Source organism: Mytilus edulis, chromosome 4 (assembly GCF_963676685.1).
Source record: "Mytilus edulis chromosome 4, xbMytEdul2.2, whole genome shotgun sequence".
NCBI lineage: Eukaryota > Metazoa > Mollusca > Bivalvia > Mytilida > Mytilidae > Mytilus > Mytilus edulis.
In genome coordinates this window covers 27955693-28244050 of record NC_092347.1, presented here as the reverse complement: position 1 = coordinate 28244050, position 288358 = coordinate 27955693, and the positions used below count along the sequence as shown (strand labels likewise).

Below are 288358 nucleotides of genomic sequence, written 5' to 3'. Positions count from 1 at the left end.
AGGGAACAGCGTTGAAGACCTATTAGTGGCCTCTGGCTGTCATGTGTCTGCTCTTTGGTTGGGTTGTTTTCTCTATGAAATATTCCTAATTTTCATTCTCAATCTTATTAAAAGATGTAAGTCCAGGAATATTTCAAATTTTAACCATAAATACCAGATAGATGTATAGTTCTTTAGGAAAAGTTTCTTCAATTAATTTAAGAATGTGCCCTTTTGTAAGATGAAGTGTTTTTTACAAACAAACAAAAAAAATTACTTGTGCAAATGTACCCCTCATTTGAGGAGTTAACGTTGTTTCCCACTTGTTTAACAGGTTCCCTTTGAAATATGTACAAACTGGCATGACACTTTTATTCTGTATTTTTACTGATTTGATATTGAAGCACTTTGACTAAATAAGAATATGTGGTAATATTTCCGATTATAGACAACTCTCATGCCACCAGAAACCAAATGACATAGAACAATGAAAACTATGGCCGTCATTACACCACAAAATCTAACATGAGTAAAAACAAAGATTTAAGGCATGACAAGACATAGATATATAAGATAAGATAAGATATATTTTATTTCCAATAGTGGACCCATTACGGGCATAATCAGTACATTGATTTTCATATAAAAGTCTATGTTTAAAAAAATTAAACTTTTTATGTCCATTTTTTTCCGTTCTGCAGAAGATAGCAAGTTATTTTTTTATAAACAAATACATTTGATACGGTCCACTCAGTTACACATTTTAAATCATCTTTTGTTGGCATGCATATGTCTATTATCAATACATTTTAGAACTCAAAACCTGTATTCTTTGAGGGGAGCTTATCAAACTTCTTTCCCAACTTGAACAAAGTATATTTTGGCACCTTCTGCAGGAATGAAAACTAGAGACTCCCAAGAGCCTTCGTCGCTCACCTGATTCTACTTTGGTTATGAAAATCATGTAAAAATAGATTAAAATCAAAACAGATACTCTAATAGTGATTGAGGCCAAATTTTGTTTAAACCCTTTAACCACCAATCCCGCCTGTAGGCGTGATGGCGACAACCATTATTTGATGGCCCGTATGACCCCAACTGAACTGTCATGATAGCAGGGACTTCAACCAAGCAGTTCATGGTCCATCAACTCTTCTCAGATGTCTGTTCATGAAAATTTGGCACTTTGAAAGCCGTTTAAGAGTTCAAAATCGAAAAAACGTGAAAAGTAGCCAAAATCAGGTGGGGGTGGGCATCTTTTGATGGCCACTACGTAACTGGAAGTGACTGTTGGTAAAAACTATTATCATATATGCATGCATAGGTGGTATAGAAACACAACGAGGTATAATATGGCCAATAGGAATCTAGTCTGTAAAATCTAGGTCATCGTTTTGTCAAAAATCCATAAAAACGGACATTTAGGCAAACCTGACTTGACAATAATAATTCCCAAGCAAGACACTGAAGTCCAATATACTCCCAGCTAGCACGAATGAACTACTGTAACTATAGGGTAATACTTGAATGACAAAAAAAACACAGTCTTGTCAGTGTTCCCCTCCCAAGGTCGTTTTGAAATCGGAAAATAGACGGAAAATTACCATTTTTCACTGGGGGTGGGTTGAAACCCACGAGAAAATATTGCACCTCCCACCCCACCCCCCACCCATGCCATCCGCCCCAAAACCCCAATAAGTAGCTTAATAGATGAGCATCAGTTACAGCATCAGGAGTTTGCTCATTTGCATATAATTTGCATATGTTTGCAAATTTTCGAAAATGCCTGATTTTCCAAAAATGTCTTGGGGGCGAATGAGTTAATATCATTGACCCCATAATGTAATGAAAAACCAGAAGACTTTTGTAATTAAAGTTTACAGAACTTACCAATAAATTCATTGGAATTGTAGAAAATGATTTAAAGTCATATGAAACGAGTGACTGGTAAAAATAATGTTTATCTAATTCTTGAACCAATGCATGTATATATCATGCACGATTTTATCACCCAAGCATATCGTATAATCATCATTTTTTTCTCTCTGTCTATTATGATGTGAAAATATGGCAGCTCATTTTGTCGTGTTTTGAAGCCGTAGTTTACCGATGGTCACCTTATAGTAAACTATCAACAAAGAATAATTAAAATATTTTCATTTACTTTCTTTGCGTAATAAGAAGTAATTCGGTTCAAGACCTTTATATGATTCTTTTGGCGCCTTTTTCTAATTATCGAGAAAACACCAAAGCGAGTTCTACACCGTTATTTAGATATCAATATTATAATGCTTTTGTACAGAAGTTTTTCTTGTTCTTATTCATATTATTTGTATTTGTAGAGCGTGTGATTCCACTGGATTGTGCCGATAATTTGGACTTTAACATAATTTAATATAATTTAATATAATTTGGACTTTTATATAGTTAATATAATTTGGACTTTGATATAACGAATATGAATGAAATTGTAATAATATATTGTTGAAAACGTTTATTAAAACTGCTTTGGTGCTTCTCTCAATTCATATCAGTCTTTAGTTGTCTTTGAAGATATCAGAAAAGTTTCAGTAAGTTCGGACGAGCAAGCGAAGGAGAACATAAGCATGTTAATTTTCGATTCTCTCGATGAATATGCATCAAATCTAATGCGGCCGGATAGCCTTTTATGCGCAAGTCAGTTTTTACCCAACGTATTTATTAACGATATTTCTGCAGTAGCAAAGCGTATGCATGGTTAGCAGTACGGCAATGAAATATAAGGCACCAGTTGTATACCACTTTTCAAAAGTCATAATTCTATTAAGATAAAACAAATCCGGCTTACAAACCAAAATCGAAGGAAACATGATGAAAACAACGGAATATTGGAAACACATAATTAAGTTTCATTCTTTAACTTCAAGATTAAAACTTTTTTTTTTTAATTTATAATTAAAAGTTTTGTTTTTTTTAATTTATTAGTTTCAAAACGCATGTACATACACACCGGCGTCACGTTTGATGCAAATAAGCTCATCGCCTGATTCTGGTGTGCTTATTGTTATGCGTTTACTTCTCTGCATTGGCTAGAGGTATAGGGGAGGGTTGAGATCTCACAAACATGTTTAACCCCGCCGCATTTTTGCGACTGTCCCAAGTCAGGAGCCTCTGGCCTTTGTTAGTCTTGTATTATTTTAGCTTTTAGTTTCTTGTGTACAATTTGGAGTTTAGTATGGTGTTCCTTATCACTGAACTAGTATATATTTGTTTGGGGCCCAGCTGAGGGACGCCTCCGGGTGCGAGAATTTCTCGTTGCATTGAAGACCTGTTGGTGACCTTCTGCTGTTGTCTGCACTATGGTCGGGTTGTTGTCTCTTTGGCACATTCCCCATTTCCATTCTTAATTTTAAACATTTGATGTTTGATTTGATTTTTTTTTTAAATGAAATGTCACAAAATTTAAAGTGGATCTTAAAAAATGCATGACTTAAAAAAAATAGTTGTCTGTATGAGTTATCTAGTGTTGTAGGTCTTCAATCTCTGAAAATGTTTAGTTTGCCATTCCACGAAATATCTAATTTGATTTTTTTAATGTTTTTGAACTTACGAAAATTACACCTGACAACCGATTAGACGAACACTGTTATTTAACCATGGAAGTGATAATAAATAAAGGCAGAAAAGTAAATTAAATAGTGCTAAATAATAAGTAGATACACGTTGTCTTTTTTTTTTTTAAATACAACTTGCATGCAAGAATGGTTATGGGGCTATGTGGATAAATTTGTCGGTTTCCAAGAGCTTAATTTGCAGCGCCTCGTCTCTATAATGGCTTCCATTTCTACGATTGTACTATCGTAATTGGGAGAAAATTTGACGAAGTCGAATCAAGATTAATGCACAACATTAAAACATAAGAATTATCCCCCCCCCCCCCCCCCCCCACCACCACTGCATGTTTACATGTAAATGATCTCTTTCATTCCACTTTTTTTTCTGAGTGAAAAAGGACATGGACGTTTTAACCAAGGAATATTGATGACCTAGCTGGACATGAATACTTAGGAAAATTGGTCTTGTGACATTATTACTGTCATCGGACTCAATATACTAGTAAATTCTTTAACCATAGACATTTTATACTAGTAAAATGTGTCCGCCTGGTTTTAACCTAGGAATATTGATGACCTGGACATGAATACTTAGGAAAATTGGTCTGCTTGAGTGGAGTAATTTTCACCGCTTCAAAAGGTATGTACATTTCTAAATCTCAATTTTTTTATTCAACTGATCAAAATATTGAAAATCAGAAAATGCTATGCTGTGGTGAATACTTTAACAAAGAGATACATGTATCATTTACTGTTGTACGTAGAGTACAGTTGAACTCCTACCAAATCAGTTGCCCCACAAGAAATTGCCTTAAAAAGTTACATTTCAATTTTGAAATGGGTTTTATTTACAGACCTACAAGTTCAAATTTAGTTTTTTTTTTAGGGCAAAGGGTATGCGGCGTGTACGCTGTCCTGTGTTGATAGACGTCTGAATAATTCTAAAAACTACATTTTTTCATTAAGTCGTGCGTGAGGGGATCGGTTCGGATTGAGGACATCGTGAATGCGTGAGGGGAAGTACAAATCATATTCAAGTTATGAGTCGTTGAAACTTACCTAAATAAGGACATTGTTCATGAAAAAAACAGTGCTTAGAATTTTTTTTTTTATGAGATTGAATTATGAAATAAATTGTGGGAACCTAGGTTTAATAATATGTTTCACGAAGAATAAAAACAAAAAATGTTGTCAATGATAACCAAAAATGCTGCAAAGATGTTGATGAGTATCTCATTCGTCCTTTTCAAACTACTCAACAATGTCCAAAAACAGGTCGAATGCATTGTTGTTTAAAAGGAAAACGTCCACTCTGTACTAATGAAAAAAAAACAAAAATCTTTCCCTTTTCCCTACGTCTGAGAGTTTATCTAAAGCACTTTGAAAAACTTTATATTCTTCCTCAAGGTCTTTCATGTGGTCTTTATCGTGGTCTACTACGTGGTCGTCTTCTATGTCTTCTTCTATATCTTCTTCGTTGTCTAATACATGCTCTTCCTTATGGTCTTCCTCGAGATTATCTTGGCTGTCATCGATGTTCGTGAATAATAAATTCTGTTGATCATCCATTTATGTTTCGAAAATTTCGTGATTTTAGGTGAACAGATTACGTCTATAGACATAGGAAGATGTGGTGTGAGTGCCAATGAGACAACTCTCCATACAAATAACAATTTAAAAAGTAAACCATTATAGGTTTATATATATATAGGTGTTGAAGTTTTGATCGGCGATATACTTTTCTTAAACTGTGGTAATCTCTGTGACGTATATTTGACGACAGGACTACTCCCAGAGGGTTTAGTTCGCTTCCAGGGCGGGGATAACTTGTATCTCCATGGCTTTTTGTAGAGATTCAATTTCAGTCCTCTTTTCCCTTTTCCTTTGAACAATGGCATTTTTTTTTAAATTGAACAAACAATTAATAGTTTGATTTCATTGAATCAGTGATCAGTTTTTATCTATTAAAGTATAAGGATAAATCTGTGCTTTTAATCAGGATTGATCACATTTATTGAGTCAACAAAAGTCACAAAGCCAAAGATTAAAAAAAATGTTTGAACTTCCCCTCACGCATTCACGATGTCCTCAATCAGAACCGATCCCCTCACGCATGACTTAATGAAAAATGTATTTTTTGGAATTATTAAGACGTCTATCAACACCGGACAGCGTACACGCCGCCAAAAACAACATTCATACCCATTGCCCGAAAACAACCTTAATTTGAACTTGTAGGTCTGTAAATACAACCATTTCAAAATTGAAATGTAACTTTTTAAGGCAATTTCTCGTGGGGCAACTCTACGTACAACAGTAAATGATACATGTATCTCTTTGTTAAAGTATTCACCACAGCATAGCATTCTCTGATTTTCAATATTTTGATCAGTTGAATAAGAAAATTGAGATTTACTACACTCAAGCACAACCGGAAAATTCTCTCACGGTTTTCATTGCAGAACCAAATGTTCTGCGTGTGTAGATTACCAGCCGTGTTAACCATAGACATTTTATACTAGTTAAATTTGTCCGCCTGGACACATTTATTGCGACTTATTTATCTCTTACACTTGAACAATAAGTATTTGTTTCTTTTGTTACAACCCTGTCATGAATATAAAAGTTAAAACAAACGCTATAACTGTTTTAGTTTATGAAATTTCTTTCAAGTGATATTTTTGGTGTTGCTGCGGACAATATATATCCTTTCTCCTTGTCTTATAAAAAGTTCAACTATTCTTTTTTATCAGGAGTTGCAGTAAGCTGGTTCATAATAGGTTAGTTGAACTATTCCCAGTATGGAGCAACCAAATACATGCTTCATTCGATTCTATATAAGACCCAGTTTACACTGACGGGTAGGATCGATCTTCAATCGGACTTTAAAAGTTTACCTCTAGAGGTGGTTTTAAAAAGATCGATCTTATTTGAATCGATGTTTTTTTTTGTGTAAACGCTTCAGGTGTATGTTATATTCAGATAGGTTCTTTTTATGTTGTGTAAACGGGGTCTAATTTACGGTCACAATTAACTCGTCAACTCCGATAAAAGCCGAAATAAAATTAACCGAAATCTAATGAATAGTGGTAATGAGAGAACAAAATCAGTCTTTACTAGTTTCAACCAGAGACAAAAAATGCATATATGTATTATATGTCTCTGTTTCAACTGAATACTTACACCTTTAAAAAATCACACATAAACAAAAATGATAGTTCGAAGCACTGTTATTGAGTAATAAAATTGAGAATGAAAATGTGGAATGTGCCAAAGAGACAACAACGTATCGGACTAAAGAACAGACAACAGCCGCCAATGGGTCTTCAGTGACTTGATTAAGTTTGTTTAACTGTAAAAAGTAGCTTTCATAAGGGCATTAATAACAGAGTATGACGGGCTTAGATGAGAGCCCTCATGGGGTTTTTGATTATGTGATTACTTGGCCGTTTTTTTAATGATTATTTGATTATTAAGCCAAATATTTCATGATTATTTGATTACCTAGGACTGTATTTTTAGTTTATGATTATTTGATTACTAAAGATAAGCAAATATTTAATGATTATGTGATTATATTGGCAAAAAAATGGTGATTATGTGATTACTAGGACCCCCCATGAGGGGCCTCTTAGATGAGGACTCTTAGGCCCTCCCACCTTATGTGGGAAACATTTCGTACGTTATAAAGGGAATCACTGAAGCATGACTGAACCGGGCCCCCACTCACAGGCAGTCAGTGTAAATGTGCTCCCCCTTATTAATTTCCTGATCCGCCACTGAATATTATAAACCGGGTCCTTCATTCTGTCAATGATTCTATGCTATTTTTTTTTAATCTTTCGCTTATTTTTTTTGATCTTTAATTTTCATTAATTAATTGATAATTGTATTATGGACATTGCTCTTTTCTGTAATCAGTATACTTTAACCAAATTCTTTAATTTTTGCAGTGATTTTTGTTCTCTTTCTGTAATCCGTATTTTTTTTTATTCAATTCTTTAATTTTCCCAATTTCCACCCCATTTTTTCAATTATTCAGTTAATATTATAGCACCTCAGTATAGCACTGACTTGGTTGCTCTTATTTTTATGTTTGCCAATTAGATATTATTTTATCGAATACATAAATTAATTATATTCTCTATTTTGGAAACCTCCGTCCTTTAATACGGTTCATTGCACAACGTGCATTCTCATTTTTATTGGCTACTATTGGCGGGAATTTCTAACGTTCTAATTTTTAAACTCTTGCAGGTGGATCCATTTTGATGCTAACACTTTACCGGGACACTGGACGGCTGTTCACACGGTTGTTTTGAAAGTTTCATCTAAAAGGTAGGTTTTATTCATTATTTATAAATAATATTTGGTCTAGTCATAATGATGATAAAAAAACATCAAATAAAGTAATTATGTTAAGGTTTATGACCCCTTCTGCAGCCATTTTTGTACGAACTTTTCAAACTTCAAATGTATCAAAACTACTAATATGATGAATAATAGAGTGAGGCCGTTTTATACATATACAAAGGGGAAACTTGATGCAAAGCATTTTTCTTTACTGTTTCATTGCATTTAATAGAAAATGAGTACTTTGTGGCAAATAAACCAAAATTTTTATAGAAAATCCACAGCCTTTAATTCAGAGATTTTTGTTATAAAATTTGAAACATAGATTACTGGCATGCTTTTCTATGATGTGCTAGTGTTTATTTTTTACAAAAAGTTCTAACCAACCTGTAAATTCCAAAATACCTCGAGCTGAGTCACTAAAGTCGAGCACACCCTTAAAGGTGTACTTGATTTGGTCCATATTTTTATTTGTTTTAACCAATAACTACATGAATAAACTTGTTTTAAGGAAATCAATGCTTGCACTGCATGCAATAAGCCGATATCTATCAGTCATCAAATTGCTAAATATGAGAGTACCAGAATAAAGGTTGAAAGAATCGGTATATGCATGTGTGAATCGATTTTGAAATGACATGACGTAGAAAAGAGAAATTTTTGTAGTAGAAAGATTCAGTTTATTATTGCAATGTCTTAAGGTTTATCACACATATGTTCAATTTGTTTATATTGAAATTGAAGTAGTAGGCTAAATTAAAATCAAAAAGGGCTGTCACATGCATTTGGCAAAGTCTGAAGCCCACCAATCTGTAAGCTTTACGGCAGGGGGTTGCTCAAGGCCCCCAGAAGCTCTGACATAAATAGAGCAAAATCCTGCATTCTCGCAATCTCCTGACACCTAATTTCATCTTTCAAATGACCATTTTTTATGTATGAAATTAAAGAAAAAAAATCTTACAGAAATTTTTATTTTTTTTGGTGTTATGGTCAGTTCTTTATTTTCTTTACCTGATGCTTAAAATTTATTTGCTGTTAAAAGAGTTTTATTAACTGGATTTTTGTGACAAAAATGTCGGTTATTGATTTGGGGATGTACGGCGGGGCGGGCAATCGGGCTGTCGGGCGGGCGGCAATCAAATGTTGTCCGTGCATTAACTCATGAACCGTTCAACCAAAGCTTGTAAATTTTAATATGTTATTACTGACAACTATACGAAGGTCAAGTTCAATAATGGCGATTTTGACTTTTACCGTTCAGGAGTTATGGTTCTTGAAAGATTGAAAAATTGAGTTTCCAAACGTGTCCGTGCATTTACGCATGAACTGTTCTACCAAAGCTTCCTAAATTTTAATATGTTGTTACTGATGACAGAATAAACTACATAGCATTATTAGGTAATACCTTAACTAAACCTTGAAAGACATGGTGCTGGTAGTTGTGACATAAGAGATACAGAAACATCACAAAAAATAATTAACCCTTGACAGATGGACCGAACGACAGATGCAAAGTGAGACGAGACAGATCACAATAGCTCACCTGACCAATACTAGTATTAGATTTTCTAAACGAAATTTTCTGCTTTTACCAGGGATTTTTAATTGTCCTTAGATAATAACTTTTTATTTTTTTGATTTTTGGAGGTCATTTCAGACTTTATATATACTGTGTTTGCTGCAAACCAGTAAAACCAGGATGAGATGCATTTAGTACGAAGTTATGTTTATTTTCTTGTGATCCCATGCATGTAATACAGTACATCATTCGGCAATTTTTTTAGGATGCAAGTGAAAAATATATATAGACACAGAGATACAAATAAATAAACTAGGTAACCTTTCCCTTGAAACAGTATTTCTATTTTTTTATCTAATCTTGACTTTTCTTGGCCGTGCAATGATGAAATTATAAAAGGAGTAAGGGATGTTTTAAACTTCGATTATCAAGGATAAAAACAGCAAATAAAAGGTAACAATTGTTTTTACTTTAGCTGCTAATAGCTGCTAAAAAACTATAATATTTGTATTCTAATGCAGCACCTCGTTCGACAACCTTCTTTTGTAGTAACTTATATTTATAGAACTTAAATAAATCGTAGGTCAATTAATTATGAATGTTTTATATACTTAGAATGTTAAAACAGATGGAATGGTCTCTTCTGATACTTAAATAATTTGAAGACAACCCATGTTTTTTTAGGGGGAGCACAAGCCCACCACCCCCTGCCTAAATCCGCCCCTGATATCAAGCTGTTTATCAGCTAACATAATCAACTGAAAAAAAATCATCCATGGGGTATTTTTTCAACAGCAGGTCATCTTCATAAATTTACCTTGATTCAAATGAATTTCAAATTCAACTGGCCAATTGTCAAATTCAGAAAAGCATTTACAAAATATACTTAATTAATAAGATATTTAAATTTAAAATTATTTGGATCATCTTCATAACTATTGAAACAGTTCCATAATGGTCACCCACCACAATAATTTAGTAGTGCATTTCTTTGACAAATTTTTTTTTTAAATCACACCTGCGCTTTCTCAATAAAATTTTTATAGTGTTTTGTACTATTTTGGGACAAATTATATCAAAATTATAGAAAACTTCATCAGCTCTTACTCAAAATATGACAATTTTATGTTAAGGGGGTCTTGAAATCTTTTGACAGCTTCCAAAGTGCTAATTTTTAACCTTTTTCAACTGGACCAAATCACTACTTTACTTTAAAATTCATGACCCAAATTTTTTGACAGTGTCATTTTATCCCCCGACTTGCTATTTGAGGCATAAAACATGGAGAAATACATTTGGAAGAGGTATAAAAACAACTTGGCAAGTAACAACACACTGTCCACACTAGGGACTATATTCTTGGACAAGGAAAATCAAGGGATGACAATTGTGGTCTCGCACCTAATAGGATAGAAAAAATTGACCAATCTTAATAAAACTTAGTATGATCAGAGCTTAATAAATTATAAGACTGCTTACACAGTTTCATAGCAAAAGAATATGTATTAAAGACATTATGATAAATTTTATATTCAACTTTGCGTGTTAAATTTTGACTTTAAAATTGAAAAATTTCAACTTTCAACATTTGGGGCTTTAAATTTTTTTTTTAATATTGCAAAAATATACTTTTTAAATGCCTTAATATATATAATATATTATGTTTTAAAAGTAGTAGAGTACTCATTTGATTAATCAGACTAAGCATAATTATTCAAAAGTCAAATTTATACAAGCATGACAATCCTGTGCCTCAAAATTAGGTTTTTCAATGAAGGGGTCCTTACATGAAGATGTAATATTTTCGAACAATTTAAAATTTTTGGAGCTTTTTGGTTATAAATAATCCTTACATATGTATTTAATGTACTAAAAATGGAAAGAAAAGTGACAAATAACAAATCATGTAAGTTAAAAGAGTCTTAGGCCAAGTAAGACGGAAAATAATTTAGGGTCAATTTTGTCCGTAGCACATATTTACATTTAAAAATGCATATTGAAGACTAAAGTTATGTCTTTTTTATCATGTCTATACTCCGGTGACATGATACAATAAAATTAAGAACAAAGACTCTTGCATTCAATATTTTTTGCAGACAGTATGGTCTAATACAAAGATTTTTTCACTTTTTAGTGAAATACTTGCATGCAATTTTAGTCTCAACAGGCTTATATTTGAACCACTTGCTATCCTACAGAAGAAAAGAAAGATATATGTGAAATGAAACAGCTACAAAAGACATTGTAAAGTGCTTTTTATACAATTTTAGTGAAATCTTTATTATGGACTTAAACTTTTATGTATCAAGCTCCTCACATTTAACTTGATCCAAACAGGGCGTTAGACGAGGGCCATTTAAACAACATATTTTGCACATATTGTCTGAGATATTCTTGTTTCTTGTAGATTCAGAGTTCATAAATTAGTAATAAAACTGGATTAAAGCATAGAAACACAAATATTGACACATGAAACCTGTCAGATAGCTTTTCTCATCACTTCCGTCGGCATCCGTCATCGGAGTTCCTCATCGTTAACTTTTACAAAAATCTTCTCCTTTGAAACTATTGGGCCAAATTTAACCAAACTTGGCCACAATCATCATTATAAAAAAAACTGTTGGGTGACCTGGCCAACCAATCAAGATGGCCACCATGGCTAAAAATAAAACATAGGGGTAAAATGTAGATTTTGGCTTATATCTCTGAAACCAAGGCATTTAGAGCAAATATGACATGGGGTAAAATTGTTTATCAGGTCAAGATTTAGTAACAGTTTTTAGAAAATTTTTGTAATCTTTTACAAAAATCTTTTCCTCTGAAACTAATAAGATAAATTGAACCAAACTTGTCCACAATCATCATTAGGGCATTTAGTTTAAAAAATGTGTCTGATGACTCTGCCTGCGAACCAAGATGGCTGACATGACTAAAAATAGTACATAGGGTAAAACACAGTTTTTGGTTCATATCTCTGAAACCTTTAACATTTAGAGCATATCTGATGAAATAAGCAGCAAGAATGTTCAGTAAAGTAAGATTTAGAAACACATTACCAACACCGAAACAAGATTTTTGTCATAAATCCATCTGTGTCCTTTGTTTAATATGCACATAGACCAAGGTGAGCGACACAGGCTCTTTAGAGCCTCTAGTTTTGTTGTTGTCAAGTCTGAGAAAGCTTGACTTAGCAATAGTGATCAGGCTGTGGTAGAGGTGTAAACTATTTGTATAAAGTTTTATATTTCAGAACGTTACAGACCTGAATGCTTTATATCTTCTATGTTGTGATTAGTTTCAGTCTGTCATATACAAAACATATATAAAATATTAATCCTGGTATCTATGATGATGTTATATATTATAGAGGGGGAGGACAGGGGGGTATAATATGTCCAATGTCTCTAATGTCACTTTCATGGTTCTTTGACTGCTTGAAAAACAATTAGTTTTTATTCATCTGAATTTCTCACTTATTACAAGATATATTACTACACTGTAAATTCAGAAATTATTGGGTGCATTTATTATTGCGATTTTTTCATTTTTTTGGTGATATTTAGAAAATTCCTGTTCAATTCATGTATATGCAAGTTTAAATTATTGGGATTTTAACCCTGTCGCATTTTTCGCAATAATAATAACAACGCAATAATTTCTGAATTTACAGTATTTGGAATAAAGTTTCCTTGCAAGTGTGCAGGTCCTTCAGACAGTACTAGTGTTTGCATGACGTCAACCTTTTTTGATGAATCGAGGACCAAGGTTATAGGTATCTGATTAAGTGAGTTTCTCAGATGCTATAAGCAGTTGGTCAATAATTTAAATGCTACAAATAAGTCTTGTAGGTTTCATCTAACATTGCCCTCAATTTCATGGGTCACTGGTCAATGTTTTTCATATATTGGTCTGTTTTTCAATACTTTCAGCAATACACAGCACTCCAGATAAGAATTTGTAAATCGAGGATTTTACCCATTATTTTTATTTAATTGAATTAAATAGTTTTTATGCCCCATTTATGGGCATTATGTTTTCTGGTCTGTGTGTCCTTTCATTTGTCTGTCCTGCTTCAGGTTTAAGATTTAGGTCGAGGCAGTATTCATGAAGTTGAAGTCAAATCAACTTGAAACCTAGATCTTATCATTAGGAACATGTTTAATACCAAATCAGATTTTACCCTTTTTTCACGGTCCGCTGAACATAGCAAATGATAATTGGGATGGTGCGTCCGTTAACTATGGACACATTCTTGTTTTTAATTGCATTATTAACTCCAATTCACCCCTCAAGCAAATTAGCTTTTTGACACCACCAAGTCTTGTATTATGAACTCACCAGGGGGCCCTATGTGAGCTTATGCCATCACTTGGCGTTGTCGTAAACTATTTAAAAAAAATCTTCTCCTCTTAAACTATTGCGCCAAATACCTTCAAACTGTAACTAAATGCTCCTTAGGGTATCTAGTTAATAAATTGTATCCGAAGTTTTGATCCATCGACAAACATGACCACCATGGCTAAAAATATATCTCAAAAACTAAAGCTTTTTGAGCAAATCTGACATGGTGAAGAATGTAAGCAGCAAGACTGTTTAGTAAAGTAGGATGTACAAACACATCACCATCACCAAAACACCATTTTGTCATGAATCCATCTGCGTCCTTTGTTTAATATTCACATAGACCAAGGTGAGCAACACAGGCTCTTTAGAGCCTCTAGTTTTTAGCTCACCTGGCCCGAAGATAACTTCTTAAAAGCTTTATATTTTAGAAGGTGGAAGACCTGGATGCTTCATACTTTGTATATGGATGTCTCATGTTACGAAGTTTCAGTCAGTCACATGTCCTTGACCTCATTTTCAGGGTTCCGTGACTACTTGAAAAAAAATTTTGTTATGTTAAATTCTCTCTTATTATAAGTAATAGGATAACTGTATTTGGTATGTGCGTACCTTGCAAGTTCCTCATGCCTGTCAGACAGTTTTCACTTGACCTTGACCTCATTTCATGGAAACACTGAAGGTGTACTTGTCCAACTGGCAAGTGTCATCTGACTTTGACCTCATTTTCATGATTCAGTGGTTATAGTTAATTTTTTGTGTTTTGGTCTGTTTTTCTTATACTGTATGCAATAGGTCTACTATATTTGGTGTATGCAATTATTGAAAGGTGTACATGTCTAGCTGGCAGGTGTCATCTGACCTTGACCGCATTGGTCTTTTTTTCTAATACTATATGCAATAGGTCAACTATATTTGGTGTATAGAAATATTTCATGATCTATATGTCAGTCGCGCAGGTTTTATTTGACCTTGACCTCATTTTCAAGGTTCATTGCTTAGTGTTAAGTTTGGTGTTTTAGTCTGTTTTTCTATAAGCAATAGGTCAACTATATCTGTTGTATGGCAGAATTGTTAGCTGTACATGTCTGCCTGGTATGGTTTATCTGACCTTGACCTCATTTTCATGGTTCATTGGTCAATGTTTAGTTTTTTTGGTTGTTATAAAGCTTTATATTGAGGACTATCAACATAATATCAATGATTAGTTAAGAAGGCAAGACAATTCAGCATATGCACTCTTTGTATTATAAGCCAAAAAGTGTTCTACAATGATCACCAGTCATTCAGCTTTTATTCGATACCAACAATACCTAAATATTACATATTTTGAAAGTAATACTCATGCATAGGAACTATAATTTTGTGTTAAATGTGTACTACTTTCTGGTATGTGCTTTCTGGGATTTAGTGGTGTTACACCATAAAGCCACTCTGCATCTCTTGTAGTTTTTTAAATGGCATATATTTCAAGTTTTATGTTTGACAATTAGATATTTTTTTAGCAGCATTCCTCAATATGTATCAAGTTCACATGCCTAGCTTGTTAATTTCCTTTGACCAGTTGTACTCATTTGCATATCTTTTTTTACCTGTTTTTTTTTTTTTGTCCCAATTTTTATTGCAAAGTTTGACCAGGGGCATTCATGTCCTAGCACACATTCTTCTTTTATTAATACTAGAACACACCCGCTAAATCGCGGGCATTCAGAGCGTAGTTTAAAGTATGTAAAGTGTTGTTGGAAGAATTTCGTAAAATATTGAATGACTGGAGAATTTCAGTAAAAGTATCATAAGTCATATATAGGTTATTTGGGACAGGAAAATGCTTTTTTTTTTTTTTATCCCTCCTCCTTTATTTCCAAAATTCCCAATTTTTAGCTCACCTGGCCCGAAGGGCCAAGTGAGCTTTTCCCATCACTTTGCGTCCGGCGTCGTCGTCGTCGTCCGTCGTCGTTAACTTTTACAAAAATCTTCTCCTGAAACTACTGGGCCAAATTGAACCAAACTTGGCCACAATCATCATTGGGGTATCTAGTTCAAAAAATGTGTGGCGTGACCCGGTCAACCAACCAAGATGGCCGCCACGGCTAAAAATAGAACATAGGGGTAAAATGCAGTTTTTGGCTTATAACTCAAAAACCAAAGCATTTATAGGAAATCTGACATGGGGTAAATATGTTTATCAGGTCAAGATCTATCTGCCCTGAAATTTTCAGATGAATCGGTCAACCCGTTGTTGGGTTGCTGCCCCTGAATTGGTCATTTTGAGGAAATTTTGCTGTTTTTGGTTATTATCTTGAATATTATTATAGATAGAGATAAACTGTAAACAGCAATAATGTTCATCAAAGTAAGATTTACAAATAAGTCAACATGACCGAAATGGTCAGTTGACCCCTTTAGGAGTTATTGCCCTTTATAGTCAATTTTTAACCATTTTTCGTAAATCTTAGTTATCTCTTACAAAAATCTTCTCCTCTGAAACTACTGGGCCAAATTAATTCAAACTTAACCACAATCATCTTTGAGGTACCTTGTTTGAAAAATGTGTCCGATGACCTGGCCATCCAACCAAGATGGCCACCATGGCTAAAAATAGAACAGGGGTAAAATGTAGTTTTTTGCTTATAACTCTGAAACCAAATCATTTAGAGGAAATCTGACAAGGAGTTAAATTGTTAATCAAGTCAATATATATCTGCCCTGAAATATTCAAATGAATTGGACAACCGGTTGTTGGGTTGCTGCCCTCCAATTGGTAATTTTTAAAGAAATTTTGCTGTTTTTGGTTATTATCTTGAATACTATTATAGATAGCGATAAACTGTAAACAGCGATAATGTTCATCAAAGTAAGATCTACAAATAAGTCCACATGACCTAAATGGTCAATTGACCCCTTAAGGAGTTATTGCCTTTTATAGTCAATTTTTTTTTCTCTGTTACTAATGGGCAAAGTTCATTATAGATATAATTGTAAGAAGCAAGAATGTTCAGTAAAGTAAGAACTTCAAACACATCAGCATCACCAAAATACAATTTTGTCATGAATCCATTTGTGTCCTTTGTTTAATATGCACATAGACCAAGGTGAGCGACACAGGCTCTTTAGAGCCTCTAGTTTGTTTTCTATCAATTTCAATATGAACATAGTTTTCATTTAGTATGTTATGAACATTTAAGTAAGGAGCCTGTAATTCAGTGTTTGTCGTTTGTTTATGTACGTGTTACATATTTGTTTTTCGTTCACTTTTTGTACATAAATAAGGCCGCTAGTTTTCTGGTTTGAATTGTTTTACATTGTCAGTTCGGGGCCTTTTGAAGCTGAGTATGCGGTATGGGCTTTGCTCGTTGTTGAAGGTCGTACGGTGACCTACAGTTGTTAATTTCTGTGTCATATTGGTCTCTTGTGGAGAGTTGTCTCAACATGGCAATCATACCACATCTTCTTTTTTTGTAATTTTGTAAAAGATTTAATGACTGGAGAATTTCAGAAAAGGTATCAAAAGTTCACATGAATATTTTTAGCGCTTATCTGTATATTATGAACATTCATTACTATATAAATATAGTGTATTTACTTTCAATTCTAAGTTTACTAATCGATCCATGGTGGTCATTGATATAGTATACAGACCCTCTCTATTTAATAAACTCTGTGACCGCCGTGGACAGTAAACTTGAAAATGATAGCAGATAGAATTCAGAAAAACACAAACCGGAAGTCTAATCTGACTTAAAATTTTGTCCAATGACGGGACAATATCCGGATGCCTTTTTTCTCGTTTTTCTCCCAAAATAACTCAATCTAAATAATCATATGAATGGATGACAAATGCGACTATGCACTGTACCTATAGGACACAGAGGCGTGTTGATTAATTTATTGTGGAAAGGAGAGAAGGGACACCAAAAATGAGGTCTTCTCGTTTAATAGTATAGAAGAGATATTGAATTTTATGGAATAGGTGGCAATTAAAAAAGTATGAAAAAATTTGGTTGATGGATCCATGTAAAGCATTAAATCAAGAAACCCTCACAATTGTTTCTGAAAATTAAACAGTTGCCAGGAATTGGAGGTTCCTCTTTTTCAAGACCGCATAAGAAGATTGAAGCTTGTGCTTGTCAAAGAATGAATTCCACTTGTTCAAATCAATCAGACCAACCTTTAATGTCATATTCCTCGTAACTAATTTTGGAAATAATATGCAGCTTTTGAAATTTCTATACCAGAATAAGACCTTGTAGGCTTGGAGGTCATCATGTAACCTTCACTAAGTTCATGTTATTTATTTAAATGCAGAAAGGGTTAAGTGATGTCGTTCCTTCTGAAGTAGGTCATTGGAAATAAGTTAAACTTGCAAGTTTTACTTCATTGACTTATGTTGTTCATCTCATTTCAGTTCTTGAATACGATATGACTGAGACCTGGAGTCACCTTACTTGGAATTAAGATGCATTTTGGAGAGCCAGACTATGGTAGCCCTTAGGTATAGTCGGCTTTTTATTTATGATAAATGATTTGAAAAAGCTTATTAGTATTACACCCAATGCTACTTAGGCTTTAACCAATTAGTCAGTCATTTATCTTTTCCTTGAGCTGACTCCAAATCTTTAATTGATTTTCAACAAAAAACATAAAACTATGCAATAAGCTATTGACCTTCATTCGGGGAACATAGGTATTTGAGCTTGCTTAATTAAGATTCTATAATAATCAGTTTGACCTAAGCCAGAGAAGTTATATGGTTACTTTGGTATATCCGTTAGCTAACATGTTTATTCAGAAAGGAAAGATGACTTGATTTGATGAGATACATGTAATATGGCACTTAACATACATCTCTGAGATTTCAATGAAAGAATAAGGTTCAAATTTGATATGTCAGTATTGATGTTTTGTTACATGACCACATGGATGGACTGGTGTTTTATGTCCAGTGAAAAATATAACATGCATATTAGTTCATGACTTTATATGCCCTGCGCCATGAACTAAAAGTTTGGGGCAAATTGTTTTACCTCTGCCCATCCCATTATGAATATATAACTTTTCGAGACAACACCTACAGTTTGAAAGCTAGGAAGTTTCACTTTTACAGTGAACCATAGGTGCTCCCATGCTCAACTTTGTTTGCATTTTAGAATAAATCTTAGCATTTGTACATTAATGTCAATTGTAAGTTGAAAATCATTGAATAGCTTATCCTGTTTCCTAGCTTAACATTAGTCAAATTATACAAATTTTTAACAGATGTTAGTATAAGTTAGTTTTATTGTCTCACATTCATTGAGTTAAAAAGCAAGACATAAAGGTATGCGGTTTCTGATTTCGGCAGCCTCAAAAATGTATCAGTTTGGGATTAGGTCAGTCTATTGAGAACCACAATTGGTAGCTGGTTAACTATATGTTGTAGGCAGTTGTATAACCATTGGCACATCTCATTCCCATGGAGATTTTTTGGCTCTGCCCCTCAGTTAAGGTTGCATTTGTTAAGTTTATCTTGATCATATTTAAATTTATGGGCTAATAAACAAAATCCTAGTTAAAATTAGGAATAAGCTTTAACTTTCTATTCTTTTCCAACATTTATATATATGGAACTTTGATATTTTACAGAAATCTAATAAAAGCAGAAAACAACCTAAGGTTTAGAGTAAGCAATGTAAAGGTAACGTATAATCAAAAAGTGTGGTAAGAATACAGTCTGTATAGTTATACATGGTGAGTAATTTTTTGTTTCATCATTCATATCACAAGATACTTAAATAATGGTATTAACTGAAGAAAAATCCTTCTGTATTTCAAGTTCTTAATCATGAACTGAAAAAAGTTATTGAAAAGACAAAACATTTTTTAAAAGTGAATGGTAAGTTGTTTCATGAAGTTCAGACCAGTATTCAATGGGAGATAACTCTAATCGCATTGAGTTTATTGCTTTGAGTGATAAACATTAATCATTGTCGTTTCCAAAGTCAGCTGACTTGAATTTTCATGATTTGGTTTTGCATAAAATGACAAAATTGCCTTCTTGTATAGATTTGAAAAAAGTTTATTGTATTGTTTTAAAGGGGATGTCCATTATGAAGCATTTAAAGCTGGTCAAAATTATTTTTAATTATATTTATTTGGGTATTTAAGATATTTAAATGAGCTTATGTATATGTCTGCCTTCTCTTAATCTTGTTTCTTTGTACAAAAGTTTGACAAAACATTTTTTTCAACATTTCTTTAAAATGACAACATAACTTGAAGAAATACAAAACTGTTCCAATATTACATTAAACATGATAGCCATGCATACATCAATTTAAGATAACTTTTTCATTTTTGTCGAGCCTTCGACTTTAGTCGAAAAAGCGAGACTAAGCGATCCTACATTCCGTCGTCGGCGGCGTCAACAAATATTCACTCTGTGGTTAAAGTTTTTGAAATTTTAATAACTTTCTTAAACTATACTGGATTTCTACCAAACTTTGACAGAAGCTTGTTTATGATCATAAGATAGTATCCAGAAGTAAATTTTGTAAAAATAAAATTCCATTTTTTCCGTATTTTACTATAAATGGACTTAGTTTTTTCTGCGGGGAAACATTACATTCACTCTGTGGTTAAAGTTTTTAGAATTTTAATAACTTTCTTAAACTCTCCTGGGTTTGTACCAAACTTGGACAGAAGCTTGTTTATGATCATAAGATAGTATCCAGAAGTAAATTTTGTAAATAAATAAATCCATTTTTTCCATATTTTACTTTTAAATGGACTTAGATTTTCTGCGGGGAACCATTACATTCACTCTGTGTTTAAAGTTTTTAAAATTTTAATAACTTTCTTAAACTATCCTGGATTTGTACCAAACTTGGACAGAAGCTTATTTATGATCATAAGATTGTATCCAGAAGTAAAGTTTGTAAAAAGATTACTCCGTTTTTTCTGTAATTTACTTTTAAATGGACTTAGATTTTCTTACAATCATAAAATAGTAACAAGAGGAATATTTTATTGATTTTTTTCCTCATTGTTGTTGAGTCTGCGATTTACAGCAAAAATAGGCGAGACACTGGGTTCCGCGGAACCCTTACAAATTTTTCAGAAAACTGGTTATGATGTTGGATACCATTTCTTTTAACAAAACATTGTAACAGCATGGATCCCTATAAGCACACTAACTTCTAAGTGTATCCTATGTCATAGACCATATATATTTTTACAAATTTGGGAAGAAAATTTTGATTGAAAATAATTTTACTCATCTGTACTCTGTTGATACTATATATTTCACAAACACTGCACCTGGTCTGAAGATACAAACACTGCACCTGGTCTGAAGATACAAACACTACACCTGGACTGAAGACTAGACAAAATATCCAAGTTGAATGGGACTAGGGACTACTGAAACTAGCTCCTTCAAGAACATAATCATTATAGACCTTTATTTAGGTTATAAAATGACATCATGTTTTTGATAGTTGATTGATTATGTTCTTGCATTAAAACATTGGATTGACTTTGACCCAAGACTTATTATAGTTTATCCAGAGTATAAATGAGTTTGCTCATTAAAAATGTAATAGAAAATTTTATTTTAATATTTACCAATTTGTTTACATTTGATAGCAAGGCTAATGGCTGGTGCACAAAAAACAGATTTTCATATTTGGCTTTATTTTCACTGATCTGAATATTGCAACAGCAAATAGTGTCTATATAGAGCTCATATTAATTTATAGCTTTTGTTAAAGGTACAACATTTTCTTTAATATATGTTGCCATCCTAGACTGAAGATGTATTCATGGCAGATAGGCAGTCAACATGTATGTATTTGCTCATTACATTTTTTCTTGAAACTGTTTGTTTGTTAGGCAATAAAATGATTTTTTTCTAGACCACTACTTCAACAATGAGAAAATGTTTCAATAAAAAAAAATTGTGTATAAAAATGTTTTGTTTTGTGTACATTAATCTGAATAATAATGACTTCAATTCTACAAATGGAGGACAGAAAAAGCAGCCTACAGTGAAAGACTTGAAGAAATATAGGCAATGTAAGAACAATTAAGTGATTTTTGATGCTTGTGGCATTTCCTCGAAGTAGCTGGTTACCTCCAAATGTGACAACAGTCATGGATGTTGAGATGGCCCACGTCACAGACTCGCGAGGACGGGCGGCCTCAGATGTTTGCTAGCGCCTACGACAGCTACAGGCTTTCTGCCCATGCCTGTAGAAGGGGACTTTGAGATGTGCATGCTGAAGTTTTCTGGAGATTATTTGGTTTCATTTTTGGGAAGCAGTCCACATGGAAAAATGATGCAGCCAAACTAAAGATACGCTCGATTGGTTCTTTCTAACGTCCCTGTTAAAGAAGCAGGAAAAAATAGAATAATAAGAGATGGAAAATATCAAATTCACTTAATTGGTCTACAACAAAGAAACCCTGTTATTTTATTGCTGTTCTTCATATTCAAAGTCATGGATGTTGAGATGGCCAACAGCAAATAGTCTCTATTTAAAGCTGATATTAATTGATAGTTTTGTTACAGATAATTTTAGGTTTTGATATAACATTGACATGCTAAAGATTAAACTCTGAAAAATTGCAACAGCAAATAGTCTCTATTTAAGGATGTACTTAGGTGAGGTTAGGTGAAAATTAATAAATCAAAAATTTAAAATTGATACTATAAGTTGGTAGAGCATTCTTTAAGGATGAAAAGAAGCTAAAAATATATATATTTCACGGACCTCGATCCTTTTCGAGATGTTTGAGATTTAAAATATGGCGGGAAAAGTCTGACAAAAGAAAAAAAATCAAGAATCTTCTTAAATTTTGGAAAATGACCTTTCATGAGCTATAACGTCTCATATGAAAAAATAAATGGGTGTTATGGGGCAAAATATTTTACCTTGTATTGTATGGAAAAACACCAAGGAGTCCGAACATTTGACACAAATTCCTAAACCTCACCTTAGTACATTCTTAAAGCTGATATTAATTAATAGTTTTGTTACAGATACAGCCTCTATATGTTCCCCCTTCTCGACAGACGAAGATGGATTGTTATTTAGGATGCGGCAACATGTATGTACTCGGTCATTAAATTAATACAGTTTTTCTGAAAACTATGTATATACAAAAAAAGAAGATGTGGTATGATTGCCAACAAGACAACTCTCTGCAATTGACCAAAATGACACAGAAATTAACAACAATAGTTTACCGTACAGCCTTCAACAATGAGCAAAGCCTATACCGCATAGTCAGCAATTAAAGGCCACAAAATGACAATGTTTGTTAGGCAATAAAATCATTTTTTTCATGAATATTTTGACCAAAAAATGCTCCATGTTAAAATGGGTCTTGTATAAGCAGACCTCTGCAGAGAGCAAACTAGGTTTTGATATAATATTGACATGCAAAAGATTATACTCTGAAAAATTGCAACAGCAAATAGTCTCTATTTAAAGCTGATATTAATTGATAGTTTTATTACAAATACAGCCTCTATATGTTCCCCCTCCTCGACAGACAAAGATGGATTGTTATTTAGGATGCGTCTCGGACATGAATACAGTTTTTCTTAAAACATGAAAAATGACACAGAAATTAACAACTATAGTTTACTGTATGGCCTTCAACAATGAACAAAGATGGATTGTTATATATGATGCTGCAACATGTAATATGTTACAGATACAGCCTCTATATTAAATTAGATTTGATTACAAATTGGTTGAAAATTTATTTCATTCAAATTGATACTCTTATGAAGATTATTTTAATGAGAATGTATAGAAATTGTTAATAATCTTGTCTCCTAATAAGGATTTACCTTAGAAATTAATTTTGATTTGATTGCAACAACCAATATTCTGTATTTAAAGCTGATACTGATTTCAAATTTTTATTACAGATACAGCCTATATATGTTACATTCCTAGACAATGAAGATGCTTTCATGGTATAATAGCACACAAAAATGTGTATCAGGTAAGAATCTGCTCATTTAGGTTGCAATTCTGTAAATATAGACAATCCAATTTCCCATAGGAATTCCCTTTGTGGCTAAAACTGTGCCACTTTTACTGTGGAGTTTCTTGAGAAATTATGTCCCAAAAGGGAAAGTTGATATTCACTATTATTTCATTCAAAGGTAAAAAAAATTGCTCTGTGCAGCATAAATTCAACATGGACATTTATATGCCCTGAACTTCTAAGAGTTTAAACTTATACTAAAATTCTATTCTAGCCCTACCTAAAAATTTAATTTTAGGTGCTACCATGTTTTTATGCCCATTCTACGATAGTAAAGGGGCATTATGTTTTCTGGTCTGTGCATCCGTTCGTCTGTTCGTTAGTCTGTCCTGTTTCAGGTTAAAGTTTTTGGTCAAGATAGTTTTTTATGAAGCTTCAGTCCAATCAACTTAAAACTTAGTACACATATTTCTCATGATATGATCTTTCTAATTTTAAAGCCAAATTAAACTGATGACCCCAATTTCACGGTCCACTGAACATAGAAAATAATAGTGCAGTGCAAGTGAAACATCCGTGTACTTTGGACACATTCTTGTTCTATACTGGTAACATTCCCAAGTTATGTCTTTATGAGATTAAACGCAAGAGATAATATCTGGAACCAGTACTTCACAAATTAACATGTCTATGAATATTTTATATCCCTAAAAGAGGAGTGGCTTGTGAAACAGCGGTATAAAAATACAAAGTGCAACCTTTAACTCTTTTTATATGTATATAGTAACAATAATTAGTTTTCCCCTTGAACAACAGTTTGAAAATTTATTACAAATTTGTCTAACATTTCTTTTATTCAATTATTAATTGTAATAAGTTGTATTTTTAATAAGAATGTAAAGTAATTGTAAATATTGTAACTTGTCTCTAATTTTGAATTTGACATAAAACATGCTTCACATTTTAATTTGGTAAAGTAGTATCCAAACTTCATTACTACAGTGCTAACTATTTTGTACACATTTGCACTTTTTTTAAAAACACCTGAGAAAATTTGATAATTTCGAAAAAATCCCAATTTCAGAAATGTTGAAAATATGCATTTTTTCGCAAAATTTTTCAAAAAATATACAAACTTGGTTGACATGCAATCTTCACTAAAATGAAGCTTAAACCAAGTTGTATAAATGTTACATATGAACATTAATGAAAAATGCATGATTCTATTCATAATCAGGCTCTAAAATGTGGTGATTTAGCTGATTTTTTAATGATTTTACAATGCTTAACAACCCAACAATAGTGTGTCCGTTACCATGGCAACCACTCATATTTTCACACTCAAAATTATTTTTTGAGCTTTATTCAGTTATTGCTTCTATTAGTCCAATTATAGATAAAATCCGGAACCCCCCATATATCACATGTATATGGCACTCTGCCTGGTTCTTATAAAGAGCTGTACTTAATTTCTGAGTTATAATTCTTTTTGTTACAGATGCAACTTATGAGATGTTGGAGTCATAGAGGGTGCAGCATGGCAGAAGAAGATGTTAAATGGAGTCGTGATGAGACAGTTTAATTATTTAGATATTATAAAATTCATTAATGTTTAAAATATCAGATGAGAATTTGCCAAGTGCCCTCAATATGTCTGCAATGATATAACATGCATAATTAAAAATGTACCAGTAAACCTCTTTTCCAATATTCACAAGTAGTTTCTAATTTAGGTATTTACTTATTTACCTGGTTTTTTTTATAGACTCCTTTGATTATTGTTTAATTATTCATTTTGAATTTTAATCATTTCTGTTCAAAATGTAGACATCAGACAGTTTTTGTTTACCAGCAATTTCAATTTTTGAAATGAAAATATTTAATGATGTATAGCCAAAAGATCAATTGAACAATATAAGTGGTGGTTGCAATGAATGCCAGCTCTAATTCTTACTAAGATTTTAAAATTCCGAAAATAGAAACATTATTCAAATTTGACAAGTTACCATATCTACAAAGGAATAATTCTGGTATATATGATGAGTTTATTTAGAATAGTCTGTAAATATTCTGTATCATCTTTAAATTAATTGCATCAGAACACCCAAATAAATTCAAATTTGGTGAAATATTTTTTTCCTGTAATAACAAAAATGTATATGCAGTTTTGTTATATACAATGTATTTCAAATTAAAAATTTAAAAGAAATCAATTTTAAATTTACACTAAAACAAAAATTGACTAACTTATGGTTTAGTTCCTGCACACTAGAATTTATATCTGAAAAGTTTTGTTATGGACACAGGAAATATCAAATTATCATTTCAGAAGTACATTTCGCTTGCATGGTATGATCTTCACTAACATTTAACATTGTGGGTTTCGGAGTTGCTTAGGTAGTTCTTATTTGTGTGTTTCTTGTTTTGTCTATGGAGAAATCAGTAGTTTCTATGGTTTTGTCATTCAAAGGGAAATGTCAATGTAATTCTGAAATGATATACATATGGTATTTTATTGTCCTTCAAAAAGAAACAATATTAGTGCATGAACATTTGAACTGTGAATATATAATAATTTATAAATCGATTTTGGAAATTTTTGTATCCTAAATAAATTGTATTTGACAGTTTGATGGATGGAAATTACAAAAACTTAATTATGTTCTAAATTTAAGTAAAGGGGAAAACAAATTTCCAACTATAAATTTCTGCTTCATTAAAAATTTTGGTTAAATGAATCTGCAAAATCACTGATGGCTAATAGGGTTAATCCACTTATTTTAAAATAAGATAGTGTAGTATAGTATAGTATAGTATATAATGGATCCTGTTGATATCCTATTAAAAGTATTGATGTATTATAAATCCTGTTCCTAAATTTAACATGCAAGATGCTAGAGACCTCCTTTTGTTATAGAGGGATCGCCCTTGCATTAGTGTCTTACAAGTCTTACAAATTGAGAACAATAGACCAATTGTCTACTCTTAATGATTTGATAGAAAAACACTTCCTTAATCAACGTTTTGCAGCTTTATTAATTTTTAAAAGGCTTACAACACTTTGGAAAGAGATATTTTTATAACTAAATATGATTGGTGTTGTCCAGACTTTTTGTTCTGATATTACGTCAATTTATACAAATGTTACATGTTCTGTAGAAATAAATGGTCATTTCACAGACTGGTTTGATGTAAACTGTGGCTTGAAACAAGGATGTCCCTTGTTGCCGATTTTGTTTAACTTGTATTTTAATGATTTAGTTAGATTTCTTGAGTCCTTTGACTGCTGAATAGAAATTGGTAACGAAAAATTGTAATTTATTATATGCTGATGTGATTATTATGGCAAACAATGAAAAGTGCTACAACTTTTGTTAAATGCTTTGTCTACATGTGAAGACAACTGCATGCGTGACAATTAATACAACAATGTGCTATGGTGTACAATTTTGACCACCATCTATACCTAGATGTGATGTAATTTTTAATTGTAATAGTCATAGTCAGTGGTGGATCCAGCCATTTTAAAAAGGGGGGTTCCCAACACAGAGTAAAGGGGGGGTTCCAACTATATGCTCCCATTCAAATGCATTGATCGGTAAAAAAAAAAGGGGGGGGGGGGTTCCAACCCCCTGAACCCGCCACTGATAGTTTTAAACAAGCATTTAGACTATATACATGCAAAAGTCGTTGCATCTTCTGCAAATAAAGCTTTAGGGATGGTAATAGCCAAGTGTAAACTTTTAGGTGGTGTTTGTTTCGATGTATTTGTAAAATTATATGAAAAGGCATATGCACCCTGTATAACCCCGATACAGGTGAAACCGGACGTTGACGCGTTCGAATCGAACACATCGTGTAACACTGAGTTCAGACAGTAAGAAATTAATACTTTTAAAGAAAATCCAATATCTATTCTTCGGATATTTTGCTCCAATATATTCTTTGCCATAATACTCATTAGTTACTAAAAGGTTTTTCAAATATGTGGAATTTTTATATACAAACATCAAATAACGCACGACGATATCAATGATAAAACGTGCTTGGTATTTTTAAATGTTCAAAACTTAATGTTTCTTGTACCTCATAGTTTTTATAACATACATTTTTGAAAATTTCATAGTTAAAATTAACAAACTTATAAAGGTCGTATGTTTGTGTTGTGTCTAGAAACAAAACAAATACACGTTTTAAAGTGTTTTTATTTTCATGTTGTGTACGCTTCGTTGTCATTACACCTTTTTATACTGTACGCTTCGTTGACACAATATTGCGTTTGTTAATGAATTTTGCGTGTATGAAATAATGCTTTGATATGATCATAACCAATATGCATGTTTAAAAAATAGATAATTTACCACCATAATATGCAGACAGCAACCAATAATATCCGTTGTATTGTCGAAACACTCTTGGAGGTATTTTGTACATGTAAAAAAAATCCTTTTGTATACGAAAGTTAAATTGGTAGAAATACATTAACTCGACAGATGCAAATATGACTAAGCATACAGATACACACGTCCGAATATCTAATTTGATAGCATTTTAGAAACTGTTTACCATACGTCAGTCAATGTACGGTAAGGGTGGGTTTAGGTGCCCGCTAACATGTTTAATCCCGCCATATTCTGTAAAGCCAGGAGCTTGTAATCAGTGGTTATATATATTTTTGTGTTCACTACTAACTATTTTGTGCAAAAATTAGGCTGTAAGTTTTCTCTTATGAATTGTTGTACATTTGTCATTTCTGTGTGATTTTTTAGCTGACTATGCGGTATGGGCTCTGTTCATTGTTGAAGGCCGTACGGGGACCTATAGTTGTTCATTTTTGTGTCGTCTGGTCTCTTGCGAAGAGTTGTTTCTATACCACATCTTCTTTTTTATGTAGACGGTAATCAAAAACAATTAATGGATTATAGGCTTTTGGCCCGAATCTCAGAGGCGGGTCCAAAGGGGTCATAGATTACAATAGATAATCATTAAGGCTAGAAAATATGTGTATACAATGAACATGTAACTTATAGTCGTCAATAGTAATACAGTTTCTTTAATGTAAAGATATAAAGATGAAGAGAAACTTCTTAATATTAACTGAATTGCTTTCTTCGATTATGTTTTTTTTTTTGTTTAATTTTTAAGGTATAAAGATTATGCTTAGTTTCCTCGAACATTACAGTCATTCTACTGTGATGCCAAAATCTACATGATTAAAGTCTATACTCACCCATATGCATTTCATTCAAATTTTGACTTATTTCGGAGAAGACCAAAAGGACCATATTTATATTCCCCAGTTACCTTTGGTGTCATCGGTAAATTATGCAATTGAGCAAAGCATCAATCATCAACCATCAACCTAACCTTAGACATGTGCTTTGTTTCTTCTATCATGTCTTAATAGTTATCAATGAAAAATTGAAACGTTTCACAGTTGATACTTAACAATTTCTCGACCCCTTTATTTGTTAATGACACGCGTACGTAATAGCTGATTGTTGGCTGCTTAACATTCAGGATAAGCACAAAGTAGCAACACAATATACTACATGTAGGTCCTGGAAGGAGACCCTCCGGAATTACGTCAGGGAAGTTTGGACTGCCACTGGATAAAATGAGGTATATTGAATAAGGACACAAATGTTGCCTTTCAACAGGCCATTTACGGACCTCTCAAAAAGTGTTTCAAGGGTTCGTAAAGTACACGAGACATTGGATCGTATATTCCCATTCGTCCTTTGTCGATATTTTATGTATACTTCTTAATATTAGTCAGACCGTACGCGTACGGTCCGACCGTATGAGTATTTTGAAAAGGTACGCATACGGCCCAGACCGTACGCGTACGGTCCAAATACTCATACGGTCTGGAACATATTCACTGACTAATACTTTAGATACATGGTTTACCTCTTAGTTTTAATTCGCTTTGAAATAACTATCAGTTACTACAATTACTCCTTTGTCGATATTTTATGTATATGGTTTTTGTGCCTTGTACCGACATTTTGAGTTGAGCCAATTGCAACTGTACAGGTTTTTTTTTATGTTTTTTTATAAGTTGTGCTGTTACACCAGTGTCCCAGGTTAAGGAGAGGGTTGGGGGCTCACATGTTTAATCCCGTCGCATTTTTTTCGTGTCGGTCCTACGTCATGGGCCTGTATAACATAGGTTATATAGATCTCTCATAATTTTTTTTCTTTGATAAATAATCCATAAGTTAGTTTTCTCGGTTTTTTCATATTTTTTTTTATATTGGTGTCTTTTATAGCCAACTATATGGAATAGGTTTTCCTCACTGTTAAATGTTGTACATTGGACTATAATAATTGGTTTATTCACCCACTTCATTTAAACTTTGGTGGAAAGTTGTATCACTGGCCATCACACCACATCTAAAAAGCTTTATATGTAAAAAAAAATAATAAAAAAAATAAAAATAAACACCCAGAGATAAAGCAGTTGGAATGCCATCTAAGGCATTCGGCAAACTAAGTTCAACGAGCTCCTATGTCTGCTTTCGTCTATGCGAATTTGGACCAACACCAGCATTTGGAAGAGCCTCAAATTGTGAAAAGGAAGTCATTAATGTTTTAATGACTGTTCTATACTTTTTGAAACTTTATTTCCTCTGGAATATATTTATTAACTGTTCAATTCATCTGGAATAACGTTGACAGTCCCAATTTTCAATAGAAACATTCCTATCAAATGTACGCTGGTTAAACACTGTAATTTTGGCTTTGGGTGACTGGTGATTTAAGTTCAACTATTTTGACTAATTTAACGGATAAACATTTACAATAAAATACAGAAAAAAGGGTCGCCGACATCATCTCGAATACCTTGACAAGAAAGTGATTTGTGACGGTTTTGTCAACGAACTGTACAGTGATTTTTTTGAAACGCACAACGAACGCGACACATTTGGTGGAACGAACAATACAGTAAGAGAAAACTTATTTACTATGATATTGCGTTTATTCTTAGTTCTAGGAAACATTTGAAGGCACGTAGTAATTCAAAGTATAGTTATTTGTTATTGCTTAAGGTATTAATACGCAAAGGTGTATGCACGAAAAGATATCCAGCATTGTTTATCTCATAAAACGTATGAAATTGCACCATGTCTGTGCGTTTTGCATCTAGCAGTTTTATCAAACGTTCTATGCAATATCTAAAACTAACAACAATTGTATAATTGAATAAATAAACTAGCATGCACATTGACATATTTATATATACTCAAATAAGTTCTAGAGAGGCATTCGAAATTGTTGTCATCCTAAATATTATCCTGATTATCGCTTCGAATGCGTCAACGTCCGGTTTCATTTGTATCGGTGTTATACGGGGTGATATGGAGTGTAAAAACATATGCTTGTATCAATTCCATACATAACAGGGCCTGTAGATTCTTTCTGGAAGTAGAAAGATGTGCTCTAAATGCAGCAGTTACTGGAGACTTGGGTATAATTGTATTTTCCTGCCTTTAAGTACAGTGGGAAAATATTGTATTGAGGGGTATAGGTCCTAATAATATATAATAAGGTCCCTTATAGTGACCAATGAGTGTACTTTCTGGTAAAAAATAGCATAGGGTCACTTTCTAGATGTCGTTCAACAAGTGAACACTCAACTTACATTTTAAAGTACATGTATATAATATATGTTGATAATTTGTATATTTATTTTGATTTGCCTATACATGCATGTTTTAAGGTGTAGGTCAGAGCACCTGACCCTGGAGATGGGATTGCGCACTTGGCACAGGTTTCTAGAGCTTTTTTTATCTCTAGTTGTTCCTGGCCGGTGTCATATGGTATTTCGAACCCCCTAAAATGTGAACTGACCCGGTTGACCTAGCTGGGGTCAATTTACCGCATGGTATTTTGACCCGGGGGCCATTTTTCCCATATAGTATTTTGAACACCCCCCCCCCCCTTTGCGGTATATAGTACACCCCTGTTGTAGATAAGTAGTATAGCAGATTGACTAGTTAACAATATGTTGACTATCATATTTTTTTATTTGAAGGTTTGTAGTAGGGGGGTCAGTATACCACAGGGGGAAATATCATGGCTAAGTGTAATTTTCATCATTAAAAGCATACATACTACTTATTGGAGTATTTTTACTATATAAAAGAGTTAAAATAGCTTGGTTTTTTTAAATAAATGGTCTATAGTAGGGTGTTCAATATTCTGCAGGGAGTTCAAAATGCCATTGCTTAGTAAATTTGTAGCATGTTAAATACATACATACTACTTGCTGGAGTATTATTACTATATAAAGGAGTTGAAATAAGTAGAATTTTTAAAATAAAAGGTCTATAGAAGGAGGTTCAAAATACCATGGCTAAGTAAAATTTTCAAAATATCTTTTTCAGCATGTGAAGGGGGCTCGCAGGTCTAAATCAATTTTTTTTTAAATATAGGATTTCGCTGTATTTTTCTGTAAATGAACTTTATCTTACATTTAATAGAAAAATGAAATAAAATAATTGGGTCACTGTTCATTTATGCTCACAATCTGCCTCTGAAAGAAGCATACAATTTTGTTAATGTCCTTTTTTTTCTGTTGAACTAATAGGGTAAATAAAGGTAATATCTAAATAAAAAAGAACTAAATTACAGAAATGGCTTAAATTTTACAATAGTTTAGTTTGAGTACAGCTTATTTGAAAATACTAAAAATAAATTAAAATAATACAGGTCACCAATGAGTTAAGAAAGATATTTCAATTTTAATGCCAAAAAATGGCATTTTTACATCAAAGGGAGATAATTTGGAGCTTTTTCAATGATATGTACATTTTAAAAGTAATCTGTGTCTTAAACAAATTAATTTTTTATGAAAAAGTAACAACTAATAAAGTCAGAAAAAAAATTGTAAAGGAAAAAAAAAGGTTTTACATACTACTTATTGGAGTATTATTACTATATAAAGGAGTATATAGATACCATGGCTGAGTAAAATTTTCAAAATATCTTTTCAAGCATGTTAAATACATACATACTACTTTTAGGAGTATTATTACTATATAAGGAATTGAAAAAGTTACAATTTTTATACGCCCGTCAAAATTTTGACGGGATGCCGTCAAAATTTTGACGGGATGTATTATGGTATACAAATGTCCGATGTCCGTCCATCTGTCCGGCGTAAACATGTTGCACCGTAACTTGAGAACGACTTATCTAAATTTCATGAAACTTAACATAGTTGTTTCTTAAGATGGTCAAATGATCTGTATACTTTTTGGTGAAAATAAGATTAAAACTTTTTGAGTTACGGCACTTTGTAACTAAAACAGGGGTGTGTTTTTTTTCACATGTCGCACCGTATCTCAAAAACGATTCTTGATTATGGCTTAAAACTTTAAACACTTCTTAATTATATTAATCTTAACATCTGTATACTTTTTGGTGATGATTCAAAATTTCATTTTTGAGTTATTGAGTATTTTGTAAAAAAGGGGGAGGGTTTTTTTACATGTCGCACCATATCTCAAAAACGATTTATGATTATTGCTTAAAACTTTACACATGTCTTTGTTATATTAATCTGAAGATCTGTATACTTTTTGGTGATGATTCAAAATTTCATTTATGAGTTATTGAGTATTTTGTAAAAAAAGGGGGAGGGTTTTTTTACATGTTGTGCCGTATCTCAAAAACAATTTATGATTATTGCTTAAAACTTTACACACTTCTTTGTTATATTAATCTAAAGATCTGTATACTTTTTGGTTTTGATTCAAAATTTTATTTTAGTGATATTTTGTTTTTTGTAAAAAAAAAAGCAGGGTTTGGAGTTTCACATGTCCCGCCGTGTCTCAAAAACAATATATGGTTATTGCTTAAAACTTTCTCAGAAACTATTTAAGATTTTTGCATAAAACTTCCACATAAGACGTCGGGCGTATCATGCGCTCATTAAAGGCCTAAAGTAGGGGATTCAATATACCGCAGGGGGGGGGGGGGGGGGGGTCAAAATACCATGGCTAATTAAAATATCCAAAATATCTTTTCCAGCATGTTAAATACATACAAACAACTTATTGGAGTATTATAAACATTTAAATGAGCAACAATAGCTATAAAATTTTGAATTATAAAAGGGGGGAGAGGTTAACATACCATGCCAGGGGGGTCAAAATACCATAGTAAAATTTTCATAACATCTTTTCAAGCATGTAAAGTACATAACAACTACTTATTGATGTATTACTACTATACTACTATGGTGATGAGTTAGAGAAGCTTGTTTTTTCTTATTAGAAGTCTATAGTAGGGGGTTCAATATACTGCAATTGGGGGGAGGGGTCAAAATACCATGGCTAATTAAAATTTTCAAAATATCTTTTCCACTATGTTAAATACATGCATACTTCTTATTGGAAGTATTATTGCTATATAAAGGAGTTAGAATAGTTAGAATTTTCTAAATGAAAGGTCTATAGTAGGGGGTTCAATATAGCACAGGGGGGTCAAAATACCATGGCTAAGTAAAAAATTTCAAAATATCTTTTCCAGCATGTTTTACATACAACAAATTATTGGAGTAGTGTAACCATTTAAATGAGAAACAATAGCTATTGCATTTTGAATTTGGAGGTGTTGAAAGGGGGAGAGGTCAACATAGCATAGCAAGCCTGAAGGGGATCAAAATATGATAACTAAGTAAAATTTTCAAAACATCTTTTCAAGCATGTAAAGGAATAGGTCCGGTAAGGACCGATTTTGGCCTCAAATTTCAGGTTCATCTGACGAAAGATTTTGACCACTTTTTAAACACTTAACTGTCTATTTTATTTGATTCTATTAGTTTATGTGAAAGATTTTAACTGATTTTGTCATTAAAAACGATCCAATTCAAGATGAAATATGAAAAATCTACCAAATATGCCGAAAAATGTCAATTTTCAGATGGTTTTTGTCGAAAATGAAAGTGGCCGCATCCGTGTTCATCCTCAACCTTTATATATGTTATGTATTATCATCAAATACAACTTACATTTTAATATTAAGGATGAACACGAATGCGGCACTTTCGTTTTACACGAAAACCGTCTAAAATATACCTAAAATGCTAGAATTGTGAAGATTTCAGTGATTTAGTATGACTTTATGGTGCTAGTACCTGATATATGTGCATTGTATTGTCAAAAACAGCCGATATTTATGTAGAAGAAGCATTCTACTGTCCAATAAATAACTAAAAGTTTACAATTTAACAATTTTGTAAAACTGCTATATTTTGGGGCCAAAAAGGGGTCTTACCGGACCTACTCCTTTTGTAAATATTTTCTTGGTGTTTCTAAATTGTGCACTAATATAGGAGTTCTCACAGAACTAGGAAGAAATCCTCTTTACATAGACATGTTAAAACAAGTCTTCATGTCAGAGGCGGATTTAGGAAAAATTTTGGTTGCTTATATAGGGAATCACTGAAGCGTGACTGGAGTGGGCCCCCATTTATGAAAATTTCTGGATCCGCCACTGCATTTATTGGCATAGACTTAAGAATTCTCCATCAAACCTGCTGAATAATGCATATAAGGAGTATACACACTTACATAGCTTAAACAAAGGTAATAATTCCTGGAACAATAATATACTCTTTTATGGGTTAAAGGTAGGATTTTACATCCCTAAGTAAATATAAATTTAAAAATCAATTTAACAATGTCTTCGAAACAGTTTTCTTGAGACTTGGAAAGTAACCAGAGATTCCTATTTACAGGATAAAGGTAAATTTAGTACTTATTTTAAATTTAAGTTCTCATTTAGTAAAGAAACCTATCTATCCTTCATAAATAATGGCAATTGTCAAATTCTTACTAAATTTAGATTAAGTAATCACAAATTAAGAGTTGAAACTGGTCGTCATGAACGCAGGGTAAACGTGTCCGGTAAATTAGAGAATATTCCACGATGTGAAAGACTTTTGTCAATACTGTAATTTGAATGTGACTGAGGATGAACTCCATGTTTTGTTGGAATGTCCTTTATATGTAACTTCAAGAACCATTTTACTTAATGATTTATTTATGGAATATCCAAAACTAAGAATACTTAATTCGCAAAACCTATTTATATGGTTTATGACAAATGATGATGATGATAATTTTATTAAAAATTTATGCAAATATTTAACTTCAAACTTAGAAGTGAGAAATAATACTGTCAAGTAAAAAATAATACAGGTTTTAATGATAATATCTGATGAAGAGTTATCTTTCTTTTGCTGAACTGACAATGTTGTGTATATACTATTCTTTTGTTTTTATATGAATCATATTATAATGTTTTATTTTATATTGTTTCTAAACATGTATTTATGCTTTGTTTATTATGATTTATTTGTTTGTAATTGATATGCCTACATGGGCCCTTTGATTGGGAAATAAACATATTTGATTTGATTTGTAAAGTAAATACCAACTACCTATTGGAGTATTATAAATATGCGAATGAATTAGAATAGCTAGAATTTTTTAATTAATTTTAAAGGTCAATAGTAGGGGGTTCAATATACCACAGGGGGTCAAAATACCATTGTAAAATTCTCAAAATATCTTTTCCAGCATGTTAGATACTTACTACTTATTGGAGTATAATTACTATATAAAGGAGTTAGAATAGTTAGAATTTTCTAAATGAAAGGTCAATCGTAGGGGGTTCAATATAACCCAGAGGGGTCAAAATACCATGGCTAAGTAAAAAATTTCAAAATATCTTTTCCAGCATGTAAAGTACATACAAACTACTTATTAGAGTATTACTACTATGGTTATGAGTTTGAATAGCTAGATTTTCTTTAATTAGAAGTCTATAGTAGGGGGTTCAATATACCATAGGGGGGTCAAAATACCAATACCATGGCTAAAAGTAATTTTCAAAACATCTTTTAAAGCATGTTGAATACATACACACTACTTATTAGTGTATAATTACTACAAAGAGGAGTTAAAATAGCTTGATTTTTAAAACAAAGGTCTATATTAAAAGGTTCAATATACCGAAGGGGGGTCAAAATACCTTGGCTAAGTAAAATTTTCAAAATATCTTCTCCAGAAAGTTAAATAAATACATACATACTACATAAAGGAGTTGAAATAGTTTGTTAGAATTTTCTATATAAAAGGTTTAAACACGTCTTATAATAATGTAATTCACACTCAAATATAAGAGGAAACAAACGACACAAAAGAAACAACGTTAAAATGTAACACACACAGAACCGAACTATAATATAACAATGGCCATATTCCTGAATTGGTACAGGACATTTTAAATGAGTAGTTATTGTTGCCAACTTAATTGGAAATTTGCATTGAGATTTTTCTTTGAATAAGGGATGAGGGGAGGTGAAAAAAATGGGGAGGGGGAGGGGTAAAATATTTCTCATTTCAGATTTCAGAAATTAAGAAAGAATTTTTCTTCAAAGATATTTTTTTGAGGGGATTTATATTCAACAGCATAGTGTATTGCTCAAAAGCTACGGCGGCGGCGGCGTTAGCTAACTTCTTAAAAGCTTTATATTTTAGAAGGTGGAAGACCTGGATGCTTCATACTTTGTATATAGATGCCTCATGTTACGAAGTTTCTGTCAGTCACATGTCCAATGTTCTTGACCTCATTTTCGTGGTTCAGTGACCACTTGAAAAAAAAAGTTCAGAATTTGTAATGTTGAACTCTCTTATTATAAGTAATAGGATAACTATATTTGGTATGTGCGTACCTTGCAAGGTCCTCATGCCCGTCAGACAGTTTTCACTTGACCTCAACCTCATTTCATGGATCAGTGAACAAGGTTAAGTTTTGGTGGTCAAGTCCATATCTCAGATACTGTAAGCAATAGGGCTAGTATATTTGGTGTATGGAAGGACTGTTAGGTGTACATGTCCAACTGGCTGGTGTCATCTGACCTTGACTTCATTTTCATGGTTCAGTGGTTATAGTTAAGTTTTTGTGTTTTGGTCTGTTTTTCCCATTCTTTAAGCAATAAGTCTACTCTATTTGTTGTATGGAATGATTGTAAAGTGTACATGTCTAGCGGGCAGATGTCATCTGACCTTGACCTCATTTTCATGGTTCAGTGGTCAAAGTTAGTTTTTGAGTTTTGGTCTTTTTATCTGATATTATATGCAAAAGGTCAACTATATTTGGTGTATGAAATTTATGATCTATATGCAAGTCCCGCAGGTATTTTTTGGCCATGACCTCAATTTCACGGTTCATTGCACAGTGTTAAGTTTGTGTTTTGGTTCGTTTTTTGTCGAGCCTGCAACTTTTGTTGCAGAAAGCTCGACATAGGGATAGTGATCCGGCGGCGGCGTTAGCTAACTTCTTAAAAGCTTTATATTTTAGAAGGTAGAAGACCTGGACGCTTCATACTTTGTATATAGATGCCTCATGTTACGAACTTTCCGTCAGTCACATGTCCAATGTCCTTGACCTCATTTTCATGGTTCAGTGACTACTTGAAAAAAAAGTTAAGATTTTTTTAAATGTTAAATTCTCTCTCATTATAAGTAGTTGGATAACTATATTTGGTATGTGCGTACCTTGCAAGGTCCTCATGCCCGTCAGACAGTTTTCACTTGACCTCGACCTCATTTCATGGATTAGTGAACAAGGTTAAGTTTTGGTGGTCAAGTCCATATCTCAGATACTTTAAGCTATAGGTCTTGTATATTCGGTGTATGGAAGGACTGTAAGGTGTACATGTCCAACTGGCAGGTGTCATCTGACCTTGACCTCATTTTCATGGTTCAGTGGTTATAGTTAAGTTTTTGTGTTTTGGTCTGTTTTTCTTATACTATTTTATGATCTATAAGTCTGTTACGCAGGTTTTATTTGACCATGACCTCATTTTCACGGTCCATTGCTAAGTGTTAAGTGTTTGTGCTTTGGTCTGTTTTTCTTAATTTATAAGCAATAAGTCAACTATATTTGTTGTATTGAAGAATTGTTAGCTGTACATGTCTGCTTGGCATGGTTCATCTGACCTTGACCTCATTTTCATGGTTCATTGATCAATGTTTCGTTTCTTGGTTAATGTTGAGTCTATGTGACAGTTGTAATAAAGCTTTATATTTAGATCTATCAACATAATATGAATGATTAGTAAAGAAGGCGAGACATTTCAGCGTGTGCACTCTTGTCTTAAACTATAAGTAATAGGTCAACTATATTTATTGTATGGAAGCATTGTTAGCTGTACATGTCTGCCTGGCATGGTTAATCTGACCTTGACCTAATTTTTATGGTTCATTGGTCTTTGTTTAGGTATCTTGGTTTATGTTAAGTTTATGTGGCAGTACTGTTGTTAAAGCTTTATACTTAGGACTATCAACATAATATCAATGATTAGTAAAGAAGGCGAGACATTTCAGTGTGTGCACTCTTGTTAGTACTATTTCTTTAATTTAATATTATTGTGATATTTAGGTACTTGTATTTTACAGTACTTGATTTGTACTAAATGTTTTGGTACAGAAATAATACCAACAGTGATCACAATATTCCATGTTTGAAAATCAAATCTGTAGTACCTAAATTTCAAGTACAAATCCAAATAAAGTACTGTAAATTACAGGTACCTAAATATTACAATAATTTTAGAGTAAAAAAATAGTACTGAATATTATAAGTAGATTTCCAGTACTACAGATTTTTAGTACAGAAATAGTACCTATGAAAAAGTAGCTGTGTATCTGAATGCTCCTTATGGTATAGTGTTTTAAAATGGTATCCATGGATTTGGTCCATCAACAAACATGGCAACGTTTGCTTAGAATAGAACACGAGACTTAACCCCAAGCTTATATATAAAATTGCAATTAAGAATGGAAATGGGGATTGTGTCTTGTTTGGAGTTATTGAAACCTTAAAATACGCCTTTTCAATCAATTAATGTAATCCTCGTGTTTTTAATTTGTCGGAAATATTCATTTTGCATAGATAAGGAATTATTTTCCAAGAATTAACAGTCATCTTATATGAAGGCCTATTCGTAAGACCTCCGCTTTTCATATTGATTAATGAACCTGGGGTCTTATTGAAGTTCAAAGTTCATTATTTAACCTCGGACACATTGAGTGTACAAGAGATCAATTAACTAACATTATATTCATTGTACAGAGATCTGTTTATATTGACGTGAGCTCCCTTTTATTTCGTTTTTATTTTATATAAATCTCAGATTTACCGTTTCTGAGTTTTGGGGTTTTATTCATTAAAAAGGGGGATTTTCCAGTTTTCGGACAATAACTGAGAATGCTTTCACAAACTTGCAAGAAATTTTGAGTGAATAGTTTATATCTAATGACATGAGCTCCCTTACGATTTTTATAAATTTTAGATTTTATGTTTCCGAGTTACAGGGGGTTTATTCATAACTAGAGGCTCCCAAGAGCCTGTGTCGCTCACCTGACTCTACTTGGGTTTTTGAAATAGTATAAAAAAGGTAAAAATCATACTTATGATGTTTAAAGCCAAATTTGGTTTTATATTGCTATGTTTGCTTTCATTCCATTCAGACCTTTGTATGTATTTCCCATATGGTCCTATGTCCCTTCCGGAGTCCCTAAGATTCCCCTAAGTTTTTGGTGGGGTTCGTGTTGCTTAGTCTTTAGTTTTTTTATGTTGTGTCTTCTGTACTATTATTTGTCTGTTTGTCTTTTTATTTTTAGCCATGGCGTTGTCAGTTTATTTTCTATCTTTCAGTTTGACTTTCCCTCTGGTATTTTTCGTCCCTCTTTTGAACTAAGTCCCTAGCTGGCGGCCATCTTGGATGATAGATGGGCTACTACAAAGTAACAACATATGGTCAGCACCTCATAAGGATAAATCATGCTAAGTTTGGTTTCATTCCATTCAGTGCTTATCTTGAAGAAGTTCAAAATGTAAAAAGTTAACGAGGATTACGAAGACGACGGACGCCAAGTGATGAGAAAAGCTTACTTGGACCTTCGGGCCAGGTAAGCTAAATAAGCTGGGTTTTCAAGTTTTTGGACAATACCTAAAAAATTCTTTCAACAGTTCTCATGAAACTGGAGAATTGTTTATTATGCTGATGTAAGCTCCCAATAGAACTTTATAAATTTTAAATTCTACATTTCTGAGTTATGAGGTTTTATTCATTAAAAAAGGTGGGGATTTTCCATTTTTTGGACAATTAACTCAAAAATGCTTTCAGAAATTCTCATGAAACTTTGGTGAATTCTTTATATTTATTGATGTAATCTCCCTTTTGAATTTCATAAATTTCAAATATGACATTGAGAAGAAATTGAACTTTATTTGTTTATAATAGTCTGACAACAGATTTACTAAGTAATGCGCAACAGCAAACAATCTTTACTTGAATATAAATTCAATTCATATTACCAATTTCAAGTTCTTTGACTACATTTATTCAGAAACCTATAATATGTCAAATTATTTAATTACAATCCAAATTCAGACCTGTATCAAGCTTGAATATTGTGTACTTTATTGCCCGAACTGTTCAGGGTGGGACCTCTGCGGGCGTATCCAGCTGCGCTCAGCGAAGAGGTTTACATATTGGCCAACATACTTGAGTGATTCGTGTATAGAAAAATATACACGTTCCTGTAATTAATTTTTGTTTTATGTGGTCAAACACAAGTAAGAAATTAACACCTCAAAGGAACATAAATAGACCATACGAATATCACATGCTTCCAGGTCCTCGGATAACATCTCGCATGATAAAATCACATCATGCGGAAATGCACCTTTTGTTATATGATCCTCTTTTTATTTGAGTTTTTGCTGATATCCAAAATCAAAATTGCGGAACATATTTTAATCGGAATCATTTGGCAATGTTTGCAATCTTCTGCTTCTTTAAGTAAATCTCTCCAGGGTTGAAGCACACTCAGCAAGCTGTGTTCCATTAAAGGATCATTTTTAAAACGAGAAATGTATTAAAAAAAAGTTATTCCCAAGTTAAAATGTTGAAAGGAAAACCCACAATGGAACGTTGCACATGTCTAGAAATTTGTTCAGGATCTTCCCAGTATCATTATTGTAAATTGTAAAAGATTTTTAATATTTCAACAAGTGGCTGTACTTTTAGTTTTTATTTTGTCGATTGTTTGAAATTGCGTATTGACCTTTAGACGTCTTTCGATTATTTTTGGCATTTGGGTTGTTTTCAGGGGTCGAATTTAAGGTTATTTTTGTACTGGCCAGCCGGACCAATTGACTGAGAAATCTACTGCTCCGGCTCAAAATCTACTGGTCCTGCAAAAATGACATTCATTTGACAAACACTAATATAAATGATAGATGTTTCCTTTTATTTTCATTCTTTCTTTTGCATATGTTAAGACAAGAAAAAGATCCGGAATTTTGATAAAGGCTTTGACTTTGTGCGCATCTTTAATATTGTTCATGAGCTAGTACAGAATCTAACTTTGAAGACCCCGTTACAAAATACATTTCTTATCTAGGTCTGTCACTGATAATTTAACCATTCGCAATCTTTTTCCCAGGATTTTTTTTTTATAATATTTACGTTTCCTCAAGCCTTTGTAAAAAGTAAGACTATACAAATCCTTGGTTTCCTTTTATATATTTCATAAACCATATTCCGATCTTCATTTTGAACTTATTTTCTTATTGTTGGACATGCACAAATCTACTTGGCATTTATTTAAAGGAATATGACACAGTAGATTGAGAAGATGAACTTCTTTCACCAATATTCACCAAAAAATTAGTATGCATGTTCATATACATGTATTTTTTAAATGATGTTGATGATGGTCTTATTGTAATTTTCTGAGGTTTGACCTTTCAATTTTAAGCTGTATCATGCCCAAATTTAAATGTAAAAAGACCATAGCAACTATGACTAAGCCGGGGGAAAAGGTGTGTGTGGGGGGGGGGGAGGGGGTGAACAACTAATCCCCATGGATGAGATGTTGTAAATCTGACAACAACACACCAAATATTACCGAATTACAAATACTGTTTCCGCTCAAACTGACCTTATCAGATTATCAGGGGCAGGCACCTATCAATAGAGTGATATATTCAAATGCAATTTTCTACGTTTTATGAGATAAACAATGCTAAATATCTTTCCGTGCATAAACCTTTGCATGTTAATACATTGAGCAATAATAAATAACTACTAGTATATGTTGCATTACTACGTTCCTTCAAATGTTCAATAGAAATTCCAATAAACTTAGTCACAGTAGTTGAACATAAAATAATCAATCAGCCCAAGCCAAAATTGCAATGTTTTAACCAGCGTACATCTGACAGGAATTTTTCTATTAAAAAATGGGACTTTCAGAGTAATTCCAGATGAAATAAACTGTTTAAGGCATACGATACAGTTGCAGGGGAGGTAATGACGTTGCTGACGTAAAATGTAAAACTTATTTTCACGACGTCAAACTGAGACATATTGGGAACAGATGCATTTTTTGACTGCTTTTTATCATTCAAACTGATTTAACTTTTAAACGAGGTCATGGACCCCTTTTTTTAAATGACATTCGGTTGAATACGTAATTAATTACCAATTTTGAAAAAGCCAATAATGCTTTTTTTTTTAATTTGATAAATATACAACTGCGAATCGGCAGAAATTATCTGGGTAATTAAATATAAATTTATGTGTCTGTATGTTAGGCGTTCAGGCGTACCTGATTATGAGATGGAAGAAACCTATATCATGTGTACAAGAACGAGAACGACACGATTTTGGGATGTATGATATAAGGAGTACAAATAACGGAGAGATGTGGGATTCAGGGGTAAAACAAAATGGGAATGTGGGATATAGGGGATATAAAAAGTGGGGATATAGGAGGTAGTAAATTATTTATCATTATGATACTTTATGCTTGTTATTGTTGAATTCCAATGATGATAATGCTTTATCAGATGTGTTCAACATTAAAACACAACTGGTTCCAAATTAGTTCAAATAATTTTATCTTAATCATAATAATGGCATTAATTCCAATATCACTGAATTAGTGCATATATATTGCGGGAATTTCTCGCTGTGTTGAAGACCCATTGGTGGCCTTCGGTTGTGTTTGCTCATTGGTCGAGATGTTGTCTCTTTGAAAAATTTCCCATTTCCATGTTCAATTTTTATTCATTGTTTTGTAAATTCTAATTATCAGTTTTGGGCGTTCCTAGTAAAGGTACATCAAGGAAGTCGATCCGGACACACGAAATTAATAATGTATTATTTTCAAAATGTTTTATCATATCAAAATATTCTTTATGTTTTCTGTATTAAAATAAGTTGATGTTATAATTCATCATCTTTTTCAGCTCTAAAATTAAAGAATGGACAATACATTATTAATGGTCATCGTAGATTGTCCGCACCTGGTCAATACGAAGGTGCGGGAACCACATTTACGTATAAAAATCGTGCTTCAAAACATTGTCCTGGTGAATGCCTTCTTGCAGATGGTCCAACAAATGAAGACCTAGAAGTGATGGTAATTTATGGTCTTTTTAAATTTTACTGACCACTTAATAAGTAATAATATTTGTTTTATGGGCAATAAATGTTCGTTTGGATAATGTTTGAAACCATAGAACTTGGTAATATAGAGAAAATATTTGACATATGCAAATAAGAAGGTGAAACTTTCAGTGCATATTCAATGTTTTTTTATATGTATTAAAAAGTAAATAATCTTTTAAAGAGGGATATACTTAGTCTTGCTGTGAAGACAAACGAAAGTTCAAAAGGTCGCTAAAGTTAATATTTTGTTATTTATAACAAGTGTGGACACAGATGAGTGTGGATAGTATGTATGGATGTTTGACAGTGTCTTATGACAAAATGAGTTCTATGTTTTTTCTATATGGTGTTATTAACTATGTTGCACGATGACAACCAATCTGAGCATTATGAGTGTTATTTATTAAATTTTTTATGCCCCCACCTACAATAGTAGATAGGCATTATGTTTTCTGGTCTGTGGGTCCGTTCGTTCGTTTGTCCCGCTTTAGGTTAAAGTTTTTGGTCAAGGTAGTTTTTGATGAAGCTGAAGTCCAATCAACTCGAAACTTAGTACACATGTTCATTATGATATGATCTTTCTAATTTTAAAGCCAAATTAGACTTTTGACCCCAATTTCACGGTCCATTGAACATAGAAAATGGAAGTGGGAGTTTCAGGTTAAAGTTTTTGGTCAAAGTAGTTTTTGATGAAGCTGAATTCCAATCAACTTGAAACTTACTACACTTGTTGCATATGATATGATCTTTCTAATTTCAAAACTCATAACTGCTCCAAAAGTAATCTGATAGAATTTCAAGCATTTTAAGCCAATATTATCAACATCTACTAATGAGTCTTAATATGTCTACATATCTAAAAAGTCATAGTATTCAAAAGGTAATGCAAAATTATTCCTTTTCATTTTTTTTGTTATATGGATACACATTTGAGTGATACATGTACCAATACAATATATGTTGTGGTATGAAAGTGCAGTAATTAGCATTTACTGTAACTATGTTAATTCACACAAATTGAAAAATAAACAAATGAATGGACCAGATGCTCCGCAGAGCCCAGCTTTATACGACTGCAGAGGTCGAAGCCTGAACAGTTGGGGCTAGTATTGACACAACATTCAAGCTGGAAACAGCTCTGAGTTTGAATTGTGATTAAATAGATGACACAGCTTAGGTTTCTGACACAGAATGAATGTGGTCTAATGAACTTAAATATTTGTTTTGCTTTTGTGTTAGGAGCAATTCACTATGCTGCTGAATATTAATCCTTTCAAACAAAAATATCTAAAGAAATTTTCTTTTTAATTTCTGAAATGAGAAACATTTAGAGGAGACAAACTTCAGTTAAGAGATCAGAAACTAAAAAAATGTATAATTTTTCCATTTGTAAAAGGGCATACCCTAGAAAGTGCTTGCAATCACTGAATGGTTATTAATGACTGCTTTAATTTATCAGTTGGTAATAAAGTGAATATTGCATTGTATATTGTATAATTGATTTAAGTTGACTGAACAAAGAAAGATAACTCCAATTTTCAAAGAAGATTTCATAAAGCATTGGTATTAGGTAATTCAAGAACCATTCTGGACAAACTCCAATTAAGGGTCTTGAATTTACAAAAATGTTTGTTTTTGGTCCGTAATTATTAGACTGTTTGTCCCATAACCCACACAATATATCTGAACCTTCTACTTATGGTATTAAACATTGTGGTACAATTTCAGAACAATTGAAATACTTATACACAACTTTTTAAACCGACACTAGATTAAAGCTTGTTTTGGGCACCTTTGTACCCCTTATTCCTAAACCTTAGGGACCATAACCCCCAAAATCAATCCCAAGCTTCCTTTTGTGGTTATAAACGTTGTGTTATAATTTTGTTGATTTCTGTTGACTTATAATAAAGTTATTATCCAGAAACCATCTTTCGGACAGGATACCAATTTACGACCCCAAATTTTTTGTGGTTGTATAAAAATGTTGAACATGTGCAATGAAGTATAGTTTTAGAAATCGATTAGGGAGCTACCATTTGATTTTTATGGGGGGGGGGGGGGGGGGGGGGGGGGGGGGGGCTAGGATGAAAAATTTTGTCCTGCCTTTTTTTTTAGTTGTAATCTCTGTCCTGCCTTTTTATTTTTCAGTCTATTCGGTCCTGCCTCTTTTTTTCTTAGCTTATCCTGACTTTTTTACAATTGTCATCCTGCCTTTTTTTTTTGCCAAGTTACTCATCCTGCCTTTTTTTTTACTCAAAATCCTGTCCTGCCTTTTTTTTCAAATTTCATCCTAGCTCCCCCAATAAAAATCAAATGGTAGCTCCCTTAGACTGGATAGGCCTTATAATTTTTTTCCCTCCTAATTGAAGGACCGTTTACACTCAGGGCCGAGTCATCAGCAGGCAATACAGATGTATTAAAACAACCTAGCATCATATTGCTAGTAGTGGGAGTAGCATTGTCCGGTAAATTTGTTCCCACTTTTTTTTATAAAATGTATGGTTCAAATCAAAATAGAATGCTTTTATCTCCTGAATACTTACATTGTACATAGAGATGATACTACTTTGACAAATCCTTGTCCATTAGAGTTGTCTGTCAAATCTTAATTTCACAAAGAATGAATTGCATAACAATGAACTGAGCTCAAAGCAAAGTACTTTAATAATACACTTAGACAAAGAGCTAAATCCAGTGATATACTTTGTACTACAGGTCCTTCATGACCATCCATCCACCCAAACCATATCTCAATAACATTCCAATACTACATGATTGGATTCAGAAGTCCTGAAAAAGACATGACTTTTTTTATCTTGTTTTAAGTATATATGCACAGGTTAAACCTTTATTGTGGATATAATCATTCAGTATCTAGCAACTATCAATTTGCTTCATGCACATATTGATATAGGTTGATTGCTCCTCTGTTGGAAATTAGAACACACCTCCATCTAATTTTAGTCAACTGACGAAGAAAAATTCAAAACTATATAAAATGTTATCTAAGACTTGTCAGTGTCTATTTCCTTTGACACTGAATAAGATTCCATATTTACAACCAATGAAAATCAAATATCCCTCTAATAGACTTAGCATTGAAATCGTTTTCTAAAATGGTAGTTATGTGGAACCTAGAACTAAAAAAATTGAAACAATATATCTTAAATATTTCAAATGCATGTACATTTAATAATTCTCCAAAATTCACTTTATTTTTCCTTTTTTGGTTTTCTGTTGGAGACTGTATATTGACCTCTATGTAGCCTTTTCAACTTATAAAAGGGGGGATACATTTCCATAGAATTAAACTTTCTGAAAGAATTGATTCCATTTATTTTCAATAAACAATAAATATTGAAGTCTATAACCGGCATCTAGGAACAGGCTCAACATTATTTCTAAACATGTATTAATATATACCAAAATGTGGACAAACCTACATTAAATATTCTACTTCAACGACTTTAATTAGTGGAGTAGATCAAATTAAAAAGTCACAATGGTTAAAAACTCCAATGGCAGTCTTTCCTGCTAAAATCTTGATGTGTAGAATGTGATATACCATTTTTGGGTCTATATACTGTCCTTTAAATTTAGGTCATTTTGACACGGCAAAATATGAAAAAAAATGTAAACTATGGTCTGGAAAGCACACAGTTTGTGATATTTTAAGGTATCTTTACTAAGAAAACCTGCAAATCTCAGTGGCAGATCCAGAACTTTTCAAAAAGGTGTGGGGGGCTCTGATGGACCAGAGGGTTGCCCACTCCCATCAAGCTTCAATGATTTCTTACATATATGTCATAAGCTAAATTTCCCCCACCCCCTTGGTCTGTCTATGCATCTGTTTATCGTTCTGCGAAATAGTACTAATACTAATTTTTCCCCTCCCTTACCTGGCCCTAGACAGTTGCTTACCTTTGTAAACATTTTATAATTATAGTCAGGTATATATTGATTGAGAGTAACTTACAATAGTAGTTAATGGAACTCTTTTTCACACGGTTCTGTGAAATATAATACGGCAAATATATACCCGTACATACTATCCGCATAACACAGAAATCTGATAGATTTTCACTCCTCTGGGAAAAATCAACCTGTGAAATGAAATACCATGCCTGGAAAAAAATTACCGGGACAAATTATCCTCAGGATAAAATATCACAGAGGACGAAATAAACCGTTACATTACATGAGAAGCCGGTTTGGTTACAAATAATTATGTCACGTGAAGGCGCACTGACGTCACAATTTGCATTAATTTTGCAATACACTACAGTTCACTCATACAGAACCCATTATCATGCAAACATGCAACGTGAATGTGATTGGTTATCAAATAATACAGAATTTATGCACGTACAGTTAATATAGAAGAAATTAGTTCATCAAATGTGAGTTCGTGATCTTGTGGTTAAGACCGATGGCTACAGTGCTGAAAGTCCTGAGTTAGATTCTCACTTGGGGTGCTAAAAATATCAGTACATCAGAAGGGTAATTTTCACCCTCTCACACACATCTTTGTTAATGTTCCGGGATTGTTGAAAACTTGCATATTCATCAATATTTGATTTTGTGGTTTTAACAATCCAGACAGACAAATAGCAATAAGGTGTTTAGGAAAACATGACCTAAAACCTCCTTCATATATGACCAAAATACATGGGAACTCATATTGAATGGTCAAATGTGTTCAATATGAAAATTGAAATTAAGATGGTAAAATCAAATATTAGCCGTTACTGTAAATGGACTTTAAAGTATGACTTTTCAGCAAATTTAAAGGGAAATGACACGGAAGGGGCCAAATAGTGTTCAAGGGGAGCAAATGCATTTAAATTAGTATGCAGGTTTTAAATATAGAGGGAAGTTGAGTCATCTTTTGGGTGAAGTTAAATACTGACTAGTGTGTGGTTCTCATTGGGTCTAAGCGTGACCTATATTGACAATTTTTCGCAAGCGTGAAACGTAAAAGTCAAATTATTGTGTCATGAAAACGGGAAATGAGGTCTGTCGTGAAAACGGGAAATGGGGGTTCTGCAGGACCCCGGAAATGACAAAAAAATGAAAATTGCTCATGTACATAGTGTAAGCGGGATATGGGAATCTGACAAAACAGTAAGTGGGATCTGGGATCAGAACACCACCCCCCCCCCCCCCCCCCCCAATGAGACCCCCTTATGTAGATTTACCTTCTAATTCAATGTAAAAAAAACACAACTAAGAACTACGTTTAATTCACTTTGACTACTGATATGCAAACCTAGAAATATTTCATAAAATAGTGATTGAAAGATTCATAACACTTTGAAAGGATAATTCAGACACGTGTTACGCGGGGAGCATGTTTTAAATTTGTTTACAAATAATAATGTCACGTGATCGCGCACTGACCTCAAGTTGCATCGCCCTTACAATTCACTAATACATGACCATTTTCATGCAAACATGCAACGTGAATGTGATTGGTTATCATATAATACAGAAATAATGCATGCACAGTTTAAGAAGAAATTAGTTCAATAAATCGATGCGATTTTCACTTTTGACACGAATAGGTCGGGTTGACATTACTGTCATCGGAGATAATATTGAGATAAATGGGATAAAACGGACCGTCAAAAAGGTCTAGAGGAGCACATCAGTAGAACCTTAACATTAATAAGTAATACTTACCAAAATTTCTCTAATTAAAGAACTATATAACTGAAATTTCACAAAGATAACGGTAAACATTTTGTTGATGGTGATGATGCTATTATCGATCCGTTGAATTCAGGGTCAACGGAATTTTTTGCGTTGCGTTTAAATCATTGAGGCCATCTATTTTTATTGCGGGTTCCACATATATAAATCGGAATTAAAGAAAAAATGGAATGTTGTTAGCAGAATCAAAACAGAAATGATGAACATTGCAACATTTTCAGCAAAATATAAATAGGATGGAGGATCTGTGTATTCACATTATTTGTAAAACTCCCCTTATTCATGTGAAGCGTGTGCTTTACATCGAGGCTTGCTATGCTTATCATTGACGCCACAGTACTTCAACCAATCAGACAATGTTTATTTGGGGCATTTGACTTTTTTTAACTCAGATTTTGGAATATTTTAATCGAAATTATAGAAAAATGGAATGTTGTTAGTACATATAAAATAGAAAATGATGAATACTTTTAGCTAAAGATAATTTGGATGGGGGTTCTGTGTATTCACACTATTTGCACAACTCTCCTTACTGATGCCATATTTTGGAATTTCCGTGACCTAAATGGTTCGCGAAAATTAATATTTTTATATATAGTATAGTAACAAAATAAAATGACGTTTTTTCTACATTCCGATGATGAACGTTTGATAAGTTTTAGTTAATTCTAAACAAACAAAAAAATCATAAATTTATAGGATACTTATCTAAAAGATATATTATAAATAATTTAACAACCAGATGCTCCGCCGGACACAGCTTTATACGACCGCAGAGGTTGAACCCTGAACGGTTGGAGCAAGTATGGACACAACATTCAAGCTGGATTCAGCTCTAAATATGGATTGTGATTAAATAGTTGACACAGCATAGGTTTCTGACACAGAATGAATGTGGTCTAATGAACTTAAAATTATTTTTTTTTGCCTTTGAGCAATTCACTATGCTGTTGAATATTAATCCTCTCAAAAAAAATGTTTGAAGAAATTTTCTTTTTATTTATGAAATCTGAAATGAGAAAAATTTAACAAAGAACCCCAATTATTCAATTTTTGATGAAATCAAACAAAGTTTAATTGTGTAACCTTTGGGCCCCTTATTCCTAAACTGTTGGGACCAAAACTCCCAAAATCAATACCAACCTTCCTTTTATGGTCAAAAACCTTGGGTTTAAATTTCATAGATTTCTATTTATTTATACTAAGGTTATGGTGCGAAAACCAAGAAAAATGCTTATTTGGGCCCCTTTTTGGTCCATAATTCCTAAACTGTTGGGACCAGTCAATTCCCAAAATCAATCCCAACCTTCCTTTTGTGGTCATGATTTCTATTTACTTATACTAAAGTTATTGTGCGAAAACCAAGAATAATGCTTATTTGGGCCCTTTTTGGCCTATAATTCCTAAACTGTTAGGACGAAAACTCCCAAAAATCAATCCCAACTTTCCTTTTGTGGTCATAAACCTTGTGTTTAAATTTCATAGATTTCTATTTTCTTATACTAAAGTTATAGTGCGAAAACCAAATCTCTTCGGACGACGACGACGACGACGCAGACGACGACGCCAACGTGATACCAATATACGACCAAAATTTTTTCAATGTTTGCGGTCGTATAAAAACAGCTTGTGTTTAACTTTTAAAACAAAAAAAGTTGTCCATTTCTGTCGAAAGGAAGAAAACATAATGCCCCAGTACTATCGTAGAAGGGGCATAAAAAACAAATATGTAACACAGCAACAAACGACAACCACCGAATTACAGGCTTCTGACTTCACGGTTGTCATTCGGTTTATCGAGAGCTATGGTCGTGAAAGAATATCTAACGGTGGTCAAGTATTGCGAGACGATCGAGAAAGCTCTGGTACCGGCGGATGATCCGATCGTGAATGTAATCAAATGTGAATTCTAGTTCAGAATCTGAAAAAAATCGTTGAATTTTCAAAAAGCGGAACTAATCTGAACAAAATAATTTGTCTGTCAAAATGATTCAACTTCCTCAACATTACTGTGCAATAATATAAAGAAACAAGAATGTGTCCAAAGTACACGAATGCCCCACTTGCACTATCTTTTTTCATGTTCCATGGACCGTGAAATTGGGTAAATATCTAATTTTGCATTAAAATAAGAAAGATTATACTATAGGGATGTGCACTAAGTTTCAAGTTGATTGGATATCAATTTCATCAAAAACTACCTTGACCAAAAAATTCAGTGGCGGATCCAGAAATTTTCATAAGTGGGGGCCCACTGACTGACCTAAGAGGGGGCCCGCTCCAGTCATGCTTCAGTGATTCCCTATATAAGCAACCAAATTTTTCCCCCAAAAGGGGGGGGCGGTCCCCTGCCCCCCCCCCTAAATCCGCCTCTGAACTTTAACCTAAAACTCCCACTTTCATTTTCTATTTTAAGTGGACCATGAAATTTGGGTCAGAAGTCTAATTTGGCATTAAAATTAGAAAGATCATATCATAAGCAACAAGTGTACTAAGTTTCAAGTTGATTGGACTTCAGCTTCACCAAAAACTACCTTAACCAACAATTTTAACCTGAAGCGGGACGAACGAACGGACGAACGAACGGACGTACGGACGAACGTACGGACGATCGGAGCCACAGACCAGAAAACATAATGCCCCTCTACTATCGTAGGTGGGGCATAAATATGCAGTGCTTTATGCAAAAACACAATGAATGTTCTTACAGGATGCGACACGTCTTCTCTAATCGAAATTGGCAAAAGAAGACAAATACAAGGGGTCGGAAAAAATATGCGTGTATCAAGATTTGTCATTCGAACTGCATGGTTCCTATATTGACACATCTGTTGCAGTGAAAATAATCCAAGAAGCAATGGCCAATCGGTACATGCTATACATTCCATTGTTTATAGATATAAGAAGATGTAGTATGAGCTCCAATGAGACAACTCTCCATCCAGGTCATAATTTGTAAAGTTAATCATTATAGGTCAAAGTACGGTCTTCAACAAGGAGCCTTGCTCACATCGAACAGTAAGTTATAAAGGGCCCCAAATTTGATATGATAAGTGCAAAACCATTCAAACGGGAAAACCATTACAACGGTCTTATCTATATATAAAAAAAACCATGTCTGTTGTTCTTTTATATAAAAAAAAAAGGGGACACATTTTCTCAATGTGCTTTTGTTCCAGTTCTGATTTATTTATTAACATAAAAAAAAATTAGTAAACTAGAGTGTCATGAACATGAAAACTATTTTTTTTTAATTTTTCAGCAGATTCCAACGAGTATGAAGCTACAGGTAGATTCTTTGGTTAGCTTCCTTGTTAGCTCAACCATGGAATGATTATTACCTCAAAATTTGGAGGAGCATAGCACCAATTCATCATCCAATGAAAACACTCATATCAATGGCCTGTTTATAATATGTATGTTTCATACAAACAAGTTTCCCTAAACAACTTTGCAAATTATATTTCATATCTTATATTTTTTGATTGAATTAAAAAATTCTATGTATTACAATGAATTAGAAGCGGAGTTACTGTTTATGTTTTGTTCAAGGATGATGTACCCTTGTGTTGATTCAATGCTAAACAAATGGAAATTTTATCGAAAATCCACAGCATTTCCTTTGCACTTTCATAGTTGACAATTTAGTACTTGATATATGGTGGATTTTTTGCAAGCAGTGCTAGCAATGATTTCATTAAAACAAGTTTATAAATTTAGATATTGGTTTAAACAAATATAATTATATATATATATATATATATAGAGTCTATACGAATCTACCAACCAGTAAACTTAATAGGTATTGGATCATCAAAATTGACAATACTACACAAACATGAAAAATTATATGAGTCTGAAAGATTGTGTAACAATACCGATAAATAGATGGAAAACAAAACACTAATATATATGGACCAATTCAAGTACACCTTCTAGGGTGCGCTCGAATTTCGTGACTTCGGACGATTTTTTAAAATTTACATTAACGGTTGTCTAGGACTTTTTGTAAACAATAAACGCTAGCACATCATAGAAAATCAAGTGTCTGAGTAATCTATGCTTAAAATATAACAAAAATATCTGTGGATTTTCTACAAAAATCTTGGTTTATTTGCCACAAAATCCCGTTTAACTTTTAAATGCAATAAAACTACAAATAATAATGCTTGATCGAAGTTTTCTCATTGTAAATGTACAAAATGGCCCATCTCTATCATTCACTATCTTTGCTGTTTTTATATTATTGCAGTTTGAAACAATTGTAATTCAAAGGCTACAGAAGGGGTCATTAACCTTATTCATACACATAACTGGATTTATCATCATAAATGAACTGAGTAATTGATTGAAATAAAATTGACAAATCAAACACACCTACAACATGCGTGTGAATTAGCTTATAATTATCACTAAATTTTAAATTTAGATTGAAAACCTATTTTTAAACTGACTTGTAAAACTAGTTTTACACTATTTAATTCTGTCACTAGTTCTGATTGGTTCTAACTGTTAACTCCACCCAAATGATTGTTGTACCTTACTTTATAAGGTCTAATAATGATTTCATGGTTGAGCTAGCAAGGAAGCTAACCAAAGAATCTACCTATAGCTTCATACTCGTTGGAATCTGCTGTAACATCCTTTTAAGTTTAAATAATCAGCCAAGAATTTCATCATATTTTTTTCTTTACATCATGTACACTGACATGGACCGAGTGTAAACTTAACAGTTCTTATTTCTCCTCTGTTCTTTGTGGCATTTTAACAAAACTTTCTCAAAAATAACTTTATATGTAGCCATATATTATGGATAGCTAAATCTTAATTATGAATATTTTGTGTTGATAATTTCCGTAGAAAAAGATATTTTTTTTCATTTTCTTTTATGTTGCAAGCCTCAGTTATCATGAAAGACTACCGAGTAAATGTAAAAAAAGTCTAAAATTTGCGATTTCTTAAAATCCCCCCTTTTGACCTTTGACCGCGTTTTCAAAAATCTGCATCACATTGACACTCTACGACATGCCTTAATCAAATGATATCATATTTATCTATAAATAAGACCAAAATTAGCCGTGAGGTATTTCGGTCCATTAAATTTTCAAATTCATCTTATTTGTAACCGTACTCACACAATTCTTACTGTCCGTAAACTACATTAAGACTTTCCCTGATAACTGACCTTGAAAAGTATACATAATTCTATAGCCTTTAATTCCCCCCATGTCGAACCCAACTCTTTTTCTCCACCAGCATAGGCGGATCCATGATTGCCTGCCCCCACCCCCTTTCGTGGAAAAAAATTTGGTTGATTATATAGGGAATCACTAAAGGCCCCCTTTTAGGTCAGTTAGTGCCCCTCTCTTTTAGGTCAGTCAGTGCCCCCTTAGAAAAAGTTCTGAATCCACCACTGACCAGTCTATATTTTATGAAATATCTATTTATCTAATTGACGAGAATAAGCTCCATAAGCAAAACTGCTGGCACGCAATTATAGATGGAACCTTAAACTCTGAAAAGCATTTCAAATTTTAAGCAGAATTTAGATATAGGAAGATGTGGTGTGAGTGCCAATGAGACAACTCTCCATACAAATAACAATTTAAAAAGTAAACCATTATAGGTTAAAGTACGGCCTTCAAAACTGCAACACACCTATAACCTCATGATCTCTCAAGATAACTTAAATCCCATGAAACACGCGACTCGATCAATCTATACAAATTTCTAGTCATTAATCTGGTTACATTACCTATGACAAGTGACATAGAAATTACTCTCCTTGTAACAAGGCTAAAATGCGTGCACTAACAAAAGGTAAAGAACCCATCACTCGATTAATACACGACCACGTAATAAGATCAACTAATCTCTGAGAAAGAAATTGGACCTAACCAAACAAGCTCCTGACAAGGTTTCTATATAGATTTGTCTATGTTACTGTAACTACAAAACAAGCATTAGATAACGTCTGTGACTCAAAAACAGAATCTAAATCAGAATTTGTACCCTTACCATCATCTAGATATAAATTTTCAGTCTACCTTTAAGGTTCATGTGGACCCTATGGCTAAAATGGCTGTATTTTCACCTCAAAATTTACTCTGAGTACAGGCAAACCTGTGCATCTGGGAAAGTTTTAAGGCATAGCATGCCCTAGATAAATAGAATTTAATTGCATTGTATGATTTAGAAAATTCATAACTTAACTGGATTTTGCCGTACACTTTTTTTCGTCCCTGCAGAAGATAATAAAATCAACAAACAGTTGAGTTTACCTTGATATGGTCCACTCAGGTACACAGTTTAAATAACCAATTATTGGCAGGTATCTATTGTCCATCTCATGTCCATGTCAAGCAATACAGCTCCCTTCAATTATTACCTGTGGGGAAGTTCTCAAACCTGTTTGCCAACTTAGTTTATTTTGGCACCTTCTGGAGATATGAAAAAAAAAGTGCACGACAAAATCCTGGTAAGTTTTTATTTTTCAAAAACATAAAACATATTTGAAATTTATTTATCTAGGGCATGCCATGCCTGAAATTTTTTACAGATTCGCAGGTTTGTCTGTACGCAGAGTAAATTTTGAGGTGAAAATACGGCCATTTTAGCCATAGGGTCCACATGAACCTTAAAATTGATTGTTCATATTAATATGAATCCAGTTGTAAAGTATTTCACTGTTCTTCTAAATCCCTTTTATCATTGTCAACAAAATCAAAATAATACTTACCAAATTGTAAGAATTCGCAAAAGCCTTTAGAACACTTGACTGCAATGACTCGAATGACTTTCACTACTATCAAACCATCCGTGCATGAAACTCTACCCGCATACTTTATACATCTAATCGAACAGACCTATCTATAATTAACATAAACACGTGTACCTTACCGAACACAACAAATTTGCATTGATATATGTACAACTTTGATAAATATAATTGGTAAACCTTACTTTATTAAGTTAACCATTATTGTCACGTCAATCTTACTTGTTGTGTAAAGGAATGCAGTCATTGTGTTTAAGGCACTGACAGTTATTGTATTTTTTAGAAAGGCCGGGTAGTTTTTGAAATTCAGAGTATTTTTATTTTTATCTTTTTTTTTTTTTAACTTTATCAAGAAAAAAATGATTTTTGTTTTCATATCCTTTCGGAAACAAACATGTTTAAATGAAGAATCCAACAATTTATTTCATGAGAGAATAAGAATGAATTTTAAATAATTTTTAAATGTTAAGGTTCATGTGGACCCTATGGCTAAAATGGCCGTATTTTCACCTCAAAATTTTCTCTGAGTAAAGGCAAACCTGTGCATCTGGAAAAGATTTAAGGCATAGCATGCCCTAGATAAATAGAATTCAAATGCATTGTATTATTTAGAAAATTCATAACTTAACTGGATTTTACCGTACACTTTTTTTCGTCTCTGCAGAAGATGATAAAATTCACAAACAGTTGAGTTTACCTTGATATGGTCCACTCAGGTACACAGTTTAAATAACCAATTATTGTCAGGTATCTATTGTCCATCTAATGTCCATGTCAATTAAAAATGCTCACTTTAATTTTTACCTGTGGGGAAGTTCTCAAACCTGTTTCCCAACTTAGTTTATTTTGGCACCTTCTGGAGGAATGAAAAAAAGTGCACGTCAAAATCCTGGTAAGTTTTTATTTTTCTAAAACATAAAACATACTTAAAATTCATTTATCTAGGGCATGCTATGCCTGAAATTATTTACAGATGCGCAGGTTTGTCTGTACTCAGAGTAAATTTTGAGTTAATAATACGGCCATTTTAGCCATAGGGTCCACATGAACCTTAAATATTTAAAAAAAAAACCAGGTTACTGGAAACAAGTAGCTGCGCACGTAATCTGATAATCATCGACGTTCTCAGTACTGACAGACCATATGTGACACTGAATCTCATTTTTCACTTTGGTTGCTAATCAGACATGTACTGATAATTTTTTTTTTTTGGGGGGGGGGGGGGGGGCAACGGTATGTAATTAGCTTTGACTAGCTATGAGAGCTCATTTTTTCAGTTGTTTTCATGCTCCATGTTCACCTTTTTTAGTAGAGCCTTTCCCAACTGAGTTTTACAATTTGTTCTTATTTTGTGCTATAACAATTTTGTCCTGCATGGTAATGCCCCAAATGTTTCAGACCACAACATACAGGTTGGGTTGAGATCTCAGAAAACATGTTTAACTTCGCCACATATTTGCAACCCAAGTCAGGAACCTGCTCTAGCCTTTGTTAGTCTTATGTGTTTTTTTTTTATAATCTTGGTTCATATGATGTTTTGGAGTTTAGGGTGGTGTCAATCATTAGTATTATGGGGCCAGATTTTCTCGCTTTGCTGAAGACACATTAGTGGCCTTTGTTTTCTTCCTCGCACATTCCCTGTTTCCATTCTACTTTTTTTAGAAAATAAAACTAGAAATAACCAAGATTTTAATTTTTTTTTTATATAATTAGTTCCTAAAAGCAAATATTTCACACAAAAATTAGAGCACTATTGATATCGATAGCCATTTTTGAAAAATGTCAGACGGTCGCGAAATTCTGTTACATGCCGATTTCTCGATTGTCAATCCCACTAAAACTTGTTGTGTCGTAAATCTAAGTTGATTTATCTACACAATGGTGTACAACACGCCTTCTTTTGTTTTGTCGAATCATCTGTAGCTATCCTTCCAAACGGTATGTCAATCGGAATTATTTCGTCTACTGACGACAAATGCAAGTTTAGTATTTTGTGTTATACTAGGGTATAAGAGATTTTTTTCTGAGACAACTTTAAGTGCCTGTGTGTGTATGGTATCGGTGGCTAAAGATGGCTATACATTTTAGATATTTTTCGATTTTGGTTGCAACACTCATTCATGCGAAAACCCGATGCGTTAAAATTGCAACAAAGTTATATTTATAACGACAAACGATCATCATCAATGTCTATTTACAGCAATACTAAATTATCAATATTTCAATGTTATACAAGAAAACACAAATCATATATATATATTTATATAACGTTTTCTTCTCAGTCACGATTCTACTTCGTTAAATTTATCTCTCCATTACGCCAGTTCGTTTTTAAAATCGGAGAAATGGAAGCCATTGTAGGGATGACGCGCTGCCAATTTAGCTCTTGAAAACCGATATATTTATCCAAATAGCACCATTACGATCCTTATATGTCAGTTGTATTTTAAAAGACAAATGTATTTACTAGCTAATGAGCATGAGTCAATGTTCTTGTCTACATTGATTCAAATTAAAACTTTTGTCTGATAGTTTGTCAGGTGGAATTTTCGCAATTTCTTATTACATAAACATTTTAAAAATATCTAATTAAATATTTCGTTGAAGAGTAGACTAAAATGTTCAGTGGTTGAAGATTATAAGCCCTAATTATCACACACAAAAAAGATTTTTTTTGAAGATATGCAGTTTTAACATCAACTTAAAAAAACTGTCGTCAAGTACTTTTAGTAAAAAAAAAAAAGATATTAGAACACACCTACTCTGTTTTTGTGATTCATTAGAAAGGTATTTCACATTTCATCTTTTAGTACTGTGATTTTGTTTTATGTTATAAAGTCAACCTGTAGCCTTGATATATAAAAATGATATAATCAGAGGCGAAATGATTTATCAAATACTCTTGCTTTATACGTTTTCAAGACAAAATATTCATCTCAAACACGCTCTAACATAAAAAGGTGCACTCGGTTTTCTCTTTTCGATACAATTGACTGAGTCAAACAATGAAAGGGCAGACACGAAAATTACTGAACTAATAGATTAATATGTTCTCCGTCCGTGGTAATTAAAAAAAATGTCGGAAGTTATGCATTTTATTGTAATTTTATTTGTTTCTATGAACTTTAAAAAATAATGTTTCTATAGTTATCATTCCACTATATAATCAACCAAATTTTTCTTAGAAAAGGGGCCGGGCTTTTTACTTTTTACTTTTAGTGCTTTTTTAACAATAGTAAATATTTTATATGCAGATGCTGATATAGACTTATCATATATCTTTTTATAAAACTAAAACTGTTTAATGGCTATGCTTATTAGTGTTTAATGCTTAGTTTTAAATTTAAACCAAACTCTTGCTTTTTACCCCCTTGTTTTAACTTCGGTACATGTATAGAACTGCTTTATTGGCTGAATTATTATGTGTAACTCTTTTAATTTTTATAAGATTAATATTTATCTGTGAAATTTAAGTTGTTTTTTGCATTTCAAGTTCATTTCGATATCGTTTTTGAAAAAACATGACATGATGTCTTACATTAACTGATTTTATAAATCTTTAGCATAAACTGTGATCCATTGTTAACTGTCTTTCGAAAAAGTATTTATATATAATTGTTATAATTGAAACATTTATACTTGTTTTTTGTGCTTTATTGCAAATGTCTATTATCTGAATTTGCAAAATACTTGTCTAAAATAAAATAAAAATTAATGTGCATAACTTATTTCATCGACACAAAGTTGTCTCATGCCAATAGTACAATATCTATATATTTTCCCCGGACGCCTTTTATTTTTCTCGTGCACTTTTTTCTTCTTCCCTGAGGGCTATTTCTTTTCCCCGGGAGCTTTTTCTTCACCCGGGCGCTCCTGGGCTTTTTAGGAGGACACGAATATAAACATTCACATGAAATTGAAGCAAAACAAACCCCAATTGCCATATTTCAGTATGGAAATGTTATACAAAAACAAGGTTAACATAGTTTTGCAGTGTTTTTTTTTTATAACAATGTATTTTGCTGTTGTGACTTTTTTTCCAGGATCGTGAATAAATATGCATCCATAGATTGCAATGATGATGCTCTGCTATTTTGACTCTTTTATTGTGTATTCAGATAGCTCTTAGAGTTACGTCCCTTTGTGTACATCTTTTTCCAGTGCCTCTTCAAATTTGTTTACGTTCCCGACGGATTTTCATGCCTTTTTACTTTATTGGGTAAGATTTTTTGATAGAGGTTGTTACTATATTCACATTTTGCTGTTTTATTTTCAAATTATCAACGGTACACAGCACATTTCGTATAAAAAATGGGGCATTGAATTTCAAGTATTGACATGTTTGCGGGACTTTATTATTCAATGATTTTTGGAAGCTTTCCTCATTTGTAAGTTTATGCATTACGTTTGTCTTTAAGAACCAGAATAATGTTTATTTTTTAAAAGGGGAAACAAATGTAGGTCGTTGTCTTTTTGAGTCAAACTGTCAAAACTGCAGAAACATCACTGTGAAATACAAAAATACAATGCAACAACTGAAAGAATACAGCATAATGTCTCTGATGGTATTTTTTTCTTGCCAATCCAAAGCCAAGGAATTTATTCTTATATTGATAGATATAGGAAGATGTGGTGTGAGTGCCAATGAGACAACTCTCCATACAAATAACAATTTAAAAAGTAAACCATTATAGGTTAAAGTACGGCCTTCAACACGGAGCCTTAGCTCACACCGAACAACAAGCTATAAAGGGCCCCAAAATTACTAGTGTAAAACCATTCAAACGAGACTGCAAGTGCTATCTGAATTTCCAGCGAAGCAACATGAAATTCTTTTTTTTATCATTTCCTCTTATGGTACACTTCAGTGTTAAGTAATATACAGTCTTTAGTCTTTAGTATGCGTCATCTTGACACTGATTTTCTCATATGTACTTTGGTCACTTGCGCGTTTGGATACATTAATCACGTTTGTATTTTCTCTTTGTACTTTCACTTTAATTTAGGTAGGCGCTGTTGATACTGATTTATAAAAACAAATGATCAAATCTTCTAGTATCGTCTATAAACTCGGACACTGCATATTGTATGTCTGCACTGGCTTCTGTGTTAAGTAATTCTTCTAGATCTAGATTAAGTGTTCCTGTTTTGAAATATATTGACTGGCGGAGTTTTTCTCTATCCAAACTGTAATTGTCACAAGATAATAAAAAATGTTCTACAGATTCTATTTCTCCGCAAGTACATTTGTTGTCTTCTACATGTCTGTTAATAAAATGTTGATACCCCTTTAGTTTGGAGTATCCTGATCTGAGACTGTTTAGTATATTGAAGTGTTTTTTTGATGGGAAGTCTAGTTTGATTCTTTTTGATGCATCTGGGTGATGATTAAAAAATCTTCTCCCAACCTCACTAGATTCCCATTGTGTTTTCCATTTTTGAATGACTGACGTTCTCGCCGCTTGTTTGATGTCTTGTTTTGTCGTGATTGAAGACATTTCCTCCCTATTATCTGCCTCTTTTGCCGCTGCTTTTGCTAGACGGTCAGCCTGTTCATTTCCCTCTATATCAGAGTGCCCCGGTGTCCAAATGATGTTGATACTAAAACCCTTTTGTTCCAATTTTATTTTCCTGTTTTTGATTTCTTGTATGGTTTTGTGATAGTTTTCTGATTTCCAATTTAAGGTTATAATGCCTATGGCGGATTGGCTGTCAGAGTATATGTTAAGTTGTTTAACATTACGGTAATTATAATTGTCTATTTTTTCCAGCACAAGTTTAATGGCTACTAGCTCTGCTAGTAGTATTGATCCTCTGTTTGATACAGGGTACTGTATTGTTTCCTCCTCTTCATTATTGTATATAATGGCTCCTGCACCACAAGGCCCAGGATTTCCCATGCATGAGCCATCTGTGAATGCCACTGTTGTATTTGGAGGAAGTTCTTCTAATTGTTGTTTTATAAGTCTTTGTCCTTCAATGGCTTGTTCACTGGTTCTTGTTTTGGAACTTCCCAATGTAGTCCAGTACTCCGGTGCCCTTCTAATTGCACACATGCCACGACATTCATATTGCTGTTCAATATTATTTACTTCAATTGATGTTTCCTTCTTCATATCATCTGCCTGTAATATACATTTTACTATATGTCATGCAATCCGCCATTTCTGGAATCATGTTTTTCTCCTAAAAAACTCGTCAATTTCATACGCCTTATGATATTGCTTACCAGTTAGAAGACTACACTATTAAAGTTTCAACCATTTTCAGAATCGTCATTCTGCATGTGCATGCATGTACATGTAGTGTTTTATCTTAAGTAATGTATTAAGGAGCAATGCCATGTCCTTTTTTTTCGACAACATGCCCTTTTTCTTTTGAAAAATTTGATGCCATGTGCCCTTAAGCATTATCTTGAACGAGATTGGGGTTTTGTTTTTTTGCTGATCAAGGGCGACAAGCATTGACTTACATGTAAGTTGGTTACATGCATGTTATTTCATGAAGACAATATTTATCATTTCAGCCTAATTTGAGAGCGTATATCAAAACATTCTTAGTGTCGGCCAAATTAGTGTGTTACTTCATGACAAAGTGATAAAAGTTGCCAGAAGTAAATTTGTAATCCATTGATTGCATTAAAAACGTCATACATTTCCAAATTGTGTGCAAAACATCATTTATTTTTGTAAATTTTCTGTGTACACATTTAAATATTTGTTGATCCTGAAAAGAAAAAGTATGCATTCAACACACATTAACATATTTGGTTAGATCAACTTGATTAATGTATACATGGTATATATTTCCATGTTGTTATTGTTTCAATTTATTTATTAAAGTTGCTCAACTCTGGGACTATCATACTAATATCATGAATATCATTATATTATGTACATGTACCAGCTTAACTTTTTAAAGTTTATATATCTTTTTTAATGAGAAAAACTGAATATATGCAACTTTATTCTAGTTTATTTATGTGCCTTATTTGGTATAGTTGACATGTAAAGTGCCCTTTAGGTAAAAAAATAAATGAGTGAGGTTTGTACCGATTTTTTTTCATTAGATTAACCATATTTATCTTTATAGATTAAGGAAAGAGAAATATATAATATATAAATAATTACTTAATGGCAAATTTTTCACCCATATTCTGTGTGAGAACAAGTTAAGAATATACAATGTTCTGAATAGTGGAATGACAGATAGAGCAAAGGAATAGATAATTTAAATTGCATATTACATGTACAAATCATTATTGAACTAGAAGATATATTTTGATAACCAGCTGAACGTTTAAAATAAAGTCATATTTATTTGGAATAATTTTACTTGCTGTTATTTATTTTATTTTCTAAAATATATCTATAATACTAAAATAACAAGGTCCAATTTTGGTCAGCAGTCATGGGGTAAAAACGACAAATTAAAGAATTCAACTTTATATATAGCTAATATAGAACAAAGGTGTAGATTAAAAATTACACCACTCCAGACCCTTTTGTTTTCCACATGATTTATATTGCCAATAATTTAAAACAAGTTCCGGGTTGTATCCGATACTGATACATGTACCAATATTCACCTTTTACCTTATCTGTACATTCTGCATCTGACAGGTGCACTACCAAATGGTGTATTTAGGATTTTGCTATATACATGAGTCATAATCACAGGGTTGACACTACTAAATTCAATCATTGTTAAATTTTACTCAATAAGACTTTCTAAGATAACAATACGAATACTTAAAATCTGGACTTAAAATAAGACGTATAGGTACAGTTTTCAATTTGAAGTGGGCATGACGTAAAACAGCGAATCAAAGAATTCAACTTTATTTATAACTAATATAGGACAATGCTGTTGATTAAAAAATACTCCATTCCAGGACCTTTTGTTTTCCAAATAATTGATATTACTAATTATTAATAAGTTCCAGGTGGACGGGTTCAAACAGAAAGATTTGAAAGTAGAAAAAACTGTGTATCTTATATTTTCGGCATAACTTTATCAGATGACAATACCAATACTAAAATAAGGCTTACTGGTTTACTTTTTTAAAATTGTTATTTGGATGGAGAGTTGTCTCATTGGGACTCACACCACATCGTCCTATATTCCTATATCTATTTATGCATAGTTATATATTCAGTCACGGACCCGATATCAGGGGTGTATCCTAGTATTTTTATTATTGCTTAAAAACACTTATATACAGGGTTCTCACTAAGGCAAGTCAATGAGACCTGGACTCATCAAAATTTGTCTGGACTCACCATTTTCAAAACTTGTGAGTCGAAAGATGCATCAAAATTGTAAAATGTATCAAATGAGCACATGTATATCATCATTTTATAATAAAAGTTAAAAAAAAAGAAAAGATGTCATTTCCTTGCTCTATTTTGTCATGGAGACTGAATTTATATCTTTTCACTGCTGGATTCGCCATCACATGGCCAAAAATACTGAGTCCCTGGACTTGTCTTCAAAAATCCTCAGTGAGAACCCTGTATATATACTAACATAGACACATACATGTAATTTAAGTTTTTATTTAATTTCTAGTAGCAAACTGAAAAAGCCTGATATTAAAAGAATAAATTATATTTTAAGTTCACAGATGATAGATTTATTTGTTTGATTTCTGATGCAAACAAAAATTCATTTCTGTACAAATAAGTTGTAAATTTTCACCACTCTGTGTAAACAAAATACTGTCAATTGAAGCTCTTTTGTAAATTTAAACAAGTGTTTTCATCTACCTATGAAATGTATTAACAAAACATTCTTATGGACTGTGATTGGCTGTTGTCCATGATTATAATCAGAACTGTTTATTCTAATTGCAACAGATTATTCTTGTTACACAAATAAACATAAATCATGATAAAGTAAATGACATGAAGGGATACTTTTGCTTACAGTAATCCCTATGTTTGTCTCCTCAATCCCAACTTTGTTTAAATCAAAGTAGATCGTGTGGGTACCTAGCCAGTTAAAAATGATAAGAATACTCCACATTTGTCACTATTTATATTTGTATACTTATCTGATAGTCCATATGTAGTTTATTCAATGCTAGGTAATTGTAAGACATTTGTCATATAAAAATAAGGAAATGAGTTATGATTGCCTATGAGATGTATATATTCAGAAAAGATCAAATGAGGTGGATATATACATGTATGCAAGTATAGGTATGTTTTGTAGCCTTTTGTAGTAATACAGGGAAATATATATAATAGTTCAGTGGCAAATATTTAATGCATACATGTATTCAAGTTTCAAGACAAAAACAAATAAACTATCAAAACAATTAGCTTGCACGCATCGTACATGAGAAATGGTCAGGCATCAGTTTAAAGTCTGTGGAAAAATAAATCTAGAAACATGTAAGAAAACACTTGCAATGAACGATAGATTTTTCAATGAAAAAATTATTGCTTCATAAAGAAATAGCATATATATATATATATATATATATATTTTATTTCTATATTGAAACTGCATTTATGGGGTTGACTAGCCCTGTCTATAATTTGGCAAAGAAATCTCATATTTCTGAAAGATATCCACCCTGATTTTGGATTTTAGATAAAAAAAGTACATGGCAGAGATTTTTTGCTTTAAAAATATAAAAAGATGAGTATAAATCATGTAAATCTTTGAGGGTAACTTTTCTTTTCAAGAACATTTCAAATTTCAAAACAAGTAAGGAGTTATTTTGAAAAAAAATTAAAAAAATAGAATTATGTATATAAATAGGTCTCTCTGGTGTCTAAAGTCTGTATACAGGTACCATTTGAGGCTGTTTTAATATCAGTGTATTTTATAATTGACATCAAAATGGTCTTCTTGCAGAAATTGATTCAGTGCTTTTAATACCAGATAAAAGCTTGTCCAGTAAATATTGCAGCTTCAAAATATCATGTGCACATTATGGTATTAGACATGAACATACATTGTATTGTACATGTTGTACATAGTATGACATGTTATAGCATGAAGATTTCCCTCATAAATAATCATTTTAAAATCAAATGAGAAGGTCAACAAAAAACACATTATAGAATTTGCTCAACGTACCATATACTCTTATTACACAAAATTAAAAAGAACGCAATAATTCCTTTCAGTTGAAAATCCTTTAAACGGTAAAATATTTTTGTAAGTTTAAAGTGTTCTTATTCAGAGAAGATTATACTAACAAAGTTAAATGGTTGAGTGTGTATACTTTTAACCTGGCCATTTATCAAACTTATTCATATTGTTAATATATTATATACATTTTGAAGAGGATTGATTATAAAACAGTCAGTATATAGTTTGAAATGGACATATAATATATGTAAAATTTCTATTCTTTGCTAAAATGTGGCATCTAGTTTGTTTGTGTGTATCTTAACCATGTTTACTAATCATTATATATCTTGGGAAATAGATTTTTACTATCCTTACAACAATTGTAAAAGTAGCTTTGGATTTGGCAGGGGTTTTATGGCCTGTTGGAAGCATCCAAGGTGACCATACTCCCATTCCCCAGCCACCCTAGTGGTCAAAGAAAAAATTAAGACTTAATTATCATTAATTGTTTTTTTGTTTGTCGTTTCAGATACATGTGCATTGTTATAACACAAGAAATGTATGGTAGATTGAAGAAGGAAATATAGAAAAAGACAAAATAGTAACAGGGTAAAGTGAACATTTAACCATTATTTTATATATATAGCAATGTATAGTCACAGAATTTGTTTTATCGCATGCACTTATACATGTATATCAAACCTAGTATCCATTACAAATCATATAATTAATAAGGAGATTTTATAATAATTACATGAGTTCTTGAAGTTTTGTTTGCATATTTAAAAAAATTAAAAATATTGATATTTAATAAACTATATGCTCCAAATAATGAGAATGCCAGGTGCAATGCATAGATGAGATATTTCTTACTAAATTTTATATTCATTGATGATTACGATTTAACATATGTTATTAGAGAGAGCATCAAAATGCAGTAGTGTTCACTCTGGTTTTAGAGAGACTTGTGCATATTTTTTTTTATTTAAACCCAAGACATATAGATAGATAAGATAAATTTATTTTATTATAGTGTCACATATTGATTGTCATAATAAAGTATACAATATACATATCATCACGTAAAACATTCAATGAATACCCAGCCATAAAATTGACTTATGAGACACTTTTAAAACTCTATATTTACACTAAATTCTTATAAAAATCTGTATTAACACTAATTTACAAATACGTTATCTGTTAAGTAAAAACAAAATAAACTTGGCATATACATGTATAACTTACTATGTAAATTCTTTTTACAAAAGCCAGTAATTTATTGCATTGTCAAAGGTTAATACAGGAATTAAATATCTTCTAATTAAATCTGTAATGATAAAATCCAATCAGTTAATTAAAGAATGATACAGTAATTTTTTAATTCAATCAGTTTAATTTTGAATAGTGCTCAGTGAACCATAACTGTTTGATTTAAACCACAAGTAACCCTGATACCATTTATTAGAAGGATATGACCATATATCTTCAAATGCCATAAAATATAAACAATATGTATCATTCTTCAGGTTAAAGATCCTGCATATACAACATATGCATGATATAAGTTTTTGTTGCCAATGTAAGCGTGGAGTGTGTCAGAATAATTGTGCAGTTACATCAAAGGTATTTATGTATGCTTGCTTACTTAATACAGTCATCCTTTCAAAATTTGCATTCAAATTCAATATTTACTACTTGTCTGTACTTGAAATTGATTTTTTACAATTTTTATCATTGACATTTTTGGCAGGCTTTACAGATTCAATTTGAATCTTACATAAACTATAGACAGTGTAGGCTGAAACTTCATAAACTTTTTCTTTTTTTGGTAATTATACATTTTTCAGATTTCAGAATTTGCACAATGTCTGACAGTCATAGGTTTCACCAAACAAAATAACACAAATTAATATCCTGTTCTCCAGATTTTCTGGTCTTACAATTGTTTATTTGGCTCTGCACGGGAAAGACTATATTTTATAATTTATCTAATATAATTAACCTTACCTGTTTACTTAAGATTTCCATTAGAAGTTGTAAGTATAGATTATTGTTTATTTTCTACTAAACAAATTTGTTGGGAACAGTAACTAATATTTTGGGTTTATTATGTTTATCCAAATTTGGATGTCAAAAGTTTAGAGGCTTATAAAAACTAAAACATTGTCCGGGTTATTATTTATTTGGCTATTATATATGTTTTTAAATGTTTACAGGCTTATGAAATACAAACATGAGTGCTTGTTATCATTTATTGAATGTAATATCATCAGTTCATAAATGCATTGCCTTCATAAATTTTGCTTTCATAACCAGGATATATAGAAAAGCATGAAGATGCCTTGTATTTTTGTACTCTTTCTGTTTCTAAGCCTTGTACAAATATATTTGTGACAACATAAAGTTATAATACATATATGTATTAGTAAAAAAAAATATTATAAGTTATATGGTTTGCTACTGACCCCCTACGGATCCATAGAGGGTGAGTAAAATCCATAGGGGGTGAGGCCGTAGGCCGAGTCCCCTATGGATTTTACTCACCCTCTATGGATCCGTAGGGGGTCAGTAGTGAACCGTATAACGAATTTATCGCACGCAGGACTTTTTCTGCTGCGTTTTGTAGAAAAATAAACAATGAAATACAACAACATCAATAGACGACGTCACCATTAACAGTAGGACGTGACGTCATGAACCCCCTATGAAATTTACTAACCCCCTACGGTCTCATAGGGGGTCACCACGTGACGGCGCTAAACCAATCACAACGTGATATTTTACCCGCGGTGCGATAACAACTGTTAGCTTTTCAGCTTTTAAAATTATACATGTTAGTAGTGCAATGAATGACATAAAGGTAGATCTAAGAAATACTTATTCAAGATTTTAAAAACTAAACTTTTAAATTCATGGTCTTGTCAGTAATCGTGTCTTTTAGATATTTATGCACTTGAGGAAAAAAGAGTTGAATAACAAAAATACTGAACTCCAAGGAAAGTTTAAAACAGGAAATGTGCATTGAGAGTTATTTTTACTGAAAATGAAATGATTATCAATTGTGTGTACACGTAATAGGGTAGGAATGTCTGTTTCCTCCAGCTGTCATTTTTGTTACCGTTAGGGTCAAATTGATTAAAATTTTACTTGGATTTCTCAAGTATCCTTTTAGTGAATTGGTCATATGTCTTAGATAATTAACGTTTACCATTTATTATAGGAAAGATCTGTATGTGATTCATTAAAGTCAATAGATATTTTTATCATCATGAAGAAAATGAAACTATTTTTTTTTGCTCATACCAAAATGTAACACCAATGTTACTTAGGTGGAGTGATTGATTAATGTTCACTTAATGTCTGTCAGATGTTATTTCAAAAGGTTCGACATGGATTGTATATTTTATTGCCATGAACAAAAATTTACTGATAACGTCAAATACTGATAAACGCTATTTGGTATGTTTTTTTTAGTTATTTGTCATGAAAGTACCCTATTTTTGACCCTCAAGTAATGTGAAATTAAATTATCTTTTCAGCCTGAAGAGAACAGAAAGAAAATTTGAGAAGATATTATGAAATGAGAAGTTAAGTGATATAATCATGGAATTAGGATTTTCACATGGCCCCTTGGCAGGGTCACTACCTAGTTGTAGAATCAAATGTAATGGTGCACGTATCCAGGTCGGTAGTCGTGACTTCACATCTGCCACTGAGGCTCTGCAGGCTTACCTGGACCAATATTCAGGTCTGACCACACGTATGTCTGTGCCTTATAAACGTGATGTGTCAGACCTGCTGGACCCTAAGTCTATACTTCACATGACAGCAGACAGGTCACTTCAGACTGGTGTAAGGGACACTCAGATTGAAATGAAACTAGCTGATGTAAAGACAAGTATGAACAGTAATTATGATAGAATGGAGAAATCTTCTAAACTTAGGAAAGAAGGTAGGATTATTATAACACTTCTTTACATACAAAGTGAAGTATATATCTTTGTGGAAAAGTACATTTGCATGGACATAGCACAAAATCATTATTTCATAATGAGGAAAAATTTCAAAGAATTTATGTAAAATGTGTCATAATTTCACTGAAAAAGTGTGTAATGTCATAAAACTAATTATATACTTCAATTCTAATAACAATATATTTTTTTTTATCTTTGTGGGTAACTTTGGTTTACTGTTGTATACTTACACTCTAACCAAATGTTTATAAGAATTATAATTATTGAAACAACATTTTCTGTGAGCATTTTCTTTTCTTTGATTTTGTATTTTGTGGTATTGGAAATATTCATGTAGTAGATTCTGAAAACAGGTTCCAATAATCAATTAAATCAGTGTCTTTCAATTGTTATTCAAAGGAATGCTTAACATTAATATAAGTTTTGATACAATTGTTTTTTAAGTAGTGAAATATTTAGAAATGCCTGTTAATTTTCATTTGGCTTAGACAGTTCAAAAAGGTTGAATACAATATATATACATTTATAGTGTACTTAAAAATCACTTGAATTGAATTTCAAATATTATTGGTCTCTATTTAGTTTGGGAGATAAATTCTGAGTAAAAAAATCTGCTATGCACAAATACAGAATGAATTAAGTGTGTGATGGTTTTTGGACATATCATTGTATAATACTTCATATTCATCATGCTGCTATCATTTGCCCAGGCTTCACCCATCAGATAGGTAAGAATCATTGGTGTAGGCTATCTGTGTGCGTGTGTCTTTATAACTACATCAAAACATGGAATGACATCTGTTACAGAGACAGCACTTTAATTTAGGGGAAAGAAACTGATCTATATGATCTTTCTGTTAGTATATTTGATTATCAAGACTTCAAAACAAAACAAAAAGACAAAAACGTTTGGGAAATAGTAGCTGTAGTGATATATTAAGTATGTAGATGGTAAAGAAAAATTGTACCAGACTGTAGACCTTTTAGTGTTTTAAAAATTTTGATACATTGTTACTGCTTTTAAAAAAAATGCCAGATATAAAGAAAAATGTGAATGACTAAATTTTAACATTCTGATCTAAGTCAGAGTAAGTGCTGTCTTATATGATGTCATATCTTGTTTTGTATATTATTTTGAAAAGAAACATATGCTATCTAACTATAGCTGAACTTCTAACAATTTTTGTTCACAGTTCCATGTATATATATTTTACCCTTCATAACGGTTTATTGAAAATGATTTTTGACATTATTGATGTTGTGGAAGAGTTACCTCATTATTTTTTCATATTTTACCTGACTTTATTTTTAGTAGAGTAAACACGATATAAAGTTTGCACTATATTTTGCTACCTTTTAAACCAATTTTACAATTTTTAACAAGTTATTCTGGATATGATTAAGTATCAAATAGAAAATTACTAGTTTAAATGTATATAGTAGATACGGGATTTAGGACATGATTTGATTTATTCTTAAAATTTTAGCAACAACTTTCAACATTGTTTATTTAGTCTGTTTGTTCATCAAAGAATTATATGTAGATTGTTTTAACTATTTATCAAACATCTTGTGATATTAGCTCTTGTTTTTTTTTTCAGAAATGATTAAGAAACATCAATCTTTTAAAACTGAAAAGAGCTTAATCTTTTGCTTCTAATACTCATTTTAAGCTCACCTGAGCCTTTTGGCTGGCCAACAGGGCTACATGTATTGCTCTCACTTGTTGTCCTTCTTTGTAAACTTTTCCAAAAATCTTTCCTGCTTAAACCATTGGACCAATTTCAACTAAAAGTAAGATGAATGATTTATCCCCCAAAAATAGAGTTTATAGTAAAAATTTTGTATTTTATTCCTGCCAGTCAACTAACATGGCAACTAACAAAATCTGCAAAAATATATGATATTTACAAAAACGCTTATATGATCAAAACCATCAAATGACTGCATATATATATGAGTTATTGCCCTTTACTTTGGCTTTTTATGAGCTTTACATTTTATTTGGATATTTTCTTGAAAATAATAACTTAAATTCAGAATCTGTAAAATGTAAACTTAAAATAAGCAAATTGAAATCAACAATATCTTCCTTTGGTCTTCAATATACTGTGATGACTATTTAGTGGAGGGTCAATTGAATCTATATTTTTTGATTGAAAAAAGCAGGTTAAAATGAATGTAAAATTGCCCTTATCTGCTAAATGAGCAATTCAGGCTCTAAGGGGCCTTTTCTTTTTACTATGGCTTACTAAAGCCAAACAAATTTTTTTATTTTTATTTTTTATACTTCTTTACTCTTGACAGATCTAGATGAGTATAAAGTAAAAAAAACTTCCCGATTATGTTGTTTTTTATAGGCAATAATAATGAAACACATATACATTGTATCAGTTTTATCAGACTTATACTCTATATATCTCCTTTTAATTAAGCAAATGTTGTTTTTTTTTTAATATTAAAACTTCCCGATTATGCTGTTTTTTATAGGCAATAAATAATGAAACACATATCCATTGTATCAGTTTTATCAGACTTATACTCTATATATCTCCTTTTAATCACAGTTTTATTCAATAAAAGAATAATAACAATGTTTTAAGAGGAAAAACTATAAAAGTTATGTTCTCATGGCAAGGCTGTCGGTTAGAGAATGAATGTTCAAATACCTCAGCTCTTTGCACATTCTTGACAACTATTCCTAACAGTGATTATATGTATTTCAGCTGAGGATGCATTAAACAGATCTGGTGACCTATTAATTCAGATTCAACATGATGAGCTCCGTAAACCTCAAAGTGATATTGATAGTGTTTCTACCGATATGTTGATGACAATGAACCCATCAGCTGGGTACTCAGAACGTAAACATATTTACTCTTATAAAAGACCCAAATCTCAACAGAGGACTATAGACCCTTTAACTAACAGGTCAGACAATGCTAATGATTTCTTCATTAAGAGACCACCGCCAAGTAGTTTTAATACTAGAGCTGGTACTATTCCCTTACGTGAACGAAGTCGATCAGTGTCACCATCATCAACTAGACAAAGTGAAAAACTTTTCAAGAAACCACAGAAATGGATCAAAGATCCTAATGTTACAGACACTAAATCTCCTAGTTGGATAGATGTTTTGGATATTACAGACCCTACTGATTCTATGTGGTCTAAACGTGACCTGAGGTCTGGTAGACCTCCACCAAGCTGGGTAAATGGACTAGAAGGCTCTGATATAACAAGTTTAGTGTCACAACCCGTCTATGGTGTAGGTGTTTCTGAACTTTTAGGTAATGACTCCTTTAAAGATACCTCAGCTCAGGGACTGAGATACGATGATTTGATGAAATCTCCTCGCAAATCAAGACGTGGAAATGATAAATATGACCTAACAAGCCAACTTCCTAGAGAAGTTATGGAGAGTGGTAAAAAATTAAACAGCAGTGATATTTTAGAACAATATTTAGATAATGCAAGTGATAGAAAGTCAGACTCCATTTTGGATTCTTTAAAGGGAGATAATCGAGTACCAAGGTGTTCCAGTTTAGATACAGAAGCATTGATAGCAGGAATGTCAGCACCGGCACACCATGAGATTGCAGGGGCAAGTCCTATAACTGGTAAGTTAACATTTATAAACATCATAGTGAATAGAAATATTTAAAAAAAAAAACCAACATAATCTTGTTTCCATACTTACGAGTTCAAGTTTGTTTCTATATACAAATAATAATTGAAATTCCTGGTTGTGAAACATAGATTTGAGTTGGTCATGTTTTTTCACAATAATGGGGTTAAACAAGAATTTTAACCAATTTGCCAGAACCAATGATTTGAGTATCACTTCCAACAGTTCACACAAAGTAAAGTTATGTTAGAATTACTTTTGATTAATTGAACCAAGGTAAATGACACATATTTTAAATACAACAATGTAAGCCTGTCTCTTTATAAAAATCCAGAATTGTCACAATAATTAGAGGAATTTTAAGGTTCTAATTATTCACATTCTGTTTAAAACTTCATCTAGATGAAGAAAATGAGAAATGTTCTTTGCAATTGTACATCTCCAGATTCTTTATTGGTTGTAAGAGTTAACATGTTTTTTTAATTGATAATGTATAAATGAAAATTACCAATGGTAAAGAGCTGTTGTAAATTAATTTGAATCTTTTATAATTTTTTCTTTGTGTATACAGTCTTCATAATAAACTTTTATATCTACAGGCCTAAAGCTGAGTTTTACGAAAATTTTAGTTACTTTCTATTGGCTTTTAGAGATGATTTTTACAGGCCCAACAGCATTGTTACAAACCTTGGCTGGTGGGTCTGTGGTTGAGCTTTAAGACTGGTGTGTACATTTTTCTGTTTATTTAGTTTTATTTAATTGTAGGAACCCCTATAAGATCTAGACGACCATTAAGTCCAGATACAGATATAGTTCTAGATGGTGATAGACCTTGGGAGAAGCAAGTGGCATTGTAAGTGTTTATGTATTACCGGAAAAGTTTCTATAATTTATTCTTTAAATCTTAAAATAGAATACCTTTACATTTCAACCATAGCCTTGAATATTATAGAATTTGGCAGATCTCAGGGGTGTGAGTCTGTGTCAGTGTTATCGTTGACTGATTGATGGCTACTTTATGTCCAATGTCTACATGTAGCAACACATGTTACAGAAGGTACATGTATGTTCAGGACAGCTATAGTAGCAGGCATTTTGAGTCATATGTTTTACCTACTAGCTCATAAGGTAACATTTCGTGGGAAAACTTATCACTTAGTAGACCTATCTTTTCTTGTACCTCTCAATGCATGTAACGATACATTTATCAAGAGAAGCAAAAAACATATGTAGCAATTTTTTGAAGTCTTTATTAGTTTAATCAGGCTGTAGCTAGAACACTCAATCTCCTGCTCTCCTGCTCTTAGATGGAACATAAAACTAGGAAACTATCAAGGTGTCTCAGGCAATTATTGTAAACAGCCTTTGGTACATTTTTTTTTGCAAATTTTGCCAATCCTATAAGTGTATAGTTTATCATGACAATTCATTAGCTCAGACAGACTAATAATGTTGCTGTTGCTACGGATATGAACAGGTATAAATTTATGTCTTTCAGCACTAAAAAAGTTACAATTAAATAAATTAACAGGCTATTATTTGAACTTAGAATTATTTTTAATTATGGAATTTGGATAATTTCTTGTGCTTGAAATTTTTAATAAATTTCATGTTTATTCTGTACTTTAATTAATGTTCTGTGCTGCACACAACACTTCACATTACAAAGAAGATAGTACATTATCAACAGAGTTCGCGAAAAGTGGTGGTCCTCAGGATTTTAGCACCAAAATTTTGCATAGGAGTGACACAATTTTAGTATTTTTCAATAGAATTAATAGTGAGGACCAGTAGATTTTCTTCAAGGACCACCAGAGAAAAAAAGATTTCACGAACTCTGTATCAATAGAATGTACTGTGCCGCGCACAACACTATCTATAAAAAATACATTGTATGGAAAGTGTTATGAACCGCTCAAACATTAAAATACCAAATAAACATGGAATTTATTAAAAATGTCAAGCACAAGAAAATATACAAATTCCATAATTAAAAATAATTCCAAGTTCAAATAATAGCCTGTTCAGATGTATTTAAACATATAATTTCAAAATACATGTGTTAGAGAGTTGTCTATCTTGTTTTACAGTAAATCGCCTGTTTATGTAGATGAAGATACAAGTGATTCTGATGTAAAGGTAGGAATATTTTATTGACAACTTGTTAATTCATAATTTGTTAAGGATGTATTCTTCTGATGTTTCAGTCTCGTTGAAATCTCGTTTTGGAATTATTTCTAAAATATTTGATACAAGTGGAAAATATCAATGAATTTAAAAAAATTTATAATCAAACTTAACTCAGTGAAAAAATTGGGTATTTCCAATGAGTAGTTTTTGAGTAATCCCTTTTTTCAAATTTATTACCAATTAAGCCAGTCTTTTTAGCCCAAATTTTGAGAAAATGGGTGAAGGAAACAAAAAATTATTTTACCAGAAACATTGTATGTCTCACATCCCATTTTTCATTTCAGATTTCTGAGATATGTATTTTTTCAATCATTTATAACAAAGGAAAAAATATGCAATTTGTACTTAAAACGGAGAAAAATCACAAATTTACAAAATTGACAACATGATAAAGGAGTATAATAATAATAATAATAATATCTTTATTTAAAGAGAGTGACTCATTTGGATTAAACCAATTTTCAATAAGGCTCTCTACATGCATACAATGTTAACAATATGAATAAAAAATAATTAATCTACTGTTACACACTTGTAAACAATAGACGTATATAAAGTAATATAACAACAACAACAAAAACAACTATGGTATACATTGTGGCTTAACTTATAAATTCAACACTTTTAAAAATAAAATGACTTGTAAGAGTTTTTGAATGCAGATATACTTTTTGATTTTTTAATTTCACTGGACAGTGAATTCCACACTTTTGAACCACTAAAAGAAAAACTTGATTTGTATAATTCTGTATTTGATTATGAGTAGGTTCAGTAAGACCCCTTTTTGGCCCAAAAATATAGCAGTTTTAGAAAATTGTGAAAATGTAATCTTTAAGCTATATTTTGGAAAGTAAAATGCTTCTGCTACATAAATATGAGCTGTTTTTGACAATATAATGCACAAATATCGCGTTCTAGCATCATTAAGTCATGCTAAATTACTGAAATCTTCAAAATTTTAGCATTTTGGTTAATTTTTAGACGTTTTCCGTCTAAAATGAAAGTGGCTGCATTCGTGTTCATTCATGATATTGAAACGTAAGTTGAATTTGATGAAAATACAAAACATATATAAAGGTTGAGGATGAACACGGATGCGGCCACTTTCATTTTTGACAAAAACCATCTGAAAAGTGACGTTTTTTGGCATATTTGATAGATTTTTCATATTTAAGCTTGAATCAGAGCGTTTTTAATGACTAAATTAGTTAAAATCTTTCACATACACTAATCGAATCAATTGAAATAGACATTTAAGTGTTTACAAATTGTCCAAAAACTTTCGTTAGATGAACCTGAAATTTGAGGCCAAAATCGGCCCTTACCGGACCTACTCCTTTGGCACAAAAAAGCATCAAAATATGATAAAACTTTCTCTTATTAACACCTACCTAAAGTTTTTTTTAAGTTAAATTTATTCAGATTGGTCCCCTTCATCTTTATTGAAAATATGACAAAAAGTTTACTTGTGGAATTATGATTTTTTTCATGATTATATCCCCAAAATAGGTAAAAATTGATGAAAAATGGGAAAATCATCAAAATTGGGTACTTTCAAAGGGCCATAGCAAAAAAAGAAGTGCACCACTGCATCACCATCTGATTTTTTTTCTTCACCAATTATTTTTTTACAGTCATATAAACCCAAAAATCAGGTTTAGAAAAAAAGTTTAATTATTAGTAGAAACTTTTGGCTCCTCAGAGGTGTACATCCTTAATGAACATTATTGTTTGAATGATAATTGTTTTCTCATATGAAACTTATGTAAGATTTTCATCACTAGTTTTAAAGGTTTCAAACTTATTCTATATATATTTATAGAAAATATTTTCTACAAACAATTTTGAGCAAGATGTCTGTTTACCCTTTTTCAATGGTAATGAAATAGTTGTTCATGAGTCTTATATTATAGACATGTATACAGTTTGAATCAGGATATATATCAATTAACTTTTCCTAAGCAGTTAATAAAATAGAGTTTTGTTCTTCATATTTAAGGCCCCAACTTACACAGGGAGACATCAGCCTGGTAGTTTAGAGACGCTAAAGAACATGTTATATAAACTTCAGTCAGAAGAATCAACTGGCTCTAGAGCAGAAAAGCTACTAGCGGCACAGGTAAGTAGAATAAAGTGTTGTAGCTTAAGTGGCCAAGTGGTCTCTGAAGTTCATCTACTGTATCACTAGCCTGCTGACATTCAACCCTTACATGGTGCAGGTGCTTTCAACTCCAACCTTATTTTAATTATAATACATATTCCAAAAGCATGTACAGCTTATAGGATAAAAATAACTCGGATTGTCAGTTTTCTTTATAAAAATTTCTTAAAAAGAGTAGACTTTAGATCCCCTCCACTTTTAGTCATGCCAGGTCCCTTTAATAGTTTACAATACAGAATGGATTTTTCTTATTGTTGAAGGTGAACAGTGACCTGTAATTTTTTACATCTTCATCCTTGTTTTTCGTTTAATTTTTCTGTCAACATTTAGAGACTGTCTGCAGTTAAAAAATTAAACTTCAAACCTAAATGGAATTTTACAAAGCTTCATCAGAAGATTCCATAAACCAAGAGCAAGAACCCTTAGCAAAAGAAAAAAAATCATCAATCAAGAAGTTCCAACTATATGTCCCCATTCATATGCATTGATCCACCAACCAACCCTAGGAACCCTCCCCTGGATCCGCCACTGATTTGGAACAATTGAAATAGGAGATTTGAGTTTATTTTCTGTAATTGCACGCCCAATCATTGTTTTATCAGTTTCTAAAAAATATAGGCAATGTTGGCCATTCTCCTGTGTTACATAATGAATAAGAGAGTTTACCAAATTGTGTGTGTAATTATCATTACAATTTGTTCATAGGGACCAAGTAAGAAGTACTTATATCTGTGAGTTCATAGGGACCAAGTAAGAAGTACTTATATCTGTTATTTGCTACAGCTAACTACACAGTTGTCATGATGGTTAGTGAATTGATTTCATTAATGTGTCATAATATATAAACACATATGGTTTACTATTATAAATTGTGACCTGGATGTAGAGGTGTCTCATTGTCACTCATGCCACATCTTTCTATATCTATATGTAAAGTTGTTTCAATCATTGATGAATTATGTTATTTGTGTTCTGTAGGAGCAACTAAACCTGTCTAATGAAGAACTTGAAGATGCATTAAGAGATTATAACTTTGATGATGAACCAGGTGGCAAGTCTTTGGAGAAGTAAGTAGTTCTTACAAATCAATCAAATGCTTGGGAGCAGTTTTATTTGCAAATGCACCATAGTGAACTTTATATAAGAACACTTTTTTGTTTCAAACATTTTTTAGCAATTCGATTTTCATTTTTTTCTTTATTTTTATATATATGCATCACCTTGTCTATATTTTTTATAAAACTTCTTTTTTACACATCCTCTTTGTTATTGTCGTTAAAAGATGAGTTAATGGTTTCTGAACGATATTCCACACATTATTGTTCATGTACACTTTCATCCACTATAAAAAAGATTCTTACAGAGGGGTATGTTTATGGATGAACAGGAAATAAAATGGCCATTTCACGATGAACAATCAATAACAAAATAGCATACAAATTTTTTTCACCAATTTGCTGGAAACTTGCTGAATGATAAGCTTCAAAATAAAAAAGCATGTGAAATAAAAATCATAAACATTTTGCACAGAAATAACCCCTTACCACTAACATAAATGATTATACAAAAACTCATCTTAGCTGTAAACCCCAATAACTCAGGCCTTCTGTAGATAATTCTCTCGCACTTGCTTGAGGGCTCGAAAAAGAGGGACGAAAGATGCCAGAGGGACAGTCAAACTCATAAATCAAAAATAAACTGACAACGCCATAGCTAAAAAAGAAAAAGACAAACAGGCAAACGACACAACATAGAAAACTAAAGAATAAGCAACATGAACCCCACCAAAAACTAGGAGTGATCTCAGGTGCTCCGGAAGGGTAAGCAGATCCTGCTCCACATGTGGCACCCGTCGTGTTGCTCATGTTATAACAAATCCGGTAAATAGTCTAATTCTGTAGGTCACATTCATGAAAACTATGTTTAAAAAGTAATATAAGTCCCATAATTTTATTCTCTGAAAGAGAGAGGCAATTAGATGCTAGCTAAATGTTAAGGAAATAGGTGAAAACGGAGCTTATTCTGAAAGATTAATGGATCGTTTTTCATTAAGTTAATTATATATTTGTTATTTCTTATGTAGTCATTAAAAGAGCAGTTGCATGTATCCCTGTTATTAGTTATACCTGTTCTAAACTACTACCGGTAGTTATATCCGACCAGTACGAAGTAGCTTAATTTTCATTGACTGTTCAGTTTATTCAAATATGATAACAAATCTTGAATTCAGATAAAATAAAATGTTTTTTAGTAACAGCCCCAAAATTATGCAAAGAACAAAACTTATGTTGCTGGGTACAAACCTCAAATTAGTTGAAGTTGATTTGTCAGATAATTTTTTTTGTTACATGTATTCCAAAGTTTATTTTAAAAGAGTAGCATTACATTGATGTATCTACAGAACATAGTTGGAACCTAAGAAGTCATATCTTTATACCCTTATATTTACATTGTTGATGACTACTGTAATCTTTATCTATCTGTCAATTAGCAAACACAATGTTTTTTATCAGTGTTTTACAAAATTCAGATATTTGATACTGGAAGTATTTACATTTAAAACAGATCTGATCGATTCTATAAAAGACTGGAAAATTTGTTTTTACTTTTGGAAATTAAAATAATTGATTAGTGTGTTTAATCAAAAGGTCAATCACTACTTATCCAGGAACATACAATTTCTGTTATTTCGATTCTTCTCAAGTTAATTCATGTACTTTAAACACCAAAACCTCTTCTACCAATATATTCACACACAGTTACCTAACTGGGTATTTTTACAGATACATGTAGTACTTATTTCTGTATTAAAAGGTGATGTATCTTTTAGGACAATGTATATAGTGTAGATATATAATCCAGATATTTATGTCTAATTGTATTGTCTGATTCTTAAAGAGGGGTATTTAAAACAAAGGAATTAATAGCTTGGGACAAGATTTTATATTGTGAAAATAATGGAAACATCAAAAGTCTTTTTAAATAAATTAAAAAAAAATTGTAGCTGGAGTTAGCCAATAATCACTGAGAGGGATGAGAGAGAAAAAACATATTTACAACATATTTTCTTTTAGGTTATAAGCAGTCAGTATTTTCTTCACTATTAAAGATTTTGTGACAAAAGGTTATTACTGCATAGAACCTGTCTTTTCAAAAATACAGTTTAAAATATTTTTTGATTTCAGAATGTATCATCGTTTAGCCATGGTAATAATATGTTATTTTAAAGGAAGACATTGATTTTGTTAAGAGATTTTGTTTGGCTTTACTAAAATTGTTAACTACATGTATGTGTGAAAAGGTTGTGGAACAGATCGTTAACCCAATTAAAATGAAAGACCCATGAGCTAGATTATCTCCCTTGTCACAGCAGTAAAAGATTTAATCTCAAGGTCAAACTTAAATATAATTTTGGAGATTGGTTGGCAGTCGGAAACAAACTGGTTTTTTTTTTACCTTAAATTGTCCTCTTCTCATCTCATTAATGTATGATATACTCAGACTGTATCTGTCAACTGTAATGTCTTTTTATTATTTACTATGCGAAATTGCTCTTTTAAATAAATTCAATCTTTTCTCCTCATTACATATTTCTATATACATCTGATGACTGTTTTACCTACATGCATACCAATTAAATTTACACAGATTTTTACAGTTATTAGTTCTTTATTTCCTTTATAATTGTGATTTATGATTCTTTCACCGTCCGGCTATATGAGAAACAGTATCATGGTATATTTTTAGCTCACCTGGCCCGAAGGGCCAAGTGAGCTTTTCTCATCACTTGGCGTCCGGCGTCCGTCGTCGTCGTCGTCCGTCGTCGTCCTGCGTCCGGCGTTAACTTTTACAAAAATCTTCTCCTCTGAAACTACTAGGCCAAATTTAACCAAACTTGGCCACAATCATCATTGGGGTATCTAGTTTAAAAATTGTGTCCGGTGACCCCGCCAACTAACCAAGATGGCCGCCATGGCTATAAATAGAACATAGGGGTAAAATGCAGTTTTTGGCTTATAACTAAAAAACCAAAGCATTTAGGGCAAATCTGACATGGGGTAATATTGTTAATCAAGTTTAGATCTATCTGCCCTGAAATTTTCAGATGAATCTGACATTCCGTTGTTAGGTTGCTGCCCCTGAATTGGTAATTTTAAGGAAATTTTGTTGTTTTTGGTTATTATCTTGAATATTATTTCAGATAGAGATAAACTGTAAAAAGCAATAATGTTCAGCAAAGTAAGATCTACAAATAAGTCAACATGACCAAAATGATCAGTTGACCACTTTAGGAGTTATTGCCCTTTATAGTCAATTTTTAACCATTTTTCGTAAATCTTAGTAATCTTTTAGAAAAATCTTCTCCTCTGAAACTGCTGGGCCAAATTATTTGAAACTTGGCCACAATCATCATTGGGGTATCTAGTTTAAAAATTGTGTCTGGTGACCCCGCCAACTAACCAAAATGACCGCCATGGCTATAAATAGAACATAGGGGTAAAATGCAGTTTTTGTCGAGCCTTCGACTTTAGTCGAAAAAGTCGGCGTCGTCGGCGGCGTCAACAAATATTCACTCTGTGGTTAAAGTTTTTGAAATTTTAATAACTTTCTTAAACTATACTGGATTTCTACCAAACTTTGACAGAAGCTTGTTTATGATCATAAGATAGTATCCAGAAGTAAATTTTGTAAAAATAAAATTCCATTTTTTCCGTATTTTACTATAAATGGACTTAGTTTTTTCTGCGGGGAAACATTACATTCACTCTGTGGTTAAAGTTTTTAGAATTTTAATAACTTTCTTAAACTCTCCTGGGTTTGTACCAAACTTGGACAGAAGCTTGTTTATGATCATAAGATAGTATCCAGAAGTAAATTTTGTAAATAAATAAATCCATTTTTTCCATATTTTACTTTTAAATGGACTTAGATTTTCTGCGGGGAACCATTACATTCACTCTGTGTTTAAAGTTTTTAAAATTTTAATAACTTTCTTAAACTATCCTGGATTTGTACCAAACTTGGACAGAAGCTTATTTATGATCATAAGATTGTATCCAGAAGTAAAGTTTGTAAAAAGATTACTCCGTTTTTTCTGTAATTTACTTTTAAATGGACTTAGATTTTCTTACAATCATAAAATAGTAACAAGAGGAATATTTTATTGATTTTTTTCCTCATTGTTGTTGAGTCTGCGATTTACAGCAAAAATAGGCGAGACACTGGGTTCCGCGGAACCCTTACAAATTTTTGGCTTATAACTCAAAAACCAAAGCATTTAGAGCAAATCTGACATGGTTTAAATTGTTAATCAGGTGAAGATCTATCTGCCCTGAAATTTTCAGATGAATTGGACAACCTGTTTTTGGGTTGCGGCCCCTGAATTGGTAATTTTAAGGAAATTTTGCTGTTTTTGGTTATTATATTGAATATTATGATAGATATAGGTAAACTGTAAACAGCAATAATGTTCAGCAAGGTCAGATTTACAAATAAGTCAACATGACCAAAATGGTCAGTTGACCTCTTTAGGAGTTATTGCCCTTTAAAGTCAATTTTTAACCATTTTTTGTAAATTTTATATATCTTTTACTAAAATCTTCTTCTCTGAAACTGCTGTGCCAAATTGATCCAAACTTGGCCACAATCATCTTTGGGGTTTCTTGTTTAAAAAATGTGTCCGGTGACCTGGCCATCAAACCAAGATGGTCGCCACATCTAAAAATAGAACATAGGGGTAAAATGCAGTTTTTGGCTTATAACTCAAAAACCAAATAATTTAGAGAAAATCTGACATGAAGTAAAATTGTTAATCAGGTCAAGATCTATCTGCCCTGAAATTTTCAGATGAATTGGAAAACCTGTTTTTGGGTTGCGGCCCCTGAATTGGTAATTTTAAGGAAATTTTGCTGTTTTTGGTTATTATATTGAATATTATTATAGATATAGGTAAACTGTAAACAGCAATAATGTTCAGCAAAGTAAGATCTACAAATAAGTCAACATAAACGAAATGGTCAATTGACCCCTGTAGGAGTTATTGACCTTTGTAGTCAATTTTCAATCTGCTTCCTTTGTTTAATATTCACATAGACCAAGGTGAGCGACACAGGCTCTTTAGCGCCTCTAGTTATAATTGGTATGACCGTGAAGGTTAAATCTGTTTTATTTGTCCTGAGATAGATTATTTTCATTAATTCAACAAAATAGTTTATATTGGAAATAATTAAAGAATAGCAAAAACTTTATTTTACCTCTGAATTCTGCAATGTAGTCTTGTGAATTTTGTTGGTATATAGTATTCTTTATATGGTCTATGTATAACTAAAGTTTAAACTATCTTACTTAATGACTATGCAACTTATATAAGCTAATTCCCTAGCTTGGTTATTTCATTTTTCAAGAATTTTAAGAAGTGTTCAAGGAGCCTTACATGAATTTGCCATAGTTGAAATATTTCATTGATAAAACATTATTTTGCACATCACCATTTGCACAATGTCATTTTTGCTGTCAGAATCATTTATAGACCATTTAAAGATTGGTACATCAGATTATATTTGTAAACAACATTAACTAATCTTGTTTTTTTTGCAGGGCTTTGTCACATTTGACAAAATTAAAGACACTTGTAAAAGACGGAAAAACTATGAGAAGTAGGTCACAGTCACCTCATGTTAGACTACAAAGTAGGTCGCCATCGCCTCATCATAGACTATCGTCAATATCACCCTCCCGTATTCCACTGACATGATAACCTGTACAGATCACCATTCCATTAAATCAGACTTTTATCAACAACACAAGCAGAAAGCATAACAAATATTATTCATTAGCTTATGTTATACTGGAATATGTGAAGTTGTTCTTAAGATTAGTATAAAGCATTAAAAAATGGTACTTAACATCATATAAGTATCTAAACAAACCCGTTATATATTCTTGATCCATCTGTTTACATAAAATAACTACAAACATTCTATTTTTTAATAGCTTATGATAAATTAAATGTGTTTATCATAAAATCTCCAATTTCTACTTCCTAATGCAGTTTTCTATAGGAAAAAATATAGATTTTATTGGTATCAGGTTTTGTTAGCTCTGCTTGTAAGTACATCTAGTATTTTAAAGCTTTTTAGAGTTTTTATACTCTGTAAACATATAACATTTTTGTCAGGTTATATCTCTGTCAATTATAGGATATATGTACTTATAAACAAAGGCTTTGTTTACAGGTTTAAGATTTATTAATAAAAGTGTCTACCTCAATATCAAAATAGTCCATAAAAAAGTACTTTTAGCAGCTTCTCAGTTATAAGATTCAATATATTGAAAATAATGTAATACAAACAGTTCAAATTTCTAACCTAAAATTTCAGGTCACTCAGTTGAAATCTCTTAACTTTATTGAATATATTTTAAGAATTTTCATTCTTGTTACAGATTTTTATATTCCATTTTTAGAATGTCCAATAATGCTCTTTAAGCATGAACTAATTTTATGTTTTGTCTTTTTAGAAAAAAAGTTCCTATTTATTTTATTTTTAAACTCTTTTTATTTGTCTAAAAGTACAAAGTGAAATTTGAAAGAGATGAAAAAAATAGCAGTATTAACATTATTTTTCATTATACCCCCGCTTTAAAAAATGGGGGGGTATACTGTTTTACCTCTGTCTGTCAGTCCGTCCGTCAGTCCGTCCGTCCCATGAAACTTTCGTCACATTTTTCTCAGGAACTACACATCCACCCTTTCTGTAATTTGATATCAACATTTATATATGTCAGCCATACCGTGTGATGCGTTTTCAGATTCATCACTTGACAACTTCCTGTTTACCGAACACTTGTCTGATTTTACACATGATAGCCAAGTTGAAAATTTTCGTCACATTTTTCTCAGGAACTACAATACAAGGATTTCTGAAATTTGGTTTCAGGATTTATATAAGTCAGCTATACCGTGTGATGCGTTTTCAGATTCATCACTCGACAACTTCCTGTTTACCGAACACTTGTATGATTTTACACATGATAGCCAAGTTGAAAATTTTCGTCACATTTTTCTCAGGAACTACAAAACAAGCATTTCTGAAATTTGGTTTCAGGATTTATATAAGTCAGCTATACCGTGTGATGCTTTTCAGATTCATCACTCGAAACTTCCTGTTTACCGAACACTTGTATGATTTTACACATGATAACCAAGTTAAAAATTTTCGTCACATTTTTCTCAGGAACAAAAATACAAGGATTTCTGAAATTTGGTTTCAGGATTTTTATAAGTCAGCTATACTGTGTGATGCGTTTTCAGATTCATCACTCGACAACTTCCTGTTTACCGAACACTTGTATGATTTTACACATGATAGCCAAGTTGAAAATTTTCGTCACATTTTTCTCAGGAACTACAAAACAAGCATTTCTGAAATTTGGTTTCAGGATTTATATAAGTCAGCTATACCGTGTGATGCGTTTTCAGATTCATCACTCGAAACTTCCTGTTTACCGAACACTTGTATGATTTTACACATGATAACCAAGTTAAAAATTTTCGTCACATTTTTCTCAGGAACAAAAATACAAGGATTTCTGAAATTTGGTTTCAGGATTTTTATAAGTCAGCTATACTGTGTGATGCGTTTTCAGATTCATCACTCGACAACTTCCTGTTTACCGAACACTTGCATATTTTTACACTATTAATATTATCCACTTGCGGCGGGGGTATCATCAGTGAGCAGTAGCTCGCAGTTTCACTTGTTTTTTCTGTTTTATCTTTATGATGCATAATTATCTTTATATTTCTGGGTTTTTTTGGTTTTTTTTGGATGAAATTTTCTCATTGGTATACTTTCATAATTTTCTTATCTCGACATTAATAAAAATTACATTTATATTTTAATAACCAAAATCTGTTCATTTAGACCATAACTGGACTTGAAACAAGGTGCGGCTGGTTTATTTAAACTAATTTTCCCAAAATAATAATATCTATTTCTTAATTTTCCATTGCATATTTCATAGTATCATAATTTCAAGAACTTGGAAAAAGTTCTACAAGACTTAGACTTTGCATATGATTTTTGTTCTAAGTATTTCAATGAGAACAGCTGATTTATTATTTGCTATATTTAGTCAGAATTCCATAGTAAGACAGATTATTGTAATAGGTTCAGTGATAACTGCATTTCATTTTGCTATTTGTGTTATTAATACTATATAGAATCAAGTGATATTTATTTGTTGTTATTTACAATATTTTATCATTAAATTTATATCAAGAAAGTTAGTCTTTATTTTTTTGTACATTCTGTATCTTTATCATAATGGATACATTTAAAGTTCTTGTATATGAGTTTCAGGATTTTAATCAAAGTCTTTTGGTCTGACTTTGAACACACAATCATATTTGATTTATGTCAAACCTTTTGGTGTTGTGATGGAAAATTTAATTGAATTTACTTTATTTTCTGTTTGTTTGAATGGTTGGTATTTGCATGATAACCATGAAAAAAATAATGTTTTTCCCATACAAAAAACTCCTGAATTCCAACAAAAAAAAAAAATCAATCCTGAATTCTAGAAGTCTGAATTGTCAATTACTGAATCCCAATAAGTGTAAATCCCAAATACCCACAAAAATACATGCCAAATCACTGCATCATCAAAAAATTCTTTTGTCCTTCTTGTTCAAACAGGATTTTATTTTCTATAAAGTTGGACCAAGTGAAATTCATGTATATACATTGATTTTATAGTGTATTGTATTTTTGTCCATCTGATGAGTTAAGCCTTTTCCAACTGATTTTTATAATTCGTTCTTATGTTGTACTGTTATACCACTGTCCCAGGTTAGGGGGAGGGTTTGGATCCCGCTTACATGTTTAACCCCGCCACATTATGTATGTATGTGCCTGTACCAAGTCAGGAGCCTATAATTCAGTGGTTGTCGTTTGTTTTTGTGTTACATATTTGTTTTTCGTTCATTTTTAGCTCACCTGGCCCAAAGGGCCAAGTGAGCTTTTGTCATCACTTGGCGTCCGTCGTCGTTAACTTTTACAAAATCTTCTCCTCTGAAACTACTGGGCCAAATTTAACCAAACTTGGTTACAATCATCATTGGGATATCTAGTTTAAAAAATGTGTCCGGTGACCTGGCCAACCAACCAAGATGGCCGCCATGGCTAAAAATAGAACATAGGGGTAAAACGTAGATTTTGGCTTATAACTCTGAAACCAAAGCATTTAAGGGCACATCTGACGGAGGTTAATTTGTTTATCAAGTCAATATCTAATTGCTATGAAATTTTCAGATGAATTGGACAATTGGTTGTTGGGTTGCTGCCCTTGAATTGGTAATTTTAAGGAAATTTTGCCGTTTTTGGTTATTATCTTGAATATTATTATAGATAGAGATAAACTATTTACAGCAATAATGTTCAGCAAAGTAAGATCTACAAATAAGTCGAAGTCGACATGACCAAAATGGTCAGTTGACCGCTTAAGGAGTTATTGCTTTTTATGGTAATTTTTTACCAATTTTTCGTAAATTTTGGTAATCTTTTCAAAAATCTTCTCCTCTGAAACTACTGGGTCAAATTTAACCAAATTAATCCACAATTATTATTAGGGTATCTTGTTTAAAAAATGTGTGCGGTGACCCAGCCAACCAATCAAGATTGCCACCATGGTTAAAAATAGAACATAGGAGTAAAATGTCGATTTTGGCTTATAACTCTGAAACCAAAGCATTTAAGGGCACATCTGAAGGGGTGAATTTGTTTATCAAGTCAATATCTAATTGTTATGAAATTTTCAGATGAATTAGACAACTGATTGTTGGGTTGCTGCCCCTTAATTGGTAATTTTTAAAGAAATTTTCGGTTTTTGGTTATTATCTTGAATACTATTATAGATAGATGCAAACTGTAAACAGCAATAATGTTCAGCAAAGTAAGATCTAATAATAAGTCAACATGACCACAATGGTCAGTTGACCCCTTAAGGAGTTTTTGCCCTTTATAGTCAATTTTTAACAATTTTCATTAATTTGGTAAATTTTTGTAAATTTTTACAAAATGTTTTTGTCTGTATCGAAAGGGCCAAGTCTATATAGAGAAAATTGTAAGTAGCAAGAATGTTCAGTTAAAGTAAGATCTACAAACACAACACCATCACCAAAAACATAATTTTGTCATGAATCCAGCTGTGTCCTTTGTTTAATTTGTACACAGACCAAGGTGAGCGACACAGGCTCTTTAGAGCCTCTAGTTTTATATAAATAAGGCCGTAAGTTTTCTCGTTTAAATTGATTAACATTGTCATTTAGGGGCCTTTTATAGCTAGCTATGTGGTATGGGCTTTGCTCATTGTTGAAGGCCATACGGTTACCTATAATTGTTAATTTCTGTGTCGTGTTGGTCTCTTGTGGAGAGTTGTCTCATTGGCAATCATACCACATCTTCTTTTTTTATATTTATAAAACCGCAAACAAATTTGTGTTTGAATAATGCTATTATGTAGTCAATGTTGTCGTTGTTATTCGAAGACACATTTGGTTTCCATACAATAACTTTAGTTAAAATGAATGGATCTCTATGAGATTTTACCCGAAGTTTAATATCACAAAAGGAAGGTTGGGATTGATGTTAGAGGTTATGGTACCAATCTTTCATGAATAAGGGGCAAGAAAGAAGCATTTTTCTAGTTTCAAGACAATAACTTGTGTTCAACTTATGGATTTCTCTGAAATTGTACTACAAGGTTCCATGTAGTATAGGTCGATAATATATTGGAGTGCACTGTTCCTTGTGCGTGTAGTTGAGGTCGATAATCTATGACAATTCACTTGTTCTTATTCATGTAGTTTTGATCAATAATATACTGCAGTGTTCTAGTACGAACATCTACTGCAGTGTATTATCTGTTTTCATGTAGTTTCGGTAGATAATCTACTGTTGTGTAATGTTCCTTGTTCATGTACTTTCAATCGATAATTTACAGCAGTGTACTATTTCTTATTAATAAAGTTTGGATCGAAAACCTACTTCAGTGTTCTAGTCCTTGTTCATGTAGTGTTGGTTGATAATATATTGCAGTGAACTATTTCTCATTCATGTAGTTTGGGTCAATAATCTTCTGCAGTGTCCTAGTCTGTTGGTGTAGTTAGGTAGATAAATAACTGCAGTGATCTAGTCCTTATTCAATTAGTTTTGGTGATGATATACTGCAGTGTACTAGTCCTCATTCATGTAGTTATGGTCGATAATTTACTGCAAGGAATATTCCTTATTTATATAGTTTGGATCGATAAGTAAAATATCACTTGTTTGTTTAGTTCGATAATCTGCCACAGAGCACCAGTTTGGGTCGATAATCAACTGCAGTGTACTAGTCCTTGTTCTTGCAGATTTGGTCGATGATCTTTTGCGTCTTGTTCCTTGTTCATGTAGTTTGGTTGATAATCTACTATTGTGTACTGTTCCTTGTTCATGTAGTTTATGTTGATTATCTACAGCAGTGAACTGTCTCTTGTGCATGTAGTGCATGTCGATAATATACTGAAGTGTACTAGTCCTTGTTCATGTAGTTTAGGTAGACAATCTTCTACTGTGTTCTAGTTCTTGTTCTTACAGATTTTGTCGATTATCTATTGACTTTTTCTTGTGTGTTGTCCCTTGATCATGTAGGTTTGGTCGATAATCTACTGTTGTGTACTGTTCCTTATTCATGAAGTTTATGTCGATAATCTATTTCAGTGTACTTGTCCTTGTTCATGTAGTTTAGGTCTACAGCGCTGTAGTCTTTTTTCATATAGTTTAGGTCGATATTTTACTGTAGTGTAATATTCCTTATTCATATTTGAGCTTGTCCATGTATTTAAGGTTGATGATCTACTATAGTACTAAGTATTCTGCTCCTCGTTCGTGTATGTCGATATTCTGCCACAGTGTACTATTTACTATTCGTGTAGTTTAGGTCGATAATCTACTGCAATGTACTATTCTAATCTGCAGCCATTAAAATAGTTTATGTCAATATTAAAATGTCCCAGTTAACTGTATTCACATATAAGTTATCAGACCACCGAGGTGACCTGCGAAGACTGCGGCCGGTCATATAATCCGAAATATACATAAAGATAGCTAAAACTATTTAATGAACACGTACAATTGGATTTGTGCATGTCTGTTTGATTTCATATTACAGGTTTGAAAATGTGTTCAACAGTCAACCAAAGAGTTTATCATTGTTTCACTTTCAATGATTGAAAAAAATGAATGTATTTTATAATTTTTTGTACATCTCGTAGCTAATGTCTCTTTAAATAAGTATATGATTGAGACTTTTATCCGTAATTGTTAATGCAAAATCATGGACATCAATATTGATTGTCAGTTTAAGCAAGGAGGTTATATGAGAATCTATAACTCATATATAACCTCCTTGGTTTGAGTAAACAATGACAAAAAAACACACTTTCATTTGCCAGAGTAAGTTCTCAATTGGCGAGGATAAAACTATTAATTAAAAGAGGTAGGGTCTCTAGATTGTTACAGAACTATAAATAGTAATAAGATTGTTATAAGATATACAAGATTTTCAGACTAAGGCGTGTAATAAAAAGAAGGGAATTGTCCTATCACATCAAACAAACTTTTTTACACCTGAACAAAAGCGACGTTCTTTTTCCAGTTTAAGATTTAAGTGATCTTAAGTGACTGCACAAAAACTGAAAATAAATATGATTTACAATACAGATTGTTATGATATGAGCCTGCAGTTTAGTGGTTACAGTTGCTTACCGTTTTATTTTTGTTTGTTGCATGTATTTACATAAATCAGGTTTTCGATCTGTTTCTCGTTCTAATTTGTTTATATACTGTCATGTCGCGGCCATTCAGGGAGCTACCATTTAATTTTTAGAGGGGGGGGGGGCTAGCTTACCCCTTCCCCTAAAAATCAAATGGTAAGCGGCTCTTATAGCTTGTTTGCGTACACCCATGTTATGTTGGTGTCTGCTAGGCCATGGTTAGTTGATGTCCATTCGGCCATCATGCAAAGTCTTGATTGAGAAACACTTTTTTTGTTGGCATATATCTTTCCGATTTGTCTGAATATAACTGATTGATGATACGAGCTATGCTGTTCGATTATATGTTTAATGGTCTGCAAATGGAAGCGTCGATCGATATTATATCTAATTGATACAGATTGATATACTCAGATAACGGTGATTTGAATTTGGAGAGTTTTGCTTACTTATTCTTTCCTTAAAATATGAAACTATCATCTTAAAAAAACATAGACATCAGGAACCGAGATAGTGTCGTGGATATCTGCGAATAACTTGTAACGTTAATTCATGTGGATTTGTTGCACTGGTTTAACATTTTAAATTCATTGGGGTTATTCAAGAGTCAAAAATCTATAAAAATAAAATTTAGTGATGAGAGGCTTGAATTTTATGATCGTCAATGTTGAACTTATATATGAATTATATAACTAAAAAATATGTCATTCTTTGCTTCGAAGACAAACCAAAAAACCTTCCATTCTATTTTCTTTATTAATGCTACCAATATAGTGTTCTATATATGTACTGACTCCTACTATCTGAAATCCATTTTTTTTTGTTATTAAAAAGATAAAAACAGCTTTGTGTCGAGTTTTTTTCTGAGTTAAGATAACGCAACTTAAGGATTGAGAAGTTGAAGACAATACTTAGACACGATTTGCTAATTGTGTTGCATATCAATACCATAGGGTACATTCGGTTGTTTTCAGGTAGCGAACATGGGTGAATAGATGCACGTGGGTTTATTTATTTTGTTTAAACCAAACAGCAATGTATTGACGGGATTGGAGTATCTGGTATCTAGGTTTTATAGATAGTTTCCATGGAACAATAGGTATGGAAATAGTGGAAGTGCGCTTCAGTACGGAATCATAGATAAGTTATTGCGGTCAAAAACTTTAAAAACAAACGCAAACGGATACAAAATGATGGTGCACTAATATCAACAAAATAAATGGTTTATGGATTTTACTGAAAGGTACAAATACCGATCTTGTATAGCAAAAGAATCTCAATATGTTATAAGAGAGAAGCTGAAGGATACAAAAAAGTCTGTTTTATTCACAACGCAAGTATTTTTACATGAATTCATCACTACTACAAGCATGGTCCTAAATAGTAACGAGACTGTGGCTTTAGTTTCTTCTTCTGTAAATGGCACAAGTATTTCTTCTGATGGACTTGATTGGCCATACATAATACTGACCGCTATAGTATCATCGCTGTCAATATTTGGAGGACTTGGTATAACATTTATTTACGTGCTGTATAAAGATCTACGTACACCTGGCAGACGACTACTAGTGTATCTATCATTGATGGACGCGCTGACGGCTTTCGGAAATATTCTTGGGGTAATATGGCTGATACATCGTGACAGTCCAGTCATTCACAAAAGTATGGCCTACTGTAAGATACAAAGTGGAATGACTATATATTCTAGTATCAGTTCATTTTCTTGGACAGTCGTCATGGGTTTATGCTTGGTCTTTAGTATTGTGAGGTCGTCACCGTCATTTGCGTCCAAATACATGAAACTGTTTCACATCATAAGCTGGCTTTTGCCGGGTAAGTACTAAAAAATCTTCTCAACAAATTTATTTTAGTTTATATCCAAAACTGTACACTGTTGTAATTTTGTTCCATGTAAGAAATATCTTAGAAATGGCCTTGAACGAAATTGTCGTTATTAAAATTAAGCAAATTACAGAGATTTATAGTAAAGTTACACAGAGATTTATAGTGTAAAGTTAATATAGTAAAGTTAATGCAAAAAAAAAATAAAAAAAAAATACAGTCACAAGTTAAGTAAGGTTAAAGTTATTCTTAAGATAAAATTGAGAACGGAAATGGGGAATATGTCGAAGAGACAACAACCCTTTTAACGAGAAGATAACAATTAAAGGCCACTAATGGGTCTTCAACGCAGCGAGAAAATCCCACACCCGGAGGTGGGCCTCAGCTGGCCCATCAAGAAAAATGTGTACTAATTCAGTGAAAATGGACGTCATATTAAACTGCAAAACATATAAATGAAGTAAAAATTAAAAAAAAAAAACATACAAGACTAAAAAGATCAAAAAAGGCCACGGGCTCCTGACTTGGGACAGGCGCAAAGATGTGGCGGCGCTAAACATGTTATGTGATATGTTAACCCTTCCCCTATACCTCTAGCCAATGTAAAACAAAGAAACTCACGGCAATATGTTGATAAAAAAAGAACAGGATAGAATACTAACAAAACTAGTTTAATAAAGTCACGTTCCGATGAGCACGTCCAAATCATGTATCTCGTTGGTGGTTGTCTCCGTCGCATCGAGTTTTTTGTATGTAAATGTTCACTTTAGCTGACTGAGAATTAATGCCAGTGTGGTTGGATGTCTTTTTACCATGTGTATACTATGTGCGAAAGAGAGTCTGTCTTACAATGCAGACACTTGTCACAAGTTGTGAAGGCCGCGTGCTAACTAACCTTTATTTATGTTTCTATTTAATTTGTTGGTTTTTTTTTTGCGCTGATAGAAATACTACGCTGACATTCAGCCAACATCCTGTTCTTTACATAATCTTATTTCTTAGCAACAATTATTGATTGCATGCGTGTTACATAGTTGGACAGAATCAAAAACATAATGCACGTGTCTCTTATGAATTGCAGCAACAATTACGATCATCGCTCTGTCAACCAACGTGTTAGGATATGACACAACACTTGACCAACCAAGCTGGTGTTGGATTGACCCACGAGTACCACATGCTTTATTTTGGCAATTTTTCACCGGGAAATTTTGGGAGATATGTACATATATTGCTACTATTGTACTGTATTCAATGGTAAAAGTCTTCTTGTGGAGAAAGGCAAGTCAGATATTAGTACTTAGTGTTTCGATCCGTACTCATTAGTATCGATTAATCGAAAATGATTGGAGTGAAAATGTTTCATCTTTGTAGTTTCACACAGAGGATGTGAGCAAAATTATTAAAAGTAAATTAAATCATAAAACAATACCATCAACGCACTGACCATGTAATAAGGAGTTCTGATATGATTGCCAAATGAGACAACTCTCCAGTGATTGCTTCTGTTTAATCAACTCTTATAGACATAGGCCGAATTATAACTTGACTTATTGATAGACACCTGTCTATTAATGAAGAATGTATATGTTCTCTCTATATGCATTTTAGTTAAGTATTTTGTTGGTGTGTTGCTGTCTTCTTAGCGTTTATCCCACATATCCGTTTATAATAAAATGGAAGTTGAATGAAAGAAACGGACCCCCTAACATCGGCAAATTTCGTAGAAACATTCAGTGGCGGATTTAGGGGGGGGGGGGGCAGGGGGCCCGGGCCCCCCCCTTTTTGGGAAAAAATTTGGTTGCTTATATAGCGAATCACTGAAGCGTGACTGGAGCGGGCCCCCTCTTAGGTCAGTCAGTGGGCCCCCACTTATGAAAATTTCTGGATCCGCCACTGACATTTATGACCTGTAATTTTCGTAGGAAAATTGTAATAATTACTATATAACAAAATGGTCTTTAGATTCTATATGACCTGTATAATTTATAGCATTAACTCCTACACTCCTTTATTAATCAGTATGTAGAATAAATGTGCACTTTACCATATTTTACAGTCGAAAACTACATTGACCAAAGCAAAGAAAACTAGGAAAGCAGCACTACAGGAAGCCAACTTAAAATTGACCTTTGTACCTGTCGTCTTCATAGTATTTAGATTTTGGGGTACTCTAAGATTTCTGCTGGGATTTTTTGCTCACGATTATGCCAGTTCTGGAGATTCCAGATGGATTGCCATACTACAAGTAGGCCTTATACATGATATTTTGTTTGTTGAATGAATAAGGTTTTATTGAAAGTTCTATATCTGAATATATAACATACATGAAATTCTAATCAAAAATGGTTTTTAGACGGAAATAAAATATGTTGCGTATGCAGTTAATTCTAAAGCACACATTTAAGTATTACGTAAACGGGATGTTGCTTGGAGGCATCAAAATTAATGAAATATGAGCAGCTTTAAATTAACATATACAAACAGTTATTGCAATGCAACACATAATAATTGGTATAAAGGTAATTCGAACGCACACATTACAGTATTAAATGAAGAGGGCGTTGGTTGGAAGAATAAAAAATATACAATGAAATATAAGCAAGTTAACACTATACTTTACATTTATATTAATTTTGCTCTCATGGCAAACATTATAATTCCGTGTGAACTTATTTTTGGACTTGAATAATCCCTTATAAGTATTATAAGTTCCATTTTAATAATTCAAATCATTCTACATCTGATGAACAAATGTGTAGCAGTAATCAAAATTTTCATCTAAATTTTTTCAAGAAGTTCAATGTAACACTTACAAAATTCGATTTCGTTCAAACTTTTATCTAAAAAGGTTTATCAAACTGATCCCAATTTTTTTTTTAATAAGAACGTTTACAATGTTATTGTTGGGAAAATGAAATGCTTGTCCTTCATATCTACGCAATATCAAAATTGAGCTGCGTCGGATGGAAATCGACATTATGCAAGAATATCAATACATCTGTTAACTCATTTCGGGTTGAACAAATCTCTATACAAAGTCTGTAACTTTTTGAAAGTTGAGGCAATATAAGAACCAAAAAAAAAAACCAGACCAATATTCAACTTTTATTTCGGTTTTGAATGTTCCAATATCAATAAACGTTTTAGCAATGTGCATGTATACGTGCACTTGCATAATGGCGATCTCTATCCAACATAGCTAAAATTACACTGCACCTTCACATTTTAAATATTACAGCTACCACAATGTCATGGCGATTTACTTCACTTGTATCCTAAATGCATGATTAATGTTCAATCCATTGATCTTCGGTAATTTTTTCCCATATCTTTTCCCGCACTTTACCAATAATAAACAAGAACATATTGAAAACTACTATTATATTTATTCAACAGGGAATTGGAGACAGTATTCAAGGTTTTGCCAACTTTGTGTTTTACGTTTGTCTAACAGAACAAGTAAGAACGAGAATATTTTCAACAATTCAATGTAAAAAGTCCGAAACTGCACATACTATGTTCTCGGAGACTGGTCCTTCGCATTCCAGGGTTGGAACCGTCCAAACAGAGAACTGTAATAATTCAATAAGACCACAATAAAGTGCAGTAAATGGAGAGTAAACAAGGCAACTATAGTTATCGTTTCCATCAATTAGATCTTATTTGTCCGCTGTGTGGATTGTTAGGAGGTGAAAAGTAATAAGCTAAATGCACCGTACAACATAACTGGAATGAATATTGCTAGTACAAAATGTAGTAGAAAACTCCATTCTAGGATGATAGTGGTGTATGACAAATAATATTCTACTTGGCATGTCAACTGCTCTAGAATCCTGTTGACATTATAATACAACATCACAGCACCTGAAAAACAAAGTGCTGATTTGTGTATGTAAATAAGAGTAGCAAAGTAGTTTTTTAAGCGTTCTTTCTCAAGAATATTGTCCTATACATGTTTTTTTTTATAAAGGTATGCAAAATAGCTGAAAATAAAATTCATCGAATTTGAAAAATTATGCTTCAAAATCATTCTGGACATTCGTGGGCGTATCTGCTGGGAAAAAAATCTTTAGAAACAAAATACATCAAACGTAAAACATCATGTCTTTGGTCCACCAAGCCGAAGTCTCTAGTCGGATTTCTAATATTTGTGTCTATCTTAGCATTTTTGTTAACTGAATCCAGTTAGTATAATTTGGTTCCATGTTCTTACCTAATGAAGAAGACATGGTCCTCACCACCAAAACAAAATACCAAAATGTTCCTGGACCAACTTTGTACGACTCATTTACACAACCACCAAGTTGCAAACTCTGACTTTCCAGTTGATAATTGAACAGGGAAGACAAACACCGAAAGAACCCTGTCCGTGATTAAGTAAATGTTGGTTAGTATGTCTGATCTACACGACGAATAATTGTACGCTGCTACAAATACAAATACATGAAATTAATAGTTTTAAATAAACATTAAATGAAACAATGATGACTCTACTTGTAATTATAATTAAACGTAATGTATGATGTAGGCAAATCATTCAGTATAGATGGATGCGAGGATACAGTATGGGTATAACGGATGTGGTTTCTAAGGTTCACCACTAAGGAGGAGTTACATAAGCAAGTAGTATAAATAATCGACGAAAAAATCCATAACAGTTTTTTTACAAGTGTGGATAGTATGTTGAATGTTTGACAATGTTTTCTGACAAAAAGTGTTTTTTCCCAATAGGGTTCTATGTTGAACTGTTGTTAATATTACTAGTATGCTGATCACATAGTAAGATATAATACACAGGGATACCCAAGTACAGCGAGAGAGAGGGACAATATCACAGGGATACCCAAGTACAGAGAGAGAGAGACAGACGATATCACAGGGATGCCCAAGTACAGAGAGAGAGACAAACAAACGGGGATACCCAAGTACAGCGGGAGAGAGGGACGATATCACAGGGATACCCAAGTACAGAGAGAGAGAGAGAGAGAGAAGATATCAAAGGGATACCCAAGTACAGCGAGAGAGAGGGATGATATCACAGGGATACCCAAGTACAGCGAGAGAGAGACAGACGTTATCACAGGGACACCCAAGTACAGAGAGAGAGAGACAGACGATATCACGGGGATACCCAAGTACAGCGAGAGAGAGGGACGATATCACAGGGATACCCAAGTACAGCGAGAGAGAGACAGACGTTATCACAGGGACACCCAAGTACAGAGAGAGAGAGACAGACGATATCACGGGGATACCCAAGTACAGCGAGAGAGAGGGATGATATCACAGGGATACCCAAGTACAGCGAGAGAGAGACAGACGTTATCACAGGGACACCCAAGTACAGCGAGAGAGAGACAGACGATATCACAGGGATACCCAAGAACAGAGAGAGAGAGAGACAGACGATATCACAGGGATACCCAAACTTTTAAGTTTGAGACGAACAGTTTAAAAGACACAAAAAGAAATCTTAATATTGAGCAAAGCGGTCTAACTAATTAGCGACAACAAGAATTTTAGCGACAACAAGCGTCAACAAGAATTATTTTAGCGACAACAAGCGACAAGAAACTGTTTAGCGACAAGAAAACATTTTTTTTTAATTAAAATTAATTATTGCAATACATATTAAAAGAATATGCAAAAGAAAATAATTTTAGCGACAAGAAAGTTAAAATTGATAGAAAAAAATGAAACATTATTTACATAATATTTTATCATCTATTATGAATAACAGCCAGTATTACGTTTAATTATTGTATTATGAGATTACTTTTCCTTGTGTTTTAGAACATATTATTAATCTTATAATTTGTTTTTTAAAACTCTTTTCGTGCAATATATATTAAGCTCGCAAAATGAATTATTTGTGCATCATTGTCCTGAAAATATTGACACAAATTGTGAAATACAAAGAACTGAAATCAAACAGGAGGAAAAGAAAATTGAAATGTGAATGTTTCATCTTTTTATTTGTTTATTGCCTCATTAAACGATATTTATCATGTTTATGCATATTGATTGAAGATGAAAGGAAATTAATGACAATCTTGAGTTTTCAACAATGATTGTATATTCTGACGCGTGTACAAAGTTGAAGGTGTTAATTGGATGTTATTGTAGCAATAAAACAGGGGACACGCGACTCGTTAATCTCATTTGATGTTCCACATGTTTGCTTATCAAAATGGGACCACCATGTACAAAATGTATAAATATTACATATTACTAGATCTATAAAATGACTAAAAAAAAAAAAAAAAAAAAAAAAAAAATATATGGACCCCAAGGTAGAACCACGTCCTCGTCGTGGGGTCTGGAAACACGCTTAAATAATAAAGATGGCAAAGCGTGGCTGAGAGTTCTATAAATAAAGCATCGAATTGACATAACAAGAGTACACTTAGAGCGTAGTATTAAACAAATGAATCAAAATATTATATTCCATTATGCCCGCTCCATATATATCTCCATTCATTTATTCATACTTTGACTTTGATGAAAACAGATACATACATTATCTTATACATATTCTTCATATTTAAAAAAAAAAAAAGAAGCTCAATCTCTTTCTTCTTCACAAATGTTAAATTTCTTCATCTACCATTATACTAATATAAACTTCACAATCTCTTTCTTCCTCACAAATGTTTCTTTGTCTATCTATATAATAAAACATTTTAATTAGACATATCTGCTCGTATATTTAAACAAGAGTGCACACGCTGAAATGTCTCGCCTTCTATACTAATCATTGATATTATGTTGATAGTCCTAAGTATAAAGCTAAGCTTTATAACAACTGTACCATAAACTTAACATTAACCAAGATAACTAAACAAAGACCAATGAACCTTGAAAATGAGGTCAAGGTCAGATGAACCATGCCAGGCAGACATGTACAGCTAACAATGCTTCTATACAACATATATAGTTGACCTATTACTTATTGTTTAAGAAAAATAGACCAAAACACAAAAACTTAACACTGTGCAATGAACCGTGAAAATGAGGTCACGGTCAAATAAAACCTGCGCGACTGACATAAAGATCATAAAACATTCCCATACACCAAATATAGTTGACCTATGGCATATAGTATTAGATAAAAAGACCAAAACTCAAAAACTTAACTTTGACCACTGAACCATGAAAATGAGATCAAGGTCACATGACATCTGCCCGCTAGACATGTACACCTTACAATCATTCCATACAACAAATATAGTAGACCTATTGCATATAGTATGAGAATAACAGACCAAAACACAAAAATCTAACTATAACCACTGAACCATGAAAATGAGGTCAAGGTCAGATGACACCTGCCAGTTGGACATGTACACCTTACAGTCCTTCCATACACCGAATATATTAGCCCTATTGCTTATAGTATCTGAGATATGGACTTGACCACCAAAACTTAACCTTGTTCACTGATCCATGAAATAAGGTCGAGGTCAAGTGAAAACTGTCTGACAGACATGAGGACCTTGCAAGGTACGCACATATCAAATATAGTTATCCTATTACTTATAATAAGAGAGAATTCAACATTACAAAAAATTTGAACTTTTTTTTCAAGTGGTCACTGAACCATGAAAATGAGGTCAAGGACATTGGACATGTGACTGACGGAAACTTCGTAACATGAGGCATCTATATACAAAGTATGAAGCATCCAGTTCTTCCACCTTCTAAAATATAAAGCTTTTAAGAAGTTAGCTAACACCGCCGCCGCCGCCGCCGCCGCCGCCGGATCACTATCCCTATGTCGAGCTTTCTGCAACAAAAGTTGCAGGCTCGACAAAAAAACCCATTAAATACAAATTTCTTTATATCTAATAAAAAAAAATGTTTTCTTGTCGCTAAATAGTCTTCTTGTCGCTTCTTGACGCTTGTTGTCGCTAATTAGTGAGACCCGAGCAAAGTGAACCCCAACAAATAAAAAAAGGTTATTAACTTAGGGACGACATCAAAAGATCGATGTCAGTGAAAAAACTATGTGAATTAAGTTTTTTTTATCTTTCATTGAACTTTTGATGTCGTCCCTTAGGTTCTCCTGAAGGGTAAGAAAATCTTGTTCCACATGTGTCACCTGTTGTGCTGCTCATGTAAGAGTAAAGATCAGTAAAATTAGTGATGTCTTATTAGTAGAGATCACATTCAATTGTTGATTTTGGTTATCTTGACTTTTTTGTAGGTCTTATTTTTTTTTGCTGTTTCTCTTCATTTACAGTTTTTGCAAAAAACATAAACTGTTGACACAGGAATATTTATTACATTTTTTAATTTTGATAGCATAATGCAAATATTGAAATTAAAATGGAAATATTTAAACAGACTTTGATTGATTGATTGATTTTTGGTGTTTTAACGCCAGGTTTAAACACAGCATTTAGGCTATTTTGTGGCGGCCAGTTTTTATTGGTGGAGGAAGCCAGAGTACACAGAAAACCATGACCTTCTATAGGAAAACTGACAATCCTAGACAATTAAGATTGGAGTCAAGAGCACCCGCACCAGCAAAGTTCGAACTCACAACCTCAGTGTTGACTGGCTAGTGATTACAATTATAGTAACTTCTTACACCACTCGGCCACTGAGGCCTCGACTTTTACTTAAATTCTGTAAAAGTAAGGGCAGAAGTAAACAATCTCCATGGAAATGAGATGTGCCAATTTCAATTTCATACCAAATATCATTGACCTTCCACTAATGTTGCCCTTAATCTGACCTGAATCAAAAACTAATACATGTGAACTAAGCAAAAGTTTCAAAGTCAATAGACCATGGTTGAGGGGTTGGGGTCAAATAATCTCTATGGAAATGAGATGTGTCAATGCTTATACAACTGGAAACCAAATATTATTGAATTTACACAGGTGGTTCCCCATAAACTGACCTTATCACAAAATATTTTGTTGCCTCCATCTCTGCTGGAAATAGCATACCTTTGTCTCACCTTTTCAATTATGGCAGACAAAAAAATGGGTAAAAATCTTAATTGGAAGAAAAAACTCCTTTAGGAATCAACTGAACATTTCCATCATGCTGTAGCAGACAGAGTTATTAGTTAATTTTTAGCTCCCTTTGGTAAAACTCTAAATTTCATATTTTATGTATTTCATTGTTAATTAATTTACATGAAGCTTATTAAGAATATATTTGTTAAATTACATAGCTTTTGCTATTTTTATTTATTGGTTAAAGATATTTATTTATATTGTAAAGTTTAATATTTGCATCGTTGCAAATTCTTTGGTTACCTTCTGTGAGAAATTTATATATTTTATATAACTACTTTTAGATTCTTATTATGAATCCTCTGAGGACTGACATTCAGTCCAACCAAGGAAAGCCAGGCTTTCCAACCAAGTATCCAATAGGTTAGTGCATTTGCTACATGCCTCCTTAGTATGATAAATTGAAATCATATTGATTGCTCCATTTCTACACTTTTGGCTTTACATAATAAAAGTTGTACTTTATTGATTAAATTATATATTGTTTCCAGTTTTTGGTTTTCATGTACTTAGACATATTATAGCGCATCACTTTTGGCATCAGTCGTTTTCCGCACACATCAGTTTACAAACTAGAATTAGCTGTGGTCCGCATCCCCGAATCTTAGGCAGAATTGTTCCTGCTACATTTGGTAGTGCGGGTGGGGTGTGGAATTCTAAAGCAGCTTTTCTGGTTTGTAACTGATCAAAATTATATAAGAAATGGAGCAGACATTTGAGTCAATGTTTGGTGCCATGCACTGGATATGACAGTCCTAATCAGAGCAGTTTTGAATAGTTGTTCCTTGGGTATTTTATTTTCATAGTTTGGTTTATTTTGTAAATGTTTATTCAGTTATGATTAGGTTTGAAGAAAAACCTTGTTTGTTTGATGGTATCAGTATTGATATTACAGATTATTTTGTTCATTTTGAGACAGTTTCTCTATGGAATCAGTGGAATGAATTTGAGAAGGCATGTCAGTTGGTAATGAACTTGAGAGGCGATGCTCAAACTATTTTACGTTTCTTAAAGAGGCCACAGTTGTATAATTATGACTGCTTGAAAAATGTTCTCATTCAGAGGTTTAATCCTAAGGAGAGGCTGGCATATTTTAAATTTCAACTGCGAGTTTGTAGTTTGAAGGAAAATGAAACAATTTCAGAATTTGGTCAGCGTTTCAAGATACTTGCTCACAAGGCTTATCCTGATAATTTTTCCGATTTGGATTCGTATTTTACTGACTTATTTACATCATGTTTGAATACTGAGATGGCTAAATTTGTCACATTTAAGCACCCTCATAATTTAGATGAGGCTTTATCACTTGCCATTGAATATGAAGCTGTTCATTTTTCTGGTGATTCAGAGACTATTGATGAGTCAGAAAGTTCAGTTTGTTGTAATACTGTTCACACGAGTTTTGAAACTTTAATTAGTATATTGATGAGGCGATTGAGGTCACGAAGAAAGCGTAAACCTAAGAGATGTTTTAAATGTCACCAGTCAGGTCATGTCAGGTCTAAGTGTCCAAATATGTCTATCAAAGTTCATGCTAGAGATGAAAGGTCTGCAGATAGTCAAGTAAAGCTCTCAGAAATAGGTGGGATGTTAAGGAATGATCATTGTAGTTCAGATTGTGTTACCTTTGTTTAATGTTTGTTTTGACATTGTGTTGTAGATATATAGTTTTAATTTATATTTATTTCAATATGGCTGTTTGGATATTCTTTTTCCAAGAGAGGGATGTCCCACATCCCAATTTGTTCTATTTTCATTTTCAATACTGGCTTGAATTATGGCTGATCTTCTGTGTAGTTTGAAGTGTAGACTGTTAGCTAGTTGTAGTTTGAATTGGCTTGTTTTATGAGTTGTTGCTCGTTTGTCTGGATTGTAATCTCTAGCTAAATATTTATTATTTAGAGAGTTTATGGGAGACCGACTTCTTGACTTTTGTCATGGCAGAAACCAATAGAGTGAACGTAAAGCTTGAAGTTAGGAACACTTCTAGCTCATACAGATGGATCTAATCCATTATTTAGTACCTTGCACCAAATTTGGGCATCGTCCAACTTTATTTTGAGAACCTTGCATATAGATGGACCCGTTCCATCTCCGGTGGCGCAACGTCTGTGTTACCGTTATCAACAACGTTGGATTGCAGAAATAGAACCCAGTGGTACACGTCAAATGTGCCACTGTGAGATCAACATTGGTGGACATAGCCTGGTATAACTTTTCATGTTGGATTTCAACCGTTAGCTGTGCCTTATCCTATATGCCGTTCGACTGATTCTGAAGCCTACTTACAAAGAAGACCTCAAGTTGCGTCCGTTATCCTTTAAAACTGATGCCGATGTTTGTTTGTGTATGCGTTTAACAGTGACATTTATCTAAAAGTGATAGTTTTACATTTGCTTGAAAGACATTTAATCTGATGAACGTTGATGGACTTTTTTTAATTTCACCGTCAAATGTTATTTCATATACATTTGTTTTCGAAGGGAGGAGGAGGGTATCAGAATGGTGTTGCAGTCTCCTCTAACATTCTCGTGATTCAACTTTAACTGATGTATTTTGGATTTAATGTTTGATCCTGACATTTGGATTTTGCGTGTGTATTGATGCAGGTACATGAATTTGATAGACATTTCAGTTTGCAGACTTTAATTATGAAATTTATTGTTTGTCTTAGGGGGGAGGAATGTAGCAGACAGAGTTATTTGTTAATTTTTAGCTCCCTTTGGTAAAACTCTAAATTTCATATTTTATGTATTTCATTGTTAATTAATTTACATGAAGCTTATTAAGAATATATTTGTTAAATTACATAGCTTTTGCTATTTTTATTTATTGGTTAAAGATATTTATTTATATTGTAAAGTTTAATATTTGCATCGTTGCAAATTCTTTGGTTACCTTCTGTGAGAAATTTATATATTTTATATAACTACTTTTAGATTCTTATTATGAATCCTCTGAGGACTGACATTCAGTCCAACCAAGGAAAGCCAGGCTTTCCAACCAAGTATCCAATAGGTTAGTGCATTTGCTACATGCCTCCTTAGTATGATAAATTGAAATCATATTGATTGCTCCATTTCTACACTTTTATGCTTTACATAATAAAAGTTGTACTTTATTGATTAAATTATATATTGTTTCCAGTTTTTGGTTTTCATGTACTTAGACATATTATAGCGCATCACTTTTGGCATCAGTCGTTTTCCGCACACATCAGTTTACAAACTAGAATTAGCTGTGGTCCGCATCCCCGAATCTTAGGCAGAATTGTTCCTGCTACAATGCTAACATTATTTGTAGGTCTCACTTAATTTATCATTTTTGTTGTTTGAAGTTTTTATCTTTTTATAGCTAAAAGTGCTGAAAAACGTTAAAACAAAAATGTGTCCATAATACATGAATATCCCTCTCAAACTATCCTTTTCTATATTCAGAAGACAGTGAAATTAGGGGATAAAACTCCAATTTGGATAATAAATTAGAAAGATCATATCATAGAGAACATGTGTACTAAGTTTCAAGTTGATGGGACTTCAACCTCACCAAAAAATTTGACCTGAAGCGGAACAGACTCACAAACCGAAAAACATAATTGCCCTAGGTTGGGCATAGAAATTGGTTAAAGCAAATTTGAGTAATTTTATGAAGTGTTGACAGACATACAAACTCTTTATGATAGACAGCAAGGGATGGCAAAAGTCATATGGCCTTTAAGGACAATTGAGTTATAAAAAAAAATTGAGTTATAAAAAAAAAAAAAAAAAAAAAAAAGACAACAAAACAGCATTTATTTCTAAGATAAGACATAATTGAAAGTATTACTTGAATAATCAAACGTCAGAATTACCTAACATAAACATTAAAACTTGAAAACTTAACTAAATTTTAAAATTCAATATACAACAAAACCAAAAAAAAAACCAACTGCTTCAATAAAATAAAAGCATAACTAATACTGAGATCAAATGTCCTGAAACAAACAATGAGCGGCGTTGGATAGAAATTGATCTTTTGCAAATGCATGTATATGTGTATGTGTACATGTGTACATGTACACATACACTTACAAATGTACATGTATAAATTGAGATTTAGGAATATTCCAGAATTTTGGTCTTAAAACAACTAAATTTTCATAAAGATTTTTTCAACCTGAAATAGGTTAACAAATGTATTGATATTCATTTGCATAAGGTCTATTTCTGTACAACACAGCTCTGATATAATAATACACTTTTTATAAATAATAATAATATCTGGTCAAAACCAGGTGCTCCGCAGGGCGCAGCTTTATACGACCGCAGAGGTTGAACCCTGAACAGTTGGGGCAAGTATGGACAAAACATTCAAGCGTGATACAGCTCTGAATTTGGATTGTGATCAAATTTTTGACATTACATGTTTTTTTTTACACAAAACAAATGTCAAGATTTTACAAATCAATTAAAGATTTCTTCTTCAAACTTTTTAAATCTAAAATTAAATAGTTGACACAGCATAGGTTTCTGACACAGAATGAATGTGGTCTAATGAACTTAAAATATTTTTTTTGCCTTTGAGCAATTCACTATGCTGTTGAATATTAATCCTCTCAAAAAAATGTTTGAAGAAATTTTCTTTTTATTTATGAAATCTGAAATGAGAAAAATTTAAACCCCCCCCTTTTTTTCACATCCCCGTTTCCCTTTTTCCAAAACTGATATCAATTCAAATTTCTAATGGAGTTTGCAACAATAACTACTCGTTTAAATACATCATAAAATATTAAAATGTAAAATAAAGTGCTTGTTATCACTGAATGGTAAAGATTGGTTGGTAGTAAAAGTGAATATACATTGTTTATTGTATAAAACAATAAAAAAAACTTCATCTGCAACATTTTATATTGGCAAATTTCCAATGAAGTTATTTACATAAAGTTATTGGCAAATAAAAATAGAAAATGACATCATAGTCATGTCTGGCAAATGTCAAACATACATTATCTAAAAACATTTTAGATAAGATAAGGAAAAAAAGCTTCATCAGCAACATTTTATATTGGCAAATTTCCAATGAAGTTATTTACATAAAGTTATTGGCAAATAAAAATAGAAAATGACATCATAGTCATGTCTGGCAAATTTCCAACATATATTATCAGCTTCTATTCTATACAAAGAAAGATAACTCCAATTGAAAATTAATAGCTATTGCACAATATTGTGCAATTAGATATTTCTTGCTATTGTGCAATACTGTGCAATTGAAAATTTCTTGCTATTGCACAATACTTGATATGGAATCCTGATTTGGACCAACTTGAAAACTGGGCCCATAATCAAAAATCAAAGTACATATTTAGATAAAGCATATCAAATAAGCCCAAGAATTTAATTTTTGTTAAAATCAAACTTAGTTTAATTTTGGACCCTTTGGACCTTAATGTAGACCATTTAAAAACTGGACCAAAAATTAAGAATCTACATACACAGTTAGATTCGGCATACCAAAGAACCCCAATTATTCAATTTTTGATGAAATCAAACAAAGTTTAATTTGGACCCTTTGGGCCCTTTATTCCTAAACTGTTGGGACCAAAACTCCCAAAATCAATAACCAACCTTCCTTTTATGGTCATAAACCTTGTGTCAAAATTTCATAGATTTCTATTAACTTAAACTAAAGTTATAGTGCGAAAAACAAGAAAATGCTTATTTGGGCCCTTTTTGGCCCTTAATTCCTAAAATGTTGGGACCAAAATTCCCAAAATCAATACCAACCTTCCTTTTGTGGTCATAAACCTTGTGTTTAAATTTCATAGATTTCCATTCACTTTTACTAAAGTTAGAGTGCGAAAACTAAAAGTATTCGGACGCCGGACGACGACGACGACGACGCCGACGCCGACGCCAACGTGATAGCAATATACGACGAAAAATTTTTCAAATTTTGCGGTCGTATAAAAATGAAGAATCTTCATACACAGTTAGATTTGGTATATCAAAGAACCCCATTTATTCAATTTTTGATGAAATCAAACAAAGTTTAATTTTGGACCCCGATTTGGACCAACTTGAAAACTGGGCCAATAATCAAGAATCTAAGTACATTTTTAGATTCAGCATATCAAAGAACCTAACTGATTCATTTTTTGTCAAAATCAAACTAAGTTTAATTTTGGACCCTTTGGACCTTAATGTAGACCAATTTGAAAACGGGACCAAAAGTTAAGAATCTACATACACAGTCATGACAATTAGATTCGGCATATCAAAGAACCCCAATTATTCAATTTTGATGAAATCAAACAAAGTTTAATTTTGGACCCTTTGGGCCCCTTATTCTGTTTGGACCAAAACTCCCAAAATCAATACCAACCTTCCTTTTATGGTCATAAACCTTGTGTTTAAATTTCATAGATTTCTATTTACTTATACTAACGTTATGGTGCGAAAACCAAGACAAATGCTTATTTGGGTCCCTTTTTGGCCCCTAATTCCTAAACTGTTGGGACCTAAACTCCCAAAATCAATACCAACCTTCCTTTTGTAGTCATTAACATTGTGTTTAAATTTCATTGATTTCTATTTACTTAAACTAAAGTCATTGTGCGAAAACCAAGAATAATGCTTATTTGGGCCCTTTTTTGGTCCCTAATTCCTAAACTGTTGAAACCTAAACTCCCAAAATCAATCCCAACCGTTCTTTTGTGGTCATAAACCTTGTGTCAAAATTTCATAGATTTCTATTAACTTAAACTAAAGTTATAGTGCAAAAACCAAGAAAATGCTTATTTGGGCCCTTTTTGGCCCCTAATTCCTAAAATAATGGGACCAAAACTCCCAAAATCAATACCAACCTTCCTTTTGTGGTCATAAACCTTGTGTTAAAATTTCATAGATTTCCATTCACTTTTACTAAAGTTAGAGTGCGAAAACTAAAAGTATTCGGACGCCGGACGACGACGACGCCGACGCCAACGTGATAGCAATATACGACGAAAATTTTTTCAAATTTTGCGGTCGTATAAAAACCTTTTACACTCTTATACCCTGTTAGACACATTTTTAATATTCACCAAACTTGGAAGTTAAACTTAATTAATACTAGTAAGTGAAAACTTAAATCCATAAGAAAAAGCTACTTTTTGTTAATTCAATTATTCTCTCCCAGATGTTTCTGTAATGTGAACACCACGTTATATATTAGTATGTTTGATCGGAAATATGATGTAAAACGTATTTGAAAACAATAAAGTTAAAATGTACATAAAGTTAACCTATTTTTTTGTGAGAAGTTTTCATAATTACCTCGCTGAATCCTTGTACAAAGTAAAATAAATAATATATGAAAATTAAACTTGGATGTAAAAATGATGAGCTCTATATAAGGCCCTAAATTTGCCCCTATTTTTAGCAACAATTTCAAATAATTTTTTAAGATTTATTGACCAATATCACAATGAATCATAGCTAATATAATAATTTTATATGAAATATATTTTTTTGGCTGAAAAATGTACATACTAGTATTTTATTCATGAAGTCACAATAAGCACTTAAACTGATTTTCAATGAAAATTCAGTGAAAACATGTAAATCTCCATAAGACGGGGAAACATGCGGCACATGCCTCGACAGGAAAACATGGGGCATATGCCTCGACAGGAAAACATGGGGCACATGCCTCGACAGGAAAACATGGGGCACATCTTGAAAATCTTGAAATATTGAACTTGATAATAAATATGGGTCTTTACCAAACTTACTTTGTAGTACAAGTAAAGCAAAATTGTAAACCAGTCCCTAATATCATGTAATATGGGTCAAGTGACCTTTACCTTGGGCTAATGACCAGTTTGTCCAAAATGCATATGAATCAAATTATATTACAAATAGGAAGTGGTAGTATTTCCAATTAGACAAAATGTCATAGATGTTAGCAATTATAATAACAAGCTATACAAGGTCAGATATGACAAATGTTAAACAATTCAAATAAATGATTTATTTAAATAATTTGATATAACGCAACAAATAACAACTACTGAATTACAGGCTCTGGACTTCGAACAAGCATATAGAGAATAAGGAAGGGTTAAACATGCATGTGGGTGCTCCCCCACTTAAACCTAGGACAGTGATGTAATGACACAACATTAGAACACACTTTAAAAGGTTTTATTTCTTGTAGTTTCTAAAATCTGGCTGTGGACACAGAAATACCCCTGAAAAGTCAACTTTATCTTTGCTGAACAAAGTAATAAATTGTTGTAACCTAAAATGCAACAATTTTTCGATGATTTTTGACAAGTAAAAACAACAAAATTAAAGCTATATTCACAATGTTAGTCTTAAAATGACAAACTACCACATGATCTAAAATATGATTACATGTTAGTCCATTTTTGGAAGCAAAATTATCTCACTCTAATACAACAACACAGCTGAATATCATTTCAAATTCATGATTTCTAATAGTTAATCACATGATACTTGAAATTTTAATAAAACAAACTACTGTAAATTCAGAAATTATTGCAATGTTTGTATTATTGCCAAAAATGTGACAGGGTTATAATTGCAATAATTTAAACTCCCATTTTGATTTTTTTTAATATAAATTAAAACAGTTTTTCCCCAATATTGCAAAAATTAAAATCACAAAATCACAATAATAATTGCACGCAATAATTTCTGAATTTACAGTACTTAATTTAGGTATGTTTACAAAATTTATAATCATAATTATTTAAAGTTTAATAATGTTTCCTACCACAGAAATGACAAAGTAGTTAACTAATTACATACATTTCAATTTATGGGTTATTTAAAAATAATAATAATACAATGGTAAGCATACTTCATCTTACAATCTGAGTACTCTGGATTCATGTACTTTCGTGGGTACCAATTTTTGTGGATTGATGATAACTTGCATTTTTCTGTAATTCGTAAAACATTTTAACTCATGGTTCCCCTGTATCCACAAAATCCCCCCAAAAATTGGTATTCAATGAATACTAATGAATCCACAGTATGTTTTACATTTTTAACACAAAAAACTAACAATATTATTTTACAACAAAAAATTACAGTTTAAAGACTAAGCATCAGTTTTCATAATATTTCACTTTCATTCTAGAAGCAAGTTCCACAGGTAAGATATTAGCTAACTTAGTAAGAAGGTAATTAACCACTTCTAACTCATTCTTTTTCTTCCCTTTTTCTTCTTTGGATTTTGTAATTGCAAAATTGACAATAGACATGAAAACTGTAAGATATATAAATATTACAGCTAATACAAAAAGAAAGAAAAATATAGGACCCAAAATCCTATGGGCACGCTGTAGACCATAATAATCTGAAACACCAATAGCAAAATTAAATAATGTCAAAATACTACTTGAAACACTCTTGTAATTTGGAGAGACATTTCCAAATGCTAACAGACAAAAGTGGGCAAAGGCAAAGATTAAAACGAAAATCAGAAGAGAAAAATTACACAGTGATTCTTTGGCATGGTTCAAGGTAATGGATAACAACTGCATGTTTTGATTAAATGACAGAATTTTTAGAAATTTGACAATGACAAGGAACACAAGAAATGCCATTAGGTATAACTGTATAAAATCCCACCACACAGCAGAGTAAAAACTGACATACTCCAGTCTATTGGTTTGTTTATATTTATCCATTATCCATGTAATAGTCACCATTCTCTGAAAAAACAGACCTATAACACTGTAACACAGGCATATGGTTATAAACTCAATCAAATTCCAGAAAAAAGTGAAATAATATCTGTATCCCATTCTTTTAAATTTCTTCCCTTCGTAGTACGTGAAAATGATCGTGAAAACGGCAAATAAAACTTCACAAACTGCTGCAGCAATCTCAGTCCCGCTGCCATAGTGATACAACTTAGTGGTAAAAATCTGAAAATATGGAAAAATTCCACGATTGGCAGAAAATTCAAACAGGAACATGACTACGCTAAACATATTAACATGAGGATTATACAAATTAAATTCCAGAAAAATAGCACTTGTTCTTCCATCTATCCAACCATCAGTCATTAACTTGTCTATTGTCTGTTGTGACATGGAGCTAGGGGTGATCTCTTTAATATATCCGCCACCACTGTACGTGGCCTGAGTACCAGAATAAGGAATGGTTCTCAGCTTCCATGCTGTCTGGTAGGACCAGTGATCAGCTGTTAGAGGAGCCATAGTAACAGACTGGTTCCATGTTTGGTTGTAGTGTTTGGTATCCTCATTACCAAGCCAATATTTGTCTGAACATTCCACAGTTAAGGAGAACGCTTGTCTGATATATTCTGGTGTGGGACAAGTATCTGGAAAGATATATAAAAGTATGCAAGCTTGATATAACTTTACATCTAAGGACAATATCTCCAAAAAGAATCGGCCAATAATTTCTGTTATTTCAACCATTTTTCAAATCTTGTACAGATGATCATTTTCACTCTTTACAGTTTCTATTTATCTATTAGAGATATAAGATAATAAAAAAAAAGAAAAGAAAAAGGAATAGGGGAAATAAGGCCTTTATGTGGCCCATATGATATTGCAAATTTAAGTTATCATACATATACTAAAAATGCGTTAGGCATCCGTCAAACCCTGTGTCTCGCCTACTTTGGATGTTAGTCGCAGGCTCAACAAAAATGAGGATAAAAAAAATTCTCTAGATAATATTTTTTGATTGCTAGAAGCTTCTGTCCACGTTTGGTAAAAATCCAGGATAGTTTATAAAATCTAATAAATGTTTTAAAAACTTTAACTGCAGACTGTATGTAAATGTTAACTGGAGGAAAAACTAAGTCCATTTATAAGTAAAATATAGAAAAACAGGAACGAAGATTTTTGTTAAATTTTCTTCTAGATACTAGCTTTTGATCATAAGCAAGCTTCTGTCCAAGTTTGATACAAATCCAGGATAGTTTGAGAAAGTTATTAAAATTTTTAAACTTTAATAACAGAGCGAATGTAATGTTTCCTGGCAGAAGTCCATTTATAAGTAATATACGGAAAACAGGATTTTTTTTTTTTTTCACAAAATTTACTTTAGATACTATCTAATGATCATCAGTTCTGTCCAAGTTTATTAGAAATCCAGGATAGCTTAAGAAAGTTATCAAAATTTCAAAAACTTTAACCAGAGTGAATATTGGTGGAAGACGCTGCTGCCGCTGACGGAATGTAGGATCGCAATGTCTCGCTTTTCGTCAAAAGTGGAAGGCTGGACCAAAAGCTGATTTTCACATTTTAAAAACTTTTAGGGGAAAATTTCTTTTATGGTGGTACATAAAACTTCAGGGATATTACTCTGTAAAAATCAGCTGAACGTTTAAATCACATTCCATAGGCAGATCCAGGGCCCGCTCTTTTGTGGGAAAAATTTTGTTGATTACATAGGGAATCACTGAAGCATGACTGGAGGAAAACAACATTTACTTTGTTTCACTCTAAGCTGTCTCAGTCTGTATGGTCCCACAAGAAAGAAATCATCTCCATGGGTTTCTACTGTTTTGTCTCCATTTTCTATATCATCCAAACCTGGTAAGGCTTTAACTCTCATATAATCCCAGAACTTAGGCAAGTTTGTAATCTAAAACAAATATTTCATGCGTAAGTGATGTATCTAAGTTATGTGGAAGTCTAAAATTAATCATCCCTGTAAAATACTAATTATAAGTGAAAGTTTTTTTAGCCAGAGACATATAATATAAGAAATTGTCAACCATGCTGAATCTAATGGTATCAAGCCGTCTTCAAATTACTTTCGAAAGGTGTATGTACAAACTAAAATAAAACAAGAATGTGTCCATAATACACTGATGCCCCACTACACTATCTTTTTTTTCAATGTTCAGTGGACCTTAAAATTGGGGTCAAAACTCTTATTTGGCATTGAAATTAGAAAGATCATATCATAGTATACATGTCACTTTTGTGTACTGAGTTTCAAGTTGATTGGACTTTAACTTCATCAAAAACTTCCTTGACCAAAAACCTTAACCTGTAACCTGACAGACAGACGAAGGAACGAATGGATGTACAGACTGAAAAACATAATGCCCATAAATGGGGCATAAAAATGCATCCATAATTCACAATACTCCAATCAAGCTATTACATTATGTATTTTCATTGGACAATGAAATCTGTTTCATAACCCTAATGTTGGATAATAAAAAAAAAAACTCTGATGTGACCATAACCTCATAGTAAACTGCTTTGACCAGAAACTTCAACCAGATACTAAGACATATTGTCATAAAAAATAGTATAGCATGTATAATTTGTTATGTTTGAACAATACACTTTCAAAGAAAACTTAACATCAATAGTTTGTGTTTAAATCCCATCTGCAAAGTTGTTTGTATGTTTGTATTTATAAATCTAAATAAATTGTTGAATTAAAAAAATCTCTGAATAAGTGCTAAATGTGACCTTAAGTCAAAAGTTTATAGATATTTTTATGTCCAGCAACAAATATTTCTTGCCTTGTTAGGACAATCTATATTGTGCTTAAATCACATAAGTATACTATGCTGTGTACAGGCTTTATATATAAAGAGAGATCATCATACATAGACAGATTTTTCAATGCTTGCTAACAAGGTAACAAACAGTCTGTAAAAAGACATTCTATTTACCTATCTAATTCTTGTCTATAAAGGAGTAAGTTCGGTAAGTGCCATATTTGGCCCCAATTATAAAGTTCATGGTTACAAGACAATAATTGTTTTAAGTTGCCTTAAAGACATGTGAAAAAGTTAAACAGAGCTGTTTTTGTCAAAGTTTAATTCTAACACAACGATTTTTACATTCCAAAACGGTCAAGATAAGGGATTTTGGTGAAATTGACAAAATCAGCGGGATTTCAACCAAATAAAGGACCAGGAAACATAGAGCGCAGGCGTCGACAAGCTTAATATTCAAATAAGACATGTTAAATGTCTTCACAAACATTATTTTAAAAGATCTTTGTTGTCGACGTATGCGCTCTATGTTTCCTGTCAAATAATCTTTGGAAATTTACCCATTTTCATTGATTTTTTCGTGAAAAATCAATATGAGTACAACTTATGACGTCATAATGAAACGCAGAAACGTAAAATTTTAAACAAAATGGCTTATATCCTATCTAGTCAATGTATTAGCTATAATTTATCGTGATATTGGTCAATAAATCCGAATTTGAAATTTACGCTAAAAAAGTGGGCCATTTTAGGACCTTATCGAACATACTCCTTTATTATATAGATATAGGCCATGATACATTGAATTGATACAGTAAATGGATTTACAAATCTTATTGGAATATTTCCTCCTGGAAAAGAAAGGATTTTTTAAATAACTCCTACACCTTTACAATATGTTAAAGTTTACTTACATCAGGGAAACTCAATTGATCTTTCTTCCAACTTTTTCTAATAAATATATCCTCTATAGCATTACCACAGTAGAATGATGTCCTGACATTTCTGTGGCCATGGATGACAAATAATACTATGGTAACAAACAAGAAGTACAGAACTATCTCCCTAAGGCGCTCCTCAATTATTCCTTCCATTGCTAACTTTGACATTATCTTATGGAGCAGTTTTTTGGAAGCTGGATCAGGAACAATGTACTGGGGTAATGCTTCGTCATCTTTATCTTGTTCATAAAGAACTAAAAGTATAAAAATATTCCTTACTTAGTAAATATTCTAACTTTAAGAATAGTGAGACTAAGATACATCAAAAGAATTCCCCTTCCCATGCGAAAGTTGTCTTTTTTTTGTTTTTGTTTTTTTGCAGTAACTTGCTGTTGTACGACATTTTGTGTTATCTACTATGAGCTCCACCATTCAAAGGTAAACATTTTGTGTTATCTACTATGAGCTCCACCATTCAAAGGTAAACATTTTGTGTTATCTACTATGAGCTCCACCATTCAAAGGTAAACATTTTGTGTTATCTACTATGAGCTCCACCATTCAAAGGTAAACATTTTGGTGGATATGCTGTAATTATTATTTTATTGGTTTATATATATATATATATATATACTAGAACACACCTGTGATATTGCGGGTCCGTGACTGAATTAAAGTATATAACTATGCGCAAGCCTTATTTTAGTATTAGTATTGTCATCTGATAAAGTCATGCCGATTATAAGATACACAGTTTTCTCTGCATTCAAATCTTTCTGTTTGAACCCATCGAACTGGAACTTATCAATTATTGGTAATATTAATTATTTGGAAAACAAAAGGTCCTGGAATGGAGTATTTTTCAATCAACAGCATTGTCCTATATTAGTTATATATAAAGTTGAATTCTTTGATTCGTCGTTTTTTCGTGATGACGGCAGACAAAGTGGACCTCGTTATAGTATTATAGATACGTGGAGAATGTTTTGATTACCAAATCTTGAAGCATAAACTATGTAGTAACATGTGTGAAAATCAAACATAACATTCAGCAACTTGTTTTTATTTCCCTGTCATAGAAGTAAGTAAAGTTGAATTCTTTGATTTGCTGTTTTACGTCATGCCCGCTACAAATTGAAAACTGTACCTATACGCCTTATGTTTAGTCACAGATTTTTAGTATTCGTATTGTTTTCTTAGAAAGTCTTACTGATTAAAATACTACAATAGGTAGCAATTTGACAATTTAGTAGTGTCAACCCTGTGATTATGACCCGTGTATATAGCATATTAATCCTGAATACACCGTTTGGTGGTGCGCCTGTCAGATGCGGAACGTACAGATAAGGTAATAGGGAACAGGTGAATATATTATTGGTATCCGTATCGGACTCGACCCGGAACTTCTTAATTATTGGTAATATTAATTATGTGGAAAACAAAAGGGCCTGCAGTGGTGTAATTTTAATCTACACCTTTGTACTATATTAGTTATATATAAAGTTGAATTCTTTGATTTGTCGTTTTTTCGTGATGACGACTGACAAATTGGACCTCGTTATTTTAGTATTATAGATATGTGCAGAATGTTTTCATTAACAAATCTTGAAGCATAAACTATGTGGTAACATATGTGAAAATCAAACATAACATTCAGCAACTTGATTTTATTTCCCTGTCATAGAAGTCTCAAACTATCCTACCTACTATGAATGCTAACTGGCTGTTAGTTTTCTCCATTGAATCTTTTCATATCAGGGCCTTTATAAGTAACTGTATGGTATAGGTTTTTCTATTTCTTGAAGGCCATATGGTTGACTATAATTGCTAACACTTTATTTAAACTTTGGTAGATATAGTTGTATCATAAGAAATCATACCACATCACCTTATTTTAACATCAATGGTCTCAGCTGAAGAGGATAAACAATTGCTATTACTTTGTCCACTGCTTCCTGCTGCAGTTTTCAAACAAAGCAAATACAAATAATCAAGTTTATAATAAATACTGTCGATATTTTTATTTTCAGGTGCACCAAATTTTTGTGGACTGAAGAAAATTCACATTTTTAATGATACTTTAGTTGATTTCATGGTTAAGCCAAAGTTTCCACTCATGCAAACAAGAAATTTATACTTTCTTTATATTTAAATTCATGGTTTGCCTCCAAGAAATTTGGTACCTAACAAATGAAAATAAATTCCATTATTCATTATATCATACTAAAAGAAGATCTTTATTCTATGAAGCTAATTTACGCCAAGGTAAAACATTTGGAAGTTACACAACAAAGGAATTTTTTCTTTTGTTGTGCATTAAATTTCTCAGTTGAAGTAGACAAGTTCAAATAAAATTGGCAAATCAAATACTAGTCCTTCTTAGACAATTTATTTACCTGCATCTCTGAGTGTAATGTCGACTTTAAGTCCTTCAATTTCTACTGGTTTCTTGAATATATAAGTCAGAATCATTGCTATAGCAAAAACTTTAATGGGCTGTTGGAAACAGGCACTCTGGAAGAAAGCTGTGAAAAATGACACAAGCCATTCCACACTTGTCTGGTACCCATACTTAAGACCGTACAACATAACAAAGTATGAATTTATCAGAGATACAGTTATGACAATAGTCCAGGCTATATATAAACACCACCATGGCAACCTATAAAATATAAGGGAAAAATATATATATGAAAAAGTATGAAGCTTCATTTACAAATATACCACTCAGAAACTTTTACAACTATCATGGAAACATTTATGGCAATGGTCAAAGCTTTAAACTCACATTCAAATGATGCCACCCCCCTTTTGGTGCAATCAGTAAAAAGTAATAATATTTTTGTTTACCATTTATCATACTTATGTTTATAATTATCTACAAAGATTCAAGAAATTCTGTAGTGACAAACTGTTGCAATAGTATGTTATTCTGAGTTCAAAAGGGCACAACTCCTAGATAAAAATGACATTATTGAAATGTAGAAGTATTACTTACATTTTGGGTTGTGCCTGTTGAACCTTCTCTTCACCAATCAACTCTTCATCATCATCATCATCATCATCATCATTTATAAGCTGTTTTTCCTCAACAATTTCTATCCTTTCAAATGAGTCATCAAACTGATACTTCCTCCGAGAAGGCCTTTGTTTCTTTGGTTTTAGCCCAGTCATCAGAAACAGCTTAACAATGATCAAATTAATTGGAAACATGATCAATCCACATTCTATGCCAATGACTATATCAGCCAATGACAGGCTGATAGATGCCACTTGAACCTGATCGTCTGGGTCATCAGTAGGTACTCCGTGGAACATAATACTAGTCACCATAGCACATAGAAGTAGGGATAAACAGCAACTAAGCCTCTGAACACGTGTAAAATGACTTTGGCATGGCTTGGACAAGATACTCAACCATAGATGACCATCTCTTAGGTCCCGACTAGACTTGAGAAGGAATTCCTGGTTTTTATATGTGTTGAAATCTTCTGGTTTTACACATGGGATAGTAACTTTGACAGACCCTCTCTCCACACCAACCCATTCACCCAATATAAAGCTGTAGACTTTATTTGTTCTCAAGTCCTGAACCAGAACTCTTGTTAAAAACCTGAAGTGAAATAAAAAATCCTTTTATACATCTACAAAAAATTATATATATAGTAAGGATTGTACAATTTTACAAAATTAGTCAACTTTTTAATAAATAGGACTTTTACTTAATTTTAACTATAGAAAGAAGTCTTTTGAGAAGTTTATAAACAATATTTTTCAAAACAATAAAAGCTAAAATTGTCAAAATCAGCTTCAACTTCATTCAGTCACATCAAACAGCATACTTTAATTTGAAAGATTACATCATGAAAATGAACGAAAACTGTTTGGCACCGGCCTGCATGCCCAACATCAATAACCAATTTTTCCTTCAGAAATCCGGTTAAAAAACAAATACACACCATGATGGTGAAGTTCCAGAGTTGTCATGCCAAATGGTTATAGAATCTAAATCACCAAGGTGATGAGATGAAGTAAACATAAACCAATCTTCCCAGCCTGCCTTGAAACATCCTTTTCCAACAACTGAGTTTGACAAACAATGTTTAATACTATGACCTTTGTTCCCACTGACATAACACGAGACTTTAGCTGTTGTTTCTGCACCTGCCCACCATCCTGTTACTACACACATTAAATACTGGTATGAATGGTTAGGGTTGGCATCTGATAGGATCACAATACCAGCCTGTAAGTTAAGAATGTACAATGGTTAGGGTTGGCATCTGATAGGATCACAATACCAGCCTGTAAGTTAAGAATGTACAATGGTTAGGGTTCGCATCTGATAGGATGACAATACCAGCCTGAAAGAAAATTTGTTACATCTATATAAAGTAACCTGAATTTGAATAAATGGACGTTATGATGATTCCTATATACCCCTAAAAATTTGTTTGCATGTATAATTACAACCCAGAGTCTTATTCAAGTAGCAATGCTTAATTATAAGAAAAATCATAATTATAAAATTATAACAGCTAATAATTGAAAATTATAAATGCTAGAGATAATCAAATCCATTTCACAAACATTGTGTATAAAACAATATTCTGGCTCAGAATACCCCTGCCAAGAATATAAACCACACAACTATCAATATCCTTACCTGAGCCTCGTCCCTTTTGTCAGTTTTCCTGGCCCAGAATATTCCAGCCAAGTATATAAACCATACAACTATCAATATCCTTACCTGAGCCTCGTCCCTTTTGTCAGCTTTTCTGGCCCAGAATACTCCTGCCAAGTATATAAACCATACAACTACCAATATCCTTACCTGAGCCTCATCCCTTTTGTCAGCTTTCCTGGCCCAGAATACTCCTGCCAAGTATATAAACCATACAACTATCACAGTACATACTACTATAGGGTTGTCAAAGAAATTCAGGAATAGTGCTACATCCGCAAATGGATCTACCATATTTGGTAATACCAAAAAACTGCCCGAAAAGGATGTTAAATGTGTACATTGACAGTGAATAACTTCTGGTGTTGTCTGTTCTGAGACCTGAAAAGATGTAAGTATTATGAAGCACTTTCAAGTATTATATATTACTTAGAGACACAAGTGTATAATGCAACAAATTAAATCTGTCACCCTGAACAAAAGACATATTGCTTGTTCTTTCGTTTCCTTTTCCCAATCATTATCATTCCAAATCTTCTTCTAAGGCAGTTAACAATACAGATTTTAGGGTGTACTATTTAATTTTTTTTTATAGTATTGTCAAAACCAGTGCACATTCTGAGAAGTTTTGCCTGCTTTAATGGTCTTGATTGAATTTTATGTTGTGTCTTTAAGATCAGGGTTCTATTACTTGACTTTCTCAGTAATCCATAAAAATAGTCCCTATTTGATAAATCCTGCCAGACAAACATGCATACCACACCTTACAATCATTTCATACACAAATATAGGGAATCTATTGATTAGAGAACTTATTTAGGAATTGGAGCTTACCAAGAAAACTTAAACTTTTACCATTCATTTATGAATATGATGACCTTACAATCTCTACACACAAAATCTAGTGAACTTAAAAGTAAATGAGGAACAGACCTCACAAAAAGCCGAAAATCAAACAATTAATGAACCATGAAAATTAGGTCAAGGTTAGATGAACCCTGGCAGATGTTTATCCTTACACTAATTCCAAACACCAAATATAGTTGACCCTTTGCTTATATAGTATCTAAGAAACAGACCTAACCACCAAAAACTTAACATTCACCAATGAATCATGACAATGAGGTCAAGGTCATATGACCCCTGTCAGAAAGATATTTACATCTTACAATCATTCCATACACCAAATATAGTTTACCAATTGCTTATGCTTACAGTTTTAAAAACTTACTAAAATTAAAAACTGACCCCTGAAATGAAGTCAAGGTTTCAATTAACCTTGAATGACAGTCATGTTTACCTTGCAAAAATTATAAAATTCTTATTACCAAATGTAGTTGTAATGAAAATAAGTATACACATGAAAGAAAAGTAAGAATAAAAGATAAAGCTTAATACTAATAAATTTCATTGGTGCAATCATCAGATGAAACATCCTGTACTTAAGACATAAATAAATATTTTTTTCATAGTATACTACCTGACAGCCGTCATTCTTCCAAGCTTCCTTTTCTTCATTCCAATACAAGCAGGCTACACTGTAACTCTCCACAGTTAAATTAACCAGGAGTTTGGTATTATCTTCACATGCTATCCCCGACTCACAAATCGTATTAAAGTTATTGGCGAGATCATACGGAGTGAATGATACATCTGATGAAGTGTGTAATACTGGAGATATATAGGTATAATGAAGGCCATCAGTAGATGCAGATGTACTTATAAATGTAAAATTGTTTCCATCATTTAGCAGAGACCCACTTGTAAAATTCAATTTTGTCCGATCTCCATGTGGTTTGTGTAGAATTCTGAATTGGAAGTCTAGCTGTTGACTTCTGACAGACATAATAATTGAATGTCCTGTAGTCAGATTTGTGCTCATTTTTAACATGGATATCTTATCGACACGATATGTATTATTTATAAACTGCAGTGGAATCTCTAAAGTGAAATGTTCAGTTTCTGTCACAGCTAAAAAAATTTAAACAAATTTTAAATTCATGGCATGTAAGATTTGGAATCTCAAATAACATTTAATCATGTTAATCACTTGTCCAATTCTGGAACCTCTGACCTTTGTTAAGTAAGTATTTTTTTGATTTTGGTTCGTTTATATGTTTTGGAGTTTAGTGCGGCATCCATTGTTGAATAAGTAAACATTTGTGTTGAGAGTCTAGCTGAAGCTCCATCCCCCTTCTGAGTGTTGGATTACCCTGTTGTGTTGAAGACACTAGTGGCCTTGGGGTGACTATTTGCTCATAGGTTGGGTTATTGTCTCTTTGTCACATTCCCAGCTTCAATTCTCTATTCTAATGTCAATAGATAATAGAAATATTTCTTAATGCAATTCAATAATGTTCCAAAATGCATTTTTTTTAAAGATCTGTATACTTCAACATGTAGTCTTTATATTTTTTTCTGTACAGAGGATAGCTAACCAGTGATAAAAGGTAAATCATTTGCAAAGGCTGAATATCTGAATACAGAACTAGAATGCATTACATTAATCTGAAGAACAATAACACTCATGAGACTTTAGAATAAATTAATAAATTGTCAATGCACTAACTTGCATTTACAATGTTCTGCAAATTATATACAACTGTCTTTCAGAGTTATTATCAATTTGTATTTAAATCAGTTCTATGAGTGAGACATGGGTTCTATAGGTTTGTGACAATTTGAATAAAAATCGCAGAAGAAATGCTTCCTGCAAAACATTTACGGTAACAATGGGTTTGTTATTTTTTTTTTAAATTCTATAGTTGTTATCCCACCAATAGACTTGAACCAGTAAAAGTCAGCTAGATTTTTACCAGATTTCTTTTTTATTTTACCTCAAGGATTTATTATTATTCGTTGGATACGAATTTTGTGTGTACAGATAAACCATGAATACAAATTTTCAATGAATTACACTCTATATGGGCTTTGTATGCAGAGATTGGCTACATCTTGAAATCAAATACCCACAAAAATGCAGGTTTTCCTAAATCAACGAAAATTGATACCCAGGAAAATAAAATGAATTTGCAGTATAAACTCATTCCCACTAAACCACTATGGCTAAAGATGGGTTTCAGATTCATTCATCTTACCTCGATTACTAATTTGTATTTCAACTGGTTCCTGTAAATCAGTAACTGTTACCACTTTTTTATCACTGGTCTTCATTTTCAGGGATACAACAGGTGTTGTGACATCATGAGATGATTGGTCCCAGACGTAGGGATTTTTATCAATTAGCATCATCTGTGTCATACAAAAAAATATATAGAATGAGGAGAATTCAAGAATTCCGAGTTAATTGGGTAAACAAATTTTAATGTCTTTTTCACCCATTTCTTAAATTAACAATTCAGTGCAAATTTTTATGACAAAAATATCAGCATGTATACTAATATTAGTATTAAAGGAATGATTGTAATAGTTTTCTATAAAGAAATAGGGGGTCATTTAGGTGTGCACCATATTTTTAAGGTTATTTCTAATAGACAGAAAAAATATTGCAGTCATTCCTCGTAATAAAATTACTTCTATGAGCTGATAGACAAAAAAAACTTTCGGCCAATCAGAAGACATGTTACATCCCAAATAATATTATTTATTCAAGCCTTCCGGCCAGGTGAGCTTAAAACATTTAGATCCCATATCAAAAGTTAGGTCTGAGTGAGTAAGGAAATCCTTAATACACATTTTTGTATTTAGATGAGGTTTTAGTTATTATCTGGTTCAATTTATTCAACAGACAACAATTGTCCTTTTTTTACCTGTAAACTAATGTCTCCTTGCAGATTGTCTAAAACATCACTAAAACGGGAATCACTAGGTAGTAAGAATTGTCCAATATTAGATGATCTAGAGTTGGCAAGATTCTGACCTAATGTGTTGGCAGGAGACTTTTTCATCACAGCAATATTCATATTATCTGTTACAAACACTATAGGTTCTGCAGTCGGCTTGGTAATAGCCAAGGCAGCATCTGCTATAGAATCTACCAACGTTAAAATCTTTTTACTCGATTTCTGCAACTGAAAAGAAAGCAAAGAGGAAGTAATTTAACTGTCTATCGAGAATAGAAATGGGGAATGTGTCAAAGAGGAAACCCGACCAAAGAGCAGAAAACCAATGGGTCTTCAATATAGCTAGAAAATACTGCATCTATTACAACATAATATATAACTAATAATATTTTATAATGGTCAAACTTAATAGCTTATTACAATTGCAAGGACTAAAATGAATTAATTTGTTTTCTGTTGTTTGATAAAAACAAATAGTGATACTATTAAATAAATTTAAATTCATTAAAATACAAGACATTTACTGTTTATAGATTTTCAAATATTCTTTTGCCTTAGATCCTTAAGTGTCTCAACCTTTATGTGCTTATCAAATAACACTGACAAAATCCAAAGCCTGAAATTAGAAAATAATTCTAATGAAAAAAAAAAGACTATCACTGGTGAGATTTTCCATTTATTATTTTCACAGCAATGATGTGCCATTATTTACCTTTGATACCTTTGTTGTATCAACATGGGTATGATTTGTGGTGATCTTCATTTCTTCTGATCCTTTATTTGTATTAGTATCTAACATGAATGACAATCCGTCCAACAATAGGCTGAAATTATACAAAATACAACAAAGACTACTGGACATTCATTCCCATTTATATATATTATTTGGGTTTCATCATGTGAAAAATTAACTATTCAAATATAATCATATGATCACTCTAACACAATTCAGGGATTATTCCACTATATAGTTTAGGGCCGATCAGTGGCCCCAAAAAAATGTATATGCAATAATTTCCCAATTCAGGAAGATAAAATAAAAATCAATATTTCTGGAAAAAAATTCCATCACCTATTTAGGCAACTATAAGTTTTATAATAAAAGCAGATCGACCAGCAGAGCCGTTTATATAATATGATGAAAACTTGTTTTGTAAAAGAAATTATTTTGCTCTATTTCCTCAAAAGTCAAAAAGACAAAAGTATGAGCGTTTTTTCTTTTTAAATAATGTTGATGATAGACCATTCATGAAATACTATGTCATCATTATGGAACTTTTTCAAAAGTTATGAAGATGATCCAAATAATTTTAAAGCACACTGGTTCAATGCTTTAAATATCTTATCAATTAAGTATATTTAGTAATTGGCAATTGGCCAGTTGAATTTGAAATTCATTTGAATCAAGGTAAATTTATAAAGATGACCTGCTGTTGAAAACATACCCAATGGATGATTTTTTTCGGTGGTTTATGTTAGCTGATGTACATGTGTTTGTAATAGGCCTAGGTTACTCTAATAGCTAAGATGAATGATAGTTGATCATGTGACATGATATTCATGTAACAACTTTCCTGGTCTCAATCCAATAACTGTCAAGCGATCTGGTTATCATTAATATCATAATCAGTAGCCCATCCAGAATTATTTACAATGTTACAACATCAGTGTACAGGTGAAACCTAATATACATTTTCCATTCTTAACAGGAAAATAATATTATTTCGTTTTTGATTTTATGTATAAACAAGAATGTGTCCATAGTACACGGATGCCCCACTCGCACTATCATTTTCTATGTTCAGTGGACCGTGAAATTGGGGTCAAAACTATAATTTGGCATTAAAATTAGAAAGATCATATCATGGGGAACATGTGTACTAAGTTTCAAGCTGATTGGACTTCAACTTCTTCAAAAACTACCTTAACCAAAAACTTTAACCTGAAGCGAACGGACGGACACACAGAAGAACAGAGGCACAGACCAGAAAACATAATTCCCCTCTACTATCGTAGGTGGGGCATTAAATTCCCAATTAGATGTTCAAAGGGTCCCATTTGAAGACACCTGGAATCATCCCTGCAATTTCTTGAGCTGAACTACTGTAACATCTTAGATCTTGACATTCTGAGCATTTTCCCTCTTGTCAGATTTTCCTATATGGTTTTTCTTCCTTTTGTTCTAATTATAGGCCATGTTTGTTGACCATAGAAATAAAGAAAACAAAACTTTAAAAGTAGATACACAAAAGATCCTTCACCCAAAGTGTGGTTGAAATTGGTTCAATAGTTTCAGAGACAAGTTATGTTGAATGCCTGATAAATAAAATTGAGAATGGAAATGGGGAATGTGTCAAGTTCAAGAGAAATCCGAGTCTGATGTCAAAAAATGTAACTAAAGAAAATAAACAAAATGACAATAATACATAAATAACAACAGACTACTAGCAGTTAACTGACATGCCAGCTAGGATGCTTAGTGATTAACAAAATTTCATATGTCCTTTATTGAAAGGTGGGGAGGGGGAGGGGGGTGGGGAGGGGGAAGTGGGACGAACCTTTGACTATTGTCGTACTTTTTTCATTAATAACAGACATGTCTTAAATCCTTACCCGACAGATTCTTCTCCCTTATTTGTAGCTGTACTGTTTATCTGATCAGATAAAACTCCTGTTAAACTTGAGTACATATCTAAAGCTGTATCCTAAAAGGAAGACACATTCAATCTTATCCACACACAATAAACATGTTCAATAAAAGATTATTATTTCAAAAATAAAACCTTGCCTCTTCTTCTGTTATTCAGTTAAACTATTTGCAAAAAGGCATTATGATAAAAGAAGAAGTTCAAACCAAAATAAATTTGATGTTCACAAACAATTAATTAAGTCACAAAAGATCCATGTACCCAGTACCATAGAATTCAACATCTAAAGTAGATATGACAATATTTCAATCTGATCTGGACTTGGAGAGATTTATGTTATAATGTATCTATTTATAAGTTACAGTTCTACCTGTATCATCTTGCTCAGTTATTTGTAAGATCCCATATAACTTCATATTGAAAAGAATTTGATATAAATTATACATTACTGTAAACAAACTAATTTTCACAAATAGAGAAATAACGCAAATATTTATAACTTGAATCTTTCTGTATTTGTACAATCTCGAAACTAAATAGCGCGAAAAGGGGTAGTATTGTCAAAATGCGAAATAATGTATCCATGAAAATAAGTTGGCTTACAGTATCAATGACCAGTGAATATTGCGGCGAAGATTAAGACTAATATACTGTGACAAATGACACAATATTTGTCCAAAATCCTAAATCTGGACTGGACTGCAGGTGGTAGAACCTAGGTAGGTATACCTGAGTATAATCTGTCAATTCATCTGATATTGATGTAGCTGAATTCAGCACTCCAGCCACTAGATCTAGATCATTCAAACTTGTAATTGATACTTTCGTTAAACTGAAGACAATGACTTCTCTAATCTAAAACAAAATATTAGATTTTACATATTCATGGATGTATGTTTCTTGTTTTTGCATTATCTTTTACAATACTGCCCAATAAACCTGCAAGGATTATACCTGTATTTGGGCACAGCTGTAAACTGCTTTCCTTAGAAAAAGTGGATATGCATTTAAAAAAACAGGGAAAAAATATAAAATATAAAAGAACAGAGTTCCAATGTACATATTTTATCTGGCCATTATCTTTTGGGAAATATCTTCACAGAAATGAAGGCTTCAGCACCTATTAAATGCAATGCAATTTTAGATATAATGAACGAGGCATAACCTTTCAAAGTTTTATAAATATATTATAGCCATTGATTTTTGAAACCATCAAAGACATTGCTGATACCTTTGATGTACATGTCCAAAAATTTGTCAAGAATGGCACATGTGAGAGTGCTAACAATGAAATTTTCCATATAATTAATGTTTCCAAGGGGCAAAAATCTTTTAAAACTTATTGACAGGCACTGATTTTCAAAATTGTCTAAAGACAATGCAAATATAAACCTATGATACAAGTTTTATTGAAATCCTAAATATAAAGCTTTATTACAACTGTCACATAAACTTAACATTAACCCAGAAAACTAAAAATTGACAAATGAACCATGAAAATGAGGTCAAGGTCAGATGAATCATGCCAGGCAGATATGTACAGCTAACAGTTCTTCCATACAACAGATATAGTTGACCTATTGCTTATATATAGATAGTTTAAGAAAAACAGACCATGAAAGCACAAAAACTTAACACTGAGCAATGAACTGTGAAAATAAGGTCAAGGTCAAATTATTAATCTGAGCGACTGACATATAGATCATAAAATATTTTCATACACCAAATATAGTTGACTTATTGCATATAGTATTAGATAAAAAGACCAAAACTCAAAAACTTAACTTTGACCACTGAACCATGAAAATGAGGTCAAAGTCAGATGACACCTACCAGCTAGACATGTACACCTTACAATCATTCCATACACCAAATATAGTAGACCTATTGCATACAGTATATGAAAAACAGACCAAAACACAAAAACTTAACTATAACCACTGAACCATGAAAATGAGGTCAAGTCAGATGACACCTGCCAGTTGGGCATGTACACCTTACAGTCCTTCCATACACTGAATATACTAGACCTATTGCTTATAGTATCTGAAATATGAATATACTAGACCTATTGCTTATAGTGTCTGAAATATGGACTTGACCATTGAAACTTAACCTTGCTCACTGATCCATGAAATGAGGTCGATGTCAAGTGAAAACTGTCTGAAGGGCATGAAGACCTTGCAAGGTATGCAAATACCAAATATAGTTATCCTATTACTTATGAGAGAGAATTTACAAAATTATTACAAAAAATCTTAACTTCTTTTTCAAGTAGTCACTGAACCATGAAAATGAGGTCAAGGACATTGGACATGTGACTGACGAAAACTTTGTTACATGAGGCATCTATATACAGAGTATGAAGCATCCAGGTTATCCACCTTCTGAAGTATGAAGCTTATTAGAAGTTAGCTAACGCCACTGCATTAGCCGCCGGATCACTATCCCTATGTCGAGCTTTCTGTGACAAAAGTCGCAGGCTCAACAAAAACTAGAATATGAATAAAATAAAACCAAAGTTTTAACCCAGGTGCTATCATTTGTTTAAATTTGATGAAAAAAGTATGTTGACCAAAATCTACATGTAGGTTTATTTATGACTAAACTATGAAAAAATCAAATCTAAATTCGACTCTTAATGGTGTCTCTTGATTATAAAATAGCTCTCTAAAGGGCATCCTCAAATTTCCTAAGATTGAAAAGGTTATTGATGATTTAAAACTTTTACATTATACTGTGGATTCATTATCATTTGTTAGATACTCATTATGGTGGGTTCTGTGGGTACAGGGGAACCACTAATTCAAATGTCAAACGAACTATATATAACAGGCTATTATTTGAACTTGGAATTATTTTTAATTATGGAATTTGCTTGATTTCTTGTTATTGAAATTTTCAATAAATTCCACGTTTATTCTGTACTGAAATGTTCTGTGCTGCGCACAACTCTTTCTATTACAAAGAAAATAGTATTTTTCAATAGAATGTACTGTGCCGCGCACAACACTATCTAACCAAAATACATTGTATGGAAAGTGTTATTAACCGCTCAAAAGATCATAATACCAAATATTACATGGAATTTATTAAAAATTTTAAACACAAGAAATTATGCAAATTCCATAATTAAAAATAATTCCAAGTTCAAATAATAGCCTGTTATATGTTCTATTGGCTTTGCATGCAGAGATTGGCAGAACCTGAAAATCCAATATCCACAAGAAATGTAAGTTTCCTCAATTCAAGAAAATTGATACCCATGACAATAAATAAATCCACAGTACTGAGTAGGCTGGATCTAACTGTATACTCTTAAAAAACTCAGTCCATTTATCTGTAAAATATGGAAATAAACTTTCAGTTGCAGGGGCATAAAAATATAAGTTGTATAATTACCTGTTTACTTTCTTCCCCACTTGATTTGTTGACATTATCATTCAATGACGACACAACACCTCCTAAGATGTTAACAGCACCTGTAAGTTAATAGTATATTGTTTATCATTTTTGAATTATTATTGTCAATAGTTTAGTTTAAACATATTTATTTTATATAGTGGATTGGGAAAAAAGTTTTGCAATCATATTAATCCCTTTCCACTTTGCGGGTGATATCGTCAATAAATATGAACCTGCTAAGTCAATTACAATACTGTAATTTTATGTTTTATGGCGTATTGGAATTTAAATCATCATTCCTCACAAATTTACAGCATCTAATATTTGGAGATAACATTTTGCATTTGAAAACTTGCAGGAACTGATTGGCTGTTTAATGGTCACCTGTGGAGTAAATGGATATGTTGACCATTAATTTTATAACAGATGGCCGCATACCTTAGAGTACCCTACTATTTTCTGGATTCAAAAATCCATTGAAAGAAAACAATATGAGATCATACGTTTGATCAGTAGCACTAATAATATAAATTCAAGTTATTTTGCAAATACTTCTTAAAAGAATAACTCTTTTCATAACGGTGCACCTCCAACTGGACTGATATTGATACTGATATAACATGCAAAATGCCAAATATTGAATCCAGTTGTCTGCTCTTTGGTTGGTAAAGTTGCTGTCTCTTTGATATATTCCCATTTCCATATTTTACATATGTCTTGATTTAACCTAATTTACTTTAAGAATGGGAATACATGTGTATTACTTTTACCATGGAATTTTAAACCTATACCTGAAAATATTTGAATATGTTTTCAATGAACATACTTGAATAGTCTCCATTGTCCATGAGGTTATTGATAACACTGTCATTAGAATTTATATCACTGCCAATCAGATCTGTGATTACATCTTTCACATCACCACTGGTATACATATTCATTGGAAAAACCTACAAAGAGAGTCAATCAGATCAGTTATTACATATTTCACATCACCACTGATATGCATATTCATTGGAAAAACCTACAAAGATAGCCAATCAGATCAGTTATTACATATTTCACATCACCACTGGTATACATACTCCTTGGAAAAATCTACAAAGTATGTCTATCGTCGAAATTTAATAATCTATAATCCAAAACAAGATGCATTCAAGAGTCTGTGTCGCTCACCTGTGTCTACTTTTTTTTGGAAATCATGTAAATTAAGGTTAAAATCATAATTATGGTGACTTGAGTAACACCGGTATCACTCAGACTACAATTTTACCTTGACAGGTAAGTTTGTATTTAGCCTATAAAATACTTATTTAGCCTTGAGAATTGAAAGGTCAGTTTATCCCATTCATACAATAGAACTTGATAAATTTGGCTTCATGCCATTTACCTTGTCCAAAATTAAGGTCACTTTATTGTTATTGTGATATTGGTAAAGTACAAAAGTACCCTATATTCTAACTAGTACTTAAAACTTTGTGCATCTTGATTTAATTGTAAAAAATATGTTAATGTTGAATTTTTGGGGTTATTTTTGGCCTTTTAATTGCATATTTCTTTTCATGGTAGTTTTTTTTTTTTCAGATATAAAAAAAACTATCTGTTTGACTTTATAGAAATAGACTATGCTTGCAGGTTATCTGTAACACTGTCTTGCTTTTTGTTTACACTAAATCTGACAGATTATTATTTAGTTGCAAAATATTTTATATGAGAGCTGAAATTTTTTCTATCTTTAAAGGGAAATTCCGCGATTTTTTACTTATCATCTAATTATGTTCATCTTAACATAAAAAACACATTTGCAAAGTTTTAAATTTATATTCCTTCTAATAATGGAGAAAATCAAGTATTTGTAACTTTTTTGGTTGAATTCTCGAGTGGGTCGTGACGTATTAGCCCGATTTATTGAATTCTGGGAAAAAATAAAATCTGTTTAACTCTTATAGCTTATCGACAATATACGTAATTAAAAGCGCACAGCTGACGAATGGTCGAAGTTATGAACCACAATATAAGAATGAACGAAAGTGAATATGCATATATATATGTTCGTATTGATTGCATTAAACTCCTATAAAATTATCTCTAGTAAATGTTTTTGAATAAATTTAATTAATTATTGTTGAGATTTTTTTCATAAAATATTTATTGAACATTTTTACTGATATTGAACTGAAAATATTTCAGTTCTATTTACCGTTATTGTTTTGATAATCATTTCAATGCAACTAATGTGTGAGCAGAGTGTGTATATTATTTTGTAAAGGTCACTGTATATTTCTCGGCTTGAGGTCAATTCGTTTACCTTGTAGCTATTTAGCCGCAGGTGTGAGTTCAAGCGTACACAGGTATAAATGTTGTTATTTGGAAAGGATAAATAGAAAGGATTAGAGTATATGCTGTCATGATGTTAATACACTAAGATTAAATACACGATGAGAATAAAGATACAATAATTAAATTGTGTAAATTAATTGAAAATAAAATTCAGATTCGTAATTCCGAAAGTGTATAAAAATAAAAGGAAACAATTTTTGATTACTTTCTTAGCGGCAATTGGCGTAAAGATTCAAATATGAAGCAAAAAATAGTAGTTTTAATCTTTAATAAAAACTAAATGCAATATTACCCAATTTGATATACCATTGTACATCTGTTTGATATCATTGACTTTACCGGAATTTCTTAACTTGTATTCAAATCTGGCTGTGTTTAAATGCTAATAAAACTATTGCAATTTTAAAGTTTTTAATTGACGAAAAAATACAACATACAACATGCATAATTTTTTTTTAGTTTCTTTTTAACATTTTATTCTTACATAATTAAATTCATTTGACAGTCATTTACACGAACTTTTTGTGAAAAGAATACTAATTATCTAAGCTAAGGCATTATATCTTTTGAGGATTTTTGAGGATTTTTTTTAAAATTCTATGATAATAGTTGTGCAATGTTGAACATGATAGCCGTCATTAATCCAAATAAGTAATACAGTAGTTGTAATAAAAGTTATACTTTAGTCATGCATTACAGATATTGACGAATTTATAATAGTTCGTTCATACATCGTTGTTCATGAAACAATCATTATTAGTATACATGTAAGTTTCCTGACGTATAAGAGCCATTGAGGATGAGCTCCAGAGAAATCAGACTAGTTGCGTTTCGTTCGTTTGTTTATTGGGAAAGGAGAGGAAATGCAACCGCTTGTACAGATAAACGACAGAATTACCATACAAGCATTTATAGTCAACACAATCAGAAAGAGTTCCCATCGTTAGACGGGGAATATGAAGGCTTCCAAGAATGAACAAGTGACATGTCTAACTCTGAACAGTTAGAGAACAGACTATCGACATCGAACGCTTGTTCTTGATATTTGAAACTGTATGCATATATATACGTATACGTTTATGATATAGTGATGAGTTCTGACAAAAACTAAATTCCTTCATGTTTATATCTTGCCATACGTTTATATTGGTTTGTAAGGTGATTACTCAAAATCGTTATTTGAAAATCCTGTTTGTGAGATGTAGATTCATTTCAATACAGAAATTTCGTCTATATATTTCACAAGTGTATAACACGGAGAAGCTCTGAAGGTTCATTACTCCCATTTTGTTGGGGTGTGAACCATCGATGTTTACAGCAATATCAAGGAATAAGGTGATGATGGTAGAAAGAACTATGGGCGTCATGTGGCAAATATTACATGCATATCGGACAATGAGTTGTCAATCTGTATGAAAAGTTTTCCAATACAACCATATTATTGAGAAGGAATGTTTACATGCTATACTCTCGTACTAGTATTACAGGGTTCTTGTGGCGTTCACCTTAGACACACATCGTTTTAACGATGTTTAAAAAAAGACAGAACCAATTTAATGTCATATTTCCCTATTTTTTAAATATAACTAAAATTCTTTTATCTGACAAGAATATCCCTATTTAGCGAACAAGTAATTTTTTTTTTTTTCGGTTATTGAATACCAAGAAAGAAAATAAATCCCGAAATTAATTTGAAACTTTGATACTCAAAAGTTTCCCAGCAAAATATTCACATCCCCTGGGGATAATTAGTGTTCGTCCAGTGGCATATATAACAATTGTGATGACGAATTCCTTCCTTTGTTTGAGAACAATCTTATTGAAATATAAATCTGTGATTTTCCTAGGTCCACAGCTTCAATGAACCAAAGCAAAAGTTATACATCGACCTGTATTTAAATCAAATTGGTTCTCTTCTTCTTTTGGTATACAACTGTAGTCTATCGACATTCGATGATTACATACTGTTGGCATACGTTGGCTAGTCTATTTACAACACTTTTACCCCTATTTATTCAAAATATATGTTTTTTTCTTATGTTCAATGTATACACGTATATATTTTAAATTGCGCTATAGTTCCGTAACTTTATATCCAGTCGTATAAACGAATCGTCGGCAAGTGCGTACATTTTTTTAAATCAATATTTCTGGTCTGTTCCAATCTGTCCTTTACTATTGACAATGACTATATATTACATTTTCCCAAATTCACCCTTGGAAAAAATATTTAAATAGATTTTAATTTCATCAAATCTTATTTTTTGGGTATTATTTATATATTATGAATTATATTCTTTACACCAGAAATGTTATTTATAAACAAGCGTATGAGTTTAGTAATGACAAGTAAGACAGAGTTGTATATTATACATCTGATAGTTCAAAATGGAAAGTTATAAGTTATAAGTTATCAGCCGTGTACACTGATCAATACCTGCAGAAGTGAAACGATGCATGAACTTGCAAGCCCGACAGGAAATCGCTTGAATACCTGGACGTGTCACCTCACACCCCTCACAATACCTTTTGAAGTAATACCTTTAGCCATGCTGGTGATCAGATAAGGGAAGATCAAAATATATTTGAAAAAAGTTTATTACTTTAAAGAATTATGAACAAATTAGATTTTCGAAAACAATTTTCACGGAACACTTATTTATGATTTCAACTTTGACTTTTCACCTAATTCCAATATCAACAGTTTAAAAACAACAGACCATGGTAATTTAAAAAAAGTAAGAATATTTTCCGTATCAAGTTAGTTAGTCGTATTAAACAACCGTACGATTGACAAGATATCGACACGCAATTACGACTACATCGGTTACTGTAGTTTTGTTTCTTTGTGGTTTATAGACATATCGTTTTTATTCATCGGGAAAGAAGACAAGATGGCGGATCTCGGAGAATTGATACTCTAAATTTAAAATCGATGGTGATCGCTTATCTAGCGGAATAAAACTTTAATATCTATGAATTTGAACATTTTTATACAGAATGAACATAATATCAATTTTTGATTTTTTTGCGAAGTTTCCCTTTAAATGTGCATTGAAGGTTAAAATAATCATAATGTGAACAAGAATGAAGAAAACATCTTGGTACCCAACATCATCAACCAGGATTTAAAATTCCAAATATTAATTTATTATATTAATATCAGTTGAAATCTCAAGCCATTGTTTTGCATGTTAACAATGTAGGTCATGTCCCAACAGAAAATCAATAAATATGACAGTGCAATGTACTCTTAGCACAAACACATAAGGTCACTGTGAAATAGACATCTAGGGTAAGAAACAGTCAGTTATACCAAACCAGTTTGACTAGATGTCTAGTTTAAAACCAGTTTGACTAGATGTGTCCTATATTTTGACAATGTAAATGACATGAGGACCTGCATGGGTTTTTTTAATATCTGTATTCTTTAAATATTTAGGGCATTTTTCTTTTAATAGCCTTAAAAAGAACTCTCATTATGTAAAATTCTCATGAAAATGAATTTACTATTTAGTCTCTGTTACAAGATTATTTATCAATTCTGTACATTGAACATTATATTATCAGTATTTGCGTTACAGTTACCTTAGTAACCTTTTTATTTTGCACAGTTAATCTTTATACTTTTGCACCGCATTAAATTAGTCTCTATTTATGATTTTGTTGTTCACTTTATCTTTTCTATATTTTTTGAAGTTGCTATCACATGTATTCTCTATTCTGTAAACCCCATTCTGACCCTTACAGGTAAACTTCTATTGTATGACTGGGATAAACTGACCTTTCAATTCTCAAGGCTAAATAAGTATTTTATAGGCTAAATACAAACTTACCTGTCAAGGTAGAATTGTAATCTGAGTGATACCGGTGTTACTCAAGTCACCATAATAGTATTAGTCACTATAGATTATTAGATATTATATATTTTTTTAATACTATAGTAATATTCAAGATAATAAACAAAATCTGCGAAATTAACCTAAAAATACCAATTCAGGGGCAGCAACCAAACAACAGTTTGCCCTATGTTCTATTTTTAGCAATGTCAGCCATGTTGGTTCGCAGGCAGGGTCATCAGAAACATTTTTAACCTAAATACCCTACGGATGATTGTGGCCAAGTTTTGTTTAATTTGTCTCGGTATTTTTAGAGAAGATTTTTGTAAAAGATTATCAAAATTTATGAAAAATTGTTAAAAATTCACTATAAAGGGCAATAACTCCTTAAGGGGTCAATTGACTTTTTTGGTAATGTTGATTTATTTGTAGATCTTAATTTGCTGAACATTATTGCTGTTTACAATTTGTCTCTATCTATAATAGTATTCAAGATAATAACCAAAAACGGCTAAATTTCTTTAAAAATTACAAATTGGGGGGCAGCAACCCAACAACCAGTTGTCCAATTCATCCGAAAATTTCAGGGCAGATAGATATTTACTAGATAATCAAGTTTACCCCTGTAAGATTTGCTTTAAATGCTTTGGTTTCAGAGTTATAAGCCAAAATCTACATTTTACCCTATGTTCTATTTTTAGCCATGGTGGCCATCTTGGTAAGCCGGGTCACCGCACACAATTTTAAAACTAGATACCCTAATAATGATTTTGGCTAAGTTTCTTTAAATTTGGTCCAGTAGTTTCAGAGGGGAAAATTTCTGTATGTGACTTACTTGTACTTCTTACTTTGCAGAACATTATTGCTGTTTACAATTTATTTCTATCTATAGTATTCAAGATAATACATCTAATAAGAAACAAGAGTGCACACACTGAAATGTCTCGCCTTCTTTACTAATCACTGATATTATGTTGATAGTCCTAAGTATAAAGCATTATTACAACTGTCACATAAACTTAACATTAAACAAGATAGTTAAACAAAGACCAATGAACCATGAAAATGAGGTCAAGGTCAGATGAACCATGCCAGGCAGACATGTACAGCTAACAATGCTTCCATACAACAAATATACTTGACCTATTACTTATACTAAAGAAAAATAGACCAAAACACAAAAACTTAACACTGTCCAATGAACCGTGCAGTTGAGGTCATGGTCAAATAAAACCTGCGGGACTGACATATAGATCATAATATATTTCCATACACCAAATATAGTTGACCTTTGGCATATAATATTAGATAAAAAGATCAAAACTTAAAAACTTAACTTTGACCACTGAACCATGAAAATGAGGTAAAGGTCAGATGACATCTGCCCGCTAGACATGTACACCTTACAATCATTCCATACAACAAATATAGTAGACCTATTGCATCAAGTATGAGAAAAACAGACCAAAACACAAAAACTTAACTATAACCACTGAACCATGAAAATGAGGTCAAGGTCAGATGACACCTGCCAGTTGGACATGTACACCTTCCAGTCCTTCCATACACCAAATATACTAACCCTATTGCTTATAGTATCTGAGATATGGACTTGACCACCAAAACTTAACCTTGTTCACTGATCCATGAAATGAGGTCGAGGTCAAGTGAAAACTGGCTGACGGGCATGAGGACCTTGCAAGGTACGCACATACCAAATATAGTTATCCTATTACTTATAATAAGAGAGAATTGAACGTTACAAAAATTCTGAACTTTTTTTCAAGTGGTCACTGAACCATGAAAATGAGGTCAAGGACATTGGACATGTGACTGATGGAAACTTCGTAACATGAGGCATCTATATACAAAATATGAAGCATCCAGGTCTTCCACCTTCTAAAATATATAGCTTTTAAGAAGTGAGCTAACACAGCCGCCGCCGTAGCCGCCGGATCACTATCCCTATGTCGAGCTTTCTGCAACAAAAGATGCAGGCTCGACAAAAACTGCATTAAATCCTTAAAATTACCAATCCAGGGGCAGTAACCCAACAACAAATTGTCCGATTCTTCTGAAAATTTCAGAACAGAGAAGTCTCAACATGTTAATTATTTTTCCCCTTTGAAAGATATGCTCTAAATGCTGGCCTGTAGTTTCACTTTCATAGATATAAACCAACTGTGTCGCACACCTTGGTCTACGTGAATATTAAATAAAGGAAGCAGATGGATTCATGACAAAATTGTGTTTTGGTGATGGTGATGTGTTGTACATCTTACTTTACTTAACAGTCTTGCTGCTTACAATTACCTCTATCTATAATTAAATTGGCCCAGTAGTTTCAGTGGAAAATGTTAATAAAAATTTACAAATTTTATGAAAATTGTTAAAAATTGACTATAAAGGACAATAACTCCATTTCGGTCATGTTGACTTATTTGTAAATGTTACTTTGCTGAACATTATTGCTGATTCCAGTTTATCTCTATCTATAATAATATTCAAGATAATAACCAAAAACAGCAAAATTTCCTTAAAATTACCGATTCAGGGGCAGCAACCCAACAACAAGTTGTCTGATTCATCTGATAATTTCAGGGCAGATTTGCTCTTAATGCTTTGGTTTTTGAGTTATAAGCCAAAAACTGCATTTTACCCCTGTGTTCTTTTTTTAGCTGTGGCGGCCATCTTCATTTGATGGCCGGGTCACTGGACACATTTTTAAAACTAGATACCCCAATGATGATTTTGGCCAAGTTTGGATTAATTTGGCCCAGTAGTTTCAGAGGAGAAGATTTTTGTAAAAGTTAACGACGCAGGACGACGACGGACACCGGACGCAAAGTGATGGGAAAAGCTCATTTGGCCCTGTGGGCCAGCTGAGCTAAAAATGGTTAGAAATTGACTATAAAGAGCTTAACTCCTAAAGGGGTCAACTGACCATTTAGGTCATGTTGACTTATTTGTTAATCTTACTTTGCTGAACATTATTGCTGTTTACAGTTTATCACTATCTACAATAATATTCAAGATAATAACCAAAAACAGCAAAATTTCCTTAAAATTACCAAATCAGGGGCAGCAACCCAACAACAGGTTGTCTGATTCATCTCAAAATTTCAGGGCAGATAGATCTTCACCTGATAAACAATTTTACCCCATGTCCGATTTGCTCTAAATGCTTTGGTTTTTGAGTTATAAGCCAAAAACTGCATTTTACCCCTATGTTCTATTTTTACCCATGGCGGCCATCTTGGTTAGTTGGCCGGGTGACTGGACACATTTTTTTTAACTAGATACCCCAATGATGATTGTGGCCAAGTTTGGTTAAATTTGGACCAGTAGTTTTAGAGGAGAATATTTTTGTAAAAGATTTTTAAGATTTACGAAACATTGTTAAAAATTGACTATAAAGGGCAATAACTCCTAAAGGGGTCAACTGACCATTTCGGTCATGTTGACTTATTTGTAGATCTTACTTTGCTGAACATTATTGCTGTTTACAATTTATCTCTATCTATAACAAGAGGCTCTCAAGAGCCTGAATCGCTCACCTTAATTCTTTTGGTTAAATCTCTCATCAATGATTATTTTGGCTTTTCAATTTATTTAAATGTTTTTTGGATCGTCCTATTTTCTTCAAAAGCCAAAAAAAATAATCATTTTCTCCTATGTTCTATTTTAGCCATAGGAGCTATGTTTCTTGACATACAAGGAAATCAAATATAAAATTTATACTAGATACTCTGAAACTCATTTAGCCTAAGTTTGGCTGAAATTGATACAGCAGTTTCAAAGGAGAAGATTTTTTAAAGTAAGTCAACATGATGAACAAATTGTGAAAAAAGTCTTTAAAGGGCAATAACTCCTTAAGGGGTCAATTGACCATTTTGGTCAAATTGACTTAATTGAAGATCTTACTTTGCTGAACATTATTGCTGTTTACAGTTTATTTCTATCTATAATTATATTCAAGATAATAAACAAAAACAGCAAAATTTCCTTAAAATTATCAATTCAGGGGCAGCAACCCAACAACAGGTTGTCTGATTCATCTGAAAATTTCAGGGCAGATAGATCTTGACCTGATAAACAATATTACCCAACGTCAGATTTGCTCTAAATGCTTTGGTTTTTGAGTTATAAGCCAAAAACTGCATTTGACCCCTATGTTCTATTTTTAGCAATGGCGACCATGTTTGTTGATAGATCATAACTTCGGATACAATTTACAAACTAGATACCCTAAGAAACATTCAGTTAAAGTTTGGAAGTATTTGGCCCAGTAGTTTCAGAGGAGAAGATTTTTGTAAAAGATTACTAAGATTTACGAAAAATGGTTAAAAATTGACTATAAAGGGCAATAACTCCTAAAGGGGTCAACTGACCATTTCCGTCATGTTGACTTATTTGTAAATCTTACTTTGCTGAACATTATTGCTGTTTACAGTTTATCTCTATCTATAATAATATTCAAGACAATAACCAAAAACAGCAAAATTTCTTTAAAATTACCAATTCAGGGGTAGTAACCCAACAACAGGTTGTCTGATTCATCTGAAAATTTCAGGGCAGATAGATCTTGACCTGATAAACAATATTATCCCATGTCAGATTTGCTCTAAATGCTTTGGTTTTTGAGTTATAAGCCAAAAACTGCATTTGACCCCTATGTTCTATTTTTAGCAATGGCGACCATGTTTGTTGATAGATCACAACTTCGGATACAATTTACAAACTAGATACCCTAAGGAACATTCAGTTAAAGTTTGGTAGTATTTGGCCCAGTAGTTGCAGAGGAGAAGATATTTGTAAAAGATTACTAAGATTTACGAAAAATGATTAAAAATTGACTATAAAGGGCAATAACTCCTAAAGGGGTCAACTGACCATTTCCGTCATGTTGACTTATTTGTAAATCTTACTTTGCTGAACATTATTCCTGTTTACAGTTTATCTCTATCTATAATAATATTCAAGATAATAACCAAAAACAGCAAAATTTCCTTAAAATTACCAATTCAGGGACAGCAACCCAACAACAGGTTGTCTGATTCATCTGAAAATTTCAGGGCAGATAGATCTTGACCTGATAAACAATATTACCCCATGTCAGATTTGCTCTAAATGCTTTGGTTTTTGAGTTATAAGCCAAAAACTGCATTTGACCCCTATGTTCTATTTTTAGCAATGTCGACCATGTTTGTTGATAGATCAAAACTTCGGATACAATTTATAAATTAGATACCCTAAGGAACATTCAGTTTAAGTTTGAAAGTAATTGGCCCAGTAGTTTCAGAGGAGAAGATTCTTGAAATAGTTTACGACGACAGACGCAAAGTGATGGCATAAGCTCACTTGTCCCTTCGGAACAGGTGAGCTAATACTGTTCAAGATAATAACCAAAAACAGCAAAATTTCCATAAAATTACCTGTTCAGGGGCAGCAACCCAACAACAGGTTGTCCGATTCATCTGAAAATTTCAGGGCAGTTAGATCTTGACCTGATAAACAATTTTACCCCGTTAAGATTTGCTCTAAATGCTTTGGTTTTTTAGTTATAAGCCAAAAACTGCATTTTACCCCTATGTTCTATTTTTAGACGTGGCGGCCATCTTGGTTAGTTGGCCGGGTCACCGGACACATTTTTTAAACTAGATTCCCCAATGATGATTGTGGCAAAGTTTGTTTTAATTTGGCCCAGTAGTTTCAGAGGAGATTTTTGTAAAAGTTAACGATGCAGGACGACGACAGACGCAAAGTGATGGGAAAAGCTAACTTGGCCCTTTGGGCCAGGTGAGCTAAAAATGTACTACCTTTACTTCTAGATCTGTACATTTACCAACTATCTCCAAGCCATGCTCTTTGTCTACTGATATACTTATATCATATGTATAATTCTCATTCTCATATCCAGCGTGCAGGTAAAGGAAAGTCATGTTAGGTGAATGACCTAAATAAATCATATCGTGTTTACCTGAAAAACAAAGAAATATTACATTAATCAATCATGTTGCGTTTACCTGAAAAATAAAGCAATATTACCTAAATAAATCTTGATGTATTTTGCCTGAAAAATAGAGCAATGTTACCTTAATAAATCATGTTGCTTTTACCTGAAAAATAAAGCAATGTTACCTAAATAAATCATGTGTTTACCTGAAAAATAAAGCAATATGACCTAAACAAATCATGTTGTGTTTACCTGGAAAATAAAGCAATTGAAGATTATTGTACCAGTGAAAAACTGCATCTTCAATAAAATATTTAACAAGATGCTCTTAAGAGCCTGTGTTGCTCACCTTGGTCTATGTGCATACATGTATTAAACAAAGGACACAGATGGATTCATGACAAAATTGTGTTTTGATGATGGTGATGTGTTTGTAGATCTTACTTTATTGAACAGTCTTGCTACTTACAATTTTCTCTATCTGTAACAAACTTGGCCCTTTAGTTACAGAGGAAATATTTTGTAAAAATTGACTATAAAGGGCAATTACTCCTTAAGGGATCAACTGACCATTTTGGTCATGCTAACTTATTTGTAGATCTTACTTTGCTGAACATTATTGCTATTTTGGTCATGTTGACTTATTTGTAGATCTTACTTTGCTGTTTACAGTTTATCTCTATCTATAATAGTATTCAAAATAATAACCAAAAACGGTAAAATTTCCTTAAAACTACCAATTCAGGGGTAGCAACCCAATAACCAGTTGTCCGATTCATCTGAAAATTTCAGGGCAGATAGATCTTTACTTGATAAACAATTTTACTGCATGTCAGATTTGCTCTAAATGCTTTGGTTTCAGAGTTATGAGCCAAAATCTACATTTTACCCCTTTGATCTATTTTTAGCCACGGCAGCCATCTTGGTTAGTTGGCCACGTCACCAGACACATTTTTTAAACTAGATACCCCAATGATGATTGTGGCCAAGTTTGGTTAAATTTGCCCCAGTAGTTTCACAGAGGAGAAGATTTTTGTAAAAGTTAACGACGACAACAGATGACAAGTGATGAGAAAAGCTAACTTGGCCCTATGCATATATGGCTGCTTAATTACTATTGCCTATGAGGACATATATATATTATTTTTTAATCTTGGCCTTCATTATAAAGTCATTTATATTTTAATGTAAAACAAACAAGAATGTGTCCACAGTACACGGATGCCCCACTCGCACTATCATTTTCTATGTTTAGTGGACCGTGAAATTGGAATAAATTCTCTAATTTGGCATTAAAATTAGAATGATCTTATCAAAGGGAACATGTATCCTAAGTTTCAAGTTGATTGGACTTCTACTTTATCAAAAACTACCTTGACCAAAAACTTTATCTGAAATTTGCACTATCATTTTCTATGTTCAGTGAACCGTAAAATTGGGGTCAAAACTCTAATTTGGCATTTAAATTAGAAAGATCATATCATATGGCACATGTATACTAAGTTTCAAGTTGATTGGACTTCAACTTCATCAAAAACTACCTTGACCAAAAACTTTAACCTGAATCGCGGGACAGACAGATGAACGAACGGACAGACGGATGAACGAACAGATAGACGGACGGACGAACGGATGCACAGATCAGAAAACATTATTCCCCTCTACTATCGTAGGTTGGGCATAACAAAACAGGTAACCCATTTAAGTCATTAATTTGTTGAATGAATTTATTGCTTTAGAATGTTGTTTCTTGATAAAAAAAAGTTATCTATATTAATTTTTAATACCAGTTTCTGATGTTTGATACACATTATATAAAACAGTATCATGGAGACCAGTAGTATTGGCATGACAAGTAATATTAAACTGTGTGATCAATGAATATCCTTCGTTAGGAGAGATAATACATCTACATGGTACAGATCCCGAAACATCCTGACTGTCATCTTTTATGGGCTGGCTGTCATCTTCTATAGAGTTATTAGATTGTACAAAGTCATCAAAGTCCTTACGTGTGGTCATTACAGTACTGTTTTTCAATAACTCTCCTGTAATACACAAAACTAGAGGCTCTTAAGAGCCTGTGTCGCTCACCTTGGTCTATGTGCATATTAAACAAAAGACAGATGGATTAATGACAAAATTGTGTTTTGGTGATGGTGATGTGTTTGTAGATCTTACTTTACTGAAAATTCTTGCTACTTACAATTATCTCTATCTATAACGACCTTGGCCCATAAGTTACAGAGGAAAATATTTTGTTAAAATTTACAAAATTTATGAAATATTTTGAAAATTGAATGTAAAAGGCGATAACTCCTTAAGCGGTCAACTGACTATTTTGGTCATTTTGACTTATTTGTAGATCTTACTTTGCTCAACATTATTGCTGTTTACAGTTTATCTCTGTCTATAATAATATTCAAGATAATAACCAAAAATGGCAAAATTTCCTTAAAAAATACCAATTCAGGGGCAGTAACCCAACAACCAGTTGTCCAATTCATTTGAAGATTTGCGAGCAGATAGATCTTGACTTGATTAACAATTTAACCCCTTGTCAGATTTGCTCTAAATGCTTCGTTTTCAGAGTTATAAGCCAAAATCTACATTTTACCCTATGTTCTATTTTTAGCCATGGCAGCCATCTTGGTTGGTTGGCCGGGTCACAGGACACAGTAGTTTCAGAGGAAAAGAGTTTTGTAAGGATTATAAAAATTTACGAAAAATTGGTAAAAAATGACTATAAAGGGCAATAACTTCTTAAGGGGTCAACTGATCATTTTGGCCATGTCGACTCATTTGTAGATCTTACTTTGCTGAACATTATTGCTGTATACAGTTTATCTCTATCTATAATAATAATCAAGATAATAACCAAAAACGGCAAAATTTCCTTAAAATTGCAAATTCAGGGGCAGCAACCCCACTACCGGTTGTCCGAATAGTCTGAAAATTTCAGAGCAGATAGATCTTGACTTGGTAAACAATTTTATGATGATTGTGGCCAAGTTTGGTTAAATTTGGCCCAGTAGTTTCAGAGAAGATTTTTGTAAAAGTTAACGACGACGGACGCCAAGTGATGAGAAAAGCACACTTGGCCTTTTAGGCCAAGTGAGCTAAAAAGGCATATAGTTTGTCACAATACACCATTTTTTTTAAAATTTTGTTGTACAGAATAGTCTTCAATTGGCTTTAGGTAACATTTCTGTAAATATTGACAATGCAATTTCCCATAGGAACTCCTTTTACTGCTAAAACTGTACCACTTTTACTATGAAGTTTTGAAAAAATCTTATCCTAGAATTGAAAGTTCATATGCACTACAATTTTTTTCAAAGGTCAAAATATAGGGCTGTGCGGCACATTTTCAATGTTTATATGCCCTGAACTTTTCAGAGTTTATAAACTAACACTACTTTTCTGAACTACCCCTACCTCAAATGATGGGCTACCACAGATTTCAATGGAAACAATATGCACATGTATATTTACTGGTAACATTCCCAAGTTATGTCTCTATGAGATGGAACACAGAGAGCAAAACTGGGAACCAGTACGTAAACAAAATTAATTTTCTATGAATATTCTAAATCTCCCTAACAGAGGCGTGGTTTGAAAAACAGCTGTATTTACAAAGTGCAACCTATAAGGTGGTACCCAACACCTTGACTTAAATTAATTTGGCTCATTTAATTTCCATGAAATTTTGAAAAAATGTTTACTTTGACTCTTTGAAATAAATATAAAAATTTCAAAAAACTTGAATCAATCACTTTCTGGGAAAAAATTGGTTGGATGTATAGCAGTTTGACAAACACTCGTTTTGATCATGGAGAAGCATAATATTTCCTTAACAATACGTGATTAAAACGTTTAGCTGATTTTAAAGAGTTATCTACCTGTAGTGTTAGGTACCACCTTAAAATATGAAACAGGTTAACATCATTAATGTCAATGAACTTTCCCTTCAATATTATTTTATTGAATTTCATCAATTTCCTTGATATTTTTATATCAATCTTGCAAGCAGAGAAGTGGGGGAGGAGTGCTTCCCTTAGTAAATGTGGTAGATACTTATTCAGCTGTAAGCGGTTGAGCTAACGAAGTACTTCTTTAGGTCAGTTGGTTAACACGCTGCCTTGTAACACAGTCGAGTCCAGGTGGAGACAAGCAATTTTTTAATGAAATTCATGCTCTATGGTTTCACAAAAATAAGGTATACCCACTTTCCTTACCCATCACTCTATAGCAGGAATGGCACTTTGTGCAACCCCGCCAAAAAAACAACATTCCTCCAGCTTCAGGGGTTCAAAATTAGTGTGGTTCAGAGGACCCATCTTTTCAACAAGGGAACTTTTTATTTTTTAAATTACAACCAGATGCTCCGCAGGGCGCAGCTTTATACGACCGCAGAGGTTGAACCCTGAACGGTTGGGGCAAGTATGGACACAACATTCAAGCTGGATAAAGCTCTAAATTTGGATTGTGATTAAATAGTTGACACAGCATAGGTTTCTAACACAGAATGAATGTGGTCTAATGAACTTAAATTTTTTTTTTTGCCTTTGAGCAATTCACTATGCTGCTGAATATTAATCCTCTCAAAAAAATGTTTAAAGAAATTTTCTTTTTATTTATGAAATCTGAAAGGAGAAAAATTTACCCCCCCCTTTTTTTTCCACATCCCCCTTTCCCTTTTCCAAAACTGATCTCAATTCAAATTTCTAATGGAGTTGGCAACAATAACTACTCATTTAAATACATCATAAAATATTAAGATGTAACAAAAGGTGCTTGTTATCACTGAATGGTAAAGATTGTTTTAATTTATCAGTTGGTAGTAAAAGTGAATATACATTGTATATTGTATAAAACGATGATTTAAGTTGACTCAACTACTATTCTGGACAAAGAAAGATAACTCCAATCAATTGAAAATTTCTTGCTATTGCACAATATTGTGCAATTAGATATTTCAGGCTATTGCGCAATACTGTGCAATTGAAAATATTTGCTATTGCGCAATACTGAGCAATTGAAAATTTCTTGCTATTGCACAATACTGTGCAATTGAAGATTTCTTGCTATTGCTGAATACTGTGCAATTGAAAATTTCCTGCTATTGCACAATACTTAATATAATAATTTTGGATCCTGATTTGAACCAACTTGAAAACTGGGCCCATAAACAAAAATCTAAGTACATGTTTAGATTCAGCATATCAAAAAAGCCCAAGAATTCAATTTTTGTTAAAATCAAATTTAATTTTGGACCCTTTGAACTTTAATGTAGACCAATTTGAAAACGGGACCAAAAATTAAGAATCTACATACACAGTTAGATTTGGCATATCAAAGAACCCCAATTATTCAATTTTTGATGAAATCAAACAAAGTTTAATTTTGGACCCCGATTTGGACCAACTTGAAAACTGGGTCAATAATCAAAAATCTAAGTACATTTTTAGATTCAACATATTAAAGAACCCCAAGGATTCAATTTTTGTTAAAATCAAACTAAGTTTAATTTTGGACCCTTTGGACCTTAATGTAGACCAATTTGAAAACGGGACCAAAAATTAAGAATCTACATACACAGTTAGATTTAGCATATCAAAGAACCCCAATTATTCAATTTTTGATGATATCAAACAAAGTTCAATTTTGGACCCTTTGGGCCCCTTATTCCTAAACTGTTGGGACCAAAACTCCCAAAATCAAACCCAACCTTCCTTTTATGGTCATAAACCTTGTGTTTAAATTTCATAGATTTCTATTTACTTATACTTAAGTTATGGTGCGAAAACCAAGAATAATGCTTATTTGGGCCCCTTTTTGGCCCCTAATTCCTAAACTGTTGGGACCTCAACTCCCAAAATCAATCCCAACCTTCCTTTTGTGGTCATAAACCTTGTGTTTAAATTTCACTGATTTCTATTTACTTATACTAAAGTTATTGTGCGAAAACCAAGAATAATGCTTATTTGGGCCCTTTTTTGGGCCCCTAATTCCTAAACTGTTGGGACCAAAACTCCCAAAATCAATCCCAACCTTTCTTTTGTGGTCATAAACCTTGTGTCAAAATTTCAAAGATTTCTATTCACTTAAACTAAAGTTATAGTGCGAAAACCAAGAAAATGCTTACTTGGGCCCTTTTTGGCCCCTAATTCCTAAAATGTTGGGACCACAACTCCCAAAATCAATACCAACCTTCCTTTTGTGGTCATAAACCTTGTGTCAAAATTTCATCGATTTCTATTCACTTTTACTAAAGTTAGAGTGCGAAAAAAGTTTGATATTTAAATAATTTAGTAAATTCAAGTTATCAGATACTGTAAATTCAGAAATTATTGAGTGCATTTACTATTGCGATGTTGTCATTAAAGACTTAAATCCTATTTTAATTTTTGTGATAAAAAAAAATCCTGTTCAATTCAGATAAAATAGTTCACAATGTGAGTTAAAATTATTGTGTTTATAATAACCCTATTGCATTTTTCTCAATTTACAGTATAGACATTTTGATTATCTGAGCTGGATTGTATTTCTGTATGTGTTGATGCAATGAATTTCACACACACACAATATATTGATAAATCATACAACAAAATCTTATCAACTGTCTAAAACAATAATATTTGGTCTTCAAATACTAGAAGATTCAAGAACGCATGTCATACCTGAAATTTTGCTATAAATAATTGTCTTTCTAACTGCTACATTTTCACAACGCCTAAAATGAAAGAAAAACAGATGAAAGTTGTTGGTCATTTATGGTTGCACATTCATTTGATGTACACAAAATTGATTAGGAAAGTACATTGGTTGAAGGCAATTTTTGAATTCCCTTAGGACCCTCATACATCTCTTATAATGGAATAACCCTTATGTTAATTAAGGAATAACTGTAATATTTTTTCTGTTTATGAAGAAATAACCTCAACAAGAATGTGTCCACAGTACACGGATGCCCCACTCGCACTATCATTTTTAATGTTTGAAATTGATTGGACTTCAACTTTATCAAAAACTACATTGACCAAAAACTTTAACCTGAAACGGGACAAACAGACGCACAGACGAACAAACCCACAGACCAGAAAACATAATGCCCCTCTACTATCGTAGGTGGCATATATTGTAGAGGGGCATAAAAATGTGGGGCACACTGAATAACCCCCAACACTGGTTATTATAAAGTGTGCACCACATTTTTTTATGTTACTTTTGAATAGACAGAAAAAATATTAGTTATTTCTTATAATTTATAATTCTAAATTCCATTTTAAACCTGAGTAAACCATGAAAAAACGTTGATGACGTCACGGTCACATGACATAATTATGTCTATGAGCTGATAAACAAAACAACTTCAGCCAATCAGAAGTTGCTTTACAGCCAAAATTAAATTATATAGTAATAGATGAACATATTTTATTAAGATGATATTATTCTAATGATTAATTATTTAAAAAGATTAATTGCTATAAAAAACAATCAAGATAATAAGAATGAACATTTTTAGTTACATAAATTTGCCTGTATATCAATCAGCCCTGAGGTTGTTGAAAATCATCAGGGGATATTGTTATGGCTGGAGTAATCTTGCAGTCAACCTAAAATAACTAGAGGCTCTCAAGAGCCTGTATTGCTCACCTGACTTTTCTTGGGTTTTTAAAATTATTTTAAAAAGATAAAATTTGGCTACAAAGTAACAACACTTGGCCAGCACCTCAAAAGGAAAGGAACAAACATGTTTGGTTTCATTCAATTCAGTGGCTCTCTAAAAGAAGAAATTTGTATGTATTTTCCATAGGGTCCTATGTTAAACTAAGTCCCCCTTTGGCAGCCATCTTGGATGATGGATCGGCTACAAAGTAACAACACTTGGTCAGCACCTCATAAGGAACATTCATGCAATGTTTGGTTCATTCCATTCAGTGGCAGATAGATATTGACTTAATATCAAACTTAACTCCTTGTCAGATTTGCTCTAAATGCTTTGGTTTCAGAGTTGTAAGCCAAAATATACATTTTACCCCTATGCTCTATTTTAAGCCATGGCGGCCATCTTGGTTGGTTGGCCGGGTCACCGGACACATTTTTTAAACTAGATACCCCAATGATGATTGTGGCCAAGTTTGGTTAAATTTGGCCCAGTTGTTTCAAAGGAGAAGATTTTTGTAAAAGTTAACGACGCCGGACGCCAAGAGATGAGAAAAGCTCACTTGGCCCAGGTGAGCTAAAAATAAATAAAAATGTTTGCACGAAAATAATTCTGACCAAAACATACCCCCCTTCTTTTTAAGGTTAAGAGGTTGCTCCTTTGAGAAAGCTATTTTGATGATTTGCAGTAGTTTACAGATCTTAAGGATGTCTCGATTATGTATTAGAAAATACTAGGCTGCAGCAGCGTGTTGACAGACGAAGAACAAGAATGTGTCCAAAGTACACGGATGTCCCACTTGCACTATCCTTTTCCATGTTCCATGGACTGTAAAAATTGGGTAATAATCTAATTTGGCATTAAAATTAGAAAGATTATATTATAAGGAACATATGTAATAAGTTTCAAGTTGATTGGACTTCAATTTCATCAAAAACTACCTTGACCAAAAACTTTAACCTGAAACTCCCCCTTTCATTTTCTATGTTCAGTGGACCGTAAAATTTGGATCAAAAGTCTAATTTGACTTTAAAATTAAAAAGATCATATCATAAGCAACAAGTGTACTAAGTTTCAAGTTGATTGGACTTCAGCTTCATCAAAAACTACCTTGACCAAAAACTTTAACCTGAAACTCTCCCTTTCATTTTCTATGTTCAGTGGACCATGAAATTGGGATCAAAAGTCTAATTGGCATTAAAATAAGAAAGATCATATCATAAGCAACAAGTGTACTAAGTTTCAAGTTGATTGGACTTCAGCTTCATAAAAAACTACCTTGACCAAAAACTTTAACCTGAAACTCCCCCTTTCATTTTGAAATTGGGATCAAAAGTCTAATTTGGCATTAAAATTAGAAAGATCATATCATAAGCAACAAGTGTACTAAGTTTCAAGTTGATTGGACTTCAGCTTCATCAAAAACTACCTTGACCAAAAACTTTAACCTGAAACTCCCCCTTTCATTTTCTATGTTCAGTGGACCGTGAAATTGGGGTCAAAAGTCTAATTTGGCATTAAAAATTAGAAAGATCATATCATAAGCAACAAGTGTACTAAGTTTCAAGTTGATTGGACTTCAGCTTCATCAAAAACTACCTTGACCAAAAACTTTAACCTGAACGGACGGACGCACGGACGGACAGATGCACGGACGAACGGAGGCACAGACCAGAAAACATAATGCCCCTCTACTATCGTAGGTGGGGCATAAAAAGGATGGAGGTGTTAAGGATCACAATATTTCTATCTTTTCTGTTTGTTTCAAATGGTATTTCTTCTCTAAGGAGCATTTGGCAAAGGGAGGTGGGTGGTAATGTTTTTTTTTTAAATTATTTCTAAGTATATTCTAACGGATCTGAGATACTGGACAAACAATACAATTTATCTTACACTTTTTCAGTGATGAATTTATAAGTGAATCGTTCTTTGAGTAAAGGCCAGTGGCAAATATTTCTATGTACGTCCAATCCATTCGCGAAGACCTTTTCAAATGAACTATGTTTTCGGCAATGATGAAGTGTCAGACCACCAATTACTCCCTCCAATTTAGAACGTATGTAAAAGTAGCCCTACTCTGACACAAAATAGTGCTTTTGATGTCCTTGTTTACTTAAACTAACCAACAAATTTGCAGAAATGAAACTTTTGGTGAAAGAAATATATCTAGACCATTTTGAGCCAAAGTTTACTTATCTATGAGTTTGCATTAAAAATTGAGGATTAATGCGCTCCATAGTATACTAATTTAAGATTTCCAAAAAACCAGGGGTTATTTTTGGAGTACCTCTGTTCGAAGGTCAGTTTTTTTGTTAGAAGGCTTTAAAGGTATGGTGAAAATTGGCATGTAGAAAGCTGATACATGTACAATTCAGGATATACCTGGTTTCTATGAAGTTAAACTTAAGGTAAAATATTTAGAAAATTGCAAAATTTGGTTGAACAGATAGTGATTTTTAATTGGTGGTCTGACACGATGATGCTTTGGGTCTTGATAAAGGGTTAATAAAGCTACGTAAAGTTGTCTTTATAACAAAGTTTAGACAAATATTTCTGTAAAGAACTTTATTAATTATTGCTATTCAAAAATCCTTTCTTCCTAAAATATTCATGGTAAAAATAATCTTCTAAATGCCCAGTTTTGTGTACACTTAACCTACACAAGGCCTACATTGACTACATTGACTATCGACTGCATGTAGACAAAACAGGATTTACACTTCATGTAAACATTGAGTTTTATCAATTGGAATGTAATTGTGTTTAGTTTACGTGTGAGTTACACTAACATAACACCGAGTTTTGGTCAATGTAAACACCGCGTTAGTTCATGACACTGACTATATAAATGCCACAGCGCCAATGCACATATCCATGAGGGAGGTCTTGATCCCAAAATCAGTGGCTAAAAAACATGAAATCCTGAGGTCCCCAATGTAAAGAAATTTAAATCCCACAATACCGAAATTCGAAATAGAATTCCAGGAGCTTAAAAACATCCGATCCCGGAGTCCCCATAAATGTCTTACCCCTTCATGTATACATGCATGTATGAAAATAGAATTTCAGATTTATTATAATTGTGTTAAAAAAAAGAAGTTAAAAATCTAATTGCATCATAAATTTGATAAAACATTATACAAAAAAAGAAAGTCAATCTCATATCTTCAAAAAAAAAATTGCTTTTGAAATACTAGTCAGTTATTTGTAAATAGTTTTTAGTTGGGCTTTTGCTTACCTCATGCTAACAAAATAAACATATAAATTATTTTCTTTTTTTTCCAGCAGACGAAACACATTCACTATATAATGCTGTTTATGGTGAAATAGCCATTTTTAGAGATATTTTAATAGGCAGAGCCGGCAACAGTAACTGACAATATTTGTCATAATTTCTTTTTAAATTATTACTTATATTCCTCTAAGTTCAGTATTTTTGTGATTTTACTTTTCTTTTATGTATAGAACTTTTTGTTAATGTTGAAAAAATCCATTGAAAAATGAAACAGTTATTGAAGTTTGAATAAATATAATTTCAGGTCTCTTCAGGTCTCTTCATTCACTGTTTAGATCCAAGTTTTGGAATACATTTTTTTTTAATTTTTTTTTTATTCATAACATTTTATTTTTCATTTTCATTTGTTCCTGTTTATCTTTTTAATTATGATTTTATGATAACACTCTCGAGAGATTGATCTCAGAATTCATTATGTAAGGAGCGTCTGCTGGGACGCCAAAATTAAAAAGTTCGCCAATAGACGACGCTTGGTTTAGAAATACCTCCAATTTTGAAGAACGTTGTAAACAAGTTCAAGGTAACGTTAAGCTCGTCCCGGTCGTTATATTGGTATATATATGTGTAACATACTTAATATTGCGATCGGGAACCAGTCTAACCAATTGATAGCTTGTGAAAAGTTTACACATATATAGAACCAGATGATTTCTCCTATAAACTGCAATAACCCAAATGTATTTGCTCATGAAAAGTATGTACTTATCTTAATTATAAACATGATAAATAAATTTAATGTTGTAAAATACTTATGAGTTATGTTTATAAATTGTTATAACTTAATGCTATTAATGTGTAAAACATAAGTAATCTATATGGAGGAAAGGGATTGGAGAACTTATTAAATTACTTCATATACTCCAACTTTGTTCTGATTTTGCGACTATGCATCTGACGTCTTATCGACCTACAGTCTTCTTTCTGAGTGCCATGCCATGTGCCACATTCTTTTATCAGGAAGTAAGTCTGAAACAAAAGGAAGACTTACCGAGTTTTTTCTAATGATGTGGTAATCCCGTTTTCTTTCATCCGGTCTCCCATCCAAGCACATCTTTCTTTAACTGGATCAGAACAACCATGTTTAAGATGATATGTCTAAAAATATAACAGTTGTTCAACCCAAAACAAGCTTTTGTTTGTTGTATTATTTAAAATTTGATAACAATCTTTGTTTTGAAAGGAAAGAATATGACTGGCTTGTCATAGTTTTGTAAAAGAATTTCAGAAATCTATGGTAATGAAGTGCCAATATAGCTTCAATTGATGGCAGAGGTATTTGAAATAATATGGAAAAGTAGTTTCTGAGGAGAACATTTTAGTAAAAGTTAATGACAATAGAAGCTGGAGGCAAGTGATGAAAAACAGCCATAAATGGTATATTGTAATTCACAGAGAAAAAATAGTTAATCCGTCCTCAAAACTAAATAGCATGTACATGATATAAATAAACATCACTAGTTAACCACCAGTTGCTTTCCTTAAACTGACTATCGAAATTTTCATTTTTTAGTTTTTTTTTAGTCATAGAATAATTTTAAGAAGGCCTTACAGTGACTTGACTGTTAGTGTTGCTATCGGACTATTGCAACTCATTCAAAATTCTGACCAAATTGAAATTTGTTTTATAAAACCAAACTGTTCAACTTGTCAGAATTTTGAACAAACTGTTCAGTCAAAATGTGAGAGTGCAAGGTGATAAAATAAAATATACTTACAATCCTATAAGACTTCCATAACTCCACTTTAATGTTATTGTGACAAAATTAGTTTATTAGTTTGTATAGATATATTATAACGTCAGCAGATTTGCACCTATTTTGACAGTTTTTTAACCTACGTTTATTTATGCTTTACACAAAAGTTTTCATTATATGTTTATTCTGTAGATGTATCATTATTTATTTTATGGTTTCACCAATTTAATTTTGAATCCATATCTAGCATGTCTAGTTGTTTAAAATATAATGTATTTCTCCTCTTTTTAAGTAAAAAATTCGAAGTTTTTCAAAGGATTTGTATAGAAGCACTATACAAATCCTTGGTATTTCTTTTCTACAACAGTAAAATTATCCCATATGTGCCCTGTCTGAGGGAGGATTGTTCCCAACCTGATACTACCAAATACAGGTCATAGTACGGCCTTTTACACAGGGCTTTGACCCAGACCAAACAACAAGCAATATGGGACCCCAAAATTATAAGTGTACACAATTCGAACAGGAAAACCAACAATCTAATTTATACAAAGGGGAAAATACCAAATAATTTTTATGAACATCAACAAACGATATCTACATTGTAACTGGTGAATGACAGGTTCATAAACATGCAGCAGGTATGGATTAGTTTTGTATTGCCAGCATACAATATAATTGCAGCTGAAGGCATTTCTTTCCGAAGTTCTTTGAAGTTTATTCTAACAAGGAACATTTCTTGATAGGGAATATAAGTAAGGGGGAAGGAAACCAATGTTTTGTTCTGTACTGGTATTGTCCTCTGTTATATATTTATATCGGAGCACTCCCACTTGGGATAAATGTGTATCATGCTGAATCAAATATTATTTCAGATATTTACACAGTGTAATGGGGTGCTTATACGTTTAAAATCGTTATATACAGGTAAGACTGTGATTATAAAAACAAGTGTAAATATCTTTTTATAATATTTACAAAAAAAACGGTGAGGGAAATGGACACTATTACATTTCCGGATGCGGGAAGCAGGGAATATAAATTAAAAAAAAAAAATCTGTTTTGAAAAAAATAGGTGCGGTGACTGCGGTCGGGTCCGTCGAACAAGGAGTTAAATTGGTGTGGCCATATAGTGAAAAATTGTTTTAACGTTGAATAAGCTACAATTAAAATTGCTTGCTAGTCCCTCTCTGTGATTACCATTAGATACCTCTGGTTCATTTCCCAAACAATCTATCATGAAGGGAAGATAAATAATTCAAATTTGTTATTTCATTCATAGTCTTTTTCAAAAATGATGAACGGTTCTTTATATTGGTATGTAATCATTTTAAATCAGGGGTGTGGAAATGCTATGCCCGACTCGCCCGACTCGTACATTTGAACAACCGGACAAGTAATTATTTTTGTCTGAGTTGCCCTTGGACAAGTAAAAAAATATAAAAGACAAAGTTCAAATCCAACAGAAATATAGAATTAATTTCAACATGTTTAAAATGTATAAAAATGTTAAGTTTATGTAAAAGAAACCAATGGTCAGCAAGTAAAAACACCAATGTTCAAGACGATAAATAATACATAATACCAGAAATAGATCAATTAACAAAATAAATAAAAATAAGTATGCGAACCTGAGTTGCGTAACATTGCGCATTAACTCTCTTGGTGAAGACGTACTTTTAGTGGCGGGATAACATGTTATAGAAACATTGTATTTTATCAGGAATTTTTAAATGCCACAGCATTCTATGTGACCAATTGACTTTTTCAAAACCATTTATTAACTTTTAGTGCAAAATTTTATGGTTTTAAATTGATAAACTTTGTATCTCTGCCAACAAGCCGACCAATGAAAAAATGGCCGCCATATTTTGAAAAACATTTTGATTGTCTTATGCTGAGTCCCAAACATACCCATCCATCTACGCTTTATTCATATTATCATTCATACTGTGTGACTGAATAGCAAATAATATCATTTTCTGTCTGCAGTAATAATAACATTGCTTTTTCCGCTACATGCATATATGGTACATCGCTTCATCCATACAACACTAGCTGTGCACACATAGATATTTGAAATATATATTTATATAAACATTTTAATCTTAACATCTAGTTCTAGCCATTAAATCTCATTGTAACTAGAAGGCTTCAAACTGTAAAATATATATGTCCCAGACAAAATTAGTGAAGTATCTTCAGTGACCTGTTGCACCTGTTAATGATAGATTAAATTACACACCTGTAATATTATCAGATAGCAAAGGATTTTGTTTAAGAAATCACATCACAAATCCAGTAGATAGACATATAAAATGGTGGTGTAAAAGTGGCTCCAAAGTCCAAGACAGTTACAGTTGGCTCAACAATAACATTCATGGTAAAATTAAAAATATTGGTAAAATTCATATCTATATTTGGCTAGGCACCTGCAATTTAACCACTAAATGCAAGAAAAAGATAACACTGAACAGTCAAGGAGATCAAACAGTTGATTACATTGTGCAATACTTTAACAAATTTATTGAACTGTTAAATCAATATCCTAGCTCAAAGTTAACATTTTTAGAAGTACTAGTATACTCTATAAAAGAATATAATAATTCAACAGATAACAATTTAAACCAGGAATATAAAACCTTATATAAAGAACTAGAACGCCAAATATTTGTGCTTAATGGACATATTAGACACTTGAACACCCAACTCAATACAAGCTTGCCTAATTTCTCTATTCATCTGAAGGTTTCCTCGAAACGTCGTACTCGCTCTCGTACGTCCATTACTTCAACTATTCGCTAAACAGTGATGGAATCCATCCAAAACAAAACTTGGCATTAGTCTTGCTACGTGAAATCTCAAGACAGAATCAAAACTGACTGCTGGTCATAAACAGTGGAGTTATTAGGAATAGCAACTGAATAACTGCCGATAGTGTTTCAGTACAGTTTGCATGGGAACTCCAAGCTAGCTGTATCTGAACACATACACAAACAGTTAATATGGCGCTAACTACAAAAACTCCTGATACAAACACTAGTAACAAAGTTATTGATCACATACACGACTCTGACACCATCATAAAATGCTATAGCTTGAATATTGAAAAAGCCTTGAAAAAGAAACTTGATGCTACAAAACGCACAGAAATATCTTATGAAATAAAGGGTGGTGGTCTGACCGCTGAGCTTGACGCAATTTCATTTGAGCTTCTTCTATTTGCTTGCAAGACACTTTACAATGACATGTCAAATGTTCACACTGATATAAGCAAAGATAAAGGTGGCAACATTGTACAATATACATTCATGGTTAAAGATAGCATTAATGGAGGTTGTACAATCAATTTATATACAACTAGATGCTCCATGTTAGTCAATGGCAAAAAGACAAATTATTTCATCCATAAAGACCTTGTAAAGATCCATACAATCATGAGGAAAACAAATCTAAATGGCTTAAAAATAGACAAAGACAACCTCAATAAATTACTAGCAGATAAGCTTGAACATATCCTAAGCAATGAAGAGGCTAATAATACAACCTCTGTGGACTCAAACTCTGTTAGATGCTTGAAATGTAATCGTAACTGCAAGACTAGGGCAGTACAGTGTACAAATGGCCACTGGGTACATTACTCTTGTGAAAAATTATCACTCAAAGAAATTCAAAACCTACCACATATTGACTATTGTTGTAAAACATGTAGCAAGCAACCTAGTACTGTACCGTATGCTATCACAGCTGCTGAAGCCTTATTAAGAGAGGAGACAATAGATGATGAAAATTGTCTAGTGTGCAATGATGTAATGACTAATGACAAACAAGCTTGTCCAACATGCAACCACATCTCTCATAACAAATGCTTCAACATAAACTCTGATCAATGTTACAGCTGCCATGCAATAGAAGAACAATGAATTCTAAGTGAGAACCAAACACAAGTAGAAAATGAAACTAAGATCAACAAAGTAACTGATCACCAAACAGAGTAAGTCATGTTGACACAACAACCATTATGGCAGGCAAAAATAACCTATGCAATGAATGGTCACTCTTGCATACAAATGGCACATCAATATAATTAATTAACTGTGCAATCGTGCTCCACCTTCAATGATGATTCTAAATTATAAATATAACCAAAAGTTGTTAATCTTTAGATAGTGAAGACTAATGAAAGCTAACCAACCGTAAAATTATTTCTTTGCAATTTCTTAACTTCCTCAGAAAAATGCTTGAGCCACTTGACTTTCATAGCTCATAATTAACGTTTTTACACAATATTTGAATAAAGTAGTTAAAGATTATTCCCTTCTCAAAGTGTAAGACGCAATAAAAATTGTATGCTTGCACCATCTTACCGAAATAAATTAAGTCCTGAACATTTCGACATTTCTTTGTTTATTTTTACCAAAACCAGTTTTAAACAAATCACAAGTACGTGTTAAGATCCGACTAAAAACCTATTTCTCGATATGGTCAGGTAAATTTGCTAGGTTTTGTGCATATCTGACATATCTAAATTTGTTTACCTATGTTGAAAGATGTGCATAGTATCAAATCATTAAAATACAAATTGTTTAGTCTCTAGGAAATCTTGAATGATTTTCTGCTCTTATTTTTGCTCAATAGGTGCAATTTTGGTACCGTTACATTAGTCATTACCATGCAAAAGGTGAAATGTAATTTTGAATTGCTATAAATATGTCCAAACTAAGCTTTTATATAAATTTTCTTTTGAAAAGTCTACTATATTCGTAAGAATCAGACATCATTTGAGTTAAAACATCATATATTCAGAAAAATATGTGTGAAATAACAATACATTATTGATAAGTTTTCATGGGGAGATAACCTAAAACCTTATTATTTTGAATAAGGACTTTTTGAAAGAAAAAATGATTATCTCCCCATGGTAATTTCCTACAAACATATTGTAATTTCACACATATTTTACTGAATATAAAATGTTTTAATTCACATAATGTCTGATTCTTGTGAATATAGAAGACTTTTCGAAAAAAAAAATTACATGAAAGCTTAGTTTGGACGTTTTTATAGCAATTCAAAATTACATTTCACCTTTTGCATGGTAATGACTATAATATATCTTTACAAACTGACAGACTGAATTTTCACATCAACAGTAATGTGGAGTTAAAGTCTTAGGCCGTGTTCACATTGACCTAAACTCGGTGTTGTGTAAGTGTAACTCACACGTAAACTAAACAAAATTACGTTCCCATTGATAAAACTCAAATGTTTACATGCAGTCGATACTCGATGTAGGCCTTGTGGAGATTAAGTGTACACAAAACTAGGAATTTAAAACATTAGTTTCACCGTGTATATTTAAGGAAGAAACAATTTTTGAATAAAATTGATATTTATAACAATTATTAATGAAGTTCTTTTCAGAAATATTTGTCTAATAAAACTTGATATATTTATTTGGTTTTTTTTTAAACTTAACGTAGCTTTATTAAGCCCTTATCAAGACTCAAAGCAGCATCATTGCCGAACACATAATTCTTTTTAAATTTAAGGTCTTTCCAAATCGACTTGACTTGCACAGAAATGTTTGCCACTGGTCTTTACTCAAACAACGATTCACTCATAAATGCTTTACTTAATACTTGTGTGAGGTAAATGTGTTGTTTGTCTAGTACATGTATCTCTGATCCGTTAAATTTAACCCTTAAAACTAAAAAAACAAACATTATCCCCTCCCTTTGCCAAATACTCCTTGGAGAAGAAATACCATTTGAAACAAACAGAAAATATAGGAATATAGTGATCCCTAATATATATCATTCCTTCTTCTCCTTCAATCTCTGTACCGATGTAATGCATTGGCTTTATGAGAATAAAAATATATATTCTTCGCCTGTAAGCACGCTGCTGCAGTCTACGTTTTCGAATGCTTAATCGAGACATATTTATTATTCTGAAACTACTGCAAATCATCAAAATAGGTTTCATAGAGAAGCAACCACTTAAATTAAAAAAAAAAGGGGGGGGGGGGGGGTATTTTGTTAATTTAGCTGAGCCAGAAATTTTTCCCCGCAAACGTTTTATTCCGTCTTTTTATTCGATGCTGGTAATCAATTTTTATAAACAACATTTAACACTATAGTGTATGGGGAAACTCTTGATATAGAATATTTTTGTATCATCTGTAGGACTTTTTTTTTTTTTTTTATCCAATTGAGGTACAGAATATTTTCATCGATCCCCCCCCCCCCCCCCCCCCCCCTCCCTCACCACCATTTTAAGTCAAATGGTTGTTCCCTTACTGCTAGAAAAGTTGTCCGAAAACTTTGCATTCAGTTCTACGTAATGAACATTTAAATGACATAGAGTTTGCAAGTGTGAACAAATTTTATGTACAGGTAATTAAACAAGGTGTATAGATGTGAACAAATTTAATGTGAAACCAATGTCCAGTACATTAAACTAATTGAAAACAAGTTTACTGTACATGACGTTTGGTGACACAGCCTTATAGGATTGTAAGTATGTTTTATTTTATCACCTTGCAACTTGACGGTGATTTTCTACAGCAGTTTGTTCAAATTTCTGACCAGTTGAACAATTTGGTTTTTATGCAAATTTTGAATAAGTTGCAATAGGTGAAGAGCAACACTAACTGTCAAGTCACAGTAATATAAACATCACCTTTTTTAGTTTTTTTTGTGAAATATAGGAATAATGTTGAAAATTTTGTCAGAAATCAACTTTTATTAATGTTTGCATTCAACAGATTGAATATAATTTTATAATAAATACAAACTTGCATGATAAACATGTTATTTCTATCTATTTAGTAGATTAATTTTTCACTCAGGTCCCAGTGAATAAACTACACTATACCTGTTGTATTTGTTCAATGGGACAATAGAACTGACAAAAGTTTAATGGACAGGTATTTAAACTATCAGGTGAATCTGTGGTAAACTTTGATTGGGTTTGCAATGTACATATGTAAAAAAATTGATGTTATGACATGTGCAAATTTAAATACAATCTTGAACATGTTGAAGCAGTATCAGCTTTGAGCAGCCTGAAATGCCTGGTTTATTATATTTCAAAGCTATGCGTTTGTCCTTTTGACAAGTCAGCCAGACAGGATCAATTTATATTCTGAGAGAATTTAACGGCACCACGATAATTGCTATAAACTGTTGTATTTCAATAAACTGTCTTAATTTGCATCATGTCTGATGACGTAGACATGATATAATTTTAAGTGCTGTTCTTATCTATCAATTCATGCATATTCAATAGCTATATATGCAGGAGTGTAAAAATCACAGACTGGATAATGACCTGCCATTACACACGGTTATTATTTCATTTACCATTGTCAAGGACGTATAACTAACATATATACGTCCTTGCCATTGTTAAAAAGAATTAATCAACTTAAATTAAAAACATACCATAATTTCTAATTTTTTTGTATCTGAAAAATCATCCAGCAAAAAATAAAAATAAAGCTTGGCAGCAAAAATTCCTCTTCCTGAATTCCCTACTTGATCTTCTTTCAATAGTTCATCTCTGGCAATGGAGAGAGTTGGTAGAGATGCATTAATAGATTCCATCAGGAGAATATATTGGGTACCATTTTTGTGAATATAAATTTCCCAGTCATGCATTATAATGGTTATGCGACAGTCTGACTTGATGGAAGTAGTGATCCTGACATCTTCCACCTTGGAGTATCTACATATAGAATTCATAGTATCACCCACTCCTGATGCCATCAAGGTTACAGTGCAGTTCTGACCTGTACAGCTACACAGTAATGCTACAATAAAGAAAAAGTTATAAAAACTGTGTTCGAAATATTTTTTTACTGACCCCAATGTATTCCATTAAAATGACAATTCTACAAATTAAACATGATCTCTACATAAATGATAATTCAGATTAGTTTGATATCAATATGATCAAATTAACATTGCTAAAAAAGAGGCACAAGATACCAAAGGGACATTCAAACTCGAAAAATAAACTGGAAATGCCATTGTTAAAAAAGAAAAATCCCAGCAGAAGACAAACAATAAGAACACAAACATAAAATAGGAAACTAAAGACTTGGAAAAATTTGAGTAATGTTGGAATTTTCAAGTTTGGTGAAGATATGTTTGGCATCTAAATATTACCTGTGAAAAAGTCCATTCATCAGTAAAATACATAAAAATGGAAATATATGTATTTTAAAAACTTTACTCTGTATATCTTCAAATAAAAAAAATAATATTCAGTTTTGACATGATCATGATGATTATTGATGTTTAAAAATTAACATCTAAATGAAACTAAGTGTTGGCAACAACAACCACACAGTGCAGGGACTATATACTCAACGTTCATGCTAATTAATAAAATAAAACTTTAATGAACTTATCATATATATACTAAAAAAGCTTTTTTTTATATAGGTTATCACAATGTGACATATGTAGCTTTTGAGTCTGATATAAAGATCATGTGTGATACTTTATAATATTATTAATTCGTATATTTTAACTAACTTGATTCGTTCAGGGAAAGTCACATGTTAAACTATATTTTCGAAGGTACATGTAGATAGAAAACTGCAGATAGCAAAAAGCATATTGCACAGTTATTTTTAGAATATCTAAAAACCGACATACTTTGTGACGTCATGTAATGAATTTCATGTTATTGTTAAAAAGTTTGATAAAAAAATATCTATGATCGATTAATTGAAGAAGAAAAACCTTCAAATACATAAGATGTATAAAAAAAGCATAAAAAAAAGTAAATGATAGTTAATGTCTAGGAGACAGTATACAAAGTATCTATGAAGTTCCAAATGACGATTTTGATACAAGTATAGTTGGAAATTATTAACATAACAATTAAAGCCTACATATGAGGTCAAAACAGGATTTATCAACCAAAAGATTTAGTATATCGACCTAGCACTTCGTCCTCAGTCAATATACTTCATTCAGGTCAATATATCCTTGTATCGACCGTATACAAAGACTATAATTCTTTAATATTTGCAGTTGACGTAGCAGTTGTAAACATATCTCGCAATTGACATTGCGTTATCAAATTCTATTGACATTGCAATGTCACTACATAATGACACATTTTTCAAACTACTAACCTAAAAGATAATTGTGGCCAAGTTTGGATTAATTTGGCCCAGTAGTTTCAGAGGAGAAGATTTTTGTAAAAGATTACTAAGATTTACGAAAAGTGGTTAAAAATTGACTATAAAGGGCAATAACTCCTAAAGGGGTCAACTGACCATTTTGGTCATGTTGACTTATTTGTAAATCTTACTTTGCTGAACATTATTGCTGTTTACAGTTTATCTCTATCTATAATAATATTCAAGATAATAACCAAAAACAGCAAAAATTCCCTAAAATTACCAATTCTGGCAGCAACCCAACAACGGGTTGTCGGATTCATCTGAAAATTTCAAGGCAGATAGATCTTGACCTGATAAACAATTTAACCCAATGTCAGATTTGCTCTAAATGCTTTGGTTTTTGAGTTATAAGCCAAAAACTGCATTTTACCCCTATGTTCTATTTTTAGCCATGGCGGCCATCTTGGTTGGTTGGGGGGGTCACGCCACACATTTTTTAAACTAGATACCCCAATGATGATTGTGGCCAGGTTTGGTTTAATTTGGCCCAGCAGTTTCAGGAGAAGATTTTTGTAAAAGTTAACGATGACGGACAATGGACGACGACAACGGACGCTGGACGCAAAGTGATGGGAAAATCTCACTTGGCCCTTCGGGCCAGGTGAGCTAAAAATAAAATGATTTCCCTACCTAGCTACCTATACTATACCCACACCTGGCTTGGCAGGGTCGGGATTGGGGAAACAAACAATATATTAATTTAGGCCTTAATATTATATGTTATTCAGGTCTCAGAAAGGGTAAAAACTGTGACATTCCCGGTATATACCCTTTCTGAGACCTGAATTACACATATATTACGGATTACCCCCGACTTAATGTTATTTTCCAGTGCAGGTATTTGTTGACAACACATATAAATTGAAAAACCCAACCTGATATGTTCAGCATACGTGAAGGATTTTCTAATTTGCTGTGAACATAATTTTATCGTGTATGTAATAATTTATAATAACACTTTTAACATTATATTTAAGTATTAAAAGTGTAAATTGCGTGATTTTGTATCAAAAATGTATTATTGACTGAAGCACGTCATTATTTTCCCTCTGTGAGCCTCTGACAGTCTGATAGCTTTTGACTACGTCACATAGTAACTGGTGTTATGATGACGTTTTTAGGTTCCAATTGGGGATAAAAATGTTGTATATACCCCAGCAGTTTCCTGAATATATACTGACATCTCTGTGTTGTTATCCAATCACAAACCTCGACACATTTGTAATCTGTAATATATATATAACTACATTCCATATTGAAAAAATGAAGCAGAGTTACAATTTTTCTTAATATACTTTCAAAAAATAATACTTTTTGCAATACATAAAATTGAGAATGGAAATGGTGAATGTGTCAAAGAGACAACAATACGACCAAAGAGTAGAAAGCAGCTGAAGGCCACCAATGGCAATTTTTCATAATTTAAACCATTTTTGAACCAAAATATCAAGTTTTTCCCTGAGGTGATACTCATTTTTGACTTCATGTGAAACACAAAATGCACATCTGATTGTGGCTAGGCCGATTGTTATATTTAATTAAGTGTGACGCGCCGATGTATAGTCATCATTGTACTGATGTTTCATCGTACGATGTAGATATAGAAGAGAAGATTTTTGTAAAAGTTAACGGACAACGACGAGTTTTTTAAGGACTAAAATATTAAACCATCTTGCACGCAAAACACCCATTGGCATTTTGAAAAGTTAGCAAATCTATCTTTATGTAATATATATTCACAATTATTGACAAATACACCCCGTCAAAGGTATGCACATCTAGAAAATCGTTGCCATGGCTTAACAGAAATCAAAGCCAGATCTAATTATATTAAAACGCAAAATAACTCTATAAGCATGCTAAAAGATCTAAACAGTGGAATGACTACAAGAGCTTCCAAAAAAAGTGCAAAAAAGAATTTAAGAAAGCAGAGATCAATTATATCAACAACACCATTTACCAAGGTCCACAAGAAAACAACACAGAACCATTCTGGCGTTATGCTAAATCCAGACGACAGGAAAACATTGGCATACCAGCAATGAAACAGAATGGAGCACTTGTAAACGACAACAAGGAGAAAGCTAATATTCTTTTAAACCAATTTGAATCAGTTTTTACAAAAGACACTCTAAATGCAACACCAAAGATAGATAAGAAAGTTGGCAAATCAATACCACCGCTAAAAATAACAACAGACGGAGTCGAAAAACTCTTGAAGAATATAAAGCCATTTAAAGCCATTGGGCCAGACAATTTACCAAACATTGTCTTGAAAAACTGCTGTAAACAACTAGCACCTGGGCTGCGACACATCTTCAAGCAATCCATAAACTCTGGCACTCTACCTACTAATTGGGTAAATGCAAATATCACTCCTGTATTTAAAAAAAGAAATATAAACACACCAGAGAACTATAGACCGGTTTCTCTTACCTGCGTTACCTGCAAGCTGCTTGAGCATGTTATATGTAAACACATCCTGACACACCTAGAAAGGAACAACATACTCGCATCTCTCTAGCATGGCTTCCGTTCAGGTTTCTCCTGTGAAACACAGCTTCTAACCATGATGAACAATTTATTCCAACTTCATGACAAAGGCCTGCAGACTGATATAGTAATACTAGATTTCTCTAAAGCCTTCGATACGGTCCCACACAAAAGACTGTTAGCCAAACTTGAAAGTTATGGTATTGATGGTCAAATACTAGATTGGCTCAACATGTTCCTGACACAACGATCTATGAGAGTCTTGGTAGATGGCAAAAATTCTGACTCGGTAGGTGTAGCATCAGGAGTACCTCAAGGCACGGTATTAGGACAGCTGCTGTTCTTATGCCACATTAATGACTTACCTGAAACTGTCAAATCTCAAGTCAGAGTATTCGCAGAAGATTGCCTTCTATATGGGAAAGTCCAAACACAACAGGACCACCAACTACTACAAAACAACCTTGTTCATTGGGAGAATGGGCCAAAAAATAGGGTATGAGATTTAATGCCAAAAAATGTTACCTGATGAGCGTCAACAACAAATCATCTCATTTTTATAAACTGGACAATCACATCCTGCAACAGGTGAGGTACAACAAAATCTGTATCTCCGTGTAATTATCTTAGATGATCTGAGGTGGGGCCCCACATCGCCAAAACCGTGAAAAAGGCCTATTCCACTCTAGGCTTCTTACGACGAAACCACCGCCACTGTCATAAGGATTGCAGGAAACAGGCGTATATAGGACTTATCCGGTCACTTCTAGAATATGCGTCCATAGTCTGGGACCCTTACTTAATCAAGGACACTAATGCACTTGAACGAGTACAGAGACAAGCAGTGCGTTTCATCAGTGGGGATTATAAAAGCAGAAAGGAAGGAAGTATAAGGAGACTTATGAATGAACTAAAACTTCCAACACTGGAAAACAGACGTCGTCACAGTAGACTAACTTTTCTCTACAAGGTGGCCGGGGAGTTGGTACCAGTTATACCACAAGACTCAGTATTAGTCAAAGAGAGACCAAACCAGGAACATATATGTTAGGTATACTGTTCCCAGACCAAACCGACAAATTAAATCAAAACAATTTAGGGACTATAAAACAACATACATTGTCATACCTGTCAACTGACCCGGATTCTGCGGGTGTGACCCGAGATTTTCACAATTCTGAGGGATCACCCGTATCACCCGCCGGGTCATTGAAATAACCCGGAAATTCCGAAAATGAACCGATTTCACCCGTATTTCTTAGCCTTGAGATTGATTTTCATAAGTAATATTCCTTTGAAATACCGGCAAATTCGTAATTCTTCCATGAACATGCAGTTCATCTAGCTATGTAAACTGTCAAATAAAGTGACCCATTAAGTGCATGGCTTCACTTGAAAGCTTTGGTGTCAAACACACTGTTGATTAACACCAATTACCTTAGCTTTAGGTCGTAAATAAATTGCCCTGTTGTTTTACAAAGATATTTCAACTAAGAGTTACTTCCCCTTATTTGTCACCATTCAAAATTATTCCTTATATTTACGTGAAAAAGATTAAATCATAATAATATAAAATTCAAATACATATTGAAAAATAACTTTTCATTATTTTTATACCTTTATACAATTTTTAAAAAAAAGTTGAAAATTATTTTTTACATTTATACTTCCTTTAACTGTATTACTATATTTTATCATAGTCTAATTTCCTTGTAAATTGAGAGATAAATGTTCATTCATGTAATACCTCTACATGGTGTGTTTAAAGGCTAGTAGACTCATTTTAAAAATACAGTTGAAAAATAAATTTTAGATGATGACAAAAGTGAAGGACATAAGACTGTGATACACAAGTTAATAAAAATCTTTAAAAGTGTAATGAAATAATAATAAATAAGATTTAAAATGACTTAACCAAGTGAACATGCATTGATGTTTTGGTATCTTTGATATACATTATAAGAAAATGTACCATAAATACTGAAATTCAGCTCGAAAAAGTTTGTACGCGTTATGACCTGAGATTTGATTCTTCAATGCAGGTCATGACCTGCATTTTCATCGTCACAGGTTGACAGGTATGCATTGTAGACAAATTTGCTCAAAACAACAGCCGGTGATTCAACTTCGGTGGCTCTCACAACGTTGGACCCGTTGCCACTGATGCCATATATATATACTGGGGATGGGTAGGAGGGGTCCTGATACCGAAATCCCGGGATTAAATACTAGAAATCCCGAGGTCCCGATATTAAATAAATTTAAATCCCGACATCCCGAAATTCGAAAAACGAATTCCCGGAACACGAAAGGGTCAATCCTGAAATCCCGAGCTTAAAAACATCCGATCCCGGAGGCCCGATAAAGGTCCTATCCCCCCTCTATACTGGCCCTTCAACGTATTTATTCAGATTCAGATTCAGATGGAATAATATTGTTTAAAATTATGTTTGTGGAATTGTGCAACTATTGTAAGTATTTTCTATGAGACTATGCCTTTACTTACACATCAGGAAACAAATCCATTCTATTCTCATTTTCAGAGTTTCAGCTTCTGGAAGATGAAAAGGCGGGAAAATAAAATGCTGGTTATTTCCCCTTTGCTAGAAAACGATAGAAAAGATTATTAATTTCGCGGTCCTACTAAAAAGCGCCCGGGAGCGCCCGGGAAAAGAAAAAGCGCAAGGGGAAGGAAAATTAGCGCCTGGAGAAGAAAATTAGCGCCCGGGAGATAATATTTTTTTATAACAATATTTTTTTTCCTTAAAAAATATTAAACTAATCATTGCTTGTTTTGTCCTTAATATAAATGGGGATATGTACGATGCTACATCTAAAGTGTTATTTCACTTTTACATTTTAGATTTCAAAATTGTATATAAGTATTAATAAATAAATATGAATAAGAGTATATAGAAGAATCATGAAAGACATTGTTCTCGATCAAAATGTATATTTTTTTATTTAAAAATAATCGGTGCCTGAGGTCTAATATTTTCGCCACTGCATAGTGAACACTTTTTTATACAGATACTATATCATTTTACAAAAATAAAAGTGCTTCAACATGTTCAATGGCTATGCTTAGGGGACGACCATTTGATATTCTGGGGGGGGGGGGGGGGGGGGGGCAGGTGGATTTGCTTTTGATCGGTTATTTATTTTTGTAAACTAAGAGGACAGATTATTCATTTTCTGCACTATTGAAGCAAGATTTTTCATTTTCATTAAAGCAAGGGACTGCATTTCACAACTATATTTATGATATTCGAAAACATACAAGTTTTAAATGATTTGTTTATTATAAATAATAAATGTATAGTCAAGTCATTGATATGTACCATTTTAATCAGAATTAATCATCATCATCTGCAGAAATGAATCTTTTATATTCCCAACTGCATATACATGTATTGTATACATACACAGTATTAAAGTTTGCCTCTTTTAAAAGTATTGGTTTAAAGGGTTATGGAGCCACTGAAGGCCCGAGAAGCTATAGAACAAATGATGCAAAATCATGCTTTCTGAGTGTTCCGAAGACCCTTTCATAATCTGAAAATGCAAGTTTTGTATTAATAACTTTTTGACAATATTTTGGTCTCAAAGCAAAATGTATAAATTCAGTGTAAGACTTAAGTTTGTAGGGACAACATCATAAGACCAATGTGAATGATACAGTAAAAAACAGTCTTTTATTATTAAAAAAAATAGGAAGTGTTTTACGATTTTTTTTGGGGAAAAGATGAATTTACGAAGAATCTGGTGCCATCTCGTACTTTCGATTAGACCTGCTGAGTTATTTATTTTCAATACATTGCCAGTCAGGTAATTTATTTTCAAACTACCACAGAACAAACCATTTATTTTTGTGATTATCATGGCTGAGTTATCTATTTTCAAAATCCTCCTGCCCCTCCCCCCCCCCCCCCAGAATATCAAATGGTCGTCCCCTTATCAGGGTTTTAATGCTTTAGACTTAAATTTAAACCAAACACCTGTGTTTTACCACCTTGTTTGAACTACGGTACATGTATAGTACTGCTTTTTTCATGTGCTGATTTATTATGTGTACCTCTTTTAATTTTAATTTTAATTAAATCAAGGATTTGTACTATACAAATCCTTGGTTGAATGAATAAGGTTTTATTGAAAGTTCTATATCTGAATATATAACATACATAAAACCCTAATTAAAAATGGTTTTTGCCGAAATAAAATATGTTGCGTATGCAGTTAATTCTAAAGCACCGTGACATTTAAGTATTACGTAAACGGGATGTTGCTTGGAGGCATCAAAATTAATGAAATATGAGCAGCTTTAAATTAACCTATAAAACAGTTATTGCAATGCAACACAATAATTGGTATAAAGGTAATTCAAACGCACACATTACAGTATTAAATGAATTGGTTGGAAGAATAAAAAAATACAATGACATATAAGCAAGTTAACACTATACTTTACATTTGTATTAATTTTGCTCTTATGACAAACATTTTAATTCCGTGTGAACTTATTTTTGGACTTGAATAATCCCTTATAAGTATTATAAGTTCCATTTTAATAAGTTCAAATCCTTCTACATCTGATGAACAAATGTGTAGCAGTAATCAAATTTTTCATCTACATTTTTTCAAGAAGTTCAACGTAACACTTACAAATTCGATTTCGTTCAAACTTTTTTTTAAAAAGGTTTATCAAACTGATCCCAACTTTTTTTTTAATAAGAACGTTTACAATGTTATTGTTGGGAAAACGAAATGCTTGTCCTTCATATCTACGCAATATCAAAATTGAGCTGCGTCGGATGGAAATCACGGGTGTCATTCGGTTTATCGAGAGAAATGGGCGTGAAAGAATATCTAACGGCGGTCAAGTATTGAGAGACGATCGTGAAAGTTCTGGTAACGGATCGTGAAAGGCATTTAAAGTACATTTTAGTTCAGAATCTTTGAAAAAATCGCTAAATTTTCAAAACGCGGAACAAATCCGAACAAAAAAATATGTCTGTCAAAATGGTATAACTTCTTCAACATAACTGTGAAAGAAGATAAAGAAAATATGAAGTACTTTTTGAAAAAACACAAAAGGCGCAATGCGTGTCTATGAAATTAATTACAAATAACACGCTTTGTGTACCTATAATGGTCATATTTCAGAATATCATGATATATTTGAAATTTAATCTTTGGTCTATCTGATAGTACAGTAAAATTAAAGTATGTTCTTCCATTAAAAGCGTTAATTTGTTTATGAAAACCTTGAATTTCTTAAATTTCCATCAAACTTGATCGTGAAAGATCAGGCAACGTATTGTTTCGATCGTGAAAGAAAATGCGTGACCAGACTTTATACTAGTAATCAGAAATCAGTATTTCTTTTACCATTTAATAAATCTGCAAGTGGTTGAAGCCTGTAACTATTTTTATAAGGATGAACATTAAAGCTATTATCTTTTTTTTCTATTCAACACTTAACCTCGAAAGTTAAAAAAACCCAACTAATAACGTGTCTAAATAAGTGTGAACGATTCAGCTCTTTGAATCGGTCTAGTGCACTTCACGCACACAAACACTAGTTAGCCAATAATATGGATATGCAACGTTTAAACCAAAATGTTATCAATCAAACAAAAAATCATCGCAAAAACAGCACATTTCATGTGTAATATTGGATTGAACGATAACCAACATTTTGTGCAACAGAACTTTTTAAGTTCTTTATAAACAACGCAGACAAGGATTGATTTAACTTTATAGTACATATTATAGAATACCATCGCAAATGCTGTAATGTCTTGGTTGCTTTACTTATGATAGTATATTTGTTGAACGTCTATAATATAAAGGGTTTTACTAGAAGTGTCAAATGCGCTTAAGATTATCAATGTTTCATAAAAAAGGTCAAGGTCAGATGAACTATGCCATACAGATCTCTACAAATATCCCGTACACCAAATTAATGTGTTCCGATCTTTACAGTGCCTTAGAAACTGACAAATGTAAAAGTTGTGCTTGGCCAATTAATTCGAAACATAAGGTCAAAAGTATATGAACCCTGACCGACAGCCAGACATAGACATCTTTCTATCATTTAATAAATCAAACAAAATTGAAGTCATCATGGTCATATAAGAAACATGAAGACAGACATGTACACCATACACGAAACATATTGTCGCTATTGCATACATGTATATATTCAAAAGGCCAAACAACATAAAACAAACATTGCCGAATGATGCATGATAATGAGTTCAATGTTAGTTGAAACCTTGCACAAGTCGAAAATATACACCTTACAATCATAACAACAGACAGTTAACAAATATCAATCATCATTTAAAGGAAGAATAATGTGAACGTCTTCGTAGCATCAGATCTTTCACGATCCTTTTCACGATCTTCAAAAATGCGGTACGTGATCTTTCACGATCCAAAAAATCAATTTTGTGTGAATAGTTCTTTATTAACCAAGTTTCAGATTATATTTATACAAAATAACTATGAGAACTGTTTAATTAATTCAAATACAATGCCCTTATTTTGATAAAGGTAGTTTATCCAGTCGAATTTGTGAAAAAATCGTGTTTGTTTACATTTTTTATGTCATTGAAATGTCGAGAAGCAATCTGCCTTTTGTCGTTTTGTAATAACTGTGTACTTTTGAAACTGGATATTCTGACATACTGATCATAATGTTGAACCATTTTGACAGACAGTTTTATTTTGTCGTAAATGTGTCTGTGTAATTAATTAAATTAGAATATTTACTGACCTTTCATATGTCTTCTCGATTAAATTTCTTTCACGATCCGTTACCAGAACTTTCACGATCGTCTCTCAATACTTGACCGCCGTTAGATATTCTTTCACGCCCATTTCTCTCGATAAACCGAATGACACCCGTGATTATGCAAGAATATCAACACATCTGTTAACTCAATTCGGGTTGAAAAAATCTCTTTGCAAAGTCTGTAACTTTTTGAAAGTTGAGGCAATATAAGAACCAAAAAAAAAACAACAGACCAATATTCATCTTTTATTTCGGTTATGAATGTTCCAATATCAATGAACGTTTTAGCAATGTGCATGTTACATTGTATACGTGTACTTGCATAATGGCGATCTCTATCCAACATAGCTACAATTACACTGCACCTTCACATTTTAAATATTACAGCTACCACAATGTCATGGCGACTTACTTCATTTGTATCCAAATTGCATGGTTAATGTTCAATCCATTCATATTCGGTAATTTTTTTCCATCTGTCATATTTATTTAACAGGGAATTGGAGACAGTATTCAAGGTTTTGACAACTTTGTGTTTTACGTTTGTCTAACAGAACAAGTAAGGAAGAGAATATTTTCTACAATTCGATGCAAAAAGTTTGATACTGCACAGCTAGACTGTGTTTGTGTTCTCGGAGACTGGTCCTTCACATTCCAGGATTGGAACCGTCCAAACAGAGAACTGTAATAATTCCATAAGACCACAATAAATGCATGTGCAGTAAATGTTGAGTAAACAAAGAAACTATAGTGATCCTCCTCATGGGTTTTTTGATTATGTGATTACTTGGTCGATTTTATAGTGATTACTTGATTACCAGACAAAGTTCATGATTATTTGATTACTTGATGATCTAGGAGTGTATTTCTGATTATTTGATTATCTTGTTTTAAAAAATAATTGATGATTATGTAATTATATTAGTTAACAATTTGTGAATATGTGATTACTTGGACATCCCAATGAGGTGCCTCACTAGTTATCATTCCCATCGATTAAATCCTAATTGTCTTTTATGCGTATTGTAATAAGGTGCAAAGTTATAAGCGACACCGTACAACATCAGCGGAATAAATATTGTTAGAAGTAGAAAACTCCACTCTAGGATGATAGTTGTATATGACAAATAATAGCCTACTTGACGGGTATACTTCTCTGGAATCCCGTTGACATTATAATACAACATCACAGCACCTGAAAAACAAAGTGCTCAGTTGTGTAAATAAGAGTAGCAAAATATTTTTAGTTAATTTTGAATAACGTTCTTTCTTTAGAATATAGGCTTTTTACAAATGTTCAATGTACTTACATGATCCTAACCACCAAAACAAAATACAAAAATGTTCCTGGGTCTACTTTGGACGACTCATTTATACAACCACCAACTCTTACTTTCCAGTTAAGAACAAGAACAGGGAAGACAAACACCGATAGAACCCTGTCCGTGATTAAGTAAATGTTGGTTAGTATGTCTGATCTGCACGACAAATAATTGTACGCTCCTACAAATACAAATACATGAAATTAATAATTTTAAATAAACATTAAATTAAGCAATGTAACTCTACTTGCAATTATAATTAGACTAATGTATGCATAATTTATACATGTGTGTAGGAAAATGTTCAATATGGATGGATGCGAGTATATAGTATGGGTATATCGGATGTGTTTTCTATGGTATCATCACTAAAGATGAGTTACATAAGCAAGTAGTATAAATAATCGACGAAATACTCCATATTTTTTTTACAAGTGTGGACACATATCAGTGTGGATAGTATGTTAGGATGTTTGACAGTGTTTTCTGACAAAAAGTTTTTTTCTGGTTTTTCCCCATAGGGTTCTATGTTGAACTGCTGTTAATATTACTAGTATGCTGATCATATATATTTAGATATAATAGTTCATTGTAAAATATAGAATTTGTTCTTTATGTATAATTTATTCACAGCGCGTTGATTGTAAGCGACAATCGAATCGTGCTACCAAGTAAGGCCAAGGACTTCAGCCAATCATAATAGTTAGTAGTTGGAAACATTATTATTATGAAACATTTTGAAAGATAGATTTATTAAAAAAATATTACCTGCACTCACGAGGAACATTCCAAATATAACATAGGAGCCAACAAAAATGATGTCATCAAAACGACAACCTACAAGGATAAAAAGTAGTGTTTGAAGAATTGAAGAAAGATACAGTGCAAGAGCGGATCAATTAAAAGTTTCAACCACCCGTCAATATACTCCCTTCAACAAACACATAAAACATATGATAAGTTACAATTGTTCGTCAATGGATATCACTCGTCAAGTTACAATCATTTGCCAAAAGACTCCTTCAAATATTTATCAAGAGAGTAATTATATCGGTGTGATAAATGAACTAACTTACAGCTGAAATAATTATGTCTAAGTGCTCCACCAAATTTAATTCTAAATTCTGCAAATTTATTGGATCATTCCAAGCTTGTATATAATGTTGTGTAGAAATCTTGTGACATTAAACCGTCCATTCGTTTGATAGTAGATGGTATTTCTTTGACTCTCCCACAAACTTCGATACTGCCTGTATAGTTAAGAACAGTTACACCACCAATATGACATACCGAATTAGACTATTTTACCGGGGTTTGTAATAACATGAGCAACTTGATGGGTGCCACATGTGGAGCAGGATCTGCTTACCTTTCTGGAGCACATGAGATCACCCAAAGTTTTTGGCCGGGTTCGTGTTGCTTAGTCTAGTTTTTTTTGTTGTGTCTTGTGTACTATTATTTGACTGTTAGTCTTTTATTTTGTAGCAATTGTGTTGTTACTTTATTTTCGATCTATGAGTTTGACTGTCCCTCTGGTATCTTTCGCCCCTCTTTGACAAAACAATATACAGACTGAACAACACGAACCCTTAAAAAAGGGTAATTTAGCGAATTTTCATAAACAAACATGTTTCTTGAAATAATGTCATATCTAGCAAATATTTGAATTTCATGCTTTTCATGCTTACCTTGTTCATGAATTGCTACAACCTCACTTGGCACCTTTTTTAGAACTGGTTTTAATTTTTCAGTTCCATCAAATAAATCACCGAAAGTAGGAAATCCAAATAGTGGTGTAATCGGTTGTTTTGGACATTTATAGAGGTATTTTTCTAGTAAGATCAACATTCCTCTCTGAAGGACGAGGAAGATCATATGTTGTATTTGGTAGACCACTATCTAAAATAACCAGAGCTTCATTATTGAAGTGAATGAATTTCATGTTTATATGGGCTACATTTTTCATTCATATTTAAAAGATTATCAAATAAATTTCGATCTCATCCACTGCTCAACCTATTGACAAATGATCACAAATTGGACTGTCCAAAATCGGAATCCTCATCGGATAGCAGCACGTATGGGATTGAAAGTAAAACGTAAAATTGAAGCTTAAAAACTTAGTTAGGACAAAATATAATACACCCACACCCGCAAGAAAAGAATAATACCTTCAGATTCCACACTTCCTCCAATACCTGTTCTGAAACTACAACTCTTCTCTCTTGTTTTTATGTAATACACTGTTGAAATATAAGGTCCAGATTTCTCCATATTTTCATGTATTATAAAACATTGTATACTGATTTTAAAACCGGCTTTTCTACTTTTTTACAAAATGTTGTTGAACAAGATAATAAAACACCTCATTGCTTTCATTGATAATAAACATCTATAACAATACATTTATTATAAAGCAACGTAAGATTGCTGGGTTAACTTCTTTTTTAAATTGACAATACTACTTGTATTGCATTGAAACTGGATTAAAACAAAAAAGCTATACTGAACTGGCAACGATTTCGAATGGTTGGGAAATCGGATATAGGGAGTTAACTTTGGATTTCCAAATGAAAAATATATAATTTATAGGCATTTCCTTTCCATATACCGAAGTACTGGCTACTGTGCTGGTGATACCCTCGGGGACATGTCTCTGAAAAGTATTTCAAAAATGTCAAGTTTTGAAAACAGTTCATTTATAATAATGACCATATCAATGTGCAGCACGTCATTGATGAAAACTCCAAAACATTTTATTGACACACACGGCTTAGTCCAGTAGTCAGTACTTCTGTGTTGACAATAATTATCATTGATATGGTCATTATTATAAATGAACTGTTTTCAAAACTTGACATTTTTGAAATACTTTTCAGAGACATGTATACTTGGAGATGCACTAAGCAAAATGTTTCACCTTACTTGAAGTTCAGAATATCATACAATATTTATATAAAGATGTACCGGTAATTACAATGCAGTCGCCAAGTTCACGTGAATCCTTTGTCAGTGACTTTTACACATCTGGTGCAAGAAAATTGGTACCGTTAATTTTATTACTACCACTGGGTCGATGCCTCTGCTGGTGGACTATCAGTCCCCGAGGGTATCACCAGCACAGTAGCCAGTACTTCGGTACTTGCATGAAAATACGGATTTTTTTTGTGTTATTAAAATTTGCTGTTACAAAATATAAGAAATTAAGATAAATTAAGGAATGTATCTCCCTCGTGCAAAGCTCTGATTCCTTTCACAGATTTGGCTATACTTTTTGGACCTTTTGGATTATAGCTCTTCATCTTTTATATAAGTTTTGGATTTCAAATATTTTGGCCACGAGCATCACCGAAGAGACATGTATTGTCGAAATGCGCATCTGGTGCAAGAAAATTGGTACCGTTAATTTTATTACTACCACTGGGTCGATGCCTCTGCTGGTGGACTATCAGTCCCCGAGGGTATCACCAGCCCAGTAGCCAGTACTTCGGTACTGGCATGAAAATACGGATTTTTTTGTGTTATTAAAATTTGCTGTTACAAAATATTAGAAATTAATATAAATTAAGGAATGTACATCTCCCTCGTGCAAAGCTCTGATTCCTTTCACGGATTTGGCTATACTTTTTGGACCTTTTGGATTATAGTTATTCATCTTTTATATAAGTTTTGGATTTCAAATATTTTGGCCACGAGCATCACTGAAGAGACATGTATTGTCGAAATGCGCATCTGGTGCAAGAAAATTGGTACCGTTAATTTTATTACACAGGTAGTGTTTCTTTATATTGAAAAAAAAACCACTCAACGGTAATGTGGCAGTGACAGCTTTCAGTTTTAAAATGGACCCCTTTGCATGAAATAAACCATTTCTGGTTCAGATTGTCCATATAGTGACAAAGATCTAGTGGTTTCTGAAGAGACAATATTTTGAAAATAATTTAGACAAATGAAAACAATTGATTGCAATAGTCCACATAGTAAAACGTATGAAAAGACATATGGTGATATTTACTTATGTTATCCTGTAATTTTTTTTAGACTTGTTCGTTGCACAGCACCTTTACCATGAACCTGTCAGGGGGCATATTAATTTATCTCTGTCCGTCCGATATGGATACAATGTTTGTCTGGTTATCTCCTCCTCCAGTTTTGGAGGTACAACTTTAATATTTTGTAGGATGTTCATATTTTTTTTGGTTACTAGCTGCATAAAGAGATTATAGTTTCTCTTGCTATCTCCTCTTTGTTACATCATCATACATAGTGTTAAAATTATAATTTCCTATGGTCAGGTGGGGGCAACTGTTATGTTGCTCATGTATGAACAAATCCAGTGATAAGTCTAATTTGGTGAATTGATTTTGGTCATGATGACTTTTTGTAGGTCTTATATCTTGCTGATTTTCTTCAGTTACTACAGTTTTTGCCAAAACATAAATCAACTGTTAACACAAGAGATATTTCTGACGTTTTTTTTAATTTTTATAGTATTATGCAAATATTACAATTAAAATGTCAATATCTGATCAAATTTGTAAACTCTGTAAAAGTTTTGAAGTCAATGAACCATGATAAGAGGTTGGGGCCACATAATCTCCATAGAAAAGAGTCTTCATACCAAATATAATTGACTTAAAATTAGTGCTTTATCTTAAAGTGATATAATCAAACTTAAACATGTATTCTAAGCAAAAGATTTTAAGTTTATAGACTATGACAGTAAGGGCAGAACCAAACAATCTCCATGGAAATAAGACGTGCCCATGAAAATGCAACTACATACTAAATGTCTTTTACTTATGTTTCCTCCTAATCTGACCTGAATCACAAACTAATACATGTGAAGTAAGCAAAAGCTTTGAAGTCAATACACCATGACTGAGGGGTTGGGTGAAATAATCTCTATGGAAATGAGATGTGTCATTGCATACAATTGGACAATATCTTGAATAACCAATGGTGATTCCCTATAAACTGATCTAGTCACAAAATACATTGTTGACTCTGCCTCCCCTGGAAACAGCATACCTTCATTTTTCCTTTTCAATGGTGGCAGACAAAAACTTCTTTAGGAATCAACTGAAAATTTCCATCATGGTAACATTATTTGTAGATCATGCTTACCAGTAATTGATCATTTTTGTTGTTTGAAGTTTCTATCTTTTTTTTATAGCTAAAAGTGCAAAAATTAGGTAAAAACTAGAGGCTGTCACAACGACAGCAAACCGGATTTATTAACATTTATTTGTGTCCTGGCAATATCACAAGAACCATAACTGATGAACGGTGAAAGTGAAAATCGTCAATATCAGATTTGACCTCCATTTTGTCATCAGTATCAACATATTAAAATTTGAAAGAGCTTAGGTTGAATGGTTCATGAGTAAATGCAACAACATGAATGGAAACACCATTTTTTTTATCTTTCAAGACCCATAACTCCTGAAAGGTAAAAGTCAAAATCGACATTATTGAACTTGACCTCCATTTTGTCATCAGTAACAACATATTAAAATTTTAAAAGCTTTGAATGAACGGTTCATGAGTAAATGCACGGATAACATTTGGTTGCCGCCCGCCGTACATCCCCAAATCAATAACTGACATTTTTGTCACAAAAATCTGGTTAACAAAAATGTGTCCATAGTACACTGATGTCCCTCTCGCACTATTCTTTTCTATGTTTAGCGGACTGTGAAATTGGGGTAAAAACTCTAATTTGGCTTTAAAATTAGAAAGACCATATCATAGGGAACATGTGTATTAGGTTTCAAGCTGATTGGACTGCAACTTCAACAAAAATTAGAATTTCATTACGTTAATATTAAAACTTGAAAACTTTATTAAATTAAAAAATTTAATATACAACAAAACAAAATAAACAACTGTTTCAATAAAATAAAAGCATAACTAACACTGAGATCATTAAATGTCCTGAAACAAACAATGAGCTGTGTCGGATAGAAATCGATCTTATGCAAATGCATGTACACATGTACATGTAAAAGGCTTTGGTTGATTTTGGAACATTTAAGTACAAAATAAAAGATGAGTTTTCTTCTGTGTAGAAGGGGTCTTGTAACAACTCAATTTTCAGAGTTTTTTTTTTCGACCTGAATAGTTCAGTAAAACTAAGTTCAATCCTCAAACTAAATGCAAAAGATTATTTTTTAGTTCTAATCTATAGCATTAAGCCCAAATATATACAAAAAAAGTCCCATAAAATCTAACTTGAGGAAAACTAAAATTTTGCATTTATAGTTTCTTATGGAAAGGGAGATAATTCCACAAAAAAAATCTTTTTTTTGTCAGTTTTTGGTTGATTTTCTTAAAATTCATGTAAAATAAGATACTTTGATTGGGTTATAAGTTCGTATTTGACTTTATTATTTAATCTTCTGCTCATGAAATGTACAAAACCTAAGTGTTATGGGTATTTTAATTTTTTTAAAAACATTTTTCATTAAAGAAATTGCAAATTTATTGCTTTGTGACCATTTTGAAAGAAAAATGTTAATTTGGTATTGTTTATATCTGTAAATTGTATTTGTTCAGCATCTACCTTGTTTAAAGAAACTTTAAACCACAAAAAGAAGAATATATGCTTAATTAGTTTTATTCAATTTGAGATTCTTTACCTTCACACGCTGAAAAATTTAATAAATGGTCAACTAATGAATTATAAAATCTAGGTTGTAGCTCGATAAAAAATATGGAAACGCCTTTAGAGTTGTTTGTTATACATTAAAGATAGCTAAAATATCAAGAATCAATACATTCTGTTAAATAGAAGCAGTAAAAATATAATTTTGTATCAATTTTAATTGATTTTTCCGCCTTTTTTGCAGAGTTATCTCCCATAGCAATGCAAATCTCCATAGGAATTTTAAAATCATGATTTTTTAGTTTTCCTCAAGTTAGATTATGGGACTTTTTTCTGTGTATATTTGTGGTATAATTCTTAAGATTAAAACTTTAAAAAAATCTTTTGTTGCATTTACTTCAAGGAATGGTCAAAGTTATGCTAGATTGACTGGATTAGAAACACGTTAACAGATGTATTGATATTCATTTGAGTAAGGTCTATTTCTATCAAACACAGCTCAGATATAATAATACACTTTTTATATATTATAATACCAGGTTAAAAACAAACTTTTACACTCTTATACCCTGTGAGACACATTTTTTTATTATTAACAACGCATAAAACAAAACTTCAACAAAAATGGTTCTATTAAACTTTCTTATGTCTTTTTATTAATTTGAAATATTGAACTTAATATTAGATAAGGCCCTTACGAATTTCACTCTCTAGAACAAGTAAAGCAAATAATTTAACCAGTCCCAAATATAAAAAAATATGGGTCAAGTGACCTTTATCTTAGGGCAAACGGCCAGTCTGTCCAAATGCATATATGATTCAAATTATATGGGTATAATAGGTGTGGTATAATTTCCAATTAGACAACTTTCCATGAGAGATAAAATACCATAAATGTTAGCTATTATAATAGCAAGCTATAAGAGGTCAGACATCACAAATGTAAAACAATTCAAATAAATAATTTTAAAAATCTATGTACATAACAGTAAACATGGGGGAAATATGATATAAAGCAACAAATAACAACTACAGAATTACATGCTCCTGTCTTGAAACAAGCAAATACAGAATAAGAATGGTTGTGTGACCAACCCTCCCATAACCCTAGGACAGTGATGTAATGGCACAACATATTAAGCACACACTCTAGAAAGGTTGTATTTCTTGTAGTTTCTAAAATCTGGCTGAGGACACAAAAACAATCTCTGATACTCAAATTACCCCTTAACATTATTTTTGCTGAACTAAATAATAAATCCTTGTGACCTAAATTTAACAATGTTTCAATGATTTATGACAAGTTAAAATAAATTAAAAAATATATTCAAAATGTATGTTTTTAAATGACAAATTACAACATGATCAATAATAAGTTATGATTACAAGTTGGTAAATTATTAAAAGCAGAATTGTCTTACTTTAATATGTTTAATACAACAACACAGCTGAATATCAGTTCAAATTCATGATTTCTAATGGTTAATCACATGATACTTGAAATTATTATAAAAACTTCTGTAAATTCAGCAATTATTGCAATGTTTTTATTATTGCCAAAAATGCGACAGGGTTATAATCGCAATAATTTAAAGTTGCATTTTGAATTTTTTAATATAAATTAAAACGTTTTTTCACCAATATTGCAAAAATTAAAATCACAAAATCACAATAATAAATGCAGGCAATAATTTCTGAATTTACAGTACTCAATTTAGGTATGTTTACAACATTTATAATCATAATTATTTAAAGTTTAATAATGTTTCCTACCACAGAAATGACGAAGTAGTTAACTAATTACATACATTTCAATTTATTATTTAAAAATAATAATAATACAATGGTAAGCATACTTCATCTTAAAATCTGAGTACTGTGGATTCATTTACTTTCATGGATTGATGATAAGGCCACACCAATTTAATTTCTTGTTCTACAGATTTTTGGAATCCAAAATTTGGAGCGAGCAAGCGATTTGAAAATAAAAAAAAAAAAAATTTAATTTGCAAATTTTTGAGGGGAAGCTTGAAAAGTAAAGGCGAGCGATTATAGTTTTTTTTTTGTAACCATAAAATAGTAACTTTTGACAATATTAAAGCTTGATTTATCACTTGTACTTCGACATTTCTTTAATTTCTTTAGTTTTTTTTCCCTGTTTACCAAGAAATAATTAAATCTGGTCTGTGTATGTGTGACTGACAAAGAGACAATTCTCCATCCAAGTCATAATCAGTTTGGGGACAACCCCTTAATGTTATAAATATCCCTTTTACATGTTTTATGAGGGGTCAATATAAGTTATAATATATTTGTTTGTACAAAAGGGCTCATATTTTCTCAAAGAACTATATATCTATCTGGTATCAAATGGTCAAAACATGTCCCAAGAATTTTGTACAAATCCTTGGTATTTCTATTTTCTTTTCTACATCAGTAAAATGACCCCTTGTCTGATGGAAGGTTGTTCTCAACCTGATAATAACAAACACAAGTCAAAGTACGGCCTTTTACACAGGGCTTTGATAGACCAAACAGCAGGCTATAAAGGACCCCAAAATTATTAGCGTACACAATTCGAACAGGAAAACCAACAATCTAATTTATATATTGTGTATATCCAAATGGGAAAATACCAATGAACAACATCAACAAACGATAACTGCTGAACGACAGGCCCCTCAATCAATCAGGTCATGTGCATAAACATGCAGCGGCTATGGATAGTTTTGTTTTGCCAGCATACAATATAATTGCAGTTGAAGGCAAATACTTCAGAAGTTCTTTGTACTTTATTCTAACAACGAACATTTTTTGATAGGGAATATAAGTAAGGTGGAAAGTAACCAATTTTTTGTTCTTTACAGGTATTTCCGCTGTTATAAACTTATATCGGAGCACTCCTGCTTTGGATAAATAGGTTTCATGCTGAAACAAATATTCTCACAGATATTTACAAAGTGTGGTGGGGTGCTTTTATGTTTAAAATCGTTATATACAGGTTATACTGTGATTTTAAAAACAAATGTTGATATCTTTTTATAATATTTACAAAAAAAACGGTGCGGGAAATGGACATGATTACATTTCCCGATGCGGGAAGCGGGAATATAGAAAAAAATTAAAAATTCTGTTTTGAAAAAAATAGGTGCGGGCGGGTCCGTCGAACAAGAAATCAAATTGGTGTGGCCTGACTTGCATTTTTTTGTAATTCGTAAAACATTTTAACTCATGGTTCCCCTGTACCCACAAAATCCCCCTAAAATTGGTATTCAATGAATAATAATGAATCCACAGTATGTTTTACATTTTTAACACAAAAAACAAACAATATTTTTTTTACAACAAAAAATTACAGTTTAAAGAATTAACTAAGTATCAGTTTTCATAATATTTCACTTTCATTCTAGAAGCAAGTTCCACAGGTAAGATATTAGCTAACTTAGTAAGAAGGTAATTAACCACTTCTAACTCATTCTTTTTCTTCCCTTTTTCTTCTTTGGATTTTGTAATTGCAAAATTGACAATAGACATGAAAAAAGTAAGATATATAAATATTACAGCTAATACAAAAAGAAAGAAAAATATAGGACCCAAAATCCTATGGGCACGCTGTAGACCATAATAATCTGAAACACCAATAGCAAAATTAAATAATGTCAAAATACTACTTGAAACACTCTTGTAATTTGGAGAGACATTTCCAAATGCTAACAGACAAAAGTGGGCAAAGGCAAAGATTAAAATGAAAATCAGAAGAGAAAAATTACACAGTGATTCCTTGGCATGGTTCAAGGTAATGGATAACAACTGCATGTTTTGATTAAATGACAGAATTTTTAGAAATTTGACAATGACAAGGAACACAAGAAATGCCATTAGGTATAACTGTATAAAATCCCACCACACAGCAGAGTAAAAACTGACATACTCCAGTCTATTGGTTTGTTTATATTTATCCATTATCCATTTAATAGTCACCATTCTCTGAAAAAACAGACCTATAACACTGTAACACAGGCATATGGTTATAAACTCAATCAAATTCCAGAAAAAAGTGAAATAATATCTGTATCCCATTCTTTTAAATTTCTTCCCTTCATAGTACGTGAAAATGACCGTGAAAACGGCAAATAAAACTTCACAAACTGCTGCAGCAATCTCGGTCCCGCTGCCATAGTGATACAACTTAGTGGTAAAAATCTGAAAATATGGAAAAATTCCACGATTGGCAGAAAATTCAAACAGGAACATGACTACGCTAAACATATTAACATGAGGATTATACAAATTAAATTCCAGAAAAATAGCACTTGTTCTTCCATCTATCCAACCATCAGTCATTAACTTGTCTATTGTCTGTTGTGACATGGAGCTAGGGGTGATCTCTTTAATATATCCACCACCACTGTACGTGGCCTGGGTACCAGAATAAGGAATGGTTCTCAGCTGCCATGCTGTCTGGTAGGACCAGTGATCAGCTGTTAGAGGAGCCATGGTAACAGACTGGTTCCATGTTTGGTTGTAGTGTTTGGTATCCTCATTACCAAGCCAATATTTGTCTGAACATTCCACAGTTAAGGAGAACGCTTGTCTGATATATTCTGGTGTGGGACAAGTATCTGGAAAGATATATAAAAGTATGCAAGCTTGATAATAATAATAATAATAGTAAAAATTTCTATAGCGCCCTATATAACAATAAAATCACTCTAAGGCGCTTTACATATATACATGATAAAAATATATTAAGTTAACCACAAAACAAAATGAAATAAAAAAAAATGTTATGTTTAAAAGAACTAAAAACGTATAAATGAAAGATATATGAACATAAATAATTATATTGATAGAAAAATAATAGAATTAAAATCAATAATAAATATTAAAAATTTAGCAGAAAGATTATAATAAATAATTGAAATGGTCATGAAAACTTTTGCTAGAATAAAAATTGTACGAAGAAAACAAAAAAACAAAAATCACAGTACATTTTCAAATAAAAGGAATAAGAATTAAGATAACAGCTTATTAAACGCAAGTCTGTAAAAATATGTCTTCAATTGTTTTTTAAAACACTGAACAGATTTAGAGTGACGAATTTGTACAGGTAGATTGTTCCATAGGGTAGCGGCAGCACGATTAAATTGTCTTTCGCCGTACGTTGAAAGTTGATATAACTTTACTTTCTACATCTAAGGACAAAAACTCCAAAAAGAGTCGGCAAATAATTTCTGTTATTTTAACCATTTTTCAAATCTTGTACAGATGATCATTTTCACTCTTTACGGTTTCTATTTATCTATTAGAGATATAAGATAATAAAAAAAAGAAAGAAAAAGGAATAGGGGAAATAAGGCCTTTATGTGGCCCATATGGTATTGCAAATTTAAGTTATCATGCATATACTAAAAATGCGTTAGGCTTCCGTGAAACCCTGTGTCTCGCCTACTTTTGATGTTAGTCGCAGGCTCAACAAAAATGAGGATATAAAAAAAAAAATCCTCTAGATTCTATCTTTTGATTGCTAGAAGCTTCTGTCCACGTTTGGTAAAAATCCAGGATAGAGTTTATAAAATCTAATAAATGTTTTAAAAACTTTTAACTGCAGACTGTATGTAAATGTTAACTGAGGAAAAAACTAGGTCCATTATTAATAAGTAAAATATAGAAAAACAGGAACCAAGATTTTTGTTAAATTTTTTTCTAGATACTAGCTTTTGATCATAAACAAGCTTTTGTCAAAGTTTGATACAAATCCAGGATAGTTTGCAGTGATCTGGAAGGTTTTTTTCACTATGGGCCCAGGGCCCCTCAAAAATAAATTCAATGGGCCATTTTAAAAAATAATGGGCCATGTTGTCAAATGAGTGGGCCATTTGAATTGACTTCTGTAAAAAAAAAAAGTATCAGTATATTTTGGCAAAGAGGTGTTGGTACTTACTTTTACATAAATAAAATCATGGATATTGTTCCTGTGATTTTGTAATTTCAATTTCAATGAATATACAATTACTTCTTCCAACCCCAACAATATTTAAGTTAACCTTTATTTACAATGTTTAAACTGGTACTGTTGCCTTGTTCATGTTCATGGGATTTTTTGTACATTAAATTTGGGTCTTCGTCGATACCATACTTATTCCAGATGTTCCGTATCAGAGGACATTTCAGGCATTTCCTCTGCACTTCTTGTATTATTAAAACTTCATCACGGTGACAAGAATAACAGTATAGAGTACCATTAATTCATAGAACAAAACAACAAATCGCTGAAATTATGTTTACAAAATGTCAAAACGAGCCAAAGACCAAAAAATGACAAGGACAGTTAAAGCGTCTTTTGTGGAGACAAAAACTATATTCCAAAAAAGTCTTTGGGGTTTTTCAATCGAAATAATAGCAAGCTAAACTAAATGAGATTATTATTAGAGTTAAATCTCGTCTGTACTAGCCAAATTTCACAAATTTAAAGTTGTTTATAAAAAATATATATCATGAATGATGGTTAATTACGTTTTTCGGGTTATCAGTTATACCGCATGGTTCTATTATTACAATATGAAAACACCCGAGACTTTAAATTGCATGGTTGTATTATCATAGGGAAACACCCGAGACGTCCCAACAATATATAGGTGCTCCTATTATTGGAGGAACATTACACAGTTGTGTACACACACATGGCGGCACGGAACACGATCGGAAATTCATTTGACGATATCTAAACGTTTCGAAACGAAGTGAAAAATATCGTGCGCCACGTGGGCGCTTACATTTGTCACTGTATGCATAGATGCCAACCCCTTTTTGACACTATCAGTAACAAACTATCAAATTTGCCGTATTTTTGAAAAGTTTTCAGTAATCATTCATAAACGTGCATTTACCAATAAAAATTACTGACGAGTGGTTGCAAAGTGATGTGCACTAAAATTTGTCGTTTAACATGTTGTCTGTAGTATGCATTCCATTTATTAATTGTTCAGATGTTCTCTACTCGTACATTTTCGTTTTGTCAAGGAGAAGAAGAGAAAGGGGGAAAGCTACTTCATAAAATGCAAGTTTGCCTCTTCGGAAGTCAGTTAGTTACCCAACAATAGGTTGATAACTCCCGAGAAACCGGAAGCATTACATTGGCGTTTTCTAAATACCGGACCAGGACGGAAAAGTAATGATAAAAATCCGCGTTTTACAAAATTGAACGGCGAATCCGTAACTAATCGACTTTGACCGTAATAGCGTAGTTTTAATCGCAAAATCGAAAAAACTACGGAAAAATCGTAATGGTTGGCATCTATGTGTATGCATCATTTCTTGTCAATATGCGCTATAGGCGCACGTCCTTCCTGATCACTGAGTTTGAGAAAGTTATTAAAATTTTAAAACTTTAATAACAGAGTGAATGTAGTGTTTCCTGGCAGAAGTCCATTTATAAGTAAAATTCAGAAAACACTAACAGGATTTATTTTCCTTCACAAAATTTACTTTTGGATACTATCTAATGATGACGTCAAAAGTGGAAGGCTGGACCAAAAGCTGATTTTCACATTTTAAAAACTTTTAGGGGAAAATTTCTTTTATGGTGGTACATAAAACTTCAGGGAGATTACTCTGTAAAAATCAGCTGTCAGAACGTTTAAATCACATTCTATAGGCAGATCCAGGGCCCACCCTTTCGTGGGAAATGTTTTTGTTGATTACATAGGGAATCACTGAAGCATGACTGGAGCCCCCCTTATGAAAAGTTCTGGATCCGCCACTGCATTCTTTTGTATAGGAAATATTAAGCTTCTCAATGATTAAAATTAGTGTGTGTTAAACTGCTATATATCCAATAATTTTTTTCCAATTAAGTGCGTTGTTCAAGTTTTTGAAAATTAATATTTTAGTCAAAGGTTCAATGGTAATATTTTGTAAAAATTTATGGAAATTAAATGCGCCAAATCAATTTTAGTCAATGTGTTAGGTACCACCTTTATAATAATAATAGTAGCCTTTAGGTAAGAAGTCAGGGATCATCTTAATATAATTCTGAACAGGATCTTATGAGACTAAAGGTATACTTATGAAAATCATGACAATATCTTAAATGTTTGAAAACAACATAAAATGTACAAAGTTTACTTTGTTTCACTCTAAGCTGTCTCAGTCTGTATGGTCCAACAAGAAAGAAATCATCTCCATGGGTTTCTACTGTCTTGTCTCCATTTTCTATGTCATCCAAACCTGGTAAGGCTTTAACTCTCATATAATCCCAGAACTTAGGTAAGTTTGTTATCTAAAACAAATATTTCATGCATAAGTGATGTATCTAAGTTTAAAGGTCTCTATGTGGAAGTCTGAAATTAATCATCCCTGTAAAAGACTAATAATAAGTGAAAGTTTTTTTAGCCGAGACATATAATATAAGAAATTGTCAACCATGCTGAATATAATGGTATCAAGCCGCTTTCAAATTACTTTCGAAAAGTGTATGTACAAACTAAAATAAAACAAGAATGTGTCCATAATAAACTGATGCCCCACTACACTATCATTTTTTTCTATGTTCAGTGGACCTTAAGATTGGGGTCAAAACTCTCATTTGGCATTAAAATTAGAAAGATCATATCATAGTATGCATGTCACTTTTGTGTACTGAGTTTCAAGTTGATTGGACTTTAACTTCATCAAAAACTTCCTTGACCAAAAACCTTAACCTGTAACCTGAACTTCATCAAAAACTTCCTTGACCAAAAACCTTAACCTGTAACCTGACAGACAGACAAAGGAACGAATGGATGTACAGACTGAAAAACATAATGCCCATAAATGGGGCATAAAAATGCGTCCATAATTCACAATACTCCAATCAAGCTATTACATTATGTATTTTCATTGGACAATGAAATCTGTTTCATAACCCTAATGTTGGATAATAAAAAATAAAAAAAACCTGATGTGACCATAACCTCATAGTAAACTGCTTTGATCAGAAACTTCAACCAGATACTAAGACATATTGTCATAAAAAATAGTATAGCATGTATAATTTGTTATGTTTGAACAATACACTTTCAAAGAAAACTTAACATCTTTGAATAGTTTGTGTTTAAATCCCATCTGCAACGTTTGTATTTATAAATCTAAATAAATTGTTGAATTAAAAAAGTCTCTGAATAAGTCCTAAATGTGACCTTAAGTCAAAAGTTTATAGATATTTTTATGTCCAGCAACAAATATTTCTTCCCTTGTCTGGACAATCTATATTGTGCTTAAATCATATAAGTATACTATGCTGTGTACAGGCTTTATATATAGAGAGAGATCATCATACATAGACAGATTTTTCAATGCTTGCTAACAAAGTAACAGTCTGTAAAAAGACATTCTATTTACCTATCTAAGGCCGTGATCTCATTAACCTAAACTCGGTGTTGTGTTAGTGTAAATCACATGTAAACTAAACAAAATTACCTTCCCACTCAATGTTTACATGTTGTTTAAATCATGTTTTGTCTACATGCAGTCGATAGTCAATGTAGAACTTGTGTGGTTCAGTGTACACTAAACAAGGTATTTAAAACATGCGTTTTACTATGTATTTTTAAAGAAGAAACATTTTTTTTAATTATATGATATTTATAACAATTATTTATGCAGTTTTTTTACCGAATTATTTGTCTAAACTCGATATATTAATTGGTTTGCTATATAAAAAAAAACACTTTAAGTAGCCTTATTAGGGAGCAACCCTTTAACTGCATGCGGGAAGGGGGTTATGGTTTTGATGTTCGACACAGAATTGCATAGCAACATTTTTAATTAGTTTTTCAAAGCTATCAATCAAATAATTTGGATTCAGAATTTTTTTCCTCAGTGAATATTTTTTTATCAATTTTAGAATCAGAAATCAGAATATAATTTATGGAACCCCCCCCCCCCCCCTTTTTTTTTAGTTGAATATTCATTCCTTGAACCCCTAATTAAGACTCAAAGCATCCTCATTGCCAAACACGTAATTCATTTGAAAATGTCTTCCTGAATTGACCGGACGTACACAGAAATATTTGCCGCTGGTCAATGAATGGTTCACTCATAAATGCATTACTATAACACTCTAAACATCTCTATCCTTCTTCTTAGTTTTAGCCTACTTAATGTATTGCGTAATTAGTGGCAGATTCAGATGGGGTGGGTTCCGGGGGTTTGAACCCCCTTTATCGGACGATTAATGTTTGGAACCCCATGCATTTTAAAAATGCCTTTATCCGCCTCTGGTAATCGAGACATCTTTAGTATTTCTAAAATAGGTGCAAATCATCGAAATGGCTTTCATCACTGCTAGAAAAGATGTCCAAGAAATTTTAATTTGATTCTATATAATGAACATTTAAATGACATATAGTTTATAAGTGTGAACAAAACTTATGCACAGGTAACTAAACCAGGTATATCGATGTGAACAAATTTAATGTAAAACCAGTGTACATTACATTAAACTAATTGTAAACAAGTTTACTGTACATGGCATTTGGTGTGAACACGGCCTAATTCTTGTCTATAAATTCAGTATATAGTTATAGGCCATGATATATTGAATTGATACAGTAAATGGATTTACAAATCTTATTGGAATATTTCGTTCTGGAAAAGAAAGGACTTTTTAAATAACTCCTACACCTTTACAATATTTTAAAGTTTACTTACATCAGGGAAACTCAATCGATCTTTCTTCCAACTTTTTCTAATAAACATATCCTCTATAGCATTACCACAGTAGAATGATGTCCTGACATTTCTGTGGCCATGGATGACAAATAATACTATGGTAACAAACAAAAAGTACATAACTATCTCCCTAAGGCGTTCCTCAATTATTCCTTCCATCGCTAACTTTGACATTATCTTATGGAGTAGTTTTTTGGAAGCTGGATCAGGAACGATGTACTGGGGTAATGTTTCGTCTTCTTTATCTTGTTCATAAAGAACTAAAAGTATAAAATATTCCTTACTTAATATATATTCTAACTTGACTATGATACATCAAAAGAATTCCCCTTCCCATGCGAAAGTTGTCTTTTGTTTGTTTTTTTTTTGCAGTAACTTGCTGTTGTGAGACATTTTGTGTTATCTACTATGAGCTCCACCATTCAAAGGTAAACATTTTGGTGGATATGCTGTAATTATTATATATAGGTGCAGAATGTTATCATTAACAAATCTTGAAGCATAAACTAAGTAGTAACATATGTGAAAATCAAACATAACATTCAGCAACTTGTTTTTATTTCCCTGTCAAAGAAGTCTCCAACTATCCTACCTACTATGAACGCTAACTGGCTGTTAGTTTTCTTCATTGAATTGTTTGATATCAGGGCCTTTTATAAGCAACTGTATGGTATAGGTTTTTCTCATTGTTGAAGGCCATATGGTTGACAATAATTGCTAACACTTTATTTAAACTTTGGTAGATAGTTGTCTCATAAAAAATCATACTACATCACCTTATTTTTATATCAATGGTCTCAGCTGAAGAGGACAAACAATTGCTATTACTTTGTCCACTGCTTCCTGCTGCAGTTTTCAAACAAAGCAAACAAAAATAATCAAGTTTATAATAAATATTGTCGATATTTTTATTTTCAGGGGCACCAAATTTTTGTGGATTGAAGAAAATTCACATTTTTAATGATACTTGAGTTGATTTCATGGTTAAGCCAAAGTTTCCACTCATGCAAACAAGAAATTTATACTTTCTTTATATTTAAATTCATGGTTTGCCTTCAAGACATTTGGTACCTAACAAATGAAAATAAATTCCATTATTCTTTATATCATACTAAAAGAAGATCTATATTCTATGAAGCTGATTTACACCAAGGTAAAACATTTGGAAGTTGCACAACAAAGGAGTTTTTTCTTTTGTGCATTAAATTTCTCATTTTAAGAAGACAAGTTCCAATAAAATTGCCAAATCAAATACTAGTCCTTCTTAGACAATTTATTTACCTTCCTCTCTGAGTGAAATGTTGACTTTAAGTCCTTCAATTTCTACTGGTTTCTTGAATATATAAGTCAGAATCATTGCTATAGCAAAAACTTTAATGGGCTGTTGGAAACAGGCACTCTGGAAGAAAGCTGTGAAAAATGACACAAGCCATTCCACACTTGTCTGGTACCCATACTTAAGACCGTACAACATAACAAAGTATGAATTTATCAGAGATACAGTTATGACAATAGTCCAGGCTATATATAAACACCACCATGGCAACCTATAAAATATAAGGGAAAAATATATATATGAAAAAGTATGAAGCTTCATTTACAAATATACCACTCAGAAACTTTTACAACTATCATGGAAACATTTCTGGCAATGGTCAAAGCTTTAAACTCACATTCAAATGATGCCACCCCTCTTTTGGTGCAATCAGTAAAAAGTAATAATATTTTTGTTTACCATTTATCATACTTATGTTTATAATATCTACAAAGATTCAAGAAATTCTGTAGTGACAAACTGTTGCAATAGTATGTTATTCTGAGTTCAAAAGGGCACAACTCCTAGATAAAAATGACATTATTGAAATGTAGAAGTATTACTTACATTTTGGGTTCTGCCTGTTGAACCTTCTCTTCACCAATCAACTCTTCGTCATCATCATCATTTATAAGCTGTTTTTCCTCAACAATTTCTATCCTTTCAAATGAGTCATCAAACTGATACTTCCTTCGAGAAGACCTTCGTTTCTTTGGTTTTAGCCCAGTCCTCAGAAACAGCTTAACAATGATCAAATTAATCGGAAACATGATCAATCCACATTCTATGCCAATAACTATATCAGCCAATGACAGGCTGATAGATGCCACTTGAACCTGATCGTCTGGGTCATCAGTAGGTACTCCGTGGAACATAATACTAGTCAACATAGCACATAGCAGTAGGGATAAACAGCAACTAAGCCTCTGAACACGTGTAAAATGACTTTGGCATGGCTTGGACAAGATACTTAACCATAGATGACCATCTCTTAGGTCCCGACTAGATTTGAGAAGGAATTCTTGGTTTTTATATGTGTTGAAATCTTCTGGTTTTACACATGGGATAGTAACTTTGACAGAACCTCTCTCCACACCAACCCATTCACCCAATATAAAGCTGTAGACTTTATTTGTTCTCAAATCCTGAACCAGAACTCTTGTTAAAAACCTAAAAAGAAATAAAAAATCCTTTTATACATCTTAAAAAAATTATATATATAGTAAGGATTGTACAATTTTACAAAATTGGTCAACTATTTAATAAATAGAACTTTACTTAATTTTAAATATAGAAATAAGTCTTTTGAGAAGTTATAGTTTTCAAAACAATAAAAGCTAAAATCGTGAAAATCAACTTCAACTTCATTCAGTCACATAAAATGCATACTTTAATTTGAAAGATTACATCATGAAAATTAACAAAAACTGTTTGGCAGCAGCCTGCATGGCCCACAGCAATAACCAATTTTTCCTTCAGAAATCCGGTAAAAAAACAATTACACACCATGATGGTGAAGTTCCAGAGTTGTCATGCCAGATGGTTATAGAATCTAAATCACCAAGGTGATGAGATGAAGTAAACATAAACCAATCTTCCCAGCCTGCCTTGAAACATCCTTTTCCAACAACTGAGTTTGACAAACAATGTTTAATACTATGACCTTTGTTCCCACTGACATAACATGAGACTTTAGCTGTTGTTTCTGCACCTGCCCACCATCCTGTTACTACACACATTAAATACTGGTATGAATGGTTAGGGTTGGCATCTGATAGGATGATAATACCAGCCTGTAAGAAAAAAGATATATATACAATTGTTAGGGTTGGTGTCTGATAGGATCACAATACCAGCCTGTAAGGGACGACATCAAAAGATTGATGTAGGATAAAAAACTAAAATCGAATAGTTTGGGGGTGGGGGGTCAACATTGCTGCAAGTTTTGTTAACCTAAAATCGATTTTACATATATCCATATAGGTAAATCAATTTTTCCCAAATTAAGGTAAGAAGGGGGGTAGGGGGGTCAGCGAAAAAACTATGTGAATTAAGTTTTTTATCCTACATTGAACTTTTAATGTCGTCCCTAAGTTAAGAATGTACAATGGCTAGGGTTGGCAACTGATAGGATCACAATACCAGCTTGTAAGTTAAGAATGTACAATGGTTAGGGTTGGCATCTGATAGGATCCCAATACCAGCCTGTAAGTTAAGAATGAACAATGGTTAAGGTTGGCATCTGATATGATCCCAATACCAGCCTGTAAGTTAAGAATGTACAATGGCTAGGATTGGCATCTGATAGGATCACAATACCAGCCTGTAAATTAAGAATGTACAATGGTTAGGGTTACCATCTGATAGGATCACAATACCAGCCTGTAAGTTAAGAATGTACAATGGTTAGGGTTGGCATCTGATAGGATCACAATACCAGCCTGTAAGTTAAGAATGTACAATGGTTAGGGTTTGGCATCTGATAGGATCACAATACCAGCCTGTAAGTTAAGAATGTACAATGGTTAGGGTTGGCATCTGATAGGATCACAATACCAGCATGTAAGTTAAGAATGTACAATGGCTAAGATTGGCAACTGATAGGATCACAATACCAGCCTGTAAGTTAAGAATGTACAATGGTTAGGGTTGGCATCCGATAGGCTCACAAAACCAGCCTGTAAGTTAAGATTGTTCAATGGTTAGGGTTGGCTTCTGATATGATGACGATACCAGCCTGTAAGTTAAGAATGTACAATGGTTAGGATTGGTATCTGATAGGATTACAATACCAGCCTGTAAGTTAAGAATGTACAATGATTAGGATTGGCATCTGATAGGATCACAATACCAGCCTGTAAGGTAAGAATGTACCATGGTTAGGATTGGCATCTGATAGGATCACAATACCAGCCTGTAAGTTAAGAATGTACAATGGTTAGGGTTGACATCTGATAGGACCACAATACCAGCCTGTAAGTTAAGAATGTACAATGGTTAGGATTGGCATCTGATAGGATCACAATACCAGCCTGTAAGTGAAGAATGTACAATTGTTAGGGTTGGCGTCTGATAGGATCACAATACCAGCCTGTAAGTTAAGCATGTACAATGGTTAGGGTTGGCATATGATAGGATCACAATACCAGCCTGTAAGTTAAGAATGTACCATGGTTAGGATTGGTATCTGATAGGATCACAATACCAGCCTGTAAGTTAAGAATGTACAATGGTTAGGGTTGGCGTCTGATAGGATCACAATGCCAGCCTGTAAGTTAAGAATGTACAATGGTTAGGATTGGTATCTGATAGGATTACAATACCAGCCTGTAAGTTAAGAATGTACAATGATTAGGATTGGCATCTGATAGGATCACAATACCAGCCTGTAAGTTAAGAATGTACCATGGTTAGGATTGGCATCTGATAGGATCACAATACCAGCCTGTAAGTTAAGAATGTACAATGGTTAGGGTTGACATCTGATAGGATCACAATACCAGCCTGTAAGTTAAGAATGTACAATGGTTAGGATTGGCATCTGATAGGATCACAATACCAGCCTGTAAGTGAAGAATGTACAATTGTTAGGGTTGGCGTCTGATAGGATCACAATACCAGCCTGTAAGTTAAGAATGTACAAATGGTTAGGGTTGGCATATGATAGGATCACAATACCAGCCTGTAAGTTAAGAATGTACCATGGTTAGGATTGGTATCTGATAGGATCACAATACCAGCCTGTAAGTTAAGAATGTACCATGGTTAGGATTGGCATCTGATAGGATCACAATACCAGCCTGTAAGTTAAGAATGTACAATGGTTAGGGTTGGCATCTGATAGGATCACAATACCAGCCGGTAAGTTAAGAATGTACAATGGTTAGGATTGGTATCTGATAGGATCACAATACCAGCCTGTAAGTTAAGAATGTACAATGGTTAAGGTTGGCATCTGATAGGATGATAATACCAGCCTGTAAGAAAAAGATATATATACAATTGTTAGGGTTGGCATCTGATAGGATCACAATACCAGCATGTAAGTTAAGAATGTACAATTGTTAGGATTGGCAAGTGATAGGATCACAATACCAGCCTGTAAATTAAGAATGCACAATGGCTAGGATTGGCATCTGATAGGATCACAATACCAGCCTGCAAGTTAAGAATGTACAATGGTTAGGGTTGGCATCTGATAAGATCACAATACCAGCCTGTAAGTTAAGAATGTACAATGGTTAGGATTGGTATCTGATAGGATTACAATACCAGCCTGTAAGTTAAGAATGTACAATGATTAGGATTGGCATCTGATAGGATCACAATACCAGCCTGTAAGTTAAGAATGTACCATGGTTAGGATTGGCATCTGATAGGATCACAATACCAGCCTGTAAGTTAAGAATGTACAATGGTTAGGGTTGACATCTGATAGGATCACAATACCAGCCTGTAAGTTAAGAATGTACAATGGTTAGGATTGGCATCTGATAGGATCACAATACCAGCCTGTAAGTGAAGAATGTACAATTGTTAGGGTTGGCGTCTGATAGGATCACAATACCAGCCTGTAAGTTAAGAATGTACAATGGTTAGGGTTGGCATATGATAGGATCACAATACCAGCCTGTAAGTTAAGAATGTACCATGGCTAGGATTGGTATCTGATAGGATCACAATACCAGCCTGTAAGTTAAGAATGTACAATGGTTAGGGTTGGCGTCTGATAGGATCACAATGCCAGCCTGTAAGTTAAGAATGTACAATGGTTAGGATTGGTATCTGATAGGATTACAATACCAGCCTGTAAGTTAAGAATGTACAATGATTAGGATTGGCATCTGATAGGATCACAATACCAGCCTGTAAGTTAAGAATGTACCATGGTTAGGATTGGCATCTGATAGGATCACAATACCAGCCTGTAAGTTAAAAATGTACAATGGTTAGGGTTGACATCTGATAGGATCACAATACCAGCCTGTAAGTTAAGAATGTACAATGGTTAGGATTGGCATCTGATAGGATCACAATACCAGCCTGTAAGTGAAGAATGTACAATTGTTAGGGTTGGCGTCTGATAGGATCACAATACCAGCCTGTAAGTTAAGAATGTACAATGGTTAGGGTTGGCATATGATAGGATCACAATACCAGCCTGTAAGTTAAGAATGTACCATGGTTAGGATTGGTATCTGATAGGATCACAATACCAGCCTGTAAGTTAAGAATGTACCATGGTTAGGATTGGCATCTGATAGGATCACAATACCAGCCTGTAAGTTAAGAATGTACAATGGTTAGGGTTGGCATCTGATAGGATCACAATACCAGCCTGTAAGTTAAGAATGTACAATGGTTAAGGTTGGCATCTGATAGGATGATAATACCAGCCTGTAAGAAAAAGATATATATACAATTGTTAGGGTTGGCATCTGATAGGATCACAATACCAGCATGTAAGTTAAGAATGTACAATTGTTAGGATTGGCAAGTGATAGGATCACAATACCAGCCTGTAAATTAAGAATGCACAATGGCTAGGATTGGCATCTGATAGGATCACAATACCAGCCTGCAAGTTAAGAATGTACAATGGTTAGGGTTGGCATCTGATAAGATCACAATACCAGCCTGTAAGTTAAGAATGTACAATGGTTAGGGCTGGCATCTGATAAGATCACAATACCAGCCTGTAAGTTAAGAATGTACAATGGTTAGGGTTGGCATCTGATAAGATCACAATATCAGCCTGTGAGTTCAGAATGTACAATGGTTAGGATTGGCGTCTGATGTGATCACAATACCATCCTGTAAGTTAAGAATGTACAATGGTTACGGTTGGCGTCTGATATGATGACGATACCAGCCTGTAAGTTAAGAATGTACAATGGTTAGGATTGGCAACTGATAGGATCACAATACCACCCTGTAAGTTAAGAATGTACAATGGTTAGGGTTGGCGTCTGATAGGATCACAATACCAGCCTGTAAGTTAAGAATGTACAATGGTTAGGATTGGTATCTGATAGGATCACAATACCAGCCTGTAAGTTAAGAATGTACAATGGTTAGGGTTGGCGTCTGATAGGATCACAATACCAGCCTGTAAGTTAAGAATGTACAATGGTTAGGATTGGTATCTGATAGGATCACAATGCCAGCCTGTAAGTTAAGAATGTACAATGGTTAGGGTTGGCATCTGATAGGATCACAATACCAGCCTGTAAGTTAAGAATGTACAATGGTTAGGGTTGGCGTCTGATATGATGACAATACCAGCCTGTAAGTTAAGAATGTACAATGGTTAGGACTGGCATCTGATAAGATCACAATACCAGCCTGTGAGTTAAGAATGTACAATGGTTAGGGTTGGCATCTGATAGGATCACAATACCAGCCTGTAAGTTAAGAATGTACAATGGTTAGGATTGGTATCTGATAGGATCACAATACCAGCCTGTAAGTTAAGAATGTACAATGGTTAGGATTGACAACTGATAGGATCACAATACCAGCCTGTAAGTTAAGAATGTTCAATGGTTAGGATTGACAACTGATAGGATCACAATACCAGCCTGTAAGTTAAGAATGTTCAATGGTTAGGATTGACAACTGATAGGATCACAATTCCAGCCTGTAAGTTAAGAATGTACAATTGTATGGGCTGGCTTCTGATAGGATCACAATACCAGCCTGTAAGTTAAGAATGCACACTGGTTAGGATTGGTGTCTGATAGGATAACAATACCAGCCTGTAAGAAAATTTGCTACATCTGTATAAAGTAAAGGTCTGGCTAACCTGAATTTGAATAAATACCCCCCCCCCCCCCCCCCACCAAATGAATCTGCATACAAAGTTTGATTAACCCAAGTTCAGTGTTCAAAATTATGTTATGCACTGAACACGAAGCTGGACATTATGATGATTCCTATATACCCCTAAAAATTTCTTATTCAAGTAGCAATGCATAATTATAAGAAAAATTATAATAATAGCTAATAATTGAAAATTATAAATGCTAGAGATATTCAAATCCATTTCACAAACTGTGTATAAAACAATAATGTTACAAGTGAATATTTTTACCTGAGCCTTGTCCCTTTTGTCAGCTTTTCTGGCTAGGAACACTCAAGCCAAGTATATAAACCTTACAACTACCAATATCCTTACCTGAGCCTCATCCCTTTTGTCAGCCTTTCTAGCCCCGAATACTTCAGCCAAGTATATAAACCATAGAACTACCAATATCCTTACCCGAGTCTCATCCCTTTTGTCAGCTTTCCTGGCCCAGAATACTCCAGCCAAGTATATAAACCATACAACTACCAATATCGTTACCTGAGCCTCATCCCTTTTGTCAGCCTTTCTGGCCCAGAATACTCCAGCCAAGTATATAAAACATACAACTACCAATATCCTTACCTGAGCCTCATCCCTTTTGTCAGCTTTTCAGGCCCAGAATACTCTAGCCAAGTATATAAACCATAAAACTACCAATATCCTTACCTGCGCCTCATCCCTTTTGTCAGCTTTTCTGGCCCAGAATACTCCTGCCAAGAATATAAACCATACAACTATCACAGTACATACTACTATAGGGTTGTCAAAGAAAGTCAGGAATAGTGCTGCATCTGCAAATGGATCTACCATATTTGGTAATACCAAAAAACTGCCAGAAAAGGATGTTAAATGTGTACATAGACAGTGAATAACTTCTGGTGTTGTCTGCTCTGAGACCTGAAAAGATGTAAGTGTTATCATGAAGCACTCTCAAGTATTATATATTACTTAGAGACACAAGTGTATAATGCAACAAATTAAATCTGTCCCCCTGAACAAAAGACATATTGGTTGTTCTTTTCCCAATCATTGTCATTCCAAATCTTCTTCTAAGGCAGTTAACAATAAAGATTTTAGGGTGTACTATTTAATTTTTTATAGTATTGTGAAAACCGGTACACATTCTGAGAAGATTTTCCTAAAAATAGTCCCTATTTGATAAATCCTGCCAGACAAACATGCAAACCACATCTTCTTTTTTATATACCACACCTTACAATCATTTCATACACAAATATAGGGAATCTATTGCTTAGAGAACTTATTTAGGAATTGGAGCTTACAAAGAAAACTTTTACCATTCATTTATGAATATGATGACCTTACAATCTCTACACACAAAATCTAGTGAACTTAAAAGTAAATGAGGAACAGACCTCACAAAAAGCCTAACATCAAACAATTAATGAACCATGAAAATTAGGTCAAGGTTAGATGAACCCTGGCAGATGTTTACCCTTACACTAATTCCAAACCCCAAATATAGTTGACCCTTTGCTTATATAGTATCTGAGAAACAGACCTAACCACCAAAAACTTAACATTCACCAATGAATCATGACAATGAGGTCAAGGTCATATAACCCTGTCAGAAAGATATTTACATCTTACAATCATTCCATACACCAAATATAGTTTACCAATTGATTATGCTTACAGTATTAAAAACTTAGTAAAATTAAAAACTGATCCCTGAAGTGAGGTCAAGGTTTCAAATAACACTGTATGACAGTCATGTTTACCTTTAAAAAATTATATAATTCTTATTACCAAATGTAGTTTAATGAAAATAAGTATACACATGAAAAAAAAAGTAAAAATAAAAGATAAAGCTTTATACTAATAAATTTCATTGGTGCAGTCATCAGATGAAACATCCTGTACTTAAGACAAAAATGAATACTTTTTTCATAGTATACTACCTGACAGCCGTCATTCTTCCAAGCTTCCTTTTCTTCATTCCAATACAAGCAGGCTACACTGTAACTCTCCACAGTTAAATTAACCAGAAGTTTGGTATTATCTTCACATGCTATCGCCGACTCACAAATCGTATTAAAGTTATTGGCAAGATCATATGGAGTGAATGATACATCTGATGAAGTGTGTAATACTGGAGATATATAGGTATAATGAAGGCCATCAGTAGATGCAGATGTACTTATAAATGTAAAATTGTTTCCATCATTTAGCAGAGACCCACTTGTAAAATTCAATTTTGTCCGATCTCCGTGTGGTTTGTGTAGAATTCTGAATTGGAAGTCTAGCTGTTGACTTTTGACAGACATAATAATTGAATGTCCTGTAGTCAGATTTGTGCTCATTTTTAACATGGATATCTTATCGACACGATATGTATTATTTATAAACTGCAGCGGAATCTCCAAAGTGAAATGTGTAGTTTCTGTCACAGCTAAAAAATATTTAACAAATTTTAAATTCATGGCATGTAAGACTTGGAATCTCAAATAACATGATTTAACCCACCGCATTTAATCATGTTAATCACTTGTTCAATTCTGGAACCTCTGACCTTTGTTAGGTCTTAAATATTTTTTTGATTTTGGTTCATTTATATGTTTTGGAGTTTAGTGTGACATCCAATAATTGAATAAGTAAACATTTGTGTTGAGAGTCTAGCTGAAGCTCCATCCCCCTTCTGAGTGTGGGATTTCCCCGTTGTGTTGAAGACACTAGTGGCCTTGGGGTGACTATTTGCTCATAGGTTGGGTTATTGTCTCTTTGTCACATTCCCAGCTTCAATTCTCTATTCTAATGTCAATAGATAATAGAAATATTTCTTAATGCAATTCAATAATGTTCCAAAATGCATTTTTTTAAAGATCTGTATACTTCAACATGTAGTCCTTATATTTTTTCTGTACAGAGGATAGCTAACCAGTGATAAAAGGTAAATCATTTGCAAAGGCTGAATATCTGAATACAGAACTAGAATGCATTACATTAATCTGAAGAACAATAACACTCATGAGACTTCAGAATAAATTAATAAATATTCAATGCACTAACTTGCATTTACAATGTTCTGCAAATTATATACAACTGTCTTTCAGAGTTATTATCAATTTGTATTTTAATCAGTTTCCATTAGTGTGACATGGGTTCTATAGGTTTATGACAATTTGAATAAAAATAGCAGAAAAATTCTTCCTGCAAAACATTTGCGGTAACAATGGGTTTTTATTTTTTTTTTAAATTCTATAGTTGTTATCCCACCCATAGACTTTAACTAGTAAAAGTCAGCTAGATTTTTACCAGCGTTCATTTTTATTTTACTGAGGGTTTATTATTATTCGTTGGATACGAATTTTGTGTGTACAGATAAACCATGAATACAAATTTTCAATGAATTACACTTTCTATGGGCTTTGTATGCAGATATTGGCTACACCTTGAAATCAAATACCCACAAAAATGCTGGTTTTCCTTAATCTACAAAAATTGATACCCAGGAAAATAAAATGAATCTGCAGTATAAGCTCATTCCCACTAAACCACTATGGCTAAAGATGGGTTTGAGATTCATTCATCTTACCTCGATTACTAATTTGTATTTCAACTGGTTCCTGTAAATCAGTAACTGTTACCACTTTTTTATCACTGGTCTTCATTTTCAGGGATACAACAGGTGTTGTGACATCATGAGATGATTGGTCCCAGACGTAGGGATTTTTATCTATTAGCATCATCTGTGTCATACAAAAAAAATTATAGAATGAGGAGAATTCAAGAGTTGCGAGTTAATTGGGTAAACAAATTTTAATGTCTTTTTCAACTATTTCTTAAATTAACAATTCAGTTCAAATTTTTATGACAAAAATATCAGTATGTATACTAATATTAGTATTAAAGGAATGATTGTAATAGTTTTCTATAAAGAAATAGGGGGTCATTTAGGTGTGCACCACATTTTTAAGGTTATTTCTAATAGACAGAAAAAATATTGCAGTCATTCCTCATAATAAAATTACTTCTATGAGCTGATAGACAAAAAAAACTTTCTGCCAATCAGAAGACATGTTACATCCCAAATAATATTATTTATTCAAGCCTTCTGGCCTTTAGGTCCCATATCAAAGTTTAGGTCTGAGTGAGTAAGGAAATCCTTAATACACATTTTTGTATTTAGAGAAGGTTTTAATTATTATCTGGTTCAATTTATTCAAAGGACAACTATTGTCCTTCTTTTACCTGTAAACTAATGTCTCCTTGCAGATTGTCTAAAACATCACTAAAACGGGAATCACTAGGTAGTAAGAATTGTCCAATATTAGATGATCTAGAGTTGGCAAGATTCTGACCTAATGTGTTGGTAGGAGACTTTTTCATCACAGCAACATTCATATTATCTGTTACAAACACTACAGGTTCTGCAGCGGGCTTGGTAATAGCCAAGGCAGCATCTGCTATAGAATCTACCAACGTTAAAATCTTTTTACTCGATTTCTGTACCTGAAAAGAAAGCAAGGAAGAAGTAATTTAACTTTCTATTGAGAATTGAAATGGGGAATGTGTCAAAGAGGAAACCAGACCAAAGAGCAGAAAACAGCTTAAGGCCACCAATGGGTCTTCAATATAGCTAGAAAATACTGCATCTATTACAACATAATATATAACTAATAATATTTTATACTGATCAAACTTAATAGCTTCCATTGCAAGGCCTAAAATAAATTCATTTGTTTTCTGTTGTTTGATAAAAACAAATAGTGATACTATTAAATAAATTTAAATTCATCAAAATACAAGACATTTACTGTTTATAAATTTTCAAATATTCTTTTGCCTTAGATCCTTAAGTGTCTCAACCTGTATGTGCTTATCAAATAACACTGACAAAATCCAAAGCCTGAAATTAGAAAATAATTCTAATGGAAAAAAAAAGACTATAACCGGCGAGATTTTCCATTTATTATTCTCACAGCAATGATGTGCCATTATTTACCTTTGAGACCTTTGTAGTATCAACATGGGTATGATTTGTGGTGATCTTCATTTCTTCTGATCCTTTATTTGTATTCGTATCTAACATGAATGACAATCCGTCCAACAATAGGCTGAAATCATACAAAATACAACAAAGTCTACTGGACATTCATTCCCATTTATACACATTATTTGGGTTTCATCATGTGAAAAATTAACTATTCAAATATAATCATATGACCACTCTGACACAATTCAGGGATGATTCCACTATATAGTTTAAGGCTGCCCAGCGGCCCCCAAAAAATGTATATGCAATAAATTCCTAATTCAGGAAGATAAAATAACGAGAAGCTCTCAAGAGCCTGTGTTGCTCACCTTGGTCTATGTGAATATTAAACAAAGGACGCAGATTGATTCATGACAAAATTGATTCATGACAAAATTGTGTTTTGGTGATGGTGATGTGTTTGTACATCTTAATTTTCTGAATATTCTAGCTGCTTACAATTATCTCTATCTATAATTAACTTGGCCCAGTAGTTTCAGAGGAGAAGATTTTAGTAAAACATTACTAAGATTTACGAAAAATGGTTAAAAATTGACTATAAAGGGCAATAACTCCTAAATGGGTCAACTGACCATTTCAGTCATGTTGACTTATTCGTAAATTTTACTTTGCTGAACATTATTGCTGTTTACAGTTTATCTCTATCTATAATAATATTCAAGATAATAACCAAAAACAGCAAAATTTCCTTAAAATTACCAATTCAGGGGCAGCAACCCAACAACGGGTTGTCTGATTCATCTGAAAATTTCAGGGCAGATAGATCTTGACCTGATGAACAATTTAACACAGTGTCAGATTTGCTCTAAATGCTTTGGTTTTTGAGTTATAAGCCAAAAACTGCATTTTACCCCTATGTTCTATTTTAAGCTGTTGCGGCCATCTTGGTTGGGTGGGTGGGTCACACCACACATTTTTTAAACTAGATACCCAAATGATAGTTGTGGCCAAGTTTGGTTTAATTTGGCCCAGTTGTTTCAGAGGAGAAGATTTTTGTAAAAGATTACTAAGATTTACGAAAAATGGTTAAAAATTGACTATAAAGGGCAATAACTCTTAAACGGGTCAACTGACCATTTCGGTCATGTTGACTTATTTGTAAATCTTACTTTGCTGAACATTATTGCTGTTTACAGTTTATCTCTATCTATAATAATATTCAAGATAATAACCAAAAACAGCAAAATTTCCTTAAAATTACCAATTCAGGGGCAGCAACCCAACAACAGGTTGTCCGATTCATCTGAAAATTTCAGGGCAGATAGATCTTGACCTGATGAACAATATTACACCCTGTCAGATTTGCTCTAAATGCTTTGATTTTTGAGTTATAAGCCAAAAACTGCATTTTACCCCTATGTTCTATTTTTAGCCATGGCGGCCATCTTGGAAGGTTGGGCAGGTCACCGGACACAATTTTTAAACTAGATACCCTAATAATGATTATGGCCAAGTTTGGTTTAATTTGGCCCAGCAGTTTCAGAGGAGAAGATTTTTGTAAAAGTTAACGACGCCGGACGCCAAGTGATGAGAAAAGCTCACTTGGCCCTTCGGGCCAGGTGAGCTAAAAATCAATATTTCTGGAAAAAAATTCCATCACCTATTTAGGCAACTATAAGTTTTATAATAAAAGCAGATCGACCAGCAGAGCCGTTTATATAATATGATGAAAACTTGTTTTGTAAAAGAAATTATTTTGCTCTATTTCCTCAAAAGTCAAAAAGACAAAAGTATGAGCGTTTTTTTCTTTAAAATAATGTTGATGATAGACCATTCATGAAATACTATGTCATCATTATGGAACTTTTTCAAAAGTTATGAAGATGATCCAAATAATTTTAAAGCACACTGGTTCAATGCTTTAAATATCTTATCAATTAAGTATATTTAGTAATTGGCAATTGGCCAGTTGAATTTGAAATTCATTTGAATCAAGGTAAATTTATAAAGATGACCTGCTGTTGAAAACATACCCAATGGATGATTTTTTTCAGTGGTTTATGTTAGCTGATATACATGTGTTTGTAATAGGCCTAGGTTACTCTAATAGCTAAGATGAATGATAGTTGATCATGTGACATGATATTCATGTAACAACTTTCCTGGTCTCAATCCAATAACTGTCAAGTGATCTGGTTATCATTAATATCATAATCAGTAGCCCATCCAGAATTATTTACAATGTTACAACATCAGTGTACAGGTGAAACCTAATATACATTTTCCATTCTTAACAGGAAAATAATATTATTTCGTTTTTGATTTTATGTATAAACAAGAATGTGTCCATAGTACACGGATGCCCCACTCGCACTATCATTTTCTATGTTCAGTGGACCGTGAAATTGGGTTCAAAACTATAATTTGGCATTAAAATTAGAAAGATCATATCATGGGGAACATGTGTACTAAGTTTCAAGCTGATTGGACTTCAACTTCTTCAAAAACTACCTTAACCAAAAACTTGAACCTGAAGCGAACGGACGGACACATAGACGAACAGAGGCACAGACCAGAAAACATAATTCCCCTCTACTATCGTAGGTGGGGCATTAAATTCCCAATTAGATGTTCAAAGGGTCCCATTTGAAGACACCTGGAATCATCCCTGCAATTTCTTGAGCTGAACTACTGTAACATCTTAGATCTTGACATTCTGAGCATTTTTCCTCTTGTCAGATTTTCCTATATGGTTTTTCTTCCTTTTGTTCTAATTATAGGCCATGTTTGTTGACCATAGAAATAAAGAAAACAAAACTTTAAAAGTAGATGGGTGGGACGAACCTTTGACTATTGTGGTACTTTTTTCATTAATAACAGACATGTCTTAAATCCTTACCCAACAGATTCTTCTCCCTTATTTGTAGCTGTGATGTTAATCTGATCAGATAACACTCCTGTTAAACTTGAGTACATATCTAAAGCTGTATCCTAAAAGGAAGACCGTAACATTCAATCTTATCCACACACAACAAACATGTTCAATAAAAGATTATTATTTCAAAAATAAAACCTTGCCTCTTCTTCTGTTCTTCAGTTAAACTATTTGCAAAAAGGCATTATGATAAAAGAAGAAGTTCAAACCAATATAAATTTGATGTTCACAAACAATTAATTAAGTCACAAAAGATCCATGTACCCATTACCATAGAATTCAACATCTAAAGTAGATATGACAATATTTCAATCTGATCTGGACTTGGAGAGATTTATGTTATAATGTATCTATTTATAAGTTACAGTTCTACCTGTATCATCTTGCTCAGTTATTTGTAAGATCCCATATAACTTCATATTGAAAAGAATTTGATATAAATTATACATTACTGTAAACAAACTAATTTTCACAAGTAGAGAAATAACGCAAATATTTATAACTTGAATTTTTCTGTACTTGTACAATCTCGAACTAAATAGCAGTTAAAAGGGGTAGTATTGGCAAAATGCGAAATAATGTATCCGTGAAAATAAGTTGGCTTACAGTATCAATGATTAGTGAATATTGTGAAGAAGATTAAGACTAATATACTGTGACAAATGACACAATATTTGTCCAAAATCATAAATCTGGACTGGACTGCAGGTGGTAGAACCTAGGTAGGTATACCTGAGTATAATCTGTCAATTCATCTGATATTTATGTAGCTGAAGTATACCTGAGTATATTCTGTCAATTCATTTGATATTGATGTAGCTGAAGTATACCTGAGTATAATCTGTCAATTCATCTGTTTATTTATGTAGCTGAAGTATACCTGAGTATAATCTGTCAATTCATCTGATATTGATGTAGCTGAATTCAGCACTCCAGCCACTAGATCTAGATCATCCAAACTTGTAACTGATACTTTTGTTAAACTGAAGACAATGACTTCTCTAATCTAAAACAAAATATTAGATTTTACATATTCATGCATGTATGTTTCTTGTTTTTGTATTATCTTTTACAATACTGTCCAATAAACATGCAAGGATTATACCTGTATTTGGGCACAGCTGTAAACTGCTTTCCTTAGAAAAGGTGGATATGCATTTAAAAAAACAGGGAAAAAATATAAAATATAAAAGAACAGAGTTCCAATGTACCTTGCATTGCACATTTTATCTGGCCATTATCTTTTGGGAAATATCTTCACAGAAATGAAGGCTTCATCACATTTAAATGCAATGCAATTTTAGATATAATGAACGAGGCATAACCTTTCAAAGTTTTCAAAATATTTTATAGCCATTGATTTTTGAAACCATCAAAGACATTGCTGATACCTTTGTCAGATGTACATGTCCAAAAATCTGTCAAGAATGGCACATGTGAGAGTGCTAACAATGAAATCCATATAATTAATGTTTCCAAGGGGCAAAACTCTTTTATAACTTATTGACAGGCACTGATTTTCAAAATTGTCTAAAGACAATGCAAATATAAACCTATGATACAAGTTTTTTGAAATCCTAAATATAAAGCTTTATTACAACTGTCACATAAACTTAACATTAACCCAGAAAACTAAAAATTGACAAATGAACCATGAAAATGAGGTCAAGGTCAGATGAACCATGCCAGGCAGATATGTACAGCTAACAATTCTTCCATACAACAAATATAGTTGACCTATTGCTTATACTTATAGATAGTTTAAGAAAAACAGACCATGAAAGCACAAAAACTTAACACTGAGCAATGAACTGTGAAAATGAGGTCAAGGTCAAATTAAATCTGAGTGACTGACATATAGATCATAAAATATTTTCATACACCAAATATAGTTGACTTATTGCATATAGTATTAGATAAAAAGACCAAAACTCAAAAACTTAACTTTGACCACTGAACCATGAAAATGAGGTCAAAGTCTGATGACACCTACCAGCTAGACATGTACACCTTACAATCATTCCATACACCAAATATAGTAGACCTATTGCATACAGTATATGAACAAGAGTGCACACGCTGAAATGTCTCGCCTTCTTTACTAATCATTGATATTATGTTGATAGTCCTAAGTATAAAGCTAAGCTTTATTACAACTATCACACAAACAGGACATTAACCAAGATAACTAAACATAGACCAATGAACCTTGAAATGAGGTCAAGGTCAGATGAACCATGCCAGGCAGACATGTACAGCTAACAATGCTTCTCTACAACATATATAGTTGACCTCTTACTTATAGTTTAAGAAAAATAGACCAAAACACAAAAACTTAACACTGTGCAATGAACCGTGAAAATGAGGTCACGGTCAAATAAAACCTGCAAGACTGACATAAAGATCATAAAATATTTCCATTCACCAAATATAGTTGACCTATGGCATATAGAATTAGATAAAAAGACCAAAACTCAAAAACTTAACTTTGACCACTGAACCATGAAAATGAGGTCAAGGTAAAATGACATCTGCCCGCTAGACATGTACACCTTACAATCATTCTATACAACAAATATAGTAGACCTATTGCATATAGTATGAGAAAAACAGACCAAAACACAAAAATTTAACTATAACCACTGAACCATGAACAGGAGGTCAAGGTCAGATGACACCTGCCAGTTGGACATGTACACCTTACAGTCCTTCCATACACTAAATATACTAGCCCTATTGCTTATAGTATCTGAGATATGGACTTGACCACCAAAACTTAACCTTGTTCACTGATCCATGAAATTAGGTCGAGGTCAAGTGAAAACTGTCTGACAGACATGAGGACCTTGCAAAGTACGCACATATCAAATATAGTTATCCTATTACTTATAATAAGAGAGAATTCAACATTACAAAAAATCTGAACTTTTTTTTTCAAGTGGACACTGAACCATGAAAATGAGGTCAAGGTTATTGGACATGTGACTGACGGAAACTTCGTAACATGAGGCATCTATATACAAAGTATGAAGCATCCAGGTCTTCCACCTTCTAAAATATAAAGTGTTTAAGAAGTTAGCTAACGCCGCCGCCACCGAAAGAGAGAATTTAACATTACAAAAAATCTTAACTTCTTTTTCAAGTAGTCACTGAACCATGAAAATGAGGTCAAGGACATTGGACATGTGACTTGACAAAAACTTTGTTACATGAGGCATCTATAAACAGTATGAAGCATCCAGGTTATCCACCTTCTGAAGTATAAAGCTTATTAGAAGTTAGCTAACACCACTGCATTAGCCGCCGGATCACTATCCCTATGTTGAGCTTTCTGTGACAAAAGTCGCAGGCTAAACTAAAACTAGAATATGAATAAAACAAGAATGTGTCCAAAGTACACGGATGCCCCACTCACACTATCATTTTCCAAGTTCAATGGACAGTGAAATTTGGTAAAAAATATAATAAGGCATTAAAATTAGAAAGATCATATCATAGGGAAAATGTGTACTAAGTTTCAAGTTGATTGGACTTCAGCTTCATCAAATAAAATTGAGAATGGAAATGGGGAATGTGCCAAAGAGACAACAACCCGACCATAGAAAAGAACAACAGCAGAAGGTCACCAACAGGTCTTTAATGCAGCGAGAAATTCCCACACCCGGAGGCGTCCTTCAACTGGCCCCTAAACAAATATATACTAGTTCAGTGATAATGAACGCCATACCAAAAACCAACTTGACCAAAAACTTTAACCTGAAACTCGCACTTCATTTTCTATGATCAGTGAACCTGAAATTGGGGTCAAAAGTTTAATTTGGCTTTAGAATTAGAAAGATCATATCATAAGTAACATGTGTACTAGGTTTCAAGTTGATTGGACTTCAGCTTCATCAAAAACTACCTTGACCAAAAACTTTAACCTGAAGCCGGACAGACGGACGCACAGACCAGAAAACATAATGCCCCTCTACTATCGTAGGTTGGGCATAATAAAACCAAAGTTCTAACCCAGGTGCTATCATTTGTTTAAATTTGATGAAAAAAGCTTCAGTCAAAATTTTGTAAAACTCCATGAACATTTGACAAATCTATACAAGTAATTAGATATTCAAACATTGACTTAAAACTTGTATCTTGACCGAAATCTACATGTAGGTTTATTTATGATTAAACTATGGAAAAATCAAATCTAAATTCGACTCTTAATGGTGTCTCTTGATTATAAAGAAGCTCTCTAAAGGGCATCCTCAAATTTCCTAAGATTAAAAAGGTTATTGATGATTTAAAACTTTTACATTATACTGTGGATTCATTATCATTTGTTAGATACTCATTATGGTGGGTTCTGTGGGTACAGGAGAACCACTAATTCAAATGTCAAACGAATTATATATGTCCTATTGGCTTTGCATGCAGAGATTGGCAGAACCTGAAAATCCAATATCCACAAGAAATGTAAGTTTCCTCAATTCAAGAAAATTGATACTCATGACAATAAATAAATCTACAGTACTGAGTAGGCTGGATCTATTCTCTTAAAAACTCAGTCCATTTATCTGTAAAATATGGAAATAAACTTTCAGTTGCAGGGGCATAAAAATATAAGTTGTATAATTACCTGTTTACTTTCTTCCCCACTTGATTTGTTGACATTATCATTCAATGATGATGCCACACCTCCTAAGATGTTAACAGCACCTGTAAGTTAATAGTATATTGTCTATCATTTTTGAATTATTATTGTCAATAGTTTAGTTTAAAAACATATTTATTTTATATAGTGGATTTGGAAAAAAGTTTTGCAACTTATATCAATCCCTTTCCACTTTGCGGGTGATATTGTCAATAAATATATGAACCTGCTAAGTCAATTACAATACTGTAATTGTATGTTTTATGGCGTATTGGAATTTAAATCATCATTCCTCACAAATTTACAGCATCTAATATTTGGAGATAACATTTTGCATTTGAAAACTTGCAGGAACAGATTGGCTGTTTAATGGCCACCTGTGGAGTAAATGGATATGTTGACAATTAATTTTATAACAGATGGCCGCATACCTTATAGTACCCTACTATTTTCTGGATTCAAAAACCATTGAAAGAAAACAATAAGAGATCATATATTTGATCAGTAGCACTAATAATATAAATTCAAGTTATTTTTCAAATACTTCTTAAGGGGTCATCCATAATTGTCAACCATTTTCCAAAGTGTACAAAACGTACACTTGGGGGGAGGGGGTTAAAAAATCAACATTTTTACCGTACGCTTTTTTTTATTTCCGGAATTTATATCGTTTCCGTAGGGAAAGTCGATTTATAAAATCGAGAATTGGCTTGGGTGTGTTTCTCTTCTTATTTCTTCTTTATTATTTTCACTTGATGATATTGATTTCGATATCATAATTCTACTCAATCGGGATTGAACGATTACAAGATCAAATCATATGAAAACAAAATCTTTCAAAAATATGAACTAGTAAAATTATTTAAACAAAAAGTTTGCAAGCATTTCTCAGTACCCCTGATTGTCAATTTCACCTGCTTTATTATTGATCGATATCGTTTTACTCTGTTTAATAAACAAAATTGATGGAAACACTAACATGCTAAATTCTTTGAATGTTTTGATTTTGACAAGACGTCATTTTGTGAAAAGATTTTAAACTGGTCCTTCAATTAATTTCCTTGTAATGCGTTCCAAAATAGTAAACCAGTAAACCGGAAGTAAACTGATTTTTTCTTAGTATAAGCCTCCTTTAATTAGGAGCACCTCCATATGAAGTTTAACCTTACCGGTAACTTAAAAAATATCCAATATATGTACACGTTACAGTATATATACATAAACTAACTTAAAAAAATATCCAATATATGTACACGTTACAGCATATATACATAAACGATAATAGTGCCATGAATGGCATATTTACAGGGACCTTTTAACCCTTTCAACGCTACACAAAAAAATAGAAAAATGGCTGCTGCTGCTGCATTTTTTTTGTGTTCATTCATTTGAACAGTATATTCCTATTCAGACTGCTGTATCTTTTTTATTATAAGAGATACAGAAAAGGTTGTTGCATGAAAAATGCTCAGGAGAGTATGAACTGTAATGTTAGGCAGTTATTTCAGTAAAATTTTTATCAGGTTACCTGCATTTTCAGGTAATTAACAGGTAAAAGGTGTAATTTATTACATTTGTGTTGAATTTTGAATAAAAACTACTTTTAGTCTTCATCTATTTTGTTTTTTTATCTGCCATATAATAAAGAAGACACCAATTGCTCGATTCCGTAGCGTATTGCACCATACACAATGTATTATATAATCATGGCACTAATCAGTGGCTCCGTCCTCAAAATTTTCAGTCAACCTCCGTTTTCCCCCCTTTTTCTACGTCTCGTAATGATCGATCAAATCCTATTTCCCACACGAACTGAATGTAATAAACACATTGACATAACAAGAAACCTTTTAACTAATCCTCGTCGTCAGTTTCGCCATAGAAATGCTGAAATATTTCCATATTTACAGCTTCGTTTCCGATTTCCGCCATTTGCATTTGTCAAAATATTTGTTTTTATTTTCCTTCAATTTTCCTTCTACTGCATGATTTTACAATAAAAATTGCCGGGATTTCAAGCGCAAATGAGACCTTGTATATCCTCGATTCATACAAGGAAAAATTAGAGAGGACCCGAATGAAAACCGAATTGTTTAAGAGTCCTTATGAAAAATCCGATGTCATCGCGGCATATAATAGCAGTGGCGGACGGCGTATGTCATCGCGGCATATGCCGTGTATAGCGTTGAAAGGGTTAAATAGAAATACAGGCGGGAAAATTAAAAACTCAAAATGTTTTAAAACATTACACTTTTATTGATTACTGTCTTGAGCTCTGATTCCATCAACACTGTCAGTCCATACTTTACAAATGCAATATAACCATGCATTTCCCTTTCTTTGATTCTTAGCATAATTTATGTGCCCTTTTGATAATCTTTTGCATGCTCTAGGTGCCCTTTTTTATTGGAGTTACCATTCCCACTGTGTGATAGGGGAAACACTAATTTTTGTATTTTTTATTCTGACAAAACACAAGCATCATAGATGTCATCAAATAAAACAGTCAGATATGTTTTAGTTTTTTTTCAATGCAAATTTCTATATTAAACTAAAATATAATAGACAGGATCTTCTTTTTATTAAGAATAACTGATTCTTCCCTTGAAATCTGAAATTGGTTGATGTACACTTTTTGAGGGAGGGTGGGGGGTCTGAAAAAGTGTACGTTTTGTACACTTTGGAAAATGGTTGACAATTATGGATGACCCCTAAAAGAATAACTCTTTTTATAACTGTGCACGGTCCAACTGGACTGCCATTTTTAAAAACATGTGAGATGCGAAATATTGAATCCAGTTGTCTCTTTGATATATTCCCCATTTCCATATTTTACATATGTCTTGATTAAACCTAATATTACTTTAAGAATGGCAATACATGTGTATTACTTTTACCATGTAATTTTAAACCTATGCTTGAATATATATTTTCAATGAACATACTTGAATAGTCTCCATTGTCCATGAGGTTATTGATAACACTGTCATTAGAATTTACATCACTGCCAATCAGATCAGTTATTACATCTTTCACATCACCATTGGTATACATATTCATTGGAAAAACCTACAAAGAGAACCAATCAGATCAGTTATTACATCTTTCACATCACCACTGGTATACATATTCATTGGAAAAACCTACAAAGAGAACCAATCAGAATAGTTATTACATCGTTCACATCACCACTGGTATACATATTCATTGGAAAAACCTACAAAGAGAACCAATCAGATCAGTTATTACATCTTTCACATCACCACTGGTATACATATTCATTGGAAAAACCTACAAAGAGAACCAATCAGATCAGTTATTACATCTTTCACATCACCACTGGTATACATATTCATTGGAAAAACCTACAAAGAGAACCAATCAGATCAGTTATTACATCTTTCACATCACCACTGGTATACATATTCATTGGAAAAACCTACAAAGAGAACCAATCAGATCAGTTATTACATCTTTCACATCACCACTGGTATACATATTCATTGGAAAAACCTACAAAGAGAGCCAATCAGGTCAGTTATTACATCTTTCACATATTCATACCTGTCAACCTGTGACGATGAAAATGCAGGTCATGACCTGCATTGAAGAATCAAATCTCAGGTCATAACGCGTACGAACTTTTTCGAGCTGAATTTCAGTATTTATGGTACATTTTCTTATAATGTATATCAAAGATACCAAAACATCAATGCATGTTCACTTGGTTATTATATATAAGTCATTTTAAATCTTATTTATTATTATTTCATTACACTTTTAAAGATGTTTATTAACTTGTGTTTTACAGTCTTATGTCCTTTATTTTTGTCATCATCTAAAATTTATTTTTCAAATGTATTTTTAAAATGAGTCTACTAGCCTTTAAACATACCATGTAGAGGTATTACATGAATGAACATTCATCTCTCAATTATTAAGGAAATTAGACTATGATAAAATATAGTAATACAGTTAAAGGAAGTATAAATGTAAAAAATAATTTTCAACTTTTTTTTTAAAATTGTATAAAGGTATAAAAATAATGAAAAGTTATTTTTCAATATGTATTTGAATTTTATATTATTATGATTTAATCTTCTTCACCCATAAAACGTAAATATAAGGAATAATTTTGAATGGTGACAAATAAGGGGAAGTAACTCTTAGTTGAAATATCTTTGTAAAACAACAGGGCAATTTATTTACGACCTTTAAACCTAAGGTAATTGGTGTTAATCAACAGTGTGTTTGACACCAAAGCTGTCAAGTGAAGCCATGCACTTAATGGGTCACTTAATTTGACAGTTTACATAGCTAGATGAACTGCATGTTCATGGAAGAATTACGAATTTGCCGGTATTTCAAAGGAATATTGCTTATGTCATGAAAATCAATCTCAAGGCTAAGAAATACGGGTGAAATCGGGTCATTTTCGGAATTTCCGGGTTATTTCAATGACCCGGCGGGTGATCCGGGTGATCCCTCAGAATTGTGAAAATCTCGGGTCACACCTGCAGAATCCGGGTCATTTGACAGGTATGCATATTCATTGGAAAAACCTACAAAGAGAGCCAATCAGATCAGTTATTACACTTTTCTCATCACCACTGGTATACATATCCATTGGTTAAACCTACAAAGAGAGCCAATCAGGTCAATTATTACATCTTTCACATCCCCACTGGTATACATACTCATTGGAAAAACCTACAAAGTATGTCTTATTGTCGAAATTAAATAAAATATAATCCAAAACTAGAGGCTCTCAAGAGCCTGTGTCGCTCACCTTTATGTGAGACACATACAGGTGAGCCAATATCTGAAAAAGTCTAATTCCATATTCCATCTTTTACCAGCAATTTTTTTTTATTTAACAATCTTTTTGGAAAATTTTAAGTTTCAGTATCAACTAAAGTATATAATGCACCAACTATTGCCATTTAAACACTCTTTCTTATTTTTCAATAAAATATTATAATTTGAATGTTCAACCCCCTCAAAAATCATGTTGTCAGGTGGGTTTTTTTACAACTAGATCATTCAAAGAATATCCATGGCTTCCGATTTTCACAAATATGATAGATCATATAGAAAACTTTCCTTTACTAGTCTGATTTTCTTAAAACTAAAGCATGTGATAAAATTATACATTTATAAGCTCACTTGACTTTTTAGGTCACTTTCAGGTCAGGCGAAAATAAAAATGAGGTATGTATTGAGGTACTTAAGACTTAAATCAAATGAATGATATAAAAAAAAAAAAAGAAATTGATGCTGTTTCTAATCTTAAGATGTTTCATCAAAATCTGTAATGTTGCTTAACATACTGTGTTGTTTCCCCAAAATGCTGTTACTGTAAGAATTCTAAAGTTTTGAGTGAAAAATTGACAGAATTCAGTCCTTAACAGGCCCGAGAACACAGTTATTTCGTAGTGCATTTCTTTTAGACAATAAATTCAAATTAAAAAAATCGCACCTGCTCTTTCTCAAAAAGATTTTTACAGTGTAGTGTACTACCAGTGAGACAAATAATATCAAAATTATAGAAACTTCTACCAGCTCTAACTCAAAATATTGACAATTCTGTGTTAAGGGGGTGTAAAATTCAGTTTGACAGCTTCAGACGTGCTAAAATTTGACCTTTTAGAACTGGACCAATTTACTTCTTAACATAAAGATTCAGCACCCAATTTTTTTTTACATGTAATTACATCCCCCTACTTGATATTTCATGCATTTAATATCAAGAAATAAATTGGGAAAGTGTATCAAATAAGACATGCAAGTTATACACTGTTTACACTAGGGACTATATTCGTAGACAACGAAAACCAAAGGACGATAACTGTGTCCTTGGACCTAATAGGACAGAAAGACTTGACCAATCTTTATAAAACTTTGCATAACCTAAGCTTAGGCAATTGTGAGATAGGTTGCCAAGTTTCATGGCCATATGACATATATTAGAGACACTAGGGTCATTTTAATATAGACATTTGAATGTTTATTTTTGACGTGTAAATCAAATATCTTCAACTGTCAAGATTTTGGCCTTAAAATTTTAAATTTTGCAAAAATTTGCTTTTTAAATGCTCTTGAATATCAAATATTAAGTATTAAAAGCATCTGAACACTCTTTTATTTATCAGATGTATTGTAATTATTCCAAAGTTAAATTTATATAAGCCTATGCCTGAAAATAGAGATTTTCCAATTTAGGGACGCCTTATATAAATATGCATTTTTCTCAGCCAATTTGAAGATTTTGAAGTTTTTTTATGCCTAATTTATTCTTTCATATATATAAAATGTACTTTAAATGTATAGAAAAGTGTCAAAAAGCATACCACATGAGTATAAAATGGTCTTGGGCCATGTAGTACTGAGAATTATTTAGAGTCGATTTAGGCGGTAGCCCATATTGACATATAAAAATGCACACAGAAGCTATTAGAAATGAAAATGTGTAACTTTTTGCTCATTTCTATGCTAAGGCGTTATGATACAAGAAGTCTAATTGCAAAAGGACTCTTGCATTTAATTTTTTTAGAAACAATATGGTCTGATGGCCAGTTTTTTCACTTTTCAATGGAAAACTTGCATTTAGTTTTAGCCTTAATAGGCATAAAGTTGGACCACTTACTATCATACAGAGAAAAAAAATGGTAGCCTATGAAAGGAGTAAGGTGTACTGAGTATAATAAAGTGCTTTTTTTACAGATTTAGTGAAATATTTGTGATGGACTACAGATTTGATGTACAAAGCTCTTCACATTTTACATACATCTATTAGGCCGTTTAACCATGGCCGTGAATACAAATATCTGCACTTTTTTTCTGTGATAATCTACTTTTCTCTATATCCAGAGTTCACAAATGGTTAATTAAATTTGATTTAATCATAGAAACACAAATATCAGGAACAAAAAAGCTGTCAGATAGAAAGTCAGCATGCCTCTTAGCCATAAAATGTAAACTGCTTTAAAATGCTTATTATAGCCGTAGAATGCCAAAATGGCACATTTTAACAGAATTTCTGTAAACCAAAGATGTAAATCCTTTACTTTGATTGAGTTTGACAAACTGAAACCAGCAAATCATTCAGGAAAGTTGCCAAAGTACAGAATCTAGATTTCAGGAATCCATCTCTTAGGCCCGAGAACACAGTTATTTCGTAGTGCATTTCTTTTAGACAATAAATTCAAATTAAAAAAATCGCACCTGCTCTTTCTCAAAAAGATTTTTACAGTGTAGTGTACTACCAGTGAGACAAATAATATCAAAATTATAGAAACTTCTACCAGCTCTAACTCAAAATATTGACAATTCTGTGTTAAGGGGGTGTAAAATTCAGTTTGACAGCTTCAGACGTGCTAAAATTTGACCTTTTAGAACTGGACCAATTTACTTCTTAACATAAAGATTCAGCACCCAATTTTTTTTTACATGTAATTACATCCCCCTACTTGATATTTCATGCATTTAATATCAAGAAATAAATTGGGAAAGTGTATCAAATAAGACATGCAAGTTATACACTGTTTACACTAGGGACTATATTCGTAGACAACGAAAACCAAAGGACGATAACTGTGTCCTTGGACCAACATACAAAAAAGTTTGTATTTGTACTTAAATATCCATCTCTGTTCTGATCTTTACATTCTTCATTCAATAAAATATACAAGGACTAAATAAAATCTGTTGATTGATAAATATTCCTCTTTTATAGTACCTTTACTTCTAGATCTGTACATTTACCAACTATATCCAAGCCATGCTCCCTGTCTACCGATATACTTATAGCATATGTATAATTCTCTTTCTCATGTCCAGCATGCAGGTAAAGGAAAGTCATGTTAGGTGAATGACCTAAATAAATCATATCGTGTTTACCTGAAAAACAAACAAATATTACATAAATAAATCATGTTAGTTGTGTTTACCTGAAATATAAAGCAATATAACCCAAAAAAAAGCATGTTGTGTCTGCCTGAAAAATAAAGCAATGTTATCTAAACAAATCATGATGTGTTTACCTGAAAAATAGCTTGCATTCATGGCTGCTTAATCACTATTGTCTATGAGGACAGTGTTCTCCCCAGGATTTTGGGTAGTGCTGTGTTAAGCGCGTAATTTTCGACAATTCTCAGTAACCTTGTCGAGGTGCACGGTTTGTTTGTAATTGATTTGTTATGTGTTTTTCTTATATTATGCTATTGATGTTTTCTCTAGTAATGATCATGGAAGTTAGCTCTTTGTTAATGTTATTGTCTGGATATAAAAGAGTCTTTTTTTCTCCATTTTAAATTCATATAATCCTCATATTATCTGTGTATAAAACCGAAGGAGAAGTCTTTTTCCATGATGCATCATGGGTCTATACTAGACTGCCTATGTGAAGATTTCTTAGCACTAGATGTTGTAGAACATGTAGGACCAACAAAATACAGTCATTGTCAGCTTCTGTGTTTGGTTTTGTAACCCACTGTAGCAGTGTACTGTTAACCTTACGACGTTTGACAGGAATTGACATTTTTTAGCATAATGATTTCTCATTTTTCTGACCTTCAAAGTTTTATAATATTCAAATGGCTTCATCCAAGCTGGACATGGGTATAGTTTTCAACTAGCAATAACCACGCCTTGGATAAACCTCATCGGCTATGGTACCGCCACTGCGCAAAGCATTGAGTGTGAATTTCTCCCATCATATCAGCTTGGGGTTTGTTTTTCTAATCACATCCTCTCAATTGTTTTCAAATGGTAAAATTCATTACTGTACATGAATTACTGACTAAACAATTATTAGCTCGAATAGGTGATAATTGATACTTCAAAGACTTGCTCATTTTCGGGGTTCGTATGGATAGTAAACCTGGCAAATTGAAACAAACCCCTGTGTTTGATTGTTTTTAAAATCATAGTTTGTTCAAAGTCTGTAAAACAAGTTTGTGAGTGTTGTCAGGAAATGTGGTCAATTTATTTCATCTCATTTCATTCATATATGCCTCTATATATTCTTTTAATTAAAAAACTAGATGTCAATGTTGAAATCCTTGTTTATTTTTATCTTTCAAAGTTGCCATTTTGTAAAATTTATTAGACTGGTCCCACAGAGTTACTTAACAGAACACAAATTATTAATTCAGAAATAGTAAACCAGTCTATCACTTGATCGGAAGTGAAAAATAAGAGGGAAATTTGAAAAAAATACGTAAAAAATATAGCGACACGCTTGCGTTGGATAGCGCTGCGGTCATTGCAATAGATCAGCAGGAGACTGTGATGGCGCTGAAAAGCGCATTGCTTAAACAGCCTGGGGAGAACACTGGAGGACATGTATATGAATATTATTTTTTAATCTTGGCCTTCATTATAAAGTCATTTATATTCTAATGTAAAACAAACAAAACAGGTAACCCATTTCAGTAATTAATTTGTTGAATAAATTTATTGCTTAAGAATGTTGTTTCTTGATCAAAAAAGTTATCTATATTAATTTTAATTACCAGTTTGTGATGTTTGATACACATTGTATAAAACAGTATCATGGAGACCAGTAGTATTGGCACTACAAGTTATATTAAACTGTGTGATCAATGAATATCCTTGGTCAGGGGAGATAATACATCTACATGGTACAGATCCAGAAACATTCTGTCTGTCATCTTCTATGGGCTGTCTGCGTGTGGTCATTACAGAACTTTTTTTCAATAACATTCCTGTAATACAAAACTAGAGGCTCTCAAGAGCCTGTATCGCTCACCTGACTCTGCCTGGGTTTTTGAAATATAAAAAAAAAAGATAAAATTTGGCTACAAAGTAACAACACTTGGCCAGCACCTCATTAGGAAAGGAACATTTTTGATATGTTTGGTTTCATTCAATTCAGTGGTTCTCTAAAAGATGAAATTAGTATGTATTTCCCATAGGGTCCTATGTTAAACTTAGCCCCCCACTGGCAGACATCTTGGATGATGGATCAGCTACAAAATAACAACACTTGGTCAGGATCTTATCAGGAACATTCATGCCATGTTTGGTTTCATTCCATTCAGTGGTTCTCTAAAAGAGGACATTTGTATGTATTTCCCATAGGGTCCTATGTTAAACCAAGTCCCCCTCTGGTGGCCATCTTGGATGTTGGATCGGCAACAAAGTAACAACACTTGGTCAGCATCTCATAAGGAACATTCATGCTATGTTTGACTTCATTCCATTCAGTGGTTCTCTAAAAGAAGTCATTTGTATGTATTTCCCATTGGGTCCTATGTTAAACTAAGTCCCCTGCTGGCAGCCATCTTGGATGATGGATCGGCTACAAAGTAACAACACTTGGTCAGCACCTCATAAGGAACATTCATATTATGTTTGGTTTCATTCCATTCAGTGGTTCGCTAAAAGAAGTCATTTGTATGCATTTCCCATAGGGTCCTATGTTAAACTAAGTCCCCTGCTGGTGGCCATCTTGGATGATGGATCGGCTACAAAGTAACAACACTTGGTCAACACCTCATAAGAAACATTCATGCCATGTTTGGTTTCATTCCATTCTGTGGTTCTCTAGAAGAAGTTCACAAGAGTGCACACACTGAAATGTCTCGCCTGGGGTTAAAAAATCCACTAGCCCGACGCCCGGGACTAGATCATTTACGCCTCGGGCAATTAAAATGTGTAATCCGATATGCCCGACGGACTAGTAACAAAAAATTCTTGACGTTTCCAAAATAGAAAGTGAAAAATCCCTTCATCACTATTCTATGTTAGCCAAGTCGATTCAATTAAATCATCTGGGATTCCAAGAATTTGAACTGGTTTGTACAGGTCCTGTTGTACATATTTTAAAAATAGAACAAATAACTCTGGCATGTCTGGTGGCCTGGTATCATGCGTTGATTGCGATTCTCGTACTTTAAATATCGATTTCTCATACCATGGCTTGGGGTATTGTACATTGCTTATCGTGCCGAGATTTTCAATTAACGGTATTTGGGGGTATGATGTATTGATTGGTATTGACCTGTCTTGTTGCACAGCTCTTGAGCACGAAACCATGCAACAAAATATTTTTTAATATTTTAGTACGGGAACCCCAGGGACTTCGTCAGTTTCAAAACGAAAATTGGTAGATGAAAGGAGTAACGAGGCTGAAAATTCATCCTCCAAAAATGCTAAATACGACAGGGAAAAGCCGCGGAAAAAAATGAATAGTGTCCAGGACAGAAGGGCTGCCAAGTCTTTAGCGCGAGACATACACATGTTCATGCTTATTTGGCGGCATTTTCCTTTGATCTATTGTTTTTTCTCTTTGATCTTTACAATTTGGCCAAAAAATAACACATTCACTTCCTGAAAAGTTGGCAGAACTGGGACACAGTGTTTCCCCTGGCAAGGTTGGCTGTTGCTGATGAAAAAAACAGACAATGCTCTGTGAATATTGCCGTTAGTTGCCCCAAGCACGCAAATAAAAAGTCTGCTTTGAATGTGGGAACAACTAAGTTAGGTTATGCACAAAAAGAATAAATAACAAATCAACAAAAATTTTTAAATACAGTGTTAATGTCTCCTTCAAAACAAAGGACACCCACTTTGTATTATGCAGCAAACTCTTGATTTTTAAGGCATACTAGGGCTAGCAGGTCAGTTTTGATGGACTAGCAGTTCTTCCAACAGGGCTAGTAAAATCCTGCTGCCAATAAGTCCTGGGCTAGTTAGCTGTAACAACATTTTTTAACCCCTGCTCGCCTTCTTTACTAATCATTGATATTATGTTGATAGTCCTAAGTATGAAGCTTTATTACAACAAATATAGTTGACCTACTACTTATAGTTTAAGAAAAATAGACCAAAACACAAAAACTTAACACTGTGCAATAAACCGTACAATTGAGGTCATGGTCAAATAAAACCTGACATATAGATCATAATATATTCCCATACACCAAATATAGTTGACCTTTGGCATATAATATTAAAAGACCAAAACTTAAAAACTTAACTTTGACCACTGAACCATGAAAATGAGGTCAAGGTCAGATGACATCTGCCCGCTCGACATGTACACATTACAATCATTTCATATAACAAATATAGTAGACCTATTGCATAAAGTATGAGAAAAACAGACCAAAACACAAAAACTTAACTATAACCACTGAACCATGAAAATGAGGTCAAGGTCAGATGACACCTGCCAGTTGAACATGTACACCTTCCAGTCCTTTCATACACCAAATATACTAGCCCTATTGCTTATAGTATCTGAGATATGGAGTTGACCACCAAAACTTAACCTTGTTCACTGATCCATGAAATGAGGTTGAGGTCAAGCGAAAACTGTCTGACGGGCATGAGGACCTTGCAAGGTACGCACATACCAAATATAGTTATCCTATTACTTATAATAAGAGAGAATTCAACATTACAAAAATTCTGAACTTTTTTTTCAAGTGGTCACTGAACCATGAAAATGAGGTCAAGGACATTGGACATGTGACTGACGGAAACTTCGTAACATAAGGCATCTATAAACAAAGTATGAAGCATCCAGGTCTTTCACCTTCTAAAATATAAACCTTTTAAGAAGTGAGCTAACGCTGCCGCAGGATCACTATCCCTATGTCGAGCTTTCTGCAACAAAAGTTGCAGGTTTGACAAAAATGTAAAAAGTTTACGACGACGACGGACGACAAATGATGAGAAAAGCTCACTTGGCTGACCTAAAAAAGTCATATAAAATGTCACCTTTCACCATTTTTTATTTTGATGTTGTACAGGATAGACTTTAATTGGCTTTAAAAAATATGAAAGAGGGTAACATCATTAATGTCAATGACAATTCCCCTCAATATCATTTTATTAAATTTCATCAAGTTCCATGATATTTTAATATCAATATTGTAAGCAGTGAGGGGGGAAGTGAGACAGAGCAAAAGTGGTAGATACTTATTCAGCTGTAAGTGGTTGAGCTGAGGAAATACTTCTTCAACTCAGTTGGTTAACACACTGCCTTGTAACACAGTCCAGTCCCAGTGGAGACAAGCAATTTTGTAATAAAATTCAGGCTCTCTAGTTAAACTAAAATTAGGTACCCACTTTCCCTACCCACATCTCTATAAGCAGGAATGGTACTTTGTCCAACCCTGCCAAAAAAAAACATTCCTCCAGCTTCAGGGGTTCAAAATTAGTGTGGTTCAGAGGACCCATCTTTTCAACAAGGGAACTTTTTATTTTTTAAATTACAAAAAACAAAAGTAAAGGACCTACCATTCTTAAGACTGGTGCATTATACATTTGATTTCTTATGGAGGACCCTAAGTTAAAATTTCAAGTGGTCCTAGATCTTTCATTATTTAAAAATCAAATTTGAACTGCTGAGCTTTTAATTAAACTGCAGTAAAAAAAAAAATCAGTCTTAAAAAGTTTGATATGTTAAAAATAAAGTAAATTCAAGTTATTAGATACTGTAAATTCAGAAATTGTTGAGTGCATTTACTATTGTGATTTTGTCATTAAAGACTAAAATCCTATTTTAATTTTTGCGATAAAAAAAAAATCCTGTTTAATTCAGATAAAATAGTTCACAATCATCTTCGCTAGCCAAGGGTTACAATCAACTCCCGCTCTCTTCACCCTTGGCAGATTGAGCTAACATTTGTGATATCAATGTTGCGCCATCTATCGGAAGATTAAAGTCACGCCCATTCCGAATACATTATTCTTGACCAAGGTAGCACTTGAACTCTTTAATTTGGAGGTAAAAACACTGTAGCGTCTAGATTCTACACACTTGGTAAAGCTGGAAACGAAAATATACGTCAACATTCATGCATTTGTGCATGAAACATACACAGGAACTTCTATTAGTTGATTAAAACATTCCAGTTGTCGCTAAATATAGTCGTATGTTAAGTGATGTAAAGACTTGTTGCGCAATAAACACGTGGCAATTGTTTACAAACACTTTCTACATCTACACGTGATCATTTCATAGGCACTTTTTGATTGGATGCAGCGAGTTTCTACTGCAACCAATAAAAATCCTTACCTTGTGTCTCCGAAATTTTATCTCAATCCGCCAAGGGTGAAGAGAGCGGGAGTGGATCATAACCCTTGGCTAGCGAAGATGGTTCACAATGTGAGTTAAAAGTATTGTGTTTATAACCCTGCTGCATTTTTCTGAATTTACAGTATAGACATTTTGATTATCTGAGCTGGAATTTGTATTTCTGTATGATAAGTGTTGATGCAATGAATTTCACACACACACACAATATATTGATAAATCTTACAACAAAATCTTATCAACTGTCTAAAACAATAATATTTGGTCTTCAAATACTAGAAGAACACATGTCATACCTGAACTTTTGCTATAAATACTTGTCCTATTAACTGCTACATTTTCACAACGCCTAAAATAAAGGAAAAACAGATGAAAGTTGTTGGTCATTTATGGTTGTACATTCATTTGATGTACACAAAATTGATTAGGAAAGTACATTGTTTGCAGGACAATTTTTAAATTCCCTTAGGACCCTCATACATCTATTGTAATGGAATAACCCTGATGTTAATTAAAGAACGACTTTAATCTTTTTCTGTCTATTAAGAAATAAAATCAACAAGAATGTGTCCACAGTACACGGATGCCCCACTCGCACTATCATTTTTAATGTTTGAAGTTGATTGGACTTCAACTTTATCAAAAACTACCTTGACCAAAAACTTTATCCTGAAACGGGAAGAACGGACGCATAGACGAACGAACCCAAAGACCAGAAAACATAATGCCCTCTACTATCATAGGTGGCATAAAAATGTGGGGCACACTAAATAACCCCCTACACGGGTTATTTTAAAGTGTGCACCACATTTTTTTATGTTACTTTTGAAGACAGAAAAAATATTAGTCATTTTTTATAATTTATAATTCTAAATTCCATTTTAAACCGGAGTAAACCATGAAAAAACGTTGATGACATCACGGTCACATGACAAAATTATCTCTATGAGCTGATAAACAAAACAACTTCAGCCAATCAGAAGTTGCTTTACAGCCAAAATTAAATTATATAGTAATAGATGAACATATTTATTCAGATTATATTATTCTAATGATTAATTATTTAAAAAGATTAATTGCTATAAAAAACAATCAAGATAATAAAAATGAATATTTTTAGTTACATAAATTTGCCTGTATATCAATCAGCCCTGAGGTTGTTGAAAATCATCAAGGGATATTGTTATGGCTGGAGTAATCTTACAGTCAACTTAAAATAACTAGAGGCTCTCAAGAGCCTGTATTGCTCACCTGACTTTTCTTGGGTTTTTAAAATTATTTTAAACTACTAGAGCCTGTGTCACTCACCTTGGTCTATGTGAATATTAAACAAAGGAAGCAGATGGATTCATGACAAAATTGTGTTTTGGTGATGGTGATGTGTTTGTACATCTTACTTTACTAAACAGTCTTGCTGCTTACAATTATCTCTATCTATAATGAACTTGGCCCAGTAGTTTCAGTGGAAAATGTTAATAAAAATTTACAAATTTTATGAAAATTGTTAAAAATTGACTATAAAGGACAATAACTCCTTAGGGGGTCAATTGACCATTTCGGTCATGATGACTCATTTGTAAATCTTACCTTGCTGAACAGTATTGCTGTTTACAGTTTATCTCTTTCTATGATAATATTCAAGATAATAACCAAAAACAGCAAAATTTCCTTAAAATTATCGATTCAGAGGCAGCAACCCAAAAACGGGTTGTACGATTCATCTGCAAATTTCAGGGCAGATAGATCTTGACCTGATAAACAATTTTACCCCATTCCAGATTTGCTCTAAATGCTTCGGTTTTTGAGTTATAAGCCAAAAACTGCATTTTACCCCCCTATGTTCTATTTTTAGACGTGGCGGCCATCTTGATTTGATGGCTGGGTCACCGGACACATTTTTTAAACTCAATACCCCAAAGATGATTGTGGCCAAGTTTGGTTAAATTTGGCCCAGTAGTTTCAGAGGAGAAGATTTTTGTAAAAGTTAACGACGCCGGACGACGCCGACACCGGACGCCAAGTGATGGGAAAGCTCACTTGGCCCTTTGGGCCAGGTGAGCTAAAAAGATAAAATTTGGCTACGAACTAACAACACTTGGCCAGCACCTCAAAAGGAAAGAAACAAACATGTTTGGTTTCATTCAATTCAGTGGCTCTCTAAAAGAAGAAATTTGTATGTATTTTCCATAGGGTCCTGTGTTAAACTAAGTCCCCCTTTGGCAGCCATCTTGGATGATGGATCCGCTACAAAGTAACAAAACTTGGTCAGCACCTCATAAGGAACATTCATGCAATGTTTGGTTTCATTCCATTCAGAGGCAGATAGATATTGACTTAATAAACAAGAGGCTCTAAAGAGCCTGTGTCGCTCACCTTGGTCTATGTGCATATTAAACAAAGGACACAAATGGATTCATGACAAAATTGTATTTTGGTGATGGTGATGTGTTTGAAGTTCTTACTTTACTGAACGATTTTGCTTCTTACAATTATATCTATCATGAACTTTGCCCATTAGTAACAGAGAACTATATTTGGTAAAAATTTACATAAATTTACCAAATTAATGAAAATTGTTAAAAATTGACTATAAAGGGCAATAACTCCTTAAGGGGTCAATTGACCATTTAGGTCATGTTGACTTATTTGTAGATCTTACTTTGCTGAACATTATTGCTGTTTACAGTTTATCGCTATCTATAAAAGTATTCAAGATAACCAAAAACGGCAAAATTTCTTTAAAAATTACCAATTGGAGGGCAGCAACCCAACAACCAGTTGTCCAATTCATCTGAAAAATTCAGGGCAGATAGATATTGACTTGATTAACAATTTAACTTCTTGTCAGATTTGCTCTAGATGCTTTGGTTTCATAGTTATAAGCCAAAAACTGCATTTTACCCCTATGTTCTATTTTTAGCCGTGGCGGCCATCTTGGTTGAATGGCCAGGTCATCGGACACATTTTTCAAACTAGATACCCCAAAGATGATTGTGGCCTAGTAGTTTCAGTGGAGATTTTGTAAAAGATTACTTAGATTTATGAAAAATGGTTAAAGATTGACTATAAAGGGCAATAACTCCTAAAGGGGTCAACTGACCATTTTGGTCATGTTGACTTATTTGTAGATCTTACTTTGCTGAACATTATTGCTGTTTACAATTTATCTCTATCTATAATAATATTCAAGATAATAACCAAAAACAGCAAAATTTCCTCAAAATTACCAATTCAGGGGCAGCAACCCAACAACTGATTGACCGATTCATCTGAAAATTTCAGGGCAGATAGATCTTGACCTGAAAAACATTTTTATTCCATGTCAGATTTCCTCAAAATGCTTTGGTTTTTGAGTTATAAGCCAAAAACTGCATTTTACCCCTATGTTCTATTTTTAGCGGTGGCGGCCATCTTGGTTGGTTGACCAGGTCACACCACACATTTTTTAAACTAGATACCCCAAAGATGATTGTGGCCAAGTTTGGATTAATTTGGCCCAGTAGTTTCAGAGGAGAAGATTTTTGTAAAAGATTACTTTAATTTACGAAAATGGTTAAAAATTGACTATAAAGGGCAATAACTCCTAAACGGGTCAACTGACCATTTTGGTCATGTTGACTTATTTGTAGATCTTACTTTGCTGAACATTATTGCTGTTTACAGTTTATCTCTATCTATAATAATATTCAAGATAATAACCAAAAACAGCAAAATTTCCTCAAAATTACCAATTCAGGGGCAGCAACCCAACAACCGATTGACCGATTCATCTGAAAATTTCAGGGCAGATAGATCTTGACCTAATAAACATTTTTATCCCATGTCAGATTTCCTCAAAATGCTTTGGTTTTTGAGTTATAAGCCAAAAACTGCATTTTACCCCTATGTTCTATTTTTAGCCGTGGCGGCCATCTTGGTTGGTTGACCGGGTCACGCCACACATTTTTTAAACTAGATACCCCAATGATGATTGTGGCCAAGTTTGGTTTGATTTGGCCCAGTAGTTTCAGAGGAGAAGATTTTTGTAAAAGTTAACGACGACGGACGACGACGACGCCGGACGCCGGACGCAAAGTGATGGGATTAGCTCACTTGGCCCTTCGGGCCAGGTGAGCTAAAAATTAAACTCCTTGTCAGATTTGCTCTAAATGCTTTGGTTTCAGAGTAGTAAACCAAAATATACATTTTACCCCTATGCTCTATTTTAAGCCATGGCGGCCATCTTGGTTGGTTGGCCGGATCACCGGACACATTTTTTAAACTAAATACCCCAATGCTGATTGTGGCCAAGTTTGGTTAAATTTGGCCCAGTAGTTTCAAAGGAGAAGATTTTTGTAAAAGTTAACGACGCCGGACACCAAGAGATGAGAAAAGCTCACTTGGCCTAGGTGAGCTAAAAATAAATAAAAATGTTTGCGCGAAAATAATTCTGACAAAAACATACCCCCCCTCTTTTTAAGGTTAAGAGGTTGCTCCTTTGTGAAAGCTTTTTTGATGATTTGCAGTAGTTTACAGATCTTAAGGATGTCTAGATTATGTATTAGAAAATACTAGGCTGCAGCAGTGTGTTGACAGACGAAGAAAAAGGATGGAGGTATTAAGGATCACAATATTTCTATCTTTTCTGTTTGTTTCAAATGGTATTTCTTCTCTAAGGAGCATTTGGCAAAGGGAGGTGGGTGATAATGGTTTTTTTTTTTATTATTTCTAAGTATATTTTAACGGATCTGAGATACTGGACAAACAATACAATTTATCTCACACTTTTTTTAGTGATGAATTTATAAGTGAATCGTTCTTTTAGTAAAGGCCAGTGGCAAATATTTCTGTGTACGTCCAATCGATTCGCGAAGACCTTTTCAAATGAACTATGTTTTCGGCAATGATGAGGTGTCAGACCGCCAATTACTCCCTCCAATTTAGAACGTATGTAAAAGTTGCCCTACTCTGACACAAAATAGTGCTTTTGATGTCCTTGTTTACCTAAACTAACCAAAAAATTTGCAGAAATGAAACTTTTGGTGAAAGAGAAATATATTAAGACCATTTTGAGCCCAAGTTTACTTGTCTATGAGTTTGCATTAAAAATTGAGGATTAATGCGCTCCATAGTATACTAATTTAAGATTTCCAGAAAACCAGGGGTTATTTTTGGAGTACCTCTGTTCGAAGGTCAGTTTTTTTGTTAGAAGGCTTTAAAGGTATGGTGAAAATTGGCGTGTAGAAAGCTGATACATGTACAATTCAGGATTTACCTGGTTTCTATGAAGTTAAACTTAAGGTAAAATATTTAGAAAGCTGTAAAAATTGCAAAATTTGGTTGAACAGATAGGGATTTTTAATTGGTGGTCTGACACGATGATGCTTTGGGTCTTGATAAAGGGTTAATAAAGCTACGTAAAGTTGTTTTTATAACAAAGTTTAGACAAATATTTCTGTAAAGAACTTTATTAATTATTGTTATTCAAAAATCGTTTCTTCCTTAAATATACATGGTAACAAGAATGTGTCCTCAGTACACGAATGCCCCACTCGCACTATCATTTTCCATGTTCAGTGGACCGTGAAATTGGGGTAAAAACTCTAATTTGGCATTAAAATTAGAAAGATCATATCATAAGGGACATGTGTACTAAGTTTGAAGTCGATTGGACTTAAACTTCATCAAAAACTACCTTGACCAAAAACTTTAACCTGAAGCGGGACAGACGGACGGACGACAAACGGACAGACGGACGGACGCACAGACCAGAAAACATAATGCCCCTCTACTATCGTAGGTGGGGCATAAAAATAATGTTCTAAATGCCCAGTTTTGTGTACACTTAACCTACACAAGGCCAACATTGACTATCGACTGCATGTAGACAAAACAGGATTTACACTTCATGTAAACATTGAGTTTTATCAATTAGAACGTAATTGTGTTTAGTTTACCTGTGAGTTACACTAACACAACACTGAGTTTTGGTCAATGTGAACACGGCCTTAGTCCTTGACACTGACTATATAAATGCCACGGCGCCAATGCACATGAGGGGGGCCTTGATCCCAAAATCAGTGGCTAAAAAACATGAAATCCTGAGGTCCTGAATGTAAAGAAATTTAAATCCCACAATCCCGAAATTCGAAATAGAATTCCAGGATCCCGAAAGGATCAATCCCTAAATCCTGAGCTTAAAAACATCCAATCCCTGAGTCCCGATACATGTCTTACCCCCTCATGTATACATGTATGTATGAAAATAGAATCTCAAGATTTATTAATTGTGTTAAAAAACTAGAGGCTCTAAAGAGCCTGTGTCGCTCACCTTGGTCTATGTGAATATTAAACAATGGACACAGATGGATTCATGACAAAATTGTGTTTTGGTGATGGTGATGTGTTTGTAGATCTTACTTTACGAAACATTCTTGCTGCTTACAATTATCTCTATCTATAACAGTACTTTCTGTGGAAAATGTTAAGAATTTTAAGAAAATTGTTAAAAATTGACTATGAAGAGCCATTACTCCTTAGGGGGTCAATTGACTATTTTGGTCATACTGACTTATTTTTAGTTCTTACTTTGCTGTACATTATTGCTGTTTACAGTTTATCTCTATCTATTATAATATTCAAGATAATAACAAAAAAACAGCAAAATTTTCTCAAAATTACCAATTCCGAGGCAGCAACCTAACAACCAATTATCCGATTCATCTGAAAATTCCAGGGCAGATAGATCGTGACCTGATCAACAATTTTACTTCATGTCTGATTTGCTCTTAATGCTTTGGTTTTTGAGTTATAAGCCAAAAACTGCATTTTACCCCCATGTTCTATTTTTAGCCATGGCGGCCATCTTGGTTTGTTGGCCGAGTTACTGGACACACTTTTTTAACTAAATACCCAAATGATGATTATGACTAAGTTTGGTTAAATTTGGCCTAGTAGTTTCAGAGAAGATATTTTCTAAAAGATTACTATGATTTACGAAAAATGGTTAAAAATTGACTATAAAGGGCAATAACTCCTAAAGTGGTCAACTGACCATTTTGGTCATGTTGACTTATTTGTAGATATTACTTTTCAGATTTGCTCTAAATGCTTTGGTTTTTGAGTTATAAGCCAAAAACTGCATTTTACCCCTATGTTCTATTTTTAGCCATGGCGGCCATCTTGGTTTGATTGGCTGGGTCACCGGACACATTTTTTAAACTAGATACCCCAATGATGATTATGGCCAAGTTTGGTTAAATTTGACCCAGTAGTTTCAGAGGAGAAGATTTTTCTAAAAGATTACTAAGATTTACGAAAAATGGTTAAAAATTGACTATAAAGGGCAATAACTCCTAAAGTGGTCAACTGACCATTTTGATCGTGTTGACTTATATGTAGATCTTACTTTGCTGAACATTATTGCTGTTTACAGTTTATCTCTATCTATAATAATATTCAAGATAAAAACCAAAAACAGCAAAATTTCCTTAAAATTACCATTTCAGGGGCAGCAACCCAACAACGAAATGTCCGATTCATCTGAAAATTTCAGGGCAGATAGATCTTGACCTGTTGAACAATACTACCCCATGTCAGATTTGCTCTTAATGCTTTGGTTTTTGAGTTATAAGCCAAAAACTGCATTTTACCCCTATGTTCTATTTTTAGCCATGGCGGCCATCTTGGTTGGTTGGCTGGGTCACCGGACACATTTTTTAAACTAGATACCCCAATGATGATTGTGGCCAAGTTTGGTTAAATTTGGCCCAGTAGTTTCAGAGGAGAAGATTTTTGTAAAAGTTAACGCAGGACGACGCCGGACGCCAAGTGATGAGAAAAGCTCACTTGGCCCTGTGGGCCAGGTGAGCTAAAAAGAAGTTAAAAATCTCATTGCATCATAAATTTGATAAAACATTATACAAAAAAAGAAAGTCAATCTCATATCTTCAAAAAAAGAAATTGCTTTTGAAATACTAGTCAGTTATTTGTAAATAGTTTTTAGTTGGGCTTCTGCTTACCTGATCATGCTAACAAAATAAACATATAAATTATTTTCTTTTTCTTCCAGCAGACGAAACACATTCACTATATAAAGCTGCTGCCGGTGAAATAGCCATTTCTAGAGATATTTTAATAGGCAGAGCCGGCAACAGTAACTGACAATATTTGTCATAATTTCTTTTTAAATTATTACTTATATTCCTCTAAGTTCAGTATTTTTGTGATTTTACTTTTCTTTTATATATAGAACTTTTTGTTAATGTTGACAAAAATCCATTGAAAAATGAAACAGTTATTGAAGTTTGAATAAGTATAATTTCAGGTCCCTTCAGGTCTCTTCATTTCACTGTTTAGATCCAAGTTTTGGAATAATTTTTTTTTTTTTTTTTTTATTCATAACATTTTATTTTTCATTTTCATTTGTTCCTGTTTATCTTTTTAATTATGATTTTATGATAACACTCTCGAGAGATTGATCTCAGAATTCATTATGTGAGGAGTGTCTGCTGGGACGCCAATATTAAAAAATTCGCCAATAGACAACGTTTGGTTTAGAAATACCTCCGATTTTGAAGAACGTTGTAAACAAGTTCCAGGTATCGTTAAGCTCGTCCCGGTCGTTATATTGGTATATGTGTAACATACTTAATATTGCGATCGGGAACCAGTCTAACTAACCAATTGATAGCTTGTGAAAAGTTTACACATATATAGAACCAGATGATTTCTCCTATAAACTGCAATAACCCGTAAACCAAATATATTTGCTCATGAAAAGTATGTACTTATCTAAATTATAAACATGATAAATAAATTTAATGTTGTAAAATACTTATGTTTTATAAATTGTTATAACTCAATGCTATTAATGTGTAAAACATTAGTAATCTATATGGAGGAAAGGGATTAAAGAACTTATTAAATTACTTCATATACTCCAACTTTGTTCTGATTTTGTGACTATGCATCTGACTTCTTAACGACCTACATTTTTCTATCTGAGTGCCATGCCATGTGCCACATTCTTTTATCAGGAAGTAAGTCTGAAACAAAAGGAAGACTTACTGAGTTTCTTCTAATGATGTGGTAATCCTGTTTTCTCTCATCCGGTCTCTAATCCAAGCACAGCTTTCATTGACTGGATCAGAACAACCATGTTTAAGATGATATGTCTAAAAATATAACAGTTGTTCAACCCAAAACAAGCTTTTGTTTGTAGTATTATTTAAAATTTGATAACAATCTATTGTCTTGAAAGGAAAAAATATGACTGGCTTGTCATAGTTTTGTAAAAGAATTTCAAAAATCTATGGTAATGAAGTGCCAATATTAGCTTCAATTGATGGCAGAGGTATTTGAAATAATCTGGAAAAGTAGTTTCTGAGGAGAACATTTTGTAAAAGTTAATGACAATAGAAGCTGGAGGCAAGTAATGAAAAACAGCCATAAATGGTATATTGTAATTCACAGGGGCAAAAAAGTTAAACCCGTGAGTGACGGTCCTCAAAACTAAATAACACGTACATGATATAAATAAACATCATTGTTATACCTCAGTATGTTTTTTCTATATAAAAAATAATGAAATAGTTGTGCTATTTCATTCCACAGACTATTTTCCAGTCAATAGTTTCAAAGACTATTACCTCGGTTAATAGTTTCATATAAATCATATTTTTTCAAGTTTCAAGTTGATTGGACTTCAGCTTCATCAAAAACTACCTTGACCAAAAACTTTAACCTGAAACCCTCCCTTTCTTTTTCTATGTTCAGTGGACTGTGCAATTGGGGTCAAAAGTCTAATTTGGCTTTAAAATTAGAAAGATCATATCATAAGCAACAAGTTTCAAGTTGATTGGACTTCAGCTTCATCAAAAACTACCTTGACCAAAAACTTTAACCTGAACGGACTCACGAACGGAGCCACAGACCAGAAAACATAATGCCCCTCTACTATCGTAGGTGGGGCATCATAAAAATAGATGTTATGACATGTGCAAATTCAAATACAATCTTGAAGCAGTATCAGCTTTGAGCAGCCTTTAATGCCTGGTTTATATTCAAAAGCTATGTGTTTGCGTTTCTGACAGGTCAGCCAGCCAGGATCAATTCATACTGTAAATTCAGAAATTATTGCGTGCATTTATTAATATTGCGATATTGTCATTTTAGACTTTAATGCGATTTTAATTTTTACGATTTTGAGATAAAAACCTCTTTAATTCATATAAAATATTTCAAAATGCGAGTTTAAATTATTGCATTTACAACTGTCATTGACTGTGTCGCATTTTTCACAATAATAAAAACCTCGCGATAATTTCTGAATTTACAGTATTCTGAGAGAATTTAACGGCACCACGATAATTGCTATAAACTGTTGTATTTCAATAAACTGTCTTAGTTTGCATCATGTCTGATGACGTAGACATATAATTTTAAGTGCTGTTCTTATCTATCAATTCATGCATATTCAATAGCTATATATGCAGGAGTGTAAAAATCACAGACTGGATAATGACCAGCCATTACACACTGTTATTATTTCATTAACCAGTACTAAAAAGAATAAATCAACTTTAATTTAAAAAAACATACCATTATTTTTGCTAAAATTAAATTATCTCCCAGATCAGCAATTACTTCAAGATTGACAGCATAAATTCCTTTCTTTGCATAATCTCCTTCTTTATTTAGTTCTTTTTTGGCAATGAAGAGAGTTGGTCGAGTCTTATTAACAGAATCCAAACTGAGCATATTGCTATTAAGATAAATTGTCCAGTAGTACTGTATATTGTTCAGTAAACAGTCCGACTGGATGGAAGTAGTGATATTGACATCTTGCCCGCTTAAGTATTTACATATAGAATTCATAGTATCACCCACTCCTGAAACCATCAAGTTTATAGTGCAGTTCTGACCTGTACACCTACACAGTAATGCTACAATAAAGAAAAAGATATAAAAACTAAATGTTAGAAATTGTGTATAGACTATGCATGGAAAATCAACAAATTTTGTGTGATAAAATAGCTCTTGTAACATGCTTTCAAAAATGAAAAAAAAAATGGGGTCACCAAATATGTTTTCTTGTTACATATTAAAATAGGTAAATTCCAAACACTTTCATTATGAAACTACTTTATCTGGGTTATCTCCCCTTTTATATGATTATGAGTTGTCTCCCCTTTTATATGATTATGAGTTGTCTCCCCTTATTTTACAAAGTTAAAAAAAATGAACTACATCAAATTTAAATGATAATAACTGTCCTTTCCTAGATTTAGATATTTCGGTCTTAAACGGGAAACTCCACACTAAAATTTATGACAAAAGGGATGATTTTTAGTTCCCTATTGTTAATTTTCCATTTTTAGATGGTTATGTTCCTTTGGCCATACATGTAATGTGACATGATATTCCTGTGTAATACACGCTTTTTCAACGGTTTACACGCGAAGATTTTGTCACATGGTGTGTACACGCTTTTCACCACTTTACACCCAATTACACGCTTTTTCGTTCTTTTCATTTTTTGGTCGTTAGTGATATCGCTATTCTCTGGTTTTTTCCTTATTCGGCGATAAATACCGAAAAATTCGAAGTAATTGTTTATTTTTCTAGATGGACAAACAGTAAAAGGTAAGTAGTTTGTGATTAGTTGTAACGATTTTGTGACTTTCTTTCAAATTCACTTTGTAGGGGAAATGTTCACAGAAAGAGGTCATTTTCAGGGCCTGTACCGTCGTCTAAAGGGACGATTGTTAAGCCAAAACGATGTGTACGGCAAGATTCAATATTTATAAATTATATTTTGGAGTTCGAGTTTAAATGATCGAGTGACAAGTAACGCATAATTTGTGCATCCTATGTTGCAATAATAAAAAAACAATACATGTGAGAGAAGAAATTCAATGTAGCTATTTGAATAAGCATTTAACATGTTTATCTAATGGAAATCAAATTTATAAAACATTTTTCTTTTTCAATTTCAGTTTCAAATCTAGCCAACACAGCAACAGATTTCTACAGGCCATGGGGATGACAATATCACAGAACTGTTGGGTCAGCTCTCATAGTACCAGTTTTCTTCTGATGAACTACCCAGTTTTAACCAGGCAATAGCAATGGGAGCAATGGCAGAGATAATAGATGACATTTTACATTGCCAAAAAAACCAAACATTATGACATTCTTTCAAATCTTGATGAAGCTAATTCAGTCAAATATCAATTCCTACTGTGGGAGAGCCTTTTCAATTATAAAGAAATTGACACTGAATTCTGATCAGAACTTGACTATGTTACATTTGTATTGTGTGCTGTTATCAAATAAATGTAACTAAACTTGAAACTGGCAGTTGTTTTGAATAATGTGCCTGCCCTAGTGGTGGTGCTTTAAAAGCAACATAACAGACCACTGTTTAATACAATAAAAGTTCACAGTAGAATATACATTGTTTTTTTATATCCACAAATTTGTATGAAATTATGAACATTACCACATTCATATTAACAAGTCCGCATCTATGTCACGCATTTTCACACGATTTTTTACATATCATGTCATATCATGATTTCCCATTGTCAGAGGTTGACATGTATGCCTTTGGCACCATCTTACGATGTTTATATTTCACAACTCACTGCTATGACCATGTCTGTTGTGACTTTTTTTATTTTAACAAACGTAATCTATGTATTACCAGTCAGAGGACTTACTTAAATGAGTGATTTTCTAAATCACTGATTCAAGTTATATTTTGTCCATAAAGGTTGGAAGTAAGAGTTGTCTTTCTTTAATAATCACCTATTTCAGTAGTACAAATTAATCACCAGATTAAGCGATTTAATTTTATTGTAGCTTTAAATATAGAATATTAATGATCCAGGGACTAATTTTGTTGCTAAAATTATCAGAACCAACGTCATGTCAGGTGATGACATTGTAATGAATCTAGGATAAAAATCATTTGTTTAAGTAACATACCTGGATCAAAATTTCACTGTTAGGTGTTGAAATTAGTGGGGGTAATTAAAATAATGATACTAGAAATTTTGATCACGAACAGTAGAATTTTATTACAAAATCTGTAAGATGAAACCTACAATTTTAAAGGAAAAATACTCCCACTGCTGGGAAAACCAGATGCTCCGCAGGGCACAGCGTTATACGACTGCAGAGGTTGAACCCTGAACAGTTGGGGCAAGTATGGACACAACATTCAAGCTTGATACAGCTCTGAAATTGGATTGTGATTAAATAGTTGACACAGCAAAGGTTTCTGACACAGAATGAATGTGGTCTTATGAACTTAAAACAAATTGTTTTGTTTTTTAGCAATACACTGCTGTTGAATATAAATCTCCTCAAAAAAAAAATTTGAAGAAAAATTCTTTTTAATTTCTGAAATCTGAAATGAGAAAAATTTTACCCCCAATCCCCCCCAACCCTTCCCATTTTTTTCACCTCCCCCAATCCCTTATTCCAAAAATGATCTCAATTCAAATTTCTAATTAAGTTGGCAACAATAAGGCCACACCAATTTATGTTCAGTGGACCGTGAAATTGGGGTCAAAAGTTTAATTTGGCATTAAAATTAGAAAGATCATATCATAGGGCACATGTGTACTGAGTTTCAAGATGATTGGAATTCAACCTTGACCAAAAACTTTAACCTGAAGCGGGACGCACAGACATGATAACATAAGGCAGAGAAAAAAAAATCTGAGTTTCCGGTAACTCGACCGACCCTGTTTTTTAGCTCCAATTTTTTATTGGATCTTCAAAAATAAATTTTTAAAAATGGTATCAACCGATCCTGTTTTTGACACAGGTGTCTGTTAATCGACATAATAATTTATCTAACTTGCTTCTACTGGCACAGAAAGCCAGTAAAACATTTTATTATTGAAACTAATTACGGACCCGGACTTGGAAAAACCATGATAATTTTCTGGATTTCGTTAACAATGTCAAAAAAAAAGGAATTCCGACCTACCAACCCTATTTTACAAAATGATGTTACCGGAAACACAGATTATTTTTTTAAGGCCTAATGCCCCTCTACTATCGTAGGTGGGGCATAAAAAAGTATATAAATAAGTTTATCTGTTATCATAGTTTCCATTTCTTCACTCACTTTTCTCAAAATTAATATATGTACCTTCTGGCTACAATTTTTATTCAATCAAAGAGCTGATTGCTCTGAGGTGGAATAAGGTGAATAAAAGGTAACTTGAAAACCATAAAAGCAGCCCCACTAACCCAGCCCAGTTTGTTCCATTATCTTTATGAGATAATTTTTTTCATCAAACAAGAATGTGTCACAAGTACATGGATTTCCCCATCCGTACAATCATTTTCTATGTTCAGTGGACCGTGAAAATTAGGTAAAATCTTTAATTTGGCAGTAAAATTAGAAAGATCTTATCATAAGGAACACATGTATACTAAGTCTCAAGTTGATTGAACTTCAACTTCTTCAAAAACTACCTCGACCATAAACTTTAACCTGAAGCAGGACGGACAGACAGACTAGAAAACATAAAGCCAATAAATGGGGCATATAAATAGCAAGATTTGTTACATACCTGCCCCCATGGTTTTTTTTAGTGCGTGACAACAATTTTAAAGGGCCTGGACTTAAACCATGTTAACACACTTACTTTAACATGTTTTACAGTTTAATATTACAATGTATTCAAAATAAGTGGACCCCTCTTTTAGAAAAGTTGTTTAAAATATTATGTATTTCTCCTCTTTTTGAGTAAAAAAAGTAGCACTATACAAATCCTTTGTATTTCTATTTCCTTTTCTACAACATTAAAATGACCACTTGTCTGAGGGAGGGTTGTTCCTAACCTTGCTTATAATAACAAACACACAGGGCCGTAACTACCTATGAGGCAGGGGAGGCAACTGCCTCCCCTAAATTTTCTACACCAATTTTTTTTTGAAGTAATAAAATGAAATATTGACAATATGTACACGAAAAACTTGAATTTATATTATAAACAACACAAGTTTACAGTTTTAACAGTGTTATCATGATACGTGATATATCTGTCAACTTCCGGATTTTTTTACCGAAAGTGAACCGTTTGAGTAATTTTTTTTTGTCGTGTGGCCGTCCGTCTGTTATTCAGTATTCGTACGAGAATACATATGAAATTTTTCTTTTAGACAATTTTGAATAAAACTTAACTATTTACATTTATTTAGGGGCTCCATTAAGCAGAGGAAATTCCCTTTGTATTGTGAATCTTTTATGATATCGGAAATTCGTTACCGTTAACGTCTCCCGGTCGATCGTACGAGAACATTATGGTCAATGCCTTAGTAGTTAAACACTCCCATTCGTTGAAGCAGAGACTTTCTAAACTAAGTATATACTAGTTTAGAAAGTCTCTGGTTGTAGTTATATACATGTATGTTCAGCTTTCAAAAATATTGAAATTCAAGGTCCTCGACAAAAAATATCTTGCTTTCTATGATCTTGCTTTATATGTTTTTTTAACTTACCAGTTTGATTTCTAACAAAAATATCTTTAAATACAGTTAATAATTGTTTGTATAAAATTCCAGAAATACTGATGTTTCTTTAAGTAAGGAAATCGAAGGAAAACGGGTGATTTTTAGCCCTATTGAGAACAAAATCCGCGGTCACAATGTATTTAATGTTAATAATTATAGGTCAAAGTACGGTCTTCAAGGCGGAGCCTTGGCTCACCCCGAACAGCAATCTCAGTTTGTTTTTGCATAAAAATTGCTTCCAGGTTCAAGCAATACGGATGTTTCTTAAAGTAAGTAAATCGAAGGAAAACGGGTCATTTTTAGCCATTTTACTGTGAGAAAAACATCGGCGGGGGCTTAGCCCCAACCCCCCTCTCTGGGGGCCCACACTTGGTGGCCCCCAAACCCCTGCCTCCCCTGAATTCAAACCCTAGTTACGGCCCTGACACAGGTCAAAGTACGGCCTTTTACACAGGGCTTTGATCCAGAACAAACAGCAAGCTATAAGGGACCCCAAAATTATTAGTGTACAACTATCTAAATTATATATCCAAACGGGAAAATACCAATGACCCACATCAACAAACGAGAACTGCAGAATGACAGGCCCCTGAATCAATCAAGACAGGTGCATAAACATGCAGCGGCTATGGATAGTTTTGTTTCGCCAGCATACAATATACCGTAATTGCAGTTGAAGGCAAATCCTTCAGAAGTTCTTTGTACTTTATTCTAACAACAAACATTTTTTGATAGGGAATATAAGTAAGGGGGAAAGAAACCAATGTTTTGTTCTGTCCAGGTATTTCCGCAGTTATTTATTTATATCGGAACACTCCCCACATGGGATAAATCGATTTCATGCTGAAACAAATATTCTCACAGATATTTACACAGTGTGATGATCATGGGGTGCTTATAGGTTTAAAATTGTTATATACAGGTTAGACTGTGATGTTAAATAACAAATGTTGATATCTTTTTATAATATTTACAAAAAAACTTTGCGGGATATAGACATGAATACATTTCCGGATGCGGGAAGCGAACTATAAAAAAATTCTGTTTTGAAAAAATATAGGTGTGGGCGGGTCCATCGAACAAGGAATTAAATTGTTTTGGCCTTGCCATTAAGAATGCATGTGATTTTGTGTTTATTCAATTTTGATATTTTTTTTTTCAATCTGTTCAAAATGAACACTAATTTAATCATAAAATGTTCATTTTTAAAAACATATATATATTGTTCCTATCGAAATTTTCATTTTTTTAGTTTTTGTCAAGTTAGGCCAATTAAAATTAATTGCTAGATTTTCATCCCCGCCCGCCCCTCTGAAATCGTGCCGCCCCAATTTTTTTTATTTAACAAATATATGATTTCCGGATTTTGTTCATGTCCGTTACCGGGAACCATCGATAATTTCATTTCATTCAACACCTCTTGTTTCAAATTTCGTTTTTGTATTTCTTCGAGTAATCTAACGAAATGATTAAGTCGACATATTCTGCTGCTCTATAATGACAACATCATCGACCGAGAATAGAGATTGATAACGAGAAGGGCATGAAATATTTGAGTAACGAGTAAAATGTCTTTTCATTTAACGCAAATTGCGGTATTCACAAGTGAATCGAAAACCGTGTTTTTTTCTTTTTTTATATGATGACTTTGTGTCAGGAAATTTGGACTGTGAATGATATCCAAAGCACAAGAATCGTAGAACAAATTGGTACAAAAAACATGACTGAATTAAAGAAATTGACACAAGCACGAATTTGATTGATTTATGACCGTATATTGAGACAAACACGCATTTTAATTCCCTTATGGCTGTTGTTTTTGTTGACAAACAGCAAACACCCTCTGTAACTGTCCCAATACTCTCAATTTAGTCATTAAACAACAACTACTTTTTGGTTAAGTTCATGTTTTACATCATAATTACTTTCCACACTGAGTTTACATTTTATTCTGTACTCAGACGCCTCCGGGTGCGGGAATTTCTCGCTACATTGAAGACCTGTTGGTGACCTTCTGCTGTTGTTTTTATCTATGGTCGGGTTGTTGTCTCTTTGACACATTCACCATTTCCATTCTCAATTTTATCATAATACTTGTGTTGCATACAATTGTACCAATACATTTTATTGATTGTATGTGGACTACAAACCATTGCTTAGAAAGCAAAATAAATTTGGTGTAGGTCTAGTCCAACTGAAGAGAGCATTTCTCTTCTCTTTGGTGTATACTATAAATAGGTTTCGAAAGCGGCAATTACATGTATAACAGTGGTTTCCAATCAGGGATTTTTATTTAAGAGTTTAATAAATAGTGTTGGATTCCTTATACCCCATGTATATACATTATACAAGCTTGTTTTCCACTAGCATATACCCTGCGGTATGAAGAACTCATGACAAGGGTTTCATATGAAATAAAATTTAAAAAATAAAATCCTCCCACCCGCCCTATTTTTTTCAAAAATTTGGATGAAAATCTACTAATTAATTTTAGTTGGCCTTAATAGCATACTTTTAAGAAGTCCTTAATATAAACATCATTATTTTTAGAGTTTTTATGTCAAATGCTTTTTAAAAATAAAATGTAGGAATAATGTTGAAAATTTTGTCAGAAATCAACTTTTATTTATGTTTGCATAAGTGTTTACATTCAACAGATTGAATATACATAAATATATAAACTCACATGCAATTTTTTATAATGGTAAACCTGTTATTTCTATCCATTTAGCAGATAAACTTTTTACTCAGGTAGATTAATCAATGAGTGATAGAATTCTCTTAGAAGAAAGGAGTAGGTCCGGTAAGGATCGATTTTGGCCTCAAATTTCAGGTTCATCTGACGAAAGATTTTGACCACTTTTTAAACACTTAAGTGTCTATTTCGTTTGAATCAATTAGTTTATGTGAAAGATTTTAACTGATTTAGTCATTAAAAACGATCCGATTCAAGCTCAAATATGAAAAATCTACCAAATATGCCGAAAAATGTCACTTTTCAGATGGTTTTTGTCAAAAATGACCTTGTTCATCCTCAACCTTTATATATGTTATGTATTATCATAAAATACAACTTACATTTCAATATAAAGGATGAACACGAATGCGGCCACTTTCATTTTACACGAAAACTGTAAAATTTAACCAAAATGCTAGAATTGTGAAGATTTCAGTAATTTAGCATGACTTTATGGTGCTAGTACCTGATATATTTTGCATTGTTATGTCAAAAACAGCCCATATTTATGTAGCAGAAGCATTCTACTGTCCAATAAATAACTAAAAGTTTACATTTTAACAATTTTGTAAAACTGCTATATTTTGGGGCCAAAAAGGGGTCTTACTGGACCTACTCCTTTAAATGTCTCGGTGAATAAACTACACAGAGAACAATACCTGTTGTATTTGTTAGATGGGACTATAAAACTGCCAAAAGTTCAAATGGACAGGTAACTATCAGGTGAATCTATAGAAAGGTATAATTGGGTTCGCAATAAATGGTCAAAACATGTCAAAAGATTTTTGTGATGTTTCTGAACTTCTATCTTCTTTATTAATTTGACCCCTCATTTAGAAAAGTTGTTTCAAATATAATGAATTTTCCCACTTTTGAGTTAAAAATCTTTAAAAAAAAGTGTTTTTTTTTCAACAGTAAGGGAGCTACCATTTGATTTTTATGGGGGGGGCTAGGATGAAATTTGAAAAAAATAGGCAGGACAGGAGTTTTGAGTAAAAAAAAAAGGCAGGATGAGACACTTGCAAAAAAAAAAAAGTCAGGACGACAATTTAGGTAAAAAAAGTCAGGATAAACTAAAAAAAAAAAGGCAGGACCGAACAGAGTGAAAAATAAAAAGGCAGGACAGAGATTACAGCTAAAAAAAAATGCAGGACAAAATTTTTCATCCTAGCCCCCCCATAAAAATCAAATGGTAGCTCCCTAAAATGACCCCTTGTTTTGACAAAAAAAAATAAAAAAAATAGCAGCAGTACAACTCAGAAGTATCCAAATGTAACAAGGCTGAGCATGATATGAGGATAACGTCCAGTTATTTTCGAAGCAGTATGCCTGGTCTTTCATTCAGGATAATTTAGTTTATGTAAACCGCAGAATAGTGTTTCCAGTTAACTTTGTTGGTAAAAAAAAGTCTACGTTATCGGCTAATTAAGGCAAGCGGAGAGGATAATGAAATGCAGACCCATGGACACGTTTCCTCTGAAATTGAATTTAGTGGAGTGATGGCTTCTCATCTGACTATAGCAACTAACAACTAAAACACCATATCCTGATATCGTTTCTTGTGACATGGTAAACGACGTGATAAAAAAACCCTTAATCATACAAAAGTGCTGCTGGAATGGGGTCCATTTTTGATATGTCAAATATAAGATTGAGTGGGGAAAATATAAATATATGAATTGGTCGGTATTTTGAATTTTAACAAAAATCTAACTAGTGTTGGATTCTGGTGGAGTACATGTACATGTGCAATAAAAAAAAAAAATTCTGCAAAAAAAGGTTCAAAAAATATTATTCCTCGCTCCGCTCGGCAAACCATCCACATCATTCCAACCCTGGCTATGCCACTGGATGAGATGAAATCTAATAATTTACATAAATAAAAGGGTATATATATATTTACGATAGTGATTGTTTTTCAATCCTATTAAATTTACAAATTAAATGATTCAGATGCTTAATCATGTGTAAAAATCGGTGTCAAGAATTGGAAGTTGTTATGAAATTGTAATACACAGAAACGGATGTTAGCAAGAAAATTTGTCAACTCTGCCATTTACAGTTTTTAGTTCAATCAAAGACAGATTTGCAGTAGAAATTGCATCAAACATTGTTGACAGGGTCAGGTAATCTTGCTGAAATTTTAAACTAAGAACACTGAGTACTTTTAAAATGTCAAGGACAAACAATACTATGTACAGAAACTTGTAATCTTTGAGTTTTTTGCTGATAAAGGTAGCTCTACCTTGGACTTCTGCAGATCCAGACCTAGACTTCCAAATAAGTTCAAAATGTGCTAGCAATACTCTGAACTCTCTAACCAAGACTTCAAGGGCCCTGTGAATGTGTGGCAGCCATCTTGTACCGGCAAGTTTTGTGGGCTTTAACACCTTTTCTTCTAAAGCCTCACCTATCTGCCTTAACTCTCGTAAGGCCTTTGAGGAGTATTGATAGTGCTTATATAAATACAAATACTCGCTGCAGTAAATCCTGCATTTCTTTCATATGCTTGTGGTTTTTGATTGCACTATATGCTGCCAACTCAAGCCTGTGTGCTATACAGTGTGTTATAACTAAATGTGGAACATCACTTTTAATCAAAGTGGCTATACCACCACGGCATCCTAAATTTACAGAGGCTCCATCCGAACCAAACCCAATCAATTTATCCTTCCAATTGGGTATCCCATTTCTAGTGAAGGCCCCCTCAATTTCTTTCAGAATCCCCTGGGCATCTGCTTTTTCTACATCTTCTATACTGAAGTAGTGGTTGACTGGCCTTCCGTTTTCAACAAATCTCAGATAAATTCATTCATTTTCTGTGACAGAAGAGTCTGTAGCTCCATCAATCAGAATTGAATAAAAGTGCAAATCATTCTCTATTTGCATCTTCACACCTTTGAATAAGTCTTCATATATATAATGGATAAATCTGAAAATATCAGAGATGATAGTGTGTGAAAAAACACATCTATAAACTAGAGGCTCTAAAGAGCCTGTGTCGCTCACCTTGGTCTATGTGAATATTAAACAAAGGAAGCAGATGGATTCATGACAAAATTGTGTTTTGGTGATGGTGATGTGTTTGTACATCTGAACTTTACTGAACATTCTTGCTACTTACAATTATCTCTATCTATAATGAACTTGGCCCAGTAGTTTCAGTGGAAAATGTTAGTTAAAATTTACAAATTTTATGAAAAAATTGACCATTTCCGTCATGTTGACTTATTTGTAAATCTTACTTTGCTTAACATTATTGATGTTTACAGTTTATCTCTATCTATAATAATATTCAAGATAATAACCAAAAACAGCAAAATTTCCTTAAAATTACCAATTCAGGGGCAGCAACCCAACAACAGGTTGTCAGATTCATCTGAAAATTTCAGGGCAGATAGATCTTTGACCTGATAAACAATTTTACCCCATGTCAGATTTGCTCTAAAGGCTGCGGTTTCAGAGTTATAAGCCAAAATCTACATTTCACCACTATGTACTATTTTTAGCCATGGTGGCCATCTTGGTTGGTTGGCCAGGTCACAGGACACAATTTTTAAACTATATACCCCAATGATGATTGTGGCCAAGTTTGGTTTAATTTGGCCCAGCAGTTTCAGAGGAGAAGATTTTTGTAAAAGATAACTAAGATTTACGAAAAGTGGTTAAAAATTGACTATAAAGGGCAATAACTCCTAAAGAAATCAACAGACCTTTTTGGTCTTGTTGACTTATTTGTAGATCTTACTTTGCTGAACATTTTTGCTGCTTACAGTTTTTCTCTATCTATAATAATATTCAAGATAATAACCAAAAACAGCAAAATGTCCTTAAAATTACTAATTAAGGGGCAGCAACCTATCAACGGGTTGTCCAATTCATCTCAAAATTTCAGGGCAGATAGATCTGGAAATGATAAACAATTTTACCCGATGTCAGATTTGCTCTAAATGCTTTTGTTTTTGAGTGATAAGCCAAAAACTGCATTTTACCCCTATGTTCTATTTTTAGCCATGGCGGCCATTTTGGTTGGTTGGCCAGGTCACCGGACACAATTTTTTAACTAGATACCCCAATGATGATTGTAATCAAGTTTGGTTTAATTTGGCCCAGTAGTTTCAGAGGAGAAGATTTTTGTAAAAGATGACTAAGATTTACGAAAAATGGTTAAAAATTGACTATAAAGGGCAATAATTCCTAAAGGGGTCAACAGACCATTTTGGTCCTGCTGACTTATTTGTAGATCTTACTTTACTGAACATTTTTGCTGTTTACAGTTTATCTCTATCTATGATAATATTCAAGATAATAACCAAAAACAGCAAAATATCCTTAAAATTACCAATTCAGGGACAACAACCCAACAAAGAGATGTACGATTCATCTCAAAATTTCAGGGCAGATAGATCTTGACCTGATTAACAATTTTACCCATGTCAGATTTGCTCTAAATTTAAATGCTATGGTTTTTGAGTGATAAGCCAAAAACTGCATTTTACCCCTATGTTCTATTTTAGCCATGGCGGCCATTTTGGTTGGTTGGCCAGGTCACCGGAATTTTTTTTTAACTAGATACCCCAATGATGATTGTGGTCAAGTTTGGTTTAATTTGGCCCAGTAGTTTCAGAGGAGAAGATTTTTGTAAAAGATGACTAAGATTTACGAAAAATGGTTAAAAATTGACTATAAAGGGCAATAACTCCTAAAGGGGTCAACAGACCATTTTGGTCCTGTTGACTTATTTGTAGATCTTACTTTACTGAACATTTTTGCTGTTTACAGTTTATCTCTATCTATGATAATATTCAAGATAACCAAAAACAGCAAAATTTCCTTAAAATTACCAAATTCAGGGACAACAACCCAACAAAGAGATGTACGATTCATCTCAAAATTTCAGGGCAGATAGATCTTGACCTGATTAACAATTTTACGCCATGTCAGATTTGCTCTAAATGCTTTGGTTTTTGAGTGATAAGCCAAAAACTGCATTTTACCCCTATGTTCTATTTTTAGCCATGGCGGCCATTTTGGTTGGTTGGCCAGGTCACCGGACACAATTTTTTAAATAGATTCCCCAATGATGATTGTGGTCAAGTTTAGTTTAATTTGGCCCAGTAGTTTCAGAGGAGAAGATTTTTGTAAAAGATGACTAAGATTTACGAAAAATGGTTAAAAATTGACTATAAAGGGCAATAACTCCTAAAGGGGTCAACAGACCATTTTGGTATTTGTAGATCTTACTTTACTGAACATTTTTGCTGTTTACAGTTTATCTCTATCTATGATAATATTCAAGATAATAACCAAAAACAGCAAAATTTCCTTAAAATTACCAATTCAGGGACAACAACCCAACAAAGAGATGTACGATTCATCTCAAAATTTCAGGGCAGATAGATCTTGACCTGATTAACAATTTTACCCCATGTCAGATTTGCTCTAAATGCTTTGGTTTTTGAGTTATAAGCCAAAAACTGCATTTTACCCCTATGTTCTATTTTTAGCCATGGCGGCCATCTTGGTTGGTTGGCCGGGTCACCGGACACAATTTTAAAACTAGATACCCTAATAATGATTGTGGCCAAGTTTGGTAAAAATAGGCCCAGTAGTTTCAGAGGAGAAGATTTTTGTAAAAGCTAACGACGGACAACGACGACGACGGACGAAGGACGCCAAGTGATGAGAAAAGCTCACCTGGCCCTTTGGGAGCTCACTTGGCCCTTTGGGACAGGTGAGCTAAAAAAGGAGATATGGTATGATCGCCAATGAGACAACTCTCTAATTCTCTGACTAGAGTTAGTCACTTGTTTTAAAGCATAACAGCAATGAATGATTGATCAGTAATATTGGGTACCCGTACAGAAATTGCTAACAAAAGCACATAAGTTTCACATGTGAATTAGCACATGAGATGCAAGTAAGAATTGTATGCAAATCAGGTTGCTCATATGTGCAGTTTGGTAGTTCATATGTGCCCATAAAAATCTAACATAATGCTCACATGTGCAATTCAAACCTCAGGTGAGCTTTTATCATCCATGTTAGTTTTATGTTAGTTTTGTTTTTTGAAAAGTTTTTCCATTCTTTTAACCATTCAAAACTAACCTACATCATTGCTCATATGAGCTTTTTCAAAATGACATGCCCAGTCATGTACTTCCTGTAAATTCAAAATCATGAAAAGCATGCAATAAATGGAGGTAGATGGATATGGAAAATGTTAAGTCCTATATTGTGCTATTTGAAGAAAGGCATTATTGAAATCTGATAAAACCAGTGTGGCTGTGGTTAATTATTTGTAAGTTATCATTTCTATTTCATTATTTTCATTTTTGTGTAAGATTTTGAAATATATTACCATTTTAAGTCCTTTATAATGGGAATCTATATACAGGTAACTTGCTTCAAAATAAGTACTACATGTATAAAGATTTTTCCTTTTTAAACTTTTTGAAATACAGTACTTATTAATCAAAGACATTCATTGTGTACTAAACTTGCAAGTCCCTCTATTAGTTTTATAATGTAATGTTATGTTTTAGTCATGATCATGATTATTGTTTAAATAAAAAAAAAAATGATATGAAAATCATAATTAACAGACAATAATTAAAGAATAACTCTTTTAACATGATGTATCAGTTATTTTATTTTCAACTGAATTATTTAAGATTTTCATTTAAATTTGAAAAATATTCCTTTTTTAAAGCAGCCATTTTGTTTTGTTCAACTATAATATTCACGTGTGCAACATGTGAGCAACTGCTCATATGAGCAATCTAATAAAATGCACATCTGAAACAAAAGCTCATAATGAGCAGTTGCACATGAGGTTTTTAACATGCAAATTAGGTTAGTTTCATATGTGCATTTTTTTTGCTCACAAAATGCTCACCTAATTTGCATGTTAAAAAACTTGTGTGCAATCATGTTAGTTTCTAACATGAGCATCTTATGTGCAACTTATGTGCAACATGTTAGCACTTTTTGGTAAGGGTATTGTAAGGTATATAAGTTTAGCAAGCATGATCATACTAAAATAAATAATTATATCATATACATGCATGAATTGAAAGCATAAATAAAAGCTGCAAGAATATAAGTATAAGTTATAAGAGTTGCAGTATATAAAGAATAACCATACATTGTCTCGAAATATCAATGTTATTTGTACTCGGCTCGAAACAGGTAGAAATGCTCGGCACAGCCTCGCTTTCTACTTGTTTCTAAGCCTTGTACAAATAACATTGATATTTCGAGACAATGTATGGTTATTCTATATTTATAATCACACAGAATGATATCCGGATAATCGTGATGAATCCGGAAACCGTTTTCCTTTTTATTGATCATCAACTTTCACATGAAAATGATGCTCATAAAAATCTTAAATTTGATAAAATTATGTGGAATAATGTGTAATTAGATCTTATATATCATTTTATTGTATAAAATCACTGTTTTTCTTAGTGGTTGGCATTTTTTAGGGTGTTCGGTGGTGTGCGGTGGTGTTCGGTGGTGTGAGGTGGTGTTCGGTGGTGAAAAGACCAACCGTGAATCTTCCTCGATCATTTAGAACAACCTCCAGTGGAGAAACTATCAGTGATGCGCTTTAAAGATACGGAACTCAGCTTTGAGATTAAAATAACAATATTGACTGAGACGGACATTTTATAAACAAACCCCTTCGATACAATCATGGACTTAACAAAATTTGGTTTCACTACATCTGGGAAAAAGAAAAAAACAAAAGACGAAGAAGAGTATAAAGAAAGGAAGAAAGAATACGAGCTTAAAAGACAGAGGACATATTTACTGAGCTGGGAAGAGGAATTCCTTGGGTTGAAATATGCTGTTTATACGGACAATGATGGGAAGGTTGATGAGTCAAAATCAAAAACTATGATATGCCAAACGTGTAACAACTATCCTGATTTAACAGATAGAAATTGCTCTGTGTTCATAGGAACAAGTGCTTTCAGAAAAGATACATTAATTGCTCACTGGAAAAGCAATTCACACAGGAAATGTGAGGAGAAGAAAAAATCAGATGAAATGAAAAAAATTGAGGCAGCCGCATCTGGAAGTTGTAGTTCCTCTCAGTCTGGGCCTCTTTTGTACTGTGTTAGGAAAATGGAAAAGGAAAATAAAGAGAAAATCAAGAAACTAATCACCACTGCCTACTTTATTTGCAAGCATGAAAAGCCCTTTACAGACTTTCCAAGATTGATTGAGTTACAAGAGGTTAATGGTCTAGACATGGGAAATTTTTATAGATCTGATAATGCTTGTAGAAGGTAAAACTGAATTACTCAATTATTTGAAATTTTAGTAAATATATTGTAATAAGATTTTTATACTGCAAGTTTTACTTTGTATACATGTACTAGTATATTAAATTTAATCCTCATCCTCATCATCACAATGTACTAGTTTGCACTACAGCAGCCTTCTGATAATATGCCTGCTTACTTGCACTATTCATTTAAAAACTGCAAACAAATTTAATCATTACAAAATCAGCTGATATTTTTTTTACACAAACTTCGTGTTGATGGAACTGTTGAAAATCACTTCACAAATCCAACAGCCCTTTCACATAGTTAGCAACTGTCAGGGTTATAAACATCACAGGATACAAATCATATAGTAAACTAATTTATTTATAGAGGTTTTAAATTCATGGCTTTTGGCTGTCTCTACAAAGGTTTGACAGAGAAAAAAAAGATATACTGTTTTAAGATCTTTTAATATTTTCATGCAAATTCGGATAAAAAAAAAAAAAGAATTTGCCTACCTACCTACCCACACCCAGTCATCATGGGTCGGGTTTGGGCAAACTGAAATATTTTTAATTGTGGCCTAGAACATGTTCCACATTTGAACACCATCAATTTGAACACCTATGTCAACTGTTCTGAATGTTAACGTCTGGTGTTCTGAATCTTAACATTTTGGTTTTTAAACATGTTCTGTGTGTTCAAAAAGTGTTACATGGCTGTTGAACGCGTCGACGTATTTTAAGATTTTGAACATTCGAACACGTTAAATCGTTGAACACTAATGTTAAGGTCTTTAACATCAAGTGTTCAAAAATGAAACACAAAGGCATTAAAAACTGAACACCACACATTCAATTGATGAACACTAGTATAAACATTTGGAACACCATTACATGTTCAAAAAGTGTTACAAAAAAGCGTTCACGAGTGTTCTATTTATTAACACTTAGATTTACAGTGTAGTGTTGTGCGTTTGTTTTTTCTACATTGGCTAGAGCTATAGGGGAGAGTTGAGATCTCATAAACATGTTTAATCCCGCCGCAATTTTGCGCCTTTCTCAAGTCAGGAGCCTTTGCATGGCCTTTGTTAGTCTTGTATGATTTTTTGTACGAGTAGGTGTGCAGTTAAATACTTAAAAGTGAACAGTTTTCTCTGCCCGAGTTTTCAACAATAAACCATTGAACTTTATTTTTCGCCTTTGGCACTACTAATTTGAAGTAGTATCTTTAAGAACATCAAATCCATTAATACCTAAAACTATTTAAACACCATTTGTTGAATAATAATATTTATTATTATAACAAGTATTATTTAGTAGACATGAATGAATTAAGCAACACAACTATACAGAAGATTCAGTGGCGGATGCAGGAATTTTCGAAAGGGGGGGTGCTAGCCCAGGGCAAAGGGGGGGTGCAGGGGGGGTGCAAACATATGTCCCGATTCAAATGCATTGATCGGCCAAAATAAAGGGGGGTGCGGACCCCCGGAACCCCCCCTCTGGATCCGCCACTGAGATTTAAGTTTAATAAATCTAGCGTACATTGCTGTTTTTTATGTAACAATAACGCAATGTAACCGTAGCCTCAATAATTATTGTTACATTCGTAATTAATCGGTTCCTTACCCAACTTTGCATTCCGGCAATTAGTCTCCAATGTAACAATAATATTTTTATTATTGTTACATTTCCATGTAACCGTAGCCAGTGCCAAAAACATATACATATGAAGGCCCCCTTAAAGGTTTTTTAGGACTATATTAAACAGCCATCTTGACCACAAAACACCCATGGGCATTTTGAAAAGTTAGCAGATCTATCTATGATATGAAATAATAATGTTTAAAATTATATTTCAGTCTTCATGCACGCTTATAAACCACAACTTGGCACAAGTCCTACAGCATTGGCTTGTAAAATTGCTTTCGGGTTTTGCTCTACAAGCCAACAGAATCCAACTGAAATTTTCCAAAAATTGCGCTTCTGGCTTGTGCCAGTTGTGGACTCGAAAAGTTAAGCGTGAACGCTGATATTTGTGCAAATACAACTTTTTTAAAGTATTTATTGTCTAAATTTGAAACCCTTTCTCTTATACACCTTATCGCTATTTGTCCGCCATTGCTGGAAATCACACAGGTTCCCGTAAAATTTTGACGTCATAAAACAAAATGTCTGACGCCACAATGGAAAAGTGATTGTTGTTGACGTCAAAAGTTCAAGCGGACGGGTCAGCCGGGAATAGCGATAAGGTGTATAGAATCAAGACCATTAATTCGTGCAACTAATTCAACTGTGTAAGGCAGCAACCATTTGATTTTCTGGGGGGGGGGGGGGGGGGGGGGGGGGGGGGCTATGGTTTTTTTTTGGAAAAAAAAGTTTGTTTCCAGTTTTTGGAGAAAAAAATAATTTGTTTTTGATTCTGAGAAAAAAAAATGTTTGTTTCACCCCCAGCTGCCACTACATGTAATGCTAAAATTGAAAGAAAAAAATTGTTTTCAACTTGTGAGGGGGAGGACAGGGGTAAGGGAGACAGGGAGAAAGGGGGTGGGAGAAAGGGGGTGGGAGAAAGGAGAAAGGGGGTAGGAGAAAGGCTGGGAGAAAGGAGAAAAAATAAAATATCTCTCCTTTTAAAAAATGATCTAATATTTCAAGAAAAAATATCTCAAAAGGAGATGTTTTAGTCTAATTGGAGAAAGGAGAACGGGGGTAGGAGAAAGGAGAAGAGGGGTGGGAGAAGGGAGACGGGTACCCCCTGTCCTCCCCCTCACTTGTCGCGAAAAAAATAGATTGTTTTTCGCCGCAGGCGAAAAAAATAGTTTGTACAGAAAAAAAAAACCATAGTCCCCCCCCCCCCCCCCCCAGAAAATCAAATGGTTGCTGCCTAACTGTTGAAATTTTTTGTCATTTTATACAACTTCACTCACACATCAGGAAACAAATCCATTCTATTCTCATTTTTAGAGTTTCAGCATCCAGAAGATGAAAAGGCGGGAAAAGAAAATGCCGGTTGTTCCCCTTTGCTAGAAAACGGTAGAAAAGATAATTAATTTCTATGGATAACTTTTTTTAACATGAGACATTTTTTGATTCGTTCGTCGCTTTTTTGCACGTCCCCTCTTTGCAAAACATAAATCTATCGAGTTTGTGACAAACACGCACCTTGTTAACCTTAGTTAACCTTTTGTCATGTGGTACTTTTTTGACCAATCACATTTGTCCGTCTAATTTAAAGTTGCCAAACACATGCGATTCACTGTTCTTTCAAACTAAACCACAATTTTCTTGCTGCCATATAGTTGAAAATGTCGCATTCTAAAGACATATTTTATTCAGATAAATATAAAGACGACGAATATGAATACAGGTGAGAATTCCGCTATGAGGAAAAGAAACGTGTCGAAACTTGTTTCGTTTCATGGTCGTCGCGAATTTATAATTTCTTGTCCAACATGTCAATCGTGATATTTTTTACAAATATAGATATATATTTATTTGAAAGAACTATTTACTATATCCATTTCGGATCCGTCATTTCAGTTTGTTAACTTCTTGGAAGGAAAACGATACAGACATTAGATAAACGCCAAAGGGATTATTGATTTATAAATGTGTACAAAAAAAAAGGGGGGTGTTTGACAAGAGCAGGGACTTTCTATAGTATACTAATACTAGTATAGAAGTCCCTGATAAGAGTCCAGAGTATTATTTTTTCGAAATTGATATCCATTATCACTGGTAAATAGTCAATAGTCTGGCAAATTTATTTCCTGTAATTTCTGGGGGTTGGAACCCCCTTTTTTACAGTCATTTTCTTTAAGGCAGTGTCTGCGCATACCCGTATGCAGATACAAAGAGTAAAATTGACGTTCGCAGGCTACACATACCCACATCTGGTTTTATAATAAAATGGTATCAGATCGGGTCTAAAACGTGTAACATACACAGAATTTATTGCAATAAGTGAATAAATTGATTAAAACTACTTTTAGAAAATAACCACTGTATATTACAAATCAGCCACAATACAGAGACACTAACTTATACAACTCTTATTTTAACTTAACATATTGTAACGTCATATGGGTCAAGATGCGTATTAGGTTCTCCATAAGCCGTAATGGTAACGTTTTCTTCTGTTGCTCAGTCCATATCGTTAACTTGGATATATATGTATGATGGCTCTTTCGAAGCTGAGACATTTTTACATATGTGGTTAAATTTTTTGGGTACGAAGTGAGATTACTTTTTCCGTAAATTAGCAAACCCTGAGTATCCTTTTGTGATGCGGCTCCTCGTGGTAAATTTTTTTTAACACAATAAGTTCTTTGAAAATTTAATACTTTGAACACATTTAATAGCTCCATAGTTTTTACACATTTATTCTGTGTTCCCCTACTTTCTAAATTAACACAAATGGTTCAGCTCAGTCATTTGTTTATCATAGAAATGTGTCAAATATCACTACACAGAGATTTTTTGTTTACACGTGACTTTTGAGTTCCTCATTTCAACGCGCATTAGGGATATTGTCCCATATGATTATTGTGCTTTGTATGCATAGCACTTCTAGTCAGTATAGTAAACAGAGTTTGAAATATACACAATCTTTCTATAACTCACAATCACAAAAGCAAGTTCTACCACCACTAAACCCAACACTGTACTATCTAGGACACTTCTTCAAATTTTTTGTTTGGGTGTGGTTTTTAGCTCACCTGGTCCATAGGGCCAAGTGAGCTTTTCTCATTACTTGTCATCCGTCGTTGTTTTACAAAACTTTTACAAAAATTTTCTCCTCTGAAACTTCTGGGCCAAATTAAACCAAACTTGGCCACAATTATCATTGGGGTATCTAGTTTGAGAATGTGTCCAATGACCCGGACACCATGGCTAAAAATAAAACCTAGGGATAAATGCAGATTTTGGCTTGTATCTCTGAAACCAAAGAGCAAATCTGACATGGTGTAAATGTTCAACAGGTCAAGATCTATCTGCCCTGAAATTTTCCGACAAATCAGATAATCCGTTGGTGGGTTGCTGTCCCTGAATTATTGCCTTTTATAGTCAATTTTTAACACTTTTTTGTAAATTTTTGTAATCTTACAAAAATCTTCTCCTCTGATACTACTGAGACAAATTTAACAAAACTTGGTCACAATCATTATAAGGATTTTTAGTTTAAAAATGTGTCCAGTGACCCTGCCTGCCAACCAACATGGCAGACGTGGCTAAAAATATAACATAGGGGGAAAATGCAGTTTTTGACTTATATCTCTGAAACTAAAGCAAAAGTATAATGGTTGCCATTATTTCATGCATCAATTGTAAATAATGTTTTCTGGTCTGTGACAGTGTGTGTCCATCTGTCCCGATTCAGGTTAAAGTTTTGGTTAAAGTTTTTGATGAAGTTGAAATCTGATCAACTTGAAACTTAGTAAACATGTTCCCTATGATATGATCTTTCTAATTTTAAGGCTAAATTAGATATTTTATTCAATTTTCACGGTACATAGAAAATGATAGTGCGGATTGGGCATCCGAGTACTTGGGACACATTCTTGTTACATGTAATTGATAAATCATATGACAAACATGTATGATAGAGATAAATTCGTAATCTTAATTAATGTTGTGCCCGACATGTACTTTAAGGCAAACATAACCTTTTCAGATTTTATCATAATTATGGTGTCACTTGAAAATTCTAGGTAGGACACAATGCACCAGATAGATTTTACATATATGTTTGTCTGTTTATTTTTCAAAATTTTAAAAGGTGATCCTTTTTTTCCAGGCATGTAATGCTACCAAAAGAAATTTCTAAATTGGTGCCAAAGACGCATTTAATGTCAGAAACAGAATGGAGAAGTTTAGGAGTTCAGCAGAGTGTAGGGTGGATTCACTATATGAGACATGATCCAGGTATATTTGACAAAAAAAATGGAAACATCTGGCAAATGTCTCCCAATGCTGTGCAAGTTATATTGTCCATGTGCTAGCTAAGCATTGTAGGGGACATGCATTGCAGTGGACATAGACATACAATGTACTTGGCATCCATTGGTATGCATTACAGGGGAAACAAAAATACTGGGCAGCTATATTGCTATGCATTGCAGGGGGTATATGAATAATGGGTAGCTATTCCTATTGCTATGAATTACAGGGGACATAGAAATACTGGGCATCTATATATTGGTATGCATTGCTTAAAAATTTTAAACAAACAGTTTATGTCCCCAATGTCTCTTGACAAGTTGAATAGCTTTTCACACCTTTATTTCTTGTAGGATTGTTATTAGATTATATCATAGATTTATATCAGCAATGTCTTGGGGTGAGTTTGAAAATTTGTGTGTACATTAATATTTGATTAAATCTACTGTGGATTCATTATTATTCGTGGGATACCAATTTTCGTGGTTTCTAATGAACCATGAATTCAAATGTTCAAGAAAGAACTAGTTTTCTATAGGCTTGTATGCAGACCATAGTAAAACAACGAAATCAAATATCCATGAACATATATACAAAGTTTCTTCAATCCATGAAAATTGGAACTCACGAAAATAAATGAATCCACAGTATTATTTTACAGTTTTGCAGGAGTTGTTCCTCTTAGAACTAGAAATACAATGGAAAAACATTGTAAATGATCTCATGCCTAGTAAGCCTACACCTCGTAAAAAAATGCCTTATGAAACTAAATTTCAGTCTGTTATATGTGCATAATCCTTAACCTCAATTACATGGTACGTTCACTGCTTGTGGCTCAGTGTCCTAGATAGGTTTTCTGAAGGGCAGGGTGCAAATCATGAAAAGGGCATTTTTTGTGTGCAATGATAACATGTAAAGAGCATGTTTCATAAAGATATTAATCAAACGTTAAATAAATCTTGAATCATTGAAACACAGCTGGTTATAAATATAGATACATGTACATAAATACAAATTACATTACTGAATGTCAATTTCATTGAGGGTATATTATACATGTAATAGCCTTTAGGGACTTCTATAAATGACGGGAGACATTAGTTTTAGTCAACTGAAGCAGTTGCACCTAGTTTATGGTTTGTTTTCCATGATTTAGTCAATTAGTGAAATACATTTACCGTGAGGAACAGTCTGCACGGTTAGCCACTAGTCTGATGCCCCAGACTAGTAAAATTTGGTTCGGACTAGTAAGTTTTTGCAAAACTTTGTTTGGTCCAATAAGAAAAATGTCAGAATATTGGTCTTCGGACTAGTAGTTGAAAAAGTTTTTGGTGCAAACTGCAGGAATATCATGTATATGACTAGTTTGTTCTATGTTAATGTTTTTTTTTGTATGTTTTTTTCAGAGCCACATATATTACTGTTTCGAAGACCAGTAACGTAGAAATAACAGGAAACAAAATTCCATTCAAATGTATTTTTAAACAGTTGAATCAGTGAGGACAATAACTATTTGATCTGATGGTGTTTACCCTTACCATACAATGTACTAGCATATTGTGTACTGAATTCAGTTCATTTCTATCGTGTCATTTGACTGTGAAAGGACACATTTTTATTCATGGAGAAGAATAGTTAGAGTTCCATTACCATGATCTTTCAGTGTTGGTGAATACGAGGTAGATGGGAGGCCAAGGATGTCCAAGAAGAATTATCTCTTCATCTGAAACAACATTTGTAATTTACTCTGAATCATGACATGTACACCAAATTTCCTTGTAATACATATATGATTTTATGATTTATAATTATTTATATTCATGTATCTGATAACATGATTACGCAAAAAAAAAATCAATAAGTTTTCTTACACAGGTTACCACACACTTGAATGTTGATAGATGAGAAGCTTATATACATTTGTTCTATTCCTTAATCAGTCAGGGGACTTACTTAAATGAGTGATTTTCTAAATCACTGATTCAAGTAACATTATTTCCATAAAGGTTGGAAGTAAGAGTTGTCTTTCTTTAATAATCACCTATTTAAGTATTACAAAATAGTGCTAGAAGTTATTTAATTTTACTGTAGCTTTAAATATAGAATACTAATGATCCAGTGACTAATTATGTTTCTAAACTTATCAGAACCAACATCTGTGTTGTCTATGATGACCAGGTCATTTCAGGTGATGAACTTGTACTGAATCTAGGATAATGACATAAAAATCACTTGTTAAGTATCATACCTCAATTTCCTTCCCTAAAATCACTTCTTTAAGTATCATTATTTTAATAACCCCACTAATTTCAACACCCCCGAACAGTGAAATTTTTATCGCATGTTTAAAATTTTGGTAAAACTACAAAATCACAACTTGTGACAAAACTTCGAATTTGCTACTCAAATAAGTAATTTAAAAATCACTTATTTCAATAAGTCCCCTGACTGTTAATAGAATTTGTTTATGAATAATTTTTGATATTATTAGAAAGGGAAGATTTTTGCTTTATTATTAAATTGAAGGTGAATATGTACAGGTCTTAAGGTTGCTGCTACAGTATTAGTGTCAGATGATAACCATGAATCTTAAATAGGCAAAAATTATTTATAAAACTCATATACATTGTAACAAGAAATTATTTGAATTTAGAAAATTGATACAAAATTAATGTACATGTATGAAGAAAACTAACACAAAATTAATGAATGAAAAATACTAACACTAAATAGGACAGCTAGCTAGCCATGTGTTGATGGCTAAGGTTCAAGTTACTGTTTACTGATATTGCAGTATTTATAAACTAACTAACATCATGGTTGATTAGTTTTCATCTTATATTTTTTAATTAGATTTCCTATATTCCTAATTCTCCAACCTACAAATGTAGTTATACATGTTATATGAGGATATGTGTGCAAAGATATACATATATTTACATTCAAGTGACATTGTAGAATATTCCGCCATTATATACATTTATCACTACCAATGTTTGATCTACATTTATTATATTTTTTTATTTAAAGAACAAAAACCAAGAATTTTAGCCATAGTGCTGTTTCTTTAAAAACATGGTACAATGTACACATAGAAGGCACTTTCAAACATTTTGTCAAATAGGACAACTGTCCATTACAGGTAAAATATTGTGTACATTGTATGTAAGTTGTAACACTTCTTACTCTCTGACACAGGAATGATACTATTTTACACATACATGTAGTCTTGTTACATTTTACTTTGAAGTGTTCATTTGCAATAGCTGTATTTATATCGTCCATAGTATGCATACATTGTGTTGATACATTGTACATAATGTACAGCAGAGTCCACACATATAAAGCACTAGCATCCTGACCTTTTGTTACTCCTGTCATACTGACTTTTATTGCTCCATTAAATCTTTAAATACACCATTTGATAAAACTAAGCTCCCAATCTTTAATCACTAATTTTACAAGTACCATATGGTACTGAAGATGTACAATTAAAAAAAAAAGAACCATGTAAGACATTTTAGCACCAAATTGTAACCTATTGAATTAGTAGTTATGAATTCCTACATCCTCCAATAAATTGACCAGCCGTGTTGGGCAATACATTTTGCATTCAAAGAACTTCGTTAAAAAGACAGTAGTTTGGTGGAATGTTATTAAAAATGTCAAAAAGATTGTAAAACTATAAATTGTGAAATTATTGAGAGATATTCTTGCAATTGTTGCAACTAATAATATCCTACATTCTGGTATCTGATACATATATCTTAAATTCTTTATGCAGTGCTCCAAAAAATTACAATAACTAATCTGGCATTTTTGTTCATTTTTCATAAATCCTAATAATTTCTGTGTTTACAGTAAATAAATGTATTGACCAATCATTGTGATTATGTGAATCAAAGTTGTATGAATGTTAGTGCTTTCACTGCTATGTGGAATTTTCAGCAGATATTCAAACATAAATTTGTACTAAGGTAATAATTATAAACCTATATAATTCAGTATATGTTAACCTATGTTGATGATATTCTGCATTTTGATTAAACTTTAGCTAAAAGAATATGTAAAATGTGTAACTCTGTTTTATTATGATATAAATGATTGGTGCTGCACTGTTAAATAGCAACAAAAAATTATTATATATTCTGTATTACAAATAATTTTCTCTTTGGTAATCAAGTTTTGATAAAAAAAATATATATATATATAAAATCTCATGTTTAAAACTTTGCTGTCTTTATTATATTGAATTGTTTTTCAGAAATCAGTCAAGAATGTATTTAAAAAAATGTAATTTATTTTTAGCACTTTTATTATTTTGCATTAACCCTTTAATACCATGTTTGTCATATCTTTTGGATTTGTTAGGTAATATTGTCAACATATATTTGTTCCGCCTAACAGAAGTTCCCCTGGAAACTTTGTTATAAACAATGCCATAATACATGTTCCTGTTGGAAAAAATATTCTAAACCATTTATTCCGTTCGGAACATTTACTGTAATATTTATTCCAGTGGAAATAATATTCCAGAATATTTTTACCATTTGGTACTTATATTATGAAGGAACTTCTATTTCGTGACAATATTACACACTAGCTGAATAATCATTTCAACATATCTAGTAATATTGATAGGTTATTGAGCTCCTTTTTGAGATATCTACAAAAAAATTAATGACTGGGAAAAAACTAGCTCACTTTTAGCTTGTATTTGCTTTGGTATTATTTTGGTCTCAAAATAAAAGAAAAGAAATCTAGAATCTGCCTTAATTTTGGCAAACCATCTTCTATAAGCTATTGAAGTCTAATATGAAAAGAAATTGAGAGTTATGGGGCAAAATATTTTACCCTGTAATGTAGGAAGACATCCAAGGTGTCTGAACATTTTACAATAAATTTCTAAACCTGACCTAAATACATCCTAAATATTCTGGTGTAGCAAGAACTCTCAGGGTAACTTCGTTTTAAACACTTTCTGTGCAAGGCACAAACAACTGTACTAGCCTCCAATTGACCTGAGGGTCAAATCAGCAACAAGAAAAACATATACCTACTTTTTTCATCCAGAGTTGACAATCTCTACTTCTATTTTAAAATTGTATACTTTGAGATGCTGTAGTAGTATTACATTTCGTAGTTACAAACATTACAAAATTAATGGAAACAAATCTATTAAATTTGATGGGGGGAAAAACAAAGATATACAAAGGTTGAATCACATAAGCAAAAATTTCTAAATAACTTTTGCAGTAAAAACAATTTTGAAGATGTTTCCGCCAATGGCCCTCTTCAGATTATCATTTATTATGCTAAACTACCTGGTAGATTTTTGTATTACAATAATCCTACGTATACATAATAAGTATGTTCAATTTTGGAATTTCTTCATGTTTTAAAAATCCTTGAAACAATGGTGACTAAAACTAGATAATTTTGTTATTTCTTTGAACAATTGCTTTAAATAGAAAAGGTAACTTTGGTGTGTTAAATTTGAAAAATAAACAAGTTGTATATTTTGTTCAAATGTATATCTTTAAAACTAATGGCAGACCGTATAACTTCTATCATATTTTATCTGTTTGATAAACCATTATATTTTTATATGCCTGGTGATTTGGTAAAACATTTACATGTTAATATTGTGTACTTTTGTATTTTTGTGAAATTTATCTTTCTTTTCAAACACATGGACTCACTCTGTTATTGTTTTGTATATACATATCTGTCGTTATAGCTGTCTTTTCTGAACTTCCATGTTTGAAAATGATAAATAAATTTTGTGAAATCTTTTGCAGTTGTTTGTTAGTCTCTAGTAGTGGGCTATAATGAATTTACTTTGTCGGTCTTTTCATCAGTTATCCAACAAAAACTAAAGTCAAGCTTGTACCCCAACTCGAGGAGTGGGATCTTAAATGAATTTTCTTTGTCCTTCTGTTCATCCATTAAAAAATTCTTTCACATTTTTCGCTTGTACATGTACATGTACTACTGATAAAATATTTTGTCAGCAGCTTGACACATTTTTATACGACCGCAAAATTTATGCAGTCGTATATTGCTATCAAGTTGTTGTTGTCTTCAGCGTTATCCAAAGACACTTGGTTTCTGTACAATAACTTTAATATAAGTGAATAGAAATCTATGAATTTAAATAGAATGGTTATAACCACAAAAGGAATGTTGGGATTGGTTTTGGGAGTTGGTCCTGACAGTTTAGGATTAAGGGGCCAAAATGGAGCCAAAATAAGCATTTTTCTAGTTTCCAGACAATATTTTGTGGAAAGATGTATGGATCTCTCTGAAATATACCACAAGGTTCTATACCAGAAAGAATGGTAATGATTGGCTTTGGGGGCTTATGGCTCCAACCACTTAGGAATAAGGGGAGAAACATGGGTGTCGGAAATTTGAAATGAGATTTTTACCATATCTTGAGGGAAAGAATGTTTTTTTTGGGGGGGAAAAAGGCGAGTGAATAGAATAGATGGGGTGTAATAAAAATTAGGGGAGGGGGGAGTTCGCAACCGTATGGTGTATTGCACAATAGCAAAACAATGGATATATAAATTCAAATCATATAACCACTTCTAAGTTCTTTGACTACAGTTATTCTGTGTCAGAAACATATTATGTGTCAAATATTTAATAACAAACCAAATTTAGACCTGTATATTGTTTCCTGTACCCCAACTGTTCAGGGTTGGGCCTCTGTGGTTGTATTCAGCTGCGCCTGGCAAAGCAATTTATTTTTATCTGTCAGACTGTGAAATAGATGTCTGAGTAAGATAAGAAACCTATTTCTGTTTGAAATTTCTTTGAATAATTAAGGTTTTTTTTAATAAAAATTTTACATAATTTTCTTAACATTTAACAGAAACACTGTTTGAATCAAGAATTTGACAGTGAAAAGTTGTAACATGTGATTACTTTACGAAAATGTTGGACACTCTTCATTATCCAATATTAATAAATAGAATATTATATTGAATCAATTTTAATGTGTCTTATACTAATTAATAGAATAATTTTTACTTTAAGTATCATTTGACAGAATGACTTCATATTTAGTCAGTAGCTTTGCAGTGTCCAGTTGTAAGCTGTGAATGCTTTGTTGATCAGTTTACTAATCCTCAGAATTTTTAGTGGGGTATGTTTAGCATACAATAGGGTTTAATCTATTTCATCGCTTCTAGGATAAAATCTCTTGCCAGTATTTCGACCTAGCTTGGTCGCCCTGTACTGATCAGTCTGTCCAAAAAAAATGTGTCAGCTCTATATCTAGAGAACATGTATGATTTCAAAGTTTATACTTGACATGTATATGTTGACCAACACCAGATGGGTTGTCATAATGTATGTACATGTTCAAAGGACAAGGTCAAAAATCATTTCAGTTGACAACCCCATGTTATATGGTTAAGATCGTGTTCACTCAATATGTTGAGAACCGTTATAATTTCTAAGTTTATACTTGAAATAAATATTAACCAACAGCGGAGGGAGTGTCATATTGATATACAAATTCCTAGTTTAAAGGTCAGAAAGTCTAAAACTTTGGTTTCAGTTGACATCCCCATGTCCTGTGGTAAAGATACACATTTTTTACCACACGTTATTCACAGTGGGGCTCATAGTCTAGTTTCATCTGGTTATAACAAATACATTATAAAAATGATTGTGGTATGATAACAAGTGAGACAACTATTCATCAGTCTCCAAATGACGAAGTTAACCCCAGTAGGTCAACACACAGCCTTCATAAATGAGCAAAAGATATACCATTATACCATAGTAAACTGTGTCAGCTTCTCACACTCTGGTTTTTGTGGGGTTCTATTGTTCAGTCTTCAGTTCCATGTTGTTTTTTGTGCAGTGTTTGTCTTTTGATTGTTTTTCGTCTTTTGCAATGGCCTTCTCAGTTTGTTTTTTGACTGATGAGATTTCTGTAAATATCGACAGTGATAACATGGTGTCTAGCAGAGATCATATGCCCTTGCCCTCATTTTATGTTTTAATGCCCCCGCCGTAGTGGAGGGGGCATTAGGTTTTACCCTTGTCCGTCTGTACATACGTACATCCGAAAGTCCCAAAATTGGTTTCCATTCTATACCTTTGAGTTTGCCTCAACCAAATGTTATGAAACTTAAACGCAATGCTTATCACCGCAAAACACAGATCAAGTTTGAATTTTGATGACGTCACTTCAACTCTTCTAGATTTATGCCTCTTTATAAATGGAAAACTTATTAATTTTTTAGTTTCCATTCTCTTACTTAAGTTTGCCTCAACCAAATGTTATGAAACTTATACAAATTGCTTATTACAATAAATCAGAGATCCAATTTGAATGTTGGTGGCGTTGGAGGTTTAACAATTTTAAACAAGAATGTGTCCAAAGTACACGGATGCCCCACTCGCATTATCATTTTCCATGTTCAATGGACCGTGAAATTGGGTAAAACATCTAATTTGGCCTTAAAAGTAAAAAGATCAACCAAAAGGGAACATATGTACTAAGTTTCAAGTTGATTGGACTTCAGCTTCATCAAAAACTACCTTGACCAAAAACTTTAACCTGAAACTCGCACTTTTAATTTCTATGTTCAGTGGACCATGAAAATGGGGTCAAAAGTTTAATTTTGTTTTAAAATAAGAAAGATCATACCATAAGGAACATGTGTACTAAGTTTCAAGTTGATTCGACTTCAGCTTCATCAAAAACTACCTTGACCAAAAACTTTAACCTGAAGTGGGACGAACGGACGGACGGACGCACAGACCAGAAAACATAATGCCCCTCTTCTATCGTAGGTGGGGCATAAAAATAATTCTAACAACTACATCAACTATTACCAATGTTATATAAAATGCAATGTTTTTGGAAGTGTCACTTTTACAGTTCTTGAGTTATGCCCCTTTATTATGTTGTATGCTAGCGTGGGTATTATCTGTGTCCCTATGGACACATTCCACATTTTTTTTTTATTATTCAGTTTTCGTAATGAGTTCAGTTTCTCAGTGACTTAAATATTTGGTGTGGTATGATTGTAATTTGGTAGGGTTCATCTGACCTTTGTCTCAAGTATATGGACCAATGATCTTGTTAAGTTTATGTGAAACTTGTTGTAAAACCTTCATATTACAAACTCAATATAAGTTTAATAATGATAAGTTAAGCAGGTGAAACATTTTAACTCGTGTTGACTTATATATCAAAAATATAAAAAACCTAGGCTGCTGGAAAAATATCAGACCCTCACTGTCTACATTACAAATGTTGACATTTTGTAAAATTATCTAAAGACTCGAATAGTTGCTGTCCATAAAATGCACTTCTTTACCGTTTTGTCTTTTATCTCATGAAAAACTATGAGAGCAAGATGAAAAGTGCAAACTTCAAAATTGCTCTATGCATTGAGAACAACTATTCTTCATTGAAGTGAAACTCAGTGAAAATTGTTGCCCTTAAACAAAGGGTTTTTAACGAGGACACACCCATACAACTCATGTATGGTCTTACACGTGTTCTTGCTTTTGAAAGATTTGGTTTGATTTTTTGTGTTTTAACACCGCATTAAGGCTATTTCGTGGCAGCCAGTTTTTATTGGTGGAGGAAGCCGGAGTGCCAACAGAAATGCCTTTGAAAGGACATTGGATTTGTTCATGTTACGAATTTTCTGTCTGGCATAAGTCCAATGTCATTGACCTCATTTTCATAGTGCTGCGACAAGTTGAAGAAAAAAATCTCACTTATGAGTAATAGGATAATTGTATTTGGTACATAATAATGGTTCGTTGCAACAACAACAAATGGAAGTTTTTAACGACCTTGACTGTTATGGTTCGTTGCAACGTCTACATGCTCTTTAAATAGAGTTCACCTGACCTTGACCCCATTTCATGGATCAGTTATCAAGGTTAAAGTTACTTAATAAGGTCCTTTCTCGGTTACTATAAGCAGTAGGTCACTGTATGTGGTATAAAAAAGAAGATGTGATACGATTGCTAATGAGACAATTATCCACAAAAGACCAAATTGACACAGACATTAACAACTATAGGTCACCGTACGGCCTTCAACAATGAGCAAAGCCCATACCGCAGTCAGCTATACTAGGCCCCGATAAGAAATGTAAAACAATTCAAACGAGAAAACTAACGGCCTTATTTATGAAAAAAAATGGAAAGACTATAGGGGTAAGAACTGCATACTGACATATTTCACCTGATCATTCACCACATTTTCATGGTTTAACGGTCAATGTTAAGTTTTTTGTTTGTTGGTCTGTTTTTCAAGTACTACATTTATACGCAATATATCAACTATATTTGGCATAGAGAATGATTGTAAGATGTACATTCTAGATATAAGAAGATATCCACAACCTTGACCTCATTGTCAAGGATCTTTAAAAAATTACGTGAAAGTGATTCCCGTAGTAAGATCTTAAATGACTTGAACATAAATAAAAAAGGAGTCTGATTTATTTTCTGTATTAAACTTCAAAGGGGCATAACAATGTAGCTACGAGATATAAAAAAATATTAGAATATGATTTCTTTTTTTGGTTCAATTACTAATTAGAATGACACAGTGAAATAGTCATTCGCTTTAAGCAGCCAGTTTTGTCAAAATAAGCTACGGCTGATGGATTTTACACTTGCAAGTGAATAATTTGACCTCATTGAATCGTATTCATAAAACTTTTAATTTAACACCCTGGATATAGATGTGTTTGACACAATCAAGGCGTGTTCAGCTATAAAAAGGAAAAGAATGTCAACATTGAAAGTGAAATACCAGTAATTGGTTGACTGCATGATTCGATTTACAATAACGCATTCTTATACAGGAAAAATGATGATTACTAAGTAACATTTTTAACCTTTAATTTTGAATCAAACATACCTAGAAAATCCCATTGCACGTGTTTGCTTTCTACTTATATCTATATTTTTTTGTATGAAATTAAATGCCAAAAAGTGTAAATCAATGATTGTTGGTTCAAAACAAAGACTTTGTTCAACTGGAAACAGTTTAGATATCAATATTTCAAATGAACAAATAGAAAATGTAGATTGTGAAAAACTTCTAGGTTTATATATTGACAAAAACCTAAATTGGAATCAGCAGATAGATAAAATGTCATGTACTATATCAAACAGAATCAATTTATTACAAAAGATAAGAAAATATTTACCTATGTATATACGTATTATCTATTTTAATGCTTATATTCTGCCATTATTTTATTATTGTTGCAATATATGGGGAAGCTGTTGTGAAAGTGGAATAAATAAACGTTATAAGTTATTAAAGAAATCTGCTAGGGTTATAGTAGAAGCTGACATAATGACATCATCCAGTTTATTGTTTAATAGTTTACGCTGGTTAAATGTGGAAAAACGCATTCAATACCAAAAGGCAATACCTGTATTTAAATCATTAAATGGTATGGTTCCTAACTATTTACAAGAAAATTTTCATTTTACTGATAATCAAAATTATAACTTACGTTCAGCTGATGAAAAACTATTAAATCTTCCAAAACCAAAAACAATTTTTTTAAGAAAACATTTACATATTCAGGTTCTCAAATATGGAACAGTTTACCAAATGAAATAAAAATGAGTAATACACTTGTATCTTTTAAAACAAAATGTTACAAATTTTTCATCAATTGTGCAAATTAATATGCTTTTTCATTATTATTTAAATACAATTGTATATTGTGTAAAATATAACTTTATAATACTCTATGTACTTATAAATATGTTATTATTATTTTGAGGACTCTCAGGAAGATTAGTTTTAACTAATGGGATCATCCTCTTGAAATAAAGATGATTTATTTATTTATTTACAAGATTGATCGTTTATATAAATATACAGTGTTAATTTCCATTGTTTAACCCAAGCGTACATTTTAGATAAATAAATTGAATGAAAACTACGGTTCCTAATTTGTGCATTGGGATTAAAAATTCGATATGTATCATTAGTTTCTTTAGTTTACTACAACTCTGTCTTGTATTGTTCTGGTCATACTAATTCAAATATTCAATTTCATGACTGTATCATGTGTTTCCATAAGTTTACCATAGTACTATCATATGGTTGGGTTAAAAATTAATGGTAAACCCTTAGGCTAGTTTTTACTGTTTTATAGTCTAATCTTACCGTTTTAATTTCTTGACATAACTGCACGACTCGATTCTCACTTTATATATGTGTTAAGATGATCGTTGCAAAAAATCCTGCTCAAACTTTAGTAAAAGACGGGGTTAACTTTGCATTGTTGCGAGAGTTTATATTCTTTGTTGAAGGCAATTGTAGTGACCTGCAATACAAGTACCATTCAATTGAGTTTAGTTATATGTCTTGTGTTTCTGTCTCTGCGCTAGGTTTTCTATTTTTTGCATGTGTAGTGCATCATGACACAAGACATTGTTACGTGTACCATGATGAGCTTTTGTGCAAGACTTCGTGCTGTGTGTATTTTTTACATGGAACATTTGATCAGACTTTGACTTTTTGACTCCTGACCTATACATGTATTCATGATGGGTGTGTCATCATGTTGCAGTGTGTTCCTCGGTATATTACCTTGACCTCAAAATATAATTTTCAATTGACCTTGCTTCTGAATATGTGGCATGTAGATGTATTGTCATAAGATGATGAGTCTATTGGAACGAGAAACACTTCATGTAAGCTTGACCTTTGCCCTCAATGTAAAACTTGTATATTTTGTTTGAATTAAATGGAGAATTAACTGTATAATTGGCACTAGTACCACATCTTCTAAGATATATTAGATACATAAGATATATTGTTAGTTTTGTGTACCACCATGACCTTTGTTTTTTTTACAAGGATCTCTTGACCAGACTATGACTTTTTGACTCTTGACATTTGCATATTGGATGTGTCTGTTGGTATGATTACCTTGACGTCAAGTCAGGAGTCTCTGGTTTTTGTTAGTCTTGTATGTTTTTAATTGTAAGTTTATTTTATAATTTGGAGTTTGAACTGGTATACATTTTGTTAAGGGTCATCCGAAGCCCGCCTCTGGGCGAGGGATTTTCTCGCTTTGCTGAAGATATAAAAAAGAAGATGTGGTATGGTTGCCAATGAAACAACTATCCATAAAAGACCAAAATGACACAGACATTTTAAAACAACTATAGGTCACCGTACGGCCTTCAACAATGAGCAAAGTCCACACCGCATAGTCAGCTATGAGGATTCATAAGTGGCCTTTGACTGCTTTCTGCTCTTTTGACATTGTTACTGTCTCTTTTACACATTCCACATTTCCATTCTCAATTTTTAAGAATGTTTGGTTCAGATGAAACTAAATCCTTTAATTTCCGTGAATATCAAGTAAGAAAATTTACTGCTTCAGTAGCATCTTGTGCTGCCAGTTGTGATAGATAATGCAAAATGTTTCAATCATTTTACCTTAGATTTCATTTCATGGACATGTAGGTATGTAATGTCTGCTTTTACATCATAAAAATTCACACAGAAGGTATACGCATATCAATAAACTGAACTCAATGCTAAGAACCATTGCTAAAGTACACTAAGACAGAGAGCTCAATCTAGTGAAACACTTTGTTAAGTTGGTCACATTTAACTTGAAATATCACTGTCTGTTACAAAACTGCACCGAGGTCCTGAAAAAAAATGTGCAAGTTAAGTCTATTTAAAAAAGAATTCAATGGAAGTAAATAAGCTGATTACTGAAATAAATGTAGAATATGTCTATTAATCACAGATGCCCCTGCTTGTGAAAAAAATTAGTAAACGTCCACATATAGATGCAGGATTCGCGTAATTTTGACCGTTTTGTGACCATAAGCATTGTGAATAAGTTTCAAAACATTTGGCTGAGGCAAATTAAAGTTAAAGAACGGAAACACTAGATTTAGCAGTTTTCCTATCTCAAGGCTCCGGGTTGACATTTGTATCATTGGTACTCGTACCACAACTTTTTACATCTAAAAAATCATGAACAGTGACGCCATCGGGACCCAATATTGAGCTTCATAGATCTGTGTTATGGGGTATTGTGAATTGCGTATAAGGTTCCTAACATTTGATTGAGTCAGACTTATTTAAGAGAAAGGAAACGAAAGAGTCAGCACTTCTTATATTTTTTAATGGGACATGATAACTCTTGAACGGTAAAAGTGACACTTAAAAATTTCAAATTTGATTTTGTGTTGAGGTGGGGATCCCGCTTACATGTTCAACCCCTCCTTATTCGGTATGTATGTGCTTGTGGTAAGTCAGGAGCCTGTAATTCAATGAATGTCGTTTTTTATGTGTTACATACTTGTTTTTCGTTCATTTTTTGTACATAAATTTGTTCGTTTATTTTCTCGTTTGATTATTGTTTTACAATGACATTTCAGTGCCTTTTATTGCTGACTATATGCGATATTGACTTTGCTCATTGTTGAAAGCTGTATATGACCTATAGTTGTTAGTGTTTGTGTCATCTGGTATTTTGTGGAGAGTTCTCATTGGCACTCATGCCACATAAGGGGGAGGGTTGGGATCCCTCTAACATTTTTAACCGCGCCTCATTTTATATGCACGTGCCTATCTCGTTTTTCATTTATTTTTTGTACATGAATTAGACCGTTTGTTTTCTCGTTTGATTTGTTTTACATTGTCATGTAGGTGCTTTAATAGCTGACCTTGCGGTATGAACCTTGCTCATTGTTGAAGACCGTGTGGTGACCTAGGCTACATTTTATAATTGTTAATTTCTGTGTCATTTAGTCTCTTGTGGAGAGTTCTCATTGACACTCATGCACCAGTTTCTTTTATATATTGTGTATAAGTTTTGTAGTATTTGGTTGAGGGAAACTAAAGTAAGAAGTGCGGAACCCGTTTGTATGGGACGTTCGGGACAGACGGACTAGTACGTGTAACTCTTTATGTTCCTAAATCATGGCGCTAACACATAAGTTCTTACTATTGTGCTGGTGATACACATTCCACTAGCACTGTCATTAACACATGTACACATAATTTTTTATTATAAAAATATTCAATCTTAATCTTCATTTCTTTTTTTTTGGTCGAATGATGATATGCATGCCCTTCACAACGACTGAATGAGTATCAAATTTGACAAATTTATTGTACATTATTATATATTTTATTATATTTTATAACTTTTCTTCCAACTAATGAAAGCTTACCAACTTATTGATCATAACTTTCCTTTATATGTCTTTTAACATTCTGTTTTGAACAAAATGATTTCTTACATATACATCTCAAATCTGACATTATTAAAAAGCCATTAAAAAAATTCAGTCGAACTTGATAATAAATGTGCAATCAAATATATATGCAAGTCGTCAACTAGTCAAGTGGCTAGATGCACATATCGTTAGCCATGTAAACAACATGTCCTAATTGGGTGGTTTTAAAACTTCTAGCATAGGCGCCACCCCCCCCCTTTTGGGGGAAAAATTTTGTTGATTATATAGGGAATCATTGAAGCATGAATGGAGCGGGCCCGCCCCCTTAGGAAAAGTTCTGGATCCGCCACTGTCTAGACATATTTACGTAAATCAGGGATTAGTAAAGGAAAAAAAGAAAACAAAATGACTGAATTAAATAAAAGGATGTTCGATGTACTGTACGTATTATACTTCGGTTTGTTTTAAAAATCTATACGATGCTTTATTTTTTATCTAGTTTCCTTATCAAAATAATTAAAATGAGAAGATACATACCTTATAGCTTCCTTTACCGTCGATGCCAAAATGTTTAATGTTATAAAATAATTTTAGCGTCTTTGACCTACTTTACCTTTTTATTCGGAGACTTGCGGTTATCTTCTGTTATGTTCAACGGGAACATTAGAATATTCTAGAATAGAACTCAGATGGAACCAAGAAGTTGGGTTGCCTTAACCAAACAACCCGGATGTTGAACCAGTTACCATGGTTTCGAACCAAACAACCAAGGTTCAGAACCAGAAAACCCAGATGGAACCAAGGTTTAGAACCAGAGTGCCCGGATATAACCTAATTGCATTCCGAATTCTCATGACTTTTTATACCTTCAATGTATTTTCCAAATCATTTATTTATTTAGTATATTTATATATAATTTATATTTATGTTAATAGCGGGTTACATACCATTTGACAGTCTTCGAAGGTCACCTCGATGGTTAATTGGATGGCGACCAGACTGAAACCTTAAGAAATGCTAATTAATACATATTATGGAGTAATAAAATAAAATATTGTCTAGATATAGGAAGATGTGCCAATGAGACAACTCTCCATCCAAATAACAATTTATAAAAGTAAACCATAAATAGGTCAAATTTTATGTACGGCCTTCAACACGGAGCCTTGGCTCACACCGAAGAACAAGCTATAAAGGGCCCCAAAAAAACTAGTGCAAACCCATTCAAACGGGAAAACCAACGGTCTAATCTATATAAAAAAAAACGAGAAACGAGAAACACGTATAAATTTCATAAACAAACGACAACTTCTTTACATCAGATTCCTGACTTAGGACAGGTGCAAACATTTGCAGCGGGATTAAACGTTTAAATGAAACCAATTAAACCTTCTCCTTTTTTCTGAAACAATAGTATAACATCACAACATAGAAAAACACACGATAAAATATCAATTGGAAGGCTTAACTCAATCAAAAAACGCAAATCAACACACCATGAACGAACAAATCAGACTTGCGACACCCGAATGCAAACACACAGTTAACAAAAATTAAATTAAATGCATTGTGAATTGTTTATTTTAGACTTTTTGTAATTTGGATATATTTAAAGTGTTAGAATGTTAAACATCAAATATGAGAATTTAAGTCAAATCGGTAAACATGTATGTGACAGCTAATACTCCTTTAAAGAAATGCTGTGATACGATATTTGTAATATGTGAAAGAGACGCCATGGTAAAACCTGTTAGAATGATAGTCAAATAACGTCGCTTCAGAAACACGGTTACGTCACAAGTATTGGCATAGCAATACTGTGAAAGGGTTCGGAGCCATGAGCAGTGGGGGAAATGGCAACTGGTGGAAACGAGAGAAACGTTCCATCAAAAAGATGTAGCACAGGTTATAAAGATCGTCTTTTACAGAGAAGGTTTCATGAAAGGAGCGTGTCCGCCGACTTGGTTAGAAAGGAAAGCACAAAATCTGTGTGCAACTTGTCTGACACTATACTTAACGGTTTCGAAGTCTTATGGCGCCAGAATTTATTGTGCGATCTTGTTTTAACCTCACAGACCAAAGCTTTCCCGGTTCACAAAATTCTGTTAGTCACGTGTTCGGATTATTTCTATGATTTATTTGTCGAGAGGAAATATTCAACACTGGAAATAGATTTTTCTGATATTAAACCAGACGTTCTTGGTGGAATTCTAGAATGTATGTACACAGGAAAAGTCCATTTAACGGACTGTAATACCGAAAGTGTTTTGTCGGCTGCTTCAAAGCTTGGATTTTTCATAGTAAAAGATGTCTGTGAGGAGTTTCTCGTATCCACCGTCACTCTGAAGAACTGTCTTCGAATGTTAGACATTGGCTTTAAATTTAACTTAAACAACCTATGCGACGCAAGCCTTGAAATCTCAGCTAAAAGTTTTAAATTAATCTCCAGAAGATCGAGATATAAGGAACTACCAGTCGACCAAATAATAGAGCTACTAAAGGTATCCGATAGAAATTTTAATACACTGTTTATATATGAAAACGAAATAAAACAACACGAATACAATGCTTCTGCCCTAGCTGTTGGTACATCACTACGTATTATTATACTGAATATTTTTTAAACCCGAAAAAGGACATTGGTCAACTAGAAATGTATCAAACACGGTTCTATGAAAAAGGAAAGTTCTAAATTCAAGAGCAAAAGATGGTTAAATACACAGCATACTTTAACAGTTCTAATAAGGTTTTGGCATAAAATACCCTTTTCATTTAAAAAAAAAAAAACCCAGTTTGTTTTAAGTTTCAAGATAAAATAAAGAGTTATAAAGTATTAAAAAGAAAAAAATAGTCCTTATGTACATGTAAAAAAAGGCTCATTCTTTGAACACTTTAACTCATGATATCGCTTGATCATGAAATACTAATAATCCTACTGGCTCACAGACGGATCAGCGTTTTCTTGAGAGAGAAAAAAGGGGGAGGGGGTTAAAAAGTCACAAAATTGTATGCATATATATATTTTTGTCGTTTCATGTATTAAAACAGATATTTTACATTTTCTGTTTTAGAGAGATGACTTGGCCGCCGATGATGAGTTAGAAGTGTTTAGATCCATGCTTATGTGGATTGACCATGAACGTGTAGAAAGATTGGAACATGCAGCCAATCTAATGACCGCGATCCGACTTCCTCTTCTCCCAGCTTCTGTTATAGTAGATTCTGTTGAGTCTGTAGAATATCTAATGAATATACCAGAATGTCAAACTCTTGTTAAAGAAGCCCTTCACTATCACTGTATGCCCGCTAGGCAGAGTGTTCTACAGGTTCGTAATTATTGTAACTTACTGGGAAAATGTTCAAACCTTCATGCAACATTTGATCGCCATATAACTTATACTAGTTAGAACGTTGCACATATCTTCGTTTATCACTGTACGCAGTACAATTATTTTTGTTTTCTTTGAAAAAAAACACGAAGACAAAATATTTCTATGGAATCAAATTTTGACATTTAAAGCAATTTATTTTAATCCCAACTTGACTCATATTCCCATGAATTTGATGGCTTGAAGACTTCTTACTTTTGTAATTTCAGGATCCAAATTGTGAAACTTATCATACCCTCCTCTTTTTGATTGTATCTGGGAGTATAAATGCTTCACAAATCTTGTCTCCGCGGTATTTAGATACTTTTCAACCGGTTTGCAATGTTCATTAAATTTCATTAATATTCCAAATACCACCAAGAATAAAAATAACACTTTATCAATTTAAAATTTCACCAGGAACACTAAATACAAAATTTCATCAGGAACACTTAAATCAAAATTTCACCAGGAACACTAAATCCGAAATTTCACCAATCTTGAATGCTAAATCCCAAATATTCAAAAGCCTACAAAGAAGCAAACACGTGAAGAGTTATATTACATAAAGGTGTCTAAAAAATCACCCAAGGTTAACTATGTCTTGGGGAGACAAATACGTATGCTTTGTATTTCCAAAATGACTGTAGCTGTATGTTAAGAGTGTGTACTTTTATAAACATATGAATAATTGACACATAACTAAGTTTATATATATTTGAATCATAAAAATTTTGTTAAGCTAAATTAATCAATGTTGTGGAAACTACTATAAAGAAGAGCAATTAACTCCATTCTTCTTCCTCCTAAAACAATAAAGAACTAAGATTAATAAAACTAATGTTTCAGTCAGCACGAACTTTGCCACGTAAATCTGTTCACCAGCCATGCTTACTGATTTCTGGTGGAGCTCCGAGATTAATGAGGGAATCAGTCAGTGATGAAATCTACAAATACAACTTCTTCGAGGAACGGTGGGAGACAGTCAGTACAATACCAGGACAGCGACACCATCATGCTGGTATGACATTTTTTTTTCATTATCAGCTTAATTTGACAAAATTGAACCATACTGGCTACTAATTGTTCTTATACAAGTAATCTTTCAGTCAGCACGTACTTTGCGACGTAAATTTGTTGAACAGCCATGCTCAAAATTGATAAATCCCTTCTATGAAATTCGTATTCATGTGAACTTTTATTTAACCCTTAACCTAAAGACGAATGTGTTTGGTTATTCAAAGGAAAATAATATTATCACTGAAAACGAAACAAAGGTACCGTAAATTATTAAGCAGCTAGTATGGTTCAATTTTGTGAAATTAAGCTAATAAACATTGATGATGAATTATTCACTTGCAATTTAAAACGTTACACATGATGTTCCTACATGTAAGAAGGGATTTGTCAATTTTAGGCAAAATATGAATCGGTTCTGCCATTCACATGCACCTGATAGCCGGCACATAGATTCTATAATATTACATTAAACAGACCTAGAAAAATCCAATTGCACGAGTTCTATTTATATCTTTATTTATGTTTATATCGCTAATATGGCCATCGGAGGTCTTTGGAGGTCAACTCGATAGTTAATTAGCTGGCGTTAAGACTAAAATACACACGAAACGAAGCTACATAATATCGAGCCCATGCCCTGTAAATTGTTTATTTAAGACTTCTCAAGTTATAATTTGGACAAATGTTTTACATGGTTATAAATCAAATATGAGAATTTGAGTCAAATGAGTGGACATGAATTTGACAGCTAGTGTCCCTTTCTACCTTTTTGTTTATGAGACGCATATCGGTTTTCTTTTTTGAAATATTTATTTTTTATGGTTCGGGCTCTTCAATACCGTTGAAAGCAGGTTGACAATTTGTTCCTGTTTTCGACTATACTTTATCTAGGTCGAACCGCGTAGTTTCTCTTGTATATAAAGTTTTTTAACAAAAAACAGTGATGTGAAAACAAAATGAATATATTGACTGTGAGTGTTATTCAGTAATTTTCTTTTTTTTAGTTGCTGTACTGGGTGGCTTTTTGTATGTTGCGGGTGGAGAAAGAACAAACGATCACAAATCTCCAATAAATAGTGTCTACAGATATGATCCTCGAACTAACACATGGCTTCCGGTAGCCAGTATGAAATACAAACGACAAAGTTTTCAACTGGTGGCTCTGAACGGACTGCTTTATGCTATAGGTAAATATAACGGATTGTTATAAACGGACTGCTTTTTGCTATAGGTGAATCCAACGGCTGGTTATAAACAGACGAAGTTATGCAATAGGTAAATACAACGGGTGGCTCTGAATGGACTGCTTTATGCTAAAGCTAAATAGCACTGGTTGGTATAAACGGACTGCTTTATGTTATAGGTAAATACAACGGGTGGCTCTTGACGGACTGCTTTATGATATAGGTAAATGCAACGGGTAGTTATGAACGTACTGCTATATGCTATAATAAAAGATAAATACAGCGAGTGGCTCTAGACGGACTGATTCATGTTATAGGTAATTACAACGGGTGGTTATGAACGTACTGCTTTATGTTATAGATAAATACAACGGGTGGCTCTAGAAGGACTGCTTTATGCTATAGGTAAAAACAGCGGGTGACTCTGGACGGACTGGACTGCTTTATGCTATACGTTAATACAACGGGTGGCTCTGAACGGACTGATGTATACTATAGGTTAATACAACTGTTGACTCTGAACGCACTGGTTTAATATTATAGGCAAATATATACTCACTGTGTTCTCTAAACTAACTGCTTATGCAATCTCCTCCGTTTAAAACATTGAGTTGGTTATCTCGGTATACTGATCGTTTGAAACATTGAGTTGGTAATCTCGGTTTCTCTAATTTTTGTGCTATTTTCACATTTCCTGACCGGTGCGAGAAAAATATTTCTTCTCACTAGTGAAAAATTTGTTCTCGGCAAATGATTAGTTGGAATTTAATTATGACGTTGAATTTTCTTGTTGTCTTCTGAATTTTCTTATTGTGACGTCATGAAAAAAGGCGACCATGCCTGATGACGTCCCATCACAAGTACACAACTTTCCTCAAATCTATGAAAAGGAAGGATAAAAACCATAAGAGAAACAGATTCCACCACTTTAACTCGTGTATTACAATATTTCTCCACTCTCAACAGTTAAATTTTAATTATTTAAAAAGCTCGGCAAGCCTCGCGCAATAAATAATCAAATTTAACTGTCTCGAGTGGAGAAATATCGTAATACACTTGTTGCTGTTGTCATGTTATACTGAATATACATGAATCGAATGAAAAATTCAGAAAGATTGTCTTTTGATAAGCAATACATTTTATTAACAGATAATCAGGATATAATTATATACCCCCCGCACCCGACACTTTTCTGAGTTACGTTAATGTTATTCAATATCTAATATAAGATTATCTTATTAGTTGATCATTTGAGAGAGTAAAAGGTATACACAAATTTAAAAAAGTTAATAACTGACACGAAGATGAATATAAATACATGTAGGTCACAGTATGATTTCCTATTCAGCGTTTATCATCCTGAACATGCATGAAATATTTGCCACTGGACGTTAAGCAAGCAACCAAAAATCAATCAACCTTTTCAGTGTGACTCAAAAAGATTTTCAAAATCTAACACACGAATATGTTAAATCTGGCTTTTTATTTATGAAAGTCTATATTAAAATTCATCTCAAATATTTGATAATGTTTCTTTATTGTAGCGATAAATTTTAAACAAAACTTCACCTTATTTGTTTCTAAAATTAAAATGCGGGCAAAGAAGGTTTCTTTTACATCTATCATCGATTGAACTTTAAAAAATAAATTTCCAAATCGGCAACAAAACACTATCAGACGAATAAAATTTTGAAGTAAATTATAGATTGTATTTTTATCAAGGAAAATAATGTCCTTATACAGGTCATTATTTTATGTCTTTGAGCATATTTCATTGAAACATGGTATCGTCCGGGTTGATTCTGAAAGAAAATAACTCCATATCAGGTATATAACTTGGTATACTGATCGTTTGAAACATTGAGTTGGTTATCTAGGTATACTGATCGTTTAAAACAGTGAGTTGGTTATCTAGGTATACTGATATTCTTAACACACCCACATAGATAGATACAAATATATTTATATTATTTATGTATTATAATATAATTTTGTCATATATCAAATTTTTGTTGAAATTCTTAAAATTCGAAAATTATGTCTTGTGCTCCGAAAATTAAAATTGAATAGCATGATACTTAACTTACCCAAACATTTTGGGGGAATTGACTCTGCTCATGGTTGAAGTCTGTACGGTGACCTATAGTTGTTAATTTCTGTGTCATTTTGGTATCGTGGAGAGTTGTCTCATTGGCAATCAAACCACATCTTCTTTTTTTTTATATTCCGGTCAATACCTTAAAGGAGCAAAACTAGAGAACACAAAAGTACCGAATCTGAACACAAGAACTCAATCTCATAGCAATGCTGTCTTATGCAATATTATCATTTATAATTTAAAAAAAAACACTATCGGAGGTATTTAATTTAGATGTATCATGTTTAACAGGTGGAAGGATGGACAAGGACGAATCTCTTGATAAAGTTGAAAGATACAACCCAAACACAGATAAATGGGAAGAAGTGGCCCCACTTTGTAGTCCTAAAAGATGTATAGCGGCAGCAGTATTGAATGGGCGTATTTACGTCGTGGGTGGTTCAGGTTTGTGTTATTTTACTCAAATTAAAACTACCAATACTTTTATACAGTTCATGGATGGTCATCACTCATAAAAATGTGTCAAATCGTTATGTTGTTTACAAATGGGTATATATTTTTTAGTTTATGAACCTATATAAGCGATAGCACGTAATCAAATTCAAACATATTTATCAAGAGGCATTTGCAATTGTCTGTGCTATAAATTTTAGTCTTGCCATTATGACCTTCCAGCATTTTGAAAAAGGACAGAAGTTACCGAAGTTTCTTTTTTTTATTTAGAGGAGCGCGGGGCAATACGAGACAGCAGCTGTATCATAGCAAACAAACCTAAAATAATTTGAATTCTATGACTATTGGTTACTGTATGAGACAAACATCTAAATTGTGCATTATTTAAGTTTATAATATATTCCAACAATACAAGTCTGTTTTAGATGTATGTAATTATTATATTGTTACAGGTGATAAGATGGTATCAAGTAAGGTTGAACGGTATCATCCTGCAGAAAACAAATGGCAAACAAGGAAACCGTTGACAATACCAAGATTTTTCTCCCAGTTGGTTCAAGTGAAAGGTTCTCTATTGGTCATTGGTGGTGCCACTATAAATTCTGAAGGTACCATTTCCTGTGTCGAAGCAGTGGAGAAATACTCCCCAACAGCCGACAAGTGGACGTTCGTCTGCGACATGTTAACACCTCGCGCTGAATTCGGATGCTGTATGTTAGATGATGTCATATACGTCGCTGGTGGCTATAACTGGAACAATGGAGAAAGATTGACATCTGTAGAAAGCCTAGATCTTGACACCATGATATGGACATCAGTTACCAATATCAGCCGACCTTTAACTGGAATAGCGTGTAGCACTCTAACTTTATATTTTGATCGTTCCGATAGAGAAACTTTTCTGATGCGAAAATCAAGATCTCCAAGGAGCACAATAACGGATTGAAAGTGCAATTTTCATAAACATAAAAAAAACACGGATATATTTCAAACATGAACATTCTATACAGAGAAAAAAAATAAACAGATCGAACAATGTTCTTATTTGTTTGTTCACATTATCTTGAATAAGCTTATAGATTCCAGGATTTAAACTTTATATTTGCGCCAGACGCGCGTTTCGGCTAAAAAAGACTCATAAAAAATGTTAAAGGCCAAATAAAGTACGAAGTTGAAGACCATTGAGAAACAAAATTCCTAAAAGTTTTGCCAAATACAGTTAATTAGTAGAGTGTTTTCTTATAACTTTAATTGACATCAGAAATGATGGAGATCTGAAACAATAAATCAATGAATTAACAACAATCATAAGGATATTCCTCTATCCCCCCAAAAGTCATTGGTATGTCCATTTGAAATATAACGATGACTGATAAATAGTAGACCTCTCTTTTGATCTAGTGTATTAGTAATCTTAGAGCCATAACGGTTCTTTTCTTTGACGACTGGAATGTCTGATTGGAGTTGAAGCTTCTTTAGGCGGCGAAGAATTCGTTTGTGTCAAATCCAACGGAGTGCTTTGTGAAATGGGCGTTTTCAGACTCTCTGTTGCTGTTGGCACGTTTGGTAGTTCTGAATGATTCAACGCAACATGTCTTCAATGAGCACGTTCTTTTCTGCACAGGGAGCACTAGAGAGCTAGCTTTGTTTTGCCCTTATGAGATGATTCACTTAACGCTGGCTTTATTTGTTTGGCTATTAATTTCAAATCAGTGTCAATTGATATCCTTTCTGGGTATTTGTTCACTGGTTCGTATTTCCGAATAAATTTTATGTTGCGAAGGGTAACTCTACCCGATCCATCAACCCGTATTACATATTGGTCAAATTGTCTCACTTCAATAACTTGTCCTGTTTTGTCCCATTTCACTTCCCGATTCGGACATGGTCGCCAATAGTCAATGGAGGTAGTTGTTTTGTGTGTTCGGAAAGATTTTCGGCTACTTTCATGTGTCTATGCCTCAAAGCCTCCTCGCGTTTCGATAAAGTATCACGCCATGTGTCATGCGGTTTATACCGACCAGGAAGAATTGGGATGAAATCGCGAATTGGGCGTCCAATTACACACATAGCTGGTGATAATTAGGTGTACTGCGATATTGTAGAATTGCTCGTTGTAAAGAATCTGTTTCAAGTTCACCGTTTGGTCCAGTATTAAACGTTTGACTGTTTTATGCCAACTTCGGCTCTGCAATTGCTATGCGGAAAAGCAACCGATGAAAGGCGATGATGCACCCCCATACTTTAAGGAATTGTCTTGTTGTAAAGGCAGTAAATTCTGGTCCTCCGTCTGAAGATAACTCATCGGGTATTCCGTAAATAACAAATGTTCTTCGTAGACAGTCAATTAGACACTATGCACCATTGTGGGCCCTCTCAATGATTGGCCAGTTAGAATATTTGTCTACGACCTATAATGGAAGAAATCAGCGCACAAACATTGGAAAGGATGATCTGGGTACACGGGTGGTGTTGGCGGAGCACATGGTTGTGATGGTGCCATTCGATTGCATTGATAACACTCATAGCGTAGAGTAGTGATATCTGGGGTTATACCAGGCCAAAAGACTGACGACTCTGCTCTTGACATCATTGATGTTACACCTTGGTGTGCTGAGTGGAGTATTGTCAAAACATTTTTGCGTAGTGCAGGAGGAATTACGATGCGATCCTTATATACATGACTGTATACACCATCTACTGTGTAGAGGTCTTCTCGAAATTGGAAGAATTCACAAAGTTCGGTGGGCATTTAAATAAAGCATCTCAATAAGACAAGCACTCGATATGAATATCTCGCTATAGAATGTTGGATACGCAAACGTCAAGTTATTTTCAAAACGAAGCGGTGGTTATTATGCCGATTTGTGCAAGTGGTTATCTCCCCTTAATATTACCAGTCAAAAATAAAAACCCAGAACATTCATAAAAAAAAAAGTTTACTTTACAAAAATTAGAAAGAAACGAAACTCGATTTACAACTATGCTATAATAATATAAAGAAGAGATACTTCTATATTTTCCAGAGAAGGACTAAATATAAAAATTAAAAGACAAAATATTTATAAAAAAAAAATAATTCAGAAATGTGGATAATGGACCTAAATGTAAATCTAAAAAGCTAGCTATATTGAAATAAATTAGATCTGGATGATGAAAAATACTTTGTAATCTTTATAATTGTATATGGGATCATTTCTAGTAGAATTTGTTTTAAACACTTCTGATAATATTTAATGCAAAAAAACATTTTTTATACAATTTAAATAATCTTTCTGAAAATTGATATAATAAAAAGTTCTGATCATTTATATTTTATATTCTATAAAGTGGGACCAAGAGTCACAATAACTTTCTTCAAATTAAGAGAGCCTTTAAACTGAAGCCTATGTTTCTTAGTTGAACAGTAAAAGTACTGCCTAGAAAATATCCTACAGAAAAGGGATAAGTTTTAATATATAAAAAATATTGGCAGAAATTCTGTTAAAAAAATTATGCTTTTAAATTATAAGTGAAAGTGACACAATTTTGAATTTCAGAATCATTATAATTGTAAAATTAAACTATTATATTACTTAGGTCACAGAGGTAGAGGAGATTATTTTAGCTCAAATAACAGAGGAAATTATTCTAACTCAAACAATACAGGGAGAGATGGACCTGGCTTGAACATATATCGGGGTGGATACAGAGGAGACCGTCGTGTTGGACACTAATATTGAACTTTATTGCTTTATCTAATAAAACATTTTACTAATAAGTAAATGTCTAAAGCATTAAGATTTTAAAAATTGTAACAAATTATACATTTATATTTCTAATTTAGTAGATAACTGAGTTAATTTATTAAAAGTTGATATTGTATATTAATTTAGCAAAGAGACACTTATTCATTGTAATTTTTGTTGTTGTTTTTTTTTGTTTTTTGTTTTTAATTGTTTTTGTTGTTCCTTATTATTTTATTTTCAAGTTAATTACATACTCTATTTATTCTAAGTAAAGGGCCCTTTTTAGAGCCAAATTGGTGTAATTTTAAAATATTTATTCAACAGTATTATACTTAGACTCAGTTTAACAACATATATTTTGATACAATACCTAGAAGAAATGATTTAAGTATTCATAACCTGACTTTTTGTGTTTGGAATGTTGGAGGGCTTAATTCAAAAACATATAATAAGCTTCAAGATCAAAACTTTATCAATCAAGTGAACAGTTATGATATAATACTTTTATGTGAAACTCACATTGGCTACAATACATCTATTGATATAGAAGGTTTTAATTATTTTTCTGTATGTAGACCTCAG

At 32.9% G+C, this 288358-nt stretch overlaps 7 protein-coding genes, 2 long non-coding RNA genes and 1 other non-coding gene across 16 annotated transcripts; 6 read left to right on the top strand and 4 right to left on the bottom strand.

The window, feature by feature from the left end:
- Nucleotides 1–7811: 7811 nt before the first annotated feature.
- Nucleotides 7812–19546, top strand: LOC139521832 (uncharacterized). The gene is made up of 3 exons (XR_011664074.1): nt 7812–7910; nt 18191–18277; nt 19408–19546. It is a non-coding gene; the product is annotated as an uncharacterized lncRNA (long non-coding RNA).
- A 2224-nt stretch (nt 19547–21770) lies between these two features.
- On the top strand, nt 21771–25379 carry LOC139521831 (uncharacterized). Its single transcript, XR_011664073.1, has 4 exons — nt 21771–21837; nt 22805–22872; nt 23705–23781; nt 25265–25379. It is a non-coding gene; the product is annotated as an uncharacterized lncRNA (long non-coding RNA).
- A 35551-nt stretch (nt 25380–60930) lies between these two features.
- Nucleotides 60931–85880, top strand: LOC139519328 (uncharacterized). 7 transcript variants are annotated; one of them, XM_071311325.1, is made up of 12 exons: nt 60931–61029; nt 67429–67508; nt 68429–68525; nt 70442–70854; nt 71587–71604; nt 73603–74496; nt 75270–75357; nt 76595–76643; nt 78694–78813; nt 79834–79922; nt 82041–82062; nt 85453–85880. In XM_071311325.1, the coding sequence occupies exons 4-12, from the start codon at nt 70506–70508 to the stop codon at nt 85513–85515; spliced, it is 1692 nt and encodes a 563-aa protein (XP_071167426.1). In that variant the 5' UTR covers nt 60931–61029; nt 67429–67508; nt 68429–68525; nt 70442–70505; the 3' UTR covers nt 85516–85880. The 7 variants fall into 7 exon arrangements, with proteins under 7 accessions (XP_071167426.1, XP_071167421.1, XP_071167420.1 ...); XM_071311320.1 differs by lacking the exon at nt 82041–82062 and adding an exon at nt 68923–68938; XM_071311319.1 differs by lacking the exon at nt 82041–82062.
- Nucleotides 61838–62926, bottom strand: LOC139521328 (uncharacterized). Its single transcript, XM_071314806.1, has one exon. The coding sequence runs from the start codon at nt 62924–62926 to the stop codon at nt 61838–61840; it is 1089 nt and encodes a 362-aa protein (XP_071170907.1).
- A 7856-nt stretch (nt 85881–93736) lies between the features above and the next one.
- Nucleotides 93737–98321, top strand: LOC139521327 (G-protein coupled receptor 157-like). Its single transcript, XM_071314805.1, has 4 exons — nt 93737–94501; nt 95592–95791; nt 96570–96758; nt 97910–98321. Exons 1-4 carry the CDS (start codon nt 93895–93897, stop codon nt 98111–98113), a joined length of 1200 nt encoding a protein of 399 aa, XP_071170906.1. The 5' UTR covers nt 93737–93894; the 3' UTR covers nt 98114–98321.
- A 13131-nt stretch (nt 98322–111452) lies between these two features.
- LOC139521326 (polycystin-1-like protein 2) lies at nt 111453–158693 on the bottom strand. The gene is made up of 20 exons (XM_071314804.1): nt 158601–158693; nt 155606–155712; nt 150337–150389; nt 145441–145701; nt 143517–143677; nt 132345–132468; nt 131516–131595; nt 128843–128968; nt 128079–128170; nt 126178–126289; nt 125433–125693; nt 124761–124914; nt 123143–123633; nt 121813–122043; nt 120938–121224; nt 119977–120591; nt 119375–119640; nt 116952–117232; nt 115007–115160; nt 111453–113883 (listed from the first exon to the last, which is right to left on the bottom strand). Exons 1-20 carry the CDS (start codon nt 158691–158693, stop codon nt 112640–112642), a joined length of 5193 nt encoding a protein of 1730 aa, XP_071170905.1. The 3' UTR covers nt 111453–112639.
- Nucleotides 158694–181957: 23264 nt separating this feature from the next.
- LOC139521823 (polycystin-1-like protein 2) lies at nt 181958–257899 on the bottom strand. The gene is made up of 21 exons (XM_071315466.1): nt 257679–257899; nt 238793–239136; nt 237260–237366; nt 228508–228560; nt 223656–223868; nt 221879–222039; nt 217086–217209; nt 214126–214205; nt 210385–210510; nt 209469–209560; nt 206579–206690; nt 205825–206085; nt 205169–205322; nt 203535–204025; nt 202279–202509; nt 196272–196558; nt 195333–195935; nt 194732–194997; nt 193430–193710; nt 190865–191018; nt 181958–187359 (listed from the first exon to the last, which is right to left on the bottom strand). Exons 1-21 carry the CDS (start codon nt 257707–257709, stop codon nt 186116–186118), a joined length of 5415 nt encoding a protein of 1804 aa, XP_071171567.1. The 5' UTR covers nt 257710–257899; the 3' UTR covers nt 181958–186115.
- On the bottom strand, nt 222699–222833 carry LOC139522154 (U4 spliceosomal RNA). The gene has a single exon (XR_011664329.1). It is a non-coding gene; the product is annotated as a U4 spliceosomal RNA (small nuclear RNA).
- Nucleotides 257900–257942: 43 nt separating the features above from the next.
- Nucleotides 257943–266487, top strand: LOC139521824 (cyclin-dependent kinases regulatory subunit 1-like). Its single transcript, XM_071315467.1, has 3 exons — nt 257943–258118; nt 260549–260676; nt 262098–266487. Exons 1-3 carry the CDS (start codon nt 258057–258059, stop codon nt 262133–262135), a joined length of 228 nt encoding a protein of 75 aa, XP_071171568.1. The 5' UTR covers nt 257943–258056; the 3' UTR covers nt 262136–266487.
- Nucleotides 266488–277719: 11232 nt separating this feature from the next.
- On the top strand, nt 277720–285136 carry LOC139519327 (kelch-like protein 31). The gene is made up of 6 exons (XM_071311318.1): nt 277720–278426; nt 278997–279251; nt 280143–280314; nt 281318–281500; nt 283887–284039; nt 284501–285136. Exons 1-6 carry the CDS (start codon nt 277779–277781, stop codon nt 284992–284994), a joined length of 1905 nt encoding a protein of 634 aa, XP_071167419.1. The 5' UTR covers nt 277720–277778; the 3' UTR covers nt 284995–285136.
- Nucleotides 285137–288358: the final 3222 nt, after the last annotated feature.

Excerpts from the sequence above, each read along its gene's own strand:
- LOC139521328 (XM_071314806.1), bottom strand. The coding sequence starts at position 62,926 with ATGAAGAAGGAAACATCAATTGAAGTAAATAATATTGAACAGCAATAT.
- LOC139519328 (XM_071311321.1), top strand. The coding sequence starts at position 70,506 with ATGGAATTAGGATTTTCACATGGCCCCTTGGCAGGGTCACTACCTAGT. Across the intron at positions 74,497-75,269 it reads AGGGGCAAGTCCTATAACTG|GAACCCCTATAAGATCTAGA; the intron begins GTAAGTTAACAT and ends ATTTAATTGTAG. Across the intron at positions 78,814-79,833 it reads AAAAGCTACTAGCGGCACAG|GAGCAACTAAACCTGTCTAA; the intron begins GTAAGTAGAATA and ends TGTGTTCTGTAG.
- LOC139521327 (XM_071314805.1), top strand. The coding sequence starts at position 93,895 with ATGGATTTTACTGAAAGGTACAAATACCGATCTTGTATAGCAAAAGAA. Across the intron at positions 94,502-95,591 it reads CATAAGCTGGCTTTTGCCGG|CAACAATTACGATCATCGCT; the intron begins GTAAGTACTAAA and ends TATGAATTGCAG. Across the intron at positions 96,759-97,909 it reads GATGGATTGCCATACTACAA|GGAATTGGAGACAGTATTCA; the intron begins GTAGGCCTTATA and ends TTTATTCAACAG.
- LOC139521326 (XM_071314804.1), bottom strand. The coding sequence starts at position 158,693 with ATGAATGTTATTGTTGAGCCAACTGTAACTGTCTTGGACTTTGGAGCC. Across the intron at positions 115,161-116,951 it reads ATCAATTGAGTTTCCCTGAT|ATTACAAACTTGCCTAAGTT; the intron begins GTAAGTAAACTT and ends TATTTGTTTTAG. Across the intron at positions 113,884-115,006 it reads ACAGCTTAGAGTGAAACAAA|ATACTTGTCCCACACCAGAA; the intron begins GTAAATGTTGTT and ends ATATCTTTCCAG.
- LOC139521823 (XM_071315466.1), bottom strand. The coding sequence starts at position 257,709 with ATGAGAATAGAATGGATTTGTTTCCTGATGT. Across the intron at positions 222,040-223,655 it reads GTATCAAACATCACAAACTG|GTAAACACGATATGATTTAT; the intron begins GTAATTAAAATT and ends TTTGTTTTTCAG. Across the intron at positions 193,711-194,731 it reads CATTTCACTCAGAGAGGAAG|TTCTTTATGAACAAGATAAA; the intron begins GTAAATAAATTG and ends TTATACTTTTAG.
- LOC139521824 (XM_071315467.1), top strand. The coding sequence starts at position 258,057 with ATGTCGCATTCTAAAGACATATTTTATTCAGATAAATATAAAGACGAC. Across the intron at positions 258,119-260,548 it reads GACGACGAATATGAATACAG|GCATGTAATGCTACCAAAAG; the intron begins GTGAGAATTCCG and ends CTTTTTTTCCAG. Across the intron at positions 260,677-262,097 it reads CTATATGAGACATGATCCAG|AGCCACATATATTACTGTTT; the intron begins GTATATTTGACA and ends TGTTTTTTTCAG.
- LOC139519327 (XM_071311318.1), top strand. The coding sequence starts at position 277,779 with ATGGCAACTGGTGGAAACGAGAGAAACGTTCCATCAAAAAGATGTAGC. Across the intron at positions 278,427-278,996 it reads AAATAATAGAGCTACTAAAG|AGAGATGACTTGGCCGCCGA; the intron begins GTATCCGATAGA and ends TTTCTGTTTTAG. Across the intron at positions 279,252-280,142 it reads CTAGGCAGAGTGTTCTACAG|TCAGCACGAACTTTGCCACG; the intron begins GTTCGTAATTAT and ends CTAATGTTTCAG.